This window comes from Stegodyphus dumicola, chromosome 2 (assembly GCF_044657685.1).
Source record: "Stegodyphus dumicola isolate Sdum_Otavi_A_Nest chromosome 2, ASM4465768v1".
In the NCBI taxonomy this organism is placed as follows: domain Eukaryota; kingdom Metazoa; phylum Arthropoda; class Arachnida; order Araneae; family Eresidae; genus Stegodyphus; species Stegodyphus dumicola.
The window spans coordinates 112,570,952-112,814,744 of NC_140769.1; the positions used below are offsets into that span (position 1 = coordinate 112,570,952).

The 243,793-nt window shown below is 33.3% G+C and overlaps 1 protein-coding gene across 1 annotated transcript; it reads left to right on the top strand.

Moving 5' to 3' along the window:
• The first annotated feature begins 88,039 nt into the window (after positions 1-88,039).
• LOC118186481 (uncharacterized) lies at positions 88,040-238,486 on the top strand. The gene is made up of 2 exons (XM_085811033.1): positions 88,040-88,789; positions 237,672-238,486. Exons 1-2 carry the CDS (start codon positions 88,406-88,408, stop codon positions 238,245-238,247), a joined length of 960 nt encoding a protein of 319 aa, XP_085667159.1. The 5' UTR covers positions 88,040-88,405; the 3' UTR covers positions 238,248-238,486.
• Positions 238,487-243,793: the final 5,307 nt, after the last annotated feature.

The window sequence follows — 243,793 nt, forward strand, 5'->3', positions numbered from 1 at the left end:
TAAGTCGGTCAGTGCCACTCGGGAATGATGCAGTTTGTTTACTTAAGCAAAATATTCTGCAAACCTCTTCTGTTATTACGTAAATGCAAATATTTAAATTAAAATGCTGGTATCATCATTTATTCAACGAATGTATAGGTGTGTGTGTGTGTGTGTGTGATTACGGCAAAGCCTCGAGGGCTATCTGCCTAAGAGGAGGGATGCCTTCGTGGAGGACTTTCTAAGGGAAACTGGCTCGTATACACGTTACACATGGGGAAAACCACGAAAACGCCCATGCAGCCAGCCCGTTCGCGGGATTCGAACCTCGGACCGAACTACGAGTGTTCAGCGACTTTACCGCTCGGCCTCTGGTGGGCCGAATGTATAGGTGTTAGTGTTTTCTTTAAATGTGTTTCGTAAGAAAAGTTTAAATAATTTAATAGGATTCAATGGAAAATGCGTATACTTCTCATTTTGATTTTTTCTCTCCAGTGGCCGAGAGGTAAAGTTTCTGAACACTCGTAATTCTGCGAGGTTTTGATTGCAGGCGAACGGGCTGGGTGCATAGGTGTAGGTGTATTTAATTATGGCAAAGCACATGAGGGCTATCTGCGTAAGGGGAGGGATGCCTTCGGGGAGGACTTTCTAAGGGAAACTGGCTCGTATACACGTTACACATGGAGAACTGAATGCATGGGTATTTTTATGTTTTCTTGTGTAACGTAAATAGAAATCTAGTTTTTGTTAGGAAGTCCTCCTCACCCTTAGGCAGATAACCCTAAAGTGCTTTGCCACGATCAAATAAACCAAAGCCGCCCAGGCGGGGAGTTTACTGCGGTACCAAAGGACTCGGGTTCGAATCCCGGAGAAGGCATGGGTGTTTGTAAATGTATAATGTCTTTGCGGTATGGGAGCACTCTGAATATATGGCAAGCCGAACGTTCTCTCGTGTGGTTTGGTGATAGTGAAGAGGGTGGGGAGATCCCCGAACCCCCCCGGGGGTGCTTTACCTCAAAATCGGAGTGTAAAATAGAAGTCCAACCTTCTTGAGGCTCTGGCAATCATTCTTCCATGATATTACACGGACAAGACAACAACAACAACAAATAAACACAACCGTTTCATAAATTTTGCAGGACAAATTTCGATAGTTTAACTACAGAATCATTTTCCTGAGCTGTCTAAGTGCAAAAATCAGCCGAGTAACCTACTACTTAAAAGGCAGCTGAGGCGGATGATTCTGTGATTAAATCATAACCTAGTCCTGCAAAATTTTAAAATATTACGCTGATTCCTGTTGTTTGACTTCTGCAATAATCATTATTTGGATTATTATTTTAAACCCAAAACAAACCATTTCAATTTCAGTTAAATGTAGATGCCTTGCTACAAATATCTGTGTGAATTCAAAATCTAATATTAGTGCAGGAGAATAAACACGCATTTTCAACCAAAGGCAGTAAGATGTAAATATTCATGCCAAAATGAGAACAAGAAGAAAAGAGAAAGATGACGTTTTATTTTTTTGATGACATTTTTCTTCTGACATCATTGTAATACTCATGACAATCAAATGTAACACCAAGAAGATAGAGATCTCGTGTTCCGCTTCACAATTTTTTTTTTCAAACTTACGAAAAAATATGTGCAATTATCATTTTTCATTTAATAAAAGCCAATATTACTGAAATTTTTATGACGGCATCAGGATACTTACTTTCATTGGACGTGATGGCAGACAAAGACTTCTTTTTGACACAATTACTAAACATGTGCAGTGAAACTCCCACACCTTTCAAAATCAAGCAGTTCTGTAGCTCATATGTTCTATTCCGCCGTTCGGTGAAATTTAACTTGCATTCTCGTGTCTCGAAAGCGCGACTTAAGATATATTCGATTTATATATAACACTTTTAATATTTGTATTTTGACACAAAATGACACTTTTCTGAAACAACATACCAATTTTTTTCCTTACTTCGATTCAACGTCTCAATTTATAACAAAGTGCTAAATTATATAAAAATCGAATCAGAGGTTTCTTTTTTTCTTTTTTTTTTTTTTTTTTTTCCTTTTTCTTTTTTACCAGCACTCATCAGCTCCGCAATATTAACTGGATTTAATTACACTGCTTTTGATGTTAAATTTACTTTATTTCTTACTAGCGGAAGTACCTGGTGGCAGTTAAGTTAGATTGAAAGTAATAAAATTAATTAACAACAGAGCGAACGATAACGATGTAATCCTTCTCTAATAACGATGCAAAAATACGATTCATAGTCATACATTTTTCACTCTCATGCGATATGGAACCCACATATAAAATTTCGACAGAAACATAAGCTTATTCTCTCTCATTATATCAGCAACAATGGTTGGCAGATTTAATGATTTTCGTCTTTCTAATCGAATGGTCGTAAAAGCTCAAGTTCCATCCAATATTTCACCTATATTCAATTTTAGTCGATTAAATGTGGTAAAAATTGATCATAGGTCATCAGAAATTAATAACGCGAACAAACAAACACACAAACAGGCATTCTTCCTTATACACACAGATTTTGTAAACTTACAAATTTTTGATTAACAAACTCTACGATTTGAAAACGAAAAGTAGCAACACTTTTCGAAATAAAGCATTTTTATCTCCAACGCGCGAGACTGTTGCCAGTCGGAAAAATGAGTGCGGAAATTAATGTTTTCGTAGTTTTTAATTAATATCTCGGCTGATTAAAGTCGTGCGAAGATGGGAAGAGTCGAAATGGCTTCCCATGAACTTTTGGAATCGGGAATAATGCATTTAATATTTGGCGATGCTATTTTTATTTCATCGTAAAACTTAGAATTTTTTTTATTAACGACCTCTAGGATTTGAAAGCCAGCAGTGGCAGCAACTTTCGAAATAAAGCAGATTTTAATCTCCAGCTTGCGAGACCATTGCCACTCGAAAAAATGAGGGTGAAAATTATCTTTTTCCGAGTTTTTAATTAATATATTTGATTTTAGCTTTTTTTTGGGGGGGAGGAAGTAAACTTCGACCTTTTCCAGAACCCAGAAAAGAATTATAGAAAGTTTGGTGACGATAGCTATAGTAGTGAGTGAGTTATTAGAGGACAAACAAAGACTTTCTTCTTTATATATATAGATTTTATGGTCGAAATTTGGGTTTATTCCAAATAAAATTCAAATACTTTTTTCTCATGTCTTTAAAAAAAAATTTTTTTTGAAATAAAGCTTTAAAATAAATAAAAAGGGATGCTCGTGTTATCGAGGCACATATATCATCAGTTAAAAACTAAATATTCATTAATTTTTGCATTATATAAAAGAATTAAGACTGGAAACGGTACTAATTGTGAGAGTTATTCTTTCAGTTAGATTCTTATAATTTTGTCCTAAACAGAAACATTCTGTGTTCCATACTATTGAGCTGTGCTGTTAGAGAACTTAATTATCGATCATATTTAACGCAATGATTAACACCAGATGATTTTAATACAGTTATAAGTGAAATTGTATTAAAAAATACTGCATAAAGTATTTTTTAATACAATATAATAATAATATAATTAATAATATAATTTGCAAGATACTGCATAAAGTAACTCAAGACAAATTTTAAGAGAAAGCTATGCGGAAAAGTAAGAATACAAAGGCAAATGCTTTAACATCTAGTAAATGGTATCTCGGGAATTTGGCGAGATATCGCCAAGCTGACAACAGTTTGGTGACTTATTTGATCTTCAAATTTGGCTAGAAATCACCAAAAGTCTCCAAATTTATCGACCATCTGGCAACAATTTGGTCCGGTCTCTGTATCACCGTAATATGTATTGAAATTGAATAAATTTAATTGACTACTATATTAGCTGTAACCGAAATTCCACCCTCGTATTGCTTTACAGCAAATTCGAGAAGTAGAAAGTATTAGAAATATCTCGGTGGCCGGTTCAAAACTATTTAAGGCCGAAAGACTGAGCATCTGCTCTCAGTTCATTATTGTTGTGCGAGTCGTTAGTTCCGCGTGAACTGAGATATATCCAAGTTAGCATTTTCTTTAGATGCGCTTTGCATTTCGTTGTGTTCAACATTTTTAGTAGAATCAGTAGTTCATAACTACTGATTCTACAGTGCGATACTGTTCACCTTTACGAGTATTTCTGAAGAGAATTCTAGAACTTTGAAGTGTTTATTTTGATAAAAAAAATTTTTGTTAACCTATCATCGGACCTGTTTGCATTCAATCTATTACGGACTCATACGCACGCAACAGTATTTTACGAAAATATGTATAAATGTAAATATTGTAGTAAAATTAAAATAAGTGAAAATATTAAGTAAATGAATAATAATTTAATAAACGAAAAAATAAGAACTGATTTAACAATAAAATCTTGTACGTTACAAATAAAGATCAGAAACTGGAAAGCATGGTGTTTGCAATCGGAAAAGAAGATTACAACAAAACTCGCTGCATTCGTTACTTTACCATGTAGCAAAGTTAAAGTTTACAAACTTAATAAAGTAATAAGGCATACAGTTCAAAAGCCTACTAAATACTTTTCCGAGTTAGTTGACTGCACGCTCCATGTTAGAAAAAAGTGAACATGTCAAATTATAATATATTCTGCAATTTTCGTCAATAATTACCCTTGATGACCAGCGCGTTTTGTTTTAAATTTAACCTGAATTCTTCATACATTCTGTAGCATAAACAAGGAAAGCATTTAAAACTGTTTTAACCAAAGTTTAGCCACAGTATGTAAATCTGTTCTGTATTCTTTTACAATATTTAGTGATATACCTTTCGTGTAAATATAATTTGCAAGATTTATAAAATAATCATACCATGCATCCTAATTTTATGCTAATTTTGCATCTTATTTATAAAAAGTTTGATTATCCCATGTGGCAAATCAAAATATCCGTCAAGAAGATAGAACATATAACAGCATACTTTATCGTATTTTAACTTCCACAATGTAAAGACCTTATTTTTCTAACCAATTATCTTTAGATTGACTTTCCTTTCTCTCCTGTTCAGTTTCCTGCCGGGATGTAAATTTTAATGACCTAACATGCAAAATCTAAGGAAGTTCAGAAGCAGTATTTAAGCTGCGGTTTCAAGAGTTCCTAAGGAGCTGTAGCGGAGTTTAGTTCTCAGCTTATGCTGCGTGTTTTGAAATAGCTCTATAGTTGGTGTTAGCCACCCTCTTCAGATCATATTTGATATTCTAGGTTCCTCTTTGCTATGTGCAGCCGATTTAGCGGTTTAGATCGATATGGAGCCAGTCGTTTAACCATCTTACCTTATTGTGATTCTGTATTTTTATTTTCTGTTCGAGTTACTTAACCGAGTGGTGGTAACTGTGAGCAGCGAGTGAGTGCAACTTTTGTTACGTTTAGTTCAAATAAAAAGGTTATTTAAACCTTCTTTTGCAGTATATGTTCTTCAAAGACATAGCGAGAATTCGCTACGCACTCTTTTTTACGTAGGTTCTACTGCGAATGCTCCCGAAAAGAACACGAGACTCTACAGTACGAAAACTTAGTTTCTGTTATGAATATGTTCAATTTTAACTTTACTTCCTGCTATGAGAACTTCCTGTAGTAAGTATGTCTTTACGTGCTATGAGTATGTTAAACTTTCCAGTTATGAGCTATTACTGCTATGAGTGTGTTTTTACGTTTACTTCCTGCTATGTCTAAATAACTCAGCATTGTCAGCCACAAATAAACAAACAAATAAATAAATAAAAATTATAGTTTAAAATAATTTCAAACTATTCATGAAAAATACAAAGGGACTGATATTTCTATCACCGGTTTTGGATGTGTATGTTGATCAGGCAATCGAAAACGCTGGACACCTTTTAAACTCTTTGCAAGCAGGTCATGAGAGCACTGCCCAAGTCTACAAAGCTTCAAGTGTTATGGGTCCCTGAATAATCTTATATCTCTTCATATCCTGTTTTCTTCTCAGGAAGACTGGGCACAGAAGGGGGACGCGCTCGAAACAATGCTAGAGCCTCTAAACTTAAGACATTTGTATGCTGATGCTTTACATGAAATGATAATTAAACATCTGGAAAAAAAAAGTTGTAGGGTTTATATTTATTTTAACTAACATTTATTTTAAGTTTAAACTATCTTTCCTGTCAAGCCTTACTTTCCCCTGGAACTGCCAATGCCAGAATATGTAAATTTTAGTAGAACGCGCAAGGATTCAAATTATCAGCGGAAGTATTCTGATTTAAATAGAAGGAAGCGAGTTCGGTGTGATATTCGTACTTAGCGAGCGCGGAGCTAGTTAGCGAGAATTGAAGAACCCCGCGTTGCGGCCTATGTGCTTGGCGGGAAGTAGTGGTAATCGTTCCAGTGAGCTTCAAGTCTGCTGAATTAGCAGCGGTATTGTAAAACGCGGTGAGTTAGTTATTTTAGAGAACCTCGTAGTTAGAATCTTGTCTTTAGTTTCTTTTCAGGTTATTATTTTTACTTGACTGCCGAGTTGGCACCGTCTGTAAGCGTCAAGAGAACGCAATTGTAATTTATTACGTTGAATAAAAAGGGACTTAAACCCTTCACAAGGCTCTATCTTTTATACAAGTTTTCACAGTCACCTCTTGGTTGCGTGCAAGTTGGAGGCGCGCAACGTTATATTGGCGCCCGAACACTTATCGAATTGAAATGTCCGAAAATTGGATGGAAGCCGCTGGACAACACCAAGAAATGACAAGTCAGTTAGAAAGATTTGGATACCTGGTCCAGACTTTGAGAGCATCAATCAAGCCAAACGTCCATTTCGACGGAAAAAATTCGGTGGCGGTATTTTTAGAAGATCTAGAAAACCACTTTCAGCTCTACCCTGTGCCTGAAAGACAAAAAGTTGCCATCGCCACATCAGCACTAAGAGGACAGGCCGCGCTATGGTGGAAAAATATAGGCAAATTTCTTCTAGGTGAATTTGGAAGCCCGACGTATACATTTGAAAATTTCAAAAAATCGTTAGTAAAGGCCTTCCCCATAGTGAAAGATCGCGCACGGCTGGAAGCCGAACTATATAGTTTCTATAAACGGGATACAGCACAATTGACGGACTTTATTTTACGAAAAATCAAGCTAACGGATATGCTGTATGGAAAAAAACCCGATGCGGAGATAATTGAAATAATATTACCAAGATTGTTACCCGCTGTCCAAGACTACTTTGAAATTAGAAACCCAAGCACATTGCAGGAACTTTTCGAATTGGCGGTGAAGTTTCAAAATCGCAGAATAGCGGGAAAAGCGAGAGGGGAAACATATTCTCAAAGTACCCGAAGGAAGGAGGAAACCAGAAATGGAAATCGCTCTTGTGGGGGAAAGAACTATCAAGCTAACGCATCGAAACTCGAAGGTCAAGGCCCAAAAAGAAAATTTGAAAATAAACATCCGCGTACCCAGAAGACACAGATTGAAAGGAAAGCTTTAAACGAGTAGAGGGGCCTGTGAAAGGGAGGGTCCAGTCCCCGGAAGTTTTAAAAAAACCCTCAAATAGACATTTAAACACGGTCATCGTAAAAAACTCACAGCTACCAATTATACAAGTCCTGGTTGGCGATGTACCAGTAGAAGCCCTCATCGATACAGGAGCAGAAGGAAATTTTATGAGTGAAAAGTTCTTCAAAAAGAATTTTTATAGGATACGACTATTTAAAACCAAAAATACGGAAATTATAGCGGCGCAAGGAAAAACATGTCACTGCATCGGGAAATTATCATTAAACTTACAGGTAAAAGAGGAAAATCTCAAAGTATTAATTTTTGTGGTGAAAGACCTACAACACTCTCTTATTTTAGGTATGGACATTTTAAGGGCCGCGAGGGCCAAATTAAATTTTCAAGATAGTTCCGTGGTGTTGGAGATGGACCAGAGGGTGGTGGAACCTGTGGAGACACCTGAAGTGGACCTTAGCCATCTGAATGACCATGAAAGTAAAGCAATACAGCAAGTGGTGAGTAATTTTTCTCATTTGTTTTCAGAAAAACCAGGAAACTGCCAGATTGTAACTCACAAGATTCAATTAAATGCCGAAAAACCTTGTAGGACTAAACCGTATCGTTATGATAAACAAAAAGGCCTAATCATCGAAGAACATATTCAGGAGATGTTAAAGAATAAAATAATAACGCCCATAAATAGTGAGTACGCGAGTCCAGTCGTACTATGTAGGAAAAAGAACGAGTTTCCTCCTTCGGATAAAAGGGCTTGGAGGTTTGCTATTGATTACAGAAAACTAAATAGTATTACTAAATTTCCAGTTTACCCTTTGCCGGTTATAGACGAGATCATTAGACAGATCAAATCGACAAGATATATGTCTACTTTGGACTTAACGTCTGGCTACTATCAAATAGCTATGAGACCCGAAGATATACACAAAACCGCGTATTTAACAAAATCGGGCACTTATGCGTTTTTACGCATGCCCTTTGGGTTGTGTGGGGCCCCATCAACATTCCAGAGAGCTATGGACATTGTTCTAAAGCCTGTCCTAGGAAAATCAACTTTAATTTATCTAGATGATATAATTATAACGAGTAGTACGTTGGAACAACACATTAATGACCTCGAACAAGTTTTTAAATTATTAAAAGAGGCCGGTCTTACAATTAACGCCTCAAAATGCAAGTTCGCAACTAAAGAACTTAAATATCTCGGTTATAAAATTTCGCAAAAGGGTATAGAAACGCAAGATTCAAAAATAAAGGCTATTAAGAATTTCCCACCACCCAACACCGCCAAGAAACTTTCATCTTTCCTTGGGTTATGTTCTTACTATCGATCTTTCATAAAAGATTTCGCTAATATTGTTGAACCACTCTTAGTAATCAAAAGAAAAAAGAGTAAATTTACGTGGACAGCGGAAGCTAACACAGCTTTTGAAAGATTAAAAGAAGTGCTTATTAATGCCCCTGTTTTAAAATTCCCTGAGGGGGACGAAAACCTGGAAATTGCAGCAGATGCGTCAGACTATGCGGTGGGTGCGGTTCTTATGCAAAACAACCATCCGCTGGCATTTTTTAGTAAAACATTGAATCAGACACAAAGGAATTATACAGCTACAGAAAGAGAAACATTAGCCGTATTAATGGCTGTACACAAATTTCGAGTTTATTTCGGCAAATCGCCAGTAAGAGTCTTTTCGGATCATGCGGCTGTTGGTAGACTTTACTCGGGGAAAAACCTAACGCCCAGGTTAATAAGATGGGCTTTAAAACTCCAAGAATATAATATCACAATAAAATATAAACCGGGTAAGGAAAACAATGTAGCTGACGCACGTTCTCGTATAAAACTGGACGACGAAGGAAATGAACTTAAATGCGCTGTGTTGACTTCAAAAATTTTAGATTCTAGAGATACGGTTATTACTGAACTGAAAGCTGATCCTGAATTTGGAAATATCTATGCTTATTTGAAAGACCCCGAAAGCTTTGAGCATACAGATATCGATGCGATAAGAAATAGAGCAAAACACTATGAAATAATAGATAATTTATTATTCTATACGAAAACAACAAACGAAAATCTTGAGTATAAGCAAGTCATCCCAGCCTCGCTTCGATTAAGCATTTTGAAGGAGTTGCACGAAGAAAAAACAGCGGACCACCTCGGGGTCAGAAAGACTATAAAAAGGGTACGCGAGGCGGTATATTTCCCGCAATTATACAAAATAGTAACGGCGTATGTCAGGTCCTGCAATCAATGTCAGTTAATAAATGATATTAATTACAGCCCGGCCGGGTACTTAAATAGCATTCGCGCTACATTTCCGAATGAAATTTTAGGCATAGATCTCCTCGGTCCCTTCCCCCAGAGCGAGTTAAATAAAAATCGTTTTCTTTTAGTAATAGTAGATCATTTTTCAAAATGGATAGAAATTGTTCCACTTAAACGCGCGTCAGCCAAAACAGTCGCAGATGCATTCTTACACAGATACATTTTAAAATACGGTGCACCGATAAAAGTCATTAGCGATAACGGAAAACAATTCATTAGTCAAATATTTGAAAACATATGCAATGGACTTGGCATAGGCCATATCAAAATGGTTCCGTATAGACCACAGGCTAACATAGCAGAAAGAGTTAATAAAAATATAGTAAAAATAATTCGCAGTTACGTGAGCACACATCACAAGCGCTGGGATGGCTACATAAATGAATTAGCTTATGCTTTAAGAACGGCACATCATGATACTACGGGAAAAACTCCAGCAGAATTATTTTTAGGCAGAAAGTTAATTACGCCTTTAGATAAATTATTCTTTGTGCAACAAAGAGAGCAGGAGTTTAAACAAAAAGATGTGCAAAAGCTCATTGATCAGGCGCTTAAAACCTCGGATACGGCAAGAAATAGGCAGAAACTATATTACGATAGAAAACGCCGTGAAGCAGATTTTAAAGTTGGGGATAAAGTATTGAAGCGGAAATTTTCTTTATCAAGTGCCCCAGACAATTTTATGGCAAAGCTAGCTCCAAAGTTTGAAGGCCCCTATGTAATTCAGGAAATCAAAGGAGTAGTCTTATATCTTAAGAACGAGAGAGGGGAAATCTGTAAAGCAAGTCCCGACCAGGTGAAAAAATACTATAATCCAAATGATTTTGAAATCCTTAAAAGTTTCTTGCAGGACTCAAGTCTAAACGAAATAGAAGGGCCAGAGACTACAACAACTATTCCACCACCCAAGAAACAGAGAACTGAAGAGAGACCTAGCACTTCTACAACCCGGACGTCGGTATCAAAAAGAAAAAATAATTTTCAAACCCCAGCGTTTAAGAAAACCAAAAATACAGATGCACCGGGTAAAGAAACCGTGGTAAAGAGAAAAACACCACCTACAAAGGATAGCAGGAGAAATTACACATCAAGGAGAACGCGCACACGGCCACAGAGTCAGATGCCAGCAAGGCCGCCATTCCGGAAACTGAAACGCCAACAGGAGGCACAAAAATACGAGGAACAGAAGAAATTCAAGAAGGACTCCAGACCGGAGGACGTCAAGACCAGCCGTCCCAGGGAGAAACGGAAAGGACAACAACCAGACGATTACTCCGCCAAGAGGCCAGCGTGTAGAGGACGCAAAAGAAAAAGCAACGTGGACGACACTCGGAGATCAATAAGGAGAAGATTGACATCCATGAAACCTCTAACTTGGGATCAATTTTGCCAAAAACGGATGACGGAGTTTCAAGCATCGAAAACTCAAAGATAAGTTAAAACCTTCTATAAATTTTTTTCTCTTTTGTTCCGAAATGTTATGCATAAGTACGAAGTTCTATGTTTTGACGAAAGTCAATATGTCTCGGTTGAGACATAGTTTTGTTTTACTTTATTTAGCTAAGGCAAAAGTATTATTTTCTTTAAGTGTAAAAGCTAAAAACAAGCATTTTCTGTTGGTCGAAAGACTAATTCTGTTATGTTAAAGCCAAAATTTGGCCGAAGATAAAAATAACTTCGTATTCTTGTACTAATAAGAATTTTAGTTTCAGTGCCGCCAGCTTGGCGAAGAATGAGTAAAGTAAAAATTTATTTTCTCTTATTCATTTTATGGTAAATTGTAAAAAGCATATGTATTAAAAATTTGTAAATGTATGTAAATACTTGAAGGTTATGTAAAAGTAGAATTTAGTCTAGAAGCATAAAATTGTAGATGCTAAAAGTGAATGCTTAAAAGCAATGAAGTCAAAATTTAAGTAGTAAATTGTAGATAAACTCATGGTTTAGAGCGAAAGCCTGCATGTTTAAAGATGAATGAGGGGGAAGTTAGAATGAATGTGTTTTGTAGGGTTCTCCACCTACATTTGAATTTTTAAGAATATTAAAGTAGCTCATTGAGTTGTAGAATGTCGAGTAAGGTGTGTCTATTTGGTCGTTGAATTCTAACAAATCATGGTGTTTAGGGGAAGTGTTGTAAGACTAAAACACGAATATTCCCGTTTGACACCACACACGGTGGAGAGCCAGGGTAAAGTTAAATTAATGCTTGAAAAATTGAATGAATGTGAAGTAAGCAATAACTAAGAAAAACGAATCGTTTAAAAACAAAAATTTATTGTGTCAAGAAAGTGTAAATTATAATGTATTTAGAAAGATACTGATACTTATTCCTTCCAGATGCTGGAAGGAAAGACCAAGATTGATTGATGAAGTCCCGGAAAAGTTGCTGTAAGAAGAAAGTTATAACGAGCAACAGAATTTTAGTATATAATTGTTACATAAGATTTTTTTTTGTGTAAACGAGGTTCTCGCCAGTTAGTTCAGAATTAGAGAAACTTACAACAGGTCGTTTGTAGGACCTGCTTCCAAGTTTTCCAAATTCTGGCAGCGGCAAATGTAGGGTTTATATTTATTTTAACTAACATTTATTTTAAGTTTAAACTATCTTTCCTGTCAAGCCTTACTTTCCCCTGGAACTGCCAATGCCAGAATATGTAAATTTTAGTAGAACGCGCAAGGATTCAAATTATCAGCGGAAGTATTCTGATTTAAATAGAAGGAAACGAGTTCGGTGTGATATTGGTACTTAGCGAGCGCGGAGGTAGTTAGCGAGAATTGAAGAACCCCGCGTTGCGGCCTATGTGCTTGGCGGGAAGTTGTGGTAATCGTTCCAGTGAGCTTCAAGTCTGCTGAATTAGCAGCGGTATTGTAAAACGCGGTGAGTTAGTTATTTTAGAGAACCTCGTAGTTAGAATCTTGTCTTTAGTTTCTTTTCAGGTTATTATTTTTATTTGACTGCCGAGTTGGCACCGTCTGTAAGCGTCAAGAGAACGCAATTGTAATTTATTACGTTGAATAAAAAGGGACTTAAACCCTTCACAAGGCTCTATCTTTTATACAAGTTTTCACAGTCACCTCTTGGTTGCGTGCAAGTTGGAGGCGCGCAACGTTATAAAGTGATACTTTCTTTTAGAATACTAGCAGTCAATGCGATAACGTAGCGAAATAGGCTTCATAGGTTTCACTGAAACACAAATTCTCAAGCATTTTCATTCTCTAGGCTGTTTGTACACAGGGAAAAAAAGGGAAGACAGTTCTATATCTCCCATTCTACCGGGCCGACTGACGAAATTGAAATTGCGTTTTTCATGTCTCGACTTCAAATATATGTTAGATTTATATATAGCATTATCCTAAATTGGTATTTTGACACAAAATCGGACTTTTTCTCAAAGTGACATGCCAATTTTTTTTTCATATTTCGATTTTGCGACTCAAGTTATGCCTAAATATTAAATTTTGTAAAATTTGGTGCGAAATGTACGGAGAAATTAAAAAATTTATCTCTGCGTATTTTTCTCAGTTTGTGCCAAGAATCATTACTTGGCGAATTTCTTAATTCATAGCAACCTTTTTAATTTTTCCTTTCCTGCTTTGCATTGCAGACGAGCTGAAACAAAAAGACAACTTTCGAACTTTCAAATAATTTTAACCAAGTGCGAAAACCACATTTGGCTTTATTATCGCTCAAAAAAAAAAAAAAAAAAAAAAAAAAAAGATGCCAAATCTCATAACATCCCAATATGTAATTTCGCGTACATCTTAGAAAATTTTGAATAAAAAACTTTAATTTTTTGCAGGTGTGCCTAGAAATACATCTACTTTAAGACGATGTTAAAAATTTTATAGGTTATAATAAAAGAAAATTTCGAAAAATTTAAAAATACAAATTTTTAAAATAAATCATAAAAAATGTGCAAATTATAGTTGGATTAAGCCTAAGGTTTGAATTCTGGAAGAAGAAATCAAGCAAGTTTAATAAAAAGAGATATTAATAAATATATATTCAATTCAATTAACATTAAGGAGCTACAATTTTGAGAGTTAATTTTTTAAACCTACTCGTGCGATTTTTACAAAACTTGGCAGTTTGGCATAATGAGTCGTAGAATCGAAATATGGAAAAACATTGGCACGTCATTTCAGAAAAAGTCCGATTTTGTGTCAAAATACCGATTTTAGAATAATGCTATATATAAATCTAATATATATCCTAAGTCGCGCTTTCGAGACATGAAAAAAGCAATCTGAATTTCCTCATTTGGGGCAATTCTTTTGATAACTATGCACAATCTGACATTGCAGAAATTACTCCCCATGGAATAAAATTGAAGCAGTTTCACTCATATGAATTAAACTCCTATACTTGGGAGAAATTGACGGTTACTTGAATAAAATTATGTGTTATAACAAATTTAAATAAGAAGCATATCATAAAGAATATATTTTTAATTAAACTTCAAAATTTTTAATTTGTGTTTCGTTGATAATTTGGCAATACATCAATAACTACATCATAAAATCAAATATTAACTTGTTTTTTAATCCACTGAAATGTTTAAACGTGTTTAGAAGAATGTGTTAAAAACTTAGTAAACTATATGTGAATGGATACATGAATGAAGAATCAGAAGTCACTTCTGCCTTTCAAATTGAGCAAAAGCAAGTGACAGTACAATTTCAATGCGAATATAAAGATGAATTACTGTAAATAAACTTAAAAATTATCATATATGTGCACTTCATTAATTGAACGCCTAAGTAATTAAAACATATAGTGATATTTTTTGTTTAAATAATCTGTTAAGATTTCGAAAAAACAAGTGCTACGATATTGAACGACGATAACAGAAAATATATGCATACATTGATTGTCTACAGAGACATATATGAGCAAATATAACAGGACAAGATAAATGGTAAGAATAAAATTGATTCAGTTTCTCCTAGCTGATAATATAGACGTAAAACTTAAAGTGGTTCCTAAAAATGTTCATAGACTTACGAATTCAAGTAAAATAATACTTTATTCATAAATAAAAATTAATATTTAAAACTGGGAATTTAGTAATATATATAAATTTCTCTCAGCAAAGCTACATTAATTATTTTATGAACATAGTGAACCTATTTTTGAAAAATCATTAATCAATAATTAAAAATTTAAAGAAATCTGCACATATTGGGAAATATTGTAGTATTTCTGACAGCATTTTCTAGGTTATCTTGCAGCGTTTATGATAGCTTTCAAATCAACTGGACATAGAGTTCATTAGGTTTTTGCAATTTCTGCATCAGTGTTCCTCCGTTCTTCCATCATTATTGTTTTAGTTCTGTTTTCGTTTCTATGTTGTATCTTCGTACTCTGATTTTCTCCAAATGTGTTCTATCGGGTTTATCTGGTGACCGAGGTGATGTTTTTCAGAAACTGTGGTCAATTATAGACACACCAAAAGCGAACGTTGAGGGCTGCGTGCTTTAGATCATTATCCCAATAAAAATGAAGTTATTTCTAATACACAAATTTTGAGAGTAATTTAAAATTATTTAAAAAAATATTTACATAAAAAGTGCGGTTCATAACGCCATCAATAAATACTAAATTATACGTAATATCCTGATGCTGGCATACACCCCACTAAACGACACCTCCACCGCCACGCATTATTATTCCAACTAAGTAAGTTCTTGGGATTAAGTTACTAAAATTTCTTTCTCCGTATGATTATGCGCTTATCGGAACCCAAAATGTGTTTGCTTTTATCTACAATGAAGACATGATTCCAGGATGCCTCGGGCTTATTTACTATTGATTTTGCGAAAAACGCCTAAGCTTTCGATTTTTGGCACTTCCAGAAAATTTCTGCTAGCAGAGCGGCCATGTAGTCCAACTGATCTGTGTACTCGTCGAACAGTTTTCAGTGAAATTACAATAGAAAATTTTTCAGTAAATTCTGAAGAAATCTTAGCAGCACTCGAACGTGGATTTTTCAAAGTTTTTCTGACTATAAATCTCTTATCACGTCAACTTTGCCTGAAGACACCTTCTTACTTTATTTTCGATCCAACTTTTCTTCTTTAAAGCATTTTATCACATACTACAGTATAGAATTGGACAAATTTACTACTGATTTAGAATATCCCTGATCGATTTTTTACCCTTTTCGTTGTTTTTTTTTAGGACTACGACTGATTTGTAAATATTAAATAAAATACAATAAAATAAGTAAGCAAAGAATAAAGTCAAACATTTTTTAAACGTTACCAAAATGCAAAAATAGAAAAGATGCCGAACAATTTATGAAATTTTACGAAAATATTTAGGTATACGTTCACTTATGTTTAGGTATACGGTCTTTTTTTTTATCAGAGTCACCTTATATTTTCAATTTTAGAAAAGAAAACAAATCAGTTTAAAAAAAAATTAGTTTCATTCAAAATCACATAGCGTTGATATGAAAAAATATTGGGCTTTATATTCTAATTCAGCTCTGAGCTACAGCACTTTTTCTACTGATTCTTAAATTGCACTAACGCTTTTCGGAGCCGCTGTATGTCGCTAATAATTTAAAAACTTATCAATTCTCTTTCACACTTTTTTTAATTTTACGCGTTGATATTTTCACCAGTGAATAACTATTTGGAATTCATATTTTAAATCTAGTATAGTTAGCAAATAAAAGCTCTGTAACTTTTTGTATGTGAAAAATAAATAAAAACTTCCACAAAAAAATTAATCAATTGGTTACAGCATAATTTTATTGCTTGAATATTCCCACAAAATGCCATGTAACGTAGAAAGAAAGTAAAAATTATTAATTACTAAATTTTTTTTAATTCACAGGCGGACACTGGAATTCCTAGTGACGGTAGTTGATCTTCGACATAATAAGTTGTGTTGCTCTTTTGTAAAAGAAGGGAATTATTTAAAAAGCTAATTTGTTTGTTTTCTGAGTTAGCAACTCAGAGTTTTCTGAGTTAGCAACTCAGAGTTTTCTGAGTTCTGAGAGTTAGCAACAAGTATAACTTCGTACTATAAGTATTGGAAATGAAACACATTTTAATGCCTTAAACGCTGTAAGTAAAAGTTTTCATTTACCGACTGCAAAATTTCGAATTGTAGTTTTAAATAATATTGTCGGCCATCTTAAATTAAAGCTGAAGTTAACGATAAAATATTCAGTGAACATATATATTGCAAACCTATTTTCTGATATTTCTTATAATTTTGTTCAAATGTTATCATACTCGTATAATGCTAACATACTTTCTTTTAATTTTGTTCAAAGGGTAGCTTAATAATGGTAACATATCTTCCTTTAATTTTGTTTAGATGATAAACATACTATATTTTGTTCAAATAGCAACGCACATTACAGTATGAAGAATGGAACATCAAAATACAAATTTTAATAGCATCCTGTTCATAATATACGCTCAGAAAAGATATACAGAATCAAACGCAGAAATTTCTAAATCTTTAAATTTTAATTTTATTTAATAGCAATAAAAATGAAGTTTTATGAAATAGCAACATTAGGTAATATTTTTACTTACAGAAGGGAATCAAAGTATTTGTATGACTTAATTATAATTTTTATGTTTTAATTTTAAACTGTTTTAACTCTTTTCCGAGTTCATGAAAAATTTTTAAATTTTGAGTTATATCATTTTTAATTTTCTTCTTAGAACAACTGGTCACTTTCAGAGGTAATCTTCTTAGGGAGAGGATTGCTGTGCCATATAGTCCTTCTCAAATTTATTATACGTCGTTTCGAAGTATTTTAAATAAAACATAAATAATAACTATATTGGTGATCATTGTGATAGCTATTTTGGCTTGCTTCAAATTTACTTTCATCACCTATTTATATTTTTCATTCATAGTGACACTCTTTGAATATGTATTATACTAGATTTCTTAACATATGATATGTGATGACGTTCATAAATGACAAATCTTATTTGCATATAAATGAAACTTCAAACAAACTATTTTTCTGAAAAATCCTAAAGTTCATCAAACAAAATACTTTTTTGAACCAATTTGAAAATTAGCGCCAACTTTTCAACTCGAAAATCTTGTAAATGGTCTATATGATTATTACAAAATTTAGTATTAATTAATGCGTAATTCGAGGCATAGAATCGAAAGATGGAAAAAACTCGGCATGTCATTTCACATAAGTTCGATTTATATCTCAGCGCATATGTTAGAGCAATGCTACATATAAATATAACATATACGCTAAGCCGCGCTTTCGAAGCATGAAAAATGCAATTTAAAGTTTCTCAATCGGCCAACTAGAATGGGAGATTTAGAACTGTCCCATTTCTTTTTTACCACTGTACATTATCTTCATTCAGTGAAACTGCAAAGCCAACAAGGACATGACGGTCATTAACTTTTATTAAACAATACAAGGACATTAACTTTTAATAAAAACAAGTTAACAACTAACTATTGCTTAAAAAAAAGACGAAACAACAATTGCGTTAACTGCGCATTACAACGTAGTAAAATCAGCAATTACGCGTATTTGTTACGGACATTACACATCATCCTTCTTACTCATCCTCCTGATAAAATATAACTTAATATGGGAATAAAATGCTTATTATTGTATATATGTGTGTGTGTGTGTTGTATGATCTTAAATTCACTTAGTTTGAAATATAATATAATATATGTATATATAATATATATGTATATATAATAATATATACACACACACACACACACACACATATATATATATATATATATATGTATTATCTGAGTAACAGAGTTGAGTTGGTATATATATACTTTTGTTGCAGCCGATTGCAACCAAAATGCGCGGTGCACAGCTATATGTTATAGCAGTCCTTATACACAAAATTTCAACGTTTTGAGGCTACTCAATGAGCTACTCCACGTTCTGAGTGCTACTCGAGTTTTGCGAGATACATACGTACGTACGTACAGACGTCACGAAAAAATCTCTTCTGAATCCATTTTAAATCAGTTTTATAATTCGTTTTGGGTAAAAGTGTTCTTTTTTTCGTCCTTACGTACAGATATCACGCAAAAAAAAAAAAAAAAAAAAAAAAAAAAAAAAAAATTAAATTGCAGTCGACAGCGGTCAAAATGGATATTTTCGTTGAAAATATGGTACCCGGAATTTTTAATGATTACAATACTTCCTTTACTTCTTACAAGGAAGTAAAAACAAACGAGCGCCAAATGATATATATTGGCGTGAGAGGATTCTATTTACGTTAAAGTCTTAAAAAGATTTTGTGCTAAAATTGTACTCGTGCTTCATTCTTTTCAACATGTTACCTTCTTTTATGGAATATGCTCTTGACAATATTGCCTAATAGGTAAGCTTAATGCTGTTTAAAACATAAATTAAAACGCTTGTGAGTTTTATATTTCAACACGTTCTATATTTCACTCGATTTAAATATTTGTAATGATTGTTTACTTTGATTTGTATTCTATTTGTGTTCGATCTGAGCTAAGCGAACTCTCTAACTTGTTAAGTAAAGATTTCGTAGTTATTCTAACTTATGATTCTTTGATAAATCTCTGCTAAATATGAGATAGTGTACTTAAAACCTTAACTGTGTTATATGCACGACATAAGTACAACTCCAATTATCCGAACTCCCACAATCCGAACCGCTGATTATCCGAATCGCTTTCAGAAATTCAGAATTTTTTAGACTCAACTTACGAAGAGAATGAAAAGGAGGAAAAGGAAAAGAAGCTTAAAAAAAAGGAAAGGGAAGAAGACAGGAGAAGATAAGGATGACGTGTCTCTTGAGGAATTAAGATTCATTCTTTTGAAAATTCCTGGATGATCAGAAGTTAGCACTGAGGATATAGCAGAATGGATGGTGTGTGATTCGTCAGACTCTGGGTTTCAAATTCTAAAGGATGACGAACTTATTGAAAGTGTGTGAGAAGATGAACTTAATTCGAAGTTGTAGCAGATGCGGGAGCATCAGCTAGTGAAGCGTTTGCCAGCTTTGAAACTGCGCTGAAGTGGATGGAGCGTCTGCCCGAGTGTGACCACATGCAACTTCTCATTGTCAATCGGATGTGTGACTTGGCTGCCCGAAAACGGATGAAGACAGTCAAACAGCTTGCTTTGATGAAAGTGTTCAGCAAGCAATGACTTTCAGCACTTGTAAGTATTGTACAATACGCTATACAACATGTACGTAAAAGTTTGCCTTTTCATTTTAATTAACTAAAACCTCTTTTTCTTTAAAAATAGGTTTTTTCTCCCATTTTCAACATGCAGTTTATACAGTAATTAATTGAAGTATATGCAGACCCTTTCATCGTAAAAAATCCAATTATCCGAATTTTTGATTATTCGAATGGGGTCGGTCCCAATTGATTCGGATAATGGAGATCTACTGTATCATAAACTCGCTGTTCCATCGCTTTGGACCCTAGTAAACTGTGATGATGAATGTTAATAAGGAAAATAAGGATACTTTCGTCAAATTTCACTTTACCATCGTGGAGCAAAACGTAATTTGAGGTAATAGTCACATATCATAAAACAATATCTGCAAAGGGTTATGAAAAGACCGACTTGCAAAGAAACTGATAACTTTAAAAATTTACTGTAGAACTGTTAATTTGCTTCATTGCAATCATTTCGTTTTCTTGCCCCGGGTCATTGAAAAAATCGAAGTCACTATCGATAAAAATTTAATGCTTGCTATTTATCCCATTCTTCTTGCCAAACATTTTCCCAAATAATATTTGCGCAAGGGAAAGTTGATGTTCCACGCGGTTAGCAGTTATATTTTCTCGTAACCTCTCTTTCTTCGCTGGACAAATTACATCACTGTTTGCAAGTGCATATGTTGCAGCGAAATTATCTCAGGGTTAATTAGAAGGTAACAGACTACATACTCAAGTGATGGGCTCGTTGTTATTATCATTTCTTATGCGCTTGGCTGCACGCGCTCTTCTCTTCTTTGGGAAACATTAAATTGTTTGTATAACATGCTGTCTACGTGCTGTGGACTACAAATGGAATAGAGAAAGAACTCCACTTGTCAGATGACTTAATTTGACTTGTGAGAATGTTCTTATATGTTGTGTCTGTCTCTTATGTACTTTATACAGAATGACGGGTGTAGAAACAATAGAGAAGTCTTGCTAACGAAGATATAATTAAAAGTCCCATGAAGTACAATAGTGCCCAAATGTTTACAATGACCTTTGTAGTGTGCTATAGCAATATGTTTCATAAAACTGAACAAATGGGAAAACTAGGTTCTTGCTGAAAATTTCACGTGGGAGGTCTATCCGGAAAATGTGCAGCCCCTTTGAGTCGGAAACGTGCCTAAGTGCATTATCCTGCTTAGGGAAAAGAATTGGAGTGGAGTTAATTGCACATTCATGAGCAACAGTTATGCCTCATGACTATTCAATCGAATTTGACACGTCGTTAACTAAGCTCGACTGCATTACTCTCATATGTGCGATGCGTCAGTGAGATTTTATTCATTACAGCACCCCTGAATGCGTTCTTAATCGTGTTAGAACAATTTTCATTAAAGAATGCCCAATTTTAGTACGTTTTCGCATTCTTTCTTACGTGCCTTTTCAGGTGTGAATGGTTAATCCGTTTGGATGGCAACTGGAAGAATCCTGTCTCTAGTCCCACTCCCAAAATTAAATAAAGATTGTCAACATTCATTCAAGCTACAAAGTATGCATGTGATATGACTGTTAAGTTTGTTTTCATTGAGCCAAATTTAAAAATATCTGACGAGAACACTATATGACTTCCTTATACGACCTATTAAATTATATAGTATATATTTTGACTGCATTTCATTTAAACTTATTGCCTCGAATTTCATTAGAGATATATTTCAAATTCAATTAATTTAGTTCTCACTTTGCTGCAAGGCAATAATTCATAAAAACTCAGTCTTCATTAAAAATTGTAAAATACAGAAAAACTTAAATACCAAATACTATTAAAAACAGTTAAAAAACAACTTTTACCATTAAAATAAGAGCATCTAGGCAAAAACAAGCAATTCGGCAGGCGAGCAGGAACGCAAAATTTTCAGAGTACTAAACTGAAAGTAAGCTTTTGATCACATCGGGCAAAGCGACACTGAAATTGGTGCACCAACTGACTTAATTCACTATGCTATTAAGAATTTCAAATGTAAACAAATAGCCTTCCCGTTAAATTCACTTACACTTTTAAATTATTTATAACTCTACAACTACTGCATGCATATTAACTAAAGGCATAAAAATCTTAAACGGAACATAAGAACAATATAATTCAATACATTTTAAAGCAAAAAATGCACAATTTACCAACATGTAAGAATAAAAATACTTAGCTCACCAAGCCAGGTAACAGAGTGGGTATATATATGCGTACTTTTGGTGCTGCCTATATCAACCCAAAATACAGGTGCACAACTAAATGTTATAGCAGACCGATACACAAAATTTCAACGTTCTACGGCTACTCGTTTTTGAGTTATGCGAGATACATACGTACGTACAAATGTCACGAAAAAAATCTCTTGTGAATCCATATTAAATCCATTTTACAATCCGTTTCGGAAAAAAAAAAAAAAGTTCTTTATTCTGTCCGTATGTACAGATGTCATGCAAAAACGTCTTTTAAATGGATTCGAGAGTGGTCAAAAGGTATATTTTGGTTGAAATAAGATACCCGAAATTTTTAACGATTACAGTTCATCCTTTACTTCGTACAATAAAGTAACAATTTTATTTTAGTACTTTCAAATCGTATCTGCTATGATAATTTTATTCGTGGCTTTATATATTTAGAAAAATATGATTTTATAAATTGAAAATATTAAAAAATACTTTTTTACTTCTTTGCACGAAGTAAAGGAAGTATTGTAATCACGAAAAATTCCCGGTATCATATTTCAACGAAAATATCCATTTGACAGCTATCGAATGCAATTTAAGGATGTTTTTGCATGACATCTGTATGTACGTACAGAATAAAGGACTCTTTTTCCTAGAGATTTTTTTCTAAGAAGAGATTTTTTTTCGTGTACGTACGTATGCATGTATCTCGCATAATTTAAAAACGACTAGCCTCAGAACGTTGAAAATTTGTATATAGGACTGCTATAACATGTTGTGCACCTCCCTTTTTAGTTGCAATCGGCCCCACCAAACATATATGTATATATTTATATACCCACTTATATACCCACTCTGTTACTCGGCTCGGTGACCTCAATTTTTTTGTTCTTATATGTTGGAAAATTGTGCATTTTTTGCTTTAAAAATGATTCAATTATGTTGTTCTTACGTTCCGGTTAAGGCTTTTATGCCTTTAATTAATCTGCATGCAATAGTTGTAGCCTTATCAGTAACTTATCAGCCTTATCTTAACTGTATGTGGTGTTTTATGTTTTTCTCTAGCTTTCAATTTTTAATGAAGATATTTTGAGGTTTTATGTATTTTTGCCTTGCCGCGAAGTGAGAACTGAATGCATTGAATGCGAACTCTATCTCTAACGAAATTCGAGGAAATAAGTTTAAATGAAATGCAGCAAAAAAATAATTTAATACTCCGTACAAAGAAGTTATGTCATGCTCGCATCAGATTTTTTGACAAATAATAACAATATAACAATAGATAGTACTAACTGTTGACTTAATTTAATAATTTATTCCCCTTTATTTAGTCATATTTAAGTTAGTTACATGTAATTTAATTTTAGTCATTGGATTATGGCAAAGCACGCTAGGCTCTTTGCCTGAGGGAAGAGATGCCTTCGTGGAGGATTTTCAGGGAAACTGGCTCGTATACGCGTTACACATGGGGAAACCACGAAAACGCCCATGCAGCTAACCTCGCGACCGAACTACCAGCGTTCAGTGACTTTATCGCTTTGCCACTAGTGGGCCTAAAATAAAATAAGAGGCGCTATCCTGATCAGGAAGATGACTGTGGAAATGAATACAGGAAAGAGGGTATTCGGCTGCACAGCAACGACAATGAATCTAGTATCATGAATGCAATACTTTACAATTATCGTAAATAGTGTTAAAGTTTTTTCCTTCAAATATGGTATTTTAAAACGGTGTTTCTTAATGTGTTTCAAAGCTTAATATTTTAATGAACTTCTAATATTTTGCAGCTGATTCGACACCCTTTCTAGGAATTTACCTGAGACAAATGCCTCACCCTTATTCCGAGCCAGGCTACAGCACTATTAGTGTTTCAGTATAGGCCTAGATCTCATCGATACACAATAAATTCATAAACTCACTGATTTTTTATTTCCTTTTTAAATAATATACAAAATAATTACATACATTAATAACCTCATATTGGGGCTTAAAATATGTGTTTTTACTGTATTTTTTGGAATAAAATTTGTAATAATCAGTCTTTGTTTCATTAGATTTTCTTGACCTTATTCATTGCAGTCTATTAATTTTATAGTATTAAAATAATACAGTAAGGTATATTGGAGGAATAATGTTAGGGGGTGAAGGAGGGAGCCATAAATGTGAAAGAGGAGGTTAGGGTATTCTGTAATACAGAATAAGGGGTACGGGAGAGAAATAATAACCGCTAATTTAGAGAATTAATTCTTTAACTGTACAGTCATTAATTTTTTTTTTTAAGCAGGAAACATGGAACATGAGTAATGACCTCGACGGGACTTGAACCTGGACCTCACGAATGCGCGCCGAAAAATACCTTATAAAACTAATTCGCTAATCGTCACAATTAGTTTGAAATTACTTGGAATCTGCCTGCAAGGCAGTCTCGGTTAGCATGCTATGGTTTTTAAATTTTGTAGAATTTTTAAAAGCTTATTAACTTTTTGAAATTTTAAGGATAAACTCTTCGAGAATAAAACAGTTGTATAAAATTTTCAACTTGTATTTTTACTTTTTTTTAAATGCTTCTTTCGTCCTCGAAGAAAACCAGGTTCGTCATTCATTTGTACATCTAAATGTTCGAAACGGAAAGAATGTGTTCAGTACAATGCAATATCTAAAACCCAAACAGCATACAGATTTCCATTCTCTTTTATTCTGATAAAGATTCGGTGTTTTCAAATTAAGAAATCAAGTCTCCGATGTTTGTTATTATCAAAAACCTTTTTCTTACATACTTCAGGAATTTTCTGAGTATGGCATCAACGTTATCAGTTTCTTGATAGTAGAGCTTGACTAACAAAGCACGTTCAAGAAGAAAGAGGAGAATGGAATAGATAAATTTCATTTAAAATGTTGGGGACGTTTCGCATTTCTCTTGTATCTACCGTCAGATAAAAACAATACGATAGTGTAAATTTCGCAAGCTTCCAACTACAGAATTTCCCTGCTTCTGCGGAACTATGCAGGACAATCACAGACGGAAGGGCCGTTTCCCAACGTGTATCTTTCGCCATTTTTTATCTTGAATAAAGTTTTGGGTAATTAAGTTTTTTTTTTTTTTTTTTTTATGGTCGGAAGCTTTATTTAATAGCCAATAGCCTTGCGCCACTACAAGGGCCGGAAATGGCAGCCATTTCCTTATGGAATCGCTAAACAGGTAGCCATCGTTGCCGACTATGAAGGGACGGACAGTTTCTCCGGGATTCGAACCTGTTCCCTTCGCTACGGCTGCAGGGTCACTAACCACTGTATCAGCTGAGCGGCGTAAATAAGTTATTTATTCCTGCATTCATCCTTCCTGAGCTATCACGTTTACCTGTTTAGTTGCTCGATAATCACGATTTTAAGGGGCAATGTTTCCCGCATAAACCTTCTGGGGAACAAAATCTGAATAGAAATTCGTATTTATTACTTATAAGATATTCTTTTTGTATTATAAATCTCAAAGTGCCGTAATGTTGTATACTACGTAAACTACTTCGCTTCCATGTCATTAGCATCATTTAAATATGTTTCTGCTAGTTGTTACCACGGCTATATCTACTAGATTTCATTGGCTTTACTCCTTATTTGTCTTGATGGATTTCAGGATTTAATTTTATCTTGCGCCCTTAAGAACGAAGACAATGTATACAAAAGTGACTAAGTGGTAGTGCCGTGTTTTTACCGAGATTTGTGAAACTTTACGAAAAACTAAAAAGGTTTTCTATGCTCAAAACTGAACATTTGTACATGTGAAACTTTTTAAATCGTTTTCAATTGAAGCAAAATTCAACCAAGATGTAAAGGACAAAAAAGGACTTTTCAACAAGCGGTAGGTTTTATATATATATATATATATATATATATATATATATATATATATATATATATATATATATATTGGCTCCAGGGCGAAAGTAATACTTAGTATTGATTTACAATGCATTGCTTTTTTTATGACGTCATAAGGTAACGTAAGGTGGCTTAGTGCAGGATGTGTTTTCGATCGAGTTTGGCAACTGAAAGACGACATTTTGTCGTTCTTCCATGAGAAACTGTGTTCTGCGGAATGCTAAATGTTAGAAGATACAGAATGGCTTTCGGACTTTGCATTTGTCACAGATCTTCTCTGTCATATCAGCAACTTGAATGCCGAGATGCAAGGGAAAAATCAATTTTTCGACGATATCTGGGTCCATCTCAAAGCTTTTAAACTAAAACTTAATCTGTTTGCTGGGCGGCTAGCTAAGAACAATTTGTCTCATTTCCCCAGGTTAAATTCAATACCCTCAGAAAATGAAGAGAAGTTTAAAAATCATGAAGATGGGTTTAAAAAACTGCATTTTGTGAGTTCGGACGCAGATTTCAAGATTTCAGTGCCATTCAAACACAATTGGATATTTTTACCATGCCTTTCAACTTAAATTGTGAAGCTGTGAGGTCAGTTTTGCAGCATGAATTAACTGAGTTGCAATCTAACAATCATCTCAAGCAGTTGTTTCTAAATATGCCAAAGTTAGAATTTTACAAATCATTACCGAAAGTAAGTTTCTGAAATTTAATATCTCACGGCAAGAAAATCAGTGCTATGTTTGCTTCATCTTAGATATGTGAACAATTGTTTTCAAATACGAACCTTGGAAAGAATTATTTCAGAAGTAGACTGACAGACGATCATTTTGCCTCGTCCCATAGAATCAGTATATCTTACTTCAAATCTCAATAACCTTTAAAAATGAAATCGCAGCTTCATTCATCTCCTTAACATGTTTAAATTGTAATACCTGTATATTGTTTTTAAAATTTTAGAAAACTTATCTTGACCAGCCAAACCTTTTTTTTTTTTTTTTCCGATTTTTGGCTCGCGACCGAAAATGTTTACCCATCCTTGGGATAGAGCATTGTCTCAGTTCACTCCCCTTGTTATTTTGTTGGTCTTTGTTATCAAATTACCTAAATTATTACGGCAAAATTTAATATTTACTAGTGGGTAAGCCCGCCAGATGCGCGGGTTACAGCCAAAGCAATATTTATAAATTCTTTATACTAAAAAACTGATGCTAGCTGCGACCAAAGCAAAATTTATGAGTTCTGTGTACACCTGAAAAGGAAGTGCGTAAAAACATTTCAATATCAATGAAATCAGTTCATTCTTTCGAAGCAAAAAACCAGTTCATGAATAATTTTGTTGTTGCCAAACCAGGAAACAAAAACTTTGGACACTTCAAGTTAATACGTACACATACGACGTCATGATTTAAATTGAATGTAATGTAACACATTTCTCTCAATATCAGTAAAAGAATTAACGTGGCAATAACATACCGTGTCAATTACCTTAATCTGAAACAAAAAAAGTTGCCACAACAGCTATTTATTTAAAATGCTCATATTAACGAAACATTTTCGACATATAATTACAACACAGAAAAAGCTTTTTTCAAAATCAGAGCATGATCTTATGTAATAATAATAGCTTTAAAGTTTGGCAATTTTATTTTAATTTCATATTTTGTAAAACACACAATTTTTTATTAACAAATTCTACGATTTGAAAGCGAGCAGTGGCAACACTTTCCGAAATGAAGCATATTTTTATCTCCAGCGTGCGAGACTGTTGCCACTCCGGAAAATGAGGGTGAAAATTAGAGATTTTAGTTAGTGTCTCGGCTTATTAAAGTCGAACTAAGAAGAGATTGGTCGAAATTGCTCCCCGCGAATTTTTGGGAATCGGAAGGGGGGGTACCTCTCTCGAATTCAACTCCCCGCAGTTCCGGAGGAGATGATGCCACAAACAAACAAACACACAGACGTGTACATATTTTAATAGTATAGATTTTCTGTTACAGCTATAACAACGAGAACAAATATGCCTTTCAAAACCAGTCTGCAAAACTGGACAAATCTGCACTTTCTGGAATCTCCGAATATCCTGCAAGAGAGGAAGGACTGATTGGCTGCATGGGTGTTTTCACGGTTTAAGGTTTTGCCTATGTAAAAAGTAAATATGAACCAGTTTCCCTTAGAAAGACCACTACGAAAGCGTCCCTTCCCTTAACCAGATAGCCCCCTGATATGTGGCTTAACCAACTAAACCACTTTAACCATAAACGTTAATCTGCGTACACGCTTGGAGTTTAGAAAGATCTTTTCATGGAACATGACACGTTTCTTCGTTTACAACTGAGTTCGTGGATTTTTCTAAGGAAATACGTTTATATTACTATTATACTATAAGGTATTTGTCCTGCCTTCTTAGCATGCCTTAGTGGTGTTGTGGTCAGCACACTCGGCGCGTATTCGTGAGGTCCATGTTTCGAGTCCTGGGGAGGGCATTGCTCATTTTTCACGTCTCTTGCTTCAAAATAAATCTGATATCTCTACAGTGACGTCTTACTAAAAAACGACGGTCGATGATGATTTTCCACCGCCAGGATTGGGCGATTGGGTCGCCTAATTCACAGTCGCTCTTTACAAGGGGAGTAAATAAGGTATTTCTCCAGCCTTCTTAGCATGCCTTCGGGGTGTAATGGTCAGCAACCCTCGTCGCGTATTCGAGAGGTCCCTGTTTTGAGTACCGGTGAGGCCACTGCTCATTTTTCATGTGTCCTGATTCGAAACAACCTAATGTCTCTACAGTACAAAGAAAAAATAAAAAATAAAAAAATAAATAAATAAATAAATAAATAAACCAGTGCAGCCGGCTCGCTCATAGAAGCCTGGGATTTTGAGGGAAAACATGTCAAGTTCAGATCAGTGCATTAATTTGCTACCAAAATGTAAAGTTGTATAAAAACTACAGTACATTTAACTAATATTTTTCTTAGTTTATCAAAAATCCCACACCTTTCATTTTTATCAGTTTTCTCCGCTTGTTATTTGTTTTTATTAGGCTAACATTTCTCTTCAAATATTATGTAGCTCAAAATAGCAGCATGATATTATCCTGACCTTCGACCTCTGCGGTTTGTGCTATTGTCCTGTCTTCTGTAAAAAGAGAAACCTCCCGAAACTGCAAGTCTAAATTTGTACCATTGTTTCTTCTTTTCGAAAGACACTTGTTTTAAATCTATGAACTAAAACATGTAATAATCATAAGTAGAGACATGATTCTAATAAAGGGCTTAAATCGAAACGTATGCATTGTTTCACTTGCTTCATTATTTTGTTCTTATAAAAGGTCAAAGAACAGACAAGACATTTTTTTCCCTGAAACTTTTTATTGCTGTTTGAGGTCTACGAGACAACAACATAATCGCATTTTGCTCGACTATTAAAAGATAATAAAGAAACTAAAAAAATAAATAAATAAATAAAATAAAAAAAAAGGGGATAAAAGAAAAGAGCTTTTTTTGTATCTGCAGTTATTTATTTCGCTTTAGAATTCGTTGACGTCCAAATCTTTCTTAATTTCAATATATTTTTATGAGCTCTTTTTTCGTTTACTTAGATCTGCCATGCGCATATTGTATTTTTTAACCTAAAGGAGCAATTTGTTCAGAAGGGCTTTAACTTCGTTTTAGCATTTTGCGTTGGTTCACTATAAACATTTTCAAATTGTTGCCACCAAACATTAGAGCCCTGTATTATATTTAAAGAAATTAAATAATGAAGAATCTGCATGATTGTATATATGTTTCTCGCATTATGTAAAAACAACAGTAGCTAGAGACAGCAAATTTTGAATAACGTAGTCCTCCACTCGAATATGAGCATCTGGAAGCCCAGATTTGAAATTGGGAATTGGTTTTGTTATCTATTTTATATTATGTAAACGTTTAACGAATTTTTGATTAACAAACTGAATGATTTCAAAGCGAGCAGTGGCAACACCGTACCAAAAAGAAAAGCATTTTTATCTCGAGCGCGCGAAACTGTGTATCGAAAATTCTAAATATATGCTCTGCTGTTGAAGAATGTTGCTGATAAGGGATTCTCCTTGTATGGGGTTTCATTGTTTTTCCTATTAGATAAGAAACCTCTAAAGAAGCTCGTGATGCTTTCTGAGGTATTGTTGTAACTTTCTTTAAATGTGCACTTTGAATTTTCAGCTTTTCAGCTCGTCTTTGAAAAAAATCGGCATGTTTATTTTGAAGTTCTTTATGTTTAGTTTCCAAGGTGCCTTTTTAATTTAGCTAATTTCCTGCTCTCATTTGCTAATTTTTCGTTGCAAATGACACATATCGGGCGTTCTTCATCATCAACAACACAAAATGTAAAACCATACTTAATAAATTCTTATTTTTTTTAGATCGGGCATTTAGTTCAGTATTTTGCGACTCCTCATCAGTATTTGTTCGTTTGTTAGCTGAAGATGTACCTGGTGTACGTATTACCTATTTATCCATTATGAAGATAGGGGTTAAATTATTTAAACTAAAACAAATAATATATAAAATTTTATCATTTTTTTTCGAGAAATTCAATAAAATTAACAAAGATCCTTCTCTTATGATAGTACATACCTGATAACAAAGAGTAGCAAAGCCCGATAAAAATATAAAAAATCATAATTACACAACGTCACATAATAAAACTCGAGGATAAACTAAAACAATTGCAGGCCAACTGCTACATGCTACAACTTCATGCCAACACTTCACGTCTTCACTCTATCAGATACACCGCGTACCTCGCCATCTGATTGGCTGATCACGGAAGCGAATTTTTCCCCCTTTCCCTGCGGTTAACGTCTAGTCAAAGAATCTCTAAGGATCTCCTTAGAGATTCTTTGGTCTAGTCAAATAGGCGCTTTTCAGTAAAACTGGCAAATTACCGCGAAGAGGGCGCTATCTACCGGAGTGAAAAACTTGCGTCTTCACACTTTACATACATTACGTATTACGGTCAAAGAAAGAGCGGACAGCATGAAATTGCAATTAAACAGTGAGGGACGTCGCTTCACTCTTTATATGTACACTGTATGGTATGCAAAATGCAGGCATAATGCATTTCATAAAAATTTGGCGACCCCCAAATAACGACGACTCCTAGTTTGCGCACCACTGCCTTAAACTTTTAAATTGTTGATAATTCTACAACTATTGCATCTAGATTGACTAAAGACATGAAACTCTTAACCGGATCATAAGAACAATATAATTCAATCACTTTTAAAGTAAAAAGTGTATAATTTATCAATACATAAGAATGCAAATACTGAGTTCACCGAGCCGGGTATAATATATATATGTGTAAGAAAAATAAAGAATATGTACAAGATTAAATTAGCAGCGTAAATTAATTTCCCTTCTCTATTCTAAAAATAGCAACATCTATTTGCACTACGTCATTTCGAGAAAAATCCATGTCACATGACTCTTACGTAATTCTGGTGATGTAAATTGAACTAAAACTCAAGCAGCCAATAATAATTTTGCAGCAGTATTAACTATCCAATCAAAATGCTTTGAGAACCAAAACTAACTCAGTTTGACTTAGAATTTCATCCTGAACAATACGCACGCTTTGGACTACAAAATGCTGTCTGTCTGCTGCTGCTTTCTTGCTACAAAGTTATCAAAAATGTAAGCTTTTTGGAACAGGCACATTTAATGTGCCGACTTGTGTGTAGCCGTAACATGTTGCTGAAAATAAAACTCAAGATTTAATCTGCCTTCGCCTCCTATTTTCTAGTCATTATGGATCAATTATGGATACATTTCTACGCCATCAAAGTTCCTACTCCTTAATATATTACATACTATATATATATGTACGTAAAATTAAAAGGTAAATTCTTCAAGCTATAGCCTATGAGCTGAAATGATACTGCTATAGGCTATAGCTTGAAGAATTTACTTTTTCATTTGATTTCAAATTTTTCTGCTGAATGTGCAAAATTCTTGACCTCACAGGTCCTTTTAAGTTTAGTTAGTTTGCCTATATATATGTACATATATATATATATATGTGTGTGTGTGTGTTTGATGAAGCCGATTGCAACGAAAAAGGGAAGGTGAACAACTGCATGTTATAGCTGTTCAATATACAAAATTTCAACGTTCTACGGATACTAGTTTTTGAGTTACGGGTGTATATACGCAGGTATATAGCCATGGACGTTATGAAAAAATCTCTTCTGAATCTTTTTTTAAATCCATTTTACAATCTGTTTTGGAAACAAGAATCCTTTATTCTGTCCGTACGGTCAGATGACACGCAAAAAGTCATTCAAACGGATTGGAGAGCGGTCAAAATGGATATTTTGGTTGAAATACGATAAACGAAATTTTTCGCGATTACAGTATACTTCTTTTACTTCGTACAAGGAAATAGAAGTAAAACTTATCCGTCCTTCCCAGCATACAAAATCTCAATGTATATCTACTACCTGTCACTACCATTTTTATAATACATGTTACAAAATATGATATGGATTTTAAAGCGGATATTTCTACTTAAAATTACGGCAGTTTGATATTAAATTTTGCAGCAATCAAACGTACTTTCATTAAGTCTTAAAAACCAATAAACATCTAATTAATAATAAACATCTGATTATGTCATCAGCATAACTAACATTTCATACCTAAAAGAAGATTTGAATTGAATGTCCATGGGAAATAGGATACGGGAGAAAGCAAAAGTAAATATATATAGAACATGTTTAGATTGACCGTATTATATCACTGAGAAATAAACACATGTAAATTCATTTAAACATTTATAGTAAAAGGGGGAAAATCCTGCGCATTTTTATTTTTATATACCATTGAATACATGTGATTAAAAATTTCATGTGAAAAAAAATACAGGAAAGACTTTTAAATTTCAAGAAATATGTAAGCTTCCGTATGGATTTTCGTCTTGAGCGAGATTAACATCATTTATTTGTAAACAGTGAATGGCAGCATGCGGAAGAGATTTCGTATTCATCTGTTTATACAAACCGTGAGAAACGTTTGCATTATAATTACGGAGTATTTTTTTCACGCACTTAATCTGGATTTAAGAGAGATTTTCACGTGTAAGAATTAATAATTGAGTAATCTAAGATGAACGATTTATTTTTAGAAGAGAAAAAAAAATCATTGCTTTCATTTTTTAATTGGTAAAGCATTTTTATCTTTTTATTTATAAAAAAAATAAAAATGTAAAGAAATTATAAACACCTAAATCCTTCTCCCAAATATTTATTATTGAATATGCAGAATGAATGGAAGGCATCGGAAGTCAAAATCAAATGGTGCACTAAGTTATACACAATGGAATTCTCCAAAATCTTTCCAAAGTATTTCGATATTTCTTCCAGGTATTCTACATACAAAGTTAAAAAAATGTGAACAATTTAATATATATGAAAACAGAATATTCTATAGGAACTAAAATACTGAAGGAAAACAGACTATTCATAATTTAATCACCGGATAAAAAATTAAATTGGAACGTAATTTTACGAAGTAACGGGAAATAATTTTCATCGACACAATCTTTAGTTAATTTTCCCCATGTGTAACGTGCATACGAGCCAGTTTCCCTTAGAAAGTCCTCCACGAAGTCATCCCTTCCTTTAGGCAGATAGCCCTAGTGTGCTTTGCCATAATTAAATAATCCAAATCCTTTTCTTTTAATTTGGAACAGGGAACGGTTCGTTTACAGACAAAAGTGTCATCATGCATTGAAAACTGTGCAAAGAACATTGAAAATTAAAAATCTGATGTGTATATTATATAACTTCCTTTTGCGGCTTATTAAATTATAAAAAACTAGAAAGCCCAGCGGTCATGCGAAATGACGCTGTTCTAGATGTTATAAATTGTAATTAAAATGATTTGTGCAAAGGTGTCCGCTAATTCAAACTGAATTACCCAGGGCAGGCGGCAAGGACGCCCCTTAGCTTACTGCCCCACGGGTTTTCCCCCTTTTATTGCTTAAAGTAGAGTACAATGAAAGAAACCACTGGCAGTATATTTCTTAAGAGCCACCCCTAGCTCAATAAATAAAGGTGATTTAAATAATAAAATGTTAATTCACACGTCAAAGATCTCTTTGTACACAACATTTCTTGTGTAGATCTTTCCATCATTTTTAAGCTCGCCTTGCAGAGGACCATCCATTATTTTTAATTTTACGTCTGTTCTTTCCCGAACTCTTGAACAGGCAACATAAAGTTGACAGTGTCCAAATGCAGGCTCAGGTAAAAAAATGCCAACACGCTTAAACGTTTGGCCCTGAGACTTATTGATGGTCATAGCAAAGGCAAGTTTTACAGGAAATTGTCTACGTCTCAATTGAAACGGCAGCCCTGTGCCGTGGCAACTTCACCTCATTGGCTAGTACAGTTGCGCAAGCAACCAATAAACTATCGGCGACAAACAAACACTTAAGCCGCATATATATATGGGGTGAAGTAACATCATCTCCTCCGAAACGGCTGGCTCCCGGGCTTAGCGAAGCACACCGTTGGATTCCGCAGTTCCGTGGCGCGCCATTTTAACCATTCGCGTCTTCATGGGACATTAATTAGCCGATATATTAATTCAAAACTAATTTTCCCCTACGTTTTCCTACATTTTCCACTTTCTTTCTTGGGTTTTTCCCTATTAGAAGGATATAGCTACGTGCCAAATTCTTTTTTCTCGAATATCTACAGAACGGCGCCGAGTTGAAATTCGAGACGCGTATCCTCGGATTTTAAAACATTCTCTAAATCCATCGATACCGTTTTCATCTTCGTACGACTTTAATCTTCCGAGATATTAATTAAAAATTGCGGAAACGTTAATTTCCGCGCTCATTATTCCGAGTGGCAACAATAAACTATCGGCGACAAACACTTAAGCCGCTTATAAAGATTTGTACACTGCATATTTTTCAAGTCTTGAGCTTCACAAAATCTTAACGACTCTACAAACTCATTTTTGAACAAATAATTAAGTAAATAGAATGATGCACTACCAGAATTCTCTGCATTCGTGTCAAAACTCATCTTGTCCGTACAAAATTTGGATGGAAGAGAATTTTATAAGTTTCTAAATCTTTCGTCTGTAGAAACAAATGATGACGACGTTTTGGTATTTAAATCAACATTTCAAAGCACTTAAAGAAACTTTTATTGGTAGATTTCAGGCTATCTTTAACATGAGCATTAATACGTTAATGAGCTAAACACATAACCTTACAAATGAATTAAATCAAGCATTTAAGTATTCACCTATAAAGTCTTAAAATGTTACTTAGTATTTTTAATAAATGTTGTTTTGTACCAAGATTTAAATTTGGTTTATAAAAATAAATTTAGTTAATAATAAAATAAATTGGTAAAATTGGCTGTAAAAATTTTAAACCTGCTTCTTATGAACACTATCATCAATCATAAAAATCAAATATACTTGTGATGAAGAAAATTTGTAACAACATGCCGATTAAAAGCCTATTTGCTCGAAGTTTTTTTTTCCTTTTTTTCTTGGAAAGATTTTAAAATTTTAATATTTTTTCTTTTATGCCATTTTATATCCAAAATGAAGTACAAAAACAAACGCCCGAGTTTTTAAAATTTATATTCTCTTTCAGTTAATTTTTAGTGTTATTTAACAATTAGAATTTAGCTTTATGAGTTAGTAACAATAGAGGATATTTTTATTTAAAATCAGAAGAAAAATACTTGCATTACTTTTTTTTATTTAAAAACGTTTACAGACATTTACTTAAAAAGAATTTTTATTAATAAACTCTTCTTCATGTGCTTCTTGGTAATCCAAAATTATGAGATTGCTTTTAACACAAAGGGGCGTTCGCTTGGGACATTAGACTCGAAACGGCTTTTTGCATCGATTCATTAAAAGCGTTGAATGGATTTTAAAATTATTGCCACCAAATATCATTAACCTGTATTACATTTAAATAAATTAAATAATGAAGAATCTGCATAAATGTGTGTATGTATGTTTCTCGCATTGTGATAAAACAACGGTACCTAGAGCCATCCAATTTTTATTACGTAATCCTCCTTCGAATATGGCCATATGGAAGCCCAAATTTGAAATTTGGAATTTGTTTTATGATCGATTTATTTGGTTTATTAAGATTACGACAAAGTACACTAGGACTACCTGCCTAACGGGAAGGGATGCCTTCGTGGAGGACTTTCTAAAGGAAACTGGCTCGTATACACGTTACACATGGGGGAAAACCACGAAAACGCCCATGCAGCCAGCCCCTTCGCGGGATCCGCACCTCGGACCGAACTACCAGTGTTCAGCGACTTTACCGCTCGACCCCTGGTGGGTTTTGTTTTATGATCGATTTCCTACGTTGTAAAACTTTAACGAATTTTGATTGACAAACTGAAGGATTTCAAAGCGAGCAATGGCAACGTTGTACAGAAAAGACATTTTTATCTCCAGCGGGCGAGACTCTGTATCGGAAATTCTAAAGATATACTCAATTTAAAACTGTCTTGCGATATTGTTCTTGAACTGAATTTTATGGTTTAAGTGGGAACATGCTATTTAATAAATAAAGGTAACACACAAAATGTTAAAAAAATGCTGCTTTGGACGTAATTTAAAATCTGAACCCTTTCAGATCTTTTATATTATGATTATTTTTAAATTTTACCTCGAAGGTAGGGTGCTTTGATAAAGAATTTATAAAAAGCAAATGTTTTTGAATAAAAATTTCTGTCATTAGCTTATTATTTGAAATGAGAAATGTCATCTGCTACTTTTAAATTTTTTCTTGTTTCAATATCTCGCATATAAAATGTCCATTTCTTTATTTCTAGAGACTTTCAAAAAGTGAAGCTTCATCAAGACAACGCAACAAGTCATATTTCAAAAAGCACCAATGTATTCTTTGAAAAATGAAAACTGATACAGGTATTGCACATACACCTTTTAAATGTTTCCTGTGAAGTTCCCTGATGTTTCACCTATGGACTACTGTGCCTTTCGTGTCTTGAAATTAGTTCTTTCTTAACGCAAAACGACCACTTTTGATGAACTCTGGAAATCAGCGGAAGAGGAATGGAAATCAGTAGTAGAAATTTTATGAAAAGCCCTTCTGTCATGGATGCTGACTTAAAATCCAGAAAATGGCTATCAGATCAAACATTTAAAAAAAATATATATTCTTTATATTTTAAACCTGGTAGAGACATTAGGATTTTTTTGGAAGCGGACAAGATGAAAAATGAGTAATCGCCTTCGCCGGGAATCGAACCACGGACCTCTCGAATACCGGCCCAGCGTGCAGAACCACTACGCCACGAAGGCACGTTAGAAAGGCGGGAGAAATACCTTATATACTCCCCCTTTTAAAGAGCGAGTGGCGTTTTTAGGGGACCCAATTGCCAGATCCTGGGTGAGGAGAATCATAATCCAACACCCTTTTAGTTCGGGCGCAACTGTAGAGACATCAAGTATTTTGGAAACAGGAAAGATGAAAAATTAACAACACCTTCGCCGGGAATCGAACCGCGGACCTCTGGAATACCGGCCCAGTGTGCAAACCACTACAACACGAAGGCTCGCCAAGAAAGCGGGAGAAATACCTTATAACCTTAACTAAACAGTATCGGAATCGTTCTAAAATTCTGTTAACATCCTGTGCATATTGCATTTCTGAGTTTGAAACTTCGATTGCGTAATTTTTGTCACATTTTCGATGGGGAAAATGCATATAAATCGATTCTTGGTTTCTTTAAACAATATCTCGGATTACTATTATTATGTTAATTTGCTTGCTGTGTTTGATGATTGATTTATAAGCAGTGTAATCCACAAAGTATACTTTCTTTTGTTTTTAGAATTGCATTTTATCGGAATATCATCTAATTCCTGAATTTCTTTGTAAAAAGGACTTCGAGTCATCATCAGCACCCTTCTGATGTTCTTAAAGTGTTATATGACAGTGACGGTGCTTTTACAACATCGAACGGCATCTTACTATTTCTTCGACGTCGTTTCGCGAGGAATAATCGCAGAGTTGAAGTAGGTTACAAGCTCCAGTGATAAATCGTCTGCTTATCGTTGCCATCTATTTCTAGACTGAACTACTGTCTGCCATGAAATTCAATTTACGTATGAACATAACTGAGAACTTGATGCGCTCCAAATCATACTTTAAGGTCTACAGAGAATCGATGATTATCCAGTTCTGTTCCTGTCTCCATTATGAAATCGATGACATTGATGGTTACAACTGAAGGACGAAAAGGTCATAAATGACAGCTTGCACATAAAGTTCGCCATTATGATTCTATTTTCATTTTGAAGGGTAACTTCGTATATACAAAGCATTGATAAATTATTTACAAATTACCTTACCGGTTGAAGGAAAAAAAATTAAAATAAAAAAAAATCTGAACTGTTTTAGATTTTAAATTATGTCCAAAGGGGCGTTTGTTAACGTTTTGTGTGTTACCTTTATTTATTAAATATCATATTCTTTGCATTTATCATAAATTTCAGTTCAATAGCAATGTCGCAAAATAATTTTAAAATGAGCCTATTTCCGATACACAGTACCGCGCGCTGGAGATAAAAGAGTTCCGCCCCCCCCCCGTTAGATTGTTGCCATGGCTCGCTTTCAAATCGTTGAGTTTGTTACTCAAAAATTCGTTTAAGTTTTACAAAATATGAAATCGATCATAAAACAAATTCCAAATTTCAAATTTGGTTTTCCACATGCCCATATTCGTAGGAGGATTACGTCATTCAAAATTCGATGGCTCTAGGTACCGTTGTTTTCTCACAATGCGAGAAATATACATACATTTATGCAGATTTTTCATTATTCAGTTTCTTCAAATATAATGCAGGGCTCTAACATTTGGTGGCAACAGTTTGAATGACAGCTAGTGAAATGGTGAAATGGACATTTAAGTGAAATGGACATTTTTAGTTGTAAGGATTATGTTAATTTTATTAACAGTTAAATTTTGAGTTAAAATTCCTTTCCTGTCAAATTCTTAACTTCAACGTACTACTTCCGGCCAGAACGTAGTTTTAGAATCACTCTGAATCCATAATGAGGAAGATCGGTATTTAACCGCGAAGTTCTACTTGCTGAGTTAGAGAGAATCAGAGTGTCTGATTTGCGCGTGTGTGCCCTTTTTGGCTACTTTCTCACAAAACTGTTATTACGCTCGACCGTACTCAGTCCCATTTTAGCTTCGCAGTCAATTAGCGTTAAGGGGCCAACTCGGTTAGAAACTTGATAGCTTCGGCTATATCTCTTTAGTTTAGATTAGTTTTAGTTTATTTCTTAGCCTCTGAAGTTCGAGACGAAGTGTCGGCTTTATTGTACACTCCAAGACGGAGTTCTGTTAAATCTTATTTGAATAATAAAGGGTTAGTTACCCTTCCATCTTGTTGTTTCTTGTCACACGAACTTAAGCGATTATTTCTTAGCAGTTCTTAAGATTCTTCGCATTCAACTGTAAACTAGCACTTACAAAGTGAGGAACTCTACAGTGGCGCCCGAACTAAAAAGGTGTTGGATGAGGTTTCTCCACACCCAGGATTTGGCGATTGGGTCCCCTAAAAAAACTCCAGTCGTCCTTTTCCCTTTAAAAAGGGAAGTATATAAGGTATTTCTCCAACTTTTCTAGCGTACCTTCGAGGTGTAGTGGTTCTGCACGCTGGGCCGGTATTCCAGAGGTCCGCGGTTCGATTCCCGTCGAAGGCGGTTGCTAATTTTTCATCTCTCCGGCTTTTCCAATTAACCTAATGTCTCTACATAGTGATTCAACGGAAAATCGCAAAAAGAAAACAATAGTCCTTCAGGGACAAAAGCCCCTTTGGACTAAAAAAAAAATTACGAATAAAAGTATATTTTAAAAAAAATCTGAAAGGTTCCAAATTTTAATATAACGTCCTAAGCGGCGTTTTTTTTAACGTTCTGTCTGTTACTTTTATTTATTAAATATCACGTTTTTTGTACTTAAGCCATAAAGTTCAGTTCAACAATGTCGCAAAATAATTTTAAAGTGAGCGTATCTTTCGAATTTCCGATACACAGTTCCGCGCGCTGGAGATAAAAAGGTTTTTATTTCTCCGTAGAATGTTATCATTGATCGTTTTTAAATCGTCGAGTTTGTTAATAAAAATTCGTGCAAGTTTTACAAAATATGAAATCGAGAATAAAACAAATTCCAAATTTTAAATTTGGACTTTCAGATGCCCATATTCGCAGTAGGATTACGTTATTCAAAATTGGATGGCTCTAGGTACCGTTGTTTTATCCCATACATTTTATCCATACATGAGAAACATTTATACATTTATGCAGATTCTTCATTATTTAATTTCTTCAAATATAATGCAGGACTCTAACATTTGGTGGCAACATACAGTTTAAAAAGTGATACACATTTTATAGTGATTCGACTCAAATACTCATATCGCAAAACGAAAACAGTAGTACTTCTGGGACAAAAAATTGTGTCAGATGTGAAATATTTTTTTTTTTTTTTTTTTTTTTTTTTTTTTTTTTTTTTTTTTTTACTTTCTTGGGGGAGCTAAAGGAAGTATTGTAATCACGAAAAATTCTGGGTACCCTATTTCAACGAAAATATCCATTTTGACCGCTATCGAGTGTAATTTCACGATGTTTTTGCGTGACATCTGTACGTAAGGACAGAATAAAGAACTTTTTTTCCCTAAACGAATTATAAATTTGATTTAAAATGGATTTAGAAGAGATTTTTTCGTGGCGTCTGTATGTATCTCGTATAACTCAAAAACGAGTAACCTTAGAATGTTAAAATTTTGTATGCGGGACTGGTGTAACATGTAGATGTGCACCTATTTTGGTTGCAATTAGCCACATCAAAAGTATATAAATATATATACATATATCCACTTTTTTACTCGGCTCAGTGAGCTTAGTTTGTTTGTTCTTATATGTTTGTAAGCTATGCATTTTTTTTTTTGCGTTCAAAATGATGGAATTATGTTGTTCTTATAGTTATAAATAACTTTTTGAAGTTATCAGTCATCATTCCTTTTCTTCTGTAAAAATTCGCTAATCTGCTCCACGGTGGTGGCGTTAATATACCCACATAATATGTACAGTTAAGAAAGTATTTTAGGAATTAGATTAATGGCGTAAATATTTATAAAAACTATCACCTATATACATTCAAATTTACATGAAATAGCTACACTGCTAAAAATAAGTAAATATGTAAGCTATAAAGAAATATATATTAGAAATGTTCGAATGAAAAGGTAACAAACATAACATCGTAACAACCAAACTGGTTGAAATTTCAATATGCCGCTTTGGCATGACGCAGTGAAACATCTAAGGACGCGAATTTAGTGTCCGGCATGGTTAAGAGGTTATCACATGTAGCAATTGCCCCTGCTAGACGAGACTTTTCTGAGAAACGAGATTCTGGTAGCACTGGTTTATACACGAAGATTCCTAGAAAAAACAGCTCCTCTGGAAGCGAAGTCGCTCCTAGCTACAGAAATGATGTCCCGGCTACGTGGGATAGTCCAAGTTCCGCTGTGAGCTGCGAATAGCTGGCTGCAATACCAACTGTATTCCGGCTGTCATAAGGTAGACGCTTCTTCGAGCACATCAGGTAAGGAAATGCATGACTATGAGTCCAGCCGACGGCTTTGCAGGTGTAGGGGTAGTGACCTGAGAGATTTGAAGACATCTGAATGGCTGAGGTAGTTTAAGGCAAGTAAGTGAGAATACAGGCTTTGCGCAAAATTACATAAGAATAAACAATAAAAAATATAAAAAAAAGTAATCATGTTCCTTCGCGGGATATTTTGAAACTTCACCAAAAATGTTTCGTCTGCAGCTCTGTCCCGGGTAGAGATCAACCAATCAGACGAAAGTTCAGCTTCTGAAGGATCACGTGATCTGAGCGATAATCGATTACTTTGGCATTCAAGTATGTTTAATAGGTAAAAATGGTAACCTAGCTTCGTAGCTTTCGTGGAAATATGCGAGTCCTGAGAAACGTCCCTTTCGACGTCCAGTCTCGCGTAGCGGAAACATGTGTGATAGGGACTTAACAGCTCAAAGGGAAGCGTTTCAACTAGGACGACGAACTGAACGACACAGTGGAGGACTGGCTCCTGTCCCAGCTGCAAGAATTCTGGGAAGTGGGAATCCTTCGGCTCGTGAAACAGTGAGATAATTGCGCTTAGGCCTCTTGTGATTACTTGTGGATAAAGACCTTAATATATCCATGGTTTCGTTTCGTACCTTTTCATTTGAACACCTATTATACATTGCTTTTAAATGACACAATTTGTTCCACTGTGTGAAATGTACTACTTGTATAATTTCAAAGATAAAATTCTCTGCCCCAAAATTAACAGCAGTGTTAAATCTGATAATAAACTGCAAAACCCAAATTAAAGATCTTCATTAATAAGACTGGTAATAGCTCGAAAATTAATCCTGTAAATATTCTCTTGCGTCAACTATTTAGTGAATGGTAAACATAAATTAAAAGTTCTCCAAGGAAGTTTTAAAACGCTACTACAGCAAACTAGCCAGTGATAAGAGAGCTCACTTATCATGTGCTTATTATTTAAAAAATTACAAATTGTGTTGCGGAAACGTATAACTTTCACATGCAATGGGACATCGAACAGTTCATATGACTATTTTTATTCCAGTCTTTCACTTTATTGCCGCTGACGTGAAATTAATCCGAAATACCTTGAGATAAGACTCTTGTTTTCTATGATGTAGTAAATAACAAGGTAACATTGTTTGTGGCACTAAGAATTTTTATTGATCAATTATTATGATTCACCTATCACTTTCATTCTCACTACTTTCACAATATAATGAAACGGCTTCTTTTACAGAGTATCAGAAAAAGCTAATTTTATTAGATGAGAAACATTTCATATAGATAAGCAATGCAATTATTTTCTCAATCGAGATGTATTTAAAAAAGATTTGCATTTATAAATGAAAATATTAATTTCCATTAGCCGAAGCATTAAAGCAATAACTTATTTTGAAGCTCACTATTACTTTTGGGAAATCATCTGAATACTCAGTTATCATCAAATTAAGAACATACTGCACTCAAATATCGTCAAAGCTTTTTAAGTTTCAGACCTTAAGGTAAATTTCATCATTTTTTATTTTGAAATATCGAACAAATATTTAACACCTTAACTGCGTTAATAGCACAACACTATTACTAAAAAATCTGATGTGTACACCACATGACTTCCTTGTACGGAATATTAAATTATACGCATTTTTTCTTGCATTTCATTTAAACTTATTGGATTGAATTAAACCTACTTCGCCGACAGCGCATAAACCACAATAGAATAAATGCATTCTTTAAAATGCACTCTTTTGTTTACCATAGCGACACTCTAGCGCTAGATTCACTTAACAGTATTATATTTCGTTCATATGATAACTCAAAATGAGTCAACCTTTGTAGAGACATTAGGTTGTTTCAAAGTAGGAGACAAGAAAAATGAGCAATGTCCTCGCCGGGACTCGAACCTCTCGAATACACGCCGAGTGTGCTGACCGTTACACCACCAAGACATGTTAAGAAGGTGGGAGAAATACCTTATATATTTCCCCTTTTAAGATGCGACTGGGGATTAGAGAAACCAGTTGCCAAATCCTGGTGGTGGAGAATCATCATCCACCACCTTTTTTAGTTCGGGCGCCACTGTAGAGACATTAGGAATTTTTTGAAAGCAGGAGATGTGTCCGTCTCCGGGATTCGAACCACGTATCTCTCCAATACTCGAGTGTGCTGACCATTATACCACAAATGCATGCTAAGAAGGCGGGAGAAATACCTTATACCTTTACGTTTCAAAAAAGCGTTTGTAGTAGTACGTTATGAGCAAGAACGTGAAAATATGCATTGGCTTCACCGGGAGTCCAGTGCTGGACCTCCAGACTACGCGCTGAGCCTGGTTCAGTTACACTACGAAGGTATACAGAAAGGAAGAAGAAAATACTTTATATACTCCCCCTTTTAAAGGGCGAATGGAGGATGAAGGGACCCAATCGCCAAAATGTAAAAATCGAATTGTGATGAATTTCCGTCCATCAGCTTTTAGTTTGGGAAACACTTGTAGTACGATGAAAGAACTTGGAAAATGTGCAGTGCCCTCACCGGGAGTCGAATTCCGGACCTCCAGACTACGTGTTGAGCGGGGTTCCAGGTACACTACGAAGACATATACGAAAAGCATTGCTCATTTCTTCAGTTTCCTGATATTAACAAATTCGAAGTTACTCTACAGCGGCGCCCGACCTAAAAAGTGATGAATGATGCTTCTTCACCACCAGGATTTGGCGACCTTGTTTCCTAATCTCCAGTCGCCATTTAAAAGGGGAAGAATATAAGGTATTTTCTTCCTCATTTTTTCACGCCTTCGTGGTGTAACGGTACACTCGACACGTATTCGAGAGGCCTAGGTTCGAGTCCTGGGTAGGCATTACTTATTTTTCTCCTTGTTATTCTTGTGTGCTCTATTTTTTTTAAACATTGCCATTATTACTACTAACAGTTTTCACATTTTCTCAACGTAGCCTCTGCGTGTATTGGAACAAGAAGCTGCAGATAAATTTATTAATATTCAACAGTTTTATACTTTAAACTAGAGGTTTCCATCTGGGTTGGTATGGACCCCCTGGAGGTCGGTAAAATTTTAAAGGGGGCTCAAACGTGATCAAGGGGTCGATAGCCGAATTTGCACTGGCAGATGATAGGCATAATCAAGATCCCATTGATTACAAGAAATGTATTAATGTGAGAATTGATGGTTAATTATTTATTGATATAAAACTATATAATGCAAGGCCTTATTCGAAAAGCTTCATTCTAATAGGTATGACTATAAGGTATTTCTCCCGCCTTCTTGGCATGTCTTCGTGGTGTAATGGCCAGCACATTCGATCGGTCCAAGGTTCGAGTCCCTGCGAGGGCATTGCTCCATTTTCACTTCTCCCGCTTCGAAATAACTTAATCACTCTACATGCTAAATCTTGAAATTTAAAAGTCATCCGAGCAAAATATCCCAAAAAGAAAAGTTATTTACCGGATCATTATTACCCACTTTTACCTCTTCTTATCTAGTGGAAGCAGGTTTTAGTTAAATCGATAATTTGTAAAGCATTTCCTCCATCTTTATCTCGGGTGTCTTCATGGTGTAATTGAAAACACGTCCAGCTAACAGTTAGAGTATCCATACTTCGACTCCCGGCAAGGGCACTGCACATTTTTAATGTTTAAAACTTCGACAAAGCTAATGACTCAATAAATTTATTATGTAAAACAAGAAACAGCTTGAATATCTTTGAATGCGATGATTTAAGATTCAAGTTAAGAAATTTTATGCCAAATATTTAAAAAGCATGCATCAGTACATCTAACGCAGCCATAACATTAATTAAAACCGAAATTCTGTGCAATTAAAATCTTCGATTTTGTTTCTGAAAACTTGTGTTTGTAAAATTAAAAAGAATGAAACATGCATCTAATAAACCATTTCTTCAAAACCTTTGTTTCATATTCTTAGCCTAATTTTAATCTTTAGGTTATTTATGTGCAATTATTTTTATTATTCATGTGGTATTATTTATGCTGCCTACCTATTATAGAGAAAACTGTTAAGGGACCGATGAAGGAAACTATTATGTTAAAAGGCGTCGATGCAAGAAAAAGATAGGCCTGGTGGAGCAGTGGTTAGAGCGTCGTGCGTAGCAACACCTCAGGTCCGGGTTTCAATTCCTGGGCAAGGCAAAGAACGTCTATGTTGCCTTGCATGGGGCGATAAAACATATTCTTTGGGAAAGGTTGACTCAGTCTTTTATCTCTTAAAATGAGTACCTAGTTCACTTGGGGACTAAACACCAGGGGAGAGGCGATAAGCTGACTTGCTTGTCCAGGCAAAGATGCTCAAGCACCCCGGAGCCCACGGTCTAGAAAGCAGATATCATGGCTCTCTAATGGCTATTTGTGCCGCCGAGTTTCGTTTAGTGTTTAGCAAGAAAAGGTTTAGGAATCCTGCTTAAAGTTGTCAGCGAATTTGTTTCTAAATTATTTAAATCCTGTCTCCACAAATTAGACCCTGATCTTATAATCTGATAATCTGTGAAATTTCAAAGAATAACAGTGATTTCACGAGACTGAAGTGGACATTTGTTGAACATGAGACCCCACATTAAACCATTCATCTGTCAGCTTGAGCATGATATCATGAAGAAGCACAAAGCACAAGTTGTCATGAGTCGATAAGGAGCGTGGAATACCAATATTGTTCAACTCACTTCTTTGCTTTCAAAACTTTACAGTTCTACTGATTCACTGAAAAGTGACCATCTTCTTTCTTTTGCTAAATGTTAAGGAGTAGACATCATTCACTCCCAAAAGAATAATCACGAAACAGGAATGATGGCATTACAAGCAATCTCCAGAAGGTATTCCAAATAAACTTATAACTAAGGTATTATTCATGCATTAAATGGATGAAATGGGTCGTCGTTTTCCACGCGTCAAAAAAAGGTGTTTCATTTTCACTCAACATATAAAATCCTGTTCTGGCGAAGCTGGGATATAAGAAACAAAGAATCTACTAGTTTTGCCTCTTACTAGTTTTGCGACGACGCGCTTTAATTCGTCTTCTGCGCGTCTTCAAGCAAACAGAATTCACAGATTCCTGTAACTTAAGCAATTTTATATCTTTCAGTGCTAATTAATCAAAGAATCATTACCACCTGAGCAATTTAAGAGTATAAAAGCAATTCTACATTATTTAAATCTTAGGGTATTTTTGGAAGCAGGAGAATTGAAAAATTAGCAAACGCCTTCGCCGGGAATCGAACCACTGAATTTACCTCGCCACGTTAGCTTGAAAATAAATTAATTAAAAAAAATCTGAAAGCTTTCAGATTTTATATTACGCCCAAAGCGGCGTTTTTATTTTATTTTATTTTATTTATTTATTTATTTATTACATTTTGTGTGCAACCTTTTATTAAATATCCTGTTCGTCGCACTTAAAGCATATAAAATTCAATTTAACAGCAAAATCGCAAGATATTTAAAAACAGAATATCTTTAGAATTTCCGATACACAGTCTCGCGTACTGGAGATAATTTTTTTTTTCGTACAGTGTTGCCATTGCTCACTTTGAAATCGTTGAGTTTTCTAATAAAATTTCATTAAGATTTTGCAAAATGTGAAATACATAATAAAATTAATTTTAAATTCAAAATTCCGGCTTCCACACGCTCATGTTCGGTTGGAGCACTACATTATTTAAAATTTGATGTCTCTAGGTACCGTCATTTTTACGCAATCCGAGAAATATACCTACATTGATGCACATTGTCATTTATTTAATTTCATTTAAAATTAAAATAATACAAACGATAATATTTGGTGGCAACATTTTGAAAAGTTAATCAACGCAGAGAGTGAAACGACGGAAAGTGCCGTTTTAAGATTAATAGCCCTTTGGGTCTAACGCCCCTTTGCGCTAAAGGAAAAAAAAAAAAGGAATTTGCTAATTTATAGCAAAATTGCATGTTCTGACACAGATCTGTACTTCAGCATCAAAGACAATGTTCATTAAAACCATGAACTATCCACAATTTTGTCTTAGTCTTGATTCATATAATATGGTAATTCAATTCAACAGTAATATCACACTTAAAATCAACATATCTTTAGAATATCCGGCAGACAGTCTAGGGCGCTGGAGATAATTTTTTTGTTTTGTTTTGTTTTTTGCACAGTGTGGCCACTGCTTGCTTTGAAATCGTTCAGTTTTTTAATCAAAAATTCGTTCAATTTTTACAAAATATGAAATAGATAATAAAACAAATTCCAAATTTAGGCCTCCAGATGCTGACATTCGAGTGGAGTACTATGTTATTCAAAGCTGGATGTCTCTACCGTTTTTTTTTCACAGTGTGAGAAACATACATACATTCATGCAGACTCTTCATTATTTAATTTTTCTAAATATAATGCAGGGCTATAATATTTGGTGGCAACAATCTAAAAAAAATGAAACGCCGTTTATAGCGAACCAACGCAAAATGCCAAAATGAAATAAATAGCTCTTCTGAGCAAATTGGCCCTTTGGGCTAAAAATCAAATAAATAGAATAAAAATAAGAAATATATAAATTATGAAATTAAAAACAAATTATCACTTGATCTTAAGATTTCGATTTCATACGTGAAATCCTGAAACAATTTTAAGCAAAGCAATCAGCCTATTAATTTATAAATTAATGTCCCAGAAATCCAAGTTAAAGAACATAAAATAGTGTATTTGAAAGGACAACGCCATATGGCAGGGAAAAGTCATGGCTGTGACACTATTCCATCATAAATTAATGACATATAGAATCTGGCGCACTTATTCAATAAAGAAACTATTTAATTATCTGAAACTTAGCTATGAATTTTTTCCTACTTGATCGTTTGTGCACGAGGCTTGCAACAAATATTATTATTCAATGTAACAAATAATACTCTCTATTTTACCAAGACGCCAGATCCGCTAACTGAAAATATTATACACCTCGAAGTGGTTTCCTTCCAAGTGTTTAAAAATGGAGTTTTTCACAGTAAGAAGCACAAAGATTGTCGCGTGATTATGTTGTTGAAACAAGCAACTCAGATGCAGATATCTAGGTCAGAGATCTGTAAGTCCATGTCGAATTTCTTACCCATGTTTGCACAGGCACAGACAAAGCACCTGGTAAGAAGAATAACATATATTTTCTTTCGTCGACGAATATAGATGGAGGTAGTAATTCCTTTTGTCAATAAAAAGGGAACTGCAGGCAAGATAGTAACAACAGATATGAGGTGGAAAATACAGTGTCTCACAAAAGTGATGGGACACTTGTGCTTTACAAAAGGAAACTGTAATAAAATAAATTTAAAAAACATGTAAAAATTTTTGTGGGTGTGTTTCATACTTAAATTTAGTAACAATTATTACATAAGATACATTTTCTCAAAATATTAAAATATTAATTTAATAAAAATACAATTGTTCAGAACGGAGCAAAAAATGGCTCACATAAGTGATGGGACACCATTAGATACTACTACGTACTACAATAAAAATACTTTTTGGGGTTTTTATTTTTACTCAAAAGCAATTGGCAATAATTTATAAAATCGTCTGCAGTATTTCTCTCCAGTTTGTTTTGGAAATTTTGTGTTTTTTAGCTCTGTGCAGCCATGAATGCTAAACGAAAATAAACTTTGCCTGAAATTCGAAAATTAGTTATTAATTTGATATTGAACGTGAAAAATCTATTAGAGAAACTGCTGAAACAATTAACTTGAGTCATTCAATAGTTTTCAGTATCATTAAACGATATAAAAAGAATCATATGATTCAGGATAAAAGAAGACCTGGACGACCATCAAAGCTATCCAATGGAATAAAGCGAATTATCGTTCGAAATATTAAAAAAAATCCAAGAATGAGTGCTCCTAAAGTTGCTGCTGATTTACGAGCATTATATGGAGTAATTGTTAATCCTGAGACTATTAGAAGAGTAATTCGATCTGCTGGATATCACGGTAGAGCAGCCAGGAAAAAATTACTCGAAAGTGAAAAGAATAGAAAACTCAGACTGGCTTTCGCAAAATCCAACATAAATAAGAATTCTGATTATTGGAATGAAGTTATATTTGCTGATAAGAGTAAATTTAGTATATTTGGTTCTGACGGTAGAATCGTGGTGTGGAGAAAACCCAGGGAAGAATTTCGCAAACAGAACTTGGTGCCAACAGTAAAACATAGTGGAGAAGGAGTTATGGTATGGGGGTGTATGTCGTCCGCTGGAGTTGGTAATCTCGTTTGTATTGACAGTGTAATGGATCAATACAAGTATATTGACATTTTAAATCAAAATTTGAAATCTTCAGCACGAAAATTGAACCTTCATAACGATTTAAAATTCTACCAAGACAATGGCCCCAAGCACACTGCTTTGAACGTTAGACTCTGGCTGCTGTATAACTATTCTGAAATAATAAAAACACCACCACAATCTCCAGACTTGAATCCCATAGAGAATATTTGGCAAGAATTGAAATCAAGAATTCGCAAACACACCATTTCTTCAAAGCAACAATTAAAATCGGTGCTTCAGGAAGAATGGGGTAAAATCGCTCCAGAAATCATAAAAAAATTAGTCGAATCCATACCAAGAAGATTAAATCATGTTTTAAAAGTAAAAGGAAATCCAACAAAATATTAAAACCTTTTAAAAAGTAAAATTTTTGGATAAATATTTGATGGAAAAGTAAGTGTCCCATCACTTATGTGAGCCATTTTTTGCTCCGTTCTAAACAATTGTATTTTTATTAAATTAATATTTTAATATTTTGAGAAAATGTATGTTATGTAATAATTGTTACTAAATTAAAGTATGAAACACACCCACAAAAAATTTTTACATGTTTTTTTAATTTATTTTACTATAGTTTCCTTTTGTAAAGTACAAGTGTCCCATCACTTTTGTGAGACACTGTATTTCGCTTTAAAATAGCTGCCATATTTTTATGCAAACAGCATTTGGTGTTACACGTTCAGTAACATTACACAAGTTTACAAATAGAATATAAACTTAAAAAAAAAAAAAAAAAAAAAAAAAAAAAAAAAAAAAAAAAGATTATTTCAAATCCAATACAGCTTCAGTTCTTCGGATTCCAGGTATCTGGAATTCTATTTATTTGGATAGCCTGTCACTTGTACTAGACCAAACAAAATTAATACTGTTAATTATTTTATTTATACATTTTTAAAGTTTCCATTGATTTAAATGATATACAAAGTTAAAAATGTATAATTAAGTAATTATTTATGATTTGACTGCGGAAACGTCATTTCGTCAACAAAGCATAAAGTTACTTTTTACTTCATTTATTAAAGCAGGAAAAGTACAAGAATTTGATAACAAGAATTATATTACTAATGTTTTTACTTTATATCTATGAGAAACGTGATTGCTTAGCTTTTAATTAAATAGAACTAGACATGTTTTTTAACTTTACGTAAATTAAAAATAATTTCCTAAGTGATAGTACAGTAAAATGAAAATAAAAATCGGAATTTAGTTTAGGAAAGTAAGTTTACGATCATAAAAACTAATTTGTTATCATCTTTTTTTACTTGAAATAAAAATAAGTTTGTGTCTAGGCAAATAAGAAATGATTTTATCGCTTCACTGGTTCTGCATGACAGATTAATTCTGTAGTATTTCATAGGGAAAAGTAAAGAAGTATTTTCAAATTAGTGGAGCAGACGATATATCTGATTAGAATAAATTGAGAGGGGATTGTCATTACGAAAAATATTCTTTCTTGAAGTCAAACAATTATGATTCTAAGTTACTTTAAACTTAGTGGGAAAAGTACATTTTTCTGCCGTGAAAGGGTTCGATGTTTAGTAACATCGAACCCTTTCACAATATATTCTTTTCCTCTATTCTTTTCTTTACCCCTGTTCTTTTAGGGTTCGATATTTTAGTAACAAAACACATACACATGTGCATGTGTTTTGTTACTAATATACGGAAGTAATCAACAAGAAGATTCCGCATAAGACGTTTTCTCTTCAGAGTTTAATATTTCAAAGTTTCAAAATAAAATTTTGGCACAAATTTTTCTAGGATACGTAACTGATAAAATTTTCCCTTCTAAGAATTCCATGACAAAAGAATACACTTTTTTGAAATTTCTCTGACTAACAAGTTAAAGATGTACACAGAAAAATTTCATTTCATACGTTTTATTTTCTACAAAACTGCAAATTATTTTCAGTCAATTGTACAAAATACGTATTTTTGTATTTATACAATATTGCATTCTCTTTATCTACTCGTACAAAATCCAAGTTATATAATTAAATTAAAAAATTTTTATGTAATTATTTGACTCCATTCTTTGGCCCCCCGGAATATTTTCTGGGGACGCCCATAAATCACAGGCATAATAAGGGTGATTATTTCTAGAATAATGATATATTCTTATTTAGAGAAACAAGGCATATTGTGTTTAATAAAAGAAACATATTTTTAATTATTTTCCACACATGTAGTTTACAAAATCTACATTTGAGTGGTGTAACGATACGCTTTTAAGGTATTTTAACTCTGTTTGCATGTATTTAAAGGATCAGATATCATCAAAGAAGCCAAAAAAAGAAGTGTCACTATTTTGTGATTTTGTTTTAAAACTCGTGTTCTTAACAAACATTTCAGAAAAACATAAAAGTTCTTTCTAAAAGCAAAGTTTTGATAAAAAAAAATATTTTTAAACTTTTGCAATTTAAAGGGCCAGGTGGTTTGTTCAAATTCGCACTAAAATGTTCAAAATTTGGATGTGCTGATTTTATACATTTGTTCATGAAAATATAATGAGGTCGGAATGATTAGAAAGGAGGAAAATGTGTCTTGAAAATGGTCAAGCACTGTGAAGTTCATTAAAGATATATTTTGCAGCGCTATCTTTTTTAAATGTATATGTGTATTCATCAATCAATTGGTATCATTCAATTGGTGATATACCATAGACGGAGGAAGAACATTCTAGAAAGAATTCTTACCAGTTTTCTCGAGAACACCTACTTGTATCTGAGAATGTACACCTACGTGTATAAAGCAATATATACCCTGCCCCCCACGAGGAGTAGAGAGTATCTGTAGTATCTTGAGTTCAATAATAGTGTTTTGATTTCAGAAATGAGTTTGAGAGAGACCGAATCGAGTCGGGAGCTGTACTTTAATGATTTGCCGTGAAGCTATTTTCACCATTGTAGCCTGAATGCTGTTGTTCCAGCGTGTTTGTCGTAGTTTTTCGACGACTGTAAACCTGCCTTTGGAACTCTCCTGTGTAATACAGGAGAATAAATTGCTTTTTTGATTCTTTATCGAGTGTTGTCGTCAATCACTACAAAGCCTCGAACTCGCAGAACGCAACAAAACAAAAAATTTCACATTACGTAAATATTTATTGAAGACCAGCGCGCAGGCTTTCCTGTGAAATAAATGCATAAGCTATGTCTTAAATTTTAACTTTATTAAATAACTGCAAAAAATCTTCATGTGGTGATAAGATACTTTGAAATCATAATATCACAGACAGAACTTTTATCCTTGGCAGTCTTGCATTGCTGTTTTTCAACAAGACCGTGGATTAACGGCCCTCACACCCGAACAGATCGGTAGCTGAGATTTTCGAAAGCTCGTTTTAAACATCAGATTTAATGTTCCAGACCAGCGGTTTTCAGCCTTTTGACTAACGGGTACCATCTAAACAAAAATTGAAAACCTTTTAGTATCACCACTGCAAAGTACTACTACCCCCACCACACTTGAACAAAGCTCAGATCGCATAAATTTACGAGTGTTAGAGAAAAATCTCAATCAGAATGTTGGGGTTTTAATTTTTGAATTTAATAGATAAGAATACTTTGCTTCTTTGCGTACCACCTATTCTTTTTATTGCGTACCACCGTTTGAAAACTCCTGTTCTAGACGTTTCATTTCTCAGGAATGAACTTTTCAACTAGTAGGCCTTTCGTAACTGCTTAGCATAAAAGTTATTCTGGGTGTTAAACTGTTAAACTGAAATCCGCAGGCCAGGATCAGATTAGAGCTCGTATTTAATCTTACTATTTTTAGAGTTTTATTATTTAATATTTAAATACTATTTTTTAACCTTTTGAAACTTTAATGGCAAACTCTTCAAGATTTTAGATTCGGATCTGAAGTTTCCAGTTTGCAATTTATTCTTTTTATGTTGATTTCTGCACTTGATTGCTATTTTTAATCTTGCCAGGGTTGAGATGTAACTTTATATATGTCTGTCGCCTACAAATTTCACTAAAATTTTAACCGTGTATTTTGTTTTCAACATGTAAGTCTTGTTATACAAATGACTGATTTTAAATAAAAGCGTTTTTGCTCTTCATAAATGGTAACTGTCTTTTGTGTATATTTTCATTCATAAATTCATTGGCTAGATCAAACATTTATAAGGAAGCGCTATTTTTAATTGGATAGAGATAAAAAATGTTTTTTGAAATGCTAGAATGTAAAGAATAAAAAAGAAAACTTCTTGAAATCTTCAAATTTTGAAAGTTTTACGTCTCTGTTGAATTTCTCATGATTTCTTTTGTTAAAATTTACTTTTCAGTTCAAGTTCTTTACAGCATCTTGTTAATTCAAAGTAAACAAATGCAGCCCTCTTTACGAAGCTATCATATCTTTTCGGATTATGGAAAACATATTAAAAGAACCCTTGCACTGCATTTAGTTCTTGTAAAATAAGAGATTAGGACAGAGGATTTTTTTTCAGTCATCTCTTGCAAGGTAACAGGAAAAAAGCTCACAGGAATAATGCTCACAGAATAATGCGCCCAGGTATAAATGCTCACAGGAAAAAAGAGCACACAGAAATATGCCCGCACAGAAAAATGCTCACTTAGAAATATGCTCACACGGAAAAAAGCTCACATAGATATATGCTCACATAGAAATAAGCCCACGGGTAAATAAAATGCGTAGAAATATCCTTACATTAATCAATCAATAAATTAATCGATTCGAACATCGTATACCTACTTGAATTTTTCAAAGAAAAATGATTTAAATTACTAAAACATCTCTGGTATATATATATCTATATATATATCCAAAACTGCATAACTTATGTGTAGATTCAATTGCTATATAAGATTAACAAATGGACTGTTTTGAATTAGGAAAAGGAGAGGAGGAAGGAATTAAAATTAAACAGAATATACAGTGAAAAATTATTGAAATTTTAAATTGTTAAAAAAATAATAGTAAATAAAAGTTACACATTTTATAATATAAACATTTAGAAGAATAGCAAATATAAATAATTATTTTATTTAAATTACGTAAGATACCTTATTATATACAATTCAAAAAGTTATAAATACATAAAATTACTGAATATTAGCTAATATGTGTAAATATTTAATTTTATCATAGAATTCATCATAGTCTCTTACATGATTCGCGATTACGAAATGTAAGTTTTCATATTTTATTTTTTTTTAACTTGTACACTCTGTATTTACAATAGCTAATAATAAACGTTGACAGACTAAATCTTTTTTCAGTCCGTCAAATAAAAACCACATCTTCGGATGGCTACAATTAAATAGTGAATTTAGTACCTTATGAAAGCTTTCGTAACGATTTATGGTCTTAGGAGATTTTTCGGAGTCTGCTTCATGATGATTCCACACTTCGATTGGAAACTGTGGTCTCCTAGAACTTTTTTGGTTTCTAAACTTAAATAACTACATTAAAACATCAATTCCCATAGATACACATCAAAAGTATGCAAAAATAGAGTAAAAAAAAAAATTAACCATTGGTGGTTACAAGAATAATAATGCCGTATAGGGGCAGTGGAATAAAATATTATAGTACATGCAAAATTTTACTATAATTTTCATTCTTTAATATACCGCCTCTGAAAAGCTTAATTTGAGCATTTGTCCAATAATTTTTTCAAATGATTAAATAATTTTTCTTTTAAAAATTAAGTAGGTGTATCAGGTTCAGTATTCCTCCTTACTTGCTTCGGGAACATTACATGACCTGACTCGGAACAGGGAGCTTACTAAAGCTATGTTAAATAAATGTGGCAAGTAGACAAGATACACAGGAAGGGTATACGAAACCCTTTATTTTTCTCTCTTTACAATGATTTCCGGACTTCGGAATACAGAGACCAACCACTTGTGGTCTGAACGTAAGAATATAAAAATATTAACTAAACTCTAACTAGACTTGACTTTGGATTAATAAACAAGTGGCTACTTGAAGATTGGCCGCATAGTAACAGAAAGGCCGTATGTAGTACAGAGAACTGTTAACACTACGATACGTTTAAAATTATCAAGAGGATTAAACCTCTGGCCTTGAAGGCAACCAGCAACCGAGTAAAACTGCTAAGGCAAGCGGCCTGCTTCTACTAACTCCTTCCTCTCTCTCTTCCTTGGCCAAAGTACTTGGCGTTCGCAAGACAAATTTGCATAAATAAGTTAAAGCTTTTAATTCTGGCCGGAAGTAGAAAATAAGAAGTGATAGTAAAGCTTTAAAATAAAATAAGCGTTAGTAAAACTTAAGATCCTTACAGGTGTACGATGTTCAGATCGATTAATTATTGATTGATTAATGTAAGGATATTTCTGCGTATTTTATTTATCAGTGGGCTTATTTCCATGCGAGCATATATCTATGTGAGCTTTTTTCCGTGTGAGCATATTTCTAAGTGAGCTTTTTTCTGTGTGGGTGTTTTCCCTAGAACCCTGTTGCGCAATCTTCTATTGATTAATCCGTCAAATAAACACAATTGTCATGTGGAATCATTCCTGGAAATGTTATCATTTCACTATAACATTTTTGATTACTTGAGAAAATGTTTCATATTTCCAACTGATATAAATACATTTGTAGAGGAACGAGATAAAGGTAATCGATGGGGAAGTTCAATGATAAAAATTTATTTCCATTATTTGCACTTGTATTTCATCTGAAGGAAATCAGTTATCAATTCCGCGTATCTTTTCATCGTTTTTTAGTTAAAGACAAATTAGAAAGTGTTGCCAACAGTTTTTAAAGAAAATGTGTTGCTGAAATTCTAAGGTAATAAAATTCTACCTCAGTACGCATTTCCTGCATTTTATTGGAAATAGCCTTGTTCTGTGTTAAAAAATAACCAAGTAATTCACATCAAGTTAACTCTCTTGTATGATTTCGTTCTAAAACTGAAAGCTATGCTTTAAACTTATTTCAACTTGTTATAGTTGCTTCCTAAACAAAAGAACATTAAATGTCTACTTAAAAAATAAGAAAGATATTAATGAGACTGTAAATTCATAGGTTTTTTGAAGTAGGAAACACGAAAAATGTGCAGTGCCCCCTCCGAGACTCGAATTTGGACTTCTCGAACACACGCCAAGTGTGCTGACCTGCTGACCGTGACACCACGAATTCATGCGGGAAAAAGGGAACAAAATTCCTTTTAAGCGCCGTTCCCACTGGGGTTTATCTGAGCTAACGGAGTCAGTTCCCTTTGTCGACTAGCTCCGCTGTGCCTGCAGTTCAGATTTTTCAACTTGCTGCTCTATGGGGGGAAAAACTGGTTTTGGGGATGGGTCGACTACGTTATTTGTGTTCGTTAGCTCAGATAAACCCCAGTGGGAACGGGCCTTTAAAGATTGACTGGGCTTAGGGGACCCCGTCGCCAAATCCTGGTGGTGAAGAATCATCATCTACCACCGTTTTGTTCGGACGCACTGTAGAGTCATTTTAGAAATTTTCGAAACAAGAAAATTGAAGAAACCCGCAATGCTTTATCCAGTACTCGAACCCTGGACCTCTCAAATGCTCCGCATCTGATAACCATTACACCACGAAGGCATGCAGAAAGGATGGAGAGAATACCTTATACTATATCTCCCCTTTGAAGCGCCGTTCCCACTGGGGTTTATCTGAGCTAACGGAGTCAGTTCTCTGTGTCGACTAGCTCCGCTGTGCCTGCAGTTCAGATTTTCCAACTTGCTGCTCTATGGGGAAAAACTGGTTTTGGGGATGGGTCGATTACGTTAGTTGTGTTCGTTAGCTCAGATAAACCCCAGTGGGAACGGGCCTTTAAAGGGCGACTGGGGATTAGGGGACCATGTCGCCAAATCCTGGTGGTGAAAAATCATCATCCACCACCTTTTAGTTCGGGCGCCACTGTGGAGAAAATCGGCAACTTTTTAAGCAAGAAAGAGATGAAAAATGTGCAGTGCCTTCGCCGGGACTTGAACCTGGGCCTCTCAAATACGTGCCGAGTGTGCTACTGTTACACCGCGAATGCATACTTGAAAGAGGTAGAAAATACCTTATAAGACATTAGAATACACGAATTCTGTAAAATCTTAAAAAACATTTGATTCGAAAATTCGCATTTTTGTGGGCTTTTCATTAATGGAATCTTTTGAATTTTTAACCTATAAAAACGTCAAATATTTTAGCCCAATATTTTGTTAAAATTAATTTTATTGGCATCCAATAAAAGCATTAAAAGCATAACTCAATTAATTAAATTTTTATGGTTTTGGATTACCAGCCTTACCGCTTGGCGGATCTGAGTGCCATACTTTAAATTTTCTTGAGAGAAATTTAGTGTTCCAAGTTTAGCGGTAATCTATATTAATTCCTGAAATAAACGTCTTCCCTCTGCACATGTTTTGATTAAAAAAAATTCTGGAAAAAACAGAAAATCTAGAGTGTTGCTCAAATGTTTTTTAAATCACATGAGGAAATCAATGTTAGAAATTTCTGATGATTCTATAAAAGATAATTCTATCTTCGAAAAATTGTTTCCGAACTAGATAAACAAGACTGCATTTTAATTATGAAAGAAAGGTTTGGTTTATTTGATTACAAGAATCCTCAAGGGCTATATGTCAAAGACGAAGGATGCTTCGTGGAGGACTTTCTAAGGAAAACTGGCTCGTATACTTGTTACACATGGGTAAAACCGCGAAAATGCCCACTCAGCCAGCCCGTTCGCAGGATTCAAACCTCGGATCGAACTACCAGTATTCAGGACTTTGCCGCTAAGCAAATAAGCTGCTGGTCGGCTCTGAGAGAAAGAGAGCTAAGAAACCTTTAGAAATAATTCATACTGATATATGCGAATCAGTTGATCTGTAACATGAAATAAGAACTATTTTGTAACTTTTCTTATAGTTATACACATTTTAATGATATATTTTATAAAATGTCTATACATAACGTTTAATGCAAGGAAAGATTATACAGCAGTTAAAGCTAAATAGAATATGAGAGTATACAAAATTAAGATGTGTAAATAAAAGAGAAATTTTTAACGAAAATTTAAAAGTTTGGTGTGAAAGGTTTGTATTTCTGCTTTCCTACTATAATTAAAGGGGGGGGGGAAACAGAAAAAATACATAGAACGTTATAAAACAAGATGCTTCCTGAAAGTTCTAAGAAAAAGAGATGTGCAGCGAAGCTCTTCTAACTACAGTTTCTAACCACAGTTTTTATTAAATTGTAGCCCAGTAGAAGCATTTGGTACAACATTAACAGAAAAAAGGAAATAAAAAAAGACCGAATTCATCGAGATCTAAAATATATAAATGTACGCTCGTGTAAAAAAAATCTATTAAAAAACTTATTTCAGGAAGTGAAAAGTCTATGCTTGTTAGATAATGGATTATGACAGAGAAAGGGATTAAATAATAAAAGGGTATAGATTATGACAGAGAAAGGGAAAACAAATATCCAGAGAATGTATTTGATAAAAATTTAGATCCAGTAATGGAGAAAAAATTTAAATTAAAAGAAAACAAAAATATACGTACGAAAATATTTCTGTAAAAATAACACTCCCCAAAAAATTTGAAAGGTTTCAGATTTTGAATTACGTCTAAAGGGGCTTTTTTTTACATTTTGTGTTTTACCTTTATTTATTAAATATCATGGTCTTTGCACTTAAACCATAAAATTCAATTCAACAACGATATCAGAAATATATTAAAAAAGAATATATCTTTAGAATTTTCGATACAGTCTCTTGCGCTGGAGGTAATATTTTTTCTTTCTTTGCCCGTACAGTGCTGCCATTGCTCGCTTTGAAATCGTTGAGTTTATTAATCGAAAATTCGTTAAAGTTTTACAAAATATGAAATAGGTAATAAAACAAATTCTAAATTCAGGCTTCCAAATGCGCATATTCGAGTGGAGGACTACGTTATTCAAAATTTGATGTCTCTAGGTACTTTTGTTTTTTCACATTGCGCGCTCTGTTTAAGCGTGCAATTTTCGTATCTATAGAATTTTTGATTCTCACTCTTTATTCGTCTTTTCTTTTCTTGCAGGATTAAGTTCCAAAAAAACATGTGTTAAGTTTTAAATTGAGTTGCTTGAAGATGTTATTAGTTTCAGTCCATTACAAGAACTTATCATTTCACATCTTACGTAAATTTGAACTTTGTATAACTGTTAAGCAATAATAATGGACTGAAAATTATCTATATATATAAATAAGAAAGTCTGTGTGTTTGTTTGTTCGTTAATTAGTCATTACTATAGCTATCGTCACCAAACTTTCTACAATTCTTTTCTGGGTCCTGGAAAAGGTCGACTTTTTTTTTTCCAAAAACGAAAGTAGCCAAAATTAGAGATATTAATAAAAATGCTGATTTTCGCCCTCATTTTTTTAAGTGGTAACAGTACTGATATCAGCAAAATGGCAACAGCAACAATGGCTGATATAATGAAAGAGAATTAGTTTATTTTTCTACCAAAATTTTTTATGCGGGTTCCATATCGCTCGAAATAATTCATTTTGCTCAAAATAATGATGTATTTGTTTTTATTTTTGCTGATCCAAATGGCAATTCAATATGTCATATGGGTATTTATGTTACCGACAAAGTTTGAAATCCGGCATTCTATATAATGCCTAAAACTAGTCTGCAATGTATGAAACGAATCATATTTCACACATTCCATTTCGTTTCGAAGAAACAAACTTCCTACCAGAAGCTAATAAATGATGTAAAAAGGCCAAAATGACTACTAAGAAGGATCCACGGAACTACCGGTTGCCGAATCGCTGGGATGTGATGTTTGTGGAAAACAAACTACATTCATTTATCTTGTTAAAGAAAGCGTCAATACCATACACTATTACGTCACAGACGCTGAGTTATTTCCCCTACTTCATAAAAACGCATTTGAGTACTGGACACGGACGACGTGACAGAATGTTGAAAGAACTTTCAAGCAAATACAAAAACGTTACACGTAATGATATTGAACTGTACAACCGCCTTTGTGAGCGTTATATTTCGTTCATATTATAACTCAGAATGCACAACATTTATATCATTTGAAGAATTATCTAATCGTTGCCACACGCTCTATTCAAATACTGTAATAAATCTAGAAAAAAATTAAAAGACATTAAGCAAACAAAACAAAACCAAAAAAAAAGTTTTTCACAGACGATTCAGTATTTCTCATTCAATTAATTCAGTTCTCACTTCGCGACAAGGCAAAAATACATAAAAACACAAAATATCTATATTAAAAATTTTGAAGTAAATTGTTACTTACACTTATTTCCTCGAAAAATTCCAGAAAGGATTAATCATGAGTTAATTCGCAATAAAAAATTAAGGCGTTAGCTTTGTTATTGCGAAGCTTAGTCTCTCTAGATTGGCAACAAATCTGCCATTCTGCTGTTTCAAATGCAAACAAATATGTCCGCTATGTTACATAAAAATTAGGCTTAACCGCACTTAAGCAGCTTTTAAATTGTCGATAATCTACAAATATTGCTTGCAGATTTCCTAAAGGCATAAAAACCTTTAACGGAATATAAGAACAACACAATGCAATCATTTTTTAAAGCAAAAAATGTACAATTTACAAACATATAAGAGTAAAGAAACTGAGATCACTGAGCCGGGTGACAGAGTGGATATATATATATATATATATATATATATATTATATACGTTTGGTGCGACCGATTGCAATCAAAATGCGAGGTGCACATCTACATGTTATAGCTGTCCTATATACAAAATTTCAACTTTCTGAGGCTAGTCGTTTTTGAGTTATGCGAGATGTACGTACAGACACCACGGAAAATTCTCTTCAGAATTTACTTTAAAGCAGTTTTATAATTTTTTTGGAGGAAAAGAATCTTTTACTCTGTCCTTCCGTACAGATATCACGCAAAAACATCGTTAAATTGCATTCGATAGCGGTCAAAATGGATATTTTCGTTGAAATATGCTGCCTGAAACTTTTCGCGATTACAATACTTCCTTTTTACTTCGTACAAGGGAGTAATAATACATTACTCTCAATCTAACTTAACGGGTATCGGGTACTTCCGCAGGTATAAAATAAGTGATAATGATTTTCCAGTTTCACTTTAAATTTTTAATCGTTAATAGTTAGTTTTTAATTTAGTTTGTTTAGAATTGACAAAGCGAGTGGGTAAGCAAGTGCTCGAGAATATGGCTCGCTTTTTATTGCTTAAATGTGCTATTTCAAGACCATGTTTTCAAAACTGGAAGTTAAAAGTCGAAATTTGTCTTTTGAATGTACTTCTAAAATTTCGTAGCTAATTTGGTGCCTCTCTTAGCCGTTCACTTTTGCCTCCAACTCTTTTTTAGATAAAAGAAATCCTGTGAGCTGATATACAAGAAAATAAGCATTAATAATTAGCTCTTTCGATTACATAAGCTGAATGCATAACTGCAATAGATTGCGTTAAAGAGCTTTTATGTTTAAAACCTCTTAAAACTGCAATTAAATTGATTAAGAATAGAATTTTTAGTAGAACTAAGTATAATGAAGTAAGGTAACTTTTTAATCGGGAAAAAATATAAAAAGTAATATTAATTCAATTTTTGTAATTTTTACGCAATAAAACTGCTGATATGCTTACTAAATCAACGGGAAGCGAGAAGTTTAATAAACTTAAGAAATGTTTAGTGCATTAAAATTTTTATTAAATTAAGCAGTAGATATTTTTGCTGTCTAAAAGTCATAATTTATTAATAAAAGCTCTCTAATATAAATTTGACTCCGTCCGGATGGGAAAATGGTTAGTGATTCTGACCGACTCACCGGAGGGGTCGGTTTCGAAACCCGGAGAAGACATGTATGTAATTTGTTCATCTCATCATAGGAGACAACGTTGTGTCCCCTAATATCGGTGGTCTCCATAATAAACTGACCACAGCCTTAGTAGTGTCGTTGCGGCCGACGGCTAGGGTCCGACATTGCAAAAAACAATATTAATTTGATTTAACGTTTTGAATTTGTAAAGGAAACGAAAAATAAGGGAAGGTGTTGAAGGATAATTTTATATGTGTAATTAATTATCTACAAGTGAGTGGCAACAACACTGAATGCTCTAGTTCTGTGTTATGTAAAAAGTGTTTTGGCTTTGTGCTTTGTAACATAATATTATTCGTAAGATATAAAATATATTAGGTAAAAATACGCTTTTCCACATATATACAAATTCTTACGTGATATACAATTAATTTACATACCTTTGTGTGGAGAAACAACTGCCAAATACTACGACGTCATCTGATATCACTTGCTGTTAGCCCTCGCATTTTTCTCCTTGTATTTCCCGTAGACAATTTTGTTTTACGCTGATAATTTGTGATAATAATTTTTCAGTTGTTTTACGAGAAGTAGGCTTCAATTTTGTTTGAAAATACAGAGAAGTCTCAATTCCGTTTGAACTACCCTCGGATAACAGAAGCTTATCACATATACGTAGAAATGATATATATAAAATGATTACATTCATTTAGCTTACATTTTGTCTTTTACAATTTTAATGTAAAATCTGCTATTGTTAGTACCATGCGATTTCATTTTTAACCACCAATAATATGGAAATAGCCAAAAAAATTATTTTTTTACTTTTTAGTGCTTTTGGTTGAAATTGTGTAACAGAAATATATGTAGAGAGAGTGTGTCAGAATTGAAATTGTGTAACAAAAATATATAGAGAGAGTGTGTGTCAGAATTTCTTTTAGTTGATTAATCAATTAAAGTAATCGTTTTTGTGGGGGTCGAAATTTAAAAAATTTTACTTTTGGTTTCAAAATTCCATCTTTTGTTCCAAATTTTAGCCTTTTAAGCGATTACTTTCTCGCCAAGGTTTTTTAGTTTCGCCAAGGGAATCAAAATGGCAAACTTGTACGTCACTACTGTAACGATATTCATAGTTCGTTTGGGGTCTAAAGAAAGTGCTCGAAGTTTTTAATTACATATTTAAGTTAAGTCTTTTCACCTAAGTTTTATAATTTCACTAACGTCTCAAATTCTTTGGATTATAAGCATGCTATATGTTTAAACGTAAAATTATGATTTAATTTTTTTTCGCTGAAGTATATATTATTTTACTTACGTTTTCAATTCTTTAAATAAAATAGACTTCTCTTTATTTAAGGTACAAAATTCTAATTTGTTTTTATCTTGCTTTGGGGAAGAGCCAGAATTTTCGGGTGAACTATTAAAATTAAAATACATTAAAATAGTTCATCGGCTAATTCTGGATACAGAAAAGCAAGGATTTTTGCTTTCTGGATACAGAAAATAAGGATTCTGAATACAGGAAAGCAAAAATTCTCTTGAAAAGCAAGAGAGATTTCAATTGGTTTCAATGTTTCTTCCTCCTGATAAAGTGGCACTGAATTTGATTGAATTCCTCTTCTGTTATGCTCTTTTTTTTTTCTTTAAATTTCATTAATTTTTTTAATTTGGGTATTGCTTGTTTAAAAGTTTTGGTTTTAGCTTTTTTAAATTCTTTGTTGCATTTATAGGATTTTTTTTTCTCTTTATTTAAGGTACAAAATTCTAATTTGTTTTTATCTTGCTTTGGGGAAGAGCCAGAATTTTCGGGTGAACTATTAAAATTAAAATACATTAAAATAGTTCATCGGCTAATTCTGGATACAGAAAAGCAAGGATTTTTGCTTTCTGGATACAGAAAATAAGGATTCTGAATACAGGAAAGCAAAAATTCTCTTGAAAAGCAAGAGAGATTTCAATTGGTTTCAATGTTTCTTCCTCCTGATAAAGTGGCACTGAATTTGATTGAATTCCTCTTCTGTTATGCTCTTTTTTTTCTTCTTTAAATTTCATTAATTTTTTTAATTTGGGTATTGCTTGTTTAAAAGTTTTGGTTTTAGCTTTTTTAAATTCTTTGTTGCATTTATAGGATTTTTTTTTAAGTTATTAAGTATGAATTTCAGTTTTTGGTCTTTGTGAAAAATTAGTTCTAAATTTCTTACTTCATGTATTTACTGATAATTTTTCAGCAGCTTAATGCGCGAAAATACTAGGCATGTTTATATATATATATATATATATATATATATATATATATATATTTTTTTTTTTAATTTTTGTATATTTACGGCCCTAGCTAGGCTTTTAATATCTTCTTTTCTTATAAATCTCTCTCTCTATATATATATATAAACTATATAATGTATGACTGAAACTATTCCTTTGTTCTTTCTTTTTTGTTCTTACAGTTCGATACCTCAAAAATGTGCAAAGCACGTGAAACCGTAATTTACGCAGGTGGTTTAAAGACCACGGGCCTTGGCCCAAGAAAAAAAAAGCTACCTAGAAATCTTTACGGCGCCGAGACAGGGCTCGGTCCGTAATCTTTGGCGTGGCCACAAACAGCAAACAGGGAATGAAATTTCGTTTCCTGAAGAAAAAAAAAACAAAGGGGAAAGAAATTGAAGACTAGGCCAGGTAGAAGGTCGAGTAATCACTTGGTTACGGAAATGAAGAGACTCTAGCTATCCCTTATTGGACGAACGTCACGAATGATGTCACGAAGTAGTTTCGTGGCGATTAATGCTCGCTTGGCGCCAGAAGAAATATCTGAGAATGCTATCTTCGCCAAGAAAAAAGTTTAAAAGGAATCATGAATCAGTTTGTGAATTATACAAATACAGATGAATGATAAATTTTCATTACTGAGTTTAATAAGTATTGAACATTTCAAAATATGTATGTTACACATTTTAATATACCTAGTACCTTCTAGGCCAACCGCCTAATAATTATTATAAAAAATAAAAAATACGTAATGGTTTTAGTGACTTCATTTATTGTTAATTTCATTGCGTATAGCAAGTATAATTTCATAAAAAATAAATATTCATTTTAGTGGCCAACTAAATAAACTTTTCGCCAGATCTTCTCAACTATATTTATTGTTTCAACGACGCAATTTGCCCAGAAAGACTATTAATTTCGTTTTGGCGTTGTGCGTTGATTTACTTTCTGCGTTGTTTCCCTTTTCACATTGTTGCCACCAAATATTATTGCCCGGTATTATATTTAAAGAAATTAAATTATGAAGAATCTGCATAAATGTATGCATGTTTCTCGTATTGGGATAAAAGCAATGGTACCTAGAGCCATCGAATTTTCGATAACGTAATCTTTCACCGAATATGGGCATCTGGTAGCCCTAATTTAGAATTAAGAATTTGTTTTATTATCGGTTCTATATTTTGTAAAACTTGAACGAATTTTCTATTAACAAATTCAAAGATTTCAAAACGAGCCATGGCAACGTTGTACAGAAAAAAACATTTTATCTCCAGCGCACGAGACTGCATCCGAAATTCTAAAAATGTGCTCATTTTAAAATTATTTTGCGATATTGCTCTTGAACTAAATTTTATGGTTTTAAGTGCGAAGAACATGATATTTAATAAATAAAGGTAACACACAAAACGTTAAAAAACACCCTTTTGGGCGTAATGTAAAATCTGAAAGCTTTCAGATTTTTTTTAATATTGTGGGATGGCATCGTTCATTATAATCGGATGACGCGACAAGCTGTGAGACTTTTATTTTTTCGATGATAGAAGTCAGACAATTCCGCCATTAAGAAGATGATGCGACTGAAAGATGTTTACATGTAAAAGACGGTCGATTCTCTTCATCTGTAAATATCATTTATGTAAATTCATCCTTCTACACATGTAATCATTTTGTAGTTTGTAGCAACCATTCATGTTTCCATTAAATATTCAAGTTATTTGTAAATTGGACTAGTTTATTAGCCCCTAGACAGCCACAAAAGAAGTAAGTTTACAGACATCATATTCCTACACAGTAAGGATCGATTCTACAATATTTACTTATTTTCAAAGTTTGAATTATAAATCAGCTAGACACATCTCTTGAAGATCTGTTACAGTTAAGTTAATGATTCTATGAAATCTCGAGAAAAATAACACACTTTACAAACTTTTCTTTTTGAGAAATGGCTTCCCCCCCCCCAAAGACAGGAGCTGTTAAATAAATGTGGTCTCTAATTATCAGTTAATTATTATAACCACTGTGAGAATTAGGCAAGTTATAAAACTGCATCTTATTTACAAACGAAACGCTAATCCGTATGCTGCTGAAGCCACTGTTAGCGATCATTTGCTATTATGACCTTGATTGCTGAAACAATAGTTTAAAACAAGTAAGATTAAACATGGTCACTGGGTGATAGTAAATAAGCTAAGCATAAAATGCTTCCCGGAAATAAGACACAGTGTATGTTTTGAAACAATCGCTAATTGTTTACAAAACAGAGAGTCTGATTTTTCAATTTACAATTGCATTTGTCTGAAAAGCTAATATATTCTATGCTCAATGAATCAATCATTCGTTATAGCGACTATTCCATCGATAAAGATCAAAACAAAAAGTCCATAACTGACGAGAAAATATTTAATCTATTTTCGATGTAAGTGATCGTTTGCTATAACATTCCAAAGGGACAATTTGCCATGAAGCACTATTATTTTTGTTTTGGCATTTTGCGTTGGTTCACTATAAATGTTCGATCGACTTTTTAGATTGTTGCCCTCAAATATTATCGCCATGTATTATATTTAAAGAAATTAAATAATAAAGAATCTGTATAAACGTATGTATGTTTCTCGCATTGTTATAAAACAACGGTACCTAGAGCCATTCAATTTTGAATAACGTACGTTTCCACCAGAATATGGGCATCTGGAAGCCCAAATCTGAAATTTGGAATTTGTTTTATTAACGATTTCATATTTTGTAAAACCTAAACGAATTTTTGATTAACAGACTCAAGGATTTCAAAGCAAGCGATGGCAACGTTGTACAGAAAAAACATTTTTATCTCCGGCGCGTGACACTATATCGGAAATTCTAAAGATATGCTTAATTTAAAATTATTTTGCGATATTGCTCTTGAACTGAATTTTGCAGTTTAAGTGCGAAGAACATGATATTTAATAAATGAAGGTAACGCACAAAACTTTAAAAAAACGCCCCTTTGGACGTAATTTAAATCTGAAACCTACCTTTTTTTTTTTTTTTTTTTTTTTTTTTACACGTTGGATCTTTATAATGCGCGTCACGCATAACATATTTTAGGTAAGAATAGTCATTGTTTTGAAATCTTTACATTTAATACGAAAGTTGTTTATTGGTATTTGTCAAATTAAGTCACACATAAAATTAAACGAATTTTGAAAGGAATTTTGACGAAGAACAAATGAGAAATTTTTGACAAACACATGAAATGTCTTTCGAAAAGAAAATTATTCTTTATGAATTTTAATTATTCCGCATTTCTCAATGAGGGACACAAAAGCACAAACAGTGCATACAAATTTCAGAATCAAAAAATATACTAATATATATGCAATCAAATACATTCTTGTCTGTATACGGCTTCGTAATAGATTGAATGCACGCAGGTCCGATGATAGGTTAATAATTTTTTCTTATTAACATAAACACTTCAAAGTTCTGGAGATTTCCACAGAAATAGTCGTCCAGGTGTTCACAATATGGCACAGATAGTTACTAAGAACGTACGTTAAACACTAACTACTAAGAATGTTAAACACAAGTAACGCAAAGCGCATCTAAAGAGAAAGCTAATCCGATCTCACGCTGAATTAACAACTCGCAACAATAACAACACCAACTAAACAATTAACTAATTAACTAAGAGCCGATGTTCTCTCTCCAGCCTTGTGTAGTTTTCCACTGGTCTCCTAGATATTTCTAGTACTTTCTGCTTCTCGAAATGACTAGGTATTGCCTCTCGTATTGGAAAGCAATACGAGAGTGGAATTACGGTTACAGGGACAGGGATAGGGAAAAGTGGACGGAGCACCAGAACTTCGTCAGTGACTTTTACAGGTGTTGCTCCGCCGCACTACTGTACCCCGCTGGGCTTTTAGTTGGCCCGCATCGGATGCTAGCCTACCAAGACATTTACATAGTAATTTTACATTAATATTAGACTTACGTATTGAATATACAATTACAAAGACATAGTATACAATTATTGCAAAGAAATTAACCTATTAACAAAAGTTGGATTATGGCAGATTGAAATAACATAATTACTTCGAACATACATACAAACTTTCATTGTACATTGTACTTCATACAAACAATATATTTACATTAGTATATCTAGTTACATCGAATTAAAATAAACATCATTTTAAGGAGCTAATTGAAGGATATTTTTTTTTTTTTTTTTTTTTTTTTTTTTTTTTTTTTTTTTTTTTTGTGCACTTTATCATACTTAGCTGAATTACTAAGGCGAATTCTCTTATTAATACATTTCCTTTCATTTTTTTTTAAACTTGTTACACACAAATGCATCAGCACTGAAGTCTTACATTATTATTTTTGTAAATTAATGTATCATAAATACAGAAAATATACATTAGAAAATCACATAATACTTACATTTACACTAATATATCTAATAGAGTCGTATATTATTTATATTATTTTTTAATTAATGATTTAATTATTACATTAATACAGTCCAAATTCTTAATGTAACTATTTTATAAAAACTATTTATACCATATTTAGCCTGTTTCAGACACTTGCAATATTTCTGAAATCTTGCATTATTTTTGCAAGTTGTAGAATAAGAGGTATTTATACAGATGTGATAGCATCTTGACATATGTCTTCTCTTTTATATGCAAAAAGTTTCTTCATAATCAAGGAAACCTTTTGTTGTAATTGAGGTATCGTTAGCATGCATTTAATGTACTCAGGCGTAATTTGTGACCTTCCTTTGCAGTGTAGCTCTTTTGTGAGCTGGCACTTGAAAACATAGTGTTCTGGGTCTCCCTTTTCCCCACATACGCACTTGTCTGAATCGCTCAAATTTCGTGCAAAGTAGTACGTGGGGAAAGGACCATGTCCAGATAAGAATATGTTGATGAAGAAGTTATAAGAGATTGGATCATATGTGGGTTTCTTGTAGAAGTTGAAAAGCCTTCTACCTACTTCTGCATTTTCCCATTCAGTTTGCCATTTTTTTAATGTAATTTTTTTCAACATATGTTTCACATACGATTTAGGGAATGGGACATTGATTGGAGGTAGAGATGGGTCTTGAGCTGCATTTTTAGCAAGCGCATATGCCCTTTCATTTTGGGCTTGTCCAGCATGCGCTTTTACCCACTTTATTTTTATAGATGTTCTCTTGCGCTGTGATAATAAATCGTAGATATCTTGCACTATTGATGATTTGTTTCTTGCATCATCGACAGCTTTAATTACGGTTACAGCTAACATACTGGTCAATTACATTTGTTCAATTTCAATACATATTACGGCAATGCAGGGACCGGACCAAAATGTCGCTAAGCTTGGCGACGTTTTGCGATATATCTCCAAATTACCAAGATGCCCATTTGCTCAATGTCAAATGCATTTTCCTCTGTATTTTTACTTATTCTTAGCTTCTCTCTCTACATTACACATAAAAATACAATGATTTTATATATAATTGCACAAAAATCATCTTTCTGTGTACAAAATTCGTAACAGTATAATATTTTTATGAATTAATTACCATATTTACTCGGTTATTTTCTCGTGAGGATATTTTTTTCTAGTGTTTTAACGTATGATTTAGAAACTTTTGATTTAACGACATACTGAAATTTCTAAAATTCTTTGAAGATTTCTTCTAGTCCACTCTTTCAAATCTCGCATTTCTAGACAATATCGCTATCTTTTCCTCCTATGCAAACAAAGATCATAAACAGAGCTTATTTGTGCGATAATATTCTGCAAATCGGATAACTAGATAAAAACTTATCCAATCCAAGCCTAATGGATTAGGTGGTAAAATATTGGTTTGGTTTATTTGATTATGGCAAAGCACACGAGGGCGACAATATTCTGCAAATCAGATGACTAGATAAAAACTTAGCCAGTCTCAGCCTATTGGATTAGGTGGTAAAAGATTGGTTTGGTTTATTTGATTATGGCAAAGCATACGAGGGCTACCTGCCTAGGGAAAGGGATGCCTTCGTGGAGACATTCTAAGGGCAGCTAGCTGGTATACACGTTACACATGAGGAAAACCATAAAATCATCCATGCAGCCAGCCCGTTCACCGGGGTTCGAACCCCTGACTGGACTAACTGTGTTCAGCGACATTAGACGGTAAAAGAACTGTAGTAACATAGTGTATTCCACAGAATGGCTGGAAGAGTAAATTTAAACTTACACTGGAAGAATAAACAATGCATATTAAAAAACAAAACATACATAGAAAATAAAGACAATAATTTCTGGACATATATTCACGATGAACAAAGATACAAGAAAACAAAGATACAAGAAGTCTTTATAATTATGTTTTAAAAGAGATACTTTACCTTTATAAGTCACAAAGCAGTTGCAAAAGTGGAATGTTATTTCTACTTTCTTTATTTTTTGAGGGGAGGGAGGTTTGAACCCGTCTGCAGCTATTAAAATGCTACTGATTATGGTGACAAATATATCCATGGGTACACTGCACAGCTGTAAGGATTTTAAGTCTTACTAAAATTTATTTTATATTAAAACTTTGCTATCCTCTCTTGTTTTTCATTTCCGGCCAGATTAAGCGCGTGTAGAATTGTTTATCTAATGAGGTTGCAAACTGTTATAGGTATTTAGGATGTGCGATTTTAGCCCAGAGGAGAGAGAGATTTCTCGCTGCGTTACCACGCGCATGCTTTTCAGTCAGTTCATATCTGCCTTTAAAGCTAAAACTTAGTTCTTGCTGGTATTTGAAGACGTATTGTAGTCTTTTACATTTCACTCACTACATAGGTAGTGTCAAAAGACCCAGGGATAAATAGAAGGGCTAGCTCATTTCTTTGTTCGACTCCTCGCCGACGCGAGCCTAATGGGGGGACGTAAGAGGCAATAATCTGACGTCACTGTGATGCCACCTGTCCTGATTTCCCGCGTTTCCCCGCGTTTAAAACAGTAGTTTCATTGAGCTGCGAGACGATTTTCTAGAGGTTACATATCATAATTAATTTTAATAATATATATATATATCTGTTTTCTAATAATGTATATATTTAAAATAATTTATATATATGTAATTTTAGTCAATTTTTATTTTAAATTCTATATTGTAAAGTATCGTTTACGTAATATGGCTTTTTGCGCTGCAGTAACGTGCCGTAGCACTTACAGAAGTATGAAAGGATGAGATATTTTATTTCATGGGACCAAAGGATCCAAATGAGAGTTTGCTTTTGACGAAAGAATGGATACACAAATGTCAAAGAGAAGATTCTATTAATGTGAAGAGCGGAAAAATCTGCAGCGAACACTTTCTATGCAGTGTTTATGAAGATATGAAAAATCGCTTGTTTGGATAGCCACAAAAAGAAACTGTTGAAATGGAATGCTTGCCGAAAATAAATTATGATGACAATAATAAATCGAAATTGATGATGACAATAATAAATCAAATTTTAATGATTTTGAAATAAAACTCACAAATGAAAATGTAGATCATCCTGAATGTTTAAGGATAAACAAGGATGCATTGATAATTTGAAGAACAAAATAATATCCTTAGAAAATTGTATTAAATTGTATTAAAGTATTGAAAAATAGAGAAAAGAAAAATATTAGAATGTTTGTTCAGCGACAAAGAAGGTGGACGGCATCTAGACAGAAATTGGTATCAGAAATTAAAATCTCAAATAGCGAAATTTGGGGGGGGGGAGCACAAATCGGAGAATTTGGAAAAATGTCTAAAGTCAATTTTTATAAAGACGCAGATTAATGCATTACTGAAAAAGAAAAAATCAGGTGGACTAATAAAAATATTTCACGTTGCATCGTCATAAGAGCTCTGTCATCTTAAAGATATGATTTTTGGAAAGAAAAAGAATTAAGAAAAAATTTGGAATATCTTTACCTAGTATTATCAAATTAAAGAAATGGTGTTTATTTTACTTTTTAGTGTTTTTTAAATTTTAGTGTGGTCCAAGAATTCAAAGTAATGTTCTTACTCTAAAGAAGGAAAGAGGCGAATATTTGTATTCTGTAGAAAAAATATGCGTTCTCAGTTTCGACGAAATGCACATAGATTGAAAACTCTGCTATGACTCTAAACTGGACTAAGTTGGTTCTTTTCAAAATGTGCAGTTTGTTTTAATCAGATGTCTCATTTCGCGCTCTGCCTCAAATTACTGAAAAACCGCGTTTTAGATAGAGGATTTGTTTTAGAAGATGTAACTGTTTTAAATTTTGATATTATTAAAGAGGTTTTAAATAGAGATTGAGAAGAAATCAAAATGTGTCACAAACTAAAACCAAATTATTTAATGGTCAAGGGAAGTGAGAGACAAAAAGTCGCTCCAGAGAAAGCATTATTTTCAAAAAGTATCGCAAAAGGTATACTATACCCCACAGAAAATCAAAAAGCATCTGACTTCTATGAGTTAATCTATAATATCTTCGGTATTATGAATAGTACCAAAATAATACCAACAATAATAACAAGTATTTAACAAACTAATTTTGTTAAGTACTTGTTAATTTTATTGTATCCTTTGTAACTAATTATTGATTAGATTTTGTGCTAGATTAGCATTCTAGATAAAATATAATAGTGTAAAACATCAAAGTAATTGGCATAAAAAGACCTGCTTCCTTTACTCACACTTTTGAAAAATTAAATAACTGTTTTAGGTACTCTGAATAAAGCTATTTCGTCAAAATTAAGGTAACAATCTTATATACATTTATTTAATTGTAATATAGATATAAGTATAACTTACAAAATTATTTAAAAAATATCTATTATATTGAATCGGAAGAGAATTATAACAATGTAAAATTTACAATTAGGCAAAAAATCAAACGTAGGTTAGCAGAAATGTTGCCATATATGTCATATATGTTTAAACCTACGTCAATGTAAAGTCGTTTTTTGAGTAAATTTAAATAGCTACTATTATAGTTATCTTAGAAGCAGTATAAAAATTCTCTCAGTTAGCATGCAAATAAAGAAATGATTAGAAATAAACGTGCATGAAATAAAAAAACCCGCAAAAAAAAAAAAAAAAAAAAAAAAAAAAAAAAAAAAAAAAAAAACACGGAACTTTATGTTAAAAGAGTAGCACATTTTATCTATTATTTTAAAATTAAGTAAGCATTATTAAATTTTTGAATGGTTCAGTCTAAAATGCATAAAGCAGTAACATTGTGTCTTCCAAATTATAGCTATCTTTCACGCACAGCTCATTTTAAACGCTGGTTCAAAAACGCTAATTTCCAAGCTGTGAATTATATTGGCGCGCTCAGTGTCATCATGGCTACGTCATCACTTCTCACTTTCTGCTTCAGGGGAAAAAGCTCTATGAGCTAGCCCTTCTCTTCTAAGTCCTGCAAAAGACCAATCTTCGCGTTACTAGTCTCTGTAAAGCATCGAAGTTTAGTTTTTATTTAGTTAAGTTAGTTTAGCTCTTATTTTCTACGTTTTATACCATAAGTGCTGGTCTCTGTATCCAAAAGTGAGGGAACGGCTGTACGCTGTCAGAAATAAAGGGTAAATTTAATGCTTTTTATTAGTCCAAAAGGGCTTTGTCCCTGAAGGACTATTGTTTTCGTTTTGGGTTTTTGCGTTGAATCACTATAAATATCCGTTTCACTTTTCAAACTGTTGCCACCAAATGTTAGAGTCCTGCATTATATTTGAAAAAAATAAATAATGACAAATCTGCATAAATGTATGTCTATTTCTCGCATTGTGATAAAACAACGGTACACAGAACGATCGAATTTTGAATGACGTAATCTTCCTACGAATATGGGCATGTGGAAGGCCAAATTTGAAATTTGGAATCTGTTTCATGATCGATTTCATATTGTGTAAAACGGCCCTTTGGACGTAATTTAAAATCTGAAACATTTCGGATTTTATTTATTTTGTTGTATCTGCTACACACTCACGAACATAGTTTTGAGTAAGCTGCCTGTTCCTACTCAGGACTCTAGTTATGTTTCCAAAGGCAATTAGAAGGAACAGAAGTCCTGACACAGCTGTCTGGCTATCTGCACATATTCACATTTTACTGTTATCATGGCAACCCGCCGGAATAGTAGTTAGTGACTTTGACTGCATACTTTGACTCGATTCCCGGAGAAAGCATGGATGTTTGTAAATGTATAGATCTGTGCGGCATGGGAGCATTCTAAATATGCGGCAAACGGAAAGCCCGGAGGTTAGTGGAAGGGAAAGAGAAGTGGGAAACCCTTGGACCCGTTCTCTCGGGAACTCCCTTTCAAAACTGGGGAGGGGGTCGGAATTGAGCTAAAGTCGGGCTGTCTCTTATATGGTACTCAAGGCTCTTGCCAAAGACAGGCGCATATGACTCCTTGCCACGGTGAATGCCACGGTGCCACGGTGAATGTCGTGGGCTTATGCTGACCATTGTGAGACAAGTGAGATTGGCAGCAGCAACAACACAGTTATCATGCCATCTTTTTCATCTTCGGAAAATTCGAACAATTTCGACGAAGTATTCAAGGTCAGACAGGACGATTCTTAGCGAAATCTTTGCTGTCGTTCAAGTGACTCAGTGCAGTTTTTAAAATATTGGAACATAAGAATACTCCCAGTTATTAAAATATGAGGGATTTATGATATTAAAGCTACAACAAGACTTAAACGGGTAAATGAAAAAAAAATGTGTACTTCTTAAAAAAAAAAAAAAAAAAAAAAAGAGTCCGATGTTTACCGCCCAGACGGTATAGTGGTTAGGGAAACTTGACTGCGATACCGAAGGCCCGGGTTCGACTTCCGGAGGAATGTAAAATTGTCTGTCCCTTAATAGGAGGTAACAGTGGCTGCCTATTAGGTGCCTCCACAATAAAATAGCCACCACTTTTCTCCTTCGTAGTGGCTAATGCCGTTATAAGCAAGTGCCCGCCATTAAAAAAAAAAAAAAAAAACATTTAAAAAAAAATCTGAAAGGTTTCAGATTTTAAATTACGTACAAAGGAGCGTTTTTTACGTTTAGTGTTACCTTTATTTATTTAATATCATGTTCTTTGCACTTAAACCATAAAATTCAGTTCAGTAGCAATGTCGCAAAATAATTTTAAAATGAGCCTATCTTTAGAATTTCCGATACACAGTTCCGCGCACTGGAGATAAAAAGTAATTTTTTTTTTTTTTTTTTTTTTTTTTTTTTCCCGTAGAGTGTTGCCATTGCTCGCTTTGAAATCCTTCAGTTTGTTAATCCAAAATTCGTTAAAGTGTTACAAAATATGAAATCGATCATAAAACAAATTCCAAATTTCAAATTCGATCTTCCACATGGCCATACTCGGAGGAAGATTACGTCATTCAAAATTCGATGGCTCTATGTACCGTTGTTTTATCACAATGCGAGAAATAGACATACATTTATGCAGATTTGTCATTATTTAATTTCTTCAAATGCAATGCAGGACTCTAATATTTGGTGGGAAAAGTTTGAAAAGTGAAACGGACATTTATAGTGATTCAACGTACAATCACAAAACGAAATCAATAGTCCTTCAGGGACAAAGCCCCTTTGGACTTAAAATGTCTAACCACCCTCGAAATTGATACAGTTTGATTTAAAATCTAGGTAAGTAAGGCTGCTTTGCCTTTTCGATTAGTTTTAAAGCACTACAGAGAACTCTCTGGTGTTGAACCACGTGATCAGGTACTAGAGAAAACAGAAAAATTTGCCAGCATTAACAACTTCAGAGAAAAGTGCGTTTTGCAGCCTCAAAGCTAGAGAAAAATTTGACTTCTTGCGAAGTGTTAAATTACGTAACTTCGTAAAATGTAGTATACAAATAACATTGAAGAGATAGGTAATATATCTATTTATATGTTCATTTTAACTTATATAAGTTCTTCCTTTCTCCTTCTTCAAGAATGATATATTCTGTTTAATTTCTTCTCGATTTGTAAGCCCTGAATATTTTCAGCTGTGATTTCAGCTGTGGGGAAAAAAAGAACGAATAAATGGGTTATACGCACACATGCTTATGCATCAATATTGATTACAAGAAGCCCGTACGTATTTAAACAAGTTCTCAGTTTAGCAGATTATATGTTTTCTATATTAATATTTGCTTACTTATATTTATTTATAATAACTTTAATTTGTTTATTACGTCTAAAGTAACATTTGACCTAAAACAATCAATATTTTCCAAACATTTATTTGCCTACTAGAATAAAAGTGTTTCATAAAAATAAGTATTATTAAATTAAATTAGTTAGGAGACTATAATGAGTCTCGTAATACGCTAGCAAGCTGAAGCAATTTGTTATATATTAATTTTAAGTAGCCCACAGGGTGTTAGCCCAGAAGGGTTAATTTCGTTTTGGCATTTTGCATTGAAAACATTAAACGTCCGTTTCACTTTTCAAATTGTGGCCACCAAATATTATAGCCCTGTATTAAAGAAATCAATTAATAAAGAAACAGTATATGTATGTTTCTCCCACTGGGACAAAACAACGGTACCTAGAGCCATCCAATTTTGAATAACGTACGTTTCCCCCCGAATATGGACATCTGGAAGCCCAAATTTGGAATGTTGAATTTGTTTTATTATCGATTTCATATTTTGTAAAACTTTAACGAATTTTTGATGAACAAACACGACGATTTCAAAGGTACCAGTGGCAACATCGTGCGAAAAATAAAATTTATCTCCAACGCGCGAGACTGTGTATCGGAAATTCTAAAAATATGCTCATTTTAAAATTATTCTGCAATATTGCTGTTGAACTGAATTTTATGGTTTAAGTACGAAGGACATGATATTTAATAAATAAAGGTAACACACTAAACGTTATAAAAACACTTCTTTGGCCGCAATGTAAAATTTGAAAGCTTTCAGATTTTTTTTTTTTTTTTTTTTTTTTTCAGAAGTTTTTTTTAAATATATATATATTTATTTATTTTACAGATGCTAAACATTAGTGCTTAAGCCATTCCTTCACGGGCTCTCCAGTACTTTTTGTACAGAGAAAGTGCGAAGCAATTATTTAAATGTTCAAAAATCATAGGGTCACACTAAATACACTTTGGGAATCCACCACTCCAATTCTGCAGATGTGGTCTCGCAAACAGTCATGTCCGGTGGTCAGACGTCTAAATAGAGCTGCCGTTGTCTTGCAAAACTGGGAACGCAAGTCGTCTGTTCCAGAATCCTCCATCTCTTATCCGTAGCACGTTGAATCATATGCAGCTTAAGAATTTTCTTAAGAGTCAGGTTAACAAACAATTTAATCATATGAAAAGAAAGTCACGGATTAGTCGATTAGGAGAGTCATTGCATTATCAAAGTTCCTTTCTTAACCAATGAATCAGCTTTTCCTTTTCTCATAGTTCCACAGTGGGCTGGAATCCATTGGAAAGAAATTATGTGTGCCATTGCCTTAAGCCAAGACCTACAGTCTAAATTGTTTGGGAACTATTTTGATTCTGGAATTTGACAACATGATGACTGTCTTTACAAAAGAGTGACTACGAATCGACAACTGTTGAATTGCCACAGCAGTAGCTTCGATTTCCTCATCAAAAGGCAGTAGTAAGAGGGCCCATTGGTAAGTAGAAAATAAAAAGCTCGCTATGGGTTACCTGCTCCGAACACGGCGCATTCTTCCTAAGAAAGAGCCGTCGGGGTAGACACGCAGCCACTCACTTTCGAGATAGAGAACCCCAATAGTTCCCATTGCAATAGATCTTAATTTTAAATCGCTCATTTCGTTATTATCAACTCTTTAAATAAGATCAAGATTTATATTCAAATTCAATTTACCTCATCTAATTTTACCTCTTCCCCAAATTCAATGGGGAAGAGGTAAAATTAGATGATCTCGGCTCAATTCCGAAGCATCAGATTCTCTCTGAATAGCCTGGATGAAGTCAATTTGAGGTTTTAAGATTTTTAAAAATTACGTTATTATAATTCCTCCAAAAAGAGTTGTCGGGCAAACGCTCCAGTTTCTGGTATAATAGGATCGCATTTAATCATGAACAGGTTCCAAACAGGTTAAAAGCTGCATTGCAAAAATAGCAATAAAATATTTTAGTTAGTTATTACGGGCGCATAGGTCTTGGTAATGTGTCAGTAACCTAAAGAAAATGACCAGCATCTTTCTGCTTTTGAGATGCATTTTTCTGTATGCCAAATTTGTAAAAGCACAGTATGTTAATAGACATGGTAAAACTTCAGCTTAAAAAATCTAAAAGGTTTCAGATTTTAAATTACGTCCAAAGGGGCGTTTTTTGTAACGTTTTGTGTGTTACCTTTATTTATTAAATATCATGTTCTTCGCCCTTAAACCATAAAATTCAATTCAACAACAATATCGCAAAATAATTTTAAAATGAGCGTATCTTTAGAATTTCCCATATACAGCTCCGCTCGCTGCAAATAAAAGGGGTTTCCCCCCCCCGTTGACTGTTGCCATTGCTCGATTTTATCGTTGAGTTTGTTAATCAAATATTCGTTAAAGTGTCTCAAAATATGACATACATTTATGCAGATTTTTCATTATTTAATTTTTTCAAATATAATGCAGGACTCTAACATTTGGTGGCAACAGTTTGAAAAGTGAAACGGACATTTCTAGTTGTAAGGATTATGTTAATTTGATTAAAAGTTAAATTTTGTGTTAAAGTTCCTTTCCTGTCAAATTCTGAACTTTAAAATGAGCATATCTTTAGAATTTCCGATACACAGCTCCGCGCGCTGGTGATAAAATGGGTTCCCCCCCCCCCTTTGTTGACTGTTGCCATTGCTCGCTTTTATTGTTGAGTTTGTTAATCAAATATTCGTTAAAGTGTTACAAAATACGAAATTGATGATAAAACAAATTCCAAATTTCAAATTTGGTCTTCCACATGCTCATTTCCGTAGGATTACGTCATTCAAAATTCGATGGCTCTAGGTACCGTTGTTTTATCACAATGCGAGAAATAGACATACATTTATGGAGATTTTTCATTATTTAATTTCTTCAAATATAATGCAGGACTCTATCATTTGATGGAAACAGTTTGATAAGTGAAACGGACACTTATAATGATTCAACACAAAATCGCAAAACGAAAGCAATAGTCCTTCAGGGACAAAGTCCCTTTGGACTAAAAATTAGCATTTATTTTCAATAATAAAGGTGACAAATCTCGGGAAATCTGCCATAATTAATAAGATAAATTAACTGTTAATAAAGCTTCGGCTCTGAAAGCTTCGAATTACATTCTAACAACTCAAAGAGTTTAAAGTTTCAAACAGTTAAAAATAAACTAAATACTATAAAAGTCATAAGATTATATTGCTTATATAAGATTATATTGCGATCTGAGTTTAGTATTTATATTTCAGCTTAGCGCCTGAAACAATTTTAAGAAGCACTTCAATGATTTAAAAACTAAACTCAGTGGTGCAACAGGCCTAGTGGGCCACGGCCTGCTGTGCCCCGAAATCTGCTTTTTTGACCTTGGGCCCAGGGTTGCATCAGCTTATGACGGTCAGCTTGTCGTAGGATCCCCAGTGTTTAGTCCCCAAGCGAACTTGGTACACATTTTATCGATCCACTCAAGGGATGAAAGGCTGAGTCAAACTTGCCCAGCCGGGGGGAAATCGAACCCCGGACCTGTGGTGCAGCTGAGCGACGCGCTAGCTACTAGTTCGGTTCAATATTTTACTATTGTAGTAATTAGTCTCTCAAAAACTAAAGATGTAGACCAAAAATTGTACATTTAAAATAAGCTATTTAAATTGACAGAGTTAAATACTACAAAAATTGTTATGTTATGATTTCACTCTAAATTACTTAAATATTTTTTATATTGGGGAGACTTTTCCAATATAAAAAATATGTATGCGTCTATTTGTATGTTTGTTTGTAACATCATCTCATTCGGAACAGCGGGGAGTTAAATTTAGAGAGAGGTACCCCGGATTCCAAAAATTCGTAGAAAGCCATTTCCAACATCTTCATCTTTCTACAACTTTAATCACGCGAGATATAGATTAAAAGCTCTGAAAACGCTAATTTTTGCACTCATTCCTCCAAGTGACGACAGTCTCGCGCGCTGGAGATTACTTTATTTCGCAAAGTTTTGCCACTGCTCGCTTTCAAATCCTGGAGATCGTTAATAAAAAATTTGTAAGTTTTACAAAATATGAAATAAAATAACATTGCCAATATTAAATGTTATATAAGTTCAACTTCAGACGTTGAAGAACGCACGCGCTTACATATGACGTCATTCTGTCGAAAATTTTTCGTTGATGTCAGTATCTTTAATAAGTTCCTGCTGTTTGCAACTTTTTTGTTCCAGATTAGGATAATTTACACGCTATGATATTGTCTCTTTAATTCTTTTATTGCTGTTTAGAACAAATTTTTATATTTCCCTAATTTAAAATCATGACGTCATTCATATACGTACTAACCCGAAGTGTCAAAAGTTTTTTATTTCCTGGTTCGGCAACAAAAAAAAAAAAATTATTTACGAATTAGTTGTTCTTTGGAAAGAATAAACTGATTTCATTCATACTTAAATGTTTTTATACATTTTCCTTTTAGGTATGCATAGAACTTACAAATTTCGCTTTGGCAGCAGCCCGCTCATCTAGAGGGCTTGCTCGTTAGTTATTTAATATAATTGTTCAAGACATGACTGTGCATTTATTTTACTGTGTGTCTTAGACATAAGACTTGCAACGAATATTTTCCTCGTCTGGCAGTTCTTTATGTTTTGCCTGGATAACATTCAATGAAAAGAACAAACTCTTTGAAGAGGTTTCCTTCGAGGTGTTTAATAATATACTTAATGGAACAATGAAGAACTTTTTTTTGTCAAATCGCTTATTATTATCAATTTTAGTTTAGTTTTGGCCAAAATAGGAATTTAACAAATTACTTACTGAAGCTAATAATGAATAGCAAACGGTGTCATGCATATACGAAGACTTTAGACTACATCCCCCCTTATACTCTCTCTTTCTCTCTCTCACACACACACACAAATAAATAAATAAATAAGAGCATATCTTTAGAATTTCCGATACACAGTCTCGCGCGCTGAAAATAATTCCTTTCCCCCGTACAGTGTTGCCCTTTCTCGCTTTGAAATCGTTGAGTTTCTTAATCAAAAACTTATTAAAGTTTTACAAAATATGAAATAGATAATAAAACAAGTTCCAAATTTGGACTTCCAGATACCCATATTTGGGTGGAGGACTACGTTATTCAAAATTGGATATCTCTAGGTTCCGTTGTTTTTTCACAGTACGAGAAACATACATACATTTATGCAGATTCTCTATTATTTAATTTCTTTAAATATAAGAGAGGGCGGTAATATTTGGTAGCAACAATTTGAAAAATTTATTTTAAAGTTTTCATCACAAAATGCCAAAACGAAATTAATAGCTCTTCTGGGCTAACGCTCTTTGGGATAATAAATAAATAGATACAGTATATTATAATTTTAATTATAATCAGTATTTTTACATAGCATACGATTTCTGTTTTGCTTTCTATTTCAAGAAATTTTGGAAGGAAAAAAATATTCAGAACCTGTTTTCTAAATTATAGGATTTTACAACTTCTGGAAATAAGTATTCCTGTTATCATAGTCCCAGAACATAATTTAAGTATTTTTTGCATATCGCCAGCAGAAAAAAAAAAAAAAAAAAAAAAAAAATTAACATAAAAATTAAAATATAAATTAAACAATGAGATGTTCACAATAAAGCTATTGAGGTGCTTTCTTCCCTATAATTGCCTTCCTTCATAAATATATGTATGGTGATTATTTCGGCACTTTGTACTGTTTTTTTTTATATATTGTGAATAAGGGTTTAGCATCAGCTTCCTGTATTTTCTTCACTTAATTACTTCTGAGTATTTCTGTTATAGAAGTAATAAAACTTTTTATTTCCACATTATTTATTACGGTTATTATTTCCGTTCCACACCTATAAAACAATAGCACATCACTGACATTCAAGATGCAATTTTTAAGATGTTTTAAAAAAAAAAAAGCGTTTTATTTTATTGATGTTTAACTCGCATTCGGAGGGGAAATAGTCTTGTTGGATGTTCATTTTATTTAAAGTAAATTTTAAAATATTGTTAACTTTTACATCTGAGCAAATTGCAAATTTGTTTAATCGGAGCTCCATGGTAAAAGTTTCATAGAGTTTTTTGCTTTTTTGAAATCGAAGTAATCCGAATGATATGCATATATCCAGGGCTTGATTTTCCCAGAAATAAACGGGTTCTACGTACTCCGGACTTCCCTTTGCAAGGCCTCCAAAACCTCATGCAGTATCCGAAATATGAAAACTTTTATGCATTCTCAATTCTAGGTTTTAAAAATGTAAAATTATAAGTAATCAGAAGAATGACTGATCCCACGTTTCAAGGAATAAATGTTTCAATTATAATTCTACGTTTTATTTACATATTTGACCAATGATTCGATAAAAAAAATTTAATTGCACTTATTTGCTCTTATATCTCGAACTTAATTGAGATCTGAAGTAAAATCAGCGTAATTTTTCACGCATTTTCCTTTCTTTCGTTTTCTTTTAAGGGGTGGGATATGTCCTATTTTAAAATTTTTAAGTTTGTTAAAAACTTTTGAATCGTTGCCATTCGACAAGTGATCTCTTTCAAGAGGCAAAAATAAACACAGCTAGTTTCCTTAACTCGCATTTTCCCTTGAATTTCCAGCACTTATATATCATCTAAATAAATAAGAATTACTAATAAGGTTACTAATAAGTTGATTAATTGTCACTACAGTGCCTTTTACAGACAAAAAAGATTATTAAAAGCCTTCTTTCCTTCCCAGCCAGTCATTAGCTTATTTGAGCCTACCAATGGCCGAGCGGTAAAGTCGCTGAATACTGGTAAATCGGTTCTGGGTTCGAATCCCGGTGGCTGCATGAGCAATTTCGGGGTTTTCCTCATGTGTAGAGTGTATACGAGCCAGTTGCTCATAAGAAGTCCTCCAAGAAAGCATCCCTCCACTTAAAATAGGTAGTCCTCATATGTTTTGCCGTAATTGAATAAACAGAATCACACTATTAACTTGTTTGTTAATTGATTAGGTCTTTAAAAATATACTCTTACAATAGTGATGATAACTGTATTAGGTATTTCTCCCGCCTTATTAGCATGCCTTCGTAGTGTAGTGATCAGCACGTATTCTAGAGGTCCGTGGTTCGAGTTCCGCTGAGGACATTGCTCATTTCTCATGTCTCCTGTTTCAAAAAAAAAAAAAAAAAAAAAAAAAAAAAAACCTGATGTCTACTACAGTGGCGCCCGAATTAGAAAGGTGGTGGATGATGCTTCTCCACCTCCAGGATTTGGCGACTGGGTCCCTTAAAACCCCAGTCGCCCTTTAAAAGGGGGAATATATAAGATATTTCTCCCACCTTCTTAGCATGCTTTCATAGTGTAGTTGTCAGTACGCTCGACGCGAAATCAAGAGGTCCGTGGTTCGAGTCTCGGAGAAGGCGTTGCTCATTTTTTCTTTCTCCTTCTATTAAAAATACCTGATGTCTCTACAATTGTAATTTATGATATGAAACGAGGCAATAAATTTGAAGTTCAGTTTAATTTTACACAAAGAATTCATTCACGATTCGCTTGTGGAATGACACTAACAAATTAGAAAAGTATTAAAAGCTGTAAAATGTTTTTATATCTGAATTAAATGGGATCTATATGATGCTTTACACAAAATGAATGCATTATATACCAGGCACGGGCGAACTGTGGCTCGTGATGCAACTCTCTTAACTGCAGTTCATAAGCTAAATGCGGCTCCTTGTCCCTTAAATACGACATGTATGAAACAATTAATAGTATTTGAAATAGGAATCGTGCAACAACACATTTCTTTACCAATTAAAAATTTAATTCCTTAATTTATATTACGTGTGTTGTAGTTTAAGGGATTTCAAATGCTCCATCCTTCGCTAATCGTCAGAGTGATAAGCGCAATATTAAATAATTCCTTTTCTAACAATTACCACAACTAGGACTTCCACGCCACGGCTTTTTTTATTTCTGTCCGGATTGATAGGTTCTCCCCCATAAACACACACACAAAAAGAACTCATTATTTGGCCTTTTTCGAAAATTTTTAGTTTTAAGTCAAAATGTTTTGTGCAGACATTAGGTATTTTTTGGAAGCAGGCAAGATGAGCAACCGCCTTCGCCGGGAATCGAACCGCGGTCCTCTGGAATAGGCGTCCAGCGTGCAGACAACCACACCACGAAGGCATGCCGAGAAGGGGGGAGAAATACCTTATATACTCCTCCTTTTGAAGGGCGACTTAGGTTTTTAGGGGACCCAATCGCCAAACCCTGGATGTGGAGAATCATCATCCACCACCCTTTTAGTTCGGGCGCCACTGTAGAGACATTAGGTAATTTGGATGAAAAAATGAGCAACCGCCTTCGCAGGAAATCGAACTGCGGACTTCTGTAATACGCGGCCAGCGTGCAGACCATCACAGCACGAAGGCATGCCAAGAAGGAGGGATAAATACCTTATAGTTTTTTTATTTCTTGCAAATATAATACAATTTAATGCATTTAATAAGAGTAAACAATTTTCTTAATTGCATATTCTAGAAATACTAATCATTCAGGAATAATAATCATCTAAAAATACTGATACTAATTAGTAATACTTCAGGTACTTGTACAAAATACTGTAAGCATAAAAGGATTTCAAAGTTTTTGTAGGGTTTACTATAGTTTACGTTCATATTACTAACGTGCTATATGAGCAACCTAGTGAGCAGGCGGCAGACGGTTTTTACTTCACTTTAGAATTATTATATTATTTGGTGCAATTTTTACATTTATAAGTGCGCTACATACAAATATATAAATAACTGAAATTGTAAGGAATATTTGTATTTTATGTTAATGTATGAGTGTTTTAGTTTTTATTTTGATAAGCATTTTTAAATATGACAACTAGCCATACCCACAATGTCGGGAAATCTTCCCGACATTGTGGGTATGGCTAGTCGGGAAATCTTTCCGACATAGAAAGATGAGTAAACTGTGCTATAATTCAAATTTTAAAAATAAAGGGTTAGAAGATCTGGAATTGAAATATTGGTTGAAAGAAGTAGGTAATGAAAAAGGTACTACTTACTGTTTTTGCTGTGAAATGAAATTAAAGAATGCTAATTTATTTTACATATAAATATACAGTTAAACATAAAAAAGTGAAAATATTATCATGTTCCTTTATGTTAATTGGCCAGTTAGTTTATTATATAGACCACGGTTTCTTAAACTTTTTTCAGTCGCTACCCCCAGGACCCCATAATATTTACAAAAATTTTGTGGGACCCCCATAAGTATAGCGGAAATCCGACACACGCGTGAGTGAAACTGTCAATTTTTTTTACTTGTACTGTAATATACTATTGCAGTTTTAGTTTATTAATTTTAATTTCTAATTTTAAGCCATAGAACAATGTGAAAATTTTAAATAAGTAACAGGCGAAATGACAGCGTCACGTGCAAAGTAAGGAAAATGAACGTCTACATTATAAAAAGAATGCGTTGAAACGTTTTCGTTCTTTTCTTTGCCTGTATTGTATTATTTTTATCTATTTACAGGTACATCGTGTAAAATCATTAGTAACTGTAAAATTATTATAATAAGTTAAAGAAATATCAAAACTGCTAAAATATTTGGCGACCCGCAGTTTAAGAAACCCTGATATAGACATTTACTGTCACTTCTTCCTTCCGTTTCGACGCCAGAATGTAAATTCGTTCTCATGTATTTAAACTAACGTGTTTAGATTGTAAGACAAATCGTGTTCTGCCCACGTTGATAGCGAGTTCTAAGCCGCGTTGATAGCGAGTTCTAAGCCACGTTGATAGGTTGTTAGTTCAGAAGAGATTTTTAATCTTTGGCTTTGCATTATATTTGCCGATATTTAAATCTCTACGCCGGTTACATTTGTAGTGTTAAACTGATTTGTGTAGCTTTCGGCTAGTAGTTTACTTGAATTTGAATTTTTACATTTGACAGTTACTTTAAATTATATAGCCATAAGTACTGGGCTGAGTTGTAAGCACTACGGGTGAATAGAATATTGAATACGCAATTAATAATAAATTTAATACTGATTATCAACTATCCAGAATATTTTGATTATTAATTTATTCAATAATTAACTAATAATAAAATTTACTTGCATAATTGGGTTCAATGAATATGCTTTTCATTATTTTAAATTTCCTAAAAAAATGAATTGTATTTTTAGTTTTTAATTAAATAAATATTAAAATGTTATAAAAATATAAAATTTAAATAAATATTAAAATGCTACATCTATGAAAATTTATGGATTTTAATACATTTAATGTAAATAGCTATATAATAAAATTTGTCTACAGTTTTATTTAAAGCAGTTCGGTTTTGAGAATATTTTGTTTATATTTAACAACTGAATTTGAAAATTTATATATTTTTGTCTCTTCACTTCTGAAGGAAGTCTTGTGAAATAATGATAGCAATGCTCAGAAGAGCTTATGAAAATACTAAACTTCCACTATAAGCAAGTAAAAAAAAAAAAAAAAAAAAAAAAAAAAAAACACCGAAGAGTGTCTAAAAAACTACCATCACTTCATATTTGGCATCGCGTAGCGTATATTTATTTTTGATTAAAATTCCACTTTTAAATTGCTACAGAATTCCCATTTGCGGAGAAAACAGGCGATAACTTAACGATTATGGCACTGTTTGGCGACTTACCTGTGCAGCAACCATATCGCCTCACAGGTTGGTTGGCCTTGGGATTTCGCTTCACCGCGGTTTTCATTTCAGTTTAATGTTGGTCGCGGTCAAAGAAGGGTTGTTCAACATACGCTCCTCAGCTGTGCTGTAACTCGGTTACGGATTTGACAACACGCGGCCGGCAGCAATTTGCCTGTTGTGCAGTGCTTCCGGTAAGAATATTTTACAGCCAGCATTTTAGATCTCCAGAACTAAAGCTGTTTAATTTATGATGATGAATTGTAGATTAATTCGTGAAAAAAATAGAAAGACGATATCGGAGATTGCACTTTTGATTCATAGAAAACAAAGTATCGGACAAATACATTGATTGGTGTATATTGTGTTGGCACACGCTATGAAAATTTGAGTGCATAGAACTTGGAATTAAATATTTGTTTTTATTAAGTCAACATGAGTAGCGACAGTGAGGCCACACCATCTCCTTTGCCATCGCCAATTTTTGCACGATGCAGCCCTGCTAGGGGCACCGTGGCCAGAAAATGCCGGGAATTTTACCTGAAAAGGCTTGAAAGGACTGCCAGCATGCAAAAACGTTGGAGTATTTGCGATGTACCTCGTGAAGACCTCCAGGAATTAAATTCGGATCACGAAAAGTTACCGGACCATGAAATTCAGACTGAATTGGTGGCAGAGAAAATCAGTGATACTCAGGCGAACAGTGATGCTGCCAGATTTAGTGTAACAAAGGATTGTGATAATAAATTCGATGGCTACCCCTTGAGGAAATGCCGTTCCAGTTTTGACTTGGCAATGGATAGTCTCAGAAAAGAAATAGTAAGTGATTCTTTTTTTCCTGCTTCATTCTTATTGTTTCTTTTGTGTCTGTTGCAGTGGTTCCATGCCCTGCCAGTTCTCCGTAATTAGTTATTGATTTTTTTCCCCCTATTTTTAAAGTTATGCGTTAGAAGAATGATCGAAGGTTATGATGTAAGAAACCTTCGGTCTTGTATTGTGGCAAATCACTTAAAATTATGTCTCTTTGTGACCACGATTAAGCAAGTAATTTTCTTATTAGCAGAAAGAGCTAAATCAGCTTTCTAAACCTGAATTTATTATAATTCCATAAAACGAAAAAATTCTATAAATAAAATGAAAATCTGAAAGCTTTTAGATTTTATTTTACGTCAAAAGGTCTTTTTTTAACGTTTTTTGTGTTAGAGTTAGTTATCAAATATCATGTTCTTCACACTGAAATTCAATTTAACAGCAATACGACAAAATATTTCAAAAAAGCATATCTTTAGAATTTCCGATACATAATTCGCGCGCTGGACATAAAATTTTTTTTCGTAGTCTTGCGATTGCTCGCTTTGAAGTCGTTGAGTTTATTAATCAAATATTCATTAAAATTTTACAAAATTTGAAAGAGATAATAAAACAAATTTAAAATTCGGCCTTTCCAAGTGCCCATGATCGGTTGCAGAACTACGTTATTCAACATTTGATGGCTCTAGGTACCTTTTTTTTTTCATAATGCGAGAAACATTCATGCAGATTCTTCATTATTTAGTTTCGTGTGTGTATATTTAATTATGGCAAAGCACACTAGGGCTATCTGCCTAGGGGGAGGGATGCCTTCGTGGAAGACTTTTTAAGGGAAACTGGCTCGTATACACGTTACACATGGGGAAAGCCACGAAAACACCCATGCAGCCAGCCCGTTCGCGGGATTCGGACCGAAATGCCAGTGTTAAGCGACTTTACCGCTTATATACTATAATACATGATGATAGATAATATTTAGTGGCAACAGTTTGGAAAGTGAAACGACGCAAAATGCCCTTTTGAGACTAATAGCCCTTTGGGTCTAACGCCCCTTTCGGCTAATAATGATAGCTTTAAAAGGCGACCGAAGCTTTCATACAGGGTTAAGTTGTTTTTTCCCCTTCCCTGGGATGGAAAATTCGAGTCTCACGAGTCTTGCAGAGGGTTCCAGATTCCAAAACTTCAATTTTAGTACTTTTCTTCTCAGTAAAATATTTCGAATCCTAGCTAAATTCAATTTTCATTCAAAAATTTGAAAAAATAATTTTATACACGTCTAGTAGAAGCGTTCATTAAAAAAGAATGTGGTTGTTGTAATTTTAGTGGACCCGAGTCTTAGTATCAGTTCGTGAAAACATTCAGTGTTACACTCTTATTTTTTAATTTTTACATATATTTTTATTTTTATAAATTTGTTGTTTAGTTTTAGAGGGAATGAAGCACTCTGTGTTTAGTGTTGTTTATGTTAAATCTTGAAATAATACTTTTTCCCCATTACTCATGTTTTGATCTAGAAAAGTTCCGAAAAAAATGTGAACTCAAATATTTTTCTCAAATTATAATTCAGAAAAATGAGTTCAAGAGTTCTAATTATACAATTCACTTACTAAATTTTATCTACATTTCCCTAATATATGTAGCTCTATTTTTAAAACTGCTCTTAAATCTGTTTATAATTTTGCTTTAATTCGAACTTTTAAGTAAAAGTTTTTTTCGTCTTATTGTTCTTATACGAAGGATTTGAGAACTTTTTAGGATTAGAATTCGAGAAAAATTAGTATTCATCTCACCTCTATTACCTGGTGTACGTAGTTCACGCAAAGGGATTCCTAGTTCTATATAATTATTTTCTTGCGTTTGTTCACGTATAATATCGATTCGGGCAAATTTCTCATGGAAAATATTTCATAAAAGCATTGATACAAGCTTCATTCAAACTTCGCAATGCCTAGGATAAGTAAGAAGAGGAAGCTGTAGACAAGAAACGCCACAATTTTTTATGTAAAACATGTGCAAGTATCTATTGATCTACAAACATCCACAAGTCTATATAAATTTTAATTTAAGCTTATAAAATGAGAGTTTTGAGTTTTATAAATTTTTAAGAATAAAATTTTTATTAGGATATTTGTAAAGGTTGACATAAAAAACTGCTAAATATGCCACTATGAATTTTATCATAAATGGTGGCAACTTTAAAATTCTGACGCAATCGGCGATAAAATGAAATTTTTAGCCCCAAGAGGCAATTTGCCCAGAAAGGCTATTAATTTCTTTGGGCATTTTGCATTGGTTCACTATAAACGGCGTTTCACTTTTCAAATTGTTGACACCAAATATTAGAACCCTGCATTATGTTTAGAGAAATTAAATAATGAAGAATCTGCATGAATGTATGTATGTTTCTCGCGCTGTGAAAAAACAATGGTATCTAGAGGCATCAAATTTTTAATAACGTAGTTCTCCACTCGAATATGGGCATCTGGAAACCCAAATTTGAAATTTATTTTATTATCTATTTCACATTTTGTAAAACTTTAGTGAATTTTTGAATAACAAACTCAACTATTTCAAACGGAGCAATGGCAAAAATGTACAGAAAAAAAAAAAAAAAAAAAAAAATTACCTCCAGTGCCGCAGACTATCTGTTGTAAATTCTAAAGATATGCTAATTTTAAGTGTGATATTGCTGTTGAATTGAAATTTATGTTGTTTAAAAAAAATTACCTCCAGTGCCGCAGACTATCTGTTGTAAATTCTAAAGATATGCTAATTTTAAGTGTGATATTGCTGTTGAATTGAAATGTATGTTGTTTAAGCGCGAAGAACGTGATATTTAATAAATAAAGGTAACTCACAAAACGTTAAAATACGCTCCTTTGAGCGTAATATAAAATCTGAAGGCTTTCAGATTTTTTTTTAAATTCTTTATGTATTTGTCTGTTTTTTTTTTTTTTTTTCAAAAACTGTTTTATATATTTGACGTCGTTATTCGTTATTAATTTCGCCATTTTACGTCTCCAATTTTTTATGATTTATGTTGGTTCTAATTTTTTTAATTTACATCCAAGCTCAGACATTTAGTGTATTATATTTTTATTCATTAATTATTTTCAATGCTCTTTATGATCCGGTTTTGACGCCTCTGTGTTCATCCAATATTCACTTTATTTCCTGTTTAATTTGCATTTGACTGGATTCTTCGCAAGAAAAATAAATAAAGTCGTCTATGAGAAGGATAAATCAATACATGCGTTTTTTGTTTTTCAATGCCATATAAGATAAGTTGCAAGCGCTTCGCTTTTTTCCTGTTTACTTCAAATGATTAAATTCCAACGGCCTTACATCATTAAAAATTTGGTTCCAGGAAACTATGCAATTGAATATAGAACTCTATTGGAAGGATATTTTGCATTATTTCTTTGACTGGCGTTAGATATACATTTACCAACCATTCGGCAACATTTATCATATTCTAATATGCATATTTATGTACTACATTAAATTCAGCTACAAAACGTCTGTATCTTCAACTTAATACAGCTTTTTGATAAATTTAACTAAAATCTTATAACACTATATAATGTATTCCGTTTACTGGACACTATTTTGTTTGCCGTTTTGCGATGAATGGTTTGGTTTGCTTTATTTGACTATTAGCGGACGTTCCCGATGCTAGTTAAGTTAGATTGAGAGTAATGAATCTAACAACAGAGAACGATACCGCTGGTAATCCTTCTCTAATAACAATGCAAAAATTACGATTCATACTCATACATTTTTTAGTCTGATGCGATATGGAACCCGCATAAAAAATTTCGATAGAAAAATAAACCAATTCTACCTCATTATATCAGCAACAATGGCACGCAGTTTTAAATTATTTTCGTCTTTCTAATCAAATGGTCGTGAAAGCTCAAGTTCCATCCATTAGTTTACCTATATTCAATTTTAGTGGATTAAATGTGGCAAAAAAATCGATCAGAAATCAATAACGCGAACAAACACACACACAAACAGGCATTCTTGTTTATATCCATAGATTTTGTAAAACTTACAAGTTTTTGATTAACAAACTCTACGATTTCGAAGCGAACAGTAGCAAGACTTTTCGAAATAATGCATTTTTATCTCCAACGCGCGAGACTGTTGTCACGCGGAAAAATGAGTGCGAAAATTAGTGTTTTTAAAATTTTTAATTAATATCTCGGCTGATTAAAGTCGTACGATGTTGGAAATATTCGAAATGGCTTCCCATGAATTTTCAGAATCGGGAATAATGTATTTAATGTTTGGCAATGCTATTTTTATATCATTGTTAAAACTTCGAAATCTTTTATTAACAAATTCTACAATTTGAAAGCGAGCAGTGGCGACACTTCTCGAAATAAAATATTTTTATCTCTAGCTTGCGAGACTGTTGCCACTAGGAAAAATGAAGGCGAAAATTAGCGTTTTTAATTAATATCTCTGATGTTAGCTTTTTTTTTTTTTTTTTTTTTTTTCGGAAGAAAAGTAAACGTCGAGCTTTTCCAGGAATTGTAGAAAGTTTGGTGACGGTAGCTATAGTAGTGACTGAGTTAATCGCGAACAAACATACAGACATTCTTCTTTATATACATATTAATGCGCCTGAGGACTATCTGTCTAAGAGTGGAATGCCTTCTTGGAGGACTTTCTAAGGAAAACTGGCTCAAACATAAATTACACGTGGGGAAGCCTTCGTGGAAGACTTTCTAAGGAAAACTCGCTCATACATAAATTACGCATGGGGAAAACGCCCATACAGCCAGCCCGTTTGCCTAGAACAGAACCCAGCTCGAATTATCAGTGTTCAGCGATTTTACCACTCGACCGCTGTTGGGCCGTTTGGCAATGAATTCCTAATTTTTAAAGGAATATTTATATCATTAATCTAATTAATCGCTATTATTAAAAAATGAAGAATCTGTAAGTGTGTGAGTTCGTCGCATTGTGAAAAGACGAAGGCACATAGAATCACCAAATTTAGAAAACACAGAATCCTGCAACCAAAAATATAAACATCGAAATCGGAATTTTAGACTGCAACATTTTTTTTTAAATATTTTATAAATCTAACGAATTTTATACTTAAAAAAATTCACGAAATCGAAGCATACATTTCCGCCCACTATATTATTGTAACTCCATCCATACGGGAAAGTGTTATGTGACCCTGACTGCCGTACCGAAAGGCCTGGGTTCAAGGCATCGTGTTTTTCAAGCGTTTTATGTTACATATTATACACAAAAATTCTACAATTTCACGAGTAATTTCACTAAAGTTATTTACATATATACAATATTCATAAAATTATATATTATTTATGTAGTTAAAATTTCTTTTTTCTCCCCACGTATGCAATGAAACCTGGCGAATATTTATCATGAGAACATTGAAAAAGAGAAAGAGCGGTAATGTAATGTAATATACAAGTGCGCTGCAACCCTCGTAGCCAATAATAATTGTCCTCATGGTTAAGGCAGGGGTATTTAATGGTAAATAACCGCATGATTAAAGAGGGTTATTTAATGGCAAATCATAAGATATAGTACATACTAGGCGGACTAAAGCATAATGAATATCGAACCATTTCCATGCGAATTATTAACCCAAGTCAACGCAGTTAATAAAAAATTTTCTACAGCTATAACACTTTTAAATTGGCTGAAGACTTCCCCCAACCCCGTGCAGTTTTGAGATTTGTATCAATATTTTCCCAGCTCTACCTTATTGCAATGTCAAAGCGCTACTGATGATGTCTGATGAGAAACGCACTTTTTTGATTGTTTTTGTTTTATTGCATTCTTCAGGTTATTGTGTGAAGTTTCGGCGCTTTGCGTCATCGACGCATTTGAGCGCACTGACTGACTGTTATTTTCACTCTTCCATGCCGCCGTCGAATTCGTGGCAGGAAAATGCTCCGAAGAATGCCAAGGATTTTCTCTTTATTCAGTGCGACATCCTCCCTCTGTTCTGCGTTTTGCGGCATTTAGTCGGTTATTCAAAGCAGGATTGTTGCTTTGATGTTCACATAAAAAGTGCATTTATTTATCTAATATAAAAGGCTTACTTTTATCTGTCAAGGGAAAAAAATGGAGGATAAATGTAGTACTGCAATCTTGTGCAAAATACTGTGTCTAGCTATGTTTTTAATATAAGAAAAAGTTACTTTAACCTTTCTTTGCGCTAAGCGTTGTAATATTTAAAATAAAATGTGCGTGATTTTCGGAGACCTCTAAGGAAATCTCCCCGAAATGTATATTGTATGTATGTTCGTTGATTCCATGTCTTAGTAAAATCCTGATAATAATTTTTTTTTAACATTTTCCTTTCGTAATTAAAAACTTATAAATAATTTCATAATTCAGAGATTATGAAAAATTACGAATAATTTCCCAATTGTAATATTTTTTTTTTTTAAAGTACTACCACTTAAAGGAAATTTTTGTTGCGAGCTTCGTACCCTGTCTAAGGCATTTAACAAATCTTGGATTAGCTTAAGTCTTTTAGCTTAATCTTGGATTAGCTTATTAGCTTAAATTTTTTTTAAACTTTTTGGAACTTTAAATTAAGCACTAGATGCAATTTCTTTTTAAATAAAGCACATTATTTAGAAATTCAACGAAGTCATACCGTTGTATTTAAAAGCAATACAAAGAAAAGTAGATTTTTAACCATCACTTTGGTCATATGTGACTAAAAAATATCTTGGAGTGGTAAACAATGGCTGATTTTAAAACAAAATTGCTTAAAAGAAGCTTAAAGGAATTGAATGTAATCATTTTTTTATATAGGTCTTTTCTACAGTATCACTTCTTTCGTTCCCTGAAATTCTGTTAATATCCTAATATGAAAGTCTAAGTGGTTTTTTTTTTTTTTTTTTTTTTTTTTTTCAGGTATAACCAAGTGACTAAATTTTTTAATGAAATTTTATTGCATTTAATTAAAACCACAGAACTTAAAAAATTAACAGATTATTTTCTTTCAGAGTCTTTCTATAATTTTCGCAATTTCAGAGCATTGCCATTTGACGAAAGATAATTTATTTTCCGAATTTTAAGCAATCTGTGATTGTTTAAGAAATTAATGCGATTTAAAAGCAATAAACTCCTTCTATGATTAAACTAGAAGCTATAGCAGTTTTTTTATAGCCCACAGAAGGGTTATTATTTTAAGTCAAATCACTAAAAGCGTTGAATATTTTCAAATTTTTTTCTCCCTCTCCGCTGCTAAAAAAGAGGGGTTTGGGTCTGAATGCCCTTGAAATTCGTCGAGTTTTATTCAAAATCTACCGAAGTTCTTTTTTTTTTTTTTTTTTTTTTTTTTAAACCTGATATTAAACATTTCGTAATATTTTAGAGTTTTATTTACAATTAATAATATATGTAATTGATATAAATTAAAATTAAGTGCATTAACAAAACAGTAACTACTAATGTTGAACTACTAAAACATGTTTCTAATTCCTTATATTATGTCTCCAGTACTGAACCGTTTGACCTTTAATTTTATTAAAACGCGATTTTTGTTTTAATAGAGCGTTCCAATTTATATGTTTTTAGCTTTCAAAAAAGGAATGCAAATATGAACACTATTATATCAAATATTAACAGTAAATTGAAATTCTTAAAAGATGAAGTATTTTTTAATTGAAGTTGAGATTTAATTTTTATTTAACGGCAGGCATTTGTTTTTATCAGTTGGCAACGTTGCGTATTATTTGTATTGAAAGAGAAGAACGGAATACTTATATGATTTCTTACCCCCTGATGTGTATACAACAATTCCGATTCGTAGAATATGAAACTTCTTTCGTTCCCTATTTGTTAACTAAATCATATATTTACCCGAGTAAACATTATTGGAATTGTTTAAAAAAATCGACTTTATTTTATTTTAGTTTTATTTTTCACATATTCTACACAAGTAATATATGTAGTATTATTTAACAATTTAGCAAGTAGTAATACTACTGATTTCTTATTAAAAAAACGTCAATTTCTTGAACAATATACACCTGCAAAGATATATGTTTACATCAATTTTCAAACGCTAAGCTGCAATCTCATCGCAAATCAGATTTGAAATTCTTCCCTGAACCTGCGTATTAGCATTACTTAAAATATGTGAACGCTCCCTTAGGAATTATTCAACTCCTTCGCTTCTGCGAGTGTCGGTATAATTTACTTAGTATACATTACACACGAATACATTCAGCAGCCTTCATTACCATGCAACAAGTTTCACAAACCTACTTTTATATACCGCGTCAAGAACTGCAGGGCAAGACAATTTTTCTTTCAACTGATCATTATGATTTTTGGTTGGATCACTTAGCCGGCCTTACAATAAAATTCAAGAATGCTGTCGAGCGAAAATGGCGTAAGTCCATAATCATTTTCTGCCATGCTATAATATACTCGCAGAGTAGTTTTACGGATAACAAATACGAAGTCGGTATGAAAAAAGTATGCACGTATGCTTAGAAAGAATAACTTTGAAAAATTTCATATCTGGATTTAGCATATTTTGTGCTTCATGTCTCCCAAAGTTATTCTTGTAGAAAGTCCTCTACGAGGGCATCCGTTCCCGTTAGGCAGATAACCTTTGTGTGTTTTGTCTTCTGCCCCCCCCAGTCGTGTAAAAATTCATTAATAAACATGAAACACAGCAACCTATCAATAAATTTTATCTAAAGAATGATGATTTTTGATACTATATCTGCAAATTCCAGCTTTTATATAATTTTGATTTGTTAGGACCATTCTTCAAAAATCAGTTTTATAATTATATGAATCTCAATATAATGTAAGTGTGGATTTATAAAAAGATACTGTAAAATGAAATTTTATTTTTAATTTATTCTTATTCCTTTTATTTAACAAAAGATATATTTATTTATTTATTATTAGCAGCACAAAGGGGCAATTTGCCCAGAAGGGCTAATTCCTTTATGGCATTTTGCGTTGATTCACTATAAACGGAGTTTCACTTTTCAAACAGTTGCAGCCAAATATTAGAGCCCTGCATTAAAGTGTTAAGGAAATTAAATAATAATAAATCTATATGTTTCTCGCACTGTGAAAAAACAGCGATACCTAGAGACATCGAATTTTGGTTAACGTAGTCCTCCACTCGAATATGCACATGGAAGACTAAATTTCGAATTTGCAGTGTGTTTTATTATCTATTTCATATTTTGTGAAAAGTTAACGAATTTTTGTTTAACAAACTCGACGATTTTAAAGCGAGCAATGTCAACACTTCGCGGGGAAAAATATATATATATATATATATATATATATATATTATATATTTTTCCAGCGCGTAAGACTATCTGTCGGAAATTCTAAAGATATGCAGCTTTTAAGTGTGATATTACTGTTGAATTCAACTTCATGTGGTTTAAGTTTGAAACGCGTGATATTTAATAAATAAAGGTAACACACAAAACTTTAAAAAAAGGCCCGTTTGGGCGCAATATAAATTCTGAAAGCTTTTAGATTATTTATTAGTCCAAAGGGGCCTTTGGACTATTGTTTTCGTTTTGCGATTTTGCGTTGAATCACTATTAATGTCCATTTCACTTTTCAAACTGTTGCCATCAAATATTAGAGTCCTGCATTATATTAGAAGAAATTAAATAATGAAACGTCTGCATAAATGTATATATATTTCTCGAATTGTGATAAGACAACGGTATATACAGCCATCCAATTTTGAATGACGAAAGCCTCCTACGAATATGAGTATGTGGAAAACTGAATTTGGAATTTGTTTTATTACCGATTTCATAGTTTGTAAAACTCTAAGGAATTTTTGAACAAACTCAACAATTTAAAAGCGAGCAATGGCAACACTCTACGGGAGGAAAAAAGCTTTTAATCTCCAACGCGCGGAACTCTGTATCGGAAATTCTAAAGATATGCTCAATTTAAAATTATTTTGCGATATTGCTCTTGAACTGAATTTTATGGTTTAAGTGCGAAGAACATGATATTTAATAAATAAATGTAACACACGAAATGTTAAAATACGCCCCTTTGGACGCAATTTAAAATCTGAAATCCTTCATATTTTCTTTTTTATTTATATACTTTTTATTTATTTATTTTTTTTAAAAAAGATGCAGAAATCAGATGTATATTAGGCTACTTTAAAATACCAAATTTGCTATTCTTTATTGCAAACCTTTTGGTTATTTTTTCGTCTATAGTGTTTTGCTACAAGTAAAGGAATTTGAATGTAATCTGATGGTTACATTACAGTCGAAAGATTTAAAATTCTTGAGATGAATTCTTGAGTTCGTTTCTTCATTCTTCTTACATCATTATGGTTTCGAGTTATATAAAACCAACCAAAGGTCGTGACCAACTTTCGCTTTCGAGAATTTCGACATCACTTGGACCACTTTTCTTTTCAACGTACTGCTTTCCCTGATGTCACGATTACCCGAAGGGAAAGTATCTTCAAGAAACCTATGTCATTGTTGCTTGGAAGATAGCTATTCCTCCTGGATCATTGGCCATAACATTTACTGACCATCTGCAGTGATCATTCACATGAGAGGCGCGTTAGAAGGCCATGGACCTGACTATATTTACGGATGTGGAAACTCATACTTGCTTTCTTAGAAGACTAACAAACGTAGTGTCTTAAAAAAGACACAGAGTTGAATTTTTTTCAGGTACCAAATTTATTTTTGTACTTTTTCATGCAAAAGTTTTCAAGTTCTTATTACTTCCGTAGTTTGTGATACATTTCCCCCTCCCTTTCTGAAATCTTTTTATTTTCTTGTACGAAGTGAAGGAAGTGGAAGTGTCGTAATCGCAAAAAAATTCACGAAAATATCCATTTTTACCGCTCTCGAATCCGTTTGAACGATTTTTTGCATGACATCTGTTACGTACGAACATAATAAAGGATCTTTTTTTTTTTCCCGAAATAGATTGTAAAATGGATTTGAAGTGGATTCAGAAGGTATTTTATTGTGACGCCTGTACGTACGTGTCTCGCACTGCTAAAAGAAGATTAGACATAGAACGTTCAAATTCTGAGCATAGGATTGCTATATCATCAAGTTGCACACCTCCCTTTTTTGTTGCAGTCAGACGCACCAAACATAACCATATATATATATATATATATGTGTGTGTGTGTGTATAATATATATATAATATATATATACCCACCCTCTTACCCTCTTACTCCGTGAGCTCTATGTTTTTATTCTTATATTTTGGTCAAACTGTGCATTTTTTACATTAAAAGTAATTGAATTACGTTGTTCTCATTTTCCGTTTAAAGTTTTTTTATCGCTTATTTAGTCTGCATGCAATAGTTGTAGAATTATCAACAATTTAAAAGTGTAAGTGGCGCTCTTTGTTTACAATTGAAACTCCTAATGGCACAGTGATTACGTCAATTGGTACACCAATACTTTAGTGTTTTTTTGAGGAGCGGGACTAAAAGTTAACGTTAAATTTTTGTGCGCCACAAATTTTTCCTTGTGCCTGTTGCCAGAATCACTTGTTTGGGCGTGTAGAAAATCTAATTTAAACGCTAATAAATAAACATTAATATTGCGAAATACTTCTACAAGACAAGCATTTCTACACTGGAGCAAAATTTTGCGCAACTGTTGATAATGTCTTAAAGAACGTTCACTGTATTATTTCCTGTATTCGTTTAATTAATTCATTATTTGTGATTCAGATCTTAAAACAGCTGTTTTTAATATACCTGTAAAAAGCTGTTTCTACATCAGTGCTGAAAAGTATGGAATGTTTCACGCAGAAAATCGAGCTAAAATCTTCTTGGGAAAACAAAGACAGAAATTGATGAAAGATTCTAGAAACTTACCTTAAAGAACCTTTAATGGAAACTTGCCTTTTGTTTTTATAAACATATAAGATGCCGGTTTATTGATGCCGGTAAAATGATTTTCAAGAGCTTATATTTTGGATGAAGATTTTAATTAAAAAGTAATAACGATTTATTAGTCCAAAGGGACAGTTTGCCCAGAAGGACTATTAATTTCGTTTTGGCATTCTGCGTTGATTCACTGCAAGCACTTTTCAAATTTCATTTTTCAAACTGTTGCCACCAAATATTATGGCCTTGTATTATATTTAAAGAAATTAAATAATGAAGAATCTGCATAAATGTAGGTATGTTTCTCGCAATGTGATAAAACAACAGTACCTAGAGACATGAAATTCTGATTAACGTAGTTCTCTACTCGAATATGGGCATATGGAAGCTCAAATTTGGAATTTGCTTTATTATCTATTTCATATTTTGTAAAACGTTAACGAATTTCTAATTAACAAACTCATGGATTTCAAAGCGAGCAATGGCAATGTACAGAAAAAGCATTTTTATCTCTAGCGCGCGAGACTCTGCATCGGAAATTTTAAAGCTATGCTCATTTTAAAATTATTTTACGATATTATTCTTGAACTGAATTTTATGGTTTGAGTGCGAAGGATATGGTATTTAATAAATAAAGGTAGCACATGAAATGTTAAAAAAGGAGCCCCTTTGGACGTAATTTAAAATTTGAAACCTTTCAGATTAAAAAAAAAAAAAAAAACACTATTTTTTCTTGTCTTTTCTTTCTTTATTTATTGTTCAGAAGTTGCTGTAAGAAGTGAAAATAAGAAGTAATTCTTGTTGAGAAGCAGTTGTAAGAAGTGAAAAGAATATTAAGAATATATTGATCATGTTAGCTGGTACAGCAACTGTGAGCTTATGAGAATGTATAGCTTTTAACGAAGTTTGGCAAGTTGATGTTATTACGAGTAATAATATTACAATTAGCATTTACTTTTGTGCTTTCCCAAAAAATGGGATATAGCTATACCTTTTCTGTATTCTGCCAAAGTCAGGTGTAAAGAATTATTTAGTCTATAGTGCACCGGGAAGACTAACTCAACTTGCATTCATTCGATAATCGCTGCTTACTGTTTGATTGACACTTTTATCTCCGCTGACGATACTATATCTATTTGGAAAGCAGGTGGTAAAAAGAAAAAGAAAATTATTTTAATGAAATACAATCCAGACTCCTAATCATTTCAAAACAGCATTCAAAACAGTACATAGTTCACTCAGTGGGTTGACACTGAGAAAACTGTTTACTACTTGCATTAATTCGTCCTGCTCGGAGGACAAGCATTATTTTTCTCGCCCTCAAATAATTAATGTGACCTTGCTCATCTATCTTTCTTACTTTTTTTTTTTTTTTTTTTTTTTTTTTGAGCGACTCAATTGAAATTATATGCAAAATAGTATCACGTGATGTTGAACCCCTTCGCTAGCATGTCTTCAAAGAACTAGGCAAGTACGAAAACTACACAATACCTTGTCATTTAATAGCGATCCTGCCAAAGATAGTTAGTAAACAAAAATTGGTTGCTATGGGTACGGAACGGAATAAACAACTGCGCAGGCGTCGAGTCCCGCTATCATCTCAAGGTTGTTCGGTGACCTCAACATGCAAGAGAATGGAATCGTTTTTCTTGATTGTTGTGTCTTGTTTGTTGATTGTTGTTTTAATAGACAGACAAAATACCTCTGATACTGGTATATCCGTTTTCTGATAGCGCGGATGGATTTAATGTAATAGCGGATGTATTTGTTAGGCAATGTACTTCGAAACGCAAGTCAAATGACAAACATTTATGACAAACAACTTAAAATGTGCTTTGATATCTGGCACAAAAATTCAGATTATATTATTGCAGTCACATAAAATGCAATCAGTTCAGTTTTTGCTATGTTATTTTTTAATTAAAAATTTAGCTTAAAAAAAGATGAATGGTTGGATTTTTGTCGTACTAAACAAAATAAAATTTGTTATTGGAGGAAACAAAAAGACAATAAATAAAATAGTAAGGGATAAAGCACTTTCCAAAAAATTTCAGTTTTAACTGCAATTAATTAACAACTCAGTTAATTTATGCACCATTTTTGAGTAAAATTTCTGCCGTTAAAAATAAATAAAATAACAAAATAATTCCCTACCCCCAAAAAATCTGAAAGCTTTCAGATTTTAAATTACGCCTGAAGGGACTTTTTTTAACATTTTGTTCTTTACCTTTATTTGTTAAATAGTTGAATATCATGTTCTTTGCACTTAAACCATAAAATTAAACAGGAAAATATTTGTAAAGAGTGTATCTTTAGAATTTCCGATATAGAGTATCGTGCGTTGGAGATAAAAATGTTTTTTTTTTCGTACAGTGTTGCCATTGCTCGCTTTGAAATCGTGGAGTTTATTAATAAAAAATTCATTAAAGTTTTACAAAACAAAAAATAGATAATAAAACAAGTTACAAATTCTAATTTAGTTCTTCCAGATGCCCATATTCGAGTGGAGGACTACGATATTCAGAGTTTGATGGCTCTAAGTACAGTTGATTTTACACAATGCGGGAAACATACATCATGCAGATTCTTCATTATTTCATTTCTTTATATGTAATGCAGGTCTTTAATATTTGATGGCAACAACTAGAAAAGTGAAACGCAATTTTAATAGTGGAACACGCAAAATGCGAAAACAAAATTTATAGCCCTTCTAAATGTTTTGACCCTTATAATGAGCATTTTGTGATGACGCTTTTCATATTCTATAACTATTTTAATTTCATAAATTGTTTAGGGATTGAATTTATTTGACAATAAATGTTTATGATTTTGCAACACAAATATTAATTTTTAGGTCCATAATCAAGTTATCAAATTTCATATTGATGAAGATATCTGTAATTGAACGAGGTTATAGTAGAATTTCTCTAAAAGAAATTGCGATATATTAAATATATGGCTTCAATGTATATATAAAGATCAGTATCTGCCTCGGCTGGTAATTTGCTCTTCATTATGGATCTACGTTCTACGAAATCAATATAGCTACGTCTTTCTTATTATAATGACAAAATTCCATATTTCTTCCTCTACGTCATCAAGTGTTTCTACAATATTCATTACTTCTAAGACTGCTTCAATACATATATATAATCTTTGGGCTTCGGTACTGGATTGTTTAATAATTTTAATAACAAGTGGGATTACTCGTCTTTAAGATGGCGTTAATATAGTTTTAAAAAGAATTATATTTTTTACTAATACAATACATGCAAATGCTTCTATGTGAAGAAATAAAAAAATAATTATTTTACTTTCCATAAACACGTAAGAAAAGAACAAAGAATGATAAGCAATGCTACGATTGGAAATAGTACATATAACATACAGTAATTTAAAATATTTTTTAAGAAAATAATTAAAAAACAATATTCGAAAAGTGAAACGATAAGCTACAAGCGGTAAAAACTTGAAAGGACTACGTTTATTTTAATTCTCTTCCTTTTTAGGGATTAAAACAATAATCACATTTCCATTGTCAAAGAAATACTGAACAACATTTCGGAAAGTTATTACATGATCAACAAAATTAACAGCTAAACGAAAAAAAAAAAAAAAAAAAAAAAATTCTTTACTGTTAAAATAAAACAATACAAAATTAAATTTAAAAACATATTATTTGATGTTATATAACGCTCAAAGGGACTTTTTTTTAACGTTTTGCGAGTTGCCTTAATAAGTATTATTAATTTATAAAATATCATGTTCTTCGCACTTAAACCATAAAATTCAATTCAACGGCAATATCGCAAAATAATTTTTAAATGAGCGTATCTTTAGAATTTCCGATACACAGTCTCGCACGCTGGAGATAAAAATATTTTTTATTTATTTATTTATTTATTTTTTTAATTTTAAATCTGTACAGTGTTGCCATTGCTCGCTTTGAAATCCTTGAGTTTGTTAATCAAAAATTCGTTAATGTTTTACAAAATATGAAATCGATAATAAAACAAATTTCAAATTCCAAATTTGGGCTTCCGGAGGCTTACATTCGATGATTACGTTATTCAGAATTTGATGGTTCTAGGTACCGTTGTTTTATCACAATGCGAGAAACATTATGCATTTATGTAAATTCTTCATTATATAATTTCTTTAAATATAACACAGGGCGATAATATTTGGTGGGAGCAATTTTAAAAGTGAACTGACATTTATAGTGAACCAACGCAAAATACCGAAACGAAATTAATAGCCCTTCTGGGTTAACGCCCTTTGGCCTAAAAATAAAGTTAACCAATTTCTAATTTCCATCTCCGACGTTGTTTTGTTTCCTAGGGAAAATAAAATAAGGATGAGCAATTTTGGTAACGCTTAGGAAAATAAAAATAAATAAATAAGAAACCTGAATTAATTAAAAATTTGTTTTATTAAACTTTCTTTTTAAAGAATTGTCCTACTTTATATGTATATATCTATAAAATATATTATACATGTATTTGAAAAGTGCAAAGATATGTTGGCTTAAGGAACATTTAAAAGAAATTGACTAGAGATTAATTTCATTACTAGAGACTCATATCAGTTCTTTATTTAAAACAGAAAAAAAAAATAATTAATAAATAAAATCTGAAAAAATTCCTATTTTATACTACGCCCAAAAGGGCGTTTTTTCACTTACAGACACATACGCTTTTCGAGAGCATTTGAGCTAACGCCACTTTGGACTAAAAATATTTAAAAACCAGTATGCCTTAAGAGTATGCCTTAAGAATTTCCGATAGGCAGTTACGGGCGCTTGTTTTATTCCCTACTGTGTTGCCACTGCTTGCTTTGAAATTGTTGAGGTTTTATTCAAAAATTTATTAAAGTTTTACAAAGTATGAAATAGACAATAAAATAAATTTCAAATTCGAGCTTGCGGGTGACCATGTTTGGATGCAGGACTATGTTATTCAAAATTTGACGACTCTTGGTACCGCTGTTTTTTCACAGTGAAAGTCACATACATTCATGCAAATTCTTCATTATTTAATTTCTTTAAATATGACGATAATATTTGGTGGCAACAATTTAAAAGTGATATATCGCATTTAATTGATTCGACGCAAAATGCCGAGATTAGCCCTTTTGGGCTAACACCCCTTATGGCTAAAAAGAATATTTTTAGATCGAATGGCAACGCGTTGTTCTTTTCAATAAAACGGTTAAGTAACTGGGTAAGTTAGTGAGAATTTGTATATATATATATATATATATATATATATATATATATATATATATATATATTCCATGGTTCCTATTCACTCTGCATTTTCAGAATAATTTTTTAATGCTGAAAAGATGCATTTTATGATTTTTTTCTCCTTTTAAATGATCATTGATTTTTAACTATTCATATTATACCCTGTTTCCTTCATACAGTATCATAATCTGTTCTCATAAATGAAGTGTAAAAGTACAGCTATGTTATCCAAGTAACACCGGAAAGTTTAGAGCACAGTCAGACAGCATGTCGTTTCTAAACCATGGTATATGCATTTAGAACGTCGTATGCGAAGTGCTTAAATGTTGCGTGTTACGAAGTATTTCTAACGAGTCAGTATTCTTTGCATCAGAACTTGGGCGTACATTAAGTAAATTTATTTTATTTTTTTATTTTTTAGATAAATTACAGGAATATTAATTGCGTTTCTATACAAAATATATAAGCACGGACTAGAAATATAAAAGCATGACATGAATTGCTTAAGAATTTATAATTTTACTAAAAAATGTATAATTTAATTCAAAAAATAAAACTTGTAGAAATTATATTAGTTATCTGGAGAACTGAGACTTAACGTAGTTAAAATTAAGTAAGAGCTTCATTTAGCAAAATTATTCCTAGAAATCGCAAAATAAATTGCGTTGTTTGAAGTTTTGGAGAAATATTTTCTATTATATCTTTAATAAGAATCTTTAAAAAGAATTGTATCTTTAATAATCATCATATCTTTAATGTGAATTGCTATAGAGAAAGTAAACATTCTGAGACTTTAAAAAAATATTGCTTTCCATTATGTTGCTGGAGAAGAATATTGCAGACGATTGCAAGAATATTTTTTTTTTAATGTTTTATGTTGATAATAGGGATATAAATACATACTACATGATAATATAAGGAATTTTATTACTGCCAGAAACAGTATGAATCTGTATGAACAATATTCTTTCAAAGAGAAAATGTGCTATAATTAAATTTCGATTTGGGGATAAGCATTAACTGCACCAAATTGCCTTTTTCGATAGAGTTATTATTATTCGCACTGTCACATCTACATAACAAATTTAAATATTTATAAGAGAGTGCAACAACTTTTATTATTCAGATTTATTTTTTTCTTGTTTCCCATTTCCAGATTAAGGCCTCGTAATCTCTTATTCGTGATGCTTTTTATGCGTCATAATCGTAGACCTTTTATAAGAAAAATGCAGCAATTTCTATCATTCAGGCTTTAAAAAACCATTTTCACCTGATTTGTTTTTAACATTCCAAAGCTATTTTAAGATCTGATTCGTGTTGCCATTTCTACATCACAAATACTGCCAATATTTATAAAGAAGACGTAGCAGCTTTAATCATGCAAGTTTAAAATCACTCTTCCCCGGTTCTTTGCACTGGTGAAGGTACTCAGAGCTTTTGAAAAATATGATGTGAAATATTTCGTACACATTTTGTTCAACACGTTGTTTTCTGTTTTTTCGTTCTGTCGTGCATGCCGAAAGGAATTATATTTCACTTGTCATTTAGATGTAACTGTCATTATAACCGCACGAATTCGTTACAAGGGAACTAGATGGATTTTTTTCACATTCTCAAAGAAGAAAAAAAAAAAAAAAAAAAAAGAATAGAAAAGAATGCATTTCGTGGAAACGAATGGTCTTGGTTCTTCTTGGAAACAGTTTCCCTGATGGTTGATTATTTTCACTTTTTCTCCTCCTTTTTTTCTCATGAATTAAATTTCGTACCCACAAGAATGTACTTCTTCATGACTATTAGGGTGAAATGTGTGTTTAGGAAATCGTATTTCCTAGAGATTGTTTTGTTAAATTTTCTCATAACGAAAAAATGGCATGTAAAATATTCAAGAGTATAACAGAAAAGACAATATTTTAGAATTACTGTAGAAATAACATCATGCAAATAATATTGCGCAAGAATGAGCAATGGAAAAAGGTAATTACATAGTAGATCTGTGGAGAATAAGTATTTAAAATGCTTATCTTATAGTTTAGAACTAAGATTTATAAATACGAGAACTTCAAACTTCAGTCGCAAGTATGGCAACACTAACCGAATCGTGTGGTTTCGATTCAAAAAAGTATATATCATATTCAGGTCGGAAATTACTGGGCTATTATTAATATTATATTAATATTTAACATTTTGTTTTCTGTAAATATCTTGTAATTATTTAGTTTGTAAATAATAATGCAAATTATAGTTGTATCTGATAAGTTGACCTCAATTCGGAACTGATCTTTTACGCAGAAAATCAATCCGTATAACAGAAGATGCAGTCAAAGAATGGAAGTAAATTTTCTTTTTTATTGGTTTGAAGATCAAAAGATTTTATTTTAGACACATTATTAGTTTAAAGATTTTCTTTTCAAAGGAACGATTTCTTTTATCTTTTTTTATGGATGTATTTACATTTTTTCGTGTATTTCATGTAAACTGATGGATTGTTGTTGTTTGTTTATTTTTCAGTCAGTTTTCAGAAGTGTTATGCATATAGCTTGTATGCGGTAATATACACACGTGGTTTTAAGCTGTTTATTATTTCACTCAAACGTGAAGGTCCACCAGCAACCGAACGGTAAAGTCGCTGAACACTGGTAATTTACTGCGAGGTTCGAATTCCGCGAACGGGCTGCTTGCATGGGGATTTTTGTGGTTTTTCTTCCATGTGTAACATGTATACGAGCAGGTTTCACTTAGTCCTTCATGAAGGCATCCTTTCTCCTTAGGCAGATATTCCTCGAATGATTTGGCATAATCAAATAAAGAGCAATGGCAACACTAGCGTGTGATACTCTGTATCAGAAATTTTAAATAACGTAATCCTCCACCGAACATGGGCAGCTGAAAGCCCGAAATCTTGAATTTCAAATTTGTTTTATTCCCTATTTTTTAAATTTTAAAACGAATTTTTGATTAAGAAACTTAACGATTTCAGAGCGAGGACTAGGAACAAACAGTAGGGATAAAATACTTTTATCTCCAGCGTGCGAGACTGTCTATCGGAATTCTAAAGATATGCTGTTTCAAAATATTTTTAGCCCAAGGGGGTGTTAACCCAAATGCTCTCTAAACGTGTATGTACGTGGAAATGAAAAAGATAAAAAATAAAAAAAACGCCCTTTTGGGCGTAATGTAAAATCTGGAAGGTTTTAATTTTTTTTTTTTTTTTTTTTATTATTATTTCTTTTACTAAGTTTTTCTGGTATATCTCTCTATGTATAAAATATAGTAATTCTTGGTTTACATGAATGTATACGTCTTGGAAGAATAATATTAGAATCTTTTACGCTAGGGTTGTAGAGACATTAGGTATTTTTCTCGAAGCAGGAGACTAGAAAAATGAGCAACGCCTTCGCCGGGTATCGAACCACGGACCTCTGGAATACATGCCCAGCGTGCAGACCACCACACCACGAAGGCATGCTAAGAAGGCATTAGAAATACCTTATACGGTAACATCTATCTCAACGTTCGCTGTGTGACTGGCGTTTTGAATTTTAGTTTGGGTTTGGTTTATGTGATTACGGCAAAGCCTCGAGGGCTATCTGGTTAAGGAGAGGAATGCTTTCGTGGAGGAATTTCTAAGGGAAACTGGCTCGTATAACACGTTACGCATGGGAAAAACCATGAAAACGCATACGAAACACGGGATTTTGGAACCTCGGACTGAACTACCGGTGTTCAGTGAATTTATCTTTCGGCCACTAATGAGCCTCTTTGAATTTTAGAAATGTATTGCAAAAGCATGAAAGAAGAAGCCATGTTCTTTTGCCAGCTTATTCTTCTCGCTGCATGTCTGGGAAAAAAAAGGGGGAGGCTCCTAAAGAAACAAATTATATCTGCGGATTAAACAAATGTATCGAGTGCAACTATACGTCCCGGCTAACTCCACCCACTTACGATATTAAGAAACGTAACTGCAGATGGAATTTCAAATTAGAATCAATGATGTGTAACACATTTATTGTTTTGCTTCTTTGGCCAATTTCACCAAGGGAGTTAGGTTCTCATACTTTATAATCTAATGTATTCAGATTGCAGTTTAGTATTAATTATTGCTAGCTGTTATGAAGTCGAACATCGATATGTGATACTTTGATTTTAGTAAACGTATTTCATTTGTGGGAATCGTATTGCTAGCTGAAGCTACAGAAAACTTAAATTGTGACTAAACTCATCGATCATGTAGGTAGTTATTTCCAGACTGTTTAATACTCGAAGGAATTGATTTGGCTTGCTTTACGCATGCGTTTCCAGTTTTTCTCGTCCTTGACATAGGAGACCCGTCGCGAAGCGGTGTTTCTCACGAATGTGAAGTTTGCGTCTTGCCATCGCAAGTGACTTTGCGGATACCTTGCGGCAAAACAACCGACAGTGCAGCTCTTGTTTTTGCTTACTGTCATCCAGCTTCATCAAAAAGGTTGAATGAAATGACCTTGGAGAGGATGCTATGGTATGGGGTAGGGAGGATCACGCGATGCGAAAAAGGATGTGAAGCGGGACCCGCTTGAAAAGAAAACAAAGTTAAATGTGTATCCAGATGCAGGATTGAAAATTCTTCGAAAAAATGCGTCTGCTTCGGAGGATCTGAAAGAAAGTAATCAAGAGGGTTAAGTTTTCCTATTTGTACGCGTCTGCATTTTTGAAAAATACGTTGCCCAACCACTACAACGTTGCTCTAACATTTTAAGACAGAATTATTTCTTTTCCTTTATTTCAACAGAATTATGAAGCATTTTTCTCCATTTAGAAGCAATTTTCCCACACTCTACAAAGAAAATATAACAGGTATAAAAGTACACTAAGTATAGTTCGACCGTCTCAAACGCAACCTTGGCTGACATTCTGCCAAAACATAGACTCGTCCAAAAGGGGCGTTATTACTTGCCGTGAGGGGAAAGGTCACGCGAAAGGTCTTCATTGTCATTGTCATCTTTTGCTATTTGGCCATAACTTCAGAGAGTTTTTTTGCCAATATTTCTAGGTAGCCATTGGCAAATCACGTTTGTAGAGAAAAGTAAGGTACGTATACCTGTCACCCGGAGGTGTGAATTTTATCATGAGCGAAGTCTGGCGATTGTGGTCGTAGTGGTGGCTAAAGTCAATTATTTTGCAAAGTTCGTAATTAGCATATCATATGGTTGTATTCAGTCTCGAATTAGAAGTTTTTACCTTGAGCTAGGATTTTTTAAGCTAAATAGCTCGAAGTAGAGAGCACATAATGCAGAGTGAGTTCGCTATGGAGCACTTTTGGTCACGTGTTTAAGTAAAAACACTGTTTGAGTTTTCGATCTTGTATGTAAAGAGCAATAGTTTTTCCTTGGCATAAGACTTTCAATCATACTAGCTTCGGTCATATAACGCACAAAGTCCATCAGTAAAGTTAAAAGATTTTAAGATTTGAAGTAAAAATTTTTTAATTGAAGTATCTTTCGTTCTTTGCGTGGGATTGGTTTAATTTTCTCAGGAGGCGTGTCTTGGTACGATTATGTTGATTCAAGGAGTAACGTTTCACATTGATTTGTAGCACAATAATTTTCGATGAACATATTTTACATTGCAGTAATAAGTAATAATATGATAAAATTATCAGGTTCAATGTTTCTTCTAACCTTCTTCGGAAACATACAATGACCTGACTAGAACAGAGAGCTTACTAAAGCTATGTTCACTAATTGTAGTAAGTAGACAGGATACAGACGAAGGGTATACAAAACCCTTTATTTTTTTTCTTTATATACAATGACTTCCGTACTTCGGAATACAATGACCCTCCACTCGGGGTCTAACTTAAAAGATATCAAAATAAAACTAAACTCTAATTTAACTTTAGAATAAGATTGGCCTTATAATAACAGAAAGCGTATGTAGCACAGAGACTGTGAACACTACAATACGTTTAATTTATCAAGAGGATTAAAACCTCTGGCCTGGAAGGCAAAGTAGCAACTGCGTAACTTCTAAGGTAAGCGGCCTGCTTCGAACTCACGGCTTCCTCTCTTCTGCTTGGCAAAAAGGCCACACTTAAATACTTGGCGTTCGCCAGACAACTTTGCATAAACTCCTTCACGCTTATAATTCTGGCCGGAAGTAGAAAATAAGAAGTGATAGTAAAGATTTAAAATAAAATAAACGTTAGTAAAACTTAAGATCCTTACAAAATGAGTAAAAATAATGCAAACATTTAAGCAAAGTCCTATTCCTGCTTTGCCAGGAGAATCGCAAAGTCCTCCTGCTTACCTGCTTTGTCAGGTAATTGAAGAAAAACGCAGAACACTAACTTTGCAAACTATATACAATGTGTAACCAGTCTCATGCGGTCACATAGTGTATATAGTTTGCAAAGTTAGTGTTCTGTGTTAGCTTTCAAATCATCGAATCAAAGGGCTTCTTCTTGTATCACCTCTTCAATTCTACCTCGAATGGAGAACTCTGATCTTCGGACTTCATCATATGTCAGGCCCAGTCGGGATTCCCTGAGGATATTGGCAAGAGCATGAACGAACCATCCTGCTGAATGCTAGGAAAAACACCAAAGTATCAAATTATCATATACACTATGTAGACTCACCAAGAAGCATTATGGTTTATTGTTCGCAGTCTTTTAACCACATTTTCTATACGAGGGTCGTACTCACACAGATTTCTTATCGATTCGTAAGGCGAATTTCATAGACTTTCAAAAAAGTTATTGTGAAGTTATTAGAATTTGTACATGCACAGAATAGTCTTCTCTTCTCCGGAAAGAGAGAATTTATGTATAGTACAGGAAAAGAAAGTCCCCATCATTTCACCGTATTTTGAGAATAATTCGGTCTGAATGGAGCGCCCGCGTTTGCGCTTAAGGTCGCGGATGAGGCGGTCGAACTATAATTTTAATGTGCTTACTCACCTGTGGGTGACCGAAAGAGACTATACCAAACGACTTTCCATCTTGTGTGCGTTCTATCTAAAAGGATCATAACCAAAGTTGAATGAATTTTGTACCTTTTACTTGAGAGATAAAACGATTTATAAGACGTCGACTTGATGGTTACGTGAACTAAAACTTTTAACGGAAGTTTAACTACGCTGCCCTGAAAGTAGCAAAATCACACATTCAAACTATATAAAATATGGCGTACAGAATTAACACTCCTAACCTAAACTTCGGCTTTACTAAGCGCAAAGAAATCGCGGCTAGGTGCACTCCGGTGGAAGCATTGAGTTCTGGTTTCACAGTAAAGGTTTGGTTTCATTGTTTTTCGTTTAAAAATTCTGCGCATCCAGCTCGTTGCTGAATGTTCTACTTCAGTCAGATGTTTTATGCTCAGCGAAGAGTAAAATGCAGCCTTCTTTCCGCTTGAAAATGATTTCTCCTTATGCAGCAATATGAATGCGTATAATTTTATGCAAATTTTACATATTGTGTATTATTACTGTAGCAGACAGGATTTCCGTTCTACATCAGTTCTGTCTGCAGTAAACAGTTTTTATAATAGCAGATTACTCAGTTTTCTAAAAATTGCATAATTTTTTAGAAACTAAGAATTTGTCTTTTTTAAGCACATTGATGACAGAGAAAACTAAAACAAAATAACTTTTTATAGGATTTGTTTCCATTAAGTTTAGTAACTTTTGTTACTTTTGCCCTTTATTACATTGATAATAAATATGGGTAATTTAAGTTGCTAGCTAGGACTGATCTGTTTCAATAAACAGACTTATATTAAATGCACTTTATATTCGATATGTGAAGCCTTCAGCAAAACATTTATTAATATTTCCATCATTTCACCGGACGTCTTTTAAATGAATAATAAATAAGCCGCTTTTTTTCACAAAATAAAAAGTGCTGCATGAAAAGTTAAATTAAAACATTACTAAAATTGATTACTGATAAATAAACGTATAATTTTAATAAATATGAATGCAATATATTGTAAACAAAATACTGAGGCCCGGCTGCGCAGGGGCTAGCGCGTCGCGCAGCTGCATCACAGGTCCGGGGTTCGATACTCGGGTTGGGCACGGTTGACTCATCCCTTGAATGGGTTACCGGAGTTCCTGCGATAGACTGACCATTGTCCAGGGAATGTGCTCATGCACCCAGGGGCTTACGGTTAGAAAGCAGATACCAGGGCACTGCCGGACATAGCTCTCTAAGGGTTGTTTGTGCCCCCGAGTTTAGTTTTAAACAAAATGCTATTCAAATAAATATTGAAAAAGTGCTATCTTGGTCTGAGGAATTTTTGTAGATGCCGAATTTTTGGGACATCAGAAACGTCTTTTGAACCGTTGAATTACGTTACGTTGTATTATCAAGGCATTTATCTTCTACGCACCTGAGAAATGTTGCTCTTTGTAAAGTTGAAATCGTTATAAGATGTTTACTTAGAGCCAGATCGTTAAAATTTTAGTCTCAGCAAACCAGAAAAGACAAAAAAAGGTTCGAAAATATTTTAGGAAGTGATATTTTTACATAATGTTTATACACATTTCGCTAATACTAAAATAAGTAAAAAGAAAATTGAAAAAATTTTAAAATGCCCTTTTGTAGATGAGTAACTTCCAGTTTAAGGTCTGACGGAAAGTCCTCGTTGGATGTCCGCCGAAAATAGTATCTTGGACGAAAACATCGAGAAGAAAATAACGTAAGGCGAAAACGTCGGCAAAAGAAAGCAAGAGACAAATATTGTAGGTATTAAACGTCGTGGTATAAAACATCGTCATCATAAATAAATCGTTTCGAAAGCATCGCAGTTTTAAAACATTGTTCGAATAATTTCCTGGTATAAAATAAAGCACCTATAAATCATCGTATGACGATAACATCGCAAACGTGTGTTTTTCACGCTTTAAAAGCTGTAAATGTGCATTTGCATGATGATTTGTAAGCGCAAGAACGAATGAGGAATATTTTTACGTATTAGTTATATTAGTTTCATTCCTGAATAAATGAACAATTTAATTTCAAAAACAATTCTAAGTCTCTAACGAATCCTTCCTTCTTTTAACATTTGAAATGCCTTTCTCAGTCATTATTTGAACTATGCGAAGAAAAAGTTTTCTCGTACAACGTAAATACTATTACCAAAATCTGCGTCATAAGAGCTTTTAATCTTATTTTAACGCTTTTCAATGATTCTATCTACGCCCGAATTTCGTTGAAATTCTTTTGTTTGTCAGTTATCGTATAAAATATGAAACTTGGTGAAAACAATAAAATTCGTATGTAATGCAACAGGAACATACAGATTGCAATCATCTGTATGTATCTTTCTTTAATCACGTTTCTTTTTGTAAAATTTAGTTTATGTTTTAAAGATTTGGTTTTATTACATGGTAATAGTGTGCATTATTTTCCTTTTAAAAGGAAACTATAGTACTCATTTCCAACTTCTTCATATTCTACACGATTACGTCCATAGAAACCGGAATCTTTAATTTTGGGAAAATGCTTATCATTAATAAAAAAAAATCTGATTTGTACACCACACGACTTCTTTGCACGGCTTATTTAATTCTACACATTTTTTTGCTGCACTTCATTTAATCATCCCCGAATTTCATTAGAGATATATTTTTTATTTAATCAATTCAGTTCTCACTCCGCGGCAAAACAAAAGTGCATAAAATCTTAAAACATCATCAAAAATTGTAAAATACAAAAAATTCTGAAACATCGAATAGAGTTAAAAACAATTTTTGAAATTAGTTTTTACACAAGAGCAAGCAATTCGTCCAACAAGCAGAAAGACAAAAAATTGGGTGCACAAAAAATTAAGTTTAACGTTTAACCCCACTACGCAAAAACCCATTGAAGTTGGTACATCACCTGATTTAATTCACTATGCTATTAAGAGTTTAAAATGTAAACAAATAGCCACCACGTTAGGGTAGACCCACTTACACGTTTAAATTATTTATAATTCTACAACTACTGCATGCAGATTAATAAAAGGTCTAAAAATCTTAACCGGAATATAAAAACAACATAATTCAATCCCTTCTAAAGCAAAAAGTGCATAATTTACGAACATATAATAATAAAAACACTGAGCTCACCGAGGCGAGTAAAAAGGTAGGTACATATGCACGTTGGATGTGGCCGATTGCAACAGAAAAGGGAGATACAAATTAAAAGATCTATTCGTTATTATGTACCTATAAATGTCGCGCAAATAAATCGTTCAGATGGGTTGGAAAACGGTCAAAATGGATATTTTCGTTGAAATATGATATCCGAAATTTTTCGCGATTACTATACTTTTTCTACTTCGTACAAGGAAGTAAAAATTGATTCCAAAACTTTGATTGAAATTTTAATTTGTATCGTTCGTAATTTAAACTCTCATAGATGTGAGCAATCACTGAATTCAATCCATTTCATTTTTCTTCCAATTTCACCTAATTAACTCAGCAATCTAATTAATTAACGCGTATATTTATTTTGCATTCCAACTTTTAGGTAAATAATGATATGAAAGTATAACAATCGGAAATCTTTTCTTTACCAATTAATTATTTTTTCTTACGTCAACCTTAAAAGCATTCTGTCAACACATTAATTCATTTAAAACGTTCCTCGACCTCATTTACACTAATTATTATTCTTTTAGAATGAACGAAACGGGTTCAGTGGTGGTTTGTTAATAATAAAGGCATAGCAATACGACTGAATGATTTAAATGAAGATATAAATTGAAATCTACCATTTGTCTCACTTTGAAAGCTATCTGCTTAATGGCTCTGATGTTTTACTTTCATATGCAAATTATATCAAGTGGTTTGTATGTTGTTTGGGAAATTCACATTTGCTTTTGTAGAACATTTTTTATAGTTAGTTGCTGTTATCGCAACTTGAGGTAAATTTAAATTATTTCCTTTCTGTTTTAAGAATAAAAATCAATAATTAAACATTCTGTTAATCAGCAAACTCTGACAAAAGGAACATGAAGGTTACAAAATTTATTGCTTTGGTTTCACGAGACCATCCATTAGCTTTTTAAACACGTCCTTTTGTAAAATAAAAATTAAAATACAGTTCTGTACTGCGGTAAGTAATATATAGCACTGACAACAAGCATTATATATAATATATGGTGTTAACAACGTGTATTTACAACGTGCCCTCCTTGGTAGACGATAGCGCATTGCTTGCAAGAGATTGTTGACAACAGTAACAAAGATCTCAGAAGCACATCTAAGGAAAAACATGTATAACTTATAAAAACCTGTATCTAACGGAAAAATACGTATCTAACGTTTTATGGATCTTTCAAGTCTGACAGATCTCGCAGATTTGATGTGTACACCTTAGATATCAGATCAGCCCAGAACCAGAAATACAAATACATAGTGAGGTCGGGAGATCGCGGTGGCCACGGAACTGCACAGTTACAGGAGATGGCGCTATATTTTGAAACGCTGTGCACCTTAAAAACTTGTAATTCCGGTAAAAGGTTTTCTCCCCTTCCCCGCCTCTTTTGTGCTGTCATTGGTCCTTTACAATGCTCGTCTTTGCAGGTGCTTTACACTAACAGTTTTCGTCATAAGTGTATCATTCCAACGCCCATTATGATGTTTCAGTGCGCTAATCAATTTGCGCTGGAGAAAAAGGGATTTCGCTATTCGAAAATTCCGAAAATTTTCACTGTAACCGTAACCGTGAGAATTCTATTGTTTAAAATCGTCAAGAAAAGAAGAATTGGGCAATATAAAATAAACAAATATTAACTTTAAAGATAAGCAAATAATTTAACTGGTACTTTAAATTTTAATTAGACTTGATAAAACGACCTACTTACCAAGAAATTCAAGGAGAAAATTGGCAAAAGTACAGACTAGAATTGACAAAAATACTAGAGGACCCTACGACACCTCTTTGCATCCAACAAAACAAAAGAAAGTCTAAAATATTCTGAAAAATAATTCATATAGAAAATGATTTCTGCCTGTACTCAGCATATACTGAGTGCATATACAGGCGAATAGACTGGCATATATGCATATACAGGCGAAAAAAATGCTCTTTGCATTTATGTATCTAATCATGCTATATATATGTTTGTAAATGTATTGATATATGTATGCCATCGTGTATTAGTATGTTGTATATTTACCTCTATGTTATGCATTTACCTCTATGTTCTGTATTCACCATCACGTTCTATATTTACCATTATGTATTCGAGTACGAAAGGCACCATATGTCACAATTACATTGTAAACGTATGTAAAAATTGTAAATATGTCAAAATTCTTCAAAAAAGTAATAATGTTCAAATAAAGATTGTGCAATTGGACAATACCCACATTACCAATGGTTAAACAATGGGTGTCCGCTGCACTACAACCTGAACCTGCACCTGTTTAAAATCATCACAATCTCGAGCGCATACCTTCAAATAAAAATATCTGAAATTTCATTTTGATTGTTTGAGCGGATAGGTCGCTAAGGGTTTATGTGTCGAAGATGTTTTTTATGACCACCCTGTATTACAAGTGAGGTAGTGCGCCTTGCATAATTTGGATTTTATTGTAATGAAATTTTCTGACGTGATATCTTGATTTTATAACATGCAGACGCAGACATTTATTTAAAAAATTCATGTATGTCAGAATGCATATAACATATATTTCTGAATAATATGCCGAACAAAAATATCATCAAACAACGAATTCGAAAATTTTAATTATTATCCTACTTCCCCCTCTCCCGTAGACATGTTTCTTATTATTTTCATAGAATTTATTATCTATTAATTTCATTCATTCCTAAAAAATAAGATTTCGACATGAGGTTCGAAAATGAGCATCAAATATATTTCATAAAATATATGTTTGTAGGAATTTTTTTATTATCGAATATATTACTATTTTCATGTTATTATTACATTTACAGAACTATGTTTCTTATTATTCTCATAGAAATTATTAGTCCAAAGGGGCTTTGTCCTGAGGGGCTATTGTTTTCGTTTTGCGATTTTGTGTCGAATCAGTCTGAATGTCCGTTTCATTTTTGAAACTGTTGCCACCAACTATTATCGCCCTGTATTATATTTGAAGTAATTAAATAATGAAGAATCTACATAAATGTATGCATGTTTCTCGCATTGTGATAAAACAACGGTACCTAGAGCCATCCAGTTTTGAATGACGTAATCCTACTGTGAATATCAGTATCAGTATCAGTATCAATCTTGCCTTTTAGACAAGAAGAAAGATGATGAGGACTTTGGCGAACGCCGTTTCCTCCAATTCGTGAGGGTTAATATTGAAATTAACAACAAACGTTTTTACAAATTTTTATTAAACATATACAAACATCCATGCCTTCTCCGGGATTCGAACCCGGACCCTTCGGCACGGTATACTGTGAATATGGCATCTGGAACTTGAAATTTGGAATTTGTTTTATTATCGAGTTCATATTTTGTAAAATTTTAACGAATTTTTGATTAATAAACTCAAGGATTTCAAAGCGAGCAATGGCAACGTTGTACAGAGAAAGCATTTTTTTATCTCCAGCTCGTGAGACTGTGTATCAGAAAATTCTAAAGGTATGCTCAATTCACAATTATTTTGCAATATTGCTCTTGAACTGAATTTTATGGTTTAAGTGCGAAGAACATGATATTGAATAAATAAAGGTAACTCGAAAAATGTTAAATAAACGCCCCTTTGGACGTAATTTAAAATCTGAAACCTTTCAGATTTTTATAATTTTTTTAACTATTAATTTCATTCATTTCTAAAAAATAAGATTTCGAAAATTGGAATCGAATATATTCCATGAAAAATATATATCTAGGAAATTTTTCCGTATCTAATGTATTCATAGGAACATGCTTCTTACTATTTTAGTAGAAGTTCTTATTACATTTAGAGAAATATGTTTTCTTATTATTTTCATAGAATATATTAACTATTAATTTCATTCATTCCTTAAAAACGAGATTTCGATATGAGGTTAGAATATTAGGATCGAATATATTCGATCAAAAATACATTTGCAGAAATTTTTCTCGCATCAAATATATTCATAGGAATATGTTTCTTACTTTTTCTTAGAAGTTCGTATTACATTTATAGAAATATGTTTCTTGCTATTTTCATAAAAGAAAGTTAGAAAAAAAAAATAGCCTTCTTTTCTCAATCGTTCGCGTCTGCTCTAAAATTTCGCTACGTTCCATAATTTGGTAATTTAAATAATTGAGCATTCAGATTCATAAGAGATTGTAATCTCTGTGAACTTTAGAACTACATTATTTTCGAATTGCAATATAAATAAAATAATCTGGCTTGCCGTAATGATTAATTGCTTGATTCACTGCATTTGTGTTACTGTTATTATTATTATATGCAAATAGAGCAGCCGCTTGAGAATGGATTTATATACTGAACTCAAAGTTTAATATTTCAAAGCATATATATGAAGTATCAATAACAACGGATTTTTTTCCCACTATAATCGACGTACTTATACTCTGAGATGCATAGTTATCCCATCGGTAATAAAGTTCGAGAAAAAACACAATAGGGAAACATTTTCGGGTCATACTTTTCGACGCCCATTCGACCGGGGCTCACGCCCTTACATTTGCGTAAACAGTTTCACGTGTGGCAGATAAAAATAAGTAATTACTTTTTAATTAAACCCGATAGTCCTAAGAATCATGGGAATGTTTTGAAAGTTAAATTATTCTTTTTCTTTGTTATTCAATCAACAGCGTTTCCCGCTGTTGATTGAATGAATAAAATGACTTATTTGAAAACAATAATAAATGTTTTGAATGCTTAAGAATAAGGCTAATTTCATAAACATTACATTCATCGGTTTGCGTAAAAGACTGACTGAAATTGTGGAATGAAAATTCGCTATTTTTGTTGGCCTCATTTTTCTCATTTATTTGGAAGAAAAGATCTGCATAAAACGAAAACAAGTGTTTGTATGTAAAGGTAGAAGTAGATAGCTATCAGATATTGCAGAAAATGCACTTTTAAAATATGCCTCGCATTTTTATGATTTTTTTTCCTGAATGCAAAATAAATTGCCTATGAATGCGAATTAAATATAATATATAAATCAATTTGTAATGGCAACTTTGTAAAAGTTCTTCATAAGCACGTGCATCATAATGCTGCCGTTGACAAACTTATTCTGAATTCTGACCTATACCCATAAGACAAGTGGACAAACCTTGTAAATTAATGAATTGGTATATTAGCGCTTGTCGTTGGTGACTTTGACCACATCTGATAATAAATCACTGTATAACCTTTATCTCAATTCGGAAGAGAAGGGGGAAGGTGCTAGATATGGAATTTTTTTTGCTTATTATCTTTTTCTATTATCGCCAGTCCCTCGAAAAGGCTTTTGTACCAATGGATTTCCACAAACATAATACTCATGTTGTATCAACTAACCACCAAAGTTATCTGCAATACAATGAAAGATTATTAAATGAAACTCTTAATAATTTTGGTTATTTAATATATATATATCCAGTTTCCATTAGAAAGTCTTAAACGATAGCATCCCTTTGCTTAAGCAGATAGCCCTAGAATGCATTGCCATTATAAGATATTTTTTTCCTTCTTTCCGCATGCCTCCATGGTGTAATTGGAAGCTTACTCGACGCGTGTTCGAGAAGTCCAGGATTCAAGTCCCGGTGAGAGCACTGCAAATTTTTCACGTCTCCTGCTTCAAAGAAACATAATGACTTACACCATAATAAAATAAATTAAAACAAACTACACATTTTATCTTTTATTTAGTTTCATATACTGAATTTAAATGCTGACTGGAAATGGATAATGAAAAAGAATGTCAAAATGCAGTTTCGCAAGTTTAATAAATAATTACCGTAATCAATACCTTCACGTTATCTGTCAGTCTAATTATTATTTTAACATTGATAAGTAATTATTATGATCATTAACTTTAGTTCAGAACATTAATTCAGAAATTGTTCTTTTTGTCATTAATGTGTTAAAACAAAACTGAAAGGAAGCTTACGAATTAACATGAGAATGAAAATTTTTTGAGCTAATGACCTGATAATTTTCTGAAGTCTATACTTTTTCAGGGTATTTATAATTAAGAAAGAAAGCCAAAAATTTATGCAGTTTCGCTAATAAGAGAATTAGATTAATTAAGAGAATAAGCTTAATTAATCAGCAAACCAACCAACTCAAAAAAAAAAAAAAAAAAAAAAAAAAAACACCTTTCAATATAGTAAAAATAACAGCTAACAAATTTAAATGCTATGCAAAACAGCTTTGATATCAAGAAAGCACAAATCGAGAACTAAGAACTACAGACAAACATTCCGCGAATTTCATTGCTTCTGCGAAAGGTATCTTGCCGCGATCAGTGATAAAACATTTATTCAGTCATTGTCTCCAGACGCATTATGATTTAAACACATTCTTGTACCTCAGTTACTACTTTAATCATGTCTACAATTGTCAGAACAATGAAACGGAATTCTGCTACCCATTTATAACAATACCATTATTCAAAGAGAACTTAAAACGGAAGTGGTATATAATTAAGACCTTCTGGAATCAGACACGCTCTATAAAGAAAGCAAGTGCAATTCGATTTGGGATTAGGGAAAGTATCGGTTGAATTTTCGTACTAAAACTTTCCCACTATACCCCTACTTAAACGACATCCTTCCTCCCCACGGCTATTAGATGGCAGACGATCTGCAGGAGCGGAAAAAGGGTGGTTCCGGCGAAAGGGAGATAGCGTATGTGATGAGACACTGTAATTTTCGACGCCCGCATTTGAGCTCGTTCACGTACGTAATAATGTTAAAGTGCTCTCAACGTTATTATGCCTATTGCTGGGTTTCCAACTTCCTGAAAGCCAGTGTCCACATTCTTTTTTTTTTTTTTTTTTTTTATGGCTTTAGTTCTTTTTTGTTGCTAATGGCAAAGGCATGTTCTGGACGTCACTCCATGCTGGACGTACACTTAAAATTCTCCTCCCCCCAACATTTCTGTTTTCGTGGAAGCTATTGACTTTTTCAAAGTGAGAAAGTTATGTTTTTTTGCATGGAATGTTTCAAAAAACTCAAGAAGTTTTTAGTCGGGATTATTTTTATGGTTACTTTTTAGTTGTCGGATTTAGAAAGTTCTGCAAATGTTAAGCAATTGTTTTCTTTTTTAAGGGTTACTTCTTGCCAAGTAACGCTTAAAAAGGACTTTTGAGTGCCTTTTGCTAGGTTTGACCTTTGTGATAGGTATTTATGTATGCACGTGTACAAAATACCAAAGCGCAAAAAACAGCTAGCAGCAGGTAAAATACCGAACAACTCTTGCTCTTTTTTAGACTATAAGGTATTTTCTCCGTCCTTTCTGCATGACTTTGTGGTGTAATGGTAGCACAATCGGCGCGTATTCGAGAGGTCCAAGCTCGAGTCCCGGACACCAGGGTCCCCTAATTCCCAGTCGCCCTTTAAAAGGGGGAGTAGATAATGTACTTTCTCCCTCCTTCCTGCATGCCTTCGTGGTGTAACGGTAGCACACTCGATGCGTATTCGAGAGGTCCAGGTTCGAGTCCCGCCGAGGGTATTGCTCATTTTTCACATCTCCTGCTTCAAAAAAGGCCTAATGATTTTACAAAATTATCTCTTAAACTAGGCACGGATGGCCCAAAGGCCACATTAAAAACTGCGGGTAGCAAATAAAAAAGTATTTGTAGATATAAATTGTTATTATCAGAAAAAAAAAAGGAATTCTTAAATAAATTTCTAAAAACGAACAGTTCGATGAGACGATTGATGCTCTTTTGTGTCATTCACCCACCTTTTTTTTAAAAAAAATTCATTTGTTAATTTTTAGTAGAGATAATTAAAAGTTCATGCAAATCATCATCGGTAATGCTTCATTGTAGAACATTTTCATTCCATTCAAGACAAATGTTTATTCACATATATTGTTTGATTCAAAAAGTTACCAACATTTTGAGCAAAATCTTTTAGTTTGTCAAATTTAATCGGTATTGAGAATATTGTAAAATTTACAGACTGTGCAGCTGTGTGAAGTCAGTAAAGTAAATACTGCTGCTCTACACAGATCCTAGCTCTACACAGATGCAGGTATGTCGCACACGCGCGCGTTAATTCTGACAGAATTTACTGACTTGGATTGATCGATACAATATAGCGACCTCCCCGTACAACGTAACATTTCTGTTCCATACAGAATGTGAACATTAAAGAGAGGCGATGTTATGCAGAAATCGTAGATTTTAGCTGTTTTTTAAATTTCAAACCAAACGTCTATACTATCAAAATCTGCGCGCATCTGTCTGTTTTTTTGTGGCTTTATTTCCTTCAGAACGGCGGGTGTTGAATCTCGAGAGAGGTACCTCCGCATTCAAATAATTCGTGGGAAGTCATTTCGACCATTCTCTTCTTCCTACGACTTTAATTAACGGAGATGTTAATTAAAAACTCTGTAAACGCTCATTTTCGCCCTCATTTTTCCGAATGGCAACAATCTCTCACGCTGGAGATTAAAATCTGCTTTATTTTGAGAAGTGTTGCCACTGCTCGCTTTCAGATCGTAGAGTTTGTTAATCAAAAATTTCTAGGTTTTACAAAAATTGAAATAAAACTAGCATTGGCACATATTAAATATATTATTCTCGATTCCAAAAATTCGTGGGAAGCCATTTGGACCGTTCCCATCTTAGCACGACTTTAATCAGCCGAGATATTAATTAAAAACTGGCAACAGTGTCGCACGCTGGAGATTAAAATCTGTTTTATTTCGATGAGTGTTGTCACTACTCTCTTTGAATTGTAGAATTTGTTAATCAAAAAATTTTAAGTTTTATAAACTATTAAATAAAAATAGCATTGCCAAACATTAAATGTGTTATTATTATATAAGGTCATATTGTGACGTTGAAGAAAGCACGCGATTGCATGTGACCTCACTGTATGTCGAAAATTATTCGTTAATGTCACCCTTTTAAATAAATAGCTGCTGTTGGCAAATTTTATGCTTTTATGCTTGTATAATTGACACGATATATTATTGCCACGTTAATTCTAATATTAAGAAAATATTGTTATATTACATTAAATTTAAATCATGACGACATACTTATTAAACTGAAATGTCAAAAGTTTTTGTTTCCTGGTTGGGCAATAAAAAATTATTTACGAATTGGTTGTTGCTTGGAAAGAATGAACTAATTTCTTTCATATTGAAATGTTTTCGTATATTTGCATAGAACATTTTGCTTCGGCTGCAGCCCGCTGATCTGGCGAGCTTGCCGGTTAGTGAGTATTTAACGTCTATCCGTGAGATGAATTAATTTAATTGTTTAATAAGTTCGACATGTATGTAGAATAAAGCTGAAATCCATTTCCTTGTTCTATATTTTTCGAAGTGCATATAACCGAAATGACCTTATTTAAGCATATTAAAGCCGCATAATGTCTAGGGTCAATAAATTTAAAACTTACGCATAACTAAAAAAGTAGTTATTGATACGAATGATCCCGAAATATAGTTATGATATCTGAATACTAATTTCAGGAATCGGTTAAAACTTGACTTTCAGGAAACTTGGTTAGGCGTCTCCAAGAAAAAACTGCTTTTCGTCTTCGTATTTCAGAAATATTTTTTAACCTTTTTCTTTTAAAGGACCCAAATCCATGCACTAGATGGTAATGACACTATTGTTTTATTCATACCGTAAACTCAAAACCATTCCGATGCATTTAAAAGTTCCGAAAATGATTGCTATATCGATCTTATCTTTGGGAACTAGATGAATAGAATGATTTTGTTTCTGACCCTGAAATTTCAGGTGATGATATAGCTGATGGAGCCGACGGGGGCAGAAAATTATGCGTAGATGATATACCGCATTGCTCTAACTTAAAATGGTGTGCAGTCAGCTGTTGAAACAGTTATTCAGTTTATTACAACTACCGTTTTAAAATGACACGAACTATATTCTTAACAATAAACATGCATATATATGGCATTTTGAAATGAAAATTTTGTCAGGATTCATTAGAGATTGTTTTCATGCAACTATGAGCTTAAAAAGTTGTGAATATCGTCTTTTCAAAAAAGAGTATATTATGTAATTTCCTTTGAACTGAATTTAGGCACAGAAATAAAATTTTTGTATTAATTACATCCAAATAAAATAAATTATTAAATTTTTTTCAACCTATGAAATTTTAATTTAAAGAATGTGTGGATATAGTGCAAACACGTAAAAGACGTATAAAAGAATCTTTTTTTATTTCTTATGCCTTTGTAAAAGATGATAAAGAACATTCCCTGTCGTAAAAATTATGTGTTTATTAATGTATTTGTGACAAAAATATTATCTATGTTTAAACTATAACTACAACAACAGAACAATCATTATTTAGTATGAAATCTCCCTTGCGTTGTTGAGATTAATCGTACTGAAGTTTCTATTTAAAATTTTCTAAAATTTCTAATAGTTGTATAACGTATTTCTCCCGCCTTCTTAGCATGCCTCTGTAGTGTAGTGGTCCGCACGCTATTCCAGAGGTACGTCGTTCGATTCCCTGCGAGGGCGTTGCTCATTTTTCAAGTCTCCCGCTTCCAAATAACCTAATGTCTCTACAGTGGCGCCCGAACTAAAAGGATGGTGGATGATGATTCTCCACACCCAGGATTTGGCGATTGGGTCTCTCAAAAGCCCAGTCGCTTTATTTCTCCCGCTTTCGTAGTGGTCAGCACGATGGACGCGTATTCCAGAGGTCCGTGGTTCGATTCCCGGCGAAAGTAGTGCTCATTTTTCAAGTCTCCTTCTTCCAAAAAATCTTAATGTCTCTACAGCTGTCCAAAATTTGCATTTTTAAAAATAGTCTTGAATTCTTTAACCTTGTATTTTCCCCCTCCTTCTAGCATGCCTACGTGGTGTAACAGTAGCACACTCGGCGCGTAGAGAGGTCCAGGTTCGAGCCCCGGGCAGAGCATTGCTCATTTTTCATGTACTCCTAGTTCAAAATAACCTAATGTCTCTACAATTGCGTCCGAACTAAAAAGGTGGTGGGTTATGATTCTTCACCTCCAGGATTTGGCGATTGGGTCCCCTAAACTGCAATCGCCCTTTAAAAGGAGGGAGTATAAAAGGTATTTTCTCCCTTCTCTCTGCATGCCTTTGTGGTGTAACGGTAGCACACTTGGCGGATATTTGGGAGGTCCAGGTTCGGGTCTTGGCGAGGGCATTGCTCATTTTCAAAATAACCTAATGACTGTCCAACATGACCACACAACCATTCTTTCAATAATATAAAGTGCGTCCAAGTAGCGTACTCTTTCAGTATATCCTAATGAGCACTCTATGGTAGTAACCTGCATGTTTTTGCAGGTTCATTACTATGAATATTTTAAGATATCTTTAATCTTTACCATTTCGTTCCTTAATTGGATGATGAATTTTAATTTGATGCAGTTCAAATACAAAACTTATATGAGCAACAAATGCCAAAACTTATTAATATTTATGGGTTACATTCCAAAGACATCTAATACATCATTTTAGGGGGTAGCGTGGGTAGCGGGAGCTGTACCAACTCGAAAGGGAATAGCCGAGGAAAATAAACTTCGAAAAGGTCAAAAAAGGCCAAAAAGAACGTTCGGAAACAATTATCTAAACCTTACTTGCTAAATTTGTCTTCATTGTCATATCTAGGATAATGATAACAATAATATTAATAACAAAAAATACTTAAAAATCTGAAAGATTTAACGTTTGCTGTGTTATCTTTATTTATTCAATATCATGGTCTTCGCACTTAAACCATAAAATTCAGTTCAACAGCAATATCGCAAAATAATTTTAAGATTAGTATATCTCTAGAATTTCCGATACACAGTCTCGCGCGCTGGAGATAAAATGTTCCCCCCCCCGGTACAGTTTGTTAATCAAAAATTCGTTAACGTCCTACAAAATATGAAATAGATAATAAAACAAATTCCAAATTTGGGCTTCCAAATGCCCATATTTGGGTGGAAACGTACGTTATTCAAAATTCGATGGCGCTAGGTACCGTTGTTTTACCACAATGCAAGAAACATACATACATTTATGCAGATTCTTCATTATTTAATTTCGGCCCACCAGTGGCCGAGCGGTAAAGTCGCTGAACACTGGTAGTTCGGTCCGAGGTTCGAATCCCGCGAACGGACTGGCTGCATGGAGGATTTCGTGGTTTTTCCCATGTGTAACGTGTATACGAGCCAGTTTCCCTTAGAAAGTCCTCCACGAAGGCATCCCTCCCCTTAGGCAGATATCCCTCGAGGCTTTGCCATAATCACACACACCACACCACACCACCATTATTTAATTTCTTTATATATATACTACACAGGGCTGTAATATTTGGTGGTGACAATTTGAAAAGTGAAACAACGCTTATCGTGAATCGACGTAAAATGCCAAAACGAAATGAATAGCCCTTCTGGGTAAATTGCCCCTTTGGACTAATATTAATTCGTTCTTTCATGACATAACTTCAACATCGTAGAGCGAAAATATATAGAGAGAAGTTTGCGGCATCTGCATAAACATTGTGTGTGTATGTATATATTAAACCTGTGTGCTTGTCTACCATTTTGGTCACATTTCATGAACTACGTTCTGGTGTTTTTTATATACAAAATATTTTATCGTCCTATTGTTTGTTACGAAATATTTTTCAGCCGAATACATAAGAGGCAAAATTTCAACGTCGCTTTGCTGGACATTTATTAACATTCTTTTCCACTTTTATGACATAAATTTGTCCCTGGCATTTGATAGCGTATTGCTTTGGCTATTACTAGCATTGTCTGCTGCAGCCGCAACCTTCCATTTTATGCTAAAATGCGCGATAAGATACCGCTATCTTAGCGCTTTGGCGACCTCAACAGCACCACATTCATTATGAGAAAAAATTTTACGCAAGGCAACCAACTCTGCAACTGAAGCATTCTGTTTGCTGCATACTAATTGATGCTATCGCCAGTTCTTTTCTTCTTGCAAAGAACTTCCAAGCTTTCATCCTTGAGTATGCTGACAAGGGTCGTCCAGAAAGATGAATAATGGGATGTTCAGTGATTTCCGTTGTCGGTGTAGTCAAAAGACGACCTTGTTACGACGAAGCCAATGGGGTTCTATCTTACTGAAGATGAATATTAAATCTTTCCCGAGGGTTGAGCCTCAAGTCTTGAAGTTTTTGAAGAGTTTATCTCGTTACGGCTTGTGAAAGCAAACTGTTTTACGTGTTTGTCTCTACTCATACCTTATTGTTTTTTTCTGTAATATCAGTTTAATTTCTCCATCGTATGCTAAAATATGCTATCGCAGATCTGACCTCGATTTCTTTGGCAAATCTCTGCGAATGCAAGCTAGTATTAAGAAGGAAGGAAACTGAAATTAATCGGGCCACTATTATTATTATGCCCGTTCTTTTTCTGTTAGAAAAACGATAACCTTATTCAAATTAATTTACTTAATTTTGTGATTAAAGTAAGTTAAATAAAATTATGAATTTTGACTATTTTTAATATTAAATAAAAGTTTTTTTGATCGACCCTTTACTCACACATCTTCGTCGATTCTTTTCAGAGAAGGGAAAACAGGAGGAGATGTACATTAATTTGTTTGCGGGAGCAAATTTTATCAAAAACATCACTGCCAATACTTCTCGATTTACTGATAAAGTTAATGCATTTACTTACATCTTTGAACTCGTATTTTTATGACGAAAAACATGGAGTCTGCTACTTGTTTTAATGGTTCATGTCTGATAAAACATATAAGAAACTGTACTGAAGTGTGTTTATGAATTAGTTAATTGTAGCATAAGATCAAGTGCACGTATTTTATTGTGGTCAAGAGCTAAGGATTGCGGTTGATTTGGGCACTGGGCACTTTACGAATTACAGTCCAGAATTGTCCATCTCCATCCTTGAAGAGAATCCCGAAGGAAATTGTCTACCTACCTATGTTCGTACTACCAACTTCTCAAAAAGTATTTCGGCGAGACAATATGTTACGTGCCTCTATGCTATAAGGACACTCATCGGCAAACATCCATGTCTTCACTGGGGTTCGAACTTGGAACCAAGACTGTGTCAGCTGGCTTCGCTATGCCAACTGGACGACTTATTGTCACGACTTTTAATCCTGTGTTTAGACTCTTTAAATCCTGTGTATCTATCTATCTATATATATAAAGAAGAAAGTCTGTGTGTGTGTTTGTTCGCTAATAACTCAGTCACTACTATAGCTGTCGTCGCCAAATTTTCTACAATTCTTTTCTGGGTCCTGGAAAAGGTCGACGTTTTTTTTTTTTTTTTTTTTTTTTTTTTTTTTTTTTTCAAAAAGAAAAATAGTTAAAATCAGAGGTATTAGTTAAAAACTCGAAAAACGATAATTTTCGCCGTCATTTTTCCGAGTGGTAACAGTCTGGCGCGTTGGAGATAAAAATGCTTTATTTCGAAACGTGTTGCTACTGCTCGCTTTCAAATCGTAGAGTTTGTTAATCAAGAATTTGTAAGTTTTACAAAATCTGCTCATATAAAGAAGAATGTCTGTTTGTGTGTTTGTTTGTTTGTTTGCGTTATTGATTTCTGATCAACTATGATCCATTTTTTGACACATTTAATCGATTAAAATTGAATATAGATGAAATATTGGATGGAACTTGAGCTTTGACGACCATTCGATTAGAAAGACGAAAATCATTAAAAACTGCCACCCATTGTTTGCTTATATAATAAGAGAGAATTAGCTTATTTTTCTATGGAAATTATGTGGTTTCCATATCGCATCAGATTAAAAAATGTATGACTATGAATCGTATTTTTTGTATCGTTATCAGAGAAGGTTTACAGCGGAATCGTTCTCTCTGTTGTTAGATACATTACTCTCAATCTAACGTAAATGGCATCGGGTACTTCCGCTAGTATAGAATAATTATAATTTAGATTGAAAATCTAAAATGGAAAATTAGAATATTCAGATTAAATAATAATGTTTACATTATCGATTGTGTGAATAAAAATATTTATAAATGCTTGAATGTTTTGTCACTTAGCCATTATATATGAAGCATACATATATCAAGCAGTTTATTATTTGGAGGGGGAGAAAAGGATTCGGACAGAGGTTGCTGGGAGGAGCGTGCGTTTAGAATGATGAGAGATGAAAGGGGAGAGTTTACGTGCAGAAGAGCAGTTTTCACTTTGCTCTAGATGAGGAAACCCGCATTTAACATGGAACTGGACCTAGGAATTAAGCTTTCTGGAGGAAAAAACTATCGGGGATATTATCATAAATATATTCAAATCAATTTCAGGAGTTTTAAAAATCTAGATTCTGGAATATTTTACACTTGTTTACGAAGCAGAAGGAAGTAAAGTTTAATGAATCACTGTAGAATTGAGAAATTTCCTAAAAAACGCATTAAGAAAACCCGTATAATGGAATCTGTTTATTTGCAGTTCAAGCTTTCGCAATTATAAATGCAAAAAAATAGCAGCAGTAACTGAATTCGCTTACTAATTTAAACACGTTATTTAAAAAATTTTTCTCGAATATGGAAAATTTCTTTTACTGATTAGAAGCTCCCCTTCTTTCGTCCCTTTAGAAAGTACTCGTTTATTTTAATTTTTTGCGGTTTTATCAAGATAATAGAATTAGAGATAGTATAAGGTATTTCTCCCGGCTTTGATAGTATGCCTTCGTGGTGTAGTGGTCAGCACGCTCGACGCGTATTCGAGACGTCCGTGGTTCGAGTCCCGGCGAAGGCATTGCTCATTTTTCATATCTCCTATTTTAAAAAAAAACCTAATGTCCCTACAATAGCGCTATAACATAGTATACTTAAGTTAGAAAAACCTACAAATACGCCTTTTAAGGCATGGGTTAATTATTACCGTACTCTTTCTATAATTCTTATAAAAGTTAGTTTCAACAGAACTCAGATTAACAGAGTTCCATAGAATGCCATCAAAACAACATGTTTATGTATTCTGCATATTTAATAGAGGAAGTCAGTACACCTTCCATGATTTTGGTTAGTGAGGTTATAAGTATGTTCTCCCCCCTTTCCACATGTCTTCGTCGTATAACTGGAAGCATACTCGACACGTATTCGAGAGGTCCAGGGTTCGAACCTCGGAGAAGGCACAGCTCATTTTTCACGTCTCCTCCTCCAAAAAACCCTCTCCAAAAAAGTAGCTCTCAAATTAAGAAGTGGTGGACGATGATTCGTCACCACAAGGATTTGGCGATTGGGTCCTCTAATCTCCAGTCCTTTAAAGGGGATAGTATATAGTACAAAGTCCGTAATCCGGACTTGTCGGGACTTCGGCGATTCCGGATTAGGGTTTTTTTCCGGATTATAGATCATCAATTTAAATCTGGTAAGATGGCATGCAGAAATTATATTATTAAAAATATGAAACCGTAATTTATGAAATAAAAAGCAATTATTATCTAAAGGTATCAAATTTTACAAAAAAAAAGCTTAATATTTATTTGTTTACTTCATTAAACATTTTTTTCATCGCGCGCATGCGTAATGTATGCGCATTCTCTACGCGCATTGTGGCTTTGAGGTCCGGATTATAGATCATTCCGGGTAATGGACGTCCGGATTACGGACTTTGTACTGTATAAGGTAATTTCTCCCTCCTTTCCGCATGCCTTCGTGATATAATTAGAAGCGTAGTCGACGGGTCCAGACCTGGCGAGGACATTGCACATTTTTTGCGCCTGCAGCATCAAAAACCTTAATGACTCTATAAGGTAACTTAGAAATATTGCATCAAAAAAATTAGAAATTCACTTAAAAAAATTCACTCAGCAATAATATTTTTGAAACACCTTTTTAAGAAAGTTTAAAATAGCAAAAATAAATGACAAACAATTATAGAGCCGTCAATGTGCACCAAATGATTCTGTGGAGTATAGTATTAATATGATTATTAATGTCATTACTGCAGTGATGCTGCAAATGTTCAGAAGAATTAAACATTTATTATTACTATTGAAGCATAAATTAAAGATTTTTTTTTTTCTTACCGCAGCACTTACCAGATCGCATGAATTGTGAATGATCTGGTAACGTAACGTTATACAACGGGTCCAAAATTCGGAAAGTTTAAAACACCTCTCCAGTTTAAAATCTCCAGCGCGCCAGACTGTCTATCGTAAATTTTAAAGTTTTTGTCGTTGAAATGAATTTTATGTGACGTAAGTGCGAAAAACGTCATATTTGATAAATAAAGTCAATACACAAAACGATATTAGCAAAAAGAGGAAAAATAAGTTTTGTAATCCATCTTACTAAGAAAACTGATCATTGATATGATAAGCTGAGAAAAGACTGAAAAAAGTAGGAAAAATATTACGCTAAATACTTAGCACTGCATTCTGAATTCTAAACATATGCTGCCTTTAAAAATTTAGTGATTCTCTTGTTGAACTGTACGTGACATAAGTGCGAAGAAACCGATGCTTAATGATAAAGCTAAAAAGACAAAAAAAGGAGGGTAGCCTGAATGAGTGCTACATAGGACTGGTAGACTGCGAGCTCAGTGAGAACGTAAAGAACTTTAACAAAGCCTCTTAGACGACTGTTAAAATCTGAAGCCTTTGAGATTTTGTTTTGGGGAGGAGGAGGGGTGTTTTGTACAATCTCGAGAATGTTATTCTAACTGCACAGTGAAATACTGATTTTTGAGCGGAAGATATTCCGTGGTCAAGAATCAAATGACCATGATTCCGTTCCATCCTCGAGAGCATTGTCGGTCGAAAGCACATCTGTTTCGCATCGTTGGTTTCCGATAAAAGTCAAAAAAACTTAGCAGAGTAAAGACAACAGCGGAAGGAGGGAAATCGGAATAAACGAGGTCTGGAGAAACACTAGCTTTACTTGTTACTGAAGTAAATAATGCAATAATCGATGAAATACCGTTTGTGGAAAGAAGATTGGACAAATAAGATAGATTTTTATTTGTAGAGCAAGCAGTTTAACGGTTTTTTTTTAAACAAAGTTTGAAGATGACCTACATAAACATTTGATTTTTTTCCATGAATTTTCGGCTTCATTGTTTTACAATTTCCGCTCTGAATTTTGGATATTTTGCTTTACCGGATACTTTAAGTACTTTTAAAAGTGCTATTAAAATCTGTGTCGTTAGCTGAATTATCAAAACTTGTAATTGCTTCGCTGTTTATTTCAAGAAAATAATACCTACAGACTGAAAAGTAACAAGGTACAGTTCTGGAATTAGATAAAAAATACATATAATCATTAGAAAGATAGTACTGTTATTCAGAAGTGAAGATAAAATATTCTGAAATATTTGCAATAATATATTTTATTTATTTCATTATTAATTTAATACTTTATTACAGAAAAAGTCATATGCATTGCATTTTATGGCTTGAAAATAATTGCATTAGATTAATAGTTAAGGTATTTTCTCCCTCCTTTCTACATGCCTTCGTGGTGTAACGGTTAGCACACTCGGCGCGTATTCCACAGGTCCAGGTTCGAGTCTTGGCAAGAGCATTGCATACATTTCATACATCCTGTTTCATACCTCCATTTTTCAGATCTCCTGCTTTAAAAAAACCCTAACGTTACATTTAGAAAACAATTAGAACTGTATCTAAATTTCAGAACTGTTCAGCTTAAGCTTTGTTATGCTAAATGTTTCTTTTTTAGCCGCAAGACAGTGCGCCGTTCCGAAATTTTTATTCTTGTCACGCAATTTCTAATTGTTTCTCCTCCCCAAACACTTAAAAAAAAAAAAAAAACCTCATTAATTTTCCAGCTTTTGAACCTGCAGACTAATTCCCACAAAGGCCATTATTTTAATAGCGCTGAAAAGATTCAGGAAATCGTAACCAAAGACTATGGAGCATTCTAGAAAACGTTAAAGTCACATAAAATGTTATAAACGTGTTGTCCTGTTAGAAAGAGAATTCATTTTAAAGATTAAGATACTTATATATGGCAATTAACACGAGGGCTATTTGCAAAAGGAATAGATGCCTTCATGGAGGACTTTATAAGAGAAACTAGCTCGTATTCACTTTACATATAGGAGAAACTAAGAAAACCGACCATGCAGCCAGTACATTCACCTGGGATTCGAACTAGCAGTATTCAGCGGTCTTAATCATTCGGCCAATGGTGAGGTTTCAGTTGAGAGAAGAATCCGAATTTCATCTATACTAATTCAAAAAGGGGAGAATTCGATTGAGTATTCTTATGTTATTCATTCGTTATTCAATATTCTTTTCAAAAACGTTCAGATTCGGTTCAAAGAGAAGTATGAATTCGTGAGCACCACTGTGCTGTTCAAAGAGTTTCGTCTGCAGGTTGAAGATGGAGGAAAATTCATACAAATATCCACTCAAAAATTTCTTGATATTTAATAAAATCCAATTAAAAAATTAGATGAAAGGGAAATACGAAGTGTATCCACGGTTTTGAAACTTTATCTAATGAAAGATATATGTTTTTGAACTGATATGAAGCGAAGCATTTAACTACATTAATTAATTTATTACAGAACTGTGTTAAAGTTAAATTTAACCCTAATTTTATATTACGAATATTCTAAATAACGTTTCATTTGAATTCAAATATTTAAAAGCAAAATAATTATTTGCGTTTTCGACAGCAAACAGCTGCCATTTGCTCAATAAGCAAAGAGTGCCATTTGCTCTTTGGCAGCTGACGCTGATGGTTCGGTAAAATCCATGGAAACTAGTACTGTGAAAATTTGCAAACGTAACGCTGATTTTTGTTGTTTGACTTCTAATTTAATAAAGCTGTAAAAGTGTTATGAGCAAACTAAAATTACCTCTAACCGCGAAGTTCTAAAAAAAATTAAAGGATTTCATTCGTTAGTGCTAAAAATTGTCGAGCATATTTCATTTGGTTATTACCAGTCTAAAGTAGTTGATACAAATAGAAGCCTCTAAAATAGGTATCGCATATATAAATATATATAAATATAGACATTCTTTTTTTCTCTCTGATTATTCGTAACACGGGTCATTAACCCAATCATGTGACCTTCTTTCAAGCTTATCATCGAATTCGATGCAAAACGGATTCGATTCAGGAATTAATCGATCCACAAAACCTGCATTTCAAAAATTTGCGACGCAGATCTGCCTCGGAGAGAGGGAACTTTCGATTTCATGGATATTTTATCCTTATTCGAATGCTCAGGAATGAGGGTAATCAGGCCGAAATATGCATATAGCGATTGTTTACATTTCAAAACCCAAACAAAAAAGATGGCAGATTTCTGTGTCTTGATGTTGACGTCATCGTTGCCCATTCTCCCTCAGGTTATGGAGAACGAGCTTCGAACCTTTAATCATTTCTCAACGCACAATTATTAGAGCACGCAAATACTAGTTATTTAAATCATAGTAACAGATAAATTGGTAAGTTTCTTAAGATGAGAAACAGAATAACTGTGTTTGAAGCTAGGCTGATGGTTTGAAGTTCGCAATAAGAGTTTTCCGTTTCAAGTGAAAATTGGTGGTTCCAGTCAGTGCATGTTGGCATGTTGCATGTTTCTCTCTCTCTTCCTATATATATATATATATATATATATATAAACAAATTTAGAGAAGTACTGATGTAGCAACACTGAGACGTAGAAACACATAAATATGATTGCGAAGCCGGTAGATAGCTCAGAACGTAGTAGGTCCATATTGAAGAGAAAACATTCTGATTACTTTAAATGCTAAAATGCCGAATTTGTAATAACTAGGAAACTTGGCAGCCAATTATATCAAAAATTTATTATTATTTTAATTGACATTTGTGGCTACAATTTACTTGGCACTTTAATCGATCCTATTCAAGAATATTAAAATTTTTTATATTGGGATAGGAAGAGAGCATAGCCAAACAGCGTCCAAGCAGCAACATTATCCAATATGGCAGCTGATTAAGAGAAGCTTTTGGTTTAGTTCAGAAAGGTTTCAGCTCTCGAAAGTTTGGATTTAGGTTCCGAATTACCTACGCCATGAGCGTTATGCAAGCCATATGACGTATATTAATCAAGAAATGATGCAGTTCAGAAGAGTTATTGCTTCTTTTATAATATAGAGAGGCAATATCAAAGTTAAAAATGAGGAATTAAGAGGCTGTTATTAAATTAAATTATAAAGCTGATTTACACATTTTGTATCTCATATAATATATATATATATATATATATATATATACATGGAAGATAAAAAATATATAAATCAAAATTATAATTTATACATGGAAGATAAAAAATATATAAATCAAAATTATAATTTATACATGGAAGATAAAAAATATATAAATCAAAATTATAATTTATACATGGAAGATAAAAAAATATATAAATCAAATTATAATATAAACTTGCGATAACCCCTTAGTTCTTCTTTTCTGTTTTAAAACTAGCAAAATCTTTATTTGGTGTTAGGAGTCTCTTTCTTATACTATACCTGATTATCTATTGTTTTCACATATTGTTGCTGTTTGGGACTGACATATTTTTAGTATGCTCTTACTTTTGTCTCTGAAACGAATTATGAACATTTACCATCTTGAATACAATATGTCTAATGAAATATAAATTATAATTTAAAGTAGCAATAACTTGAATGTGTAAGATAAAAAATATGTAAATCAAAATTAAAATATAAAATAGCTATAACCCCTTAATTCCCCCCGCCTTTCTCTCTCTCTCTCTATTCTAAAAATAGTAATAACTTTTTCTGGACTACGTCATTTCTAGATCAGTCCATATCATATGACTTGCATAACGCTGATGACGTACTTAACCGGGAAATTGAACTCAAAATTTTGAAAACTTAAATTTTGTCTCGGTGAGCTTCCATATTGGATAACTGTGCACTTTTGCTCCTAGCTCTCTTGCTGGTGCTGCTTTTCTTTCTATCGCAATCGTATCAAAAAAGGTTTTGAATAGGCACGATCAGATTGCCATGTGAATTGCGGCCACAAATGTCAATTGAAATAAAAGCGAATAATCTTCCTCGGCTGCTAAGTTTGCTTTTCGATATGGATCAGACTATACCATCAATATTTCTACATCATATTGCTAAGTTTGCTTCATTACAATGAATGAAATACCTATTTCTCCATTTACATCAGTATCCTAACTTTACGCACCCTACTATTGTTTAGTATCTTACAACTACCTTCCTTAAGTGGACGACTTATTTATAAATTAACCACATCTAGTTATTGACAGTTAAGGTAAATAAAATGAAGTACAAATGGCAAGACCAAAGAAGTTCTTGGAACAGATTTATTAATGTAATGAACCCACGTACTGCGTCGTTTCGCAGAAAACTATTACAATTTTTTTTTTTTTTTTTTAGTCCAAAGGGATTTGAATCCCGAAGGACTATTAGTTTCGTTTTGGCATTTTGCGTCGGACTCATAAATGTCAGTTCACTTTTCAAACTGTTGCCACAAAATGTTAGAGTCTTGCATTATATTTGAAGAAATTAAATAATGAAAAAATCTGCATAAATGTATGTATATTTATCGTATTGTGATAAAACAACGGTACATAGAGTCATCGAATTTTGAATAACGTAATCCTCCAACGAATATGAGCATGTGGAAGACCAAATTTGAAATTTGAAATTTGTTTTATGATCGATTTCCTATTTTTTAAAACTTTGACGAATTTTTGATTAACAAACTCAAGGATTTCAAAGCGAGCAATGGCAACGTTGTGCAGAAAAAACATTTTTATCTCCAGCGCGTGAGTCTCTGTATCGGAAATTCTAAAGATATGCTCATTTTAAAACTATTTTGCGATATTGCTGTTGCACTGGATCTTATGGTTTAAGTGCGAGGAAGATGATATTTAATAAAGAAAGGTAACACACAAAATGTTAAAAAACGCCCCTTTGGACGTAATTTAAAATCTGAAACATTTCAGATTTTGTTTTAAATTTAATTTTTTTCTTTTTAGTCCAAAGGGATTTGAATCCCGAAGGACTATTAGTTTCGTTTTGGCATTTTGCGTCGGACTCATAAATGTCGGTTCACTTTTCAAACTGTTGCCACAAAATGTTAGAGTCCTGCATTATATTTGAAGAAATTAAATAATGAAAAAATCTGCATAAATGTATGTATATTTATCGTATTGTGATAAAACAACGGTACATAGAGTCATCGAATTTTGAATAACGTAATCCTCCAACGAATATGAGCATGTGGAAGACCAAATTTGAAATTTGAAATTTGTTTTATGATCGATTTCCTATTTTTTAAAACTTTGACGAATTTTTGATTAACAAACTCAAGGATTTCAAAGCGAGCAATGGCAACGTTGTGCAGAAAAAACATTTTTATCTCCAGCGCGTGAGTCTCTGTATCGGAAATTCTAAAGATATGCTCGTTTTAAAACTATTTTGCGATATTGCTGTTGCACTGGATCTTATGGTTTAAATGCGAGGAACATGATATTTAATAAAGAAAGGTAACACACAAAATGTTAAAAAACGCCTCTTTGGACGTAATTTAAAATCTGAAACATTTCAGTTTTTTTTTTTTTTTTTTTTTTTTTTTTTTCCGAAGGCTTTTGAAACTCAGATATGTAGCTGTGAATCATATAAATTCATTAAATCAAAACATACGCAAAGGTAAATAATTCTAGTTTGACGCTTAAAACTTTTTTTATTGATACCTGTCCTGCAATAAGGCCTGGACAAACGAAGACTTTGAGATTTGTTTTGCGTTCCTTTTCTGAGAGGCAAAGCAAAAGGTAATTAATATAAGATATGTAGTTTATGCAGTACAAACAATGAAATCGATCTTCTTTCGGCAATTAATTGTACCAAATGTACCATGTGCAACAGATACTAATAATAATACGTGTAATATTATAATATATAATAATATGCGTTAATTTAATATGTGTAATGATAGTTTGTTAACAACTAATAATAATATATGTTGCTTTTCTTACAAAGCACATTTCCATCAAAACAAGTAGTTTGTAAAGGAAAAGTACACTGCGGGGGAAAAAAAGGGGGGGGGGAATTCTATATCTCTCGTTCTACTGGGCCAATTGACGAAATTCAAATTGCGTTTTCTTATCACTCGAAAGCGCGACTTAGAATATATATTAGATTCATATATAGCATCATTCTAACATAGGTATTTTGACACAAAATCGGACTTTTTCTGAAATGACATGCCAATTTTTTTCCACATTTCGATTCTACGACTCAAATTATGCTTAAATAATATATTTTGTAAAATTTGGTGCGAAATTTACGGAGAAATTCAAAAATTTATCTTGGCATATTTTTTCAGTTTGCTCCAAGAACAATTTACTTGGCGAACTTCTTAATTTATAGCAACCTATTTTCTTTTCCTTTTTTTCATTGAAGACGAGAAGAAAAAGTCGTCGTTCATACTTTCAAATAATTTTAACAAAGTGCGTAAATCACATTTTCCTTATTATCGCTTATAATAAATACGCCAAATTTCAAAACGCGCCAAAACACGCATATCTTAGGAAATTTTGAATAAAAAAACTGTAATTTTTGCAGGTATGTTTAAAAATACATTTACTTTAAGATGATGCCAAAAATTTTATATCTTATAATTCAAAATGTCTTTCGAAAAATTTATTATTCAAAAATACAAATTTAAGAAATAAATCATAAAAAATGAGCGAATTCATTTGGAATGAACCTAAATTTCGAAATGGGAAAGAAAGAATTAAATATGTTTAATAAAAAAAGAGAGATTAATGAATGTATACCAAATTGAATTGACATATTACATGTTAATTCATGTTAAAATGAATTGCATTCATGTTAAATGAAATTCACGTTAATTCATGTTAATTTATTACATGTTAATTCATGTTATATAAGAACATGGTATTTAATAATTATATAGTATTTAATATCTTCTTCACACTTAAACCATAAAATTCAGTTCAACAGCAATATCACAAAAAAAGAAATCTCGCGTATAAAATATCCGTGCTTGAAGATGCACGCGATATTAATATTAATGAAACGCTTTGAAACCGTTGAGTTTGTTAATCAAAAATTAAGTTTTACAAAATATGAAACAGATACTAAAACAAATTCCAAATTTCAAATTTAGGCTTCCAGATGCCCATATTCGAGTGGAGGACTACGTTATTCAAAATTTGATGTCTGTAGATACCGTTGCCTTTTTCACAATTCGAGAAACATATATAAATTCATGCAGCTTCTTAATTATTTAATTTCTTTAAATATAATGCAGGGCTGTAATATTTGGCGGCTACAATTTGAAAAAGGATTCAGACTTTTATAGTAAATCAATGCAAAATGGCAAAATGAAATTAATAGGCCCTTCTGAGTTAACGCTGCGTTGGGCTTAAGAAAGTGAAGTTAGGGAAAATAAATCAAATCTCCAGGAAGAAATATTAATAAAGTAATTTCCACGCAGCTTCTTTAAATCCTTTAATTTTAACAAAATAGAAGTTTTTGCAGTTCCCAAACAAGTCGGAAATAACCTGTCGGCACTTTCGCAATTAATAACAGGATTACACGAAGCTTGTTAAAATAAAGTCTTCGATAAAGATCAGACTCATTAATCGCTCTTCATTCTTAGTGTTGCCACAGAAATGTAGCAAAACAGAAGCTGGAATAAGGAAGTGGATAAGAAATGTATTTTTATCACCTTATATTGATGAAAATAAATCAACGATCTATATTTTGTTTCAGATGGCGGATATCTAAAAAAAAAAAAAAAAAAAAAAAAAAAAAAAAACTTTTGTAGCATTTAGCCGCGAGATCTTGATAAACTTCCGCAAATGAGTATTCGTTAGAAAGAAGGCTAATTAGTTCTTCACTACAATGTAATAGACTTTTGGGACTTTGTTCTTTTATTCTCTTATCCGTCAAAGTCAGATATATACTGTTCAGTATATTTTTTGTATCTTTATTCGATAATTTTAAAATACTGAACATTTATTTAATATTATCCAGTACTATTGCAATCGAGAATTAAGAATAATTATTTTGTGGACGAACTACTGACAATTCGTAATTTCCCAAATGCGTTATAAACAGTTTTCAGTGTATCGTTTTACTTTATGCTGTTTGATGAAGTATTCTTTTTGTATCGAAACTAGAAGATTCTGAATATCAGAAATCGATGAAATGATAGAATTTGGATTATCCGAGTTAGTGTGAAACAACGCTGCGTTGAGTAAAAAATATAATGTAACAACCTGGGAAGAATAGCTACAGCTGTTTTACTAATTTTGGACATTCCACTGCTTGTGTCGAATGGAAAGAGAGTGAGAGCGCGCTTTTACTCTGCATCAGATAAAAGAATGTCTGGAAAAAACAAAAGGAAAATATGAAGAATCAAGATGGTAAAATGGGATATTTCACTTAGCCGCAATTAGATGAAATGAAGAAAATTTAAAGTTAATTAAATTTTAAATAATGAAATTTAATTGCGAACAAATAAATGATTAATTATTGCTGCGAACTAATCAACAATATCATTTAAATTCTGAGAGCACATGTAAATCAAGTAATACTTTATTTACTTATTTAATGCGTATGAGGAAGCAGCTGGCAGTCGTTATGGCCGGGATTGAAAGAGCTTAGACGAAGATGACGGAACTGATTTTTTATAAATCACACAAAAAAAGAAAATATTCTGAAAGGTTTTCAGATTTTAAATTACGTCCAATTTTTTTCCAGTTTGCGCCAACAATAATTCACTTAGCGGAATTCTTAATTTATAGTATACTTACTTTTCTTGTTTTTCATTGATGCAACGAGAGGAAAAAAGGTCCATCGTTCATTCTTTCAAATAATTTTAACAAAGTGCGTAAACCATATTTTTGTTATTATCGCTCATATTAAATACTCCAAATTTCAAAACGCGCCAAAATGTAAATTCACGTATGTCTTTAGATGATGGCAAAAATTTTGCATGTTGTAATTCAGAATGTTTTTCGAAAAATATATAAAAATTATTTAAAAATAAATCATAAAAGATGGGCGAATTTCATTTGGAATGAAACTAAATTTTAAAATCTGAAAGGAAGAATCAAATAAGTTTATTAAAAAAAGAGAGATTAATGAATATATATCAAATTTAATTAACATTGAGGAGCTAAAAATTTGAGTGCCAGTTATTTTAAAACTACTGCTGCGATTTTTACAAATGTTGGCAGTTTGGCATAATTTGAGTCGTAGAATCGAAGTATGGAAAAAAAAAATTGGCATGTCATTTCAGAAAAAGTCCGATTTTGCGTCAAAATACCTATATTAGAACAATGCTATATATAACTCTAATACATATCCTAAGTCGCGCTTTCTAGACTCAGAAGGTTCTAGATGCTAATAATGGAGTTAGGGTTATATTTTAATTTCCATTGGTTGATTGATTAAGGTGCAAAATTTAATATTACTATTGGCTGAAAGACTTTTTCCGTTATGTAAGAACATGCGTCCCGAAAGTTAAGCATGTTACTATTTTTAGAATAGAAGGGAAAAATAACCAAATTTAAAAGCAGACATAAGGAGCAATTTCAAATTAAAGTTAGAAATTAATGTTACACACAAACGGTGATGATGTTCTGAAATTTCGACTCATTAAACGCTAAGCAGAAAATGCTTTGCTAAAGTTTCCCTGTGAGCATTTTCTTTGGGCCAATTCACCACACAAGGGCATTCATTAGAAATTATGTACAGGTCGCAGTAACGTCGTTCGTAATCATGTACGTCGTTCAGCTGCAGGCTTTCCTCAAATAATTTACGTGCTATGGCTAACAAATATAGCAGCTGATATCTTGAAGCTCGGGCAGATGTACTCCACAAATGGTTTTATCTTTCTTTTTTTTTTCCTAAAAAACTTGAATCATCGCAGCAAGTGTGACATCGAGATTATTCGATTACTGTGTTCCTGCTTCTTACAGATAGTAGAAAGATGAATGGTGTCGAGTGAATTCCAGTTGGTGACATTACCTCTTGCCCTTCTTCATTCACTCGGCCATTCCTTTCTGTCCTCTGGCATTCGGTTATGATGCTTTATACGTGTAAATAACAGTCGCATTAAAATTCTTTTCGTGCTAACGCCTTTTACGAGAAAATATGAGTTTGAGATCTTTTACATAAGCAATTCTAGATCTTGCATAATGTAAGGTTATGATTAAACACGAGATATTACTTTATGCCTTTTTTCCCATTTCTCGTTTGCCATCGTTATGCTTGTTACGTTATACCATCAGGGTATTTATCATTCACTCGGCTTGGTGAATTGCTATTGCTGCCATTCGAAACTACAATCATCTTTAATTTATTTTTCAAATTAAAACCATACATAGCTTTACTAATTGATTTAAAAGCAGTGTATTGTATTTCTTAACAATTACCATCTTTATTTTTTGTTTCATTCATGTTTAATTTTATTTATATGATTTATACTTAACTGGTAATTTTTATAAACATTTATATTATTGTTGCGTGCCTTACGGTTTCGTAATAGAGTGAATGCACACAGGTCACACATATGCAAACATATTGATTAATAAAATTTATTTTTATCAAAAGATATGTTTCAGAGCTCTTGAATTTTCCACAGAAATATTCGTACAAGGGTAACATTATCACACAGTACGATAAGTAGTTACCCTTCAACAACTAAGAACGTTAAACACAACGCATCTAAAGAGAAAGCTAATCCAGTCTCACACTGAACTAACAATAACAACAACAACTAATTAAGAGCAGATGCTCTCTCTTCAGACTTATATAGTTATCACCCAGCCGCCGATATATTTCTAGTACTTTCTGCTTCTCGAAATTACTAGAAAGCAATATGAGGTTTGAATTACGGTTGCAGCTAACATAGTGGTCAATTACATTTGTTCAGTTACAGTACCTACTACGGTAATACAATGACCGGATCAAAATATCGCCAAATTTGGCGACAAAACAAGTTGCCAAAACAGTTTTTAGATTGGCGATATCTCACCAAATTACCGACTTGCTCATTTACTCAATTTTAAATGCACTTCTCTTGTATTCTTACTTTTCCAGCATAGCTTCTCTCTTTTGATTTTTTACGTTGCATTAAGCAGCAAAATACAATAATTTTACAGATGATTGCACTAAAATCATCTATTTATGTACAAAATTACGTAAACGTTATTGTTGCACACGAGGAAAGATCATTTTGGACCCGTATATCGCACAGCTGGGAACGTAATATTTGCTTGCGTGCTACCTTACAATATGTTTTCATCTCTAAAATAATCACAATCATACTGTGACAGTTGTAGTTTAAAACCATAAATAAAAGGCATCAAGATCACCACTTCTCCCTCAGTTAGCTTCTTTACTTTAACTCAATTTAAAATTTCTAATAATAATGTGAAGAAGATTAGGTACAAAGACACTTTTTTCAGGCTTCTGGGCTTAAGCCATATCCTGAATGTAACGAATAGCAATTATATAACTTTCTGTACGCGTAACATATCAAGTCCTTAACTGAGAGTAAAATTCTCCTGGGATATAATAATGTGAAATGATTCTGACCGATATATGACAAAGAAGTGGAAAATAAACTAACCCATTTTAGCATATTATTAACTCATTAAGCATCAATTTCCAGACTCGATGTTTTATTGCTAAAAGTGAGTTTATTTATTTTTCTTTTCAGTCATGTTATTGCTATTTCATTTTTCTTGTTACTATCACCATTTCACATCGTTATTTAAAATCTTAAAACAAATTGAGATGAAAGTTTATTTTATTTTACTTTTATATTCTGTAAAACAATCAAGAAGTGGCATTTTGCTCGCTATTATGGACTGATTTTTTTAACCTATCACTTTCAGGCTGGAAAATTATACACGTTGATAGAATTTCATACATATGTGAAAATAAATATTATTTGTGCTTGCTATGCTGATGATAAAATACTGCAGTTTTAAATCAATCTTAAGTCATTTCTGCATATGGGACAGTTATAAAAAAGAAATCAAATATATAAAAAAGTTTTTCTAAGCTACATTGTTTTTGTTAAATGCACTAAAATGTAAATAAATACATTTCAGCTAGCATAATGTTTTTGTTCACGTGTGATTAAAAGTAATATCGAGAGGTTGCTGACAACAGCGAATTTTAAACTAAAACTGTTAAAAAGAAATTTGGTGCTGCTTCAATATAATCATTCTTTTAGTATGCCATTTTTATTGTTCCATGAAATATATTAATGTCCTAATACAGTTTTTGTGTAAGCTCCTGATTTTATTTTGGTCACATATAAGCAAGAATATTTATTTATTTATTTTTTTTTTTTTAAGTACATTGAACTAAGATCGTGCAACTTAAAAAGGTTATTATAAATTTTACATTAGACCTTTCCTTTCTACTGAATGCGAAAAACCAATAAAGGAAATCATGTCCCTGAATATAGAAACATTACTCCTTCTAATCAAAGTAGCAACAATTTACAAAAAGTATACTGCATCGAATCACTATACTATAAATGCCTTGTTTCACTTTTACTGGAATCTGCTGCCATTCTGCAAAATGTAAGATATTTATTTATCTTTCAAATTGAAGCCGTCTGCTGTTAATTAACAAACTAAGCTATTTGAAACCAGTCGATGTAGTTCTTTATAATATTCGTTTTTTACTTTTAAATCGGATTGAATTAAATAATAGTAATAAAAAAAATCTGAAAGCTTTCAGATTTTACATTACCCTCAAAGGGGCGTTTTTTTAACCTTTTGTGTGTTTAACCTTTATTTATTAAATATCATGTTTTCTATCGCTATACAATTTGTATTTGTACAATTACATAAGTAATTACACTGAGTTACACACTTTTCATTTATTTATATGTAATGTGTTCATTCTCTCGTGTATTATTTTTTTTATTTTTTATTTTCTTTTTCAGGTAAGTCTGATTTTATACTTGAGTTATTAGCGAAAATGAAAATAAGTAAGGTAGGACTCAAATATGGTTTTATCAATGTCATAGACTTCTGTATTATTTTTACTTTAATTTTTGTTTTCGATTTTGGTCAATTATGATTTGAACTGAATCTATAAGTATGCATTAACTATATTTTTAATATTCATTTTAAAACAAAAATTTCTCACATTAACTAATGGTAGATCACGGTAGAGGTTTAGCTTCCACTGATGTTGGCTGTCGCGATTTGGATATTGCTACAAAATTCCATGACCGGCTTGGGATTATTTTTGTGGTGGTGACGATAATGCGCAAGTAGAAGAATTAAAGGGCAGCTATGCTGTAGCGTCTATTATGCATTTTTGAAGCAGGAGACGTGATATTTCGCCTATGCCGTCCCCGGGATTCGAACACTGAATCTCTTGATTGCTATCTAGACATGCTACCAGGTACACCACTAGTACACGCAATGTGGAAGGAGAAATTGCTTATATTCTCCCCCTCGTAAAGAGTACTTGAGGAAGCAGGAGACCCATTTGCCAAATCTAAGCAGAGTGAGGTATAGCGGCATCGCATTTTACAAACATTTATAATTATTGGAGTAAAAATGGAGGGAAAGCAGCTATGCCTTCATCGAAATTCGAAGTATTTTATCTCTTCTTGCAGCATGCCTTTGTGTAACGGTAAGCACACTTGGCGCGTATTCGAGAGGTCCAGATTCGAGTCCCGACGAGGGCATTGCTTATCTTTCAAGTCTGTGGCATAAAAATAACCTAATGTCTCAACAAGACTTCTAATCGTTCGAGCTATCAATTACACAAAGGAAGCACGCAATGTGGAAAGCGAAAATTCTTTATAATGCAACATCCGTAAAGTACGGCTTTAAAACGCTTTTTAATTACTTATAGTGACTGTATGAACGTTAATAATACACATTACAAAATATAATTAAAAAGTACAGATTGCTTTTAAATTATTTTTATTTATTTATTTATTTATTTTACTTTTAATGAGCTACATATTTTTATGATGTGGATGATAAATGAAAGAATTTATATCACGTTTTTTGGCAACAGCTTTTTTCTGGCTTGATGCGTAATTTCATTTAAGGAAATAACCATATAATAATAAAACCTCCTCTAAAATATAACACTTTTTAGTGACAATTTCTTAAGAACAATCGCACTAAATTTTATGGCATAGCGATATAAAAATAATTATTCTTTTTTTTTAATCAGCTATATTCTGGCATTTTTAACTGCATTAATTAAGTTGTTTTTATTCTATGTATATTGCCTTTCTAAAAAAGGTTTGTGTATATTTTGCAGCATAACACACTTCCATTTCTAAGAATATAAGGAAAGTGAAATCTAGATCTTAAATATTTGTTAGCGGAACAAAACACCAATTAGCATAGATACTACATCAATATAACTTTTTATTTTACTTACGAAGGAAAGTGAGTTTAGCTACCTATTTACTATCGCGAGTAACTCGCAAACGATGCCCTCAAACAACAACTAAATACCGCACAATTAGCATAAACATTTTGTAAGAAAATAAAAAGTATATGTATATAAATAGAGGATTAAGTACCGCGTGGCAACTTCATGAATCTAAATCACGCGCTAGCAGCGAAATAGTATTAAAAACAATAAAACACGCGAAACTGGCCTCCAATTAAAGCTACTTTTTATCTTTCGATGAAGTCTTGAAATAGCTTCGAACTCCTTTCGGCCGGACAAAAACTCAATGCAATTTGATCTTCGAGAAATAAGAAAAGTACTTTGTAGTGTATTATGTTAGGCGAATACAAATCATTTGAGGAAGTAGTGCCACCTTTTTATTACTATTATTATTTCCTTAGGATGAAAAATAGCCACTGGGAAAGATTTTCGGATGTAGGAAAATCGTTTGAGGAAGAAAAGTAAAATGCTTTCGGTTTTCATTTCTTTTGTGGTGTGTTATTCAATTTGGAATGTAGTGGTGCAAGTGAAATATATTAGTGTGTGAAAATATTTTCTATTCATCTTATCTCTTCTTGTCAGAAGTAGTAAAAATTGTGACAAGATAATTTTAAAAAAATCATTATTCTAGAAACTACTGTTTTGTACTCTGCTTTTTCTGACAAGCATCTTAGAAACGGTGAAAGAAATCGTTATTTTTAGTTTCAAAGGTAAAATATTTGGTTTTTGGAAGACAAAATAGCTCTTCTTTCTTATAAAACGCTTCTAAAATTATGTATTCAATATGCCAGCAGTAACATTTGCTAATTGTAAATTATCTTCAATAGATTCACTGCAGTATATCAGTATTTCATAACTTTCTTATCTCAAATGTACTTTTTAGAAGCTTAGAGTAAACGTTTTCAGTAGCTGTTGCATAGAAGTATGTCTATCGTAATGCAAGTTAGCCTGATCGTTAAATTTTAAGTATAATGATTCCGCTATCACCGGCAATGTATGTTAAATAAAGAACTTTTTTGCCATGACTATAATTTGTTTTTCGCAGTTAGTTTATATTTTTGATTTAGAAACATCCAAAATCCATCCATACGACTTAGCAGGTGTTGCCATTGAACGAAACATAAATATCTTCAGACAAATTATCTTCCACTTGGCATCGCAAATAACTATTTCTCAGAGTTATACCGTATAGCAAAGTATAAGGTCTTGAACTTATTTTTCAAATTTAATCGCTCTGTAATTGCTGATCATTTAAAAATTTCGACATAATAAACGATTTAAAAATAATAAAGCGCTTCTCAGTCATTTAACTTTATCAGCCGAAAGGGATAATTTGCCAAGAAGTGCTGTTAATTTCGCTTTGGCTTCTTACCTTGGTTCACTATAAACGGCATTTCAATTTTCAAATTGTTGCCACCAAAGAGCCCTGAATTACATTTAAAGAAATTAAATAATGAAGAATCTGCATGAATGGTATGTATGTTTCTCGCACTGTGAAAAAACAACGGTACATACAGCCATCCAATTTTGAATAACGTACGTTTCCGCCCGAATATGAGCTTTTGGAAGCCCAAATTTGGAATTTGATTATTACCTATTTCGTATTTTGTAACATTTTAACGAATTTTTGATTAATTCATTTTGATTAATTAATTTGATAAATTCAACGATTTCAAAGCGAACTTGTTTATCTTGAGCGCGCGAGATTGTGTATCGGAAATTCTAAAGATATTCTCTTTTTAAATTATTTTGTAATATTTCTGTTGAATTGAATTTTATGGTTTAAGTGTAAAGAACGTGGTATTAATAAATAAAGGTAACACACGAAGCGTTAGAAAAGTGTGTGTGTGTGTGTGTGTGATTATGGCAAAGCCTCGAGGGCTATCTGCCTAGCCTAAAGGGAGGGATGCCTTCGTAGAGGACTTTCTAAGGGAAACTGGCTCGTATACACGTTACATATGGTTAAAACCACGAAAACGCCCATGCAGCCAGCCCGTTCGCTGGATTCGAACCTCGGACCGAACTACCAGTGTTCAGCGACTTTACCGCTCGGCCGCTGGTGGGCCCCCGTTAGAAAAGAAATGCCCCTTTGGGCGTAATATAAAATCTAAAAGCTTTCACATTTATTTTATTATTTTTATTTTTGTTAACAATATATATCTAATTCATACAAACCATTTAAATTATGGCATATCCGATTACTGAATTTTATGAAAATTTCAACTTTCGTTAATAAAAACTGCTTCTAGTTTTGTCGCTTATGCACCAAGGTACGTGATTTTATTAAAATATGATTACTGATATGTTTAGCAACAAAATTTTGCAATATTCATGCATCCAAGTTTAAAAATGTGATTGTTGATGTGACTAATTCGTCCAGATCAAGCATATAATTGTCGGTATTACTACGTATCAAATCTAGCCATTCACTTGAATGTATCTTGGTCATAAGACGGTCGAGTGTCATTGTCATGCCTTGGCGAATAACTAATCCTCAAATCATATCTTGTTAGAGAGGAATGAACTGTTAGCAGCATTTGCAATGTATTGCTTTTAAAATCTTTTAATTAAATTTCCAGATACAAAAATAGAGAAGTTTCATACTGGTAATTACACAGTTCTGTTTAGCTCTTTACGAACATCTGAGAATTTCAGTTATTTATTTTATTATTATTCGATTACCGCTCTTTAAAAAAAGACATCTGGCAACCGCAAAACTGCACTTACTACTGTTTATACTTGAATCAGGAATCGCGAAACTCTTTAGCAATTAATCACTTGTATTTGACTATTAGAAAAAAAGAAAAGAAAAAAGAAAATCTGAAAGGTTTCAGATTTTAAATTACGTCCAAAGGGGCGTTTTTTTTTTAACATTCTATGTGTTACCTTTATTTATTAAATATCATGTCTTTCACACTAAAAACATAAAATTCAGCAGCAATATTACAAAATAATTTTAAATTGAGCATATCTTTAGAATTTCCGATACACAGTCTCGTCCGCTGGAGATAAAAATGTCTTTTCTGTGCAACGTTGCCATTGATCGCTTTGAAATCCTTGAGTTTGTTTATCAAAAATTCGTTAAAGTTTTACAACATATGAAATCGATAATAAAACAAATTTCAAATTTCAAATTTGGGCTTCCAGATGACTGACTATATTCGCAGTAGGATAACGTTATTCAAAATTCGATGGCTCTAGGTACTGTTGATTATCACAGTGCGAGAAACATACATACATTTATGCAGATGCTTCATTATTTTATTTAATTTCTTCAAATATAATACAGGATGATAATAATTGGTGGCAACAGTTTGAAAAGTGAAACGAACATTCGGTTTGATTCGATGCAAAGTTGCAAAACAAAAACAATTGTTCCTTAGGGACAAAAGCCCCTTTGAACTAATAATTACGACAGGCTAGAAATAGCTAACATGATTTATAGTTTATTTTCCATCATTTATTATTTTTATATTACAGTTATTATATTACAGTTTTATTACAGTATATTATTTATACTATAATTTTATATTGCAGTTATGTTTTATTTATGACTAATAAAAATATTCCGATCCCGGCAATAAATTTGATGAGAACTTTATTGTATCGACGTAATGAACTAATTAATCATATACCTCAAAATAAAAAGTTACTTCAAACGAACCTTTAATTACTTTTCAAATTTTTATATCACTCACACAGGTTTGTTTGTGTTTTTTTGGGGGGGTATTTAATTACAACAAAGCTCACGAAGCTTAGGCACCTTTGCCTAAGGGGAAGGATGCCTTCGTGGAGGAGTTTCGTTTCTAAGGGAACTGGCTTATATACACGTTACGCATGGGTAAAACCACGAAAGCGCCCAAGCAGCCAGTCCGTTCGCCGGGATTCGGGTCCCGGACCGAACTACCAGTGTTCAGCGACTTTACCGCTCGGCCGCTGGTGGGCCTCACTCACGCAGACTTAAAAATAATTAAATTATTGCTACATGAGAATTTCTGTTTGATAACATTGCTGAAGCTTATTTCGTTTCCATTGCGTACAGTTTTACAACAAACTAAAGCACAATTAATGAATTTCTTGTTCTTTATAATTATATACGTATATAGCAATAGCAAACTAATTTTTCAATTAAAAATTGTTACAATTTAGCTATTTCTTTTAATAACAATTATTAGTTATTTTTTCATCGCCTCATTCAAGCCCACGTTCGAATAGACTACTATCAGTGCCATATCGATCCTTAGGGTGTATAGATCGACCACTTTGGAGAACCCTGAAAGTATATTCATTTTAGGGGTTTTTTGTATGCCAAAAGAGATGCATCTTCTGTCTGTGTCTGAAGTTATAATTCGATATTAATGAAAAGTAAATATGTTACGGAGCTTTTAAAGGAATTTTTCTCGGAACAAAGATTTGCAGAGATGAAAAACCGAATGCATTGTGTGCTTTTAAATGTATAATTTCTCAGAATTGCGATTTTGCAAATTCATATTTTTGTATTCTGATGAAAGCAATAATTATAGTTTATCTAGTGCATTTTTAATGGCGTTTATGCCATCTGCGAAATTTGTTTCTATGGAAAGATTTTATGTCGAAAAGCAAAATTTACGATTCCAGAAAAGCCGCTTTGTTAGGGAATTAGACCCTTTTCCCACTCACCATTAAACTTTTCATTTTCATTCCGTCGGGTAAACTGCATGCTGTTACGTTAAAGAAAGTGTAACTGCAGCAGTTCTTATTTATTCATTCATTATTTCATAGTTCTGTGTATAATAAAATTGCTGAATCTTCGGGCAGTTACCTATCAGAGTTTAGAAGGCAGGTAGCAGTCGTTTTCCCTCTCTTTCACCCTTTCTTCAAAGGTGTCAAAATCCGTGCAGCTATTTCGGTCGTCTGCTCCTTCCTCCTAAATTTCTGGTTTCTTTTGGGCTCATAAATTGTTGACGATGAGAATGCTTTCTGAATTTTAATCTTACATTATGTCACTGGTTTGATGATTCAGGTTTTATTTCTTTTCGTCATTAAAAGCTCTTCGTTTTCCTTACTTTTGTAGTTCCCATTGCAATTAGGTAGTTACAATGAGTACAAGTTGTGTTTCACACCAAGACCTTATAATCTTCCATTCTCATAGGAAAAATTCTGATTTGGACGGACACCACGTGACTCTTTTGTACAGCCTATTAAATTATGCACATTTTTGGCAGTATTTCGTTTAAACTTATCTCCCAGAATTTCGTAAAAGATATATTTCTCATTCAATCAATTCAGTTCTTACTTTGCGGCAACGAAAAAGTAAATAAAATTAAACAAACAAACAAACAAACAAAAAATCTTCCTCAAAAGTTGTAAAATGAAGAAAAGCCTAAAACACCAAAGAGAGTTAAAAACCGTTTTAAAAAACAATTTTTACAATTAAAATTAGAGTTTCAATTAAGCTAGGCAGAAAGACAGATTTTTCCTGTGCACTAAACTTTTGGCCCCACAAGGCATAAAGACACTGAATTTGACGCAGAAACTGACTTAATTCTCTGTGCTACTAAATTTCAAATTTAAACAGATGGCGCCGTCGTTAGGCTTAGTGGAACTTATCACAAAATAAAAAGAGCATACATTTATAATTTCTGATACACAGTCTTGCAGATTAAAAAAGTCTTGCAGTTCGCTGCAGATAAAAAAATATTTTCCCCGTGCAGTGTCGCCATTGCTCGCTTTGAAATTGTCGAGTTTGTTAATCAAAAATTTGTTAAAGTTTTACAAAATACGAAATAGATAATAAAACAAATTCCGAATTCGGTCTTCCAGATGGCCATATTCGAGTGCAGGACTACGTTATTCAAAATTTGATGTCAATAGGCACCGTTGTTTTTTCGCAGTGCGATAAACATACATACATTCATGCAGATTCTTCATTATTTAATTTCTTTAAATATTAAATAATGAAAGCACTAATATTTCGTGGCAGGACTTGGAAGAGTGAAACCCGTTTATTGTGAACCAACGGAAAAAGCGAAATGAATAGCATTTCCGGGTTAACGTCCTTTCAGCTTTTTAAAAAAAAAAAAAAAAAAAAAAAAAATGTCCAAATGCATGTGGGAGCAGTCCAACGGATATTTTCGTTGAAATATGATACCCGAAATTCTTCGGGAATACAATACTTCCTTTTCTTCGTACAAGCAACTAAAAACATGAAGCACGAACACAACTGTAGCTTATTTAACACAGCTGCCTTCTTCTGTGAAAATTAATATGTCAATAAGTTAATGGTCTCCACAGCAGTATTCATTGTGCTGTTTAGTAACAGTAGTAATCATTGTGCTGTTTAGTAACCGTTCTCTTGAAGGAGTTAATTAAATTGCTTCTCCACAGTATAGTCTGAATTCCACCTCAGTAAAACTTTAACAAACTGTTTAATGTAAGAAGCATTTACAGAATTAATCATGACTTGTTAATAAGAAATCATTAATGATTTGTCGCTAATTAAAGCCGTCAAGAATAACTGAAGGTCAATCCTTGCAAGAATCCTCACTGCCGCGAGGTATGCATAACACGTGGCGTTGCGACATACTCAAAGAGAACACAATGGGTAACTACGTGCGGCATTTTTTTTTTTAAATAGATGTCGCGGCAAGATTAAGAACAAAAAAGTTTGCAAACACAAAGCATGCAAGGTATCGATTTATTTTGAAAATAAACACCGCCAGATTCTTCGCTGTCATGAATGTGTGTCGGAAATTACTGGAGGGATGTATGGGTCCTAGTTTAGTATGACTTTCGGTTGAAAGATTTGGAATGCGTTGCAGTTGCTGTAGGTTGAGTAAGATACACTCTTGCATAGCAAAGGTCGTAAGGGTATGTCTCTTCTTCTAATATATCACTTGTACTACATCAGATACTGATCTAGCTTGTTAAGGTGAAATGCATTTTAATATTAATATATCTTCTTCAAGCCAATTAATTACCCAAATGCATAATATGGGATGCTAATTAATTTTTGTTTTCAGTGTGTACATAGTGTGAAGTAAAAATTTTAGTTCTGCGCTTAGATTTGAAAACATATATTTTGATGAAATAAAAAGCTGCAATTTTTTATTTTTTTGAAGTCTATGTTAAAAGTGAAAGCTTACGGTAGAAACTGTTTTAATTGAAAAAGAAGCGAAAAATTTGTTGGATATTTTATAATTTTTACATTTCTCTCCACGAAGGAGTTCTTTTATTTTATTTTATTTTATTATTATTATTATTATTATTTTTTTTTTTTTTTTTTTTTTTTTTTTTTCTTAAAGCCCACCAGCGGCCGAGCGGTAAAGTCGCTGAACACTGGTAGTTCGGTCCGAGGTTCGAATCCCGCGAACGGGCTGGCTGCATGGGCGTTTTCGTGGTTTTCCCCATGTGTAACGTGTATACGAGCCAGTTTCCCTTAGAAAGTCCTCCACGAAAGGCATCCCTCCCCTTAGGCAGATAGCCCTAGTGTGCTTTGCCATAATTAAATACACACCACACCATCTTTTATTTTTAACTAGCAGGTAAAATCACATCCTGGCAGAGTGAAATACACTCACAACGATCATGCCTCGAAAATTTACGAAGGAAGAGCAGAAAGAATATAGAAGCAGCATTTGTCATTCACCTTCTTTGCTATGCATTGCCGCTGCAACAAACACAGAACCTTATTTAATTTACGGTACACGCGCGTAGCCGATTTTTACAGTTATAAAGTTTTACAGTTTTCACATATACAGCACATTATCTTTAATTTACCTTTAAAATTTAATCAGTCTCTTTATTTATTAAGAAACTGAACAAATTAAGAGCAGTAAACGTACTTATTATTAATTTCAGTCTGTTATTGATAAATAAACTGGGGGAATTAAAAATCTTCAGATTTAAGCGCACTTTATATTTATTTAAACCTTTATTTTGCTTTTTAGTAACACTTCTGAATGATATAAATTAAAATAAATTTAATTTATAATTAAATTAAAATAAATTTAATTTATAATATATTCAAGCTATAATTTTAAAGAAAATTTGAAGGTGGTTTTTTTTTTTTTTTTTTTTTTTTTTTTTTTTTTTTAATAATTTCTGAAAGATACTTTTAACGCTATATGTTATGTAACTGATACGAAATCTTTTGGTAAGGTATAAAATACATTGTGTTATTATTTTGTAAATTAACGCCACATAGAAACTTCTGCATTTGTGCTCTGACTTATTTCAATAAAGAAATAAGTCAGAGCGGTAAGCCGCAAAATAGTTGTAGTTCGGTTCGAGGTTCCAATCCCGATGGACGTGTTGGCTGTTTAGGCGTTTTCGTGGTTTTTCCCATTTGTAACGTGTATACGAGCTAGTTTCCCTTAAAAACCATCCACGAAGGTATCCCTTCCTTTCGGCAGACAGCCCTCGTTTGATTTGCTATAATCAAATAAACCAATAAAGAAATAACTTAATTATGCAAGACGTAGCTGAGCATGTCTTTCATTAGATTAGTTGCTTACCTGTTTGCAACAAATATTTCCTTCAAATAGTGCTATGTTCCGTTTTATCAGCACGCGAAATTTGCGACTATAAAAAATCTCACGAAAAGGGGCGACAAGATTGTCAGTATAAGATTCCAAAGCAGAAGAATATGAGATCGGAAGAGATGAGTCATAAAAAATGCGATTATTTTGCTTAAAATCTTACAGCTAATAGGAAAAGATTGTTTTGCTTTTAATTTCATTAGAACGAGATTAATTTACTTACTAAGTATTAAACTTGCTACGAAAAGCTGGATTTGTATCTAGTTTTATAATGTTTTCCTTCTTATCAAACCTTTCTTAGTTTTAATCAAAAACTCTTAGCAAATCAGGAAAAATTCGAGTTTTTAACATTCCTGCGGCAACAGAGCATTCAAATGAAGAACAATTAAATTTGAGATCAGCAAAAGAAGGCGATTAAAAAAAAAAAGGAGAGGGGAGGGAAGCAGACACAAGTATTTGCTTCCTCGTCGCCTCCACAAAAGATTTGTTTAACTAGTCTAAGCCTTCTCACGTTTAGTAGAGTGTGAAATGTGGAAATAAAAACTTCCCATCTCCGTAAAATTAAAAGAATTGAACGGAAGAGCTGGTTTTTCAACTCGCATTGCCGTTTTCTGGAAGGCCATTTGCAAGGACGTTCGCGTTTGCAAGTCACGGCTTTCTTCTGGCCGCGATGTTTTTCCTTTTGTGTCTGAGGATTGCAATTATTTCTTTTGTGTGACATTTTATAGCCTATAAGAAAGAAAAATTTATTCGTACAAAATTTATAAACAAGTAATTTTACATGGTTGTTTATATTGCATTTCCGTTTATATGTATATATTAATGTTGGTTATTAGTTTTGTTATTATTTAGTGTTTTTTATTAAGGATTAATAGATTTTAAAAAATCTCATGTGTACACCACGTGATTTCCTTGTACGGAATATTAAATTATACGCATTTTTTCTTGCATTTGTTTAAAACGTATTGGATTTAATTAAATCTACTTCGTCGATAACGCATAAACCACAACAGAATAAATGCACTGTATAAAATTCACTATATTTATTTACCTTAATGACACTCTGGCGCTAGGTTCACTTAACAGCGTTACATTTCGCTCATTTTATAACTCAGAATGCACTAAATTTATATCATCTGAAGAGTGATCTAATCGTTGCCACATTTTCTATTCAAATACTATAATAAATCTAAAACGATGCATAAAAGAAATTAAACTAACAAACAAACAGTTTTTCACAGATGATTCGCTATTTCTCATTGGATTAATTCAGTTATCACTTCGCGACAAGGCAAAATTACATAAAAATTCAAAATATCTATATTAAAAATTACGAAGTAAATCTTAAACACTAATTTCTCAAGTAAATTCCAGAATGGATTAAGCATGATTTAATTCGCAATAATAAAAGAAGGCGTTATCTTTGTTATTGCGAAGCTTAATTTCTGTAGATTGGCAACAAATCCACTATTCTGCTAAGTTCCAAATGTAAACAAATATAGACGCCATGGCAAAAATAATTAGGCTTAGCAGCACTTAAACAACTTTTAAACTGTTGATAATTCTACAAATATTGCATGCAGTTTGACGAAAGGCATAAAAACTTTAACTGGAAGATAAGAACAACATAATTCAATAATTTTTAAATCAAAAATCAAAAATTGCACAATTTGCAATCATATAAGAATAAAGAAACTGAAAATAAAGTCTTCAGAAATAATTTTGAATTAGTTTTATAATTTTTTTTTGGGGGGAGGGAGGAAAAGAGTCCTTTATTCTGTCAGTCAGATGTCACGCAAAAACATCGTTAAATTGCATTCGATAGCGGTCAAAATGGATATTTTCGTTGAAATATGATTCTGATATTTTTCGCGATTACAATACTTCCTTTTTACTTCGTACAAGGAAGTAAAAACGATTAAAAATCCGATAATAATATTATTTCTTTTTTCTTGTTTAATTTTTTGATTAGGAAATTTTGTGCCGTCGTATTTTGTTATATCTTATAAATATATATATATATACATACCTACAAAGCTGTTACCCGGGCTTTATTTTCACAGTCGTTAGTCATATACTACCAATTACTGAAGTGTTTTAAATGACGACAATATTAATTTTTCGGGAATGTAAAATAATTTTTTTTCTCTTTTTCCTCCCCATAAAAAAAATACGAAATATAGCTTTTAATGTATTTTCCCTATAGTTATATTTAGGAAAGATATATATATTCGTTATAAAAAAGTAAAATTAGACGAAAATTTGATTTGCGTACTACAAAAATTGTCCGGGATATTTAATTTCAAAATTTGCAATTTTTGATGTCATTTTCAACTTGCCTTTAGAGATCGATTAATTAAGCTAGAATAATTCAAGGAAACTTAACGAAGTGCAGTAAAAAATGCGTAAAATTTAATTGACCGTACAAGGAGCGTCATGTGGTGCTCGCATCAGATTTTTTTGTAAATCATATTATAAGGTATTTCTCTCGCCTTCTTAGCCTGCCTTCGTGGTGTAGTGGCCAGCACGCTCGATGCGTATTGAGAGGTCCATGGTTCGATTCTCCGAGAGGGCATTGCTCATTTTTCATCTCTGCTGCTTTAAACAATATGTAATGTGTCTACAGTGACGCCCGAACTAAAAAAGGTGGTGGATGACGATTCTCCACCACCAGGATTTGGCGATTGGGTCCCCGAAACCTCAGTCGCCCTTTAAAAGGGGGATCTATAAGGTATTTCTCCCGACTTCTTAGCGTGCCTTCGTGGTGTAGTGGTTAGTACGCTCGACGTGTATTCGAGAGGTACGTGGTTCGATTTCCGGCGAGAGTATTGCTAATTTTTTATCTTTCTTGCTTTAAAAAAAAACCTAATGTCTCTACAATATTTTGGAACTGTATTTCTTTTGTTATAATCAAGTATTCATCATAATTCAGCATTTTTAACTTTAAAATACTGGTATAATTTGGGTGATTTTTAGGTATTTGAAATCTCCACTAAATCCGATATACGGTTTCGATTTATCTTACACTTTTAATATGGAATAAATGCATTTCGAATTTCAACTTCAAGCATGCCGAACATATTTCTCTTCTTCCTTTCCACATGATTGGGAGATTCATTCACCGACTTCCACGAATCCTATTCAGTTATACTTGAGAAAATAAAAATAAAAGACCGAAAAGTCGCGTTCCACTAAACTTTCTGCTGGCATTTTCATGACCTCTTCTACCTACATGTTCTTAAGTGCGGCCGTCTACAACGAACTCGAGGTCAGCGTTATCCATTGTTCGAGAACCACTTTGATTTTCGCTTGCTCTCCATCCCACCCTGACCACCCCCGCTCTTTCGCAACTATCGGAAAGATTTCCGGCCTGGCAACACTGGCTGGATAAGTTTGCTATATAGTTTGGGTTTGTCGAAGGTGGGTATTGTGTTAGTGCTGGGAAAAATTGGGTTTTATTCTGTATTGTCAGAATCTCCTTTTTCTTGAAAAGGTGAAGAACGACTGGCCGGTTTAGATTTTTATTTGTATTATTATTATTTACCCGATTTGATGCTATCTAAGTAAGAATGGGATCCCTCTGAATAATCAGGTAGATAAATGATACCGAATAACAATTGAAATGGGATCTAGTGGAATATTCAGCCGCAGCCCAACCCGTTTGGTCTACTGACTTTCTTTTTTCCTGTATCCTTTGTTGAACACATTTGCTGTAACAATCACGAAATAATTTGGAAAACATAAAATACACAATAGTTCTAAATTATAAAAGTAGTGCTGAATGTCACTTCTATGAAATCTTAAATTCCAAAAATTAAAAGAAACCGGAATGTGAGTTAAACTGAGAAATCTGAACGTAAAGATGTGATATCAAGGTATTCGCCTTCGTGATCACGAGATCATCTAGAAAGTCATCTTCACGATCACCAGATCATCCAAATTTTCGCCTTCATGATCACCGGATCATCCAGATGCTCACCTTCGTGATCAGCAGATCATCCAAATTTTCGTATTCCTTATCACCAGATCATCCAGATACTCACCTTCGTGATCACCAGATCACCCAAATTTTCGCCTTCATTATCACCAGATCATCCAAATTTTCGTGTTTTTTTATTATTATTATTATTATTATTATTATTATTATTATTATTATTATTATTATTATTATTATTATTATTATTATTTTTATTATTATTATTATTATTATTATTATTATTATTATTATTATCAGATCATTCAAATTTTCGGCCTCATGATCACCAGATCATCCAGACATCCACATTCATATATTTGCCAGTTTTGTAACCGAGCATGTAGGTTTTGTGAAACACGGCGTGGGAAATTGCACTTTAGTCTGCTAGAGAATGATCCGGATATCTCGCTAGCCACGGAATGCCAACTGTACCCCCTCCCAAAAAAATTTTAAAAAAATACGGGCTGCTTGTGTGAAAAACCTAGCTCAGGGCCCAAACAGAAATGTTTGAGAAAATCCGTGAAACCGTGAATCCGTTACAAAGTGAAACGGTGTGGCGTATGTTACGGAAACGTCTACAATTCCGGTCATACAGCTTTCAGATGTTGCAGGCTTTCAAACCTTCCGACAAACCGCTGCGCAAAGCTTCCTGTGAGAATTTGCAAGATAATATGGAGGTAGATGGTTTCGCTAGCAGACTTGTGCTTACGGATGAAGCCACTTTTCACGTTTCTGGCAAAGTTAATCGCCATAATTTAAGTTTTGGGGCACGAAAAATCTACATGGTGTAATGCAACATGAGCTTGATTCTCGAAAGGTGGACATTTTGTGCGCCATTTCCAAAAGTTGAGTTTTTGATCCTTTTTTCTTTTTGGAAAAATCAATTAGCGGGCGTATTTACCAAGAAATGCTATCAGTTAAGTTGTTCCCTCAGATGGAGGAAGCGTTTCTCAGCGTCATTTTGCAACAAAACTGTGGTCCACCACACTGGCATAAAAACGTACGTTAGTACCCCTGAACGATAGCCATTGCTTTGGTGGCCACGGAGATCCCCAGGTTGTGTTTTTTTTTTTTTTTTTCTGTGGGGTGTTGTGAAAGACAAGGTATTCGTGCCTCCACTTCCGCAAGACTTGCGAAAACTGAAAAGCTCGAATAATTAACAAAGGAATACCACATAACAATACCACATAAAATTTTGTAGTGTCACCGAAGTGGCACACACAGAACATCTATAGAAAATTGGATAACTATATTTTCACTATAAATTTGATTTGTCAAAATAAAATTATTACAACATTCACAGGTATGCTTTCTTTTTGTCCTATTTAATACGAAACAGCCTGTATTTTGATCTCTTAAAATTTCGTTTCTAAAATGCAAAAGGAATTAAAAATCATTTTTGAGGTTATCTTACTTTAAGTAATAGAACTAATATGTATCTCTTAAAGGTTTCTTTCGAACGATTTCAAAAGATTGACAGTTGACTTCCGAAAGAAAGAATAATGGAAAGTGTAAAAACAAAATCTGGCAATGTAGGCATTTTTCTCTGCTCACCTTCAGCATGATAAATTTGCGTAGGAGACAAGTATTTCAATCATGCACCTGCTTATAAACGTGATGAAGGAATCGAAAAAACAAAACTGGTTTTTTCTTTTTCTTTTCTTTCTTTCTTTCTTTCTTTCTTTTTTTTTTTTTTTTTTTTTTTTTTAAGTTTATGGGGAAAATTCGACATCAGCTATCTTATAAGATTACTAGTAGATCAGTGAAGTGAGTGGGTTTAATTTTGCGCACAATACGTCCTTATTTATTTCTTACGCACAAGTGCCTTCAGAAGGAACTGAGTTGTACGGTACTTTGCTAAGTTTTATATTATAATTCTGAAAAATCGAAATACCTAGAAATTATGATCGTAAATACAGAATTACAGATTTTTACTTTTTTCGAAAAGTTAAAAACTTAATAAAACGGTTCTTATTTAAATAATAATACATTTAAGAAAGGAAACATTTATAAAATTCTAGAATATTTTATTTGAATATTGTTGTTGTTGTTGTTGCCTTGTCCATGAATTTCATGGAAGAATGCTTGCCAGAGCCTCAAGGTAGATAGACTTCTATTTCATTCCCAATTTTGAAAGAGAGCACCCCGGGAGGTGGTTCGAGGGTCTCCCACCTCTCTCCTCTACCACATTCCACACGAGAGGACTTTCGGCTCGCCGTGTATTTAGAGTGCCTCCATGCCGAAAAGACACTATACATTTACAGACATCCATGCCATCTGCGGGATTGGAACCCGGGCTTTTCGGTACCGTATTAGGCTCTCCTAACCACCATACCGTCTGGGCGGCATTTGAATAAAGTGAAATATGTAAAAGATTTTATGATAATAAATAATTATAATTTACTTTTCTGGAACTAGATTCTTACATCGAATAATTTCGTGGGCTTGGGTTGACTACGTCAGACAAGTGAGCATAAGCAACAACAACAACAACAGATTCTTACAGTGTCAATCTACAAACGTTTCGATAGCTATAGTTTTTATGAAGACTATTATGTTTATAATTAAAAGAATAGTTTAATTAAAAGTACTATGGAACTATAAAAATATTCATTTCTGTTTCGAAACATTACTGAATCATAACGAGATTCGGCTTTCAAAACGACATGTTAAAAATTATAAGCTTATTCCAGCAACACAGAATAGAAACCAAAGCGATTCTTTACGTAATGTACATCGCTAGAATAATTTTTCGTTTCCCTATTTATTAGCATAATTCTTCCCGACGCATATTTTCTCCTAGCGTTTTCGGCGTATAATTTAGAAACTTTTGATTTATCGTAACAATGTAAAATGTATACACAAATAGGAAAATATTTTGTATAAGTAAAAAGAATATTGTTACGAATTTTTGTATAATATGAAATTCATTTTAGTGAAGTTATGTTTAAAATTGTAGTATCTTTTGCATAATGTAACATGAAAATCTGAAGAGTCTAAGCTTTGCCGGAAAAAATAAGATACAGGGGCAAGTCTATTTAAAGTAGACGTAAATGGCTATCTCGGTAAATTGGCGAGATTTGGCCATGTTGGCGATGGTTTTGGCGAGAAATCACCAGCAGCTACCGACTTGACGAGCATATAATGGCATTTCGTGCGGTTCCTATGTAACTAATTGTAACTGAATAACTGTAATTGACCCCTATATGTAACTGTAATGTTATCCGACCTTCATATGCCTTCTAGTAATTTTAAGAAATGGAAGGTACTAGAGATTTCTCGGCGGTCGGGGGGAACTATATAAGACCAGAAAGATCATCAGCTCTTAGTTTTTAGTTCAGAGCTTACTTCGGAGTATAATGCGAACAAGCGCACCAACAAGCATTCTTCTTTATATATATATATTCTCAAATTTACAAACTTTTGATTAACAGACTCTACGATTTGGAAGCGAACACTAGCAACAATTTTTGAAATAAAGCATTTTTATCTCCAACACGCGAGACTGTTGCCACTCGGAAAAACGAGTACGAACATTAGTGTTTTAGAATTTTTAATTAATATCTCGGCTGATTAAAGTCGTACGAAATTGGAAATAGTCGAAATGGCTTCCCACGAATTTTTGGAATTGGGAATAATGTATTTAATATTCGACAATGAATGCTATTTGTATTTCATTGTAAAACTTAAAGATTTTTTATTAACAAACTCCTCGATTTGAAAGAGAGCAGTGGCAACAACGTTCGAAATAAAACATATTTTCATCTCCAACTTGCGAGACTGTTGCCACTCAGAAAAATGAGGGCGAAAATGATCGTTTTTCCAAGTTTTTAATTAATATCTCTGATTTTAGCTTTTATATATATATATATATATATATATATATATATATATATATTGAAAGAAATGGATGTCGACCTTTTCCAGGACCCAAAAAAGAATTGTAGAAAGTTTGGTGACTAGAGAACAAACATGCAGACTTTCTTCTTTATATCTATTACTTATATTTTTTAGTTTTTAAATTAATAAATGTTAAATCGGCTTCTGTATTAATCTTTGAAAGTAAATTCAAAGAACATTTCCTTCTCTGGATTGATTCGCTGGTCGCATGCAGACGATAATGTTTTAGTAAATACAAAATTCGCTAGCCTGGCAAAAATAAATTTTAAATTAACTGAATGCCCATATTAATATTTTAAATTTCAAATTTATAATTAAGGTCTGTTCCAACAAAATGCACGTTTCATTAAATAATTTGCTTATGATTTTTCATTTCTTTCTTTCTTTAACTTTCATTCCTTCAAAAATGCACAAATTTCTCTAAAAGAAACTAAAAACACCGTTTTCGCCTAAAGTAACGGGTTTTATGTTGAACAGAAATCGCTATGAACCAGTTCGAAGTCATTTTCATTTGTGAAGAAGAAAAGATTCTAAAGAATGGAACTGAAACCAAGGTAAACTGGCTGCCATCTTACCAAACACGCAGCTAATTCGCATACTTTAATTCAGAAATCTAGGCCAACGCGTGGTTTAAGTTAATTTGTTTTTTTTTCTGATGTATTCTACCACAAACTCAAATCCTGTTTCTGCAATGGTATCATGTCCATTAGATTTCATTTCTTTCATACCCTTTTACGGATGTCGTTCTGAAAATCGATTAAGTTTTGTTAAAAATCATCGTGAGAGTGACGTATACTTCGGAGTTGCTGACATAGGCAGCTAAATATTATAATGGTGATCGTATTTACGATATTTAATAAAAATAAAAGTTTTTTTTTTTTGTTTTTTTTTTTTGGTTACGTTTATTTATTAAGTTTTGTGTGTTACGTTTATTTATTAAATATAACAAAGCGCATAAAATTCAATTCAATAGCAATATCACAAAATATTTAAAAACAGCATATCTTTAGAAGTTTGGGTACATGGTCTCGCGCGCTGAGTATATATATATATATATATTTGTTCCCCTTACAGAGTTGCTACTGCTCGCTTTGAAATCGTTGAGTTTGTTAACCAAAACGTCGTTAAAGTTTTACAAATTTGAAATAGATAATAAAGCTAATTCTAAATTCAAAATTCGAGTTTCAAATGCCCATGTTCGGTTGGAGGACTACTTAATCCAAAATTTACCATTGTTTTCTTCACAATGGGAAAAATATTGGCTCGAAGTCCTTTGTTTTTTTACAATGGAGAAACATACATGCAATCATGCAGATTCTTCATTATTTAATTTCTTCAAATATAATACAGGGCGATAATATTTGGTGGCAATAGTTTAACAAGCGATTCGCCGTTTATAATGAACCGCCGCAAGATGATGTTTTGAGACTAATAGCCCTTCTCTACTGATGGTCTTTGGGCTAAATATAATACGAAAAGAAAATTAGAAACTACTGTAACATTGCGAAAAAGATGATTTTTCAGTGTGGAGACATCATTTTTTTTTTTTTTTTTTTTTTTTTTGGGAGGCAATAGAGATGAAAAATTAGCAATCGCCTTCGCCGGGAATTGAATCACGGACCTCTGAAATACCGGCTCAGTGTGCTGACCATTATACCACGAAGGCACGCTAAGAAGGCGGGAGAAGTACCTTATATACTCCCCCTTTTAAAGGACGACTGGAGTTTTTAGGGGACCCAATCGCCAAATCCTGGGTGAGGAGAATCATCATCCAACACCCTTTTAGTTCGGGCGCCACTGTAGGGACATTAGGATTTTTTTTTAGGCCGGAGAGATGAAAAATTAGCAATCGCCTTCGCCGGGAATCGAACCACGGACCTCTGAAATACCGGCTCAGTGTGCTGAACACTATACCACGAAGGCACGCTAAGAAGGCGGGAGAAATACCTTATACCAATTTTTGAACTTCATTGTTCAAACATTCGCTCAAATATAAGCATTAGTAAGCGCATCATTTTAGCAACAAACGATTGATTTTTGATTTTTTTTTTCTAATGTATATTTTTTAGTAAATCGTGAAAATGCGAAGTGAATTCCATTTGAATAAACATATATATGTCCCAGACTAATTTTTGCCATTCATTCTAGAATGGTTGAATTGTTATTTATTTTGAGCTTTAGGGTTAGCTTTTGCACGTTATGAATTTCAAGCATTCAGACTGACTTTATAAATGAATATGAGTATAAAATAATTCACAAAATGTATTTCCAGATTACTTTTGCTTTACAATATTAATGTACATTTGCGTTTTTTACATTTAGTTTGATATACTATATGTTGAGTTACTTTATAAGTACTCTGCATGTAGCAAATATATAGCGCATGCAACGAAGTGCGTAATTCTAATTTAACTCTTTACATTTAATAATACCTATATTCTTTTTGTTCATATTTATGAACCAAATTTCGATCTCAAAACTTCAACGTCAACAAGAAATTTAATGAACTTTTAGCCGAAGGGGCAATTCGTCCAGAAGGACTATTAATTTCGTTCTCACATTTTGCGCTGGTTCACTATAAACAGCGTTCCACTTTGCAAATTACACCCATCAAATATGATTGCTCTGCATGACGTGTAAAGAAATTAAATAATGAAGAATCTGCATAAATATGTGTATGTTTCTCCTGCTGTGAAAAAACAACGGTACCTAGAGACATCGAATTTTGTATATCGTAGTCCTCCACTCGATTATGGGAAATTTGGAATTTGTTTTATTATCCATTTCATATTTTGTAACACTTTAACGAATTTTTGATGAAGAAACTCAACGATTTCAAAGCGGGCAATAGCAACACTGTACGGAATATATATATATATATACACAGTGCTTCTGAAATTCTGAAGATATGCTCTTTTTAAATTATTTTGCGATATTGCTTTTGAATTGAATTTTACAGTTTGAGTGCGAAGAACGTGATATTTAATATATAAAAGTAACACACGAAACGTTCAAAAGCTCCTTTTTGAGTAATATAAAATCTGAATGCTTTCGGAGTCGCCCCCCCCCCGAAAAAGTATCAGGCAGAAAACAAACTTGAAAATTACATTAATTTCAATTAAATTCGCATGCGAAATATGTAATTAGATCAGTTCAGGCAGAAGCTCCAACTGCATTCATATTACTTAAGACAGGAACAAAGAATTCACAATTCAAAGCAGGATCCATCTTCAAAAAGACTGGCGATTGGATATAAAAATTCATCTACGCCTGACTTAAGTTAGTTAACCATAGCCTAATCAAAAGCAAGATCCGGACATGACTGAGATAAGAAGAACATGCTTTTGTGCTGGAGACTTCTGGAGGCGTTGGACACGGTGCAATTAATTTCAAAACAACTCGACACGGTCAGTAGAAGTGTTGTTATGGGCAACACGTGGATGTAGACAATCGAAGTATGTATCAGATGAACTTCGAGGGAATGCGTACGTGTTTGTTCAAGCTAGATCTCGGTTTCTGTTTCTCTGTAGTGTGCATTGGTAAATACTGGATGGAATTCCATCGCAGCAATAGGTAGCATTGCACTTGCGAAATGTTGGGCCGTGTTTCATTACTGCTAGATTAACGCCATTTGTTTCGCGTATCGTTGTGGTCAGAAATAACCGAAAAAGAAATGTGGAGGTCGACTCACTTTCATACAGTATTGTTGCTTTCACAATGAAATCATTAGATGAACATTGATGTAAGCTCAGTAGTGATTTGTTAAGCACTTTTAGAATGTGCTGAGGATGCCCTATTGCCTGTGTGGGTCATTGCAACTCATATTTAAGGAAAGAAAGAAAGAAATTTGAAAGCTTTCAGATTTTACATTACGCTGAAAGGGACTTTTTTTTTAACGTTTGGTGTGTTACCTTATTTATTAAATATCATGTTCTTCGCAGTTAAACCATAAAATTCAGTTCAACAGCAATATCGCAAAATAATTTTAAAATGAGCATATCTTTAGAATTTCCGATACACAGTCTCGCGCGCTGGAGATTAATTTTTTTTTTTTGGGGAGGATTACGTTATTCAAAATTTACCGTTGTTTTATCACAATCTGAGAAACATACATACATTTACGCAGATTCTTCATTATTTAATTTTTTAAATATAACACAGGGCGATAATATTTGGTGGCAACAATGTGAAAAGTGAACCGACATTTAACGTCTTCAGCTCAAAATAATTCTAGGAAGTAAGTTTAAATGAAATGCAACAAAAGGTACGGATAAATTTAATAGGCCGTTCAAGGAAGCCATGTGATGTCCATTAGATTTTTTTTTAGCCCAAAGGGGCTTTTTGCGCAGAAGGGCTATTAATTTAGTTTTGGCATTTTGCGTCGTCCACTATAAAATGGCGTTTCGCTTTTCAAATTGTTGCCACCAAATGTTAGAGCCCTGCATCATGTTCAAAGAAATTAAATAATGAAGAATCTGCATAAATGTATGTATGTTTCTCACGATGTGAAAAAACAACGGTAGACATCAAATTTTGAATAGCGTAGTCCTCCACTCGAATATGGGAAATTTGGAATTTGTTTTATTATCCATTTCATATTTTGTAACACTTTAACGAATTTTTGATTGACAAACTCAAAGTGAGGAATGGCAACACTGTACAAAAACAACAACAAAAATAAATACGTAAATAAATAAATAAATAAAAAACATTTTTACCCCCAGCACACGAGGCTGTGTATCAGAAATTCTGAAAGGTATTCTTATTTTTAAATTATTTTGCGATATTGCTGTTGAATTGAATTTTATGTGACTTAAGTACCAGTGCGAAGAGCATGATTCTTAATAATTAAAGATAACGCACAGAACGTTGTAAAAACGCCCCTTTGGGTGTTATGTCTGAAAGCTTTCAGATTTTTATTTATTTATATATTTATTTATTAATTATTATTATTATTATTATTATTATTATTATTATTGGCTTGGGAGGCTCACTGTGTTTCCTTTAACTATTATCACAGATTGAATTTTTTTTTTAATAGACATCAAATTTGAAACGCTAGAGGTCATTTGGTATGGTCATGGCGTCTTTCATTTCTGGGCAATGAAAAGAGCTCCTTGGTAGCTAAGCCTGCGGTTCCTTAAAACTGCACCAAAATTTACCAGTTCAGAATATGTCGTTGCTGTTCAAATCACGAACTGAAAAAGTAGTATAAAAACTCAATGAATTATTTACCACATTGCAATTAATATCTTCTTTAAAAGCTTTCTGCTAATTTGTATCCGGCTTCCTTTTTTTCTGCTTAATTCGCTTGACCAAATTCTTGACAACTTACCGAGAGAGGGGGGAGGGAGAATTAAAAAGGCGACTAGTAGAACCAGAGCAAGGAAGGCCAAAAAATTCGGTAAGTTGGAAGAAATCTCCTCCGATTCGCAACAACTGACGCGAATTTAAAAATAATATAAGAAAAGCGTGTAAAAATAAAGCAAGAAAAACGTGTGAAACAATAGATGATGAGAGGACTTAACACAGCAATAAATAGCAGCATACTTGACCTACCACCACATATAAATCGTGTAACGGATTGTGACAGTTTGACCCAGTAAATTAAAAAATACATGACAGAAAAAAATATAATAGTTTTTAAGTTTATTTCTGTATCGGCTCTTCTTTTTCTTTCGCTCTCTTTTTTTTTCTCCTCCGAAATCGAGTTTTTAATGCAATGGTTTTGAGATATATCTCATTTGCTTTTGCATTCCTCCCCATTTTCCCTAACTGAAAATCAAAAAGGGAAATTTTTATTCGAGTATTATTGTACCCACGGCCTAATATACGCAAGGGTAAACGAGACATGTGCCTGGGTTTCCACTTTTGCGGTCAAATCTTATTATAATATTTAAGATAGATAAAATTAAGAATTTTTTCTTTTGGCTCTAGGATTTCTTAAAATTTAAACTAATAATTAGGATCCATATTTCAAGTTTAAATATATCACGCATGCACAAAACTATCGAAAACCTAGAAGATCCCCATGGCTAAATCCTTGCTCGTTCTCTTACAGTTTTAAAACTTCATTATAAAATTAAATTTTTGTACATTATTTTTGATATCAGCCCGCAGGCTCCTAAAGTTCAAATAAGAGGAACGAAATGATTAGAAATTATGATAAATTATGGCCCCTTAAAATTTAAGGTTCTGGGCCAAGACTTTCATATCTAGGCCTAAATTAGGCTTTGATAATAGCGAGCTTTAAGAAAACTGGAATTTCCAGCGTTTGTTATTGTTCCAAGAATTAAATCGTTCGATACGATGTAAAAGTAAGCACTTCAGTGGCAGCGTTGATGATAGTGACGTAAACGCTGATGCAGAGGATAAAGGTAGTACCTCCAGCCGTGCTGAAGGATGATGTACCGGTGTTAGATTTTATTTATGAAATAAAAATTATGCAGCTTTTTTTCCTATCTCAAGCATTTTCGAAATTAATTGTTATAGGCTTTTACTTATAACAAAACGATCCATATTTAAATTAAATCCGCCCCAACCGACATAGTGGTTAGCGACGCTATCTGCTGTACCGAAGGGTACGGGTTCGAATCTTGGAAATGGATGTTTTGTAAATGTGTAGTGTCTGTACGGCATGGAGGCACCCTAAATACCCAGCGAGCCGAAAGTCCTCTTAGAGGCTGGTGGTAGGGAAAGAGGTTTTTTTTTTTATTACCTGAGACGTGAATTTTTTTCATTTGTTGTAATTTGAAATTATCTTAAGTTTGGGTAAGTTTTGAAACACTATTTTTACACTAAACTTATTTTTTACTCATTTGATGGATATAATTAAAAACCGGATTATTGTGCCTTTTACGAATGAAAACTTTTAATTAGTAATTGCGTCGAAATTCGTTTATGCTCCGCTGTGGGAAAAATTAATCTCACGTTTTATCTTTGCGCCATCTTTTTGCAGGTATCTTTCGCCGCCTAGAGGCGAACGCCCATCTATCTCCATTAGCACTTTTTTCATTTAAATATTCGTTCTGCATCAAAAATTAAAAGTGTAGCTGGAATGCAGCTAATTCGAGTAGTACTTCGGATTAATTTGAGTTTCCTCCACTTCCTCTTTTCAGAGATGGAAAAACCGGAAAACGTTTTTCGTTTCACGCGTCGTCACATTCCGACTTCTTTTCAAAAGCATAGGTGCATTAATTCTTTTTTGTATGAATATTTTCTTAATTTTTAATCTGTTAGATTTCATTCATTTGTTTTTAATCACACGGCAAATTAATTTCAAGAGAAACTATGAGAAGTTAACAATAACAACTTTGCTCAATACAGATTTTTTTCATGATATGCTTTATTAGTACTGAACAAAAGTGCTGCTGAGCATCAGAGGCAAAATAAGTAAATGAAAAAATATATGATGTGGACACCACATGACTTTGCACTGCCTATTAAATTAAATGCACTTTTTTTGCTTCACTTCATTTATGTTAAACTCATTTCCTGGAATAATTCCAGCTTAATTAACCGATCCCTCAAGACAAGTTAAAAATGACATCAAAAACTGAAATTTGCGGGAGTCAAACTTCTTGTAATTTTATTTTTACATAACGAGCACTAGACTTTTCCAAATATAAGTATAGAAACCGTTAGACCCGATTAAAAATTAGATTTCATTTATTTATCGAATTTTCTTTTTGCTTTTTAAAATTTGACATTACCTTACGATGAACGATTGCAAAAATAAAGACCGGATAAGAGCTTTTAAACCGCGTAAGTGTGTCGGTATATATATATATATATATATATATATATAAATGATTCAATGTTATAGATGAATAACTGATTCCCAAACTAAGCACTAAGACAGACAAAGCCATTTTGATGGAAATGATGGACCTTGCAAGACAGACGTGGTCGAATTCAATGCAATTTTGTTATTGGATAAAGCAATCCTGGAACACAATGCTTTCTTATTATATGATTATAGGTGCAACAGGCACACCACAATTTTGTATACGCATGTACATAAAAATTACTTAACTTATTTAATTTAGAGTACATATTTTTCTTTTAAATTTGGTACTTCCGATTGCAATAAAAAAAGGGAGGCGCACAGCTAGACGTTACAGCAGTCCCGTATACAAAATTTCAACGTTCTACGGCTAATCGTTATGCGAGATACATACAGACGTCATGAAAAAAAATCCCTTTTCAATCCATTTAGAATCCGTTTTACAATTCGTTTTGGAAAACAAACTCCTTTATTATGCGCATACCTAGAGATGTCACTGAAGAAAATGGTCCAAATGGGTTCGGGAACGGTCAAAATGAATATTTCCGTTTAAAAATATAACCCGATATTGTTCATGATTGCAATACTTCCTTTTCTTCGTTTCTTCGTTCAAGGAAGTGAAAATGAAGAATCTGTATAATTGTTCGCCTCGCTGCGGAAAGACGACGGTGCCTAAAGCCATTAAATTTTGAATAACGTTGTTATATAACATGTGCACATGGAAATATAATAACATGTGCACATGGAAACCCGAATTTTTAATTTCGAATTTTATATTTCATATTTTGTAAAGCTTTAATGGGTTTTTGATTAACAAACTCAACGATTTGAAAGCGAGTAGTGTACGGAATAAATTATTTTCATTTAAAGTGGAAATTCTAAAGATATACTGTCTTTAAATATTTTGTGATTTTCCGTTGAAATGAATGTCGTGTAACGTAAGTGCGAAGAGCGTGACATTTAATAAATAAAGTTATCACACAAAACGTAACTGATAAAATGTAAAAGAGAACTTTTTGTGAGCGATCTTTGTAAAACTGAAGATTGTGATGAACTGAGAAAAACTTATAAAAAATTGGAAAATGTAGGCCAGACCTTAACACTGCCTCGGGGTATTCCACAAACATCTAAGGAAAATAAAGCTTTAAACATTACAAAACTTCTATTTGTAATAAAAATAACGTTTCTATAAAACTGAAAAATAATTAAAATTCTGATGAAATGAATCGTTCTCAATATCAACTCTTGCATTCCTAAATTTTTATTGGCTTTTTTATATATCACATCAAGATATTCGTTAGCATAATTGCATTAAACAATGAAATGAAAAAGAAAAGCAAAGAGGAAATGGAACTTGAATAATGAAACGAACGGGTAAGAGAAATCCGCCTTTGTTTCATAATTTTAAAACTTTAAAAATATAGTATTATTCTATGTAAATTGAGGAAGTTCAGTGAACAGAATAATGATTAATAAACAGTATTCATGAAATTTCATTTAAGAAAAATCTTGAAGAGTTTTTCTGCTCAATTTGTTGCGATGATGGTAAACTTATTGGAAAATACTTATTTAAGTAAATCGACGAAATAAATTTAAATTTCTTTACAAATATTGTTAGATATAAAATATTTTATATTCAAAACAAATTCTATATCCTCCCACCATTTTTTTTTTTTTTTTTAAAGCTTACCATTTTTAGCTTTTTAGTTTTTTCAGGAATTTCCCCTTTAAAAATTTTCAATAACTGTTGATGCGTAGGTATATTTGAACAGATGTTTTCCGATACAGACAAAAACAGCTTAAGACTACTGTTGTTAATGAAAACTTACTATATAACAAATACGAAATTGATAGCAAAAAATACAAAGATAATGAATGAAAATCATAGAATGCTCAAAAGCATAATTCGGCACATTGTTGGGGGGGGGGATTGATATCATGTTTGTCTTATGTGATAAATGATTGTAAGGGGGAAAGTTAAGATTTAATTTTTTTTAGTCCAAAGGGGCTTAGTCCCTGAAGGACCATTGTTTTCGTTTTGCGATTTTGCGTTGAAAACTTTAAAAGGCTGTATCACTTTTCAAATTGTTGCCACCAAATACTAATGCCTGTATTATATTTGAAGAAATTAAATAATGAAGTGACAAATTAAATAATGACAAATTTATGCACTATATTTCTAGCGTTGTGATAAAACAACGGTATCTAAATCCATCCAATTTTGAATGACGCAATCCTACTGCAAATATGGAAAGCCCAAATTTGAAATTTGGAATTTGTTTTATTACCGATTTCATATTTTGTAAAGCTTTAACGAATTTTTGATTGACAAAGTCAACGATTTTAAAGCGAGAAATGACAACACTGTACGGGGAAAAAAAAAAAAAAAAAAAAAAAAAAAAACCCATTATCTCTAGCGCGCGAGACTGTGTATCGAAAATTCTAAAGATATGCTCATTATTAAATTATTTTGCGAAATTGATGGTGAATTGTATTTTATGGATTAAGTGAGAAGAACATGATATTTATTAAATAAAGGTAACCCACAAAACATTAAAAAAAGGTTAAAATGTACAATCTGAAAGCTTTCAGATATTTTTTTTTTTTTATTTTAAATTATTAAGCGTTGCTTCAGTTAAACGGTATTTTATTGTTAAAAGTTCGATGTCACAAAGTTCCCTTTGAACCTCACATTTGACATGCAAGTACTCTCCCCCCCCCCCCAATGCCTACATGAAGACGATTTTCTTCTTGTTTCTTTTCTGCTTACTGTCTCTCCCCCACCCCATCTTGAGATGTTCTTAAGAGCTGGAAGTCAGTGACATTTTAAGTCCGTTTTACTTGAGAAGTCACCTGGAAGCGGTCTCGATCGCTTCATATCCGATGATGGTACATCATTGTTGTTCGTTTCCTCCATTTTTGGTTTTCCTGGATTTCATTGGTATCTAATCTCTTTGGATGGGCTGCAAAACTGCATTTATTTGCTTCGTAAGTAGACGCTTCCACAGAATCCTGAATTCTTACTCTTGGAATAGGTTTAACGGAACAATGATGAAATCTGGGAACATAGAAAGCGCACTCCATGAAATTCTATAATTTACTGATAAATCATTTTTACGTGGGATTTTGCTCTGAACTACAATGATACGATTTTCTTATACTCCGAAACGAATTTAAGGAGTTTGTGTGAGGAGTAGTTCTTCTTTCAAATCTTTTTAAGACGAGAAAGAATGTAATTAACATTGGTAGGCCAAGTGATTTTATACCATACGAAATAGTTAAAAGTGCCAGTAATCCTGATCAACAATACAAGAGAAAATAGTTCGTGAAACACTACTACGCTTAATGCAAATTTGCTTTTGATGCATAATTTTTGAAAGATCATAAAGGATCATAATGATAATCACCATCATGCATTTGATGCATAATTTTGAAAGATCATAAAAATCATCATCATCATGCATTCATTTGATGCATAATTTTTGAAAGATCATAGAGGACCATAATGATAAACATCATCATGCATTTGTGAATAATTTTTGAAAGGTCATAAAGGATCATAAATATAATCATCATAATGCTTTTGATGCATAATTTTTGCAATAATTTTTGCAAAGATCATAATGATAATCACCATCATGCATTTGTGCATAATTTTTTAGAGGTCTTAAAGGATCATAAAGATAATTATCATCATGCATTTATTTGATGCATAATTTTTGAGAGATCATACAGGACCATAATGATAAACATGATCATGCATTTGATGCAGAATTTTTGAAAGATCATAGAGAATCATAAAGATAATCATCATCATACATATGATGCATAATTTTTGAAAGATTAATAAAGGATCATAATGAGAATCATCATTACGCATTTGATGAATACTTTTTGAAAGGCTTTGATAATTAGAGTTGACGCTTTTTAATCACTGTATGTGTTCTAATTATCTCTTACTTAAAAGCATTTTTAAAATTCAGGTTTTAAAGTTTTAACATATGGATAAGATATTATTAATTTCACTGCTATGTGTCATAAAACATGAAAACACGCTTTCTATTAAGAGTATTATTGGTATAAATTTCTACATCTAACTGTTAGAAATAGTTTTCAGTGGTAAATCGAAAAAAAATGGCGCTTTCTTTATTTTGGATAAATAACATTTTATTGTAGTTGAAAATTTAAAAAAAAAAAAAAAAATCATTATTTTGCAAAATTTTAAACCAAAATCGACCTTATTGTTTAAAGCATTCAGTCAAATATGAAAATTAAAAATGAATTTCAAAATTTCAAAATAATATTAAATTTCGGGATCTGTTGCAAATATTGATAAAATAATTCACAGACGGTAAATTAAGTGAAGCTTCTTGTGCCAGTAAGCGATGTTTTCGTTTCTACCTTTTACAACTAAATGAGTAATCTCAAAAACATTCTTTGAAATGCAGTCCAGTAAAACAATATCAAAATAACAAACAAAATTTGCTCTAAACAAACTTCGTAAGGTAAAGAAAACATCTAGAAATGCGTTAGAAGATAAGCTGTGTGACTCACAGTTGACTTGCGTTGCTCAAAAAACCGTAATTTTAAACGGAAAATGCTTGAAGAGTGGTTGTTAAAAACGCTTGATGGGAACTAACAAACACATATAGTGGAGTAATACGAAAATGAAACAAATCATTTTCTGCTCCCAGCAAAAATCTTAGCACTTTGCCTGGTATAATATAAAAAGTGACTGTATATTAAAAAATTGGAACAAATAATAACAGTAAATCTTTAAACATGCCACAATAAGATATTTTCTCCCTCCTCCCAGCAAGCCTACGTGGTGTAACGGTAGCACACTTGGCGCGTATGCGAGAGATGAGATCCAGGTTCGAGTTTCGGCGAAGGCATTGCTCATTTTCCATGTCTCCTACTTCAAAATAACCTAAAGTCTCTACAGTGACGCCGAACTAAAAGGCGGTGGACAATAATTCGTCACTACTAGGATTTGGCGATTGGGTCTCTTAATACTTAGTCGCCTTTTGAAATGGGGGTATGTAGGGTATTTCTCCCTCATTCCAGCATGTCTTCGTAGTGTAACGGTAGCACACTCGCCTCATATTCGAGAAGTCCAGCTTCGAGTCCCGGCGACGGCACTGTGGATTTCTTCAGTTTCCTGCTTAAAAAAAAAAAAAAAAACATATGTCTCTATGAAGCTGCACTGTGTGTGTGTGATTATGGCAAAGCCTCGAGGGCTATCTCGCCTAAAGGGAGGGATGCCTTTCGTGGAGGCTATTCTAAGGGAAACTGGCTCGTATACACGTTACACATGGGGAAAACCACGAAAACGCCCATGCAGCCAGCCCGTTCGCGGGATTCGAACCTCGGACCGAACTACCAGTGTTCAGCGACTTTACCGCTCGGAAGCTGGTGGGCATGAAGCTGCACTGAACTTCAGCTGCAAACTTGTCTTCGTATGACGACCGCAACTGAATCATCTTGTAGTCTAAGCATGCACTTTGAGCATGAGCATGAGCATGAGCTTGCATCTAAGCATGAGCTTGAGCTGACTACGTCAGACAAGTGAGCTTAAGTAATAACAACAGAAACAGTATTTCTGGTATACTTTTTACAACGTTGCGTCAGGCGGAATTAAATTGCAAAAGAAATTCCCCTTCTTATCTACATAATATGCAGTCTAGCCATAGCTTGCCAACTGATTATAAATGATATGGAAATTTCCTTTTTGGCATTTAAAAAGACGAGTTAAATGTTCTAAGTAAACCTGAAAAATTACTTTGTAATATTTTCGTAAAATAAGTATTCAGCCTAAATTTTTCTCTTCAATTCATTAAGCTTGATTTGACTTTGACTGAAGGTTTTAAAAGGAAAAATCTCTTGGAAAAGACACAAGTTACTCACATAACGGAATTATTTAAATAATTAAAAAAATAACATGCATAGTCACTAAGGACGGCGCTAGGCCTTTTGCTGCCCTGTGCAATCTGTGAGCTCTGCCGCCCGTTGCATCCTTAAATTCTAAAACTTTGCAGCCCCTAAATTCAGCCGCCTGGTGCGGCCTCACGGTTTGCACCGGTTATGACACCGGCCCTCATAGTAACCCAGTTCTTTGCAAATTGGCCTTACATGAAGAAAATTTATAGTGTAACAACGAGACTAAGTAATTTCATCTATGTTACATCCTTATCCCTTTATTGATGATAAATAAACTTGTTGTTGTTGTCTTGTCCCGTCATGGAAGAATGGTTGCCAGAGACTCAAGGAGGTTGGACTTCTAATTCCACCCTATATTTGAGGAAGAGCACCCCGGGGGGGGGGGTCCGAGGGACTCCCACCTTTCTCTCCTACCGGCAGACCACACAAGAGTCTCGCCATACATTTAGAGTGCCCCCTATGCCGCAAAGACATTATACATTTGCAAACATCCATGCCTTCTCGGGGATTCGAACCTAGACCCTTCTGTATCGCAGTAGGCTCTCCTAACCACTGTACCGTCTGGGCGGCAATAAACTTACATCCATTTATAAACTAATATTTTAACTAATGTTGTAAAGTAATTTATTTATAAACTAATATTTAACAGAAATTACATAAGTACGGAATGTTTGCTGAATGAAAGGCTTATCACTGCCGAAAACAGAAACTATCTGGCCTGTTGATGAAAGACAAGGGTCCACGTATACAAGTATCTCAACTAGAGTACAACTAGTAAATGATAATTATATTGTTTCTTTACTTGTTATAAATAAATAATTTATTTTACTTTTATAAGTAAAATAAATAGTTAGAAATAAGTAATTTATTTTAAAATAAGTAGGCACTTGCGAAAAAATATTTATATCCTAATTAATATGAACACAATTAATCAAAATCTCTTCAAAAGCATTCTGCATTATCTTGTAAAATATAATTAAGATTCTGTGATAATAAACCTAACACGCAATGGAGTTTTGTGGCTTTAATTTCCTCTCCAATTTCTTTCGGAATTAATGCATGTTCTTCGCCGAATCCACTCCAAAATTAGAATCGTTAATTATCCGTTCGTGAATAATAGTCATTTTATTTAAATTTTATTCTATTGCCGTAGCTACAAAGTCAAACTCTCTTTATTCAGCTATATTATCTACATAATTACTTCGAAGAATCTGGTGTTTTGGTGTTTTTCAATTCTTCGTGGAATACACTATGATTTCTCGTTATTATCTTCAATTACTTAACCGCATTCGATATTCCATATATACTTCTTCTGGTTTAGAGTTCCCGAGATATATTTAAAATAGTTATTCGGAAGTCTTTCTTGGCAACTCAAAATCACCCAAAAGCGGTAATGTTCATCAGCACAGCAAACAGCAATAAAAACGGGGTCGCCACAGCTGAGAGTGACCCCTTTTTTTTCACTGCGATATATGCAATGCAATTTTTCAGGATTGTAAATTCGGTTCATAATTCCACTTGCCCTCTGCATACCACTTTGTATTCAACGGGTGATTGTTTTTTTTCTCGTGCGAAAGTCGTCAGCTTTCTCAACGGTGACGTGACGAAGCAGCAGACGATAAAGCTTATTTTCTGCTCTTGCGTCACAACTCATTGCTTCAGTATACGGAATATTTCTCATTCGCGAAGAGCAGAAATCAACACGTAATTTGATTGCCTACATCAAATTTTTAGTAGAAAAAATCCGGTAGCCTGATATATTATAAACATTTTATTTCTAATTGTATATTAATCCGTAAAATCCAGAACCATTGGTATTTCTGAACATAACAATGGCAGTCAGCAGAATTTCAGACGATAATAATGAAGTACATTATATTTATTGTAGAATCAAAAGAATTCTAAGATGACAATGCAACAGCGAGCATTTAGCTCATTTCAGTGCTTTTTATAGTTTTCGATGCAAATCGCATATTTGTTGAGATTTCAACGGATCTAATCAGAAATAGTATGTTAAGACTTAATATGTATAGCCATTAAGTATTTAAGTTCTGTTTGATTTGTTATGAATGATATTTTTTCTAATGAAGTTAATTAATTGGGAGATTTAACTGTAAAAGAATGGGAATGAATTTGGGTCCCCGCGTATTTTCACATGAGTTAATATGCTTTTGAAGATATTTTGTTCGCTAACTAAAGCCAATGTTGTATTTCTCGAATACCAAATGTTTCGTTGATAGTAAATTAATTAGAACATTTCAATAAAATAAATTTATATGAATTAATTTGAATTTGAATAAATATTAGCGGATTGCAGCGAAAGCAAAATTTTTAAATTCTGTGTACCTCCCCCCCCCCCTCTGAAAGGTAAATGTATGAAAACATTTCAGTATGAATGTAATCAGTTCATTCTTTCTAAGCAACAACCAATTCGTAAATAATTTGTTTGTTACCAAACCAGGATACAAAATCCTTGGACACTTCAGGTTAATACGTATGACGTCATGATTTAAATTTAATGTAATATAGCAACTATTTCTCAATATTAATAAAAGAATTAACTTGGCAATAATATATCGTGTCAGTTATAATAACCTGAAGTTGCCAACAGCAGCTATTTATTTAAAATGCTGACATGAACGAAACATTTTCGACATGCAATGACGTCACATGGAATCGCGAGCTTTCTTCGCCGTCAGAATATGATGTTATATAATTATAATATGTTTAATGTTTGACAATGTTATTTTTATTTTATATTTTGTATAAACTTACAAATTTTTGATCAACAAACTACGGTTTGAAAGTGAGCCGTTGCAAAACTTTTCGAAATAAAGCAGATTTTTATCTCCAGAGCGCGAGATTGTTGCCGCTCGGAAAAATGAGTGCGAAAATGAGCGTTTTCAGAGTTTTTAATTAATAGCTCGGCTGATTAAGGCGTACGGAAATGATAATGATAGAAATGGCTTCCCAAGAATTTTTGGAATCAGGGATACCTCTCTCGAAACCCGGAGGAGATACTGCCACAAACAAACAAACAAGCAGGGTTTTTTAATAATATATATTAGTATTGTTTTGATTCTCGAGTAGTGATTACCACCTCGGTAACTAATATACATGTACGATTACTTAATAGTTTAAATAATCGAATGCATAATTTTGGAAAAACAAAAACCCGAATTTTTTTAATGAGGAAGGGCATAGGTGAGAAAAAGAAAATTGTTCATTTATTTTTGATAATTTAACCAAACAAAGGCATTTTGTTATTTATGGAGATTTTTGGTTATTTGGAAGCTTGTATTAATGCTTGTTTGCTAGCATAAATTTTCTGAACAATATTCAAAGCCTGTAGACTTGCGTCTTTTGTTTAATGTTTAAGGTTTGAGAGTAAGTCTGACGGAAGAGGCCTTTTATAATGGAGTTCTCATTGTAATAATGCTTTTTGGAAGGATTCGAGATTTTCCAAATGTTGCACTGTTTAAGAGGCCGTAGAAGCAAATGAAGCCATGCCTTTGATCACGTGTCTTAAAGCATGTGCATGTGACGAATTCACATATAACGGACGCAAACTCAATATCAACAAACAAGAAGGAAGCCTTTGGTGTTCTTTCTGTGATCCATAAGCTGCTCAAATTCTTTCTTCCCCCCCCCTTACCTCGTTTCGTTTCTAGTCACGAGTTGTTAAAGGGGTCAGAAAAAAGAAATAAATTCCTGCTAACGTGAAATAAAGTCGTAGTGCAACACAACGATTCATCAAAATTGTGGTCCATTTAGTTTTCTCCATTTCAATTTTTTAACTCCCACGCTGCTTTTCATACTCAAATTTAGATCAAAAGCGAAAGTTTCGCAAAAGAAATGCGAATGCAAGGATAATTTCACGAACTTAGAAGCTTTGTTCTTTTTCATTGCTGTCAAAATGTTTTGCTCACCCACTATAAATTGGAGCCTGAAGTCCATAATCTATTGATATTACGGTAGATGTACGATTATCTTTGATAATTTGAACTTTTTTATCTCTGATACATAGGGAGATCACAATTCAGATTAAAATTAAGAAATTCCCATAAAAATTGTCAATTTATATATTACCATATGATTCCGAAGTCTCATCTTTTATTTTTATAAGTTTACTTGACAAAGAAGAAAAATACACATTTAGATTTTGTGATGCATCATTTATTACACTCTCTAGGTGAATGAAATATGTTTTACTCTTGTAGTAAACATGGTGTTATTAGTAATGATAAATTTCACGTTGAAACTGTCAGTAAATGGTTGACAGCAACTGAAATTTATCGATTTGTAGTAAATGATATTATTTTAAAGTTTCTTAAAAATTATTTTTAGTTTTGTTTTACAGAAATTTATTCTAGGCGAAAATCAGGCATGATCTCAGAGTGGTGTTATATACTATACTTTACCCTGTATATTAGATTTAGTTTAAAAAAAAATCTGAAAGGTTTCAGACTTTAACGGTTACCCAGAAGATTTAAGTTTTCTTACGCTCTCGCTATGCCTGCAGCTTACCAGCCTGCTGTTGCGCTCACTCCTGCTAATCCATTTCTTTTGTCTTTTTAGCTTTATTATTATGCATCCCTTTTTCGCACTTATACTTATTTTTATGCCCTTATACAGTTCAAGAGCAAAATTACAAATATTTTAAAAGCAGCGCAGCAGCATATGTTTAGGATTCCCGATGCAATGTTAAGTGTCGGCGTACATTTTTACGTCTTTTTTCAGCTCTTCTCAGTTCACCAGGGAGGGATGCCTTCGAGGAGGACATCCTAAGGACTGAACTATCAATGCTCACCGACTTCACCGCGATCTGTCTGTAAGAAATTGGTCCACTTACGCATATATAAAAGTACGAAGCCTGCTTCGAGCCAACCTTTTCAACCATCAGAAATAAAAGCTATGGTGAAGAACTAGGGTTTTAGGGTTTTGTTTGTTTTAGGGTTCCTGAGTTATTAGTCGCGTAGTATACTGTTTGTAAATTTAAACTGTTACTTACATTGTATGCTGTGGACGGGTAGGGTTTGATTGCTGTTCACATCTAACGTCACAGAAGTAATTTTGACAGTTATGGAGTATTTATGTAACTATGTTAACTAGAAGTTTTAATCGATTTCAAAATAATTTTTTGATTTTTCATGAAATTGTTTAATTATTTTTTCACGAAATTGTTTAATTATTTTTTCATGAAATTGTTTTATTATTTTTCATGAAATTGTTCAATTACTTTTTTAAGAACTAGTAATGAAGTTACTTTTTTTTCTGATAAATTATAAAACTTTATTTTATTAAAATAACAGATATTAAAAATAATGGAAAAATCTTTACGTCTGGTCCAAAATACATTTTAGTCCTGAAATATTAAAAGAATTTTTTTCCTCTTAAAAATACTATGAAAATGTTTCCATTCTCCTTGTTAATTCTCCGGAATATAATTTTTGTAATAATTTTAAAAGAAATATATTTGCTCATAATTATTCCGAAGAAATTTATGTGCGCGTAATTTTCAGAAATTCTTATTATAAATCAAGTTAGTGTTAGTTTACCAACATACCTTGTGAAAAGAGAAATACAACATATTTTTCCCGAACAAAGTACATTTTCGACGAGTACATTTCTGTTTTTTTGGCTACCCGCGGATGATCGGCAATTCAACATAAATTTCTGTAAAGTTATAGGGGTTTATTTTAATTTCCTAATAGTTATTTTTAATTTTGAAACCCTTTCCTTTATTCACTTGTTTCCCACCTACAACTCCTTGACAGAATCAGTTTTCAGTATCGGTTTTTATGTAAATGAGTTAGAAACAGTATTTATGGGAACTCTCGGTCACTTCCGTAGAAGAGCACCGCAGAACATCGGTATGCCATCTCAATATGAAGAAATGCACCCCCAAGACTATGATAGGCCATTGCTTAGGTCTGTGATGTTTCGCGGTCCTTTTTGTTACCCTTCCTCGCCTCTCTCTTCGAGAACCACGCTTCAGGATTCATTACTCTCATGCGCCTTCGCGGCACTATCCCATACGAGCTGGAACAAGTCGTACTATCTGTACGATATTCGGCCAAACCAGCGTAATTTGGAACTTCCGCAGAAGAGCTCAGAAGTTATCAGTAGAGCGTGTTCTGCCTTCTGCCCGCCGGTGAGGTTGAAATAAGGGCCAAATCGGTTAGTTATTTCTGTACAACTTCGGCTAAATTCTAGTTAGTTAGAATTAGTTTAGTTCTAATTAGTCCAAAGGAGCAATTTGCCCAGGACTATTAATTTGGTTTTGGCATTTTGCGTCGATTCGCTGTAAACGTTGATTCACTTTTTCAAATTGTTGCCAAAGAAATTAAATAATGAAGAATCTGCATAAACGTATGTATGTTTCTGCATTGTGATAAAACAACGGTACCTACAGCCATCCAATTTTGAATAACGTAGTCTTACACTGAATATGGACATCTGGAAGCTCTAATTTGGAATTTCAAATTTGTTTTATGATCGATTTTATATTTTGTGACACTTAAACAAATTTTTGAGTAGCAAACACAAGCATTTCAAAACGTGCAATGGCAATACTGTACGGCATTAAAAATACTTTTTATGTACTCATTTTAAAATTATTTTGCGATATTGCTGTTGAATTGAATTTTATGGTTTAAATGCGAAGAACATGATATTTAATAAAGGCAATACACAAAACGTTAAAAAAACGCCCCTTGGGCGTAATGTAAAATCTGAAAGTTTTCAGATTTTTTTATTTTTTCTATTTTAAGTTCAAATCCAAATGGAGGCTTCCTTATAAGCCCGAGAGGGTCTAACTGAAATATTTCTTGAGTTAAAATAAAAGGGTGTTTTGACCCTTCCTTGGACTTTGTTTTTACAGTTTTAAGAAGTAAGCCAAGAGTCACTACATACTTCTATAAGTATTCTAGTTGCCAAAGACATTCAATTTAACTAGAATCTTATAAAATAAAACAAAAAATATTTTTTTTAGAAATTTTAAGAAGATAAGAATGTACTACAAAACTATTAATTTATGTTATTTTTAGTCCAACGGGGCTTTGTCCCAGAAGGACGATTGTTTTCGTTTTGCAATTTTGCGTTGAATCACTATAAATGTCCGTTTCACTTTTCAAACTGTTGCCACCCATTGATAGAGTCCTGCATTATGTTTGAAGAAATTAAATAATGAAAAATATGCATAAATGTATGTATATTTGTCGCATTGTGATAAAACAACGGCACATAGAGCCATCGAATTTTGAATGACGTCATCCTCCTACGAATATGGGCATGTGGAAGATCAAATTTGAAATTTGCAATTTGTTTTATGATCGATTTCATATTTTGTAAAACTTTAACGAATTTTTGAGTAACAAACTCAACGATTTAAAAGTGAGCTATGGCAACACTCTACGGGGCAAAAATTTTTATCTCCAGCGCGTGGAACTGTGTATGGGAAACCCTAAAGATACGCTCGTTTTAAAATTGTTTTGCGACATTGCTATTGAACTGAATTTTATGGTATAAATTCAAAGAACGTGATATTTAATAAAGAAAGAAACGTTAAAAAAACGTTTTGTGTATTATCTTTGGACGTCATTTAAAATCTGAAACATTTCAGATTTAAATTTTTTTTTTTTTTAAATTTTATTTATAGTTTCTTTTATGTTGCTACATATATTAGCTTTCTGAAGGGGGAACAATTTAGCCTTTCGTGGTGACATACTAAAAATATTTTGATCAAAATTACCACGAGTTGTTTACCAATGTTAAAAAATCCAACAAATTTTAAAGCAGCGCTTATTTTTAAAGTGTTTTAATTAGTGAAAAACTATTCACCTTTGTTATCTCTTAATATTAATCTCTAAGTTATTATTTCTTAATATTGGCAAGCGCAGTTGCTGTGAGAAATTTTACCGTGCTCAAAATCGTTAAAATCTAGAGTAAAATTAGAATGAGACTCTGTCTCAAAACGAGGAAAAGAAACTGAGCCAGTAGCATGAAAGGGAGGTTATTAAACAAAGTGTCTGTATTGTACGCTTCAAATCTTGAAGGCATTGTTGATAATCAGGCCATTTAGCTGACAAAACAGTTACCTGCGTCTTCCTTGTAGCTCGCAAGGTGTCTTCAGTAAATAACCTTAATAAGTAAATAATTGGTTTAATCATGGGTTTAGTTTCGGGCCGTTTTGTGTAAGAAGTGGCATTGTTTGTATTTTCGTTTACTGTATGCATTACCAGACGCAAACTATTCTAAAGGAAACTTTCTTCAAATATGTCACAAAGATTTATAGTTTGACGTTTGTTATTGATAGTTTTATTTTGATGTTAAAACATCAATATTTTAAGCTTTCCGTTCTTATCGCATGATATTCTGTTACGTCATGTTAACCATATTAATCATTCAGGTAACCTAGTAAATCGTCAGTTCTGAGAATTATTGTCGGTCATTGCACCTTAAAATTTTTCATTTTAAAAATAATGTTGTAATTAATTCTTATTATTAGTCCAAAGGGGCTTTGTCCCTGAGGGACTATTGTTTTCGTTTTGCGACTTTGCGTCGAATCATTCTCAATGTACGTTTCACTTTTCACGCTGTTGTCACTAAATATTATTGCTTTATATTATATTTGAAGAAATTAAATAACGAAGAATCTGCATCAATGTATGTATGTTTCTCGCATTGCGATAAAACAACGGTACCTAGAGCCATCCAATTTTAAATGACGTAATCCTAATGCGAATATGGGCATCTGGAAACCCAAATTTGAAATTTGGATTTCGTTTTTTTATCGGTTTCATATTTTATAAAACTTTAACGGATTTTTGATTAGTAAACTCAAGGATTTCAAGTTTCAAAGCGAGCAATGGTAAAGTTGTACAGAAAAAACATTTTTATCTCCAAACTGTCTCTCGGAAACTCTGAAGATAGGCTCAATTTAAAATTATTTTGCGATATTGCGGTTGAACTGAATTTTATGGTTTAAGTGCAAAGAACATGATATTTAATAAATAAAAATAACACATAAAATGTTTAAAAACGCCCCTTTGGACGTAATTTAAAATCTAAAACCTTTCAGATTTAAAAAAAAAAAAAAAAAATTTACATTAGTTTTTAATTAGCTGTACTTCTATCATCATCAATGCATTGATTAGGAAATGGCCTTTCTTTCGAACATAAAATGCCCATTTAAAGGCAAAGCATTTAGGCAAAGCTATTTATTTCTCTGTTAAAAAATTTCTCGAAACATGCACGTAGGGCAGTTCTGTTTAATATGCCAGGAAAACGAGTGACTTCCAGTGCATGTTACTCGTACTTTGAAAGTGACTGAAAACATATTTTTTTTTACGTTTCAAACAGACTTTGGAACAGAGATATAGCTTTGGCTTTAGAATAGAGTACTTTGGCTTGAATCTTGTATAAGTATGAATGTTTATGGACCTAATACCATTCCTAATAATAACCTAAATGGGGGGACTTCAATTGCTTCGATCCTATTGTTTTATCAAACGGTTGACGGTAACAGAAGAGGACTGCGAAACATTCCTATTGCAACTCCCGGAGTGTTTTTAATGAATTTTTGAATAGAGCTTAGACCGATGACCCTCATGGACTTTACTAATATAACAGAGCAAACAATCCAATCCAATATCTATATGAAGTTCGACTGTTTGTTTTGAAAACCAGTCTGAAAGCCATTTTTCCTCATAAATTTCTCCATGAAGGTAACCTATCCCATCGGCAGATAGTCATCGTATGCTTCCTCATAATCAACTAAGCAAATAAGCTCAGCAAACTAAACCTTTAAGTATTCCTCTGTCGGTGAAAACTTTTGACCTAAAACTTTAAAATTGTGTGGTTAAGAAAAATGACTGAAAAAAAATTAACGTCATTAGTTATTACCTAGCTACACATTCCTTCTTCATAAACCTAGTTTTTTGTAAAAGAGTTAACATTCTTTTATATATCTGCAAGAATAAAAGAAAATTCTTACTTGCAGGCTTGTAAATAAGCAAATATTTCATTCTTATAGGCTTGTAAATAAAGTTCTGAGCTAGAAATAAATTCAGTACTAAACCTAAATAGAGAAAGCATAAAATACAAAATGCCTTTCAGCTTTCTGCAGGACTTCTAAAATCATTCAACAGTTAAGTCATTTCGCTGACGGTAAAAAAATGCGTCGTAAAAGTAAATGGCAGATTAACAGCATGAGGTCGTTTTTATTTCCTTCCGTTGGCATCATATTTAAATGAATAAAGCATAAATACCTTATTTGGCTCATGCATTTAAATACTGTGTAAGACGTCCCAAAACAGGAATTCTTTTGTTCTATTATTATTATTATTATTATTACTTCATTTATGCCATTTTGCCATTTAACTCGTTTATAAGTTATTTAATTCTTAAAGTCCATTATTCTGCTAATATATATAAGTCACTTTGGTGTGTTAGGACAGAATATTGGTAGGAGAGAAAAAATGGTGTTTAATCACGTATATATTAAAAAAAGATTTCATATTTGAACTCAAATGTAGTATATTGAGCAAACAACAGTTAAACATTAAAAAAGAATGTTCTTTCCTTTGCCGCCGAGATGTATACAATGTTTAAAGTGATCGGATGCTTATTCCTTTTTTTTTAAAAAGGTCAAATATTTTTATTTCATTAAACTAAGATTACAAAATATAGTTTTCTTTGAAAAAAGAGTTTACTTGGTTTACTTTTAACAGTAATCCCTTTTTCCCTCCAAATAAAATTTCACCCCAAAAGTTAGGTCTTTAGAGCTTTTGATCTTCATTGAGGGAAATTCATGGGACATTACCTAGAACAGTAAATAAAACCATCTTTAATAAATATTATATGCGCATTTGCGATATTATTTCGCATCAAAACTCAATAGGAATGATACCTGAAATGTTTGAAAAATAGTTTTCTTGAATTTTCCATAAATGACTTTGAATCTGTGTCAATTTAAATTTTTTATTATCGTAACTTCTTCAAAATTCAAATGTGATGCGAAATTCGTAAATCCGCTTCTAATCTGCGATCAAAAAAGCCAAATCTGTGTCATTTAAAATATAAGAGAAGTCAAAAATGTGAGAAATTCAGGGAGACCTCCGAGATGGTGTATGGAACTCGATATTGCATTTTCTAAAATAGTAACTGAAATAATCGAAGAATGCATGTTTCCAGACTTGAAGGAGGTCTTTAATAATCGTGCAGAGTATTCGTTAATTGAATGACTGTTAAAATAGCAAACATATATAAATATTCGTTAATCGAGCGATTGTTAAAATAGTAATCCGATATACTGAGGATATTAACCCAATGGTTGAGCGATAAATTCTATTTCAGAGGAAAAACAGAAAACATACACTTCTTTTCACAAAATCTGTTATAAATAATAATGCTGAATATTGTAATAAGGCAATATTAGATGGTAGAAATTAGTTTAATAACTATTATGATCAGTTTTTAATATGTAGAAGAGGTACAGAAAAAATCAGAAATGCTATAAGTGTCCGATCACTCTAGCGATATGATTTTCTGCTCAAAAGAGAAAATATTGAATTTTATGCTGAATGTTGCATTTTTTGGAAAAATATATTTAGTTTAAGAATACCGAGTAAACGTGTGCTTCAGAGAAAACTATTTACCATTTCGTTCTTTTGGTTTGATACGTAAGTACTTCTGCACTACTGTTATTTCTATATGATAACGAAACAAAGTAATTCAGCTTTAAGAAATATACATGACTTTGAAGTGTAAGATAGTAATAGTTTATCTTAACTCGTTTATATTTAATGTAATGGTAATGAGAATTAATCTATGTTATGTTTTTAATGTTTGATTCAATCATTATATACAATTTCCAGTTTATGCCGTCTTTTTGTTCCCTCCTACGAAGTAAAGGAAGTATAGAAATCACAAAAAAAATTCGGGTATTATACATCAAACGGAAATATGCATTTTGACCGTTCACGAATCGATTTGGACAATTTTTTTCTCATGACTTTCCTAAGTACGAATAGAATAAAGGACTCTTTTTTTTCCAAAATGGAATCAAAAGGGATTTTTTTCCATGACATTTCCTTTCATTGTACACATATGTATGTAGTATATATCTTGCATAACTCAAAAACTATTAGCCGTAGAGCATTGAAATTTTGCATATGGGTTTGCTATAACATCTAGTTGTGAATCTTCCGTAACCCCCCCCGGATAACGGGGATATGTATATATATATATATTATGAAAACAAAAGCTGGGTAAGAGGGTGAGAGGGTATACACCCACCCACCTCAATGTATATATAAATATTATATAGACACCCATATCCTTACCCAGTCTTTATTTTCGAAGTTGTGTGCCGTAGTCATATACTTGTAGTTACAGAAGTGTTTTAAGCGATGAAAATACATAGGGTTTTTCGACGTCAGATTAAAAAAAAAGTAATTTTCGAGAAATAACGAAATCTAACTTTAATTCAATCTCCCTGTTCCTAGGATAGATAATATTTAGAAAACGTTCTGTAGTTGTTATGAAAAACTAAAATTGTTAGAAGTTTGACTCGTGCGACGAAAATTAAGCGTGATATTAATTTGAAATTTTTAGTGTCATTATCAACTTGCTGAATAATATTGCTATTAAATAAGTTAAAATAATTCGTGCAAATAAGCCTAAATGAAATAGCACAAAATATATATATAATTTAATAGGCCGTACAAGGAAGTCGTGGTGTCCACATGATTTTTTATTGTAAGTTTCTGGCTATTGTTAGAATTATCTCATGTAATAAAAATTTCTGCAATGTTTATTATTCGAATCATGTGTGAGTAAAACGTCACATGTGATTCATACACACGAAAGTATGAATCATATCCGGGAGCATAAGTATTTTAACTTACCGCACGATTTATCGTTTTTGTTCTGTTGTCAGTACCATGTTGATTAGCCATGACTGTAATCCTTTCTGCATTTGTGTCGATGTATTTATCGGTGCCAAAGGAAAACAAAATTACTTTACGTAAATAGTTTTCTTATCCATTACCAGTATATATTTTACTTGATTCTACTTTCATAAGTTACCATACAGATACGAATTAATTATAAAATTATAATTATACTAGTAGGCCGCACAGATAGTTCTGTGTGCAAAAATGCATGTAATGGCACTTGAGGTTTACTAATCAATTTCTTTATCTGAATATTCAGCATCAAATTATTACTAACACCCCAAAGGTTTTCTTCCAAAAAAAAAAAAAAAAAAAAAAAAGGGTAACGGGTGCATTCAATAAATGCAATAACAAATGTGATGAAACCGAATAAATAAGATTAATCACAAATGTCACGAAACATTAACGCTTCCCTGATACAGTTGCCCTGCTAACCTTGAAAACGATACCAGATTTCTATGGTCTCTGATTAATCGATGCCGAAGATGGGAAGGGTGTTTTGTAAAAATGGTAATTGCTAACGTGTGCTTTCCTTTTCCTCAGAGACTAAGCCAGCCTCTCACTGCACCGATTATTAGAAGAAAATGTAGGTCAGTGTCAAGCAATGCATTTCATAAAACTGGATGCCTAAGGTGGGTTTCATCAAAAAGAACCATCTGGTACTTATACGATTGCCTTCTTAGAAAGGGTTGGTTATTTATTTCTGAGTGGTGATTACCTACAAACCTCTTTAACGAGCAAATAAGCTTTTCATTTCACCGCAACCCTAAAGCTATGTAAGCTGTGCTGCATTTAGTAATGAAAATGGTTTTCAATGCTTACATTATTTTTTTGTAATACGAACGTTATGATGTTTAATCTAAGATTTTGATCATTATAAAATACAAAATTAAACTTAAAATCCTCTCTCTAACTTTCGAATGTTTCATATGTATTATGGAAGGATTTTGTGTATGAATATTTTTTTCCAATGACAGGCACGAGCCATTATAGGCGTTGACCATACTTAGGCCGGAAGCGGTGGTCAATTTATTATGACGGCACTTAATAGGTGGGGCATCGTTGCCTCCTATGAAAGGACAGCTAATTTACATCCATACCTCTTCAGGAATTCGAATCCGAGGCCTTCAGTACGACAATCAGAGTCACTAACTATTTTCTCGATTGGGTGGCTTGTAAATGAATCACAAAACTACATTTCCAGATATTTTTTCAAATGCGCTGTTTTGCTATTTGTGTATTTTAAAACATCTTGGTTTGATTAAAATATTTCAAACTTCAGCATATGTCTTCTCTTAGGATCATATTCGCATATCACGTCCCTCCATATTAAAATGGCCACCACTTCTGGCCTTAGTAGTGGCCAAACGCTGTTATAGGTAAGTGCCCGCCATTGCGAAAAAAATATGAGCATATCATTTTTCGCAGCACCACACTTTGAGTGTCGAAACGAAACAATGGAAAGGCAGGAAACGCTTATCCAATCTCATGCAAGACTCACATGAACAATAGCTTTTAATACATTGGCTTCCAAAAGTCCACGCAAATGCAAATTAGCAGTTAAACAAAGTTGAATTTCGTACTTTCGTATTTGAATTTCAGTGGCTGAAAATCGTTGCGGATGCAGGTGGCAATGTGAAAATGTCGTATGTTACAGATAATCACAATCGATTGTCCGGACACATACTAATTAGGCAGTCGTTGAAGACGCCAGCATTTGAAGGGTTTGAGATGGCGCATTTAAATCCTGATACGAATGTTTATAACCTTTCGTAGAATAATTTTTGATAATATTCATGTTTCTATGGTTGAAAGAAGACGAATGACAGATATTGAACGCTGGTGTGCTGTTGGACGCATTGAAACAGGGAAATCAATCAAAGATGTCATTTTTCTTCGGCGTCAATCATTCGGTAATTTCTGGAATGTGAAAACAATTCCAAACGAGTCAAGCAGTTGTCTAGAAACTTGTGCCTGGTCAACCAAGAGTTATGTAATCCTTCTGAAGATCGGTTTATTGCTATAGTAGCCAAGCGGAATCGACGACCAACCTCTACAATTGTTACATTCAGGATTGAAGCGTCACTTAGTAAGATAATATCTTTCAGTATTGTGCACAAATATTCACATGAAGGAGACAGTACGCCCGAATACGAAGTGGTTTTATGACACTAACCACTCAGTCCAAACGGACAAGATTAAAGTGGTGTCATCAACATATCAATTAAAACCTCTCAGATAGGCGCAACGTCCAACTGACGGAAGAGTCAAAATTTGCCGTGAAATCAGATGATAAACGCGTAAAAGCCTGGAAAGAATGAGGTAGACAGAATCAGGTCCAGAACGTCAATGAACATCGTGCCATCATGATGTGGGCTGGCATTTCATAGGATATCGCATCCAGATGCACCTTTTTTTAAGACGGTTCAATGATAACTCTTCCTATCCAACCAACATGGTTAACGAGTATCTAGAGAATAAGGATATTTCTGGTATGGTGTGGTTGCCGTATTGTGTGACCGCCGTATCCCGCTGAAAATCTTTGGGAGGTACTCGGGTATGCAGTCTTTGTACTTTTACCTCCGACAGCTGGAAGCTGCTGTAATGAAAGAATAGCCATTGCTATAAGTCTGTTTCTTTCAAATAGGAACAGACTCAATTTGAAAAAGCCATTGCTAGCCCTTTCCATTTGCGATCGTAATTCGTATCATTATCATTTCACTGCACTTATTTTCTCCATTTTATTTGAGACTTTAGTTTCAGCCATCCTTTGTTCGTTAGCTTTTCACGAAGCGAACACACTAAATGGAAATGGAGTATGCGTAGAGGGGGTGGATTTAGGAGACTCGAATCGTCTACTTAAGCTCTCGCTCCCATGGTTACGAAGCAATCCAGACGTTGGCAAACGACCCTTATGTTCCTATTGTAAAGTAACAGACTGTAGGATCTGTGATTGTTGATCACGTTATAAGGTATTTCTCTCGCCTTGTTAGCATACCTTTGTAGTATAGTGGTCAGCACGCTGGGCGCATATTCCGGTGGTCCGTGGTTCGATTCCCGGCAAGGGCGTTGCTCATTTTTAATCTCTCCTGCTTCCAAATAATATAATGTCTCTATAGTGGCGACCGAACTAAAAGGGTGGTGGATGATCATTCTCCACACCCAGGTTTTGGCGGATCCCCTAAATCCCAGTCACTCTTTAAAAGGAGGACCTTGTATACTCTCCCTTTTAAAGGGTGACTGGGGTTTAGGCCACCCTTTAAAAGGGGCCTTCTTAGCATGCCTTCGTAGTGCAGTGGTCAGCACGCCGGGCGTGTATTCCAGAGGTTCGTGGTTCGATTTCCGGTAAGGACGTTGCTCATTTTTCATCTCTCCTGCTTCCAAATAATCTAATGTCGCTACAACGTGACTGAACGTATGGTAGAGGATGCAAAATTTATGTGAAGGTCCCCAATTTGAGTTCTGGCTTCTTTTTATTAGTATTTATGTAATATTATGTGCATGAAATTTAGACTGAGTTAGCGCTAATTAATTGTGCCTATTATGTGCATATTCTGCTAATGATCAAATAATTAACTTAATTAGACAGCAGATATAGATAAATTAAATAAAGAAAAACAGATATGTGTATAAAACGAATATACAATAACCCAGATACTTTTTTACTTCCTTGTAAGAAATTCTAGGAAGTATTCTAATCGCGAAAAATTTCGGGTATCATAGTTCAACTAAAATATCCATTTTGACCGCTCTCGAATCCATTTGAATGATGTTTCTGCGTGGCATCTGTACTTACGGACATAATAAAGAAATTTTTTTCCAAAATGGATTTAAAATGGATTCAGAAGAGATTTTTTTCGTAACGTATGCCTTAGAACGCTTAAATGCTAAAATGTTGTTATCCCTTAGAACGTTGAGATTTTGTGCACGGGACTGCTATAACATGTAATTGTGCACCTCCCTTTTTTGTTGAAATCTGCCGCACCAAGCATATATATACACATTTTGTTGTGCGGCTCGGTGGGCTCAGATTTTTAATTCATAGATGTTCGTAAATAGTGCTTTTTTTTTTTTTTTCCTTCGCTTTAAAAATGAGTGAATTATGTTGCATTTATGTTCCGGGTGGAGTTTTCATGCCTTTAATTAATCTGCTGGCAACAGTTGCAGAATTATTAATAATTTAAAAGTGGTGCTAAGCATAACGAATCCGACATTTGTTTACATTTGAAACTTTTAGTAGAATAGTGAATTAGGTCAGTTGGTGCACCAACTTAGTGTCTTTTAGCAGAGTGGTATCAAAAGTAAACTTTCAGTTTTGCGCACCGAAATATCTGCCTTCTTTCCCGCTGCCCGAATTACTTGTTTTCGCGTAGAAACTGTAATTTTAATTGTAATTGCTTTGTCAGCTATGTTCAACTCTATTTTGTGATTTAGGCTTCTCTGTATTTTATAATTTTTATTGAGGATTGATTTTTTACACATTTTTACCTTAACGTGAATCAAGAACTGAATTCTTTGAAATGAAAACATATCTGTACTAAAATTCGAGGTAATAAGCTTAAATGAAATGCAGCAAAAAAAAAAAAAAAAAAAAAATGTGTATTATTTAATAAGGCCATACAAGGAAGTCGTGGTGTCCACATCAGATATTTTTGTTACGGAAAAAAGCGAAACAAATACATAAAATTATGACACCGTTATCGAAAACCCATTACCAGTCACGTTTCATCGTTAATGTAAGTAGAATAATACGGCTATTAAAAATTCGTCGGATTTCAAAACACAATGTTTTTAAAAGTATTATTCCTAGAATGATAACTAAACGTGGAAAGAATTGAAAACTAACTCACGTTTTCCTCCTGCACTACTTGTGCTTAGTTTGTGCTGTACTGATCAATTACATATCGAAAACGTAGTAGAATTCGGTCGCTACGTTTTAACCATGGCTTTTCAAGTCTCCTAATCTAACGGCATGTAGCTTTAAGGATTATTTTCATACATATCACTGTTAACAACACCTGTAGAGCTTAGGGAAAGGACCAGTGTGGTTGTGATGACCGCTGATAGACGAATGTTAGAAAAATATAGACTAACCTCAGTTACATTTATATGTATGTCAGGAACAGGGACAAGGAAAAGTGGACGGAGCACCAGAACTTCGTCAGTGACTTTTACAGGTATTGGTCCGCCATGTGACATATAGAGAACTTGTAGTATGCGACAAAGACTTGGTAATTGTCTGGTCCTCTCCATATATCAACAAGGCCCACCAGCGGTCGAGCGGTAAATTCGCTGAACACTGGTAGTTCGGTCCGAGGTTCGAATCCCGTGAACGGGCTGGCTGCATGGGCGTTTTCGCGGTTTTTTTTTTCCCATGTGCAACATAAATATAAGTCAGTTGTCTTCAGAAAGTCCTCCACGAACCATCCGTACCTTTAGGCAGATATTCTTCGTGTGCTTTGCCAGAATCCAAAACCTAACTCTCTTCTAGGAACTGGACAGTAAATGTACGAGGTGTATGCATACCTATGCTAAACCAAATTTCAAAACAATATTGGGCTGGCTGCATGGGCGTTTTCGCGGTTTTTTTTTTCCCATGTGCAACATAAATATAAGTCAGTTGTCTTCAGAAAGTCCTCCACGAACCATCCGTACCTTTAGGCAGATATTCTTCGTGTGCTTTGCCAGAATCCAAAACCTAACTCTCTTCTAGGAACTGGACAGTAAATGTACGAGGTGTATGCATACCTATGCTAAACCAAATTTCAAAACAATATTTTAGTTCGGAGAGAAATTAGCAAAAATATTATAAATGACGTTTGTAATATTTTTGTTTATTTATTTCTATGAAAAAGAGTATATAATTATTTGTTTTTTTTAAATATTTTTTTCAGTATACATTTTTGATCTCCTATTTTCTAGCGGTAATCTTTAGTTGATGTTATTTAAAACTTCCTAGCATCCTGATTTGTTAATCACCTTCATAAACCTTTAAATGGAAATAAAAAATGTGCTTGCTTGCATATTTTTGGATTTTCACCTTCGAACAAAGTACTCTTCTTGCACTCATTGTTAAATCAGGCAGAAAATTTTCTTACTTGCTACACTTAAACGACCTGTTTCTCATAAAACTAATTTAAGTATTTTTAATTTTTGTGATGTTTTTCACCATTTTTCTAACGTGCTAGTTTTCACTGCATAACAGACATCATTATCCCCCCCCCGTAGGGTAAAAAACTCTTTCTGTGCATTAAATGCTATTTATCTTATGAAAGAAGATTTTTATAGATTAGAGTTAAATAATTAATCGAAATATTTTTCTTTGCAAATGTAAACGTTATTTATACAAACCCACACATATATATTAATATGTAGGATTTTAATGCGTAGTAGGAATCCGGTACTTTAACTTTTGGCTGTCGAGATGACTGAGTGAAAAATGCAGGAATAAGACGTTGACAATATTAATTTCGGCGAATCATTATCTTTATTTTTAGGCACATCAAAATTATTTTTTGCAGACAATATTACTTTTCAATCATCGCTGAACACAATAAATTTTTATGTACACTGGTTTTAAAAACAGGACGTAAGCATTTTGGACAGGACAGCATAAGAGGCGCAGGGTTGTTTGCAGGACAGAAGCTAGGAAAGGAATAACCTACTTGTTTTGCAAAGAGTATTTATACCTAGTAGATGCAGAAAGTACTCGAAGCTGTGATTGGTTAATTTTAGTTTTAATTACCTTTTTGAAACAGTGTTATGGAACATGGAAAGATCTCGAATTTGAGAGAAAGAATGAATTTAGGGGGAAGATTTTAAAATCTAGAATAGTTATTTTGAGGTCGCCAAATTAAAATTTAGGAATAAAGTGGCGAGAACTTTCTGCTTAAAGCTAATACTTCTAAGCATACTTAATTTTTGTGCTTGCTCAAAATTTTGCTTAATTTTGTTCATCGTAAGCAGCGATAGATAAGCTTTCTAATTTCAGGTTTTGTAATTCTACATACCGTAGAATAAACCCTTAACTATTATTTTTCTCCTTGAGTTATTACTAAATTACAGCTAGGCAGTTAAATGTGACAGCCTTATCGTAATAAGATCGGAGTAATCGGATAAAGATCTTTAAGGCCAGCATTACAGAATTGACTCTGTTTTGATAAATTTAAAAGAAATATAAGTTGTTTTTATTCTTGGATCTCAAGTTTGCATATCAGCTGTTGTTGACAGCAAGTCACTTCATTAGGGTTTTCAATGCGTCATTTAAAGTTGTCCGGGAATTAGATTATATTACAAACAACATATGCGGATTTTACCTGTAGCCCTTCTAAATTTTCAAGGTTAATTTAATAATTTTTACATAAAGGCTCATTTGAATTTTATCTTCAAGCGGATTTTACCTATAGCTCTTCTTAATTTGCAAGCTTAACAATTTTTACATAATGGGTGATTTGGATTTTATCTGCAGGAGTATTTTACCTGTAGCTCTTCTTAATTTTCAAGGTTAATTTAACAAATTTTACATAATGGCTCATTTGGATTTTATATGCAGGAAGATTTTACCCGTAGCTCTTCGAAATTTACAAGGTTAGTTTAACAATTTTACAGAACGGTTCATTTTATTTTTATCAGCAGGCGGATTTGACCTGTAGCCCTTCTTAATTTGGAAGATTATTTTAACAACTTTTACATAAAGGTTCATTTGGATTTTTGTCAGCAGGTGGATTTTTCTTATAGTCCTTTTTAATTTTCAAGGTTAATTTAACAATTTTTATATAAAGGCTCGTTTGGGTTTTATCTGCAGGAGGATTTTACCTGTAGATTTTCTTAATTCTCAAGGTTAATTCAACAATTTTTATATAATGGCTCGTTTGGAAGATATATGGATCGGTTTTGAGAATGTACCTAAAAAAACGTTATTAGGTCAGTAACCATGTGACGATAATTTATTTCATTCTGCCTAACAAAGCACAACAGGACATTCTAGAAGTGACCCAGTACTCATTTATTGGGCTTCAAAATATTAAATTAATTTTTAATTAAAAAGCTCAATTGATAGAATAAGCTTTGTTGAAAAACTACTTATTTAGCAACTGTTGTTATTATCTATATTTTTTATTTATCAATGATAATGTTCTGTAGTTTTCTGGCTGTCCAAATACAATATTATATATTATATACAGTTATCACAATGTTTATTTTAAATAGTTTAAAATAGTTATTAGACATTAGTATTAGGACAGTTTATTAAATTAAGTAAAATTAAATGTATTAACTACTTTATTCATATATATTAGTACGACATTATTATACTTGTGTACGAAACAGTGAAATTATGATATCTGCTCCAGTCCTGTTATGATTTCTTATCCTTATCTCTGCTCAAGTCCTGTTATGACATCTTATCCTTATTTCTGCTCCAGTCCTGTTATGATATCTTATCCTTATATTTGCTCCAGTCCTGTTATGATTTCTTATCCTTATCTCTGCTCAAGTCCTGTTATGACATCTTATCCTTATTTCTGCTCTCCTGTTATGATATCTTATCCTTATATTTGCTCCAGTCCTGTTATGATATCTTATCCTTATATCTGCTCCAGTCCTGTTATATGAGGAATGTTTCTAATTGGCGTGGAAATGTTCTCCTTTAAGTGTTCGGCTGTCTGTGAATTGTTATAAAAAAAAATTGAAACAGTTTTACAAACTTTTAAAAAATAAAGCAGCCGATAAAAAGTTCCGCCATTTTTGACATTTTTTGTCATGAAGATGAGACGCGTTGTTTGCAGCCCTGTTTTTTAGAAGTGGCAATTTGGCTATACCCGCTGTAGTTGTTACATAGTTACATGCGTTTCCACATTAACATATATTTCCTGGTGAACGGAGGTTACTTGGAACTTGTGCGTTACATTTAGCAATATTCGATAAGTATGTATTCCTTATTAGATTAAACAAGATTCAGGATGTTTGTTCCATCGTTTTACTTTTATACCCAAAGCTTTTCTTTAATATGTCTTTTCAAAGCATGAATTAAGGATAATACAGTAGTTAGGACTATACATTCTGTTTGATGGTTCCCTTACACATACATTAAGATAATTTCTGGCATGTTTACTGATGTTATGATTGTAGTTTTTATCGATTCTGTAAATCTGATTGCTTGAATATCAAAGGTGGCTAAAAATAGGCTGATAACAATAAGCTGATATAATAAGATAATTAAGATATAATATATTAAATTCGCACTCAGTTTTTATACAAACCTTTCTTAAAGCCTATCATTACTGCTTTCTTTTTAAAAAATCGTGATTATTCCCGCCATTATTCTATCATCATAACCGCGTTTTGTTCGATCACAGAAAAATTTCAGTGTGAAATTGGGTGGAAATAGACGCTAGGCCAAAAATCCATCCAAGTCCACTTTGTTGATTTGTTGATGATCGTGAAACTTTTTATCGACCGCGTTTCCTTCCGATACAACACCAATTGACCTTAATAGCCATCGAGAACCTCTTTTGCTTCGGGAATTACTTTTTTAATCCAAAACTGATCGCACCAATAAGCGAAAATAACAATGCGAATTGGACGCTTTCGTTTGGCACACTTCACGGTATGCCAATCATGCATGTCTGAACTCCTTTCGACGTTTAAGAAATACATAAACACTCACGTGTAAATGTGCGCACATGTATAAATTAAAAAGTAAATTATGTAAATGTAAGATAAATACGATCACCAACTGGCAGACTGAAATTAAATTACCCAAAAGCAACTTCATTAGCCCGAAGGGACGATTTGCCCAGATGGGCTATTAATTTCGTTTTGGAATTTTGCGTCCATTCACTATAAACGGCGAATCACATATTAAATTGTTGCCACCAAATATTAGAGTCCTGTATTATATTTAAAGAAATTAAATAACTATGAATCTGTATAAATGTATGTATGATTCTCACATTGGGATAAAAAAGGTATCTAGAGCCATCCAAATTTGAATAAAGCCCGAATTATGGGCATCTGGAAGCCGAAATTTAGAACGTGGAATTTGTTTAATTATCTATTTCATATTTTGTAAAGCATTTATGAGTTTTTGATTAAGAAACTCAACAATTTCAAAGAGAGCAATGGCAACAATGTACGGGGGAAAATATCTCCAGCGCGCAAAGCTATGTATTGGAAGTTCTAAAGATATGCTCTTTTTAAATTGTTTTGCGGTATTTCTATTGAATTAAGTTTTATGGTTTAAGTGTGAAGAACAGGATATTTAATAAATAAAGGTAACAAGCTAAACGTTGAGAAAACATCCCTTTGGGAGAAATATAAATCTGAAAGCTTTCACTTTTTTTTTTTTTTTTTTTTTTTTTTCCTTTTTCCTGCTTTGTTTCGAACACACAAGTTTGGACGAATAAATCGTTAAATCAACTCTATCAGATGCCTTGGTACCAGTTTTGACTCCGATTTATCTTTCAGGGACCATAAAAATTCTGCTGAGAAAGTTAATAAAGATTCTGTGTATATTTTCTAAATTATAAACAGAGGACTTAAAGATCTCAGAAGAAAAAAAAAAAGAGGATACTTTATTTCGCATTAGTCACACGAATTCTACTGTGTGCTGTAAGCGTATCTCGGGTAATGCAAAATATAATACTACGCACTTAATGTCTAGCATGTTCTTTTTTTCCTCCTACCATCATTTATAAAGATCCTTTATTGATATTATTCGACCCCCGTATTTTAAAACGACGCTCGACGCATAGTTAGAAATGGCGAGTTCTGTATAAACGAAGAAATGAAAACTGCTTCAATATGATTATTCTGCTAATGGAATTATTCAAGTACTGAAGTACAAATGCAGGCATCCTCAGCATCAAATGGTAGTTGCAGTTTCCACTGTCCTTCTACGACCTTAGCGTATTTTATTTTGTACCGATTTATTTCCATACTGGATCATTATATTGTTACGAAATGTACAGGCGCGGTAAGATGTCTTCCCCGCAAAGCAGTTTTTGGGTTGCCATAAAATGGCAAGGTAAAGCGGGGTTGTTACATTTGGCGAGAAATCACCCATTTGGCGACAAAAATTGGCGATATGTCATGGACGGACGGAGAACCTTCTGGAACGAATTCTTAGCGGTTTAGCCCAGAATGTTCTCGAACACAAGCCGAAAGCTATATAAACCCTGCTGGTCCGCAGTCAGTGTGTGTGCCTCGTCGAGAGGGCGAGTGAGAGTGCCTCGTAAAGTGTGAGATAGTTAGTATCGAGCTGGTGTCTCCTCTAGCGAGTCAATCCCTGCGGAATCGATCGAGTTGACAGCCGGGCAGCGAGGGCCGAGTGGGTCGTCGAGTGCATCGAAAGAGTCTCGCATTGTATCGCGGTTAGTGCATCGTCGAGAGAGAGCGTGTTGAGCTCCGGGAACGACTGAACCGAAGAGTCGGGAGCCGTGCTCTGTGTGTCGTCGAGTGCATCGCGAGTTGTAGCGTGGAGATTCTGGAGAGTACGTGGAGTTCCGAAAACGACTGAACAGAGTCGGGAGCTGTACTCTGGTGCTTTGCAGTGAAGCTGTCTCCACCGTGATAGCCTGATAACCTGAAGGCTTTGTTGGTGATCGTGCCGGCGTGCTTATAGTAGGTCTTCGAGACTGTAAAAGTGTTTTGGAGCTGTCTTGATTAATTTTTGTAAATAAAGTGTGTTTCGATACTTCATCAAGTGTCGCCGTTATTCACTCCAAATCTACGAACCCTATATGAACGTTAAGGAAGAAAATAACGTAACAACTGGTGTCAGAAGAAGGAAAATAACGCAACAATATGATAGAAGCTGTGTCTACAAGTTAACGGATTGTACAGCTTGCATTCCAATTGTTTAAATATAAGCTGTATCAAAATGAAAGCTGCAATTTCGGCTTGTCTCATGCATAGAAGAGGTTAACGAAAATATGGTTTACATTTGGAGAGGAAAAAATTTTAGAACTATTTTTATAGAAATACTTAACTTTCTTCTTTCGCTAATTCTCATAAAGCTTCTTAGAATCTATACCAGCGGTTCTCAACCTTTTGACTAACGTGTACCATCTAAACAAAAATTGAAAAATTTTAGTACCACCACTACATTTTGCAATGATTTTTTTTTTTTTCAAATTCTCAATAGAAATATTTTAAAAACTATGTATTTTTGCCATTTGCATAACTTATTGGCTATTTGTGTTAAATATGCAAACATAAAAAATATAAAATTAAAAATTGGTTACCATCTTAATTATCAAAATTTAAGTTATAGTAATTAAATTCTAAAATTTTGTGTGAAAATATGGGTCTGTTTAAGAAAGATTAATTTATTTGTCTGGCCATATTTCTCTTAGCTTTAACCGTAAAGTAGGATCCACTTTTAATTTTGTGGATTAAAAGTGGATCCACATATTATTTTTCAAATATAACATGGAAGAAAATCCTTGTTTACCCCAGTTTGTTAATCCAGTTTTAAATCCTTGTTTGAAATGCCTTTAAATTCTCACCTATTTGGTAAAAATAACTGAAATTAAAAGTAATGGGGAAAGCGTTAGCAAAATATGAGAGCACGCGACTTATATGCCTCGTCACCTAATGAAAATAATTCTAGAAGTTAATAAAAAGTGACAAAATTCGAGAACGAAATGCGAAATTTGTATTTGAACTCTAGAAATGCAGAATTAAGCATAAATAGAATATACATACCGTACACGCATGTATGCAGTTCATAATGTGTATTTCTATCCATTTGTAAGCCCCAGTGCTAAGACAATAAGAGGTAATCCTTCCTTCATTATCTGATACTATTATGGCATATGAGGAATTCTACTTTTCGCATGAGTATCTGGGGATTTATCAGATGGACTTTTCAGATAGTTCATTATGCTTTGGCGCATTCATGCGCTCATAATCTTGAAAGACATTTCCACTTCGTTTTACAGATTGCTCATTGCTGTACTCATCCACGGCAACAGAGTTTTACTGAAGAATGTTCTTATTGATGACAAAGCTGAATTATCAGGAAACTGTTTTCTTTCGACCAGATAATTAGTTTCAAAAAGGTTGCTAGAGATCTTGTCTTCCATTCTTGCAATTCTTTGACCATTCGGAAGCTTTGTGTACAGTTCAAGGGGGTGATAAGGCTCTTGGAGAAGCGCGTACGTCGTTCATGCGTTAAAAGTGATTTAAAGGATCTCACACCCAGTTTTTTTGCGAAATCTGAAATGGCATTTTCGTGCTGTAAACTTCACGCACCGTGAATGATTTTCTGAAAAGTCTGTATGTTGCTTTCAAAACATAATGTTTAACATATCTCACATTGTTATTATAGATGTGCTTTCGTCCATGTGTTAGTGTAAACCGTAACTTCGAACAGAATAATTATCTTTCAGCTTCGAACAGCTTTCAATTTTTTTTTTTCCCTTGTCTTTATTTATTTATTTATTTATTTTTTCCTTCTTTTTCTTGTCTTTTATTCTTTGATCTATAAAATTTCTGTAGAAGTGTGTTGAAGAATTTTTTATAATACAAAATAGAGTAGTATTTAAAATTAACTAAAGCATTTAAAATTCGGTAAAATTAAACTAAATTAAATAATAAACCTTTAAAAAGTAATATATATGCAACTAGTTGTAAGAAAACCATGGCCGCCAATGATTAAAAATAAAATGAATTAAGGGTAATAATATTGCCAAATGCGGTAAGATAGGTGCCTCGCAAAGCAGATTTAGGGTTGCCAGAAAGTGGGGAGGAAAGGCAGGGTTGCCAGATTTGGTGCAAAAACACTCTTTTGGCCGCAAAATTGGCGCTATTCCAGCAACGGAGCGAGAACATTCTAGAACGAATTCTTACCGGTTTTCCCCAGAATGTTCTCGAAGGCAGGTCAGAAGCTATATAAACTCTGCCTATACGAGGAGTGGGTGTGTATCACGAAGAGTAGCTTGAATGTGTTGAGTCAAAAGTAGTGTTTTGAATTCAGAGATTAGCTTGATAGCGATAGACCGAGTCGAAAACTATAGTTTACTGCTTTGGCGTGAAGCTGTCTTCACTATTATAGCCTGAGGGCTGTGTTACTGGTTGTTTCAACGTGTTTATCATAGTTTTTTGACGGCTGTAAACGCGTCTTTTGCAGTCTCCTGTGAAGTATTTATGCTGACGAATAAATTGTGTTTCGATTCTTCATCCGGTGCTGTCATCAATTATTCCAAATCCACGTACTTGTAGATCCTGAACCAATGATTAAAAGCAATTTGAAGTCTTTGATTAAGTTTAACATCTCAAAAAAAAAAAAAAAAAAAAAAAAAAAATAATAATAATAATTAAAAAAATAATTCTGAAAGGTTTCAGATTTCAAATTACGTCTAAAGGGGCCTTTTTTTAACGTTGTCTGTGCTATCTTTATTTATTAAATATCATCTTCTTTGCACTTAAACCATAAAATACAGATTCAAAAGTCAAACAACAAAAATCAGCGTTATATTTTCAAATTTGAAAATATTATTGTGAAAATTTGAAAATATAACGCTGATTTTTGTTGTTTGACTTTCGAATTAGTATTTGTTCGGCGTATTATTGTGTCTTAATCATAAAATATAGTTCAAAAGCAATGTCGCGAAATAATTTTAAAATGACCATATCTTTAGAATTTCCGACACACTGTTCAGCGCGCTAGAGATAAAAAGATTTCCCCCCGTAGAGCGTTGCCATTGCTCGATTTGAAACCGTTGAGTTTGTTAATCAGAAATTCGTTAAAGTTTTACAAAATATAAAATCGATAATAAAACAAATTCCAAATTTCAAATTTGGGCTTCCACATGCCCATATTCGCAGTAGGATTACGTCATTCAAAATTCGATGGCTCTAGGTAACGTTGTTTTATCACAATCCGAGAAACATACATACATTTATGCAGATTTTTCATTATTTAATTTCTTCAAATATAATGCAGGACTCTAACATTTGATGGCAACAATTTAAAAAGTGATACGCCGTTTATAGTGATTCGACGCAAAATCGAAAAACAAAAACAATAGTTCTTCTGGGACAAAGCCCCTTTGGACTAAATATTATAAAACTTTAAAATAAAAAAAAATAAAAAAAATGATTATCTCGCAGTTACAAATGACGCTAGAACTATATTTCATTAATTGCAACTTAAAGCTTCATAAAATTATCAGTTAGATATGTTATAAATTAAATATATTTTAATTTATAAAGATTTAAATTATTTATTAGCTCTTTTATTGCTTTTAAAAATTCAGTTTGTTAATGAATAGCAGACTGATGTAATTTGCGAGGATTAAATTAATGATCTTTTGCTTTTCCGAATGGCGATAATACTTGGGAATCTGATATACTCGAAAGCGCGTGAATGATAAATACGGCTGCTTGCTTCTTCCAGTTTTTCATCCATCAATTTTCGAGACATGATCATATCTTAGATTTTATATTGTGTGGACGTGAATTCCGTGTCAATTGAATGTCTCGAATATATAGTCTTAAGTCTCAGTTTTAATTTATCATCTTAGTTTTTTTTTTTTTTTTAAATTTGATATTTTGTTATTTCCCCCTTTTTGTTCTACAAGCACTAATATGCTTATAAATATACCTCTCGGAAGTGCATCATTTCAAAATTAGTTCATGTCATATGATCCTCCTGTAACCCCCACCCCCAAGATGTATGACAAATATACCTAAGACGAGATATACCCATGATGACAAAAGTGAAAATAAAAAATCTTTTATCCAATTAGAATCAAACTGAAATTTTAAGTAAACCAGTACCAATAAAAATATATTATATTCCTTTAATTATTCATGTTAAAAAATTAAAAAACTTTCCTCTGTTCATCGTACCAATGTGCAGTTTTCTTAGTAATATGGCTTATAAAGCTTTTTCTTCTTAGCTCAAAGGGACGATTTGCCCAGAAGGGTTATTAATTTTGTTTTAGCATTTTGCATCGTCTACTACAGCCTTTCACTTTTCAAATTGTTGCCACCAAATATTAGAGCCCTGAATAATTATTAAAAGAAATTAAATAACGAAGAATCTGCCTGAATGCGTCTATGTTTCTCGCACTGTGAAAATACAACGGTGCTAGAGATATTAAATTTTGAATAACTTAATCCTCCTTTCGAATATGGGCATTTGAAAGCCCAATTTTGGAATTTGTTTTATTATCTATTTCATATTTTGTAAAACTTTAACGAATTTTTGATTAACAAACTCAAAGATTTCAAAGCGAGCAATGTTAACACTGTACGGAAAAACATTTTTTTATCTCCATCACGCGAGACTGCCTATCGGAAATTCTAAAAATGTGCTGATTTTAAATATTTTGGGATATTGCTGTTGAAATGAATTTTATGTGGTTTAAGTGCGAAGAACATGATATTTAATAAATAAAGGTAAGACATAAAACGTTAAAAAATGTCCCTTTGGGCGTAATACAAAATATGAAAGTTTTCAATTTTTTTATTTTTTTTATTTTATTTTATTTTATTTATTTATTTATTTATTTATTTATTTATTTATTTTCAATTTCAGCATTTTTTTCCTATAATAATACACTTCGGTGTTTTGTAGTTGATAATAAAATGGCATTAACGCCACATGTAATTCTACAGTAAAAGCAGAAAATTTCTAAAAGCAGCATATGTTTAGACTTCCCGATGTACTGATAAGTGTTGACGTACACATTTTACTATTTTTTTCAGGCTTTTATCAGTTTTCTTATTAAGATGGATTACAAAACTTTTTTTTGTCTTTTTATTATGAATATTTGTGTGATACGTTATTTATAAAATATCCTGTTCTTAGCATTTACGCCGTATAAAATTCAATTCAACAGCAGAATCGTAAAGTATTTAAAAACAGCATATTTTTAGAATTTTAGCTAGAGTGTTGGCATACATATTTTTATATTCGATATAATATTTCTTTAAAAACTAGCCGCTTCCATGGCCAGCCGCCTAAAATAATTATCTTAAAAAAGAAAACTTTTGTAAGAATTTCAGTGAGTGGAGCTAGGTTAATTTTATAAAAATGTTTAATATTTCTAATTAGACCTCTCATGATTTTATTACATGTTTATTTAAACCAATCGCATTAAAAAGTAGAAAAAATATTCTTGTTCATTGCTTGTAAATCTCTTAGTTTATTACTCGTTAACTTTCCAGATCAAATTTGAAATTAACCTAGACTTTGATGAATGGCAACACGCTAAAGCGTGGAAGATAAAATTTTCTTATTTTTAGCCGGACGGCTACACATTGCTTTCATAGAGCCGAGTTTTGTTAATTAAAATTAAAAAATAAATATTTTACATTTTCCCAAATGGCAATAGTCTCGCCCGCTGGAGATTTAAAGAAAAAATTTTTTCGTACAGTGTTGCCATTGCGCGCTTTGAAATCATTGAGTTTGTTAATGAAAAATTCATTAAAGTTTTACAAAATATGAAATAAATAATAAAACAAATTCGAAATTCAAAATTTGGGCTCCCAGATACCCATGTTTTGGGGGGAAGGTATAAATTTCTGCAGGGTTAAAATGTCTAGAGGCATATTCGAATGTCAGCAAATCCTGAATGCAAAGTTTCTAAATCTGAAGGAATGGGAAAATCTAACAAATGATCTGAGATCCACGGCTAAGATGTTTTTGTTAAAGTTAGAAAACAAATCAGACAAGAGAAGGAGATATTATTAAAAATTCTATGCCCCCTGAAAAAAAAATTATGTATTTTATATTCTTTAATAAAAGCAAAGTGATTTAACATCACAAGTTAAAATTTCCTTTTTCACAACAATGCCAGTGATCGTTTTAAAAAGCATTGCTAGAGTTCTAGTAAATTCATCTTTGTCGGAAACTCTTGATGTCAATAAATGTTGTCCGGCGAATTCTAAAGCTCGTCGATGTAACATAAAATGCAACAATTTGTATGATAGTTCTAATCCTTTATAAAAAAATATCAGTGTTTTTTTTTTTTTTTTTTTTTTTTTTCGGGGTGTTAAATTTGAAATTCTCTTCATGGACATACATTTTTCAGATGAAACATCAAGCAAACACATTTCTCTCTCATCAAAAGTATATCATTTCTAATCTTTATCATCGAGCTAGCAGCCACATTTTTCTAGCCGCAACTCCTACATACAGGGTTTTGAGGACATCTATTACCTCCATACCCAGCATTTTGGTTCTGTTGATTAGAAAGTAAAATGTATATTGCATATTCATAGTCTCTATTATTTCTCAGTTACTAGCCCAAAGGGACAATTTACGCAGAGAGGCTATTAATTTCGGTTTGGAATTTTGCGTCGGTTCACTATAAAAGGGCGTTTCACTTTTCAAATTGTCGCCACCGAATAATAGAGCCCTGCATTGTATTTAAAGAAATTAAATCATGAAGAATCTGCGTGAATGTATGTATGTTTCTCGCCCTGTGGGAAAACAACGGTACCGAGAGATATCAAATTTTGAATAAAGTATTCCTCCACTCGAATTATAGGCATCTGGAAGCCAAAATTTGGAATTTCATTTATTACGTATTTCATATTTTGTAAAACTTTAACGAATTTTTAATTAACAAACTCAACGATTTCAAAGCGAGCAATGGCAACACTGTACGGGGGAGTGACTATCTCCAGCGCGCGAGACTGTGTATCGGAAATTCTAAAGATATGCTCCTTTTAAATATTTTGTGGCACTGCTGTTGAATTGAATTTTATGGTTTAATTAGCACACAAAACGTTAAAAAAAATGCCCCTTTGGGCGTAATATAAAATCTGAAGGCTTTCAGATTTTGTTAATGACTCTGTAGAGACATTAGGTATTTTGGAAGCAGAACAGATGAAAAATGAGCAACGCCTTCGCCGGGAATCGAACCACGGGCCTCTGGAACACGCGCCCAGCGTGCAGATGACCACACTACGAAGGCACGCTAAGAAGGTGGAGGAAATACCTTTTAAAAGGCGACTGGGGTTTCTAGGGGACGCAATCGCCAAATCCTGGTTGTGGAGAATCATTATACACCACCCTTTTAGTTCGAACCGCGGACCTCTGGAATACGCGCCCAGCGTGCAGACCACCACACCACAAAGGCACGCTAACAAAACGGGAGAATACCTTATAGCTCATATTTCTGAGCGCCGTAGTTCCAGGCCTATCTTCATGACATCCTCTTAATTTTAATAATTCTTTTTGTATTCCTAACTCTAGTAGTTGGTGGGTTACCACAGACTGCTGTTTTTGTCATGCACCTCTTGGTTTGTACCTTTGTGCGGCTGAGATTATGCGAGAAAAATTGAAGAAATTCATTTTTCTGTATGTTTTTATACGTTTCGATGAAAAACTCCTACATGTGTAGGCAAAGTAGCTGGGAAAGTATGTACATGGATTCTTCTTCGTCATCCCACAGAACCAGATTTGCCTAACTGGTATCTAACTTAAAGGCTAGTTGTAACCCGTATTCTTTCTGCAGATGGAAAAATTCAACAGTCATTTAAGCGCTTTTCAGTAAATCGCAGCTTCTTCCGCGCATAATTTAATCTGTTTACAATTTTGGGATTCCTATTTCGGTTTCGGATTCTACCACTCCGTCGAATTCCAAAAATTCTTCAGGTTCATCTCTGGAGTGTTTGCGAAATGAATCAACCTATCTGTGTTTGGGCTGAACTGTTTCCTAATTGGGGTTAAAACCTCATGACAAGATCCACGGCAGATTTAGCGGAAATGATGCAATGGTGTGGAAACGTGCTCGCTCGAATTAGATCGTATTCCTGTTTCTTTTTAATTGGTGACTGCTGAGTCGCACATGCTTAATGGGTTCGGAACTAACGAGTGGATGACGTATTAGGCTGGTAATTGAGCTATTTGCAGAGCCTGTCGTAATCGGCTCCGTTTCGCCAGTCTGAACCTTGCGTGGTCTGACCTTGCCACTCTGAACGTTGCAGCCACCTTGCGTGGTTTGATGATATTTGTTAATTATATTTAACTTGTATGGATCTTTTGTGCCGCTGGAGCTTAACTTTACTTCCCCCCCCCACAAGAGTACTTAATGATTCCTTTAGTTTCTAACTTTGAGAATTAGTTTTCGATTTTTAATGCCATCGTGTTATCTCATCTCATCTGAACTTGTGAAAGACGGCGCACCACAACTATGTTTGGATTATTTAATTACGGCAAAGCCTCGAGGGCTATCTGCCTAAAGGGGAGGGATGCCTTCGTGAAGGACTTCTAAGGGAAACTGGCTCGTAAACAAGTTACACGCATATTCACAAAGCCTTACAGACCGTTTCTTCTACGATTTGCTCCGATTGGTTAAAACAGAAAACGCAGAGTTACAGAATATTGCGCTTGGCGACTTTTGTTGCTTCATCGCCTTTGCTATTTGTTTATGAGAGTGGTGTACCGAAAGGCGTTACAATAGAAATAGCGCATAATGGACTAAAATATAACTTTAGTTATACTTAATTTAAGTAAAAAGAATAGGTATCCGACGCCCGTAAATACTTACTGAATGTTTTCATTTGGATTATTTTTTTAATAATCCTTTATTTTTATAAATTAATGCGCCATGGAAATTTACACAACAGTCTCTTTCTAAAATAAATGACGAAAAAGTACGTATGCCATTTCCATGTAAACACGTTTCTTGCAATAGAATCACCGTACTTTTAACTGTTTAGATTCATTCTTTCACCAAATACAGATAAACTATTAATAAGATCAGTAGGTTATTTAAAATATATTCCACACAATTCCCCTTAGTTTTCATTCATAAAATAAAAAATTAAATTATCTAATGAAATCAACGCCCTTTCTATCCCTGGTTTCTCCTCGCTTTACTGAAAGCCCACAAAAGGTATGTTTGGCGTACGTTACAAAGCCTACAAGGCGATAACTCGCCATTCCAATTATGATCGCCAAGCGGATGTTTTCTCCAATGAGAGCAGACCTTAGAAGAAAAGGTCTGTAGGCTTTGTGAATATGCACGTTACACAAGGGGGCAACCACGAAAACCTCCATACATGTTCGCGGGATTTCAACCTCGGACCGAATTACTAGTGTTCAGTGACTGTACCGCTCGGCCTTTTTTGGGCCCGCTCCACAGCTAGGATGCAGGTGTTTATTTTCTAAGAATAAAGACTTTTGACCAGGCATCCTGCATTGCTTTTATCAATACATATAGTATAGCAGATACTTAAAAGCATGCAATTCTTAAACTGCGTGCTTTTAGCCATTTGATGCATTATATGATATAATTATGTCTTTAATATAGATATAACTATATATGCTTCCTCAGTCGAGTACTGCGAATCATGCGAAGTCATAATACAGAGATGTTTTCGTGGAGGACTTTGTAATGGTTGGTAGGTTAACATACGAGTATTAAGGCAAATTACACGAGACCTATTTGACTAAAGAAAGGGATTCCTTTCTAAAGAACTTTCTACAGGAGATAGACTTCTAATCATGTTTGACGCTAGAAAAAATACAAATACACCATACAGGCATCCCGCTCACCGAGAAATTAAGTACTATATTATTCAGTTTTCTTATCTACTCAGCCACTGTTCGGTTGTAAAATGATGAAAATATTAAACTAATTTGCTATTAATATTTATTTTTTAAAATTTATTTAGATTTTGAGCGTCATTTTGAGCGTAGAAAAATTAATTAACATTTTTGATAGTGCAACCTCAAAGCAGATTTCTCCTGATATATTCTGAAATATTCAATAACAAATGATCTTAAAGTCAAAACGTTTCTAACAAAATAACTGTGATATTATAAGAAAATATTTATGCGCACAGCATACTTCATTAAATATTTCGTTTTAGTAACGATTTTGCTTCCGTCATTAAAAACAAGCTAGTATGCGAAAAAGTGTTTTTTTAGCCCAAAGGGGAATTTGCCAGAGGGGTTGTTAATTTCATTTTGGCATTTTGCGTCCTCTACTATAAAACGGCATTTAACTTTTCAAACTGTTGCCACCGAATATTAGAGCTCTGTATTATATTTAAAGAAACTAAGTAATGAAGAATCTTTATGAATGTATCTATGTCCATTGGGAAAAAAACAACGGTACCTAAAGACATCAATGAATAACGTAGTCCTCCACTCGAATATGGGCATGTGGAAGCTCGAATCTGGAATTTGTTTTATTATTTAATTTCATATTTTGTAAGACTTTTACGAATTTTGATTAACAAACTCAACGATTTCAAAGCCAGCAATGGCAACATTGCAAGGGGGGGGGAAATTATCTTCCGGGCGCGGGACAGTGTATCGGAAATTCTAAACATATGCTCTTTTTAAATTATTTTGTGTGTTATTTCTGTAGAACTGAATTTTAAGTGGGAAAATCATAATATTTAATAAGGGTAAGATACAAAACGCTAAAAAAACGCCCGTTTGGCCGTAATATAAAAATCTGAAAACTCTTTTTTGGGGGGAGGGGGCATGTGCAATGTGACAAAACGGTGAATTATGAAGATGTTGGGAGGAAAGTGTATGGGTCTTTTTATTTTCTGCTTTTGGTGTAACCATTAACTAGTCGTACAAGAAATTGGAATAGAAAAAAGCAAAATTAAATTTGCCTTAGAAGAAGCAAAATGTATTGCTGTGTCATTGGTCATTGTGAATTACGAATTTTGACCCTTACTAAAAGAAGATTTATCATAATTGCAAAAAGTGTCTTCAGATAACTGTCGAGTTTCTCTTCGGATTCTTTAACAGCATTGTAAAGATTGTTACTCTAGATAATTACCTGTCTTAAGATATATTAAGTATCGTAATCAAGTCGTTGACCTCGGTGTTCTGTTTCAGTGCTTTCTTTTTTATTTCGCAAACTACTTTGGAGGGTGTGGTGTATGGTATGCAGTAGAAAAACTGTAGCAATATTTTCCGAGCTGTGTTTCAGTCTGCTAACGTTTGATTTTTGAAGCATGGTACGATGATGAATTAATTTTAGCAACAAACTGAGTGGTTTAAAATCAATGTGCTGCCATTCAGAAAAGCGTAAAAAATTCATGTTTCAAATTTAATCAGAAACCTCTCAAACTGAAAAGAAATGTGTTACCACTATCCGAAATAAAATATTTTGGTACTGTTCTGTTATCCGGACCGAATTCAGAAATGTATGAATGTACGAACGTGTGTATGTGTGTGCATGCATGTGTATGTGTATACACACACATACATTCGTGCTTACATATATGCATGGAAACATGAACACATATATATAGATATACTATATGCATACATACAATTCTGGATCCGGTCCTGATAACATAACAGTATTAAAGTTCTTTCATTTTTCATTCAAATTCAATTTGTCTGTTATCGATGTATAATCCATTCATTTATTAATTATTTACTGAATCATTATATATTTTAGCCCAGAAGGGCTATCAATTTCGTTTTGGCATTTTCCGTTGATTCACTATAAACCGTAAATCACTTTTTAAATTGTTGCCTCCAAATATTATCGCCCTGTATTGTATTTAAAGAAATTAAATAATGATGAAGCTGCATAAATGTATGTATGCTTATCGCATTTTGATAAAACAACGGTACCTAGAGACATCCAATTTTGAATAAGGTACGTTTCCACCCGAATATGGGCATCTGAAAGCCCAAATTTGGAATTTGTTTTGTTATCTATTTCATATTTGTAAAACATTTAAAACTTTTAATTAAGAAACTCAACGATTTTAAAGCGAGCAATGACAACACCGTACGAAAAAAAAACACCGTACGAACTTTTATGGTTTCAGTTCGAAGAACATGATATTTAACATGATATTTAACAAATGAAGGTAGCACTCAAAACGTTAAAAAAACGCTTCTTTGGACGTAATATAAAATCTGAAAGCTTTCAGATTTTTTTATATATAATTACTGTTTTAGGCAGCTGGCTGCGGGAGCGGCTAGTGTTAAAAAAAGAAAAAAAAATCGTATGCTTGTTTCAGATTTGTTTCGGTTTCGCTTCTTAGCCTTACAAAAATAACCATTACTTATTACAGATCAAAATTAAAAAAAAAAAAAAAAAAAAAAAAGAGGAGCATTAAAAAAGTTTATTTTTTTACTTTTATGGTATAAAACTTATTCCTTGTTGAAAAGTGTAAGTTAAATAAAAGATTGTCATTTTGGCTTCCGTATACTACCTGTTTGTGTCCAGAAATGGCTTTCCTGGTGATTTCAGTGACATCATTTACCAAAGAAAAGAGATCAGCTGGAACCGTGCTCCGCTACAACGTTCATCAAGCATTTACAATGCCTAATACGAATAGTTATTGATTTCAAAATTAACAGTAGGTAGTGCCAGTCACTGCCATGCGCAGAGCGCGTACTTATTCATGTTTTGTTGAAACGAGGTTGCAAAAAGAAGTTTTCTAAGGGCACGTTTCACTGATTTCATGTTTTATGTTATAATCAAAACTGAGAAAAACGGCTCATTTTTATACCCACTGTTCGGTTTAACTCTTTTATGATTACGAATTTCTTAATACTTAATCGCCGATAACAAAATTTTCGTCTTTAGTAGTTATGTAATAACTCGCCACCCCTTTTAGTAAATCTCCGCTTGGGAACTTTAAAAGAAAAAACGATTAGAAATTATACGTATTTCTATTTAGATAAATACTAGCTGTAGAAAGAAGGAGGGAAAAAAAAAACCTGAAATCTTTCAGATTTTGCATTACGCCCAAAGGGGCGTTTAAATATCATGTACTTCGCACTTAAACCATAAATTTCAGTTGAACAGCAATATCGCAAAATAATTTACAAATGAAGATATCTTTAGAATTTCCGACAGAGTCTCGCGCGCTGGAGACAATTTTTTTTTTCGTACAGTGTTGCCATTGCTCGCTTTAAAATCGTTGAATTTCTTAATCAAACATTCGTTAAAATTTTACGAAATCTGTGCATATGAAGAAGAATGTGTGTTTGTTTGTTCGCGTTAAAGATTTCTGTTCAATCATGATCCATTTTTTTACCACATTTAATCGACTGAAATTGAATATAGGTGAAATATTGGATGGAAATTGAGCTTTGACGACCATTTGGTTAGAAAGACGAAAACTGCGTGCCATTGTTGTTGATATAATGAGAGAGAATGAGCTTATTTTTCTATCGAAATTTTTTATGTGGGTTCCATACCGCATCACAGTGAAAAATGTGTGACTATGAATCGTATTTTTTTCATCGTTATTAGAGAAGGATTACGGCGGCATCGTTCGCTCTGTTGTTAGATGCATTAATCTCAATCTAACTTAACTGGTATCGGGTACTTCCGCTAGTATTCAATATTTTCAAAATTCTATTATCTCCGTCTTCAAGTATCACTTATCTGTCAAAGGTCAGCACGAGCTGACGGCATTCATCGCAGGAAGGAGTCAAATGTGACTGTCGATGTCGTTGACAACAGCCTTGAGCACCAAATAGGTGACAGCCCGACTTTAGCTCAGTTCCGCCCCCCACTTTTGAGAAACAGCACTCCGCGGGGGGTCCAATAGTCTCCCACTCTCCTCTTCCCCTACCAACAACCTCTCGTTAGGACTTTCGTCTCGTCGCATACTTAGAGTGCCCTCATGCCGCACAGACATTATACATTTAAAAACATCCATGCCTTCTCCGGGATTCGAACTCGTACCCATCGATACGGCAGTCAGGGTCGCTAATCATTATCCCTGTTGGGCGGTATTTTTAAATATAAAATACAAAATATCTGAACGCAGAAATGCGTTGTTTCGAAGTTAACATTTTACGTTGCGTAGCTACTTTGCAGTGGATCGAGCTTGCTTCAATACTGCTTTTTAACTGCGTAAAATAGTTAAAAATGCCTTTTAAGAAATACAGATCAGCGTCTTAAAAACTTTCCGCGACTATACGCGCTAAATTTTTACAAATAAGGCCGCAGAAAAAGAAAGTGCGTGTTCGATTAGCAGTCGGTGAAGTTAAAAAATATGAGTTAAACAACAACTAAAAATTACATTCGACTGTTATTAAAGTTATAAAAATGCGGACCGTCGTGTTCGGTGTCTTTCTTTCGACCGAGGACTAACAGAGCATAAAATGACGGAAAAGCGTTGAAAAATATCCAGTTGGAAACAATGTTTTTAGCGGAAAATAAACACAATTTTTAGTGTTTATGGTACGTAATGGGAGGTTGAATTATTCCAATAGTTGCAGTTCATAATTGAAAAAAATCGACGGACTTTGCACAACAGTCACGTTTGCGTAAATACAAAAACAGTATTAAATGTAATTATCCTTGAGTAATATATTGTTTATGACTTTCTGTCTGTCAGTTTTTTAACATTTAAACAATGCAATCTTGTCATTCGAATTTTAATCCGAATCCAAAAACCTTCCACTTGAGGTTAAAGTTCTCAAGGGAGTCTTAAATGTCTGCAAGTTATTGTTGCGGAAGTCTTGGGAAAACATTTTTTCCATTTAAGTTGTAGGAACTTCGTATTACTGAGAAAGACACTTTAGTGGAAAACGAGATAACCGTAATGGAAAACCAAAGCTTATTTCGGGGGGGGGGCGAAAAAAAAAGCATGAGCATTGCAATCGAAAACTCACAGTTTTGGAGTTGAAAACTAGCAATCGGAACGCAAAATCGCCTTTTGAACAGAAGATTAAAGTCACAGGGTAATTAATAGAACTTCAGTTATTTCACTTGACGATAGATCGATTCAAGGCTTTTAACACTTAGTTAACTAATAATTCTTCGACGTCCATTATTAACTGTGATTAACTAACTATAAACGACAAAATGTCAAACGGAGAACCTTTTTCATATTAAAGGAAATCAAACACGTATTTTTTAAATGCATAATATTGTGGACAGAAATATATGTGAAACTTATATTAATAGATTTCTAATGTCTGCGGAGACTTTCATTTCAAACAGAATGGTAAAAATAATAACAATAATGATAAATCTGAAAGTTTTCAATTTTTGCAATAAAATTATAATTGTTGCGCGAAAACAAGCTATTCGGCCAGCGGGGAGAAACACAAAATTTTCGATACACAAACTGAAAGTTAACTTTTTGGTTCACTGTGCAAAAAGACATTTAAGTTGTGCACCAACTAACTTAATTCACTATACTAAGAGTTTTAAATGTACAGAATTGGCGGCCTCGTTACGCGTAGTGTCACTTTTAAACTGTTGATGATTCTACAGCTATTGCATGCAGATTAATAACCCTAACCGGAATGTAAGAACAACATAATTCAGTCACTTTTAAAGCAAAAAGGCACAATTTACCAGCATAATTTTTTAAAAAATTAGCTTGCCGAGCCGTATAACAGACATTTTCAATTTAGTTCCGTCTTTTTTTTTATTTTATTTTATTTTTAATTTTTATAATTTTCAATCTAGCAGCACATGCACGGATTCGTCTCGTTGCTCGTCATTTTAAGAGTATATATATACATCTGGAGCGGCTGATTGCACCGAAACAGGGAAGTGCACAACTACATGTTATAGCAGTCCCACATGCGAATTTCAACTTTCTAGGGTTCTTTGCTGCTCGTTTTTGAGTTATGCGAGATACATACACGTACGTACAGACGTCAAGGGGAAAAAAATCGCTTTTGAATCCATTTTAAATAAATTTTACAATGCGTTTTGAGAAATAAAATCCTTTATTCTGTCCGTACGTACAGATGTCACGCAAAAACATCGTTCATATGGGTTAAGATCCGTCGAATTGGATATTTTCGTCGAAATATGATATCCGAAATTTTTCACGATTACTCGTACAAAAACGTAAAAATAACCGATGTAAAAACACTGTTTAGGCACTAATTGAACTATATCGAACGAGAAAGGACAATATATTAGCTACATCTGTTTAAAAATAGTCAACATTTAACTACATTTTAATCACTAACAGTCATCGTACTTTATAAACTATTATGCTTTCGTAGGATCGGAACTTCGACCTTCTTTGGGATCTCAGTCATTAGTGTAGGAAGCTCACTATGCAAGATAGTTGCCTTGAATTTTCGTGAAATTTGATCTGTTTACTATCGAGACGTTAATTGTAGCAGTATGAAGAATCCCACTGTAAACCTACGACGATATTTCTTTGCGGAGCAGGTGAAGCGAAAAGGATGGGCGAGTATTCTACTTCCGGGTAGGGAAGTCTGAGGCGGGGACATTTCCACCTGTTAGGTACGGCCAATTTCGAGCCAGCTTCCCCCCTTTAAGCCTCTCTTCGTCCTCCCGCTCTTTCATTTATCTTTTTATTTTTAATCTTCTATTTTTTAATGGCTGACTCCTTTTTTGGGGGGAAGACATCCGTTTACAGGGTCATGGCCGTCCACCTAAGACCACGTGAGTCACCATTTCACCGATATTGGTGATCTCTTTCTTTAGAGAGGGAAAAGAAAAAAAAAAAAAAAAAAAAAAACATGTTTTGCGGTTTTGTGGAACTGAAACAACGTTTAAGCCTTCGTGGTTTGGAGGCCTCGAAATAAGTAATATTCGCTTATAACTTTACTTACTGTATTTACTTATTTACTTATTATAGCCTATTAATATTCGCTTTGTAGGGATTATTTTAATTTCCTAACAGTTATTATTCCTAACAGTCCAAGAGGGGCTATTTACCCAGGACTATTAATTTCGTTTTGGCATTTTGCGTTGAAATATCGGTTCACTTTTCAAATTGTTGCCACCAAATATAAGACTTCTGAATTATATTTAAAGAAATTAAATAGTGAAGAATCGTCATAAATATATGTTTCTCGCAGTGTGATAAAACAACGGTACCTAGAGCCATCCAATTTTGAATAACGTGCGTTTGCACCCGAATATGGGCATGTGGAAGACCAAGTTTGAAATTTGGAATTTGTTTTATGATCGATTTCATATTTTGTAAAATTTGCCAATTTTTTGATTAACAAACTCAACGATTTCAAAGCCAGCAACTGTACGGGGGGGTGGGGAATTATCTCCAGGACTTGAGACTATGTATCGAAAATTCTAAAAATATGCTCATTTTAAAATTATTTAGCGATTTTGTGTTGAACTGAATTAACCCTCTCCTTTGGCTATAATGTTCTTTTTAGTCCAAAGGGAAAAGGGAATTGAGTCCCGAAGAACTATACTTTCCTTTTGGCATTTTGCGTCGGACTCCTATAAATATCCGTTCACTTTTCAAACTGTTGCCAAAAAATGTCAGAGTCCTGCACTATATTTGAAGAAATTAAATAATGAAAAATCTGAGTAAATGTATGTCTATTTCTCGCATTGTGATAAAACAACGGAATCTAGAGCCACCCAATTCTGAATGACGTAATCCTACTGCGAATATAGGCATCTGAAATCCCAAATTTGAAATTTGGAATTTGTTTTATTATGGATTTCATATTTTGTAAAACTTTAACGGATAATAACAAACTCAACGATTTAAAAAGGAGCAATGGCAACACTCTACGGGGAGGGGGTACCTTTTTATCTCCAGCGAGTCGAACTGTGTATCGGAAATTCTAAAGATATGCTCATTTTAAAATTATTTTGCGACATTACTATTGAACTAAATATTATAGTTTAAGTGCAAAGAACATGATATTTAATAAATAAAGGTAACACACAAAACGTTAAGGAAACGCCCCTTTGGACGTAATTTAAAATCTGAAACATTTCAGATTTTTATTTCTTTCTTTTTTTTTTTTTTTTTTCTTTATATATTTTTTTTATTTTGAACCACTTTTCTTTATTCTCTTGTTTCCCTTCCCTGCAACTCCCTGCCAGAATAAGTTTTCAGAATCGTGTTTTATCGGTCTTTTCAGTAGAAGAGCTCAGAAATTGTCAGTAGAGCGTTTTCTGCCTTCTAGCCACGTCGTTGTTTAAGCGAATTCTTAGTATGTCCGGTCGTATTGTTGCGTGCCCGTTAGTATTCGCCGGTGAGTTTTAAATAACGGCCAAGTCGGTTAGTTATTTCTGCACAGCTTCGACTAAGTTTTAGTTAGTTAAAATTAGTTTTGTTTCTTATTTTTTTATTTTAAGTGGAGGCTTCCTGTAAGCCCGAGAGGGCCCAACTCTGAAATAATTGTTGAGTTAAAATGAAAATGTATTTTAATCCTTCCTTGGACTTTGTTTTTGCAATTTTAAGAAGTAAGCGAAGAGTCGCTACACACTTTTCCAAGTATTCTGTTGACCAAATATACTCAATTTAACTAGAATCTTATAACTTCTTTTCAAATCGTGGAGGAGCTTTTGGAAAATTTGCCACGATTCTTAGAATAAAATGATTTTAAGTAAAACAAAATGCTTGATTCTATGGCTTGTTTCATGTTTCGCTATCACGATAGCTGAATTGAGGTCCAGGTTGCTTAGTTAACGAAATGGTCGCTGGCTTGCTACTCTTTCCGAGGTTCGATATCCGACCGGGATTTTGCGTCCCGGACAGCAGAGGAACTTGAGAGCAGTAATGATTACACTGTCTCATTCTTTGCAACATTTCGTACTAATGGGAGCTGTATAAATTTCTGCATGCAGTAGGAATCCCAATATCTGGGACCGCAGCCTACGTCATTGATGGCGAACCTTAATTAACCAGTTATTTTATGTTTTGGATTTTTACTGTCACTTTCCCATTCCGTTTCTCCGCCAGAATGCAAATTAATTCGCTTGTGTTTAAAGTGAGGTTTTGGAACTGTAAGACAGATCGTGTTCTGCCTCTCGAGGCCACGTAACTAGGTTGCTGTAATCTTCGGCGTTGCATTAAAGTTGCGGATAGTTTAATAGTCATGCCGATTAAGTTGTGAGCCAACTTCGCGTAAATTTATCTGTGTGGGCTTTGGCTGCTAGCTTATTTGAATTGAAATTTTATGTTTGACTTTCTGTTGTTATTTTAAGTTATCTCGCCACGTGTTGTTGGCTGAGTTGTAAGCACCAAATGTGCCGTCTGTTCTTAGTTAGTTTTAAATAAAGGATCTCTTACACTCTTCTCAAGTTTCAATTTTTGCTGAGTGATAATTCGCTGCCAGTCTATCTTAGGTTCAGTTGTAGTTTATGATTACAAAGAAGATTTTTGAACTTTATATATCAATTATATATATAATTGTTTTATTATTGAACATTCAAAGTCATTGACAAAAAAGGCACTAGAAATACGAACACGTAGACATATGCAAGGTAGACATAGTACATATGTAACGCATAGACATATGCAACGTAGACGTAGTGCCTACAGTAGTACCTATAACAAATGACTGAATTTGCTTGTTAATGCTTGATTTTCTGACAGACATAATAGATAAACCAGCTCACAAATCGTCGCTCAAATTAAATGCATTAAAAGCTAATAGTTTTGTTCAAAGATGGATCTATGTGAAGGATCATGTTGGCTTCATGATCTTTCATGAGTCCCACACTCCAAATTTGCTGCAAATATGAACCAATTTCCCTACAGACATACCTTTATGAAGAACTTATTTTACAAAGATTTATCTACACAGGCAGTCAGATCTGCCGTGCTTTATTGAGGAAGCTATTAGGGTGTTTTGGAAGCAGATGTGAAAAATGTGTGCAATGCCCTCGCCGGGACTCGAGCCTGGAACTCTGCAACACGCGCCGAGTGGGCTAACCGTTGCACCACGAAGGCATGCCGGACGGAGGGGGGAAATACCTTATATATAAAGGGCGACTGAGGATTAGGGAACCCAGTCGCCTATGTCTGTAGTGACGTATGCAACACATAGACATATGCAACGTAGATGTGCAGCACGTAGACGTGATCACGTAGGCATATGCAAACAATCAAACGGATGCTAAAATTATATTTTACGCCTCCCTACCCCTCGAAAAGAAACCTGAACTATAACAACATACTCTCCGTAAGAAAAACAAAATACTAGACCCACAATGAAATAGTGTTATAAACCACCTGTCAGAACAAACTTTAATTGCATACCACTTTTGAAAAGTCGTTATTGAATGGAAGAGGGTGCAAATCATATCATTAGCAAAACAAAGAAGTACATCTGGTTTCTTTATTTACTCAGATCCGTTGTTTTAATTCTGTGTCGGCTATTCAATATTGATTCAATTTTCTTTGTTGTGAAAGCAGATGTGATCAATTGAAAGCTGAAAAATCCGTGCATCACAGACAGGTTTGACCCCGGAAGTTATGCATAACTGTTCTGTTCCCTAACAATAAGAGGTAAATCCATAGCGAAATTCTCTCTTATCTCTTAAGCCGAAAAAGAAAGAAAATATTAAAATGAAACAAAATATAACAAAGGATTAATATAACGGGAATGACTGGAGCGATTTAATACGTAACTTTATTTTCCGCTTCGGGTGAATGCAACTATCCTATGAGGTTTTCGTCCGAAAACTTATAATCTGGATTAATCATCTTTTCAATCGTATGCTTTTATTTATAGCCATATTTTATAACTATATTTTTGTGGATTTCACTTGACTTTCCATTAAAGTTGGTTTGAGGGACAGTTTGAGAACTTTGTCTTAAAGTGAAATTTGTTTACAAACAACTCATTTTCTGTGATAAGGGTGGTTTATTCAAGAATTTTCTTTATTCTTTAAGGATAATTTTTTTTTTTTTTTTTTTTTTTTTTTTTTTTTTTTTACTTTCTGGTAATAAGCGTATTACGGTATATTGGCCTTAGAATATTTTTTTTACATTTATATCCACTATGTGTATAGTTTTTTTTTAGAAATATTTATCAGGACAGACATTCACAAACAGCAACATCAAAACATTTTATTCTATTCTATTTTTAAAAAATGCATGAGTAGTTAATATCGTCTGTTGCCATGGTTACATTCTATCTCTCACGTTTTCATTATTACAAATGCTATGAATGGTCATGACGCGGTCCGATCTGGTGGTCAACTGTCTAAATTGCCAACAGGTAAGTCAAAAGTGTAGATTTTAGAGGAAATAAACTTTCTAAATTTTAAAACACAAGTACGGTTTTGTATTATAAGGTATTCTCTCTCCTTTGTGCATGCCTTCGTGGTGTAAAGGTAGCACACTCGACGCGTATTCGAGAGATCCAGGTTCGAGTCCCAGTGAGGGCATTGCTCATTTTTCACTTCTCCAACATTCAAAAATACCTATGTCTGTACAGTGGCGCCCGAACTAAAAGGTGGTGGATGATGATTCTTCACCACCAGGCTTTGGCGACTGGGTTCCCTAATCCTCAGTCGCCCTTTAAAGGGGGAATATATAAGGTATTTCCCCCCTCCGTCCGGCATGCCTTCGTGGTGCAACGGTTAGCACACTCGGCGCGTGTTGCAGAGTTCCAGGCTCGAGTCCCGGCGAGGGCATTGCACACATTTTTCACATCTGCTTCCAAAACACCCTAATAGCTTCCTCAATAAAGCACGGCAGATCTGACTGCCTGTGTAGATAAATCTTTGTAAAATAAGTTCTTCATAAAGGTATGTCTGTAGGGAAATTGGTTCATATTTGCAGCAAATTTGGAGTGTGGGACTCATGAAAGATCATGAAGCCAACATGATCCTTCACATAGATCCATCTTTGAACAAAACTATTAGCTTTTAATGCATTTAATTTGAGTGACGATTTATCAGCTGGTTTATCTATTATGTCTGTCGGAAAATCAAGCATTAACAAGCAAATTCAGTCATTTGTTATATCTATTTTTGACTTTTTTTGATCGCCAAATTACGCTCAGTATTAAGATTATTTTAAAATGCAAACAAAGAAACAAAAAACACACAAGGACTTTTTAGAGCAAGGCGCGAAAACGAGCGGAAATTTAAATCTGCTTAAGACTGTTGAAACTTTCAAAGCCGAAAGAGTAATGAAGTTTGACATTTAACCTTTTCAGACCGAAAAACAGCGTATAGAAACGTGGACGTGACAAAAATAGAAGTAGCAAAGGCTGTGGATGGGCACTCTTTCATACCTAACGGTTTTGTAAAATAGATAATTTTAGTAAAATATATTTTTGAAATATAAATCTGGGTATTTCGAAACTCTCGAGAGCCCAATGCACTTTTGAAGAAGTGGTTATTAATAGTCGTTTAATTAGTCGTAATTAATGAGGTGATTTAGTAAAATACGTGCTGTTTGCTATGCAAATCTCTGTATGTTGAAATTCCTGAGTACTCATTAAATTTATTTTTAAAGAAGAGATTTTCAATCTCAGTTTCCTAACTGTTTGTAACATGTGAAAACATTGAGAACACAGCCATGCATGATGCTTTTAGGCTTAAATTCAATCTGAGCTCCAGTCCCCCCCCCGAGCCCGGTCCCGGTACTTCTTTGTCTTCGCATGAGATTGTAATGCAAGCTGGAGTGGCAAATAAGATGAGTTCCGGTATTTTATTGTTGATCTATTTCTCATGAATTTAATTTTGTTTATTAGTCCAAGGAGGCACTTTGCCGAGGAGGGCTATTCATTTCGTTTTGGCATTTTGCGGTGGTTCACCATACACGGCTTTTCACTTTTGAAATTGTTTCCACCAAATATTAGAGCCATGCATTATATTTAAAGAAATTAAATAATGAAGAATCTGCATGAATGTATGTATGTTTTTCGCACTGTGATAAAACAACGGTACCTAGAGACATCAAATTCTGAATAACATAGTCTTCTACTCGAATATGGGCATCTGTAAACCCAAATTTGGAATTTGTTTTATTATCGATTTCATATTTTGTAAAACTTTAACGAATTTTTGATTAACAAACTCAACGATTTCAAAGCGAGCAATGGCAACACTCTACGGGGAGCAAAAAACTTTTTATCTCCAGCGCGCGTAAATGTGTTTCGGAAATTCTAAAGATAGGCTCATTTTAAAAATATTTGGCGACATTGCTGTTGAACTAAATTTTATGGTTTAAGTGCGAAGAAAATGATATTTAATAAATAAAGATAACACACAAACCGTTAAAAAAACGCCCCTTTGGACGTAATTTAAAATGTGAAACCATTCAGATGTTTTTTTAGTCCAAAGGGATTTGAATCCCGAAGGACTATTAGTTTCGTTTTGGCATTTTGCGTCGGACTCATAAATGTCGGTTCACTTTTCAAACTGTTGCCACAAAATGTTAGAGTCCTGCATTATATTTGAAGAAATTAAATAATGAAAAATCTGCATAAATGTATGTATATTTCTCGTATTGTGATAAAACAACGGTACATAGTGTCATCGAATTTTGAATAACGTAATCCTCCAACGAATATGAGCATGTGGAAGACCAAATTTGAAATTTGAAATTTGTTTTATGATCGATTTCCTATTTTTTAAAACTTTGACGAATTTTTGATTAACAAACTCAAGGATTTCAAAGCGAGCAATGGCAACGTTGTGCAGAAAAACATTTTTATCTCCAGCGCGTGAGTCTCTGTATAGGAAATTCTAAAGATATGCTCGTTTTAAAACTATTTTGCGATATTGCTGTTGCACTGGATCTTATGGTTTAAGTGCGAAGAACATGATATTTAATAAAGAAAGGTAAGACACAAAATGTTAAAAAACGCCCCTTTGGACGTAATTTAAAATCTGAAACATTTCAGATTTTTTTTTTTTATTATTATTTTGTTTATTTAATTTTGTTTACCTACCCCGATGATCACCTACGGTGTTCAGGGACTTTTAATTTAAAAACTTAAACGCTGTTTGTCGTATATATGACCATGCCTCAACAGAATTATTTTTTATTAACGTTAAATACAACACTTAGTTAATGACACAGACTGCGTCATTCATTAGATTGCTGAAAGGTCACGAAGGAATTACCATTTTGCCAGATTTATTGTTGATGGTAATAACCCTGCTTTCTTTTTCATGTTAAATGTAGTTATAAGAAATTATTTTCCGAAATGAAATATCAATAATGATATAAAGTCAACAGCAATAATGATATAAAAGAGTTACGAGAAGTCAAACATCTGTATACCGAGATGTTAATAATATCAAAATGTAAATAGGATCGCATTTATACACACGACCGTACAAATTAAAAGAAAGGATTTTTCTTATTTTATTTCTTCATTGAATTTCATTTCTGTTTCCTTGAACATAGAGATATTGTTTCTGCCGCAAGAACGAATAGAGATAATTTTTTGGAGGCCGCTGGGATTTCTAACTCTCACTGTATGAAAGAGACATACGTCAGTTTTACTGAATTTACTTTTTCACGAAAAAAAAAAAAAAAAAAAAAAAAAAAAAAAAAAAAACCTTTCCTTTTCACTCTTTTTCTCTTTTCTACCTTTACTCTCTTTTAAAAACTACATTCAAATATTATTTGAAAATTGCCAACGCAGTACTAATTCAATTTATTTAAGGATTTGTAGCACGTTTATATCAACTAATAAATTTATTTAACTCAAATTTTTCAGAATGCATAATTCATGGAATTTTAAGTATCAGCCAGATCATGATTAGCATTAGAGAAAAAGCATTTCGAGATCATGATTAGCGTTAGAGAAAAAGCATTTTAGAGAAAAAGCATTTAGAGCCCTGCATTATATTTAAAGAAATTAAATAACGAAGAATCTGCATGAAAGTATGTATGTGTCTCGCATTGTGAAAAAACGATGGTAGCTAAAGCCATCAAATTTTGAATTACATAATCATCTGCCCGAAAATTGGCACTTGGAAGTCAGAATTTTGAATTTCGAATTTGCTTCATTATGTATTTTATATTTTGTAAAACTTATTTATTATTTTAATAATTATTTTTTATTTTTAATTTTAATAAACTTATTTATTATTTATTATTTAATGAATTTTCGATTAACAAACTCATTTTAAAGCGAGCAGTAACAGCACTGTACGGAAAAAAAAAAGCATTTTAATCTTCAGCGTGAGAGACTGTCTATCGGAAATTTTAAAGATATGCTGTTTTTAAATATTTTGTGATATTGCTGTTCAATTGAATTTTTTGTGGTTTAAGTGCGAAGAACACATGACATTTAATAAATAAAGGCCACACACAAAACGGTAAAAAAACGCCCCTTTGGGCGTAATTTTTTTTTTTCAGTCTTTGATCTGTTCATCAATCAAACAATCTTCAGTTTTCTTAGTAAGATAGCTTACAAAACCTTTTTCTTCTTTTTTTTTTTTATTATTAACGTTTTGTGCGTCAACATTATATGCTAAATATCACGTTCTTTGCACTTAAGCCCGTAAAATTCAATTCAGTAGCAAAATCACAAAATATTTAAAAACGGCATATCGTTAGAATTTCTGATAGACAGTCTTGCGTGCTGGAATATTTGTGCGGAAAATATAGTGTTTCGTACTCTGTTGGCACTGTTCGCCTTCAAATCCTTGAATTTGTTAACCAGAAATCTATTAACGTTTTACAAAATACGAAATAAATAATAAAAATATATTTTGTATTATATAAATAATACAAAATACGAATAAATAATAAAAACGTCATTCTATGCAAATACTGAATAATTTTAATTAGATATATCAATAGTTAAATGCATTTTTATTATTTATATCAATCCGATTTAAAATTAAGAAACGAATATTCTTAGAACTGCATTTCTTTCTTTCTAATTGCTTAGTTTATTAATCCACAACAAACATTCAATTTGAAAGATGCCGAATGGCAACTGGCTCAAATGAAAAGTGAAACGATGCATTTATAAACGATGCAAAATCTCATTTTCTCATTTAGTCCTTTTGAGCTAATAATGATAACAATAATGATGCTAAAATTATTTAATAATTTAAGCAATTTGAACGCATATTATTCCTCCAATTATTTTTCTGTCCATTTGTTAATTTAAATTGTTAATCTAATAGAAGATGGGTTCATTGCTTTATTGAGTACGTCTCGCAAAATTAGCAAGTTTCTTTTTCTATTTAATGTTTTATATATCTACGTGAACAAAAAGAATAAAAACAAGTTACTGAAAGATTCATATTTTGAGGCATTTAGGAAACTAAGGCATAGGTTTTATGTCTGAAAATTTTACGTCAATTCATATGACATTCAGAGAATTTAACATTGTCTACAGACAGATGTACAAAAGTTTAGTTGTGAGGTTAAATATTTTGAATTCCTAATACCTTTATATACCCGTCAAAACGTGAAGTTTTTTACATTCACGTCTTTAAAATATGTATCTCAAACAAAGGCAAATAATCAAGTAAAATGGGCATGTATGTGAACAGTGTTTTGCGTTTAGAAAAGAGCCCGAAAATAAATGTCTTATATTCTATAGGAAATTTTTTGTTACATTAAAAAAATAGTTACCACTAAATTTGTTACGTTGTACGTTTTTTAAGTAAATAATATTTTGTGGAAAACAGCTCAAAGAAAACATCAGTAGCTGGTCTAAATTTAATAGATTTAGTTTGGTTTATGTAATTACGGCAAAGCCTCGTGGGCTATCTAACTAAGGGGAGGGATGCCTTCGGGGAGGACTTTCTAAATGAAACCGGCTCCTATATACGTTACACATGTAGAAAACCACGAAAACGCCCATGCACCGGCCCGTTCGCTTGATTTGAATTTCGAACCGAACTACCAGTGTTTAGCGATTTTACCGCTCGACCGCTGGTGGACTCTTTAAATCTAATAGAAATCATGTTATTGCATTTTGATGAGTTTTCCAGAAAGAAAATATTTTATGCTTTCTGTAAATTAACTCTAATACTGCCGTGTAAATTTTGTAGTTAAGCGCATTTCGTGAAACGCGAATTTTAAACGATTAAAAGTTTATATTCATTACGCAAAATTTAAAACTGAGCATGGATTTGCAGATGCACTTCCATGACGCAGTTTTAGGGATTCTCGTACCCTCAGAAAGAATATCAAACTTTAAAAATGAAATTATTCCATTCCTTTAGTTAGGAATTATTTCTCTGAGTTAAGGTTAATTAGTATTTTAGAATTAGTTAGTCTTTTAGCATTAAAATGAATTATTTTATTATAATTATAGTAAGTAGTTTATTAAATTGATGTGCGTAAATGCGTTGGCCGAATGGTTAAGTCTGCTTAATGCTAGGACTTTGACTTTTGTTCGATCCCCGGTGATCACTGGGGATTAGGGGACCCAATCGCCAAATCCTGGTGGTGAAGAATCATAATCCACCCCCTTTTAGCTCGAGCGCCACTTGTAGAGCCATCAGGATTTGTTTTGAAGGAAGCGTCTTGCAAAATGCGCAATGCACTCGATGAAACTTGAACCTGGACCTCTCGCATATTTACCGACTGTGCTACCGTTACACCACGAAGGCATGCAGAAAGGAGGGAGAAAATACCTTATAAATTGAATGAAGGACGTAAAACCAACCTTGGATGTTTAATTGCACGAGTAGAGGAGGAATATTCTCTAATGCATTTTTAAAGCGTTAAAAAAATCTTTAACACATAATTTCACTTTTAGTCTTTTTCAACTACGTAAAAATCAACCAAAGTATATAATAAAGCGTTTTGATGCACACAAAGGATATTCGTCACAATTAATGTCAGAGTTAGATTTTGTTTCACACACTGCAAAACGTCTCTACATTAGCTTGCATAACTTACTTAAAAGGATGTAATATCCTTGTGCACAAATGCCATAAATGTTTCTTCACTGGCGTCTGGTAATTATTACCTGTGCAGAGAGGATTCGTGAAAGGCGGAAATGGCTAGAAAATTCTAGCCTAACATCTGAGAGAAGCTAAAGAGGTACAGAAAAACGCTGCCAGTCTTTGTTTCCTAAATTATCTATGCACGAATCTGTACAAAATTTTACATATTATGTACAAAGTTCCGGATGTTAGAGGAAACGTTATATATAATCACGATTTTTACATTGTTTTCTTAGTGAGTGATAGAAGCCATAAAATCGTTCATTTCCTTTTTGGATCGGCTCTTTGCGGTATTTTGATTATGATTATCTTTCATCTTAATCTTAATTGACTATTTTCATTGTTCATCCTGCAGATAACGGCTTATAACATGTTTATGCCTATGATAAAGGCAAGGTGGTGTAATAAAACTGAAGTTATCAGTTGCTCTTCTCTCTAATTCACAACCGTGTTGATTTAAAATTGAGTCTTAATGTGTTTTGGCTTTGGGGCGCAAGTTTGGCTTTGCCCTCGGAGTTCCACCAACATCGAATAACCAGTCGGTAACAATGGTTTTCATACTTGAAAGCTCAACTCATCTTCCTCGCTGTATTGCCCGACCCCTTTGACCTACCCTATCCCGTGACCTGGGAGATGTTAAGGTACCGTACGCTGTTCAGATAGAATCTTTCTTTTGTTTTTCATTTTTGTAGTTGAAGAAAGCTGGCAAATTGAAATTGGGAGGGTATGGCTTGTAAAGTTCAATGTTCGTGTTTAAACTTACTTATGCAAGACTACTCTTCGCTGTTTTATTTATTTATTTATTTATTTAATCTTTTACTGGTTTTTTTTTTTTTTTTTTTTTGTGTGTGTTACATTTTTCTTTCAAGATACTGGTTTATAGTTTATGAGAGAAAGTTAGATATAACACGGTGAAGTTTTGTGAATTTACATAATTTAATATTTAGTTAACAGGAAGTGGTGAAAACATTTTCAAAAATTGGGTTATTAAAGGATATTTTTTTGATTGCATATCTTTTACATTCAAATATTCAATTTGTAAATTTTGTAAAATGTATTCCTATTAGCATTATATATGTAGGTCAACTTATAAACATATTTTATTACATTTAAACAAATGATTTTCGTGAATGTATAAATAACACCGAACAGATACAGCTTTATTCAGATAATTTCTGGTTTAGAAGCACGCGGTTATTGATCCCTTCTGTAGAGATATTAGAATTTTTTTGAAGCAGGAGAAGAAACAAAAGTGCAATGCCTTCGCCGGGACTCGATCTTCGGGCCTCTCGAATACGCGTCGAGCGTGCTGCCCACTACACTACTAAGGCATGCTAAGAAGGCGGCAGAAATGCCTTATATACTCCCCCTTTTAAAGAGCGTCTGGGGATTAAAGGACCCAATCGCCAAATCCTGGTGGTGGAGAATCATCATCCACCACCTTTTTTTAGTTCGGGTGCCACTGTAGAGCTATTAGTCATTTCGAAGCAGGAGACATGAAAAATGAGCAATGCCCTCGCCGGGACCTCGAACCACAGACCTCTCGAATACGCGTCGAGGGTGCTGACCATTACACTACGAAGGCCTGCTAAGAAGGCGGGAGAAATACCTTACACTTGTTTTAACAATCTGGTATGAAATATTCCGCACACGTCTTGCTTTATAAGTATACAACATCAATAGTGCATCAAATGTTATAAACGATGCGGAGGGAAGTGTGAACATTTTTTTCTTTTTTTAATATTCGCAGATGCCAACGATTGGTTGCGTCAGATTTCGACTACACGACCTTATCTTGAAAAACACCTTCTAGGCGCTTTATTTCTTTAAATAATGATATGAAATTTGCAGTTAAACGAATTGTTGATGAGTTGGCAAGACGATGATTATCGTCGTCGATTGTCCATCGCCATACGAAGAAACTTGGAATCATTTCCAAGCTTGGCAAGTGGGTACCACATGAACTTATTATCTCTAATCGAAGAGAAAGTGTAAACACCTGAATTGCTCCTCAGTCATATGAAAAAAATTCTCCTTTTTTTAATCGTTTTAGTGATTGATGATGAAAAGTGCCTGGTAGTTCAAAACTAGCAAAATTTCAGGGAACACAATTCCCATGACGCACGTAAAACGGATCTTCTATGATAAGTTAGCTGATTTCTTTAGGAATGACACAAAAAGGTTGTAAGCAACCTTGAAATAATGATATTAATATTCAAACTGAGAATATACACTCGATTATGTTAGTATTTTTAGTCCCAAAGGGCTTTGTCCCTGAAGGACTATTGTTTTTGTTTTGCGATTTTGTATCGGAACCCTATAAACGCGTATCACTTTTCAAATCGTTGCCACCAAATACTATCGTCTGTATTATATTTGAATAAATTAAATAATCAAGAATCTGCATAAATATATGTAAGTGTTCTAGCATTGTGATAAAACAACGGTACCTAGAGCCATCCAAATTTGAATGACGTAATCCTATTGCGAATAGGGGGGATCTGAAAGCACAAATTTGAAATTTGGAATTTGTTTTTTATCGATTTCATATTTTGTAAAACTTTAACGACTTTTTGATTAACAAACTCAACGATTTAAAAGCGAGCAATGGCAACACTCTACGGGGAAAAAAAACCTTTTTATCTCCAGTGCGCGGAACTGAGTATCCGAAATTCTAAAAATGTGCTCATTTTAAAATTATTTCTGTTGAACTGAATTTTATGATTTAAAAGCAAATAACATGATATTTAATAAATAAAGGTAACACGCAAAATGTTAAAAAACTCCTCTTTGGACGTAATTTAAAATCTGAAACCTTTCAGGTTTTAATTTTTTATTTTTTTAAGATCTGCGTTAAAGAACGACACTAGTTATAAAATGTCATGCTATAAGTGTTAATTATGTTCTCTCGCGCGGAAAAATAATTTAGCGTCAAATTTTAAACTTTTCTTTAAAAAGTTTTCATGTATTATATAATACTTTATTAATATCAATAAAGAATAAAGTATTATATGAAAATAGAAACATTTTATACTGCTACGAATTTTGAAAATATGTGAATCATTTTAGTGAAATTGTAGCATCTTTTGTATAATGTAGCATAAAAAACCTTTAAAGGTGAAGCTTTGCCACAAGCGTTATACAGGGGCAAGTCTATTTAACATTAAATGGCTGGCTGGCTAAATAGGTGAGATATCCGCAAGCTGCTGATGTTTTGGCGACTAATTTTGTCGCCAAAAGTAGCCAAACATGGCGACCATCTGGCGACATTTTAGCCCTGTTGATGTATAAATGTAATTGGTACCATGACTGAGTAAATAATTAAGAACTGGCAGGAGCAGGACCTTTCTTCCCTATTGTGTGGTACTATACTCACCGAAGTATCAAAGTATCAATTGAGTAGTTGTTTAGTTAAGCGTGAGTTCAGAATATTGAGATATCACCGTGTGAGCTTCGCTCTTTAGATGCGCTTTGCATTGCCGTAGTGTTTTTAACGTTCTTAGTAGTTTGAAGTGTAACTACTGATTGTACTGTATGATACTGAGAAGAACTCTACGAGTATTTTTGTGGAAAGTTTCACAATTGTGAAGTGCTCCTTTTGGTAAAATAAATTTTATCAAACTATAATTATTATGTATACGTTCAGTCTATTAACTAACCCGTAAGCAGTACCCATAAGCAATACCTTTTAGTTTACTATTATACTACTGTTTGAGGAAATAACACCAGTGAGCACTGGTAGTTCATTTGGCTTCAAATCCCGCAAACGGGCTGATTTGCATAGGCGTTTTGGTAATTTTCCCATATGTATTTATATTTCCCATATGTATTTATATTTCCCATATGTATTTATATTTCCCATATGTATTTATATTAGTCACTTTAAAATTATTTTCTTCAATTCGAAATTCAAACTGAAGGGCTAAGCTTTGCAAAATTTAAAATTGTGAAAAAATAAGGATTTCGGCAAATTCCTCGTTTTTGAAGCCATTTTTAAAAATTTTGTTTTTAAATGCCAATTGATGTTCTATGATTACACAAAAGTAGCTTGGTTTTATATATATGTATATATTTTTAGTGTCGCTACAGCGACATGAGAGACCAGTTATTCAGCCTCGATGATAACAGTATTCTGTTTAAAAAAAAAAAAAAAAAAAAAAAAAAAAAAATGACGTTTCAGAAAGAATACATTTGCATTAGCATTAAAAATTGTAAGAAAAATGGCTCATACTCAGCAGTCGCACATTCCAAGAAAAGCACCTCAAATTTCAAAATTATTGTAAACTATCGAATGTTTCTTACTATAATCCACAGAATTTACATTTTACGTAAAAGAAAGTTAGTGCAAAAATTTGAAAAATTTCTTCCTGCTTTACGTCTTGTATTTATGGTATAAAGTGTACAGTTATTCAACATTCAGGTAAAAATTGGGAGATAAATTTATTTAACTAGATTTTTTTAAATGGTTGGGCCTATGGTAATAATTTCATGCGTAAATTCTTCTGTATTAATCAAGTTTAGTCCGTCTGGTCTGCTCTATATCTCATAATATTATCATTAAGTTTGTAGTCTCTTCTTCTGGGAAAACATTAAATACGTCGCGACTCTGGAAGACTACAGCGACTGATCGCTATGTCTTCTAAGAAAACGGATAAAGTAAAAAGGATGTAAAAAACAAACTCACACATTAATTTCATGAATCTTTTTAAATATAAAATTCGTTAAACTCTCATAGAATATAAAATTAACAAAAATAAAATTTAAAATTCGAGCTTCAAGACACACTTGTTCGGGTGCTAGACTACGCCTTTTTCAAAATTTGGTAGCTGTCGGTGGCATCGCCTTTTCATTGTATGACCAATTAACGTATTCACATATTCTTAATTTTTAATAATAGAAATGACAAAGATCATTGAATACCGTGGCATGTACGAAATATGTATTATCATAGCAAATAGGTCAAATATACTGATAATAAAGTATCATCAGGGTAAAAAATGTCATTATAAATGTAATATTAATAATAAAAACTGAAAGCTTTCAAATTTTATATTACGCCCAAAGGGACTTTTTTTTAACGTTTTATGTGCTACCTTTATTTATTAAATATCATGTCCTTCGCACTTAAACCATAAAATTCAGTTCAACAGCAATGTCACAAAATATTCAAAAGAGCATATCTTTAGAATTTCCGATACACCGTCCCGCGCCTCCCGCTGGAGAAAAAAAAAATTTTTTAATTTAAATTTTAGTGTTGCCATTGCTCGCTTTGAAATCGTTGAGTTTCTTAGTGAAAAACTTATAAATGCTTTACATAATATGAAACCGATAATAAAAAAATTCCAAATTTGGGCTTCCAGATGCGGTTATTCGGGTGGAAACGTACGTTATTCAAAATTGGATGGCTCTAGGCACCGTTGTTTTATTCACAGTGCGAGAAACTTATATATATTTATGCAGATTCTTAATCATTTAATTTCTTTAAATATAATTCATGAGTCTAATATTAGGTATCAACAATTTAAAAACGACGCAAAATGCCAAAACGAAAATAATAGGTACAGGTACAGGTAAAAGTAGGGGGGACACCAGCGATACCATAGGTTAACTGAGAATGCCTTCCCATACTAACTTCAATAGGTCAACTGAGAATGCCTTCCCGTACTAACTTCCATAGATCAACTGAGAATGCCTTCCCATACTAACTTCATAAAAAAAGGGGGAGATTGCAAGTTTTATAAGAAGTTACATAGACTGAAGCTTTTCAAATGGTGTAGAGTTTGCCTGCTATGGTATATCGTGCAATCTCAACGCATCTGGTATTTATTTAAAATAATGATGTAGGACATAAGTAAATTACAAAATAGTCTGAATACAATTTGAAATTCACAAATTAAATTGAACATCTGATTTGGTGCAACAAAAATAGGAGATAAACATAATTAGTAAACAGATAAACATAATGAGATAATTATAATTAGTACTGGCAACACAATGTTATAATCAATTGTAATAATAATGCTAAAGAGGCGGGCGTCTATGGGTTATTTCAAATATGAAGGTTTATTATAGTTTATAAAGTTCATGAGTGGAGTCATTCTGTCCATAATCACAGCATGCAAAAGTTCACTAAATTTATGCAACATGTGGACTTGCACTTGACAGAGATCTAGGCCGTAGGAAGAGAATCGTTGCATAATTTTTTGAAACTTTGGATACTGATGTTTATCTTTAATTAGAAACCTTTGGAATGCAAGGTGATCAGTTCGTGGGGATTTTATGTGAATATCCTCAGTTAAGGGGCATGAGAAAGTGTAATGATCAGGAGTTCCCTGATCCCCACATATGCAGATATCAAAGTTCGCCCTATTTCTTGTGTAGAAATATGTGGGAAAGGGTCCGTGTCCTGTTATAAAGTAATTTAATGAAGGATTCGAGTACAGAGATGCGTGCCCTTTGGGCTAGTAATAATATAGAATGTTTTTTTTTTCAATTTAATTACTTTTTTTAACATAATTATATATGGCGTTATATATTTTTAATGTTTTTTTTAATCTTTTTACTTTTAGAGTTCCTTGATTGCTCAAGACAATGACCTCTTCCGGCAGCTGTTGTCTTTACACGATTCTATTGCGGAATTACGAGAACGGCAGCGACACAGCGCCTTATGCATGGATGACGATGACGATGATGGCGATGACATCGATATAGAAGATCCAGTGGATAGAAGTAGAGATAGCAATTCCCCGAGTCTAGAATCACTCTCAGATCCGGGAGAACTTCCAGAAACTTCTCCAGAATCTACTCTGTCATCTCGTTCTAGTCTTTCAGCCACCAGTACCGACTTTAAGCCCCACAAACACCACCACCACTATAATAGATGCACAAAATATCGCGGTCGGTATCGGAAGGAAGACTCCAAACAGCGTCATCGGGCGACGTCGAACGCAAATGACGATTCCAGGCCTCTCATCTTCATCGACAAATCTGAAATATGCTTCCGATGCAGAAAGATGGCGCCTCCTTACAGGAGATCTAGCTCTATAACAAGTTTATACTATTTGCATGAAGATATGGAATCCTACGATTCGGGAATTCATTTGCAAGGATCTCATTCCGATTCGGACCATGAAATTTTTGTATGACGTCGTTTCAATTCAAAGTATATTTGTTCTAAATAACTTTTTGAAGAATATGAAAGTTTTAGTCATTGCTTTTTAGATCTAAACTTTAAAGGTGCTCACAGAATTGAGAACTATTTCCTCAATAAGTGCACTTGCGTATGTGTAATATAAATATTGAGAAATGAATGTTTTTGTAAACAAATTTAAAAAAGTGTATGAAATTGTAATGTATGAAAAATGTGAATAAAAAGTTGCTTAAAGATCTGTGTTATCATTTTCACACAAAATACATTTACTGAAATTGCGAAGGATTATTCCTCTGTGTAAGATATATTTCATATTTTCCAATTAAATTTAATCATAAATTGCTCTTATTGTTCCTCCGTTGCGTAAAAGTTATCCATTTAATGTCGCCAACGGTAGCTTTTAATATATACATAAAATATATTTCAGTTATGCAGTTGTAGACAAATTATATCTAATGAACGCCAATTGAACTTTTTTTACAAATTTCTGGATATCTAATAGATGTTTAAATATATTTTAGTAACGTCTAGTGAATCTAGATACGATGTAAGTAGGACTTTAATCCTAATAACATCTCATACGCTGTTTACGGGACCTAGATAGGATGTTCTTGGGATATAATGAGATGGGATTAGGAGGCTAGTGCAATGTCCTGAGGATGTAGAAAGTAGGAATTCAGATCCTAATACTATCCCGTATGCTGTCGATGGGACTTATGATGTCATGAGGATATGCTGGGATGTGACATTAAGCACTCGGGAAGATGTGTTTAGGAGGTTCAGGGAATATTCCAGGATGTCATGAGGATGCGCGCATATCCCGCGAGCAGCATCCTTAGGATATCCCAAGAACGTTTTTGTGCTATGCGGGTTATATGCATTTAAATTAGATTCAACACATATTCACTAGGCCCAAATTTATTACACATTACAGTATTCGAATCAGATTTAGAAATCACCAGAGGGTGTATTTTTATTTATTTATTTTTTAAGTTCTTTTCAGCTCTTTTTAAGTTCATCTTTTTGTTTAAGATCAAATATAGTACACACATATAAAAGATACATTTTGAAGATGCACATTAAATACCTGAGTTATGAAAAATAATTTCGATTTCGGTATATAAGGGTATGTATTATAGAGTCTCACCTTCTTTGGTAACATAAACTAGATGAGAACTCTGGAAAACTTAAACGAATTCTTGGAATGCATACTGCGCTTAAAAAAATAAAAAAAAAAAAAAAAAAAAGGGGGAGCAGTTCTATATCTCCCGTTCTGCTGGGCCGGTTCACGAAATTCAAATTTCGTTTTTCATGTCTCGAAAGCACGACTTCGCATATACATTAGATTAATATATAGCATTATTCTGACATAGGTATTTTGAAACAAACTAGGACTTTTTCTGAAATAAAATGCCATTTTCCCCCATATTTCGATTGTACGATTCAAATTACGCCTAGATATTAAATTTTGCAATATTTGGTGAGAAATTAAAAAAATTTATCTTGGCGCATGTTTTTCCAGTTTGCTCCACGAATGATTCACTTGGTATGCTTTTTAATTTATAGCAACTTATTTTCCTTTCCTTTTTGTCACTGTACAGAAGCGGGAAAAAATCATCCTTCATGCTTTCATATAATTTTTACAAAGTGCGTAAACCACATTTGGCGTTATTATCGCTTATAACAAAATATGCCAAATTTCAAAACGCGCCAATATGTAATTTCACGTATATCTTAGGAAATTTTGAATGAAAAGCTCTAATTTTTTGTAGGTATGCTTACAAACACATGTACTTTAAAATGATGGTAAAACTTTTACAGGTTATAATTCACATTTTTTTTCCAAAATATTTATAAAAATGATTTAAAAATACAAATTTTAAAAGTAAATCATAAAAAATGGGCGAATTTCATTCGGAATGAACCTAAATTTCGAAATTTGAAAGGAAGAATTAAACAAATTTAATAAAAAAAGAGATATTAATAAATATATACAATATTCAACTAACATGGAGGAGGTAAAATTTTGAGAGCTACCTTTTTAAAAACTACTCGTGCAGTTTTTACAAAACTCGGCTGTTTGGCATAGTTTGAGTCGTAGAATCAAAATATGGAAAAAAATTGACATGTCATTTCAGAAAAATCCTATTTTGTGTCAAAATACCTATATTAGAACAATGCTATAAAAAAATTTAATACATATCCTAAGTCGTGCTTTCGAGACATGAAAAACGCAAGTTGTATTTCTCAATCGACCGAGTAGAAAGGGAGGTATCGAACTTTTTTTTTTTTTTTTTTTTTTTTTACCCGCAGTGTACAACTACAGCAGAGACTGAAAGAGTGTAAAGGACTCATTCATTAAAACCAATAGATTTACAGAAGCCACTGCCCGTGCTTACAAAATCAGCCAGCATTTATGGCATAAAATAAAAGTAAAGAATTTAACTTAACTAAGTAAATCGTAAGTTAGCCCAACACAGACAGAATCCGCGCACGTTGCGAGAAGCCTAATGGCGAGAATAACGAAACACCCCAGTAAACTGCTATCAAGAGATTGGTAACGCAGCCTTCAGCAGGCGGAGTACGCTCTGATTCTACAATGCAACACCTTCCTTTAAATACTATCTCTTTTTACCTCATCTGAACACAAAATTGATCTAAAAATGAATTACAAAAATGATAACAAACCTGTATTCATAAAATAACCTGCTTTCACTGATAAAGCAAATTAAATCGAGAAGAGTAAGTTTTCACGAGAGTATGTATTTTTATCGAAGGTGTAAACTTTGTTAATTAAACAAAAAAGTACTCCCTAGCTTGCATAGCCTGGAATCATAAATGTGTCCCCAGAAGTGTTTATCAATTTCTGTTACAAAAAAGCATACAATCTCTAAAATTTATAATTTATACGTATGTATGCAAGGTAAGGAAAGATATTACAAAGAAAACTAAATTTATCCTATATCTTAAATACCATGTGTTTAATATTACACAAGTACTTTTTATAAAATAAAACGAAATTAAATGTCGATGTAATGCATGCATGTTGCTGCGAGACTCCACATGAATTCCATTCATTCTATCGGTTCTCCAGTAAAAAAAAAAAAAAAAAAAAAAAAAGGGGGGGGGGGTAAGTAATCAAAATAAACCAGGCAATCCATCTCAGCGGGGCAAAAACATGGCGCATTTCCGCCTTTCTTTGTAATATTCCAAACATAAAACTAAAAACTACAGTATTGCCAAACCGTGAAGAATAAGAAAAATTACGTTTACACAAGCGTTGAGTTGCTCTCGACACATATCCATCTTATATAACAGGTTAAGATTAAAAGCTGTGTTAAAAACTGAAAATCATCAGAATGCAAATGTAGTCATCATTTAACCCGCAAACGCGTATTATAATTGCTGAAAAAAATGTAAATAACATAATTTATACTTGTAATCAAATATGCAATAACTGACTAGCAATCACCTACAGCAGTTGGAATAAATCTTGATAAAGGAAATGTTAAAATAATCCTTCTCCTTCTTCCTTTTCTTAACCTACAACTTCCTTTTAACTGTTTAATAAATAAACATTCGAGAACTTGACAACAGGAAGGAAAAAAATTACATTTTTCTTTTTATTAGCCCAAAGGGGGGTTAGTTCATCTTGAAAGGGCATTTTGCGTGAAAATCACTATAAAAGTCTGAATGACTTTTCAAATTGTCGCCCTGTATTATATTTAAAAATTATAAATAATGAAGAATCTACATAAATGTATATATGTTTCTCGCATTGTGATAAAACAGCGGTCCCTAGAGTCATCAAAAACGTTAACGAATTTTTGATTAACAAACTCAACGATTTTAAAGCGAGCAATGGCAACACTCTATGGAAAAAAATATATATATATATATATATCTCCAGCGCGCGAGGCTGTGTGTATCGGAAATTCTAAAGATATGCTATTTTGCGATATTGTTGTTGAATTGAATTTTATGGTTTAAGTGTTAAGAACATGATACTTAATAAATAAAGGTAACATGCAAAATGTTAAAAAATGCTCCTTTGGGCGTAATATAAAATCTGAAAAATTCATAATTTTTTAAAATTTATTATAAATTGTTTATTTTTTATTATTTTTTAAATCTGAAAAATAACGGAGATAAATAGTTTTTAAAAACATTATAGGAGGCGCTAAGATGAAATAGAAATACAGCTATAAATATAATAGTAAAATCACGAAACACATATACAAGACAAAATATATTATTCAAGAGATTTTCTCTTAGATTTTACGCAACGGTCCCATCATTCAGTCAATTTTTCAAAGTTTGGAAGTTAGTTCCTTATTCATGTGGCCACTGCATTTTATGAAAACTGTTTCAGTGAATCTTATTCAGCTGAAATAACGTCACTAACTGAACTAAATTTTCGTCTATAAATCGTTTTCTTTAAGAACTACAATTACCAGGAAAAGCGCGGATCGAAGTTAGGTAAAAAGAGATCCGCGCTTTGGAGCTTAGTTTAAACACCACGTTTAATAGAAATTATTCAAAGCAAATAACGATAGGCTACTGCGCATTGCGATAGTATTGAGTCCACGTTTCTACTATTTTCCATTGCTTTCTCGATTTGCACTGTCGCAGACTGTTCAAAACTGAAATCTGAAATGTTGTATTGGCAATAATTTTGGGAAGAGCTGCATGCTAATAAAACGAACATAAACTGTTATAATATTTCCAAGTCATATGTAAAGGGGTCAGAAAGGTGAACTTGTAAAACGTATATTTTGGCAAAGTTAAATGAAAAAATCTGACGTGTACACCATGTGACTTCCTTGTACGGAATATTAAATTATATGCATTTTTTCTTGCATTTCATTTAAACTTATTGGATTGAATTAAATCTACTTCGTCGATAGCGAATAAACCACAATAGAATAAAGAGTGAATTTTAATTTACGTATTTATAATTAAAATTCACTCTGTTTGTTTACCATAGCGACGCTCTGGCGCTAGGTTCACTTCACAGCGTTATATTTCGTTCATATTATAACTCAGAAGGCACAAAATTTCTATCATTTGAAGAATTATCTAATCGATGCCACATGTTCTATTCAAATACTATAATAAATCTAGAACGATGTATAAAAAATTAAGTAAACAAAAAAAAAAAAAAAAAAGAAACAGTTTTTCACAGACGATTCAACATTTCTTATTCGATTAATTCAGTTCTCACTTCGCGACAAGGCAAAAACGCATAAAAACTCAATATATATATATATATTAAAAATTACGAAGTAAATCTTAAACACTTATTTCCTCGAAAAAATTTCAGGAAGGATTAAGCATGATTTAATTCGCAATAATAAATGAAGGCCTTATCTTTGTTGTTGCGAAGCTTAGTCTCTCTAGATTGGTTACAAATCTACTATTCTGCTGTTTGAAATGTAAACAAATATGTCCGCCATGTTATTTAAAAATTAGGCTTAACCGCACATAAACAGCTTTTAAATTGTTGATAATTCTACAAATATTCCTTGCAGATTTCCTAAA

Bases quoted from the DNA above. Each gene is read 5' to 3' on its own strand.
- LOC118186481 (XM_085811033.1), top strand. From the start codon at position 88,406: ATGAGTAGCGACAGTGAGGCCACACCATCTCCTTTGCCATCGCCAATT. The intron at 88,790-237,671 runs GTAAGTGATTCT...TTTTACTTTTAG, and splicing joins ATAGTCTCAGAAAAGAAATA to AGTTCCTTGATTGCTCAAGA.